Below are 288,358 nucleotides of genomic sequence, written 5' to 3'. Positions count from 1 at the left end.
CCATGTTACGGAAGTGGAGTTCCTGGGCTTTATCCTTTCCCCCAAAGGCATACGAATGGATGCTCATAAGGTGGACGCAGTCCTCAATTGGCCAGCCCCCACTTCAATTAAAGGAGTCCAGAGCATTTTGGGGTTTGCTAATTTCTACCATCGATTCATCCCTGGATTCTCCCAAGTTGTACACCCGATTACCTCATTGCTCAGAAAATGCAACAAGACGTTTAACTGGACTGAGGAAGCTGAAAAGGCCTTTCAAGAACTCAAGACAGGGTTCACCACCGCCCCCATTTTGCAACATCCAAGAACATACCTACCTTACATTGTAGAAACTGATGCACCAGTCTGGCAATGGCGGCGGTTTTGTCCCAAAAAGAGCCACTAACAGGCCACCTGCATCCGGTGGCCTTTTGGTAACGAAAGTTCACTCCAGCAGAACTCAATTACGCCATCACCAACAACGAGTTACTGGCAATTAAAGCTGCCTTCAAGGCCTGGCAACACTACCTGCTGGAAGCCAGGCACACCGTCACCGTGATAACGGAACACAGAAACCTCCAGTACCTAAAGGGAGCGAAGGCTCAATCGTCACGGCAGCTGCGCTGGGCCCTTTTCTTCGCAGAATATGACTTTGTAATTACGTACCGACCCGGAGTTAAAAACAGCAAAGCTGACGCACTCTCCCGCATGGGCACAGACGAAATGGCACACACGCCGCCGGACCCGGTGGCCATCATTCCAGAGAATAGAATCCTAAGTATCACAACCATCATGACCCAGAGTGAACTCCTATATGAAATTCGACAGGTGTTCACCCAGGAGCAGCTACAAGAGTGGGGTTCCAGAGGGGAGCATTACTGTATCAAGAATCAACCGCCATATTACCGAAACTGGTTATTCGTACCAGTGAAGGAATTACAAGGACAGGTCATCTCCGAGCACCATGACTCCCTCATGGAAGGCCATCCAGGAATCGGCAAAACCCTGGCCAAGATAAAAAGGAACTACTGGTGGCCAACTTGGCGTAAGGATGTAGTCGATTTCGTGTCATCTTGCGGTATCTGTGCCCAAAATAAGTCTGTCAAGCAAAGACCCGCCGGGCTTTTACAGCCGTTGGACATTCCACCAGCCCCATGGCACACCCTGTCGCTAGACTTCATCACCGATCTTCCTCCATGTCAAGGCTACAATACCATCCTGGTGATCGTGGACCTATTCTCTAAAATGGCTCATTTCTTTCCATTTAAGGGTCTACCGTCTGCATCCGACCTTGCCAAAGTCTTCCTGGAACACGTAGTGCGCCTGCATGGATTCCCTTCAGTTCTAATATCAGACCTTGTGACACAATTTGTATCTAGCTTCTGGAAGAAATGCTGCTCATTGGCTCAGATAGACATCCATCTGTCCACTAGTCACCACCCTCCGACCGACGGCCAAACGGAAATAACAAATCAGTCTCTCGAGCAATATCTGTGCTGAATGTTGCACCAGGGTGAAGGGGATTGGAAAGAAATCCTATGGATCACCAAGTACGTCTATAATAATTCGCTACATAGCAGCACAGGACAAACCCCATTCTTTACGGTGTACGGAAGGCACCCACGCACTTCTGAATTAGACGTCCCCTCCGAGGTGGGAGATATGGTGTGGCTTGCCTCCAAGCATATACCAATAAAAGGAATGCAAACGTGTTGCCCGTGGTTCCTGGGACCATACTCAGTGTAAACCATCATTAACCCAGCTGCTGTGAAACTGACACTGCCAGCCCACATGCGAATACATCCTGTATTCCATGTATCGCTCTTGAAACCAGTCAAGCCAGGTACCTGTGTAACTACTCCACCCAAACCGATCATCATTCAGGGAGAACCGGAATACGAGGTAAAAGACATTCTGGACTCCAAATATGTGAGGTCTAGACTCTACCACCTATTTGATTGGAAAAGATACAGACCCCAGGATAGAACGTGGGAACCCAGCGAGTACGTCCATGCTCTGCGCTTACTCCAGCGTTTCCATTGAACATTTCCCTCCAAACCAGGACCAGGCCAGAGAACCACTTTCAGAGGGGCCTTAGGGGGGAGTACTGTCACGATCTCATCCCCACCGAGGGCTCACGGGGCCCTAAAGACCTTATTCGGTCCCCCTCAGATTCCTTGGAGCCAGTCCTGGCGCTGTTGGCATCGGAGACACATGCTGGGACGGGGTTTCAATGGGCAATGGACAATCATGGCCGCCCCATGTGGAATACTGAGAAACTGCATTCAGCGATCTAGCATCCGGGGGGGGCCTGCCCCGAAGGCACCTTGGATATCACCTGGCTATTTAAACCACGCCCGATCAGAGGCACGCGCTTCGCGTTATTCTGCTTTAGCAGCGTGACTTTCATCGGGTCCTGCTCTGAATTCTGGCCTACCGGGGCGAGAAGAGGCTCGAACCATCGCCATCCTTATCTGCTCTGCAGCATCTTCTGGCAATCGAAGTCGTCCAAGGCAAGAACCATCGCCATCCTTACCTGCTCGGCAGCATCTTCCGGGAATCAGAGTCGTCCAAGGCAAGAACCATCGCCATCCTCACCTGCTCTGCAGCATCCTCTTGCGATTGAAGTCGTCCAACGCTCGTTGTCCTCCTCCACCACCTTCAAGACATTTTCGTTCCCTTGGATTCCTGAGGACCATTCATCTTCAGATCTTCTCGACCTGCAAGACAAACAATAGCGCAGTTTAGCCATTTGTAAGGACGCTCTCAGCGCCGCTTGGCGTTCCATCTTACCTTCTCGAACACGGCTCTGGCTTCCACCGCAGCTTCCAACACCTGCAAGAAGAAGCGAGACGGTTATGTGCAAATCCAAATTAAGACATTGCTTTCACCAATAAAGACTTACCTGAAAAGAAGGAGTTACAGCCAGTCTGGACTCCAGCCCTCGCCAGTGAAGAAACTCTGCGGTACGGTGCCATTAATGACGCGCCCCTGCCCAGCGCGGCAGGATGGAGAGCACATCCTTATAGAATGCAAGAGCTGATCCTCGACAGCGTGAACTCCTGGAAAGGTGAGAGGTTCCGAAGAGCTTACCGGCTTATCGTGAGGCATCCCCGTGGAAACAAGGTGAGCGTTACACGAGTTCACCCTGTTCTTCGTCGGACGTTCGACGACCCGTGACTCCTACCTTAAAGGAAGGGCACTCAAGAAGGGCCGTCCATTCCCCAATGAGGAACGCTACAGCGCCAGATACTTTGGGGTTGCCGAACTATTGGAAAGATTCTGGTGAACAATATATGGACTGGGCTTGTGATATATCTTTATTCTACAGGTTGCCCAGGTGGGGGGATCTCCACACACAGCTGTGTCTAGGTAGCAGGGCCAGTATTCTGCCTATGGTTCTAACCAACTGCTTTCCTCTTATATCTATTGATGGTTTCCTTTACGAACTGATTTGTGTGACATTTAACCGTACCGTTTATGCACTTTAGTGAGATCTAATAGTAAGAGTGGTACCACGTAGAACTGTATATTTGCCATTGTAGATAACCGAGTACAAAATGAGTTATCGTGATAGTGTACATAACCTTGAACATTAATTATATAAACACTGTGTTATAATTAATACAGTGTGTGGACATTCCTTTGTGGGTGCTTGGGGACTACACTGTACTTAAGAACCTACACTGTAGCCTGCATCACCTCCTGAGAAGCGAGGCCTTGATTGCTCGACCATGTACCATAATAGAGAATCTTGGCTGGGGTCCTCTGTGCCTCTCCTCTGCCATATAGAGAGCAGAAGTACAGACACCCCCCTCCCATCTTTACATTCTGTCCTTCCTTTCCTTAGCATAACAGTAGGATTGTGAGGATTGTGGGAGTGGTGATGTTCTCCTGGATTTTTAGAGAGATTATATAACTTTCTGTCAGAAAAAGAAGAATAGGTGTGATGTTGTGAAAGTGGAGTACGGTGATGATTAATTGGGAAGAGTGGGCCGATGATATTGTGGAAAATAGCTGATCTCTCTTTCAACACAGGGACAGTCAAATGGCATCTGTGGATTTTGGGAAAGGTAGTTTATTGTCTCAGGGTAAGTATTAAATCTGCTAGAAAGTAGGTTTGAGAAATGATTGAACAATGGTTGATCGCTATCGTGAAAACAGGGATTATAGATGTTGTAGTTTGGTATAGAAATCACAGGAAAGTCATACAAAACGTTGTCAGGCTAAAGGGAACAGTTATGTTGTGGTGAAGGAACGCATCTTAATTCCCTCACTTGTACTCCCAATGTGTTCTTTCTTGTTTTCATCTGTCTTCTCCTTTTCCTAATAGGTTTAGCAGATGCAGAGGGGTTGTTGGATTTTCCTTTTGGTAAGGGAGATTTGTTTGGTGGAAGGTAGGGTGATTGGGAATAGCCTACAAAAGCCTCAGAGACTACGTCCTCCTCGCCTTTTTCCACAGTTTAATACCGAGTCTCACCTTGGGTATTCCCCTGAGTATAACTCTGGGTTCCCCAACACAGGGGATCCTCCCTCACTCGTCCACCCCTAGGGTTGGGGTAGGAGAGTGTCATCCCTTCTCTTGCCTCCTGTATAAAGGATTCATGGGATCTACGTGAGAGAATATCCTCAGGTTTCTCACAGTGTTTCAGAGCAAAGTTATGCGGGTGCATTTCTTATCCACGATGGTCAACTGTTATATTTACATTCTAAGATGTTGTTTTGTTTTTCAGTTATATGAAAAAGGAGGAGTGTGGTGAGGTCCCTTGGAGCAGCCTGACACGTGTGATTTCAGACTGCGATGTTAATAAATGGGGCACCATGCCACACACTAGGCAGTGCACGTGCAGAATCCAAAGCTACAGCATGGTGTCCTGTGTGGTCCCTACACGCTTGTGATACATCCTGTGGATCCCTCACTAGAACCCTGCCTAAAGTCTCCTCCCAGGTGGACAGTGTAAAGACTGGTAGGGGGTGTCTGCACCGCTCTCTATATAGTAGAGGAGAGGCACAGAGGACCCCAGCCAAGATTCTCTATAAGGTAGCAATGGACGAGCAATCAAGGCCTAGCTTCTCAGGAGGTGATGCAGGCTGGTTCTTAAGTACAGTGTAGTCCCCGAACCCCCGCAAAGGAATGTCCACACACTGTATTACTGAAAACACAGTCTTTATATAATTAATATTCAAAGGTATGTACAAGATCACAATAATGCACTTTGTACTCGGAAGTCAATAACGATAAATATATACAATTCTAAAGTGGTACCATCAATGTTATCGAATCTCATTAAAGTGCATCAACTGTATGGTTAAAATGTCACACAGATCAATAACGAGGAAACCAGCAATAGAGATAGGCAGGAACGTAAGATGGTTGAAACAATAGGCAGGATGCTGGCCCCGTTACCTAGACACAGCTCTGTGTGGAGATCCCCCCACCTGGGCAACCTGTAAATAAAGATACATAGCACAAGCCCAGTCCATATATTGTTCAATAGTCTTAGTTCCTCCTATTAAGGTTTTACCCCCCCAATGTACCTGGTGGAGTAGAGTTCTTCGAAGATGCGTCGACCGATCCTTCTTGAGTGACTCCCTTTAAAGCAGGAGCCACGGATCGTCAAGAGGCGTCGAGGAACTCGGCGTTCGGTGTCGGGGAATCGACGGCCCTTCTTGAGTGCCCTCCCTTTAAGGCAGGAGTCACGGGTCGTCGAACGTCCAACGGCGAACAGGTTGAACTACGGCAGTGAAGTGGCAGCTTCGTTCCTAGCGGTGCTCGTCGACGACAGAGCGTTGGCGTCTTGCAAGGAAGAGGCGTGCGGGGCACCTCAGTGATGATAGTTCTGGACAGCAAAGAGATGATGAGGAACTGTGGCCCAGCAATGGCGTCGAGTCATCGGCGTCTCTGTGGTCCTTAGGTGGCGGGAAGCCCTCTGGCGGATGCTCCTCGGCGCGTCGACGGTCAGGTCTTCTCCAGCGGGATAAAGCGGGCCACGATGCAGATGAGAGCGTCCTGATGATCAAATGAAGTTCTTAGGCAAACGGGAGCAGGGCGGCTCCAGTCGGCGACGGCGGTCGTCGACAGTGGCGGACAACAGTCCGGGTGCTTCTCTTTGAGATTCCGCGGCAGTCCCCGTCTCGGGTCGGCAGCCTGTCGAAGGTCTGTCTACCAGGGAGCCTTGGCAAAGATCAGCTGTGCACGATGGTCCCTCGTAGCTCGGGAAGAGGGCGCCTTACCGGGTCCTCTCTGGGTCAGTCCTTGGAGACACAGCAGCTTTCAGATTGTGAAGGAGAGCAACAGCACTTCTTCTCGTCCAGAGGGGCTTCAAGGTCAAGCTTCAGTTATTCCAGTTACTCGTCGTAGTGGACTTCAGCTTCTGAACACGATTCCTAGCAGTGAGAGGTCCCCAGACATACTGTTGATCTCCCATTCATTCCGCTGGGTCACACTCAAGCATCCAATCACGACTAAGGGCATTCATGCAGTCAGGCAGCCAATCAGGCACACAAGGTATTCAGGGCATTCACTTCTCTCCAGACACTCACAACAAGTTATGTGTATTGGGACAACACTCCAAGCTGCATTCATACCGGTTTCGGGCAGGTCTGTCTCAGTCATTGTGTCAACCACCAGATACTAGACATCCACAACACAGAATGCATATTCGTCACACACTCTATTCACCCAGGTCCCACCCACAGGAGGTACCCACAACATACATCACCGGGAAGGCTCCAGCTAGTCTGGCTGGGCCTTCACAACAACACCATATATGGCACTTCCATCCAACAGCCAGTCAGGGGGAAGGGACAGAGTCAGGGCTTCCCAGGACTTTAGGAAAACAAGGTAATAGGTAATAGAAAGCATGTGGCCGCAGGGGCCATCTTGTTTTCAATCAGGAATCAACTGATCCCAATGTCAGGGCCGCGGTATCCCCAAAATGGAGGATTCTCCGCGCACCTGTCAAATTCAGCATGGAGCTGCCACCAGCCCATACCCTGCTCTGCGGGCCACCCACAGGTGCCCAAAAAAATACACTAGGGGCACAGGGTTGCACCCCCACCCATGGGTGCCATAAGGGTATCCCACGGGTCCATTCACCAAACCAAAAGAGAGAGAGATGTACCGCCAGGAGTCCCACATGAACTCCTGCGCGGAAAACATGACAGAACACACGACAAAAAGCAGTAAAGGACAAGGATATGTAGGCCCTGTCCCTCCGATGCATTTCCAGCATCACAGTCGCCCCCCCCCCCCCAGACTGAGGTGGAGGGTGCCTAATCTCCCACAGGATAGACACCCTCATCCAGACGGTCAACATACCTTCTGTAAAGGCCATCTGCATTATCATGATTCTTCCCTGGTCTGTGCTCTATGGTGAAGTCTAGCCCTTGCGGGCTAATGGACCACCTGAGCAGTTTCGGGTTCTTACCCTTCATCTGCATAAGTCACTTCATGGGCTTATGATCTGTTTGGACCTTGAAGGTAGACCCCGTAAGGTAGGGCCTAAAACGCCTAAGGCTCCAAACTATACTAAAACATTTCTTTTCAACAGTAGCCCACCTTCGTTCTCTACCCTTGAGTTGTCTACTGATGAATATGATAGGATGTTCTCTCCCTTTGTCATCTAACTGGGACAAGACAGCTCCAATTCTGGTGTAACAGGCAGGCATCCTTCTGGACGATAAAGGGTCGGCTGTAGTCAGGCGCACACAACATGGGTGCCCTACACAGACTTTCTTTCAAACCATCAAAGGCCCTCTGACAGTCTTCAGTCCAATTAACCTTCCTAGGTTGTTTGGGTGAAGTCAGAGCTGTCAGTGGTGCAGCTATGGTTCCATAGTCCGCCATGAGATTGCGATAATACCCCGTGAGGCCCAAAAAGGCTCTCACCTGTGTTTGAGTAGTGGGAGTCTCCCAGTCCTGTACATCCTGTACCTTACTGGGGAGAGGTTGGATTTACCTCCTCCTACCTCATGACCAAGATACGTGACTTTCCCCTGAGCTATCTGGCACTTGGTGGCCTTGATAGTGAGGTTAGCCCTTTTCAAGGCCTGCAACACTCTACCTAGATGTGTCAAGTGTTCTTCCCAAGTGGAACTGTAAACAGCAATGACGTCTAAATAAGCCACACAAAAGGCCTCCAGCCCACTGAGAGCATGATTGACCAATCTCTGGAAGGTGGCAGGGGCATTCTTCAACCCCAAAGGCATGACCCTAAACTGGTAGAGTCCCTCTGGTGTTGAGAATGCCGTATTTTCCTTGGCATGGTCCGTCAGAGCTATTTGCCAATAGCCTGAGGTAAGGTCAAAGGTGCTCACAAATTTGGCAGCACCTATGGTGTCCACGAGCTCATCAGCCCTGGGCAATGGGTGCGCGTTAGTTTTGGTGACGGCATTGACTCCTCGGTAGTCCACACAGAACCTCGAATCCTTGGTACCGGCCTGGGAACCTGCCTTGGGGACAAGGACCACAGGACTGGACCAGGGATTGGTTTAGGGTTCAATAACACCCAGATCCAACATCTTGGCGACCTCAGCCTGGATGTGGTTCTTAACCGTATCTGACATTCGGTATCTCCTGCTCTTGAAAGGCATGCTGTCACCAGTGTCAATCTTGTGCTTACACCACGGTGTAAGGCGTGGCGTCAGCGAAAACAGAGAGGCATACTGCTGGAGCAAAGTCCTGCAGGCCCTCTGCTGCTCGGTTGTCAAATCTGGAGAGAGATGCACTTCCTCCACTGAGCCATCCTGAGGGTTGCTATGCAGCAAATCAGGAATGGGCTCACTCTCATCCTCTTCTTGCTCTGAAGCCAGCAAGAGACATGAGACTTCGGCTCGCCTGTGGAAAGGCTTGAGCCTATTAACATGGAATACCTGAGGGGCTACCCCTGGGATTCCCATGTCAACCGCATCATTGACCTCGCCCATCTCGGAGACTATCCTGAAGGGTCCAGTCCACTTATCCGCCAATGCCCGAGGCTTGGTAGGCTCCATCACGAGGACCTCCTGTCCTGGAGTCCAATCCACTTGCGATGCTTTAAGGTCATGCCAGTATTTGTTCAATTCCTGGCTGGCCTTGAGATTCGCTATTGCTTGACCCATCATCTGTGTCATCCTCCGTCTGAGGCCTAACACATAGTCCCCCACTTGCTTGGCGGGACCGGGAGGGGTGGCTTCCAAACCTTCTCTGATCAAGGCAAGGGGCCCCCTCACGGGATGTCCAAAGAGTAACTGAAAGGGGCTGAAACCAACACCCTCTTGAGGTACCTCTCTGTAAGCAAACAGCAGGCATGGCAGGAGGAGATCCCATTTCCTCCTTAGGTGCTCTTCCAAAGCCCCTAGAATGCCCTTGAGAGTTTTATTCAATCTCTCAACCAGACCATTGGTCTGGGGGTGGTAAGAGGTGGAGAACTTGTAGGTTACCCCACACTCTTTCCACATGGTTTTCATGTAACTAGACATGAAGTTGGATCCTCTGTCAGAGACAACCTCCTTGGGGAATCCAACACGGATGAAAATGCCCAGGAGAGCCCTGGCAACCACCTTGGCAGTTACAGTCCGAAGGGGTATAGCCTCAGGGTACCTGGTGGCATGATCTACCAAAACCAGGATGAACCGATGTCCACCTGATGTAGGCGGGTCAAGGGGACCGACAATGTCGATGCCCACCCTCTCAAACGGTGTGCCAACCACTGGCAATGGCTGCAGTGGGGCGATGACACTGCCTCCAATCTTGCCAGACAAGTTGGGAGGGTCCTGCAGTGGGACTCCACTTCTACTCCCATCCGAGGCCAGTAGAATGGGGCAGAGAGCCTCTGCTTAGTCTTCTTGGTACCAAGATGACCAGCCAAGGGCACCTAATGCGCCAACTGCAGTAGGAAGGGCCTGTAAACCTGGGGTACCACCAACCTCTTGAGGCCACCAGGTTCAGGCTTAGTGGGCTCACTAACAAGGAGCTCACCCTCCCAATAAATCTGGAATGTCCTAGGCACTTCTCCTCGTGCCTGGGACAGGGCCTGTTTCCTCAGACCCTCGAGAGAGGGACACTCTCTCTGTCCTTTACAGAAGCCTGCCCAGGAGGGTCCCCCTTCAGCTAACAAGCATTGAAGATCGGGATGATCCTCCGGGTTGAGAACCTCTCCCACAGGAGAGTCTTCTGGCTCTTCTCCCACAGGAGTTGAGACGGGGTTTACCACTAGACCCAGCCCGTCTGGAGCATGGATCCCAATGGGTGCTGTGGGAACAGCAGGAAGCGAAGGAGCTTCCTCCACAGAGGTGGCCTTCTTGCTCTTCCTTTGTCTTGCCTTAGGCCGCGCCTTCGGCTCGGGTACCTGACTCACAGCCAGACCCGGTGTCACCTGTGACTTAGTGACCGCAGCAGCAGTCATGGGAAGACCATCCGAGATCGATCCCAACTCGACTAGATCATTACCTAACAGAATGTTAGCAGGGATATTGTCCTGAACCGGGACAGGAAGCTTTGCTGTCTTGTCTCCAATTACGAGTGTGACTAAGGCTACAGGCGATAATTTGGGAGGCCCACTAGCTAACCTGATGGTTCTCAGAGGAGCACCTACATAGTCCTCTGGCTTGAGCAGGGTCCTGTCCACCACTGTCATGCTTTCCCCAGTGTCTCTCAAACCAGTAGAAGGCTGGCCATTCAGGTGGACACTTCTCAAAAATCTACGGGTGTTCTGTGGGATAGTTTCCAGTACTTCCGCGTACTGGTCCCAGGCCCCAATGGACACTAAGGAAATCTCTACGGGAGCACCAAATGTGATCCCTTGTCATGATGCCTGCCCCCGGAAAGCCAGACCAGGCCCAGCAACCCCAGAAGCAGGCATCATGCCACTTGAAGCATGCCCAAAAACCCCAGTTAGGGGCTATTTGGCTACAGTCCTGGTGCCTATGGCGCCAGGCTCATAAGAATAAAGTCAGTCCTGGCGCCATGGGCGCCAGGCTCATTACAGAAAACTTACCTGATGCAGACCATGCTGCATACCTACCTGATGCAGACCATGCTGCACGAAGCCACAAGCCAAATGAGGCTTAGAGGGACTATTTTACCTCAGGGACTCCTTTCCTCTCGGGTGGGGCTGTGGAAGAATACTTACCTGGGACTTCTTCCAAGGCTATTTAAGCCACACCGGATAGCCACGCGTGTTTCGCGTTATTCTGCGTGCTGCAGCGTAACGCTCACCGTGTCTTCAGCAGCTCCAGTCTTCAGCCACGCCCGCTTCAGCCCTAGAACACCTGGAACAAGAAAAGGAGAAGGAGAAGAGATCAGAACAAAACTCTTAACTGAATCCTTGATCCAGCACATCGTCGATCTGGAAGAGAGAAGCCTTCACAGGTGCGTTGCCACGCACCTCGCAGCGCCGCGCTGAACTCACCATCCGGGGCTGCATTCCTTTACTCCATCACGAACCCAGCATCTCCAGGACATTCTTCAACACCTGGGTGAGACAAGAACAAATAGGTGAGCAAGGGCAATACAAACCACCCCCAAAGACTTACCTTATTACCACAGGGGGGTACTCACCTCATCTCGGGTCGGCGCAGTCAACTCTGCATCACCGCCGCACCCCGGCCCCTAAGGGGAAAACAAGGACAATACAACCTAACCCCAAAGACTTACCTGATTTACCTCAGGGGGGTACTCACCTCATTTCGGGTCGGCGCAGTTAATTCTGCATCATCGCTGTACCCCGGCCCCAAAGGAGACAACCACAATAGACTTACCAGGATCTTACCAATTGCCACTTGGAACTCTTCTAATGGTTTAAATCTGCAACCTGCAAGGAATCTGGCAGAGTGAAGATCAGACTTTTGAACTCTTACGACTGATTTGACTTTAGAGTCAATACTGGAACTCGCCAATTCCTCCACGCCAGTGAAGTAACTGGTCGTCTACGCGCCCCTGCACTCGATGCAGGATGGAGACCTCATCTTTCCAAATCATCAGGGGAGATTAAGAGGGGACTTCAGGAGTGTTCTGTGGGCAGACAAGGGGAGTGGGAAGGCGGGTTAGCGCTCAGATTACGGGAGGTTAATTCCCCTTCTCCATTGCAGAAAGATATTCGTACGAGTCCAACAAACGAAGCTAAGTGGGTCTGCCAGTCTGTCATCTCGGCTCTATGTGTTACTCTGGTGGAAGCAAAGCGGGCCAGTCCAGATCGACGCACCCGTGGAAATCAGGTGAGCGTAACATCCCTGTAGAGGATGGGAGGACAGTGACCTCCACCTTAGACATGGGGTAAGGGTAGGTCAGGGTGACAGCCTGTACTCCAAGTGCCTTACCTTTACAATTGGAGTCACCCCTTTTGTGATCCAGAGCCCCACAGTCCCAACAAGTGCCGGGAGTGTGGGGTATGGTACTGGAACCACCGGGAGCCTGCTTTGCAGCCGGTGGACCACTACTCTTATTCCCACCCACAGATGACTTATCCCCACTAGATTTTTGGGTCTTCGGAGAGGAGGGTTTAGATTTATTCGACTGTGACTGCTTTTGGGACTCCTCAGCTTTCTGAGATGCCCCCTTTTCTTTGTCCTTGTCCTTCCCACTGGAGTCCTTAGGGGACACCCGGTGGGAGACCCACTTGTCAGCCAACCTAGCCAGCTTAAAGGGATCCAAAATGTACTGGTCAGCAACATACTGACACAGCTCCGGTGAACAGGCTTCAGAAAAATGCTTAAAAAACAACACGTGGGACAATTCAACGAAAGTTTTCACCTTGTAACCATCAATCCACCCCATCATGTCCATGTGCGCAGCACTCACCCAGTCAACCCAAAACACATTCTCTCTTTTCTTAAAATCCCTGAACCTTTTAAGGTATTGGGTAGGCGTCTTGCCAAACTTGGCAACCAAAGCAGATTTCATACACTCATACTGACCCTTTCTTCCACTCTCAGCTTCAGAATACAGTCATATCCAGTTTGAGGCACTCTGCTTAGCAAACACTTAGCCCAATCTCTTTTGTCAACATCATGAATTGCACAAGCCATTTCAAACGCTTCAATCCATTGGAGGATATCAGAACCCTCCACAAACACACCAACCAAATCTTTCATAAATTTAGTTGCTGGGGACCTGACACTCTCACTGGGTTTCGCTGAAGTCTCCAATCTAGCTTTCTCTAGCTGGATTCTCTGACATTTAGTGTCCTTGTCTTTGAGTTCAAGATCCCTATTCTTGAGTTCAACTTGTTGAGCCAACTCCTCCTTCTTAAGCTCAGAATCTATTTCCAACTTGCGATATTCGAAGGCCAATTTCATCATTAATAACTCAAGCTCCAAGGAATTGCTGGTGTTCGGAACAGAGGCAGCAGGAATGGTGGCATTCCCAGAAACAGATTTAGTAGAAACCCCAGGGGCAGAATCCTCATTGGTTGCATTCCCCCCCTCATCAAGAGTTTCACCATCGGTCTGGTAGTCCACCAGGGCATCTATCAGCTCAGCCCTAGAATTATCCACAAAGTCTAACTCCCTGGCTTCACAAGCACTCTGGAAAGCCTCTAAGCTCATCCGAGTTAAATTACCATTTGCAATAGACTCCATTGCTTGTAATGTAGTTATTTTGTACACAACCAAAAAACCTTAATTTAATAAAGTGCAGATATTTTGTAAGTGGCACGGTTATACACTGATTCTTAAAACCATAAACATCCCACCGCTGCCACCAGTGTAAAGACTGGTAGGGGGTGTTTGCACTTCCGCTCTCTATATGGTAGAGGAGAGGCACAGAGGACCCCAGCCAATATTTTCTATAAGGTAGCAATGGACAAGCAATCAAGGCCTAGCTTCTCAGGAGGTGATGCAGGCTGGTTCTTAAGTACAGTGTAGTCCCCGAAGCCCCACAAAGGAATATCTACACACTGTATTACTGAAAACACAGTATTTATATAATTAATATTCAAGGGTATGTACACGATCACTATAACGCACTTTGTACTCGGAAGTCAATAATGATAAATATATACAATTCTAAAGTGGTACCACCAATGTTATCGAATCTCATTAAAGTGCATCAATTGTCCGGTTAAAATGTCACACAGATCAATAACGAGGAAAACAGCAATATAGATAGGCAGGAACGTAAGATCGTTGAAACAATAGACAGGATGCTGGCCCCGTTACCTAGACACAGCTCTGTGTGGAGATCCCCCCACCTGGGCAACCTGTAAATAAAGATATATAGCACAAGCCCAGTCCATATATTGTTCAATAGTCTTAGTTCCTCCTATTAAGGTTTTACCCCCCCAATGTACCTGGTGGAGTAGAGTTCTCCGAAGATGCGTCAACCGATCCTTCTTGAATGACTCCCTTTAAAGCAGGAGCCACGGATCGTCGAGAGGCGTTGAGGAACTCTGCGTTCGGTGTGGAGGAATCGTCGGCCCTTCTTGAGTGCCCTCCCTTTAAGGCAGGAGTCACGGGTCGTCGAACGTCCGACGGCGAACAGGTTGAACTACGGCAGTGAAGTGGCAGCTTCGTTCCTAGCGGTGCTCGTCGACGACAGAGCGTTGGCGTCCTGCAAGGAAGAGGCGTGCGGGGCACCTCGGTGACGATAGTTCTGGACCGCAAAGAGATGATGAAGAACTGTGGCCCAGCAAGGGCGTCGAGTCGTCGGCGTCTCTGTGGTCCTTAGGTGGCTGGAAACCCACCGGCAGATGCTTCTCGGTGCGTTGACGGTTGGGCCTTCTCCAGCGGGATAAAGCGGGCGACGATGCAGACGAGAGCGTCCTGATGATCAAATGAAGTTCTTAGGCAAATGGGAGCACATTGCTCCGGTCGGCGAGGCAGTCGTCGACAGTGGCGGACAACAGTCCGGGTGCTTCTCTTTGAGATTCCGCGGCAGTCCCCGTCTCGGGTCGGCAGCCTGTCGAAGGTCTGTCTACCGGGGAGCTTTGGCAAAGATCAGCTGTGCACGATGGTCCCTCGTAGCTCGGGAAAAGGGTGCCTTACCAGGTCCACTCTGGGTCAGTCCTTGGAGACACAGCAGCTTTCAGATTGTGAAGGAGAGCAACAGCACTTCTTCTCGTCCAGCCGGGCTTCAAGGTCAAGTTTCAGTTACTCCAGTTACTCGTCGTAGTTGGCTTCAGCTTCCGAACACGATTCCTAGCAGTGAGAGGTCCCCAGATATACTGTTGATCTCCCATTCATTCCGCTGGGTCACACTCAAGCATCCAATCACGACTAAGGTCATTCATGCAGTCAGGCAGCCAATCAGGCACACGAGGTATTCAGGCCATTCACCTCTCTCCAGACACTCACAACAAGTTATGTATATTGGGACAAGTACCGAGCCATTCAACACTCCAAGCTGCATTCATACCGGTTTCTGGCAGGGCTGTCTCAGTCATTGTGTCAACCACCAGATACTAGATATCCACAACAATGAATGCATATTCGTCACACACTCTATTCACCCAGGTCCCACCCACAGGAGGTACCCACAACATACATCACCGGGAAGGCTCCAGCTAGTCTGGCCGGGCCTTCACAACAACACCATATATGGCACTTCCATCCAACAGCCAGTCAGGGGGAAGGGACAGAGTCAGAGCTTCCCAGGAGTTTAGGAAAACAAGGTAATAGGTAATAGAAAGCAAGAGTCCACAGGGGCCATCTTGTTTTCCGTCAGGAATCAACTGATCCCAATGGCAGGGCCGGGGTATCCCCAAAATGGAGGATACTCCGCACACCTGACAAATTCATCATGGAGCTGCCACCCACAGGTGCCCAAAAACATACACTAGGGGCACAGTGTTGCACCCCACCCATGGGTGCCATAAGGGTATCCCACGGGTCCGTTCACCAAACCAAAAGAGAGAGAGCTGTACCGCGAGGAGTCCCACATGAACTCCTGCGCGGAAAACACGACAGAACACACGATAAAAAGCAGTAAAGGACAAGGATACGGAGGCCCTGTCCCTCCGATGCATTTCCAGCATCACAGTCGCCCCCCCCAGACTGAGGTGGAGGGTGCCTAATCTCCCATGGGATAGACACCCTCATCCAGACGGTCAACATACCTTCTGGAAAGGCCATCTGCATTATCGTGACTCTTCCCTGGTCTGTGCTCTATGGTGAAGTCTAGCCCTTGCAGGCTAATGGACCACCTGAGCAGTTTCGGGTTCTCACCCTTCCTCTGCATAAACCACTCCAGGGGCTTATGATCTGTTTGGACCTTGAAGGTAGACCCCGTAAGGTAGGGCCTAAAACGCCTAAGGCTCCAAACTATACTAAAACATTCCTTTTCAACAATAGCCCACCTAAGTTCTCTACCCTTGGGTTGTCTACTGATAAATATGATAGGATGTTCTCTCCCTTTGTCATCTAACTGGGACAAGACAGCTCCAATTCCGGTGTCGCAGGCATCTGTCTGGACGATAAAGGGTCGGCTGTAGTCAAGCACACTCAACACGGGTGCCCTACACAGACTTTCTTTCAAGCCATCAAAGGCCCTATGACAGTCTTCCATCCAATTAACCTTCATAGGTTGTTTTGGTGAAGTCAGAGCTGTCAGTGGTGCAGCTATGGTTCCATAGTCCGCCAAGAAATTGCGATAATACCCAGTGAGGCCCAAATAGGCTCTCACCTGGGTTTGAGTAGTGGGAGTCTCCCAGTCCTGTACATCCTGTACCTACTGGGGAGAAGTTGGATTTGACCCCTCCTACCTCATGACCAAGATACGTGACTTTCCCCTGAGCTATCTGGCACTTGGTGGCCTTGGTAGTGAGGTTAGCCCTTTTCAAGGCCTGCAACACTCTACCCAGATGTGTCAAGTGCTCTTCCCAAGTGGAACTGTAGACGGCAACGTCATCTAAATAAGCCACACAAAAGGCTTCCAGCCCACTGAGAGCATGATTGACCAATCTCTGGAAGGTGGCAGGGGCATTCTTCAACCCAAAAGGCATGACCATAAACTGGTAGAGTCCCTCTGGTGTTGAGAACGCTGTCTTTTCCTTGGCATGGTCCGTCAGAGCTATTTGCCAATAGCCTGAGGTAAGGTCAAAGGTGCTCACAAATTTGGCAGCACCTATGGTGTCCACAAGCTCATCAGCCCTGGGCAATGGGTGCGCGTTAGTTTTGGTGACGGCATTGACTCCTCGGTAGTCCACACAGAACCTCCAATCCATGGTACCGGCCTGGGAACTTGCCTTGGGGACAAGGCCCACAGGTCTGGACCAGGGACTGGTTGAGGGTTCAATAACACCCAGATCCAACATCTTGGCGACCTCAGCCTGGATGTGGTTCTTAACCGTATCTGACATTCGGTAGCTCCTGCTCTTGAAAGGCACGCTGTCACCATTGTCAATCTCGTGCTTACACCACGGTGTAAGGCCTGGCGTCAGCGAAAACAGAGAGGCATACTGCTGAAGCAAAGTCCTGCATGCCCTCTGCTGCTCGGTTGTCAAATCTGGAGAGAGATGCACTCCCTCCACTGAGCCATCCTGAGGGTTGCTATGCAGCAAATCAGGAAGGGGCTCACTCTCATCCTCTTCTTGCTCTGAAGCCAGCAAGAGACATGAGACTTCGGCTCGCCTGTGGAAAGGCTTGAGCCTATTAACATGGAATACCTGAGGGGCTACCCATGGGATTCCCATGTCAACCAGATCATTGACCTCGCCCATCTTGGAGATTATCCTGAAGGGTCCAGTCCACTTATCCGCCAATGCCCGAGGCTTGGTAGGCTCCATCACAAGGACCTCCTGTCCTGGAGTCCAATCCACTTGCGATGCTTTAAGGTCATGCCAGTATTTGTTCAATTACTGGCTGGCCTTGAGATTCGCTGTTGCTTGACCCATCATCTGTGTCATCCTCCGTCTGAGGCCTAACACATAGTCCCCCACTTGCTTGGCGGGACCGGGAGGGGTGGCTTCCAAACCTTCTCTGATCAAGGCAAGGGGCCCCCTCACGGGATGTCCAAAGAGTAACTGAAAGGGGCTGAAACCAACACCCTCTTGAGGTACCTCTCTGTAAGCAAACAGCAGGCATGGCAGGAGGAGATCCCATTTCCTCCTTAGGGGCTCTTCCAAAGCCCCTAGCATGCCCTTGAGAGTTTTATTAAATCTCTCAACCAGACCATTGGTCTGGGGGTGGTAAGAGGTGGAGAACTTGTAGGTTACCCCGCACTCTTTCCACATGGTTTTCATGTAACTAGACATGAAGTTGGATCCTCTGTCAGAGACAACCTCCGTGGGGAATCCAACACGGGTGAAAATGCCCAGGAGAGCCCTGGCAACCACCTTGGCAGTTACAGTCCGAAGGGGTATAGCCTCAGGGTACCTGGTGGCATGATCTACCAAAACCAGGATGAACCGATGTCCACCTGACGTGGGAGGGCCAAGGGGACCGACAATGTCGATGCCCACCCTCTCAAACAGTGTGCCAACCACTGGCAATGGCTGCAGTTAGGCGATGACACTGCCTCCAGTCTTGCCAGACAACTGACAAGTTGGGCAGGTCCTGCAGTGGGACTCCACTTCTACTCCCATCCGAGGCCAGTAGAAATGGGCAGAGAGCCTCTGCTTAGTCTTCATGGTACCAAGATGACCAGCCAAGGGCACCTCATGCACCAACTGCAGTAAGAAGGGCCTGTAAACCTGGGGTACCACCAACCTCTTGATGGCACCAGGTTCCGGCTTAGTGGGCTCACTAATAAGGAGCTCACCCTCCCAATAAATCTGGAATGTCCTAGGCACTTCTCCTTGTACTTGGGACAGGGCCTGTTTTCTCAGACCCTCGAGAGAGTGACACTCTCTCTGTCCTTTACAGAAGTCTGCCCGGGAGGGTCCCCCTTCAGCTAACAAGCATTGAAGATCGGGATGAACCTCCGGGTTGAGAACCTCTCCCACAGGAGAGTCTTCTGGCTCTTCTCCCACAGGAGTTGAGACGGGGTTTACCACTAGACCCAGCCCGTCCGGAGCATGGATCCCAATGGGTGCTGTAGGAACAGCAGGAAGAGAAGGAGCTCCCTCCACAGAGGTGGCCTTCTTGCTCTTCCTTCGTCTTGCCTTAGGCCGCGCCTTCGGCTCGGGTACCTGACTCACAGCCAGACCCGGTGTCACCTGTGACCTAGTGACCGCAGCAGCAGTCATGGGAAGACCATCCAAGATCAATCCCAACTCGACTAGATCATTACCTAACAGAATGTTAGCAGGGACATTGTCCTGAACCAGGACAGGAAGCTTTGCTGTCTTGTGTCCAATTATGAGTGTGACTAAGGCTACAGGCGATAATTTGGGAGGCCCACCAGCTAACCTGGTGGTTCTCAGAGGAGCACCTACATAGTCCTCTGGCTTGAGCAGGGTCCTGTCCACCACTGTCATGCTTGCCCCAGTGTCTCTCAAACCAGTAGAAGGCTGGCCATTCAGAAGGACACTTCTCAAAAATATACGGGTGTTCTGTGGGATAGTCGCCAATACTTCCGCATACTGGTCCCAGGCCCCAAGGGACACTAAGGAAATCTCTACGGGAGCACCAAATGTGATCCCTGTAGAGGAGGGAGGACAGTGGCCTCCACCTCAGACATGGGGTAAGAGTAGGTCAGGCTGACAGCCTGTACTCCAAGTGCCTTACCTTTATACTTGGAGTCACCCCTTTTGTGATCCAGAGCCCCACAGTCCCAACAAGTGCCCGGAGTGCGGGGTACGGTACTGGAACCACCAGGAGCTTGCTTTGCAGCAGGTGGACCACTACTCTTATTCCCACCCACAGATGACTTATCCCCACGACATTTTTGGGTCTTCGGAGAGGAGGGTTTAGGTTTATTCGGCTGTGACTGTTTTTGGGACTCCTCAGCTTTCTGAGAGGCCCCCTTTTCTTTGTCCTTGTCCTTCCCACTGGAGTCCTTAGGGGACACCCAGTGGGAGACCCACTTGTCAGCCAACCTAGCCAGCTTAAAGGGATCCAAAATGTTCTGGTCAGCAACATACTGACACAGCTCCGGTGAACAGGCTTCAGAAAAATGCTCAAAAAACAACAGGTGGGACAGTTCAACAAAAGTTTTCACCTTGTAACCATCAATCCACCCCATCATGTTCATGTGCGCAGCACTCACCCAGTCAACCCAAGACACATTCTCTCTTTTCTTAAAATCCCTGAACCTTTTAAGGTATTGGGTAGGCGTCTTGCCAAACTTGGCCACTAAAGCAGATTTCATACACTCATACTGACACTCAGCTTCAGAATACAGTCATATCCAGTTTGAGGCACTCTGCTTAGCAAACACTTAGCCCAATCTCTTTTGTCGACATCATGAATTGCACAAGCCATTTCAAACGCTTCAATCCATTGGAGGATAACAGAACCCTCCACAAACACACCAACCAAATCTTTCATAACTTTAGTTGCTGGGGACCTGACACTCTCACTGGGTTTCGCTAAAGTCTCCACTCTAGCTTTCTCTAGCTGGATTCTCTGACATTCAGTGTCCTTGTCTTTGAGTTCAAGATCCCTATTCTTGAGTTCAACTTGTTGCCCCAACTCCTCCTTCTTAAGCTCAGAATCTATTTCCAACTTGCGATATTCGAAGGCCAATTTCATCCTTAATAACTCAAGCTCCAAGGAATTGCTGGGGTTCGGAACAGAGGCAGCAGGAATGGTGGCATTCCCAGAAACAGATTCAGTAGAAACTCCAGGGGCAGAGTCCTCATTGGTTGCATTCCCCCCATCATCAAGAGTTTCACCATCGGTCTGGTAGTCCACCAGGGCAGCTATCAGCTCAGCCCTAGACTTATCCACAAAGTCTAACTCCCTGGCTTCACAAGCACTCTGGAAAGCCTCTAAGCTCATCCGAGTTAATTTACCATTTGCAATAGACTCCATTGCTTGTAATGTTGTTATTTTGTACACAACCAAACCTTAATTTAATAAAGTGCATTTATTTTGTAAGTGGCACGGTTATACACTGATTCTTAAAACCATAAACATTCCACCGCTGCCACCAGTGTAAAGACTGGTAGGGGGTGTCTGCACTTCCGCTCTCTATATGTTAGAGGAGAGGCACAGAGGACCCCAGCCAAGATTCTCTATAAGGTAGCAATGGACGAGCAATCAAGGCCTAGCTTCTCAGGAGGTGATGCAGGCTGGTTTTTAAGTACAGTGTAGTCCCCGAAACCCCACAAAGGAATGTCCACACACTGTATTACTGAAAACACAGTCTTTATATAATTAATATTCAAAGGTATTTACACGATCACTATAACGCACTTTGTACTCGGAAGTCAATAATGATAAATATATACAATTCTAAAGTGGTACCACCAATGTTATCGAATCTCATTAAAGTGCATCAACTGTCCGGTTAAAATGTCACACAGATCAATAACGAGGAAACCAGCAATATAGATAGGCAGGAACGTAAGATCGTTGAAACAATAGTCAGGATGTTAGCCCCGTTACATAGACACAGCTCTGTGTGGAGATCCACCCACCTGGGCAACCTGTAAATAAAGATATATAGCACAAGCCCAGTCCATATATTGTTCAATAGTCTTAGTTCCTCCTATTAAGGTTTTACCCCCCCAATGTACCTGGTGGAGTAGAGTTCTCCGAAGATGCGTCAACTGATCCTTCTTGAGTGACTCCCTTTAAAGCAGGAGCCACGGATCGTCGAGAGGCGTCGAGGAACTCGGCATTCGTTGTCGGGGAATCGCCGGCCCTTCTTGAGTGCCCTCCCTTTAAGGCAGGAGTCACGGGTCGTCGAACGTCCAACGGCGAACAGGTTGAACTACGGCAGTGAAGTGGCAGCTTCGTTCCTAGCGGTGCTCCTCGACGACAGAGCGTTGGCGTCCTGCAAGGAAGAGGCGTGCGGGGCACCTCGGTGACGATAGTTCTGGACCGCAAAGAGATGATGAAGAACTGTGGCCGAGCAAGGACATCGAGTCGTCGGCGTCTCTGTGGTCCTTAGGTGGCGGGAAACCCACCGGCGGATGCTCCTCGGTGCGTTGACGGTCGGGCCTTCTCCAGAGGGATAAAGCGGGCGACGATGCAGACGAGAGCGTCCTGATGATCAAATGAAGTTCTTAGGCAAACGGGAGCACGGTGGCTTCGGTCGGCGACGGTGGTCGTCGACAGTGGCGGACAACAGTCCGGGTGCTTCTCTTTGAGATTCCGCGGTAGTCCCCGTCTCGGGTCGGCAGCCTGTCGAAAGTCTGTCTACCAGGGAGCTTTGGCAAAGATCAGCTGTGCACGATGGTCCCTCGTAGCTCAGGAAGAGGGCGCCTTACCAGCTCCTCTCTGGGTCAGTCCTTGGAGACACAGAAGCTTTCAGATTGTGAAGGAGAGCAACAGCACTTCTTCTCGTCCAGCGGGGCTTCAAGGTCAAGCTTCAGTTACTCCAGTTACTCGTTGTAGTGGACTTCAGCTTCTGAACACAATTCCTAGCAGTGAGAGGTCCCCAGATATACTGTTGATCTCCCATTCATTCCGCTGGGTCACACTCAAGCATCCATTCACGACTAAGGGCATTCATGCAGTCAGGCAGCCAATCAGGCACACAAGGTATTCAGGCCATTCACTTCTCTCCAGACACTCACAACAAGTTATGTGTATTGGGACAAGTACCGAGCCATTCAACACTCCAAGCTGCATTCATACCGGTTTCGGGCAGGGCTGTCTCAGTCATTGTGTCAACCACCAGGTACTAGACATCCACAACACAGAATGCATATTCGTCACACACTCTATTCACCCAGGTCCCACCCACAGGAGGTACAAACAACATACATCACCGGGAAGGCTCCAGCTAGTCTGGCCGGGCCTTCACAACAACACCATATATGGCACTTCCATCCAACAGCCAGTCAGGGGGAAGGGACAGAGTCAGGGCTTCCCAGGCCTTTGGGAAAACAAGGTAATAGGTAATAGAAAGCAAGAGGCCACAGGGGCCATCTTGTTTTCCATCAGGAATCAACTGATCCCAATGGCAGAGACGGGGTATCCCCAAAATGGAGGATACTCTGCGCACCTGTCAAATGTAGCATGGAGCTGCCACCAGCCCATACCTTGCTCTGTGGGCCACCCACAGGTGCCCAAAAACATACACTAGGGGCACAGGGTTGCAGCCCCACCCATGGGTGCCATAAGGGTATCCCACGGGTCCGTTCATCAAACCAAAAGAGAGAGAGCTGCACCGCCAGGAGTCCCACATGAACTCCTGTGCGGAAAACACGACAGAACACACGATAAAAAGCAGTAAAGGACAAGGATACGGAGGCCCTGTCCCTCCGATGCATTTCCAGCATCACAGACAGGGAAAGGCAGATGCTTCATGATCCTGAACTTGGGGGGGGGTGTACTGCGGGAGGATCACCTGGGAGGGGACAAGGCCCAGGGTGGTGAGGAAATCCCATGGGATGAGACACAGTATTTGTCTTTAAAAGGGAAGAACCTTTTACAGGTACCAAGGCATGTCATGGTTTATAGTCACTATGATGTATCTGAACCACACTTTAAGCCTTTCGGTGTGAGAAAAGCTGGCATAACCTCTGTAAACATCTTAGGAAAGGAAAGACTGTTTGAAAGTTCTAAGGTTAAAAAGCCCCCTTACTTCCAGAAATAAGGTGAAAGGAAACCTATAAATAATGGCTTGAACAAACTGCCTTCCCCTTTTCAAGTAAACTCTTGTGTTTTTTCCTTAAATGCATTTAAGAAAAGTAAATCTGCATTTAAAAATAGGAAGCTAACGGAAGACTAATTCTGTTGGTTGGGACTACACGTTCATTAATCCCTAAAGTACTGGGATGAGGAAGAGGGCCAAAGAGCAATGCTGCAGGAGTAGTCAACTTGTTAGACATTATGACCCACACCTGAGGGAATTAGAGAGGATTACAAGGCCCCCTCAGGTGCAGGCCATTAGATGCAGATGTAGATGGAGCTGAAGTAGTCGTAACAGCAGTCGAAGAAAACGTTGTTGGCAGTCCAAGCAGAAGTGGGTGGAAACAAGGGATGCCGGGACTTTAAGCAAGCAGATTTCAGCTGCCTGCCCTGTGAGGGTCCTGTTCCCCCTAAATCTGAAGTGCAGAGGTTGCGCAGTGGAAAGCGTGAAGGAAGACTGCTTTTCCCCATGTGAACCTGATTGCAGAGATTGCGCAGTAAGAAGCTTGTCAGAGACAGTTGCTGAAAGTTGGTGTGCAGCCGAGGGTCCCAGGAACGAGACAAGCTCCTTAACTGCATGGCAGAACAAAGACACCTTCATCGGAGAAGTGTGTGTATGTTCAAATGAAGCCAGAAGCAGTGAAAGCCCTGCACCACATGAAGGGAGGAAGCCGCAAACCGGTAAGTGTTGCCGAGCATTCTGATCCTTTGCACGAACAAAGACAGGCAACTGCAGCCAAGCGGAATCACTCCATTGGGTGTGAAAGCAGTATTTTATTCATTTATTTATTTATTGATCATTTGTAAGGCGCTTTATACAACAGAATTGTGTTTCAAAGCGCCACAAGACTAAATGGGAAGGGAACAGGGGAGATAATAATAGTGGCAAGAAACAAAAAGCAACAAAAATATATATACAGTACTGGTCCTACTAGGTCTTGTGGCATTTGGCCGTGCAAGTGCATTGAAAGAAGTGCAGGGGAGGGGGATGGAAGGGGAGAACAGAGGGGTGGACAAGTGCTGGAGGAGGGCCCAAGAGGGTATTAAACCGACCTTTGATGTCGGACAATGGAAAGCCACAAAAGTATCACTTGCATATGAGTGAACTTCTTTAATAGCACTCACGTAAGAGTGAAACCCTCTGAACAACATTAATTGAATACTAATTCTGCTGAAAAAACAGGTGAAAGACTGATCGATATTGCTCAAAAGTGATTCTGGGGTAAAGGTTAACCGAAGAGTCAATTGTGAAGCAGATGGAAATAATGTAGCCCTGAAGTTAAGTGACTGAACAGTGATAATTGTGAGTTCTAGGAAACAAGCAATTCCTAAGCCAAGAGTGAAATAAGTATTGCCCAAGCCAAGAGTAAAACAAGCATTGTCCAATCTAAAGTGAAGCTTGTCGTTTCTGAAAAGTTGTTCAAAGTTACAAACTGATAAAGCTGTGCGAAATATTGATGTTTAAAAAGGACAAATGGCAAAGAGGCTGCCCTTCTTAACCCTTTAAGTGCCATGGGTTTTCCCCCCAGTGCCAAAGACTTTTTTAGCCAGAACCCCACACAAAGTGAACATTGTGTTTTTTCCCCACCAAATATCACACTTCGTCGGGGATTGTGGCTAATAAAAACTGGGTCAATTTGCGCAAGGCAGACCTCTGTGGATTCCCACGGGTGTCCTCTTTTGGGAAATGCATGGGGTTCCCTTTTTTCCATGCTGGCTTTGACACCCTAGGCCCAAATCTGTAGGTTGCCCACATGAACAAAATGTGCTGTGCCGAAAGGCTTGGGGTTACCAGTGGGTTACCCTTTTCATTTTGTGCCCGAGGTAGGTGCGCCCACACGTGTGGTACCGTTTTCATCGGGGCACGTGTGGGGAAGTGGGAAGGTAGGCCATGTGTTGTTGGCGGTGTGTTACAGTGGGTGGCCAGAGTGAAATGTCTGAGAATTGTCTTTATTTCCAGCCAATTTTAGAGACATTTCCCTCTGTCCACTCACCGAAACACGTCGCCAGCAACAGATGTCTTACCTTTCCACGATCCCACAGATGTTCCGATGAAAAACGTACCTCACGTGTGTTGGTGCACCTACAGATTTGGGCCTAGGGTGTCGAAGCCAGCAAGGAAAACAGCTAACCCCATGCATTTCCCAAAAGAGGACACTTGTGGGAATGCACAGCGGTCTGACTTGCGCGGAGCAGCCCAGAATTTATTACCAAGAACCCCAGACAAAGTGAACATTGTGTTTTTTCCCCCACCAAATATCACACTTTGTCGGGGATTGTGGCTAATAAACTCTGGGGCAATTTGCGCAAGGCAGACCTCTGCAGATTCCCACGGGTGTCCTCTTTTCGGAAATGCATGGGGTTCCCTGTTTTCTATGCTGGCTTCGACACCCTAGGCCCAAATCTGTAGGTTGCCCACATGAACAAAATGTGCTGTGCCGAAAGGCTTGGGGTTACCAGTGGGTTACCCTTTTCCTTTTGCGCCCCAGGTAGGTGCACCCACACATGTGCAGTACCGTTTTAATAGGAACGAGTGTGGGGACGCCGGAAGGTAGGCCCATGTGTTGTTGACGGTGTGTTTCGGTGGGTGGCCGGAGCAAAATGTCTGATGATTGCCTTAATTTCCAGACAATTTCAGAGACATTTCGCAACAGATGTCATACCTTCCTGCGTTCCCACAGGTGTCCTGACAAAAACGGTACCTCACATGTGTGGGTGCACCTACCGGGACGCAAAAGGAAAAGGGTAACCCACTGGTAACACCAAGCCTTTCGGCACAGCACATTTTGTTAGTGTGGGCAACCTACAGATTTGGGCCTAGGGTGTCGAAGCCAGCAAGGAAAATAGGGAATCCCATGCATTTCTGAAAAGAAGCCACCCGTAGGAATCCAAAGATGTCTGATTTACGCAAATCGGCCCAGGATTTATTACCCAGAACCCCCAGCAAAAACCCAGATGGGTGAAGGGTGCCCAAGGCCAGGGATATTACCGCCGATTTTGCTGGAGCTCTGGCTGCCCTGCGTTACAGTTTCTCCCCACCAGAGAGTCCCGGCAGTGTGCCAATACCTCCCCGAAGGGAAAAGCTGTAATGCAGCCCAGCCGCAACTCCAGGACAGTTGAAGATGATGTCCCTGGCCTTGGACATCCATGTACCATGTGTGTGTACCGTTCCCTAAACACAGCGGCAGCCCCAGGGAGCCCCGGCAGGATTCCTATTCCTTGCTGGAGGTGACAGCTGTAACGTAGCACAGCCAGAGGTAGAGCCTGAGCATGCAGACGGAAAACCCACATGGGAGGGATCCGCTCCCAGGGAAACACCAATGTTCTGCTGGCATGGGGGGCAATTTGTGGCCTGCCCTTGCAATTGTGTCCCAGCCCACCAAAATATCTGCCCAGATGGCCCATTCCCACCCACACCACCAACAATCCAGCCCTAGTCTCACCCATCCCACTGACAGTGGGCCCTAATCATAGAATAATAAAAAAAATTGTACTCACATAACGTTGCAGCTGCTTGCATAGATAAAGCTGTAAACAAAACAAAAAACATGTGTTACCTACGGTCACACCAGCAAAAACAAATCAATACTTTTCAAGCATGCCCCTCCCTTGCAAGCCATTCCTGGTGGTCTACTGAGCCTCACCCCCGCAGTGAAAATCCATTTGCCCCTTCCTTCGGGCAGATATCTGCCCCCAGGGAGGGCTGCATGAGGTGCCCCCCCACACTTCATTTGGGGTGGGGGAGAAGCCCACCCCAAAACATTGGATAGGCCCCCCAATGGAGGGGAAGTAGTGTTTGGGCACCCTGGCGGCAGATTGGCACACCAATGTGCCCATCTGTACCAAGGGAAGTTTGGTAAACAAAGAAACACATTGAAAATGGCAGTCTGCACTTTAGGGGGGCCAGGGACATCACCTCCAACCGTCCTAGAGTTGCGGCTGGGCTGCATTACAGCTTTTCCCTTCAGGGAGGTATTGGCACACTGCCGGGACTCCCTGGTGGGGAGAAGCTGAGGGGCACCCTAAACTGCCAGAAAATGTTGAAATGTAATGGGGGTGCACCTCTCCACCCTCACCCCAATTGGAGGGGTGGTGCATCGCATGTAGCCCTCCCTGGGGTCAGGTGTCCCTTCCTAGGAGCATATATCTGCCCCCAGGGAGGGCTACAAGGGGTGCCTCCATTTCCCCTTGGGGCAAGGGGGAGAGGGCCACCCCCCTTTTCCGTAAAATAAATCCCTGGTGGCTAGTGGCCCCCCACTCCCACACAAAACTCCCCTTTGTTTTTTGTTTTTTTCCATTTTGCCCCCTTCCCTGGGGGTAGATGATCAGCCATCTGCCCCCAGGAGGTCCCTAACATCCCTAACCTGCAGGCCCCATCGTTTGGGGGGCCTGCACACTTATTCCTGGTGTCCCCCTCCAATTGGATGGAGGGGCCACCTCATGTACTCCTGCCTGGGGGCAGAAGTCTGCCCCCAGGGAGGGCTACAAGAGGTGCCCCCCTTTCCACTTGGTGTGGGAGTAAAAGGGCCACCACCCTTTCATTGGTAAAAATATCCCTGGTACCTAGTGGCGCCCCCACCCCCCATTGAATTTTTATTTTATTTTTGCCAGCCATCTGCCCCCAGCGCTCTACACATATGTGCCCCCATGTTTTGGGGCCAAGGGGAGAGGGCTGCTTACCCCCACCTCCCCAACTCTCAGACAGATCCCTGGTGTCTAGTGGGCATTGCTGGGCGCGGATCGAGCGCTCTGCGCCCTATTCACGCCCAGTAATACTTTCACAAAAGGTGTTGTTGGAAAGGGAAGAATATCTGGCTTGAAATACAGCTGGAGATCGAGGGGGAGAAAGATGCAGACTCGACTTTCATTTTCACTGCAGCAGCCCGAAATGGCTTGTGATTTCAATCAGGCACACACCCAAGTAAAAGCTCAGCATGTAGTGCACAACTGAAATCGTTATTTATTTTTTGTCTAAAAGTTAAATATTCTGAACGATATACCACTCATATCACACCCTTCACCTGGAAACCCCCCCCCCCCCCGGTCACACTGAACCAGGAATCAGGCTGGTTTGCAAAGGTAATTATTTATTTATGTATTGAAAATTTAATCACAACAGGTTTTAATAGATACACAACAATCACCAATGGGGTGGCAGAATACTATCTTTAATACACTAGGAATAAGTCATGAGCAAAACAAACGCAGCACAGAAAATAATACTTTTGTGTTGGTTCAGATCAAATAGCACTGTGGTCAGCAGTTCTCCCTGCAACACCCCTCAACCCCCAAAATAGCAATGTAAAGAGATGGGAGGAGAGAGCAGGTATTCAGGAATGGCACCAATTAAACAGAATATCAGTCCCACTTTCCCCAGCAAACACAAGAGAAAAACGGAATTGGCTGTCCAGCTGTCAGAATGGCTTTTAAAATTGTCTTTAGAATTGACTGGGCAAAAAACACCAAATGTGGTGAAAAATACTTAAATTGCTATAAATTCTTATGGGAGCCGCTTTGAATAGTTGCACACAAACACAAGCAATGATTTAGTCCAAAGAAAACATTTGAAATCTTAAAATCCAAGTTGGGAAAAGTTTAGAGCTATTTTCCTCGTGTAAAATCTTTCAACTCTTTAAATTCGCAGCAATTTTTTGATTGCGATTTTGGGTTCTTTGGATGTTGGCTACAAATAGGAGTTGAAATTTTGTTTATATCACAAAAACTGAGGGGGTTACAGAGCTTTTAGTAAAGGTCGTTTTTGTGAGATAGTTGCGAGAATGGACAACAGGAATGCACTTTGAATTGACAGATAGGTTTTCTTATGCTATATTAAAGACAACCAAAAAGTAGAATGCCACACAGGAAGGTGATTCACGGCTGCCCATAACAGTTCAGGTGTGATACTCCGCTTTCTGTTTGTTTTGGGAATTACTTTCTTAATCAATCAATAGGCAGTTAGGGTTTAGGAACACATATGAGAGAAGAGTCCGTGCAAAGATCGTTCTAACAATACTGCTTCTACATGAAAGATAGGATGGGTATAAGCTAGGGACAAGACTATGCAAAGTACATAAGCTATGGGACATAATTCTTCCTATTTATACTCACTAAATACGTTTTTAAATGGGACTGTCAGCTCTGGTCAGGATTGGGTCTGATCTAGGAAAAACAGCACATCAGGCATGGGACTGGATCCTCTAGGCCGGTTGCCGGATTGGCACATGATCTGCTCTCCTGGTCTGTGGGTATTTGGATCAACTGGATGGCGAGTTCCTCAGGCAAGCCTAGTGGTGGCAAGCCAGAGAATTTCTGGATACGGGTTCAAAATGGCCTTCTCACACCACACAGCGCTTTACTGAGTGGGGAGAATACATTTGAGGATTGGGGCCTTGCTGGAAATCAATAGTCTCTATTGGTAGCAAGAGATTTGGCATCTGGATCTGGAAGAATATTGAAAGCTGGATGTAGGAAGCTGGATCAGAGTGCTTCACTGGAATCAGGAAGGTGGCTGGATCAGTGAGTCCCTATGTGCTCTCAGCTGTCTCTATTTATGCCTTAAGAATGACATCACAAAGGGGTGTATGGGCTGGCTTACCTAAGCTGCCCCTGTGGAAGGTGATTGGGTCAGAGTCTACTACCTGCATTGATATGAGGAGAGCAACAGAGTGTCATCTTTATTGTGTCATGTTATGAGGCTGAGAATCCACCCATAGCCACTGGAACACAAAGTGCCTCATTACACGTTGTGCGGTAAAATCCGCAAATTACCAGCATGGCGCCCTTAACGTGTCCGCCCTCGTAGGAGTGCGCTAATAGCGTACCATTACGAGTACGCAGACACGAGCTTTACGCCATGCCGGTAATGCCCCTCCAGCCTTGACGCTAATCTCCCCCAAAAGTCACTTACCGCCTTCCACGACAGTGCAGATAGCGACTCCGCCTTGACACATCGTGCAAATAGCGGTCACCTGCTTCATCCACAATGAAGTTCAAACGGCCCCAAATGAATTCATGATGTAGTCTGCATTGAGTACATGCGACCATAACCAATGACATCCCCCTTCTTGTCCCCGACAGGGTCGCATACAGACAGCGAGGTAGCACCCCAGGGACCCCCTGTGCAAAAGAAGAAAAGGCCACAGCCCAGCGAGGACGCACCAACAACGTCAGGTGGAAAAAGGCCAAGGCCCCTATTGCAGCGCCCAAAACAACTCCTGCGCGCCACTGCCAGTGCCACGCAAAACCCTACTGCCCCGCCTCTGGAGGTCCACTACCCCCCAAATCACCACCACTGAGGGTCCACCCTCAGCTGCTCTCAGTTCGGCAGGGGAGGCAGTAGCCATTGCCCCATTGTCCGACGTGGATGAGCCCACAGAAATCGATCTGCCGATGCACACCCCAAGCCCTGCTGTAACCCCCGAGCAATCACCCCTACACACACCTTGCTCGCACGTCACCGTTCACAAGTCTATGGAGGCCTTCAGTAGCCCCACAGAGGCGGCATCTGCACACCAGCCAGCATCAGGATGCGCAGCAGACACACCACCACAGGCCGCCACTTCCCCTGACCTGGCCAGCGTCATCCAGCGCCAGCAGGCTCTCATAGACCTCGTAGGTCAACATGTGGAGGAGGTTGCTCGTCTCAGGGCTGACCTCGGGGAGACATCCAGGCACTCCAGGGAGGGAATGGAGTCGTGCACAGACAGGCTGTGTGGGGAGCTGATATGCGGCCGGGAGGTGCTAACACGCATCGCAGATGCTATGGAGCGCCAATTTCCACCAGGACAGTCTGCCACCTCTTCGACCACCAGTTTGCGGCAGACAAGCCCAATCAGACGCTCTACACGCACCACCAGACGCACCTCCAGCCAGCCCCCAAATGCTTGCCCTGGAAATGAACAATAGTGCGTGAATGTCCATTGACCTCTGTGCATGCCTGGACACATACATTGTTGGAGACTCATGAGGGACAGTTGGGGGGGGAGGGTGTGATGGGACAGTTGTGGGGGGTTGGGGGGAAGGGTGTGATGGGACAGTTGTGGGGGCTGGGGGGAAGGGTGTGATGGGACAGTTGTAGGGGGTGGGGGAAAGGGTGTGATGGGACAGTTGTGGGGGGTGGGGGGAAGGGTGTGCTGGGACAGTTGTGGTGGGGAAGGGTGGCGGGATGGTTGGGGCCTTGCACATTTTCCTTTTTCTGTTCATTAATACACTGTTGTTTGAGCAAAACACAGGCCTTGACTCCTTCATTGTGTGTGATCACTTTATTGACGGCAAGGTCCATTGTGAGCTAACAAACAGACACCAGTGCATCACCAGCCATATACAGGTGACAGTATGACTACATGTCACACAGAATATTTGGTTAATCAAATGCTGTCTCACAGCACGTCCCTCCTGGCCATCCCCTCTTGCATGACCTGCATCCCCTTCACCTCCATCCTCATCCCCGTCATCATCCTCATCAGGTGCCTCCATTTCAACGTCAGGGGGCAGTGGCACATTCCGTCTCATACACATATTGTGCAGCATAACACATGCCGTGGTGATCTTTGCAACCTTCTCATGGCCATACAGGAGGGCGCCACCAGACCTGCTAATGCACCTAAACCGGGACTTCAGCAGTCGGAAAGTCTGCTCGATGACGAGGCGGGTACGGGTATGTGCATGATTGTATTCTTCTTCGTGCCTGTTCTGTGGGTTCCGTACAGGTGTGAGGAGCCACCTCTTCAGGGGATAGCCAGCATCACCTACATGGGGGGAGGAATGGGTTCCTGTTACTTTTTGACACATGTGTGGCCTGTTCATGTCACATACTTTGGCCTATCATTTTGATTCATGTACACATTCAACTGCATCAATGAATATGGTCTGTGTGACTGCTTTGTGCAAAGGTGAGCACAAGCATGCAAGTAGACATGCCCCATGGATGCCTCCAACAGTGACTGCCATGTCCTGGTTGAGGCCAGGTCATTGGTGTCCCTGTGGGCAGGCACATTTGGTACCACACTGGTGGTGTACTGTCCTTCCGACATTGCTGTTGCCATGCTGAGAGGCAACGCTTCAGTGGTGCCATGGGTTTGTGGTGCATTGCCATAGCTAGGGGGTATACCTTTGCATGCATCCAAGGGTACAATGCATTGTTGATGTTGTGCTGTAGGAATGCTGCATGACTATGTTGGCGGCATGGATGACATTTGTGTATTTCGTGGCGTGGAGTGTCATGCAATGTGGATGAGGATTGATGTTTGATGTCACCAGATTTGGGTTTTCAGCTCTGCCGTGTGGCATATACTTGCATGTCCGTTGCTGCCCTCACAGATGCCCATTGGCGTACATCTGTGCGTGCATTTGGGCGACGGACTACAGGCTACACCCAGTTGGAGTATCTATCTATCCCCCCCAATGCACACCCAGTTGGAGTATCTATCTATCCCCCCAATGCACACCCAGTTGGAGTATCTATCTATCCCCCCAATGCACACCAGTTGGAGTATCTATCTATCCCCCCCCAATCACACTGCCATGTGCTTAGCATGGAGCTCACCAAGTAGCCACAAACGTTGTCCCATTTGTCGCTCCATGTAGCGGGGGATAGTAGAGTTCCGCAGGACCATGGAATCATGGGTAGATCCTGGAAATCGGGCACAGCAATGTGTGATTATCTTGTTTGCGTCACATACCATTTGGACATTGATGGAGTGGAATTGCTTCCTGTTTCGGTAGACTACTTAATTGTGATGTGGGACGACCAATTCCACATGTGTACAGTCGATGGCCCCAATGCAACTTGGGATGCCTGCCAGTGAATAGAAGCCAACTTTGGTGTTTGCAATCTCCAGGGCAGTCCGTGGCATGGATATGTGTTTGGGTGCATGCTTCAGGAGATGCCATGCATCTGCCCCACTGTATGCTGGTAGGTTCCTGTGGCCAGGAAGTGGAGCACTGTCACCACCTTGAGTAGAGGTGGGATGGCAGTTCGGATATCTATGAGGCTCACAATGTCGTTGTGTATCATGTCCATGATGCTGGTGAAGGTGTCCCGGTCCAAACGGTACAGGGTGTGTATCTGCTCAGGTGTTAGGTGAAATGGACTGGCTCTGATCCGGGGAATTGGTGGGTGCCTCTGTGGTATGATTATGTGGCGTGGTGGTGCTTGTTGTGCCTGTCTGGCCCTCCTCCTCCTCCTGCCTCTCCTCTGTGCAGCCTGTTGTTGTAGCAGCAGAGCTGCAATCAGGTCCTCCAGGCCATGTAATGCTGCCAGTATTGGAACCATCTTGGTGTGGGAAGGGGTGTGGGAAGGGGTGTGGTGTGCTTCTTTTGAGCAGCCACAGTCTCCATTGCCTCCACATGTGGTGATTTTGGCCACCTGTGGCAGGTGTTGACACTGCTTAGTTCTTTTAACGGGTGGTTCGCGATGGCGGTATTGCCGCCATGCCGGTAAGGGGTTTTGGGGTATTTACCATGGCGCTATTGCCGTGTGCACTGGCCTTGTGATGGTGTGCTATTAGCGGCATGTCGTTATTTACGGGTTGGCGGGTCGCGCGCACGCGGACTGACCGCTATAAGTGGCACCGTAATTAGCGGTGCCGCTAATGGCAGTGAGCCGGGTCATAATCCGCATGGGCATTTAACGTTACCGGTATTCCATTACCGGTAACGTTAAATACCTACGCCATCCGTGTAATGAAGTCTAATTTTGGCAAAATACATATTTACACATGTGCAACCTCTATGAAAATCACATACACAGATTGCATATTTTATGGGGTATCTGCTCATCAAAATCTCACAGCTGTAGGATCTGGTATCAACTTTCTACAGAATTTTGTCCTTTTTGACATGAACACATTTTCACAATTATAACAGTAATACATTTTGCGTAAAATCACATATCTTACCATTCCTGTCCAGAACATGTCACACAGTTCTGCCGCCTCTTCAAACGTGCAGCCAGAAATTAAATGAACAACTGTGTCATTTTTATATTTTTCACCATTTTGAATAGAAAGTTATAAGTATTTTAAAAAGTGTTATTTGTTCATGTTTAGCAACATATGGTTGCTTGGCTCTGCCTCTTTTTGTCTCCCTGCCATCCAGGGGCATGCTCCTCCTTGTTTGTTCCTTCCAGAGGCCATTTACAACCGTCTTCACACTTCTAGTTTCCTGAGCTGCAGCTTGTCATTGTTCCTTTGCTCTCTGTAGACAAGATTCTGTCCCAACCCTGCAATTAACACCTCCCCATGAGTTTCTGCTCAGGGGAAGGCCCTCCTTCTGGGAAAAACCTGCTTTCCCAGTTTTTTTCAACTTCAGCCAAGCTAATTACTCTTAAACCTTACTAAACCCACATGTGTTGCATCACATACAAATACATTTCTTTCTTGACCTTAAAATCTGTGGAATCAAAAACACAACTAAAATCTGTATTCTTTTTTGGCAACAATCCTGTTTATGTTTGCTAATTCAGCAGACTTTTGAGTTTTAGGTCATTTAAAAACTGCCTTAGTATTCCTCTGACAGCTGTCATTCAGATCGCCCTGGGTACTGCACCCAATATTTGGCATAGAGGCTGTCAGTTTCCATACTTTGTATGTTTCACAATGTTTCATTTGATACATGAATTTTAGCACCAGGCAAGATTGTGAATGTTGAAAAGTGTTGAGTTATAGGCATTTTGGAGTTTTTGGCGACAAAACACATGACAATTGTAGGCACATTTTGGTTTCACTTGCAAAATGCTGCTTTTCTCTTTGCACTCTGTTTGCTGGTCATGGAGCCCACTGGCACCTTTCTGCACGGTGTGCTCTATTCCCCAGCACATGCACCATGGGTGGCAGGTTGTGCATCCCTCTTTGTCTTTGCTGAAGCAAATGGTTTTTGTAGGTTTTTGGCATGCACAAGGGTTTTGCCGCCATTGTTGCTGTTTCTTTCCCCACAACTGGCAGGGTGATGCCGCATAGCATAGAGGAGTGGGTCAATACATCCCACAGGCTGCTGCGGTGAAAATTACTTTCAAGCCGGCGTGCTGAAGGTAATCCAGCCCCCTGGCAGTGAGGGGGGATCGCTCAAAACATGGTGCCAAAAAGGACAAGCTGTCTCGTCCTTGGCACTACGGAGGTAATGTCGAGGAAGAGATATCTCATCCTTGGCACTTAAGGGGTTAAAGGTGAATATTCAGAGGAAGAGTGCCTTGCCTGCATAAAGGTGTTGAGGGGCACTAATGTGAAGATTGTCTTTTCTAAAAAGGTTTCTATATTGAGGTTGCAGAAAGACACGTGGCAAAGAGGCTGCCCTTCTGAAAGGTGAATGTTCAGAGGAAGAGTGGCTTGCCTACATGAAATGTGAATATTGTCTTTTATGAAATGCTGCTAACATCATAACATTACAAACAATTGAAGCTGTGGTGAAACTTTGGTTGTTAGTAGATTTAAAACTTCAGAAGCACAGTGGAATATGGAACACTATCGGGCAGGCAAGTAGACCCGCATGGGTAATCCTTGCAGATGTTAACCTGATTTGAGAGTTATCCAGGTGAAAGCAGATGTGCTGTGAAGTCATACTGACAAAAGAGATAAACTGATTTATGATGCTAAAAAGAGAGAATTGATAAGAGCTAATAAGAAGCTGTGTTCCTTTAACCTTGTCCGATGTTATGTTTCTTTGAACCTAACAAGGAACTGTATTTCTTTCTTGACATTTATAAGTTGTGGTGAAGCATCTTGATACAGAACACCATTGATGCTATTAAATGAAGTGGAAATCATTATTCAAGGATAGGATGAAGAGAAATAGTTCTGTTGGTTGAACATTGGTTAGCAGAACTTTCATTTGACTAACCGAAGTATCCAAGAACTGAGTTGGAACTTTGTTGCAAACCTGGATTTCCTTGTTTCTTTTTGTTGAACGTTGGACCTTAATCCAACTTGAAACCTGGGGAAGGGGAGTTCACCCAGGTTATTAAAACAGACTGTAATATATTAGAAACACCATTGTTGAATCTGTTGTGAATTTCCATATATTTTCTTATGCATTTATGTTTAAGTGTGAGAGCCAAATATCCTTTGTTAGAGTGTTTCCTGTAGTTTTTGATAGGCAGGGAAATCCTCGTCAGGGTAGGGATAGTGAGGCGTTTATTGAAACGTATCATTTTATAGAAATTACATACTTTGAGAAATCATCCAAAAGTTGTCCCCCTCAAATTTCTGACCCCTCACAGTGCCGTTGCAGCAGACTCTGAGGCCTTGATTGCCTCATAATATTGACATCCAACATTTTCTTATGCAGAATTTCCTTTTTTATTTGTTTTGGCTATTAAGTGGGCTGAAAGCGCTACCTTTAAACTGCAACTATTGTCATTAAAATAAGAGCTTTAACATAAGAGCTTCAAATATGGGCTTTAAATAAGGGTCTGTAATGCTTTTCCAATGGAGATGGCATTTGAGGAGGAACACACAGTTGTTAGGTTATTGAATACCTCCCATTTCCTGCCCCTAGCCAGACAAATCGCTATGGCTAATCCCACCCATTCCTGCCCTTCTCAGAAGTCTTTGAGCTCTTCCATGGATGACTGCCTCTAGGGAAGCTCTCTGGAAACAAGCCGAAACTAGTGGCCATCTTTGAATGGGAAAGATACCATGCATTTTAGTGTGGAAAATCTATATTCAGAATATGTTTGACCTTTCTTTTGATGAATACAGTGTAAATCCATGCCTTCCCATTGATCAGTTTCCTCATTAAAGGGGTAGTTCACTCAAAAATGGAATGCTTTAAAAATATTGGCCGTAATAAATAAGATATTTTGGCATTGTTTTAAAAAAAAGTTCCTAACGAAAATCATTTTTTAAATGACCATTCAAGTTGCGATAGGGAGGAGGTGATCTCATTAGGGCCATGTGATGCTTACTGCACAGGTCTATTCACCTGCTGTGTTTATTCACTGTTGCCTCGAAAGCGAGGTCACTCCATTGGAACCAACCAATACATGGAGTAAGCAGATACAACTACACAATAAGCTTCAATCACACTGTACAGAGGCATGGCGCTTGTGCAGAGATCCAGTTGAAACATAAAGCCGTGTGATGCTCCACCATTTGCCCGTTTCCTCGACTCAAAGTTTCCCCCACCAGTAGGTGTGCCTTTGTCTCAGAAGTTCTGCTCATACTCATGTTCCACATTGCTCAGAGTGTATCTTTAGGTGTTGCCTTTTAGTCGTGTGAGGAGAGCTAACTGGTATCAGGTGTATGCACTTACATTAACTGGACATGTCCAGTACGATGTGAGAGAGTTAGTCTGGTTACTCTCAGTCACCCTCTTTCTCGGCCCAGTGTTTATGTAAAAATGGGGGGAGGAGTTGGGACTTCGGAAAATCCTACAAAATTGGATGGGGTAGTTGAACAGAAAAGGAGAGAATACTGCGTCTCACCACCGGCTGTCTCACCACCACTCCCCAAAGACCTTTCACCCAGGTGATCCTCCCGTACTGGTCCACCCACACGGTCTGGATTCAAAGGCGATGGCTGTTGCCTTGACACCTGAAGAGAGATCCCCAGGGACCAGCAGGTGAGACACCCTCTGGTTTCTCACACTGAGAAATGCCTAATACTTTATACACATGGTCCATCAATGGGTGGGCAAATGACCAAACATCTACAAGCTTTGTGTCGTCTCCAATATATGTTACTCACACAATCCGAAGAAATGCAACAAAATGTACTAAAACGGAAGCACCCGCAACTTCAAGTAATCAGTTCTGGGCTCTGCTTGACTGCAAGATAAGCTAGCAACCAAGATTGTGTTTGCCACTGTGCCTGCAAGGAGAGCAGAGGTTTCAGCTGTGATTGTACTAATTCTGGTCAGTCACAGATTCAACCTCAATGGGATTTAAACATGTGACCTGGATTGCATTCTGTGCTCAGTTAGCAGCATTTGCTCAACCCAGCTATCTATCCTAGCTAGCAAAGCTAACATTTTTCCCTCACCTCTAACATACCTCTGTCCCTCACTTCCTCTGCCTCCACTCTAGCACCTCACCCATCATGGCCACATCCTAAGCACAGCAGGCCCTACTACCTACCTGCACTGAAAAGTTTCAGAAATGTTGGTTGTCCTTAATCTATGTATGTTCACTTATCACGGTGCAGTCTTGGAGCAGCAGTGAAGGTGCAGAGATTGTGTGGGGCATTCCTGTCCCGGTGTTAAGTGGGTTGGACATGATCCTAAAAATTGGTGGGCAATTGGGAGACGTGCAAGTCTCATCACAGTTTGTTACTGCAGGTAACTGGCATAAAGCCTAGCTTCATCACAGAATGGCCACGTAACCACCTTTGGTTGACCCGGAAATACTTTCTTGAAGCTGAGTCCGTACACTTACTGGCATTCTGTTCTAATGTCTTGTGTATGGTATTGGAAGAGAGTTCAAGTCACCTGCGTCTTCAGGTGAAGGCAAAATAAGAGTTCAATCTCATGTCTTCGTTGGATTCTCAGAGTTAGCTGGGGGGGACAGGGACACATCTTGTTCACTGGGTGGCGAGGGGAAAATTAACATTTAAACTCTATTATGTTTCAATCAAAGAGGTGGCTAATCAATGATGCACGAAATCAAGTGTAACTTGCAAACATGTCCCGGCGGCTGCCCTGCCCTACCTGCAATACTCACCAGCCACACCTTGTATCTCTGTTATGTGGTCTTTGCGCTTCAGAACAGGTGAAAAGCCACCCTAGCCGACATACTTGCTTGGTGAGAAAAGGGGTGCCACCCAGCAAGGTCAAAATTACCATAAACCAATAAAAATGGTTGCTTACCATTTCTCAAGCAGGTGGAATGTTTAAAGGACAGTTCTACAAGCAGTTAATTTATTCTGGAAGCATTGACATTGATTTTCAAATCAGGCACATAATGTTTACTAACAGATAGCATTGTCACAGTTTTCTTTTTGTGTGTCTTTATGACTTGACTGAAAAGCTGCATAACACATAGAAGATTTGTTTAGGTCGACATCATTTTGCATTCATAAACTTGTGTTCTTTCGTTCCACAAAGTGAAAACAAAGTTACTGTCATACTATTTCTGGTTCACATAAGTATTTATATATTTGCCATTTCAGTTTACAATGTGATTTGTCTCGCACTTTGGATTTTTAGCTCCCCCCTGCTGGCATCCACATTTCCGGCAGCGGGGAGCTAGATATCCGAAGTCCAGGCAAAATCCCATGGAAACACAGAGGGAATTGCTCACGCGAGCACTATCCTCTGTGTGTTTGCAGATTTTTCTTGCACTTTGGATTTCTATCTCCCTGCTGTCGGCAAAGTGGCACATGCCTGCAGCGGGGAGATAGAAATCCTGAAAGCGAGCAAAATCCAGCGAACACTCAGAGGACAGTGCTCACGTAGGAGAGAATCTCAGGTCTAAACATCCTGAGATCCTCTCTGATCTGAGCACTGTGGGGTTTCATGTCATAGGGCAAGTTTATTCAAACACTCTACAGTGGTTTAAAAGTGGCGGGAAAGGAAAACAATGGAAAGGGAATGCATCAAAGATAGAGGTGGGGTGTGCCAGACAATTTATGTGTGAAGCCGAGCACAACCAGTCGGATTGTGGGACCATCCAGGGAAAGCATCTGCATGACACTTCTCAGTTAACAGAGGTTAACAGAGGCAATCATTGAGCCAATAAGGGTTTGAGCACTACATGACATGTTTCACAAAATTGCTGATTTTGTGTTGTAAGACATTGATACATATTAAAACTGATTTAAAATGGACGAGCAACAGCCCTAGCTATATTAAAGAAACAAGGAAATGAAACCCAGAAAGGACAGAAATAATTACTGCTGTCAAAAGTAGTTTGAATTACTTTAGCTATTTTTAAAAAGATTGTACTCACATGATTCAATGTATAATTTTATTTGGAAGATGCATGGTATCTTTCCTATCTAAAGATGGGCGCAATTTTCAGCTTGTTTCTAGAGAGTTTTCTTAGGGACAGTCATCCATGATGGCTGCCTCCATGAAAGAGCTCAAAGAGTTCTGAGATGTGCCGGAACGGGTGGGGTTAGCATGGCTAGGGGCAGGGAATGGGAGGGATTCATTACCCTAACCACTGTGTATCCCTCCAAAAATGTCATCTCCATTGAAAACGAATTACAGACCCTCATTTAAAGCCCACATTTTTATAATTGTTCTTTTATAACACGCTTAATACCAATGATTGGTTTCTAAGTGTGGGATTGGTATTCAAACCTGTGTTGCGCTGCATTGTCTTGCTTCCAAGACAAATGCATTGCCGCTGAGCTATCTTTCCACCCCAAGAAGCTCTTATGTTAAAACTCTTATTTTAATGACAATAGTTTCGGCTTAAAGGTAGCATGAAATAACAGAAGCTGGGCTCCCGGCTGGTAAGTTAGGCTTTGGCTTTATTTTCCATTGGTTGCCACACACTCAAGGTCCATATAGTAAGCAGGAAAGGCAGGCACATAATGACACGGCATACGGTAATGGACACTGGATCCCCCACAACCATGCAGCCAGCTTCCTTCTGCCAACTGAACTAACGGTCCCCTTCAGAACACACTGGGACCCAGGGGCGCTGTTGTGTGACCACGGGAATGGCTGCAGCCTGAGAGCGCTCCGGCACATAAATCTTTCTATTAATCCTTATCTCCGGGAAGGGAGGAGACAGGCTTCCACATAGCTTTAGAGGCCTGGTGAATCACTTTCTATTTAGAAGGGTACTGAAAACTTTCTTGTTCTAGGGTCACTGCTAGGGCTAGTATTTCTTCTTTTCCTCGCGCCAAGATGTCTTTGAGCAAAAGTGTGCGTTATAAGTTTGCATAACATAACATAACAAGGGTGTAACTCTGCTATTTGCTGTATCCGACTGTGATGCTGGAAATGCATCGGAGGGACAGGGCCTCTGTATCCTTGTCCTTTACTGCCTTTTATCGTGTGTTCTGACGTGTTTTCCGCGCAGGAGATCATGTGGGACTCCTGGCAGTGCAGCTCTCTCTTTTGGTTTTGGTGAACAGCCCTATGGGATACCCTTATGGCACCCATGGGTGGGGGTACAACCCTGTGGCCCTAGTGTATGTTTTTGGGCACCTGTGTGCGGCCCACAGAGCAGAGTATGGGCTGGTGGCAGCTCCATGCTGAATTTGACAGATGCTCTGAGTATCCTCCATTTTGGGATACCCAGGCCCTGCCATTGGAATCAGTTGATTCCTGATAGGAAACAAGATGGCCCCTGTGGCCTCTGGCTTTCTATTGCCTGTTACCTTGTTTTCCCAAAGTCCTGGGAAGCCATGACTCTGTCCCTCCCCCCACACTGGCTGTTGGATGGAAGTTCCATATATGGTAGTGTGGGAAAGTGCCGAGCAGACTGGCTGGAGCCTTCCCAACGACCGTATGTTGTGGGTACGCCTGTGGGTGGGATCTGGATGAATGGAGTGTGTGACGAAATACGCATTCTGTGTTGTGGATGTCTAGTATCTGGTGTTTGACACAACGACTGAGACAGCCCTGCCCGAAACTGGTATGAATGCAGTGTGGAGTGTTGAATGGCTGGGTACTTGTCCCAATACACATAACTTGTTGTGATTGTCTGGAGAGAAGTGAATGGCCTGAATGCACTATGCACCTGATTGGCTATCTGCCTGCATGAATGCCCTTCTGAGCGATTGGTTGCCTGAGTGTGACCCAGCAGAATGAATGGGAGACCAACTAGTATATCTGGGGGCCTCTCACTGCTAGAATTCGTGTTCAGAAGCTGAGGTCCACTACGACGAGTAACTGGAGTAAACCTTGAATATTAATTATATAACGACTGTGTTTGAACTAATACAGTGTGCGGACATTTCTTTGTGGTTGCTTGGGGACTACACTGTACTTAAGAACCAGCCTGCATCACCTCCTGAGAAGCTAGGCCTTGATTGCTTGACCACGTACCAATGATAGAGAATCTTGGCTGGGGTCCTCTGTGCTTCTCCTCTACCATATAGAGAGCAGAAGTACAGACACCCCCCGTCTGGTCCTTTACACCGATGCCCAAACTACCTGGGCGTACTGTGCGAAGTAAATCGGAGCCCTACACCCAGAAAATGGCTTATTGCTGACCGCGCCGTGACTCCTCCTCCCTCGTCAAAGAGGCGCTCTCTCCCCCCCGGTCCTGAGCTTGTATGTGCCATGTGAGCTTGCCTGGCCCCCCGCCTTGGGATTTGGAATGCTCCAGGACACACACCTGAAGCATGGAGGAGGATCAGGGAGAGCACGGACAGCGCTCGATCGGCAGTGTGGCTTGGAGCCGCATTCCGGAGGATCTCGGCCAGGCACGGTGAGTGGCTGGGGGCCACGCAGCATTGGTGGGGTGTCGGGTGGGCCCCTTCCCGCTCAGCTTTATTTTTGAAAGTGCCACAGATGGTGCCTTGCCCCTGCGGCACCCACTCAGTGACTCCTCAGTGCGCCATGCGGCAACTCGCGGGGCCCCCTGCTGGTCAACCTGCGAGTGACTGCACTGACACTGGTAGTGTGGAGTGCAGTGAGGACGTGGCTGGGCCCTGGGATGGACTTTGCGCCCGTAAAGGGAACCTGGAGGCTCCAAGAAAGTGCTCCTCAGGTGCAGGAGAGACACACTTGACCTGAGCAGTGCACTCGCCGTGGATGGATATGTGTGGTGGAATTTGGCCAGATCCTTTCAGAGACTCTGTGTAGCATTACCTTGCCTGCGTTGTGGAGGGATTGTGTAACTGAATACTTCCTGCAGGGTTGCAGTAGTGTATGCAGTCCCATATTTGTACCTACAATGCTGTACCTGTCTTACTGCACTACTGCTTCCACAACTGACACATATTGCAGTATCTTGATCTCCCAATTCCTAAGTGGTGAACCACATCATGGTGAATCCAAAGAAGCAGGCAAAAATAGATCAGTTTGCCAGGTTTGAGGCGCTGCTTCCGCTGTTCCAGGCCCATTTCAGTCTGATATGGCTGCTCACAATCAGACTCGGGTGGCCGTTAAAAAGCGTACGGATACGCTGGGCCCAAAAATTGACACACTTACCTGTGAAGTGGACATATCCGCTGTGCAGATAGACAAACTGTGTAACTGTATGACTGAGGCGAAGAACAGGATCAATGAGGGCGAGGACAAGGATACTATCCTGCAATGAGAGGTCTCCTTACTGCTGCAAACCATGAAGAAAATAGCAGCCAAAAATGATGACTTAGTGTGGAGGTCCTGACGTAACAATGTGTGTATTCTTGGGATTCCAGAGACCAGACACATTGGGCCTCATTACATGTTTGCCAGTCCGGAAACAAGGGTGCAAGTAGCTCACTGGCACCCATGTTTCCGGACTGGCAAACTACAAGTCTGCCTGCTGGGGATGCTGCGCCTGACAGGTATGACCATGCTAAGCACTGCGGCCACGGGGCACCTCCACCATTGCTAGCGGTGCTGGTGATCCCATGTCCCCACTCCCATAGCGTCTCATAGAACGCTATGGGAATGGGGATTAACAAATGTACCGACGCCTGACTTCCCGGCCGCCGGACTTGTAATAGCCTGGTGGCACCGGCAGGTCATACACCAGTACATTATTACCGGTCCGGCGGCCACCCACTGGTAGCACTGGCAGGGTTACCGCCAGACCTGTAATGAGGCCTATTGAGAACATGGAGCAATTCTCTTGGAAATTCTGGATGACCCCCAATCTCGAAGATGTTTCTGGCAGAACGCGCACACCACTCGCTAGCTGCTAAACCTCCTCTTGGGGTACCCGAGAGATCCATAATTGCACGCATCTTCAACTGTCCTTCTTTGGGACATGGCAGTGATCCTTCTGTTTCCCGACTTCAGCCCCCAGGTGCAGGACCAGAGCAAGATGTTTCAATCTGCAAAGAACACTTTGTGCCTGAGGGGCATCCGTTACACAAAGCTGTTCCCAGCCAAGCTACATGTGGGAAAGTCAATTTTTTCACGACACCTGAAACGTCAGAACACTTGGCCCTAGAGCTGCCTGACTCTGGCGGGGCCCCGGAATAATTACTGTAACCTTGTGGGGCCTGCTCTCTATTCTCCAGTGGGGGGTCAGGCAACTGCTGCTGCAGTTTGGGTAAGCCTGCGCTGGGCCTCGCACCTTATGTTCTGGATCTATGACTGCCCTCTGGGAGGTGAAAATGTTGTGAGAAGGGCTCCTAGCCACCGGAGCCTGTTGTTGCCTAGTGTGCCTCATTCCCGCAGACGCTGTGGGTGTTGAGTGTTTCAGTTGTTTTTGTTATGGGGGTAAGGCCGGTTGGTTTTGGTTTCTGTCTTGGGTGAGGGTGTGGGGGATGGGCGGTGGGATTGGGGGTTAGGTTCTAATGACAAGTACAGTGCACTGTTTAGCTTTGTCACACTTCTGAACCTTGGACGACCAAGTTGGGTCCCTGTGGATCACGCAATCTATTGGTGATACACAGTACAGTCATATGAGATGGCAGGTACAGCAATGACTTCTTCAAGAAAGGTGCAGCCGGGGAATAGTATCTTTTTACTGTCATGGAACATACAGGGCTCCACAAATCACAAAAAACCCAGACTAATTGAAAACTATGCTAGAAACCATGGTGTAAATGTTTTGTGTTTACAAGAGACACATTTGGCCCTGGATGGTAAACTTCCTAACATACCTGGATGGGGAGTGCATCGTTTTCTACAAATTCACGTGGAATAGATACGTATATACACTGGTGCATTTAAACTCCATTATCAAATCTGTGACAGTGAGGGGCGTTTTTTTTACTGCTGGCAGGGAGGTCCTTGGCCTCCATTTTCTCATTATAAATATTTATGCCCCGAACACAGACACCCCCGAGTTTTTCTAAAAATGTGCCAGCCACCTACTCAGGTTCTCAGATTATGACATTCTATGGGCAGGCGATTTGAATATTGCCCTATCCTTGACATTTCATAGATCCAGCACACAGCAGATGGAATTAACAAAGGCGGTGACTAAATGACCGAACATTGCAGAATATCATAGATTGTATGATGCTTGGAGGGTAATGTACCCTAATGCCTGGGAATATTTCTTTTATTCTGGAGTCCACAGTAGTTCTTCTAGGAGTGATTATGTCATGGTCTCCTCGAACATGCTCCATTCTATTGTGGAGGCACAAATCCTTCCACGCTCCCTGTCAGATCATTCCCCGGTGAAGGTTCTCGTCTCCTGCACCCCACAACCCGTGAGGTGTTTGAGGTGGCGATTCAGGGCCTGACACTCTTTTCTGTGCCAATATTAAATAGGATATACAAACCTTCTTTGAGATAAATGCGGGTTCAGTATCGGATAACAGAATAGTATGGGAAGTCTAGAGAGGGCGGAGTACTGAAGGACATTCGTAGATTGATATTTAACACTGAACAGGAAATTAAAGATTTGGAAGACCAATAGTGACTACATGATACCCTCTGGGCTCGGGAATCCCTATGAACAAAATGGGAAGAACTGCGTCTCCTTATTGAAGGGGAGGAGAGATTCCTGGGAGACGCAGTTAGGACGGCAGCATATGGGGTCGGGGACCATCCTAGTCGCACGTTGGCATGGGCGATTAGACAAGAGCGTCAAATAGCGGATATCGTGGAGATCGAAGAACCGGGGGGAACGTCAAGTAGGGATCCCTTAGTGATCTGCGAGACTTTTAGGAAGTATTATGAACAATTACACAGGACACAATTGAAAGTTGGGCATGACTCCATATCGCAATATCTGGATCAGGTTGCCTTAAACCGACACACGGGGAACAGTTGAACGTACCTTTGACGGAAAGAGAAATACATACTACTATCCTCTCCCTCCCTAACAGCAAGGTGCCGGGTATAGACGGGATCACTGCTGAACTGTAAAAGGAATGGGCTGACTTGATTGTCCCACATATACGCAGTATGTATGAGGAAGTCTTTAACTCAGGCACTCTACCTGAATCTACCAAAACAGCTATTGGAAAAGTAGTGCCAAAACCCAATAAAGACCGCTCGAAGTGCGAGTCATATAGATCACTGTCCTTGATTAATACAGACAATAAAATTCTAGCGAAAATCTTGGCAGATCGCCTTGTCCCAAATGTGTCTGACCTGGTGCACCCAGACCAGGCGGGCTTCATCCCGGGCAGGTCCACTCAGAACAATCTACAGCGATTATTCGGTTCCATGTGATAATATCCCAGCAAAAATGTTGCCATACAAGAATGGCACCATTTTTTGCGGCGACATTAGCACATGAAACCTGGGGGGACACCCAGCAACCCCTACATTTTTTAAATGGAGCAGGGGACACCCCCGCAACTCCTGCTTTCATTTACCCCATATATTATCCCTCTAAACAATGTTGCCTATGCTGTTTCCCGACGACTATATGTTTGGCGACATTATTTATGGGGATAATATTACCTGATACCAATTATTCATACTTATGTACAACATGAATCCTGAAATCCCTATGTTGATTGCTGCCTTGGACACAGAAAAGTCTTTTGATTCAGTAGAGTGGCCCTTCCTAATCAAGGTCCTGACATGCTCTGGCTGGGTGTTGTTCTTCTCCGCTGGATGGGCCTGTTATATGTAGCGCACAGAGCAGCAATGCACACCAATGGATTAATGTTGGAATGTATAGAGCCAACACAAGGCACAAGACAGGGTTGCCCATTGCCCCCTATTCTATTCATCCTCGCTATTGAACCCCTTGCTTGTCACCTTAGAGGGAATCATGTACATTGCGTGTTAAACTTTACTCTCACGCCTCTGTTGTATCGCTTTACGCTGACTATATGTTGTATTTAAAACATCCAAGGGAAAATGTACAACCAGTTGTACAGGTGATTCATCAATACAGTGATGTCTCCGGGTTGCGGATAAACTGGTCTAAATCAGAGGTGCTAGCCCTCCCACACGTGGTCCGACAGGGAGATATTTGTGAAAACTTTAGATGGTGCCCTGATGGCATGCAATATTTGGGTATATATAGAACCACCACTCTGGCTGAATTGTTTGAAAGGAATTACCTGAAATCCTTAGAGTACCTGGAGCACAGGGTTGAGACCTGGATTTTGTTGCCCATCTCGCAAGTGGCCTGGATCTCCCTGGCCAAGATGGCTACACTCCCAAAGTTTTTATGTATATTTAATAACGTCCCAGTTTGCCCCCCCCCTCTAGCTTCTGGTCCAGAACACGCAAACTGTTGACACGCCTGATTTGGGCTGGCAGACAGGCCAGAGTATCACTTGAGGTTTTTACATTGCCCTATGATTTGGGAGGATGGAGTATCCTGCTTTGTATATATATTTCCTGGCCGCACAAATGCAGTACTCCATATGGGGATGGTCCCCCTCATCTGATCTCCCTCATGTCTATCTTGAAAAGGCTATCAAATACCATCACAACTTGAAAGACCTGCTGTGGAGACCCCCTCCTACATGTCCCAAAACGAGATCCAGACGATTTTAAATTCATTCAAGGCATGGCATAAAGTGCTGAATATTACTGCGAAGATATCTCCCTACTCCCCCACATTCGCTATATACAGGGTCAGGGTTATGCCACTTACCCATGAAAAGATCTTTTGAATACTCTTTGAAAGGCTGGGAATACACTTGTTTGGAGATCTGGTAGTGGATGGACACCTAATCACATGTTAAGATCTGAAAACTAGAGGGGTGTGGGATGGGCTAACAATGTTTCTGTATTTCTGACTATGGGGGGCGATCAGGGCTATTTGGCTGAACTTCCCACAGGTGCCCCTCACCCCACCCCCCAACACTACAATATGTGACTAAATCCATTTCTGGCAAATCATTGGTTTCAGTCATAATCAGGAGTATTACAGCAAAGAGGTCTTTCCAGACCAACATGCCCCCCCTAAAATAGGAGTCGACACCTGGTAAAACACTGAAGGATGGCCAGTGGAGGCGGATATTTTCTCAAACGGAGTCCCTCTCATTGAACAACTGTCTAAGTTTAATCCATTATACATTTCTGCACCAGGTATATTACTCCCCTGAGAGGTTGCATAAATTCTACCCAGAAAGACTGCGCAGCTGTACTAGGTGCTCTTATGACTTGGCCGAGTATCTCCATGTGACATGGTCCTGTCCCTTAATTCAACAGTTTTGTGCAGCAGCAGAAACAGCTATGAGCTCCCCGTTGTGTGAATCCTGGCAATACTCTCCGGAATGTTGGCTGTTAGTCTTGATTGAAAAAGACTAGAACTGGAAAAAGACTTGCCGGAATGGCATCAGTTGTTGTCAGGACATTAATCATCAAGGCATGGGGCAAATCCGCAGCACAAACATTGCGTGAATGGTTAGCCTATATGACTATGAGTGAACACAGAGAAACGCTGCATGCCTCCACCTTACCTGTGCAGAGCAGGTCATTGGACTATTGGCCCCCCTTTCTAAACTACATGCTGAATTCTGACAATGTGTAGACTGCCTTTACATCAGGAGTCGTAACATTAATAATGTATTTTAGATCCACAAAGTTGAGCTGCAGAGACATCGGACATGATGAGGTGTGTCGCTGTTGTATTTGATGTCTCTTTCTTCTTTTTTCAGCTTTAACGCCGCTGTACTGTATGCCGTAAGTTTGTATGTTTTTTGCGGGGTGGGGTTGATGGGATGTTGTGGTATGTTGACGGTATATGTACCCATGAAAATAATAAAGAGAATTTGAAAAAGAAAAGCACACATTGGGATCCACATTCCACAAAGCCCAGAGACTCTGATCTCACACCAGAACCTGTGAAACCCCTACCTAATCTACACACAACGCAGATTACTACCCTTCTCCCTCCATTAACAGATTAACACACAAATGGTACGAAATGGAAGAGATGACCAGAACAGGTAGAAACCTCATCCCGAACACACCACACACCCCAATCTTTCCCACCAAGCAGCAAACAAAGTAGGAAAAACACCACAGCTTTAAGAGAAAACAAAAGTAACCAACACACAAGGCAAACCAGAACCCGGACCAATCAAAATGCCACGACCCAACACCCAACAACCCGGGTTGCACACAACGAGGGATCACAATAAATTCAATGTTGCCTGAGAATGAGCACCACCAATAAGATCAAACACTTACCAGATCAAAACACGCACCGACACTGAACTCCCTCATTATGCCAATGCAGGACCGGAAACAAAAGTGCTCAACAAAGTGGAAAAAAAGGACACTGATGCCCACAGCATCCCAAACCGCCCGACAGGAACACCGCCAGAGACAAAAACAAAATGAATTGCACTCCACCCGCCCTGCGCTGCTCCCCAGGGCCTCAGGCCTGCCACGCCCGACCGCAACCCTTGTTCAACTGAGAGCAAACTAAACTACCCTACCAACTTGACCCTTCCAAAACAAATGAGCCCTTTCCACTCTGGACTGCCCCCAGAACCACAGGCCTGCCACACCGAGCACATCCCTTGCTCACCTGCGAGCCACTACACAACTACCTGGAACCCCGTCAGAACATCCAACATCACCAGTAGAACACACCCGTAAAACACAAACATCCCTTCAAAATGTCCCGACATACTCAGCACGACACCAACCCTAATAGTCCACTGGCATTTTGCCAATGTCGAACAAACCACATTTTTTTCTTTTTTATTTCTTTTTTTATTGTTGCGTATTTAGCTTACAAAACACCTTACTCAACATGTAGAAAAACATGGCATAAAATACATAATCCGTAGAAAACCCATATTGCGTAATACATCACATTGGCCTGTCCATTAAAATCATCACAGAGTATAATGTTGTGATTCAGATCAAATTGCAGAGTTCATTAAAGAAAACAAAACATTCCCACATCTGTGATTTAGCATTAAGAATACAAATTCATTTTTTCCAAATCTTTAGTTATGCCCTGCAAGAGCGCATTCAAAGCCACAATTAGGGATATATTTAGCCCCGACATGCATCTATTCCAGAAAAGATTCACTGACAGCTCTGAATCTTTCTCAAACCTATCTTTGAGGGTCAAAGACTGTATAGGCTCAAAGTAAGAGCAACCCAGCCCTAAGTATTTAAGTGTCTCTTAGGAGTTGGTGTCTCCACAAAAGCGACACCTCAGGTCAAGAGAACCCGGCACTGGTGCGCCCTTGTTAGCCCAGTGCCTTGTCCTCTCGAGAGTCGGTAACTGGTTGAGCGTAAAGCGCATATAGCTGGTTCTTACCCTCTTGCACGGCTCTGCAGGTAAAGGGGCAAACATTCCCTAGCGTGACAAAAGTTGGAATATTCTTGGTAAATGGAATAAGAATTGACACAGTCGACCGTTTCCACCCAGTAAGACCTTCCCAACACCCACGAGGTCAAAGTCATTCCTACTTTACGGTCTGGATATCTGTACCCACGACATGAGTCTGACCCTTAATACCATTCAGGGAAAGTTGTGAAAAGATCTACTGGGCTTGTCCATGGCTGTGCCTAATGCAGTTATCCGTCATGAGCTTTGTCTCATATCTCTCAAAGCTAGGTACCTCTGGAAACAATTTTCCATGTATAGGAAAATAAGTGACCATCCGACTAATACTCTTTATGAAACACTAAGAGAGGTTGCCAGATGGGAATCGGTTTTATCCATGACAAAGTTTTGTGCTAGCATGAATTTAATACTACTTTCCATTAGGCTATCTATAAAAGATCTTGTGCAACGCTCAGGTCAGGTGAAGAGGGTTCTCTTCAGGGTCCTGCATGTGTGTGGCAGTTTTGGGTAGGATGGCCGGTTGGGTCCTGTATGTTTGAGTGTGGTGAGTGAGGTGAAGGTTCAGTGGATGGTTGAGTGTAGGGAGTGAGTCGGTTCAGTGGTTGTGTTGAGTGAAGGGAGTGAGTTGATATGTTGAGTGAAGGGAGTGAGTTGATATATGGTAGTTGATATGTTGTAGGTTAATATGTTTCTCTCCACAGATGGGCTTTCTTGTTTTAATGGTTTTTAAAATGGTGACTAGGTTATAACATGTTGTGAAGTGATTTGATTAACTTTGTATTTCAGGTGGGGCTGTCATGGACAACATGTTGAGGAAATGTTGATAGAATGGAACTCCCAGGCAAGCCGAGGGGTGTTAAGAGTTTGCAAACTCAGAACTCATGGAAGGCAGGGACCTCATTTAGGGGTCGCCAGAGGTCGCAACTGCGACCTCTGAGGTCTCCCTTGCGACCTCTGTGGTCACCCCTGCGACCTCTAGAAAAAAAAAGAATATTTTTTTAAAAACCTTTTTTTTTATTTATTTTTTTTAATGCAAGCTCATGGGCTGTGGCCAGCACCATGTGGCTCTTTAGTTTTGGAGTGGCTGCCTTTCTTGTTTAAGCCCCTTAAAAAAAGAAGAAAAGGAGTGACACATGTCTAACACTTTCAGCACTGACCCTAAATAAGAAAGATTAGGAATACCAAATAATGTGTCTTTCTGTAATTGTATACAATAATTGATAGACGCATTAAAGGTTTATTTCAGGCACACTTCAGGGGGCGAGTCACTGATTTAGTCTGTACTTAAACGCCTCAACTCAGCCTTTCATCCTTCTGAGGTCGATAAATGAGTACCACCACAGGTTGGGTGATATTGGGTGTATATTTTTTCTATATAAAGCGCTTAAGCGCAAGTGCTATATAACAACACATCATTATCATTTGGTCATGGTGCTTGCATTCACAGTAATTTGGTTATATGGGCCTATGCACACTGATCTTAACTAAACATATGGCGATCCATTCTTGTATGAAGTGTACATCACATTATAGTGATATCCATATTTGTTGTAGTGTACAATGCTACGCGATAGCACTTCCTGTTTTGTCAACGGGTGAAAGGTCGCGTTCCATCGCATCCCGCGATATCACTTCGGGGTGGGATCAAATGACATCACTTCCTGTGATGTCACCAGGGGGTCAAAGGTCGTGTTATGTCACTTCCGCTACCCCTGGCATTTTGGTGAAATGACGTCCCTGATGGAAGGCCTAACACCTTCCCTTCCCAAAAGGAACGCAGCCCCAGACAGACAGCAAGTTCAAACTGTGGCTTATTACAGCCAAAACCAACAGGGATCAGTACAAGGACTGTATGTGACTTAAATCCAGCAATCCAACTAAGTCAATGCCTAGTCTGGGATGCCCAATGGAAGCCCTTATTTATATATTTTTATGTCAAGTTCTTAAATCTGGATGATGAACCCTTATATAAAGCCCCTCTCTTTGAATCCCCCTGACCTCACTGAGCCAAGAAGTAGGTTTGTTTTGCAAATTTAAAGATTTATTTGAAGAATTAAACAATATACATATATATATCACCCTTTTATGAATAAATCAATATTTGGTAGCACACTTATGAATATAATAGTGATCAACAATGGGTAATATTACAGTAGCACACTCTCTTTAATCAATGAGGATTTCGTATAGAAAGGATAAGGTAGCGGAGAATACTTTGTATGGTTTCAAAGAAATGCAAGATATGAAAGAATACAACACAGGATAACCTTGATATGATTTCAATCACAAGATAATATGACCACTTTTTCCCTTGTAACAACTCACTACCCCCCTTATGCAATAGGACGAAATGGAAATGAGGACACACAGGTTTCAAGAATACAATTAATAATGCAGTTCAATTCCAGTTCCCCCCAGCATGCTTAGAGAAACAGGTATGATTTCAAACAGGCAAAAAATATTTTGAATGTGGTTGCACTGAATGTGAAAAATATGCTAAAATGTTTTTAATTCACTAAAGAAGATTCAGGATAAGTAATAGCTACTTTGGATTAGTCCAGGTCAACACTAGTAATGATTCATGAATTATTATCAGATTGAAAACGAAATTCAGCAGTGGAAAGCAAGAAGCAGCTATTTTTAACATGTGGTGAAATTGAGCCAAATTGCAATTCGCTGCACTTTTTCCGCGGGCGTAAATCGCAATTACGGAAAAACTATACGGAATTGGAATGTCATTTTAGGTTTAGGCATGTTTACCTTCTGCAAGACAGCTCTCCTGTCAGAATTAGAGAGCGCCAGCCCCTGTCGGAGGCGAGCACCGGTACTGCCCCTATTTTTGACAGCTGTCTTTAAATTAGTATCTTTAAAAGGGGATTTAGCTTGGTAACATAGGGTTCTTGCTGATATTGTACTGATGTGGATTCTTGCAGTAAAGTAATGTGGAACACCCAACAAGAAGTTGGATCTTTTAGGTGATTTGTGAGCCAGGATTTTGGCAATTTATGACAATCAAGAAAATGGATTTTTGTAAAGCTCTGTATTCCTTTGCACTGATTTTGCTCTGTGTGCAGCCAAAGGATGGGGTCTGGCAATGGTCTCCTGTATTAACACTGACAGAGGGGCAAAAGTGGATGGTGGCCTATGTTGTAATGTAGTCTTGTCCTGCCACTGGCCTGGATGTTTGCTGTAGAATGTTGGTGCATGAATGCAGCTAAGGAGAATGTTGGGTGGATCTGTGTGTGAATGTTCTGTGAGTCTCAGTTGGGGGCCTGAGCTGGGTTGAATGGATGTCCGGTGGGTCTGCTCCTTTGTTAGTGATGTTTATACCTTCCTATGGTCCTGTCCATGTCTACGCGTGCTGTAAATACATGAAGAGTAACTGGAGTATTGTACAGATTGTACTTATGTGAATAAAGCCAACCTGGAAGCAAACCTAGACTACAGCTGGTCTGTACTTCAGTAATGCATCCTGAATGTCTAGCATAAGGCTTTACAACAGTCAGGTTTTCACTGCGCACTTTCTGGTAATTTCTGGCCAGCAGCATGCTTTCCGGTGGCCGTTATGATGTTTCCGCTGCCAGTAATGCATAATGATGTTGCAGGGCTTGGATGAGTGGGTTCAAACATCCCACAGGACAGAGGAATCTGTGGACATATCAGTGTGCACTGGCTTGCAGGCCAATTTTGTAGTACAATGTCATCTGCGTGACATCACAATCTGGGCCCTTCTCCAGAAAACCTATCAGGCGAGTGGATTGGGCGCTGAGTGATAGTTCCCCTTTAGCAGTCCCTATAGCTGTTAGATTACTGGCTCTACCATGTCAGATGGCTGGCCTGGACCATCCGTGAAAAATGATACTTCTACACTGTCCATCCCCAGAACACGCCAACCCTACACCCTCATGTCCAAAATGTTCTTCAGTGAAAAAACGGAACGTCCACCAGTAGATAAGACGTACATAGCAATACTGTAGTAGTACGGTCTAACCTCAAATAATACTCCCATCCAAATCGCGCCCCCCCCCACATACATGGGAGAAACTCCAAACCCAAGGGAAACCCTAGACATCTAAGTAAAAAGGCCACAACATGAACACAGAAAACAGGAGAACAAACAACAGCCCCGACACCTACACCACTAAATCACCCCTGGAAACATCCTATCCCACTATGAACGGCCCACGACACAAAACATGCACAGCATATGAAAAACGCCCAACACACATGTTCATCCTAACTACTCCCCCAAACCACAGCCAAACCTGACATAGATCAAAGTCAAAATAAAGTCAAATTGCTTCAATTTTGCCGAAATGCTCCGACAACCATTGCAAACCTCCGGGCGACTCCAGCACACTCCACAATCCGACTCTCCATCGAACAGGTGCTCCCATTGAACACTATCAGAAACTGTACTGTGGCTCCTGTGCAGGCACCGTTGCAAAGCAAGCTCGCCGGAACCATCATCACTTTGGCCTGGAACTTCACTGGCCATTTCACCTCCTTAGGCAGGGAACGAAACGCTTGTTACTTCTATCATTGCGTGGGCGTCGCAATGGTCGCCCACACACCAACATCCTGACGCGAGATCTGGGTGCTCTTTTCTAGGCCCCCATGATGTCACCATTACGGCATCAGCTGCATTGGGAGCAGGGCACTCCGTAATCGCTCCTCCACTCCAATCAGGCCTGTCCTCATCACTCTGCTCTCTACACCGGCAGAAATGCCACCAGAGGGAGAGTGGGGATGCCAAACACAGCGCGCAGCCCTGCTTGCCCCTGGCCGCCAGTTCTGATCCACGGGAAGATATACCTGTGCCTGACACTTGGACCTGAGTTGAAGGCGACCTCCCCATCTGACTCATGCCAGGGGAAAATGCTGCCGTACCACAAACAACAATAGTCACTTCTCCAGGCTGTGCTGACTGCCTGTTCGCCAAAGCTGCCAGACTTGCTATCCCTCTTGGTCAGGTGAGGCAGGCGTGAGGACTTGCACGGCACTGGAAAATCGCCTGGCGGGCCCCAAACCTGCTGATTTTGGCACAGTAACTTCGTGCTGACTCTGACTTTGTGCGTGTTGGGAAGGTTTTACCGGGGGCAGTGTCCGTGCCCTGCTGCACCCCCCTCAGCAGCTCCTAACCTTCTGCCTTGTATTTTCGTTGGCAGTGAAATAACGTAAGCAGGGCTCCCAGCAGGTAAGTTATGCTTCGGATTTATTGTCCATTGGTTGACACACACTCAGGGTTCATATAGTAAGAAAGAAATGTAGGCACATGACATACGGTAAGAGACACTGGATCCCCCACACCCATGCAGCCATCTTCCTTCTGCCAGCTAAACTAACAGTGCCCTTTAGAACACACTTAGACCCACATTCCACAAGCCCCGAGACTATGACATTACACCAGAACCTGACACCACACTACCTGATTCACATACAAAGCACATTACTACATAGCGCTTTCAGCGCCACCTAATAGTGCAAACTAGAATCAGGCACTGCCATAGTGGTTATAGGTCAAAGTTTCGACTCAAAAGGGTCGAACGACAAAAGGGTTGAGTCAATTCGACCGAAAAAAAGGGTTGCATTTATTTTATTGTTTTGGGTGTAAAAACACCTTTTTTTACCTACACTAAAGTAAAAAAAATATATACATAAAAAAATGCGATCCTTTTGTTTTCGGTCGAATTGACTCGACCCTTTTGTCATTCGACCCTTTTGAGTCGAAACTTTGACCGGACAGCGCCATAGTGGTATTAACTGGACGCTGATACATACATGTGTGTATCCTCCATAGGCTGGACCTCAAGGATTGGTGTTCGCAATCTAATAATGTCTGTCTTAGTGGGCTGTGGGTCTAGCACGTTACCTGCGTTTTTAAGACGATGCAAACATACATGCCAACATTCAGATGCACCTGGGAGGGAGATTTCCACAGGGAAATCGGGAGACGCATGTTTCCCCATAGGAATGCATTGGGGCTACAGTTATTTTATATACATGCCAAAACCCAAGATTTAGGCGGGAGACTCACAATTATTTATTGAAAAATCGGGCTTTTTTTAGTGTGTACTGCCTAAAATTATGATAACCCCAATGCAATCCTATGGGAAAAATACATTTTCCCGATTGCTGTTGTAGAAATCTTCCTCTCAGGGGCTCCCGCATGTTGGCATGTCTGATTTTAGTTGGGAGACCGTGAAAAATAGCAATATTTTTCACCTACCAATCGGGAGTCTCCCGCCTAAATCGGGAGGGTTGGCATGTATGTGCAAATACCTTCCTAGAGGGTCCCCTTGCTGTAATTTGATTATCTGACGCCCCTTGTGCTTATGGAGTCCTTCTTTTTGCCTTTTCTATGCATTTATGTTTTTTAGTTTTCCATCATTCTCTTCTCTTTTATGTTGTGGGTATTTGTACTTTGGATGTTCTTTATACTTTGATGCTTGTTTTGTTTCTCTCTAAAAAGATTTGTTTGTATTTTCCGGTCTTTGTTTGTGTGCGCCCTTAAGCCTTCGGGTGCGCAATAACCACCCTCCCGATTTAGGTAGAGACTCCCGATTTTGCAACAAAAAATTGCACTATTTTTTACTGTCTTCCAGCTAAAATAATTATATCGCCAATGTAGTCCTGTAGGAAAATTACCTTCTCCCTATTTCTGTGGGGAATTCTCCCTCTCAGTGGTTTAAGAATGTTGGCATGTCTGCTGATAGTAGCATTTGCAAAGCCCAAACTGATGGCTTTGTCAATTCTTATTTTTTGTCATTGATATTATTTATTTTCTATTTTAAATTACAAAAATACATTTTCAACTTTTAAAAAATGAGCGTATTTTTCTACCTATGACCGTTGTTTTATGGTTAAATGATTAAATGGATGTTGAACCAAGTAAAACGGCACAACGATTGTACAAGACTCTGGCTTCATGGCTCAACCAGACGGGACATGGGCCTGGCATTTCTTTACTTGCGCGGCCGCCATGTTTCGTTGGGGTGAAATACTTTCGCCATTTTACTGAGAACCGCCATGTTTCGTTGGGGTGAAATACTTTTGCCATTTTACTGAGAACGTGATAGTTTTGTGGAGCCCACTTCTTCCGATCTTATTTTGCACAGAAACTTTCGAGAATGAGCATAATTAATTGTATAAAATATAGCGCCTCCTCCGCTACGCCGACTCCTGCGACAAGTTTGCACACGACTTGCTCTACACTGGAGTGGTGACATAAGCTCACGACTAAATACAAATGCTGTGACGAAGAAGAGGGCGTGGCGCTAATGAAGTTCTCCGCCTATCCCTGTAGCGTTTTCGTTTCCACTAGGTTGCCATAGCGACGATGCACAACAAGTAATGGCTTCCCGCTCAACTTCCTGGGCCAGCCGGATTGAAGATGTTCTGTTTCTAAATTCACTGTAACGGTAAGATATAAGGAGCTCGTGGCGCAATGTTGCATCAGTAATCCGCCCCATATGTCGATTTCACTAACTCTCATATCGCAAGTGGTAAGATTGATGTTGAATTGCTTTTAGAGCACTTTACCGCATTTCTTGTATTGCACCTTATGGCGCGCTACAGTGTAATAAACATATACGCCTCCTTTGCTAACTTCAATTTACTTTTATGTTATGCTTGTTGCCAACGTTTTTACCTTTCCATCTTATTGCGCCATCTCCTCCTAGTTTTATCTCCCAGGTGCTTTTGTTACTAGCCAGATTTGGGCGGGGCAGTGCCTTTCCCCACGCACTCTGCAGACCTTGTTTAATTTCGTCTGCCTATTTAATGCAGTCGCATCAGCCTAGTATTTGGGTCTGCAATGCACGGTTGCAACTAACTGTCCTCCTGCAGCCTTGAAATGTATGTGTTGTGTTCTAGTGATCGGCCTGCTTTACGAACTAGTGTAAGTCCATATTTAAAATTTATTGAACAAAATGCAATTTTCAGACGAACAGGCAAGAAAAACTGAGATATAACAAAAGTCATGATCTGTGAGGTTCGGGTACTCTTTACGGAAGAGACGCTCAAATTTAATAACGGGTAGACGGATAAAGATTTTGATATCTCGAATCCAAGAAAAGACAAGGATAAGGGAAGCCTTATGAAGGCAGAGAGGCTTGCCCAGATTTCTGAAGATGTCTGGTGCCTACGACCTCCTACTTTCAATGTTGCCGGTTCACTCCAGATATTATTTTTAACTTTTCACTGGCAGAGAACAGTAGGGCTAGTATCTTGGGGAGTGGTTGGTAATTGGAATTTGTGACCGCCTATTCAGCCTCACACTACTACTAAACCAGCAGTGAACCCAATCTTAAAGGTAAAATATACATAGCTAGGTGGGTATAGCTCCTTTGCATTTTGTGGTAACGTGGTAGTGGGCAGGCTATAGTCTCAGGAGGGGTGTTGTTGTGGGCCTGTGTGTGGCCTATGCGCGTGGTGCAGCGCAGTGACACACTCTCTCTCTCTCTCTCTCTCTCTCACTGGTTTGCAGGCTCCGTCTCGGTCTGCCTTGCGGGCACGAGGATGGGCCTCTTAATTCAAGCTTCTGCGTCATGATGCGGGTCACGTGACACCCAATTCTTATAAAAATAGGCGTTGGGTCCTCAGAACAAGTTATAACTAAGAAACAGGCAGAACAGTGTTTAATGAACATCTATAGTATATAGCTCCTTCATATCAAGCTACTCACTGTCTCTTGAGTGACTCCTTTTCAGGTGCTTAGGTCATAATCTTTGAGTCGCACCGGCATCCTTCTCGAGTCTCTGGTGGGATAGCGTCGTTCTGCCTCATTGGTAAGGGTCAGACCTCAGAGACGTCCTTGGGTGCTGGCTCGACAGCTACTTCTTGATAGGGGTCTCCTAGTACGTCATCTTCTGTCATCGGCTTTAGGATGTTGAGCTGTGGGGTCCTGGTTTTGTCCAAACCAGTCGGCCGACAGCCGAGGGATGCCTGATATTTCCTTGCAGAAGCTAGAATTTCACGTAACCAGTCCGTGGACATCGGCGGCTGTCACTTGTGAACCCTGTACTCGCACTTCCTTCAATGGTGTGGGCTCCTGTGGAGCGAGAGCGTCACTTCTGAGTGGCGAGTTCTCACTAGGACTGTGTCTCCAACAGCTATGTTGTGTTCTCTTAGCCCTCGCCTGTTGTTCTCTTTCTGGATTGTCGCTTCTCTTTTGGCCTGTACTTCTCCGCTGTCTATAGTTCTTGGAACTCTCCCTTCTAGGTTGGGCAGAAATGTGTGTGGACACCTTCAGAAGAGTGCCTCGGTTGGAGCTACCCCCGTCGAACAGTGTGGGGCCGTCCTGTACTTGAGGAGAAATTGGAAGAGGGCTCTTTTCACACGACCCTTGTCCATGCTCTATGCGGTAACACTTATTGAGCGTACACATGGAGCGTTCCGCTTTGCTGTTTGCATGTGGCCACACTGGCGCTATTTTTCGGTGACTGATGCCTCTCTTGGCTAGGAAGTCCTCCAGGCCCGTGCTCTGAAAAGGGGATCTGTTGTCTGAGCACACTTCTCTGGGGAAACCATGGGTTGCAAAAAAAAATTCCATTACTGGAATGACGTCTTGGAGGGCTAACGATGGGACAAATTCGACTTCTGGGTATTGGGACCACTGTTCTACCATCACTAGGAAGTGTGAGTCTCTCTGGGTTGACCCGAAATTCATGTGGACGGTGTCCCATAGCCCTTGCTTCTGGATATCTGGTTCTCTGACGTGAGGGGTGGCGGTTTGGGACCATCTGCAGGCTTTGATAAACGTTTCCACCTTTGATTCTAATGCTGGGAACCAGACTTTAAGCTTAAGGCAGGCTTGTTTTTGCAGCGCCTTGGTGGGCAAGAGTTATTACACGGTCAATCAACCCTGTGGGGATGACTGTGTGGGGCCCTGTCAGTAGGAATTCATTGTCTGTGAATGTGAATTCACCTTGTGCCTTCCACAGTGGCTCTAGCGTGTGTTTGGCTTCTTGCATTTTTGAGCCCAGGTCCTCTAGGACTGACTTCCATTTTCCTGATTCCATGGTGCACACAGAATCTGGAAGCATCTGTCATCTGCGGACGCTGCTTTGATCTCCTCAATGTCGATTGATTTGGGGACGGAACTCTCTATGACGATTCCTAGGTGCTCCTCAGCTGCCGCTACGTCTTTGGGGAAGATTGTGTTGTACGGCTTGGGGTGTCGAGAGAAATAGTCTCTGGCATTGCTCTGTCCAGGTTTGTTTTTCAGGTCCACATTATATTCCTGGAGTGCCAGCAGCCATTTTTCAATGTGAGGAGGAGGGTTTGCTGACCCACCCGTCATGATGGGAAGAAGGGGTTTGTGATTGGTTACCACCTTCACCGGTTTCCCGTAGATATATATGTGGAAATGGCAGCATCCCCACAGTAGTGCTAGGACCTCACGCTCTATTTGTGAGTATCTTTCTTCTGTGGGCGAGAGTGCTCGACACGGGTATGCCACGGTCCATGACGTGCCGTCATTGTTGGCTTGAGTTAGGATGTCCCTAGTACAAATGGGCTTGCGTCCACAGTGATTTCCGTGCTCTTCTGGGGATTGAAAAACGACAGTATGCATTAATCAGATCACTTTCTTGATGTTATCAAATGCTGTCTGTGCTAGGGCTGGCCATCTCCAGGTTGTTGTCTGCTTGGTGAGGTTCCTGAGGCGTTCTGACACAGTTTTCTATGAAGCGGCCACAGTAAGTGACCGTGCTCCGGAAACTCCTTACTTCTGACACCATTTCAGGGGATTTGGCCTCTTGAATGTCCTTGACTTTTGCCGGATCAGTGGAAATCCCTCCATCTTGGAATACGAAGCTGAATAATTTGATTTTGTTTATCAAGAACTCACATTTCTCGCGTGGAGGGTTAAGCCCAGGGACTGGGTTCTTGTCAGGACCTCCAGGTGCTCGCTCTCAGATTTGGCATGTATTAAGATGTCATCACTGACTTTTAGGGTGCCTGGTAGTCCTGCCAGAGTGCTGCGAATGGTGTTCTGGAACACCTCTGTGGCGGATGAGATGCCGAAGTTGAGCCGTTTGTACCTGTGCAGACCAATGTGAGTGGTGAAAGGCATAATGTACCGGCTGTCCTCGTGGAGTAGGAGCTGGTGGTAGCCCAACCGGAGGTCAAGCTTGGAAAATACTGTGGCACCGTCTAGCTCTGCGATAACGTCAACCAGGGTGGGTGTCAGGTGTCTTTCCCTCCTGATCGCCTTTTTCGGCAGCGTCATGTCCACGCAGATGCAGACTTTGTCCGGTTGTTTGGGCTTGTGTGCCACAACAATCGGGGGAAACCCATGGGGTGGGTCCTTCAACCTTTTCAATGATGTCGAGGTCGATGAGGTCTCATATCCTTTTTTGACTTGCTTATGGAGGTGGACGGGCACTCTCCTGTGCTTCAGAGCTACAGGCTGGACCGTGTTGTCTAATTGGAGCCTGATTGGCTTTCCTACCATCGCCCGATCCCTGTGAATATGTCCGGGAACCTTTGCACAAGAAATTGGACATCCTCTACAAATACCACATGGGCGAAGTGGACGAGACATAGGGCTTTGGCCGCGGCGCAGCCAAGTAGCATCAGTGTTGCTACCTTAGTGACATAAAACCTTCCTCGTATGGATGCCCCATAATGCTAATCGGTGGCGATGGAGGCGCCTTCCAGTGGTAGAGGAGTTTTGACACCAAAGGTGAAGACACCCTCTTTTACGTCTTGAAGTGCAGGGGGTCCTGGTAATGTCTGGTATTGTTCATCAGCCATTACGTTCACCGAGGCTTCTGTGTCAATGAGTACGTGAACCGGAGTGTCTAGGATAGTCACTGTGTGCATCGGGTTGGCGTTTTCCTCCGCTGATGCAGAGAAAATATCCTCATCTTCATCTCTTAAACTCGCACTAGGAGGGTCTCCTTGTGGGCCACTGGATGCTGTATTCGTGGATTGACTCGCTCTATCCTGCCGGAATCCTCTTGGGTGTTCCTTCCCTCTCAGCACTGGGAATGGGGCTGAGTCTCTGCACACCCTCGCAAAATGGTTTGGGATGGCACACGTTGTGCAGGTGTACCCCTTTGCCGGACAGTCTTTTTCATGAGGGAGGTCATACCCACAGTCCGGGCAGGGGTCGGGAGAGGTAGTGTCAGTTTCTTCTGCCGCAAGGCATTTCTTGTTCCTTGGGTCCTTGGAGGTTGCCCTCCTACTAGGCACAATTCCTCTAGCTTTGCTGATTTCATGGCTGACTCCATTTTGGAGGCCCTTATGTCCGCTAGTTTGTGAGAGCGCCCTAGTTCGAGGATCCTGGGGAGCGTGATGCCTGGTTCTCCCAGAATATTTTCTGGAGCTTTGCTGATTGACATTCAATTATAATTTGGAGTCTTATCTCCTCTTCTTTCTCCCACTCACAGGTTGAGGCCAGGGGCCTGTGACAACTGTGGCATTTTTTCATCACTCTGCTGCACCGTGCGCATTACAAACTTTTTGTAGTCCCTGTTCACCATAGGGGCACCATCAGCGCCTTGATGGCTGCATCACATGAGTCGTCTGCAGGGCGCAGGGTTTTAAACAGTTTGTGGACCGTGCACTTCTTGGTGAGGTCGTCTTTTTTTCCCCCCGTTGCGTTGAAGTACATCTCTTAGCACTCCCACCACAGTGCCCTTTGTGGCCCTAGTGATGTTGGGGCCCCGTCTATGTCAAACTCACATAGGGTTGCAAGCAAGCCAGGTTGTTGGGATGACCCTCCCTGCAGGCGTGGTGCAGCGGGGGCTGCTGCAACCTCCTCAGCTGACATGGCTCCTGGTATGGGGCGTCGGCATGGGTATTGATGCAGGGCTGATAGGAAGACCTTCAACAGGTTGCACAGGTACTCCCGGGGAGCCGCTGCCCCTATGGGTGAAGTAGGCTGTCTCACTTTGGTGGGGTGGCTGCGCTGGCACGTTGCCAGTATAGTGCCAACATGGAAGGTGTGGATGCAGTGCACAAGCATTCTCCTGTGGGAGCCGCGCTGATCTTGAGAAAAGAACACTTTTTTTTTTTTTTTTCAAGGTGGGCCTTCACCCCGCTGATTGAGAGGCGAGTGCAATGGTCTACGCCAGGGGTCTTCAACCTTTTGCACACAATGAGCAAAATGTGCATATCAAATGAAATGGTGAGCAACATCCACTTTTTGACGAAACATATCGGGGCTCAGTTGGTGGAAAAATTTCACTTGCAGTACTTAATATTTATCTAGACCATGTGCAATTCTAGTAAAGGAAATTAGCAAGACCTTTAACTTCATTTGACATTAAGTGGTTGTTTACAGGAAATGTTGAGGGAAAGTGAGTGGTCATTAGGCTCTTTTTGGATACATAGGACCAGTCAAGTTGTTCAAAAATATAGTAGGACTAAATGAACATCACCAGAGGTGTTAGGTTCTCAAGCAAAATATTCATAGTGTTTTGCAAATGTTTGGACAGTAAAATTGGTTGCAAATAGAGAAATGATTTTCAGGTGTACTTTGCAATTCTGGCCAGGGATTTTCCGGGACCTTTGGTGGCAAATGGTGCATACTAAGTATATATGACCAGCAATACTGTCCCTCAGTCATTGATTACTGTATTGTGGACTGTGCATTCTTCAGGAATGTTATGAATGTTTGCATTTGTGATTCAAAAGAGAGTGATCACTGTTCTCTTGAGTTAATTTTCCAATGGCCAGGGGTAGGCATCACAAAGAAAATGTCTGACAGCAGAGGGGCTGGTTGGCGATGCCTAATCTCGACGAGGAATCTCAACAAGGAGGCATTTTAAAGAATACACATTTGTAAAAATTAAGATATGCTCTCTAAACTGGTAAAACAATTTAGAGGCCACTGAGTAAAGTGTCATTTTGAGTTTTTGGTTGAAACCTTCCGGGACAGAGCTGTTGGCAAACAGTGTCTTCAGGTTAAGGAAGGGATGTCCCATGGTTCGGTGTAGAATGCAGAATCTCAAAATGAAAATTGAAACATGATTTAATGAGTGGAGTGTACACGTCTGGTCATATTTATAGTTGCAAAAGGGCATATAAAAATTGCTTAAAGATGCACAAAAAAATCTACTGAGAAACAATGGGAGCTTTATTTGAAGGACACCAAATTGTTTTATGTTTAATGCAATTGTTGAGATGGGCAGTATGCAATCTCCTTGGACAAGTAGTCGTTGGACCACCAATCCCCCCATGGTTATTGGCCGATTTCCTTACAAGACATTGCTAGCAAGATGTTCTCCAAATGTTTGTTGCCCAGACTGGAGGAGTGGGCTCTAAGAAGAAACGTCTTAAAGCCTCCCAAGCGGGTTTCAGGGGAGCGCTCATTACAGTGGACCACTGCTTCAACCTGAGCACCATCATGGAGAAATACGGTAAGGTTAAGGGAGGGAGATTATATTCTGTTTTTTTTCACATTTCACATTTGGAGGAAGCATTTTATTTGATAGAAACGTAGTGGCGTAATTTACATTTTATTGGGACCCCTAATGGTTTGTTAAATCTTATCCAACTGTAATACGCAGACATCTCGGGGTCTGTCCAATGTACAAGCTCAGGGAACTATACATTGTTTTTCCCACCAATAAAGGTGAAAAGCAGGCATGTCAGTTGGTCCCAATGTATTCTTTTCAGTCTTTTGACCCTAGCACTTCTCTTAGGAAAGTTAATCCACCCTCCGAAGTGTACTTTTTGTAGCATGCTTTATGCCGATGACACAGCTATTTTGCACTTTAACATGGCAGGTCGCCAACAGCGCCTGCTATACACAAATGACTAGTTTGATAAAAACAAAATTGATATGATAAAAACAAAATTGTTGGTGTTTGGGAAAAGGGTGAAACCTTGTAGCTAGTTTTTAAATGAATGTAGATATGAGGAGGTAGTCTCATTTTTATTTGAGCCTACTCTTCTCAAATAACAGTGTTTTGGATCAATCATTTTAAGAAGACAGCTGAAGGGGCATTAAAGAGTTCTTTTACAGTTTTATTTCAGGTCTGAGGCATTTAGATTGGACAAGTGCTTGGAGGTATGTAAAGCAAAGGTCTGTTCCATGATTTCGTATGGCAGCTAAATCTGGGCTGGTTTGAACTGTCATGTCCTGGAGGGGATGTAATATAAATTCCGGTGCCAAATAGGTCTCCCTCCAGGTAAACCTGGTAGCACTGTATGAGCTGTATTGGTGGTGTTCAGTTTGGAGGTTACCTCCTAATTATTTTGACATGTAATGGCAAATAGTGCATTTCAAAGCACCTGTGGCCTGTTACATTGGTGAAGAAGTGGTTAGGAATAAACATAATATTTTTCTGAAAGGTTTAGAGCCTCTTTTCTCTTCCGCCCAAATGGGTTTTTGCACAAAACATGGTGGCCAACATTGATCGATACTTTGAGCATTTGACAACCACTTACAAAAGGGGTTTGGTGGTGTTAACTAGGTATTTGGATTAATTAATTGGCTTGTTAATTTAAACTTGTTAACATTACAATTGGATTTGAATATAATGCAAATTAGTTATGAAAAGTGTGTCATGCATTTGGCTTATCTGCCCGTTATCTAAGTGCCAGATGGGCAGAGTATCAAATGATGACAATTTTTCCACTAGGACACTGTAATAATATAGGTGACACTAAAAGTAATATTTCCGATAAATGTAATGCATGGTGGCATCAAGCACCAACCTTACTTGTACAAAAACTAAGACAGGAACATGTTTTAATAAAGGAAAGTTGGTCATGCATGTCACTCATTTGTCCATTATGCTCCTACTAGCTGTACAAAGGAACAGAATGTGACGATTTTCTCCAGGACACAAACATGGTTCAATTATTTTGCTCAGTAATACATTTATCAGCTGTGCAAATTATCTGAAGATGGCAGGGTTTGAACAATGACACTGCTATAATAAGAGAGAACATTTACTGAAACATAATTTGCCCAGTCACAACAAACTCAAATCTTGCATGTACAAAAAATAAGTTAACTGAAAGAGCACGCTCATTGGCCAACATTCTCACACATTCCACGACTGTCCTCGCTATGTTGCTACTGAGGTCTAGCCCCTTCAGGATCTTCTTCTAGGCCTCCACACCATGGCCCAGAGCAACTGGCGATCAACAATTTAGTGTTCCTCGAGCAACATGTTGCTCCCGAGCTACACGTTGGGGTTTACTGCTCTCTGCATTGCAAAAATTCTGGCTGTAGACAGTGGTGTGCAATGTGAGGCTGCTTATGGTGCGGGTTCCCTTACCGGGGGTCCTTTACCGGTGTGCCGGATATAGCAGATTTCCCCAGTCGGCGGGCGCACACAAAGGTCCATGACCCTCGTCGCCAATTTTGTGGGCCTGCAGGCGTGTGAGACACACACAGACACACACAGACACACAGTTACTGGTTGGCAGATTCGTCTCAGTCTGCCTAGCGGGTGCGAAGACGCGCCTCTTTATCCAAGCTTCTGCGTCATGACGTAACGCATCATAACGCGGGTCACGTGACACCACAGGTGTGAGGTGATGGCAGTAGTATCCCTCACAGCAATAGTAGTTAGTCTCTAAAATAAAAGCTGGTCCATTCAACATTATGTGAAAAACATATGCTTCAATTAAACAATAAAAAAAAACTAAGTAAAAACACTTTACAAAAGCCAACCTCTTAAGAGTACACAGAAAATGCAGATTACTGAGAAGTATGGCCTTCTGGGTGTGTACTTGAGCAGCAGTGTTCAGGCAAGAAATTGCACCAATGTCACAGTTCAAAAAGATTTGCTGAAACAGCAATGTGGAAGAGGGGGGGGGGGGTTACAAGTTACTAGTGTCCCAGAAAGTGGACCAGGGGGACAGGGCATCTTAGTACCTTTTTCTTGTCTTTAGAAGGTTTGACAGCATTGAGCCAGGCTTCTTGGTTCTTTAGCTGCGGTTGAACCAATGTCGAAATGGATCAAGTTGATGCGATTTCCATGAATAGGTTGTCATTGAGTCATTTAGATGGTTCAGGCTCCCGAAGGGTCTTGTCGGCATTTCAGATGGTGAAGCAATGCCTTTGAACGGTTTGAGTTGTGGTTGTGTCGGGGGCGAGATGATGGCTTGTGCTGGGTAAAGTGGCCGTTCGCGACAGTCAGTTGAATGTGTCCCAGCAGGCTGAGTTTGTGCTCTATCGGTTGCTCCCTTTGTCAAGCCTGCGGTTGGGGTAATTTTGTTCCTGAAGCAGCACTGGGGGTCCTCTGATGGATCGAAGGTGTCAATTGCAGTCAAAGATGGCTAATGGCAGCAAAACACATTTTCAGATCCTCTTGGGCTTCCTGGGTGCCGAGAGTCCGGGGCTCTAGGACAAGGTGAATCCTTCTGATGCATTCCCAATCCAGGGAGCTTGGTTGGCACTTCCCAGGGTCCTTTCACCTCCAGTCATAGGGGCCTGGTTTCAGTGCAGCCAGCAGTTGAGACTATAGTGCAGCAGCAGATCACCCCCAATGTACCCTGTTAATGGGTAGGGACCTCTGCCTTGTGTGTCTTCTATGTTCACCTGCATGACTGGACTCTGGAATGAACTGCCCTCCCAACAGTGGTCCAAAGGCGCATTCTTATTTTTCATGATGTTCAAAGGAGTGGGATACCTTTTGATCTAAAGGCAAAATGTCACAGGGGATTGGCCCAAAGCATCCCCTGTTAAAGTAACAAGTGATCATTGCTTGCCTTCTGACATCATATCTAGAGTGCCATGTACTGCGAGAAATGGAGTGGACACGAAGGAAGAGAGCCCTGGCATGAAATAAAGAAGTGGGACCTTTTCTCTCGTCCACTTTACCATGTGTTTGTGAGTGTTTTATGTGCAGTGAAAAAACATTAGTTAATTCAGGATTAAGATCTGATTCATTGCAACAAAACCCATGAAATTCAGTGGCGCTCGAAGTGGCGATCATCTCAACTCAGAGCCGCCCCTCCCCCCCCACGCCATGTCCTTTCTCTCATTATTAATCTATGCTGTTAAGTCATGTATGCGCTCATGGGTTGAGTAAACTGTGTGGGGGAGCTTTGAGTTAAGATGGTAGCCCATCCTGCACCCAATGAATTTCATTATTTTTGTTAAAATAAATCGGATTATCTTAACTCTGTATTAACTAAGTTTTCTTTCCCTGAATTTCAAGGGTTTTGTCAGCCTTGTTCACTTTTCCCATTGCAGCAAATAGTTCAAAAGACGCATGGTCATTGCCAGTGAGCCAGGCCTACAGCCAAGGCCCATACCCCCCTCATTATTACAGTGTCACATTTCACCAGCCAAGGGTACTGTACTAATGTTGGTGGTTCCCTGCATGTTTTGGCATACACTTGGAAAATATATATATATATTTTTTTGGGCCCTCCTTTTAGCAAGTGGCTGTACTCGATGTGAGTAAAATAACATGCTGAATTACCGTAGGAATGGTAAACCGCTCTGCAATTTAAAATTCTTCTCCACTACAATTCTTGTGACCCTCTCCTCCTTTTTTAGTATCTCCCCCAGCATGGGTAAATGTTCTCTGACCCTCTCCTCTTGACCACTTTCTCTTGTCGGCTTGTGTGATGCATTTGTTTAGCACATTTCCGCTGGAATCTGTGAGAAATCTGAGGGTATTCTCCTAGTAAGACCTCGAGGATCCCTTATTCAGGTGGCCATGGCATGGCCATCGCTATTGTATCCAGTTCGTGGGGGTGGATCACCTGGGTAGGGGAACCCGGGGTTATGCTCGGGGGGGGGGGGAATACCCCAGGTGAGACACGGTATTGTGCCAGAGAAGGGCGAGATATCTGAGGCTTTCATAGGCTGTATTGCATCTGCCTCCCTTCCTCCTGTTAGATCTCGCCGGCCCAGATTCAACAACCCTTTGGTATGTAATCAACCCTTTTGGGCCCCAAACCTGGTTACACCCCAAAAGCATAACTCTCAGAATTCTTGTTTCACCAGTCTGCATTGGAATACTCCCTATCCTTTGTTCCGTTCCTCTGATTATCATTTTCCATATTCCCAACCTGATCAGACAAAACACTGATTCCCACAATCCCCTTGGTTCATGTCACGGCCCCAGCTATTCCCACTTACCATGCAAACCCTACCAATCCTGTCCTTCTGACTGTCATTTTCCAATTCTCAACCTTCTATGACTGAACACTACCATTCCCGTCATCCCCTTTGTTCTGTTCTTCACCCCGGTCATTCTCGTCCATTACCCAAACCTTCCCTGTCCCATCCTGTAGGATACTCTGACACTTCACGCCTTTTTCGTTCAAACACGAACACTGTCTTTCCTCATGAAAGACAACAAACTAATGTGTACCTGACATGTCCCAACCTGACGGTTGGGCAAAGTTCGGCAATTGACTCAAATCACACACACCTGATGGCCCTTCCTTTTCAGGGATAAAAGGTGGAGCTGGAGAGAAAAGTTGTCATCCCAAGAATAAGGAAGCTGAAGGTAATAGTAAAGAGATGGCAAAGGTGAACCCGAAGGAGCATGCCGGCGATGAAGCTATTGCCCAAGTACTAGCAGTCAAGAGCAGTCCGAGCACGGCAGAGGGAGTTCCAGGGGTGAAGCTATCATCCAAGCTTCAAGAATAAAACTGATAGATACATTTGTGTATTTCAATTGAAAAGGGTCAGGCCAAAAGAGGGGGACCCACGGGTTAGACCATCACCCTACATGAATTTTGGAATACAGTTGAGAAGGGTCCGCTCCCAGAAGAGGGGGATCCAGGGGTGAATCATCCGTCACGCGGTGAACATTGGAAAATAACTTTCATTTGTTAAAGGAACTTTTGTTTTATTGTTTGAACACGTCAGGTCCTTGAAGGCAAGAGACTTTCAAGTGAAATGAGAATTGGCCATCGACGGCTATGATTAATGAAAGCTTGACGGTTAAAAGCTGAACTATTATCTCGTGCTCTAAAAGCCAGAGAGTGTGACCTGAGAACTGCCATTTGGAACTGTCGTCTTGTGCTGGAGAGGCCCGAGAGCGTATTGTGCTCCAAGCTCCCATGTTACCCCATGTTCAAAATGTGGGGAAGGGAGACCCAGTCTCCCGCACCCTGACATATAATTTGAGAAGTGTAAAAAAAACTGTTTTGAGTTTTGTTTTTGTGGGGAATACAACTGCTTATGCATGCAACCTATTTACTCTTCGTGTTGAAACGTGTCGCGTTGGTGTGAAAGGATTCAGAGGAACCAAAAGCCCCTATCTCTGTGGAGAAGTGTAAGAGTTCTTGTTTCCACACAATAACTGCGCCACACGATAGTCGTTTTTGAAGAATTATATTAAAGTGGTTTGTGCAATTCACTTAAGTGCCCTTTAATTGTGACACGTGTTTCGACTTCACAAGAGCCTTTTTCAAACAATAGTGCATATGTTCAAATCACATTTCCGGTCTAGTAGATAATCACACTTGGCTATAATCCACCTTGCTGTCTGAGAAGTCACAGGTTAATCTTATCTGTGAAACATACGATCCAATCTCCGCGCGTCGGCTGTGTGGTTCCAAACCTTTGTGCTCGTTGTTTCTTATTTTTAGCAACTCTGTCAAGTATTTTTTACACGTTTCATGTGTTAGCCCATCTATGGGATAATGAATGGTAGTAGGCAAAAAACTGCATTTTATGCTTTCTTAATAACGATTGAACCGTTAAACACATTTTCCCTAAACGTTACAGTTTGAAGGGGCCCATGGCAGACATTTTCGGTAAATTTCATCCAAATGCGTACTGTTATGAATTATGGACAACTAGCCTGGTAAAACAGTTGGTCACACATCAGGCGACTTTACAGATGAAACAGTCAATAGCAATAGCATCTGTCTGCACATGTTCATTTAATACAATCACACTTAACTTTACTTTAATACATTTATATAGTGCAGCCACTGACCCGGAGGCTGAAGGGCGCTAGACATCGAGGATAGAATACAGACACTAAGGAGCCGTACAAAGACAAAATATGAGCGGAGTTAACAACCAGAGGGGTTTTTAATTAAACATAAGGGTTTTTAATCCCTTTCTTAAGACCATGGTGGAGGTAATTTCTCTCGGTTGTGGGGCGAACCGTTCCAGGATGCTGGTGCTACAGCATAAAAGGCTCCAGTTTTCATCTATGATGGCCTCCAGGCGGGAACTTTTAGTAGTGAGCGATTGTTAGATCTTTGTAATTACTGGTTTTTAATACCAGTTCAGTGTTAAGGTATGTTGGCTCAGCATTTTTCAGACAATTATGTGTAATCGCCATAAGACGGAACTGAATCCTCTCCCTAATTGGTAAGCAATGTAAATCCCTTCTCGTATCCGAGATATGATCCCTTCTGCTACGATCAACAACTCTCACTGCATTGTTTTGCCTTACTTGGAATCTGTTGATCTCGCAGTTGGGTAAACGTCAGTAGGCTGCTACAGTAATCTAATCTCGATCCCATGAGGGCATGAGCCACGGTTTCTAGACAGAAAGGGTCATGCGTAGGACAAGAGTTTGATGTAATAGGCTCCGCAGGCGACTAGACTGTTCACCCGTCCCTTCATATTCAAGTTACAGTCCAGATACACTCCTAGTGTCTTAACTTTCTTTTTAACAACAATGATACACCCATCAATATGTACTTGAGAATATACCCATTTTCCATTTTGCGAGTTTTGGTTTCAGTTCCTACGAGCATCAACTCTGTTTTACTTGCATTGAGTGATAGGCCATTAGCAGCCACCCAGTCACCGACAAGGCCTTATATCCTATTGATATTCAGATCATCTTCAGAAAAAATACCAGTGAGGGGTATGATGCACTGAATATCATCTGCATAGTTTGCAAATTCAATGGCATTGATATCCAGAAAGTCACAGAATGAAACTGTGAAAATGTTGTAAAATAAGGTGGAAAGGCAAGCGCCCTGCGGCACCCCCTGAATTAGTTCCCTGGGAGTTGCATCTGTGAAGGGACTACTCACTCTCCAGTGACGTCCCCTCAAAAAGTATTTGACCCATTGTGCTGCTGAGATAGAAAAGCCAGCTACCTGGGTCCACAAGGTCGAAGGCGGCAGATAGGTGCAAGAGCATAAGCATGCTTGTATTTCCTTGATCTATGTGACGGAGAAGTCTGGATTTTAAATCCTGCAATGCCGTCTCCGTTCCACGTCTCTCTCTAAAACCAGATTGTCTCTGATTTAGCATACAGTGGGATCACATATGAGCAAGCATTTGTGTGTATGCCACCCTATCCAGGATTTTTAACAAAAAAGGGGAATTTGAGATAGGGCTTTAGGTAGTTCACTGGATCACATGGTGTTAAGCCAGGCTTCTTTAAAAGCAGAGTGATCCATGAATTATTGATACAAACTGGCACACAGCAGTCTCTGATGCATTGACAAACTGGCAAAGAGTGGTGATCAAGGCAGCAGCGCATGCCCTAATGGCTAGTGTAGGGCATACACCCCCTTAAAATTTGATGGCTTGAGTTGTTCTCTAATCAAAGTAAGTTCAGCTTTGTGAATAGATTTAAATGAAAACGACTCTTCTGGTTTCCATTCCTTATATGAAGGGCTGGCTATACCAGGGCCTTTTTGTGTATTTGCTATACGGATGCCATTTTAATTTTATTAAGTTTGGCATTCATGTCCTCTTGGAGTAGGTTGCAGCAGTTGCTATCTCCTAATAATTGTATTTGCCTCAATGTTTTTAGTTGTTTCCAGCTCTTTAAAGACTATAAAAAGTTCCTTAGGTTTAGACTGTGCTTTATTTATTCGGTCATTTAAATGGGCTTTTTTTTTGCCAAATTGACAGCAGTTTTTAAGCGTTTTACATGTGAGTTATATAAATCTTTGTCATGATCTGTCAAGGAACTTTTCCACTTATATTGAGGTTTAATCTTAATACTTTTTAGGTCTTATAGTTCAGAGGAAAACCGAGAAGTGGTTGCTCTTTGTGTCGCCTTCATATTTCGTAGGGGTGCTATGGTGTCAACTGCTTTCTTCATAGTATCTTGATACATATTGGTAATATTATTTACTGAGCTTTCCTCTGTCAGTTTTTCCTGTAACGGCCGGATCCATGGGTCCAAAGCATTAGGGGTCAACTTTTTCAGGTTTCTCCCCCGAAATAAGGTGGTAATATGCTTCCTGTTTATGACTTTCTTTTCGGTGATAATTGCGAAGTCAATAAAAGCATGGTCGGACCAGGGGCCAGGACTGACTGTTTGGTTAATATGAAGAACATTATGTCCTGCCAACCAGTCAAGTGTGTTACCTTTTACATGCGTGTGAACCTTGACGAATTGTAGGTAAGCCCAGATAGAATGAGCCTTATCTAATGCTTTGGCTTGCAAATCGTTGTTGTTATGTAACCAATAGTTAAAATCCCTGAGAAGTACACTCTTCCACATAATGCAAGTGCTTGTGACAAGAAGCACATGCAGACATTTGCTTTAGAAAATACATGTTGCAAGAGGCAAGGAAAGTATAGCTTTGCCCTCCAGCAGATGAACCTAACCGCAAGTGGCAACTTCCTGCCTTAAAAGGCACATAGCAGGGTCAAAAGATGCTTTTTACACCATTTAGATCTGATAAGTAGTCAAAGGACAGGAAGCACCAATAGACACCAAATACACGCGCACAGTTAAGAGTGTGTGGAAGCAAGTGACATCGTTACCCCTTCAAAATCCCAGTTAATGTAATGGTGTTTGAAGTTGTTTGGAAGCAATTGACATGCTTTACCCGTTCACTGAACGGAGGCCCAGTTACTATAGTGGAGACAACCAGTGGACACAGACACCTGTCTCTTATAAGTTTGCACATAGGGATGTTGGAATGTTGTATGTTCAACATACGAGGGAACACTCTAAGCGGCAGGCTTTAACCTCCCAAATGGCGCATGTGACGCATAAGTCTGATTCCTGGGTTACATACAAAACACAAGCTGGATTAAGGGAGGGAAGGAGGTTCTCGCAGCAATCAGCAGACTCAGGTCGTGGGGGCTGGGGAGAGTTCTGTTGCAGAGGCGAGAGGGGGAGGTGAGCAGGCCCAGCTGGACAGGAAGTCGTGGTCGGTTTGTGTGCAGCACAATTTGCCCTAAAGCGTGAGTTAAATGTGGTGTCGTCTTGTGTGCATTTAGAGCCTAAAGGCGTTTAGTATCTTGCTCCATAGCATAGCTCAAGATGGTATAAATCCCTGACACTCAAGCTGCTAAACTAAAATGATCTCTTGTTGTTTTCTCTATTAATGTAAACCATGCTTTTCGCTACATGGCAGTTCTTTTCATATGTATGGCAAGGCATACAATAAGCAGTGTCATAGAATAATTTGCTATGCAAATCTCTAGGTTTGCTAATTAAATTGATACTTGTGTAGCAAAGATAGCTATTTAAGTTACCCTGTTCAATGAAAGAGCAACTCGCACTGCATTCCTCTCTTGCCCTCAGGCCTCTCTGCCCTTTTTTCCTCGGTTTACTGCAGTAAAAATCTCCTCCACTCTTAAGTGCCAAAGGCCTGTGTGGGAATGCTAGTCGAAAACTTTTTATCTTCAAATAATTGCAAGCCAGAAGTAATCAGGAGGGCACTTTTATCAAGCCAACTATATCCTGTCTGGCAAAGACCAGTATTTGTTAACTTTATATTTTTTAAAAGACAGTCATGCAATTCCATTCCTTAGATAATGCGTAGTAGCAGTATTGCTACTGTAAAACACTGCAGTATCCCCATGCTTTACAGTAAAGTTTAGGTTAGTATATCTAAATCTCAGTATCAACTTGATATTTTATTGGGGAAGATGCATCATATTGACAAGTAAACACTTTGAAAATGTATGTGATTACACGGCCAAATTGTTTTTATGGCAAACCTAGTTTTGTGACCTACTGGCTGCATATATCTGCAACTGGTGCTCAACGCATGTGCTGAGTACATACTCCTGACATTCTATCTTATCACCCTGCTTTATACCAGCTACCCTTAAAGCAGTGGTATTCAAACTGTGGGTCGCGACCCCCTAGGTGTCCGCGGGTGCATCCCAGGGGGGCCCTGAGAGCTCAGCATGAAAAAAGATATTTTTTATTTTTTTTTTTTTTTTTTTTTTTAGATTGGAAGAAATGGGCAGGGGTGGCCCACATGGGCGGGCTGAAGCATGAAACTGTCTCAGGCAACAATGAAAAAGTGGCCCACAGTTGTAAATGGATATTCATTCCTTTAGTCACAGACTGGGCCTCATTACTACTATGGCGGACCAGTAACAACGGTGCTGGTAAGCTACCGGCACCGTTGCTACCGTTCCGCCATAGTAAGAGTTGTGCTCGTGGGTGCTTGACAGCCCCCGCCAGGTCTGACCTCAGCTCGTCGGATGCACCGGCACCGTTATTAACGGTGCCGGTGCATCCGAGCTCCCCCTTCCCATTTGAGCCATATGGGGCTCAAATGGGAATGGGGATCTACCGGCACCTTCGAAAGGGCAATTATCATGTCCGCCTAACTCGGCATGACCTAGTAATTGCCCATTCGCGGGTGCCAGACCCGGATGCAACTCCAGTGGCAGCCGTGCCGGTTTTACCGGCACAGCTACCGCCAGAGTAGTTATGAAGCCCACTGTTTCAATAGTACCCAAAGGGGTGCTTTGTGTTAAAATGTAAGTAAATTGTGATATATTCAGCAACAATGGTCAACATTACTAACTGCATAGTGGCCCCTCACCCATTATGGAGGAGCTAAGGAGCCAGCCCAGTGAAACAGTGAGCACTCCCTCAGCTGCTTTATCCAGCTAATGGAGTGCTCCTGGGCTGGCTGAACTGTCAAAGGGAAACACTGTTTCCCTTTGACAGTTCAGTTTAGTTCCCCAGCCGCACATGCTCACTGAGCCATGCAAGTGCTGGAGCGTTTTGCTTCGCCAGCATTGCATAGCTCATTGGAAATGCTGGCTGGGGCACTGCATGTCTGTATGTCCGAGGGGGAGCTCCTGTGCCTCCTCGCACATACGGACAGAGCAGCTGGAGCAGCACCCACACACAGGCCAATGCAGAAGGTACGTTTATGTTCATTGTTTTTATTTAAACATGTGTATGGATGCGTTATGAGTGAGTGTATGGTGATGGATGCTCATGTGAATGATAGAGTGATTGCTGTATGAATGTGCAGCGCCTTGCATATACACATAATCATGTTCATTGTGTTAGGACCAGTGGGGCCCAGGGGACAGGGATGGTATCTTTTTACCGGACATCTATCATTCAAAACCCTCTGCCTTGTCCACAAGGCTTTCTGGGGCCTCGGTCCAAAATACCTTCAGCTATTCCTCCGCAAATACCTCCCCTCTCGAGCTCTTCACTCCTCTACCTCCAACTCCCTCAGGGTCAGTCGTTTATCAAAGAAACGAGCTGGGGGTAGATCTCCGTCTTCGGCTGGGGCCTCCCTCTGGAACAGCGCCCTGCCACTCTAAAACTTGAGGAGAACCATCTTTCTTCCTGCACTTATCAGACCTACCCTGTCTGCTGCCTTAAACGTAGCACTTGCAAATTGCTGGCTGCACTACCACTGTTTGTTGCCTTTATTATTTATTTATTGTTATTTATCTGTTTCTCCTCTGCTTCGCACTTTCCACTTCTCCCCCCTTCCATGCACTTTTCCCCTCACACTTGCGCGTTCTCAATGTCACTGGGCCTAGTAAGATCGCTGTTTTATTCTCCTCTGTTCCCCTCCCTTGCCTTGTCACGCTCTGAAACACTTGTGTACGAGCGCGATAGAAATAAAATATCAATGCCTGCCCCCTGGACTCCCAGCAACAATTGCAAACTGTTTGGCTATTTACCAATTTTTTGTTAAAAGTATGCTCTACAATGCAACATTTTAACCTATTATTTAAAAAAAAATTCACAGGGGGAAACCCCCCCCGAACCTCCCCTTAATGCCCCTCCGCTTAAAAAAGATTCACCAGCCGCCACTGGCCCTCAGACTGTGTTGGGAACGGGATGGGGGAACCGAGGGACTATGGTGGGAGCACAATGGGCGGGAACCATGGGATAGTGATGGGAGCAGAGTGGGGAGAGCCCTGGGTGTGTGATGGGGTGGGGAGAGACCAGCGACTGGGTAGGAGTGGGATGAGGGAGGCCAGCGACTTTGATGGGAGCAGGTGACGGCGCGCAATATATACTGTCCATTTGGCATTTCTGGGGGGTCCCGACCTGCCCAAATTTTGCTCAGGGGGGCCCTGGCCAAAAAAGTTTGAAGACCACTGCCTTAAAGTGAGATGGCCACACACTACAATGTTCCACCTAGTTTGTGCAGTTCTGTCTTCCAATCTACTTAATCTTTTACTTTCCTTCCTCTTACATAATGACTACCCAAAACTAACTAGATATATTCGCAAAGTAGTGATCAATAGTTCCATCCAGTGTGTACATCTACAGATCTGCTGAAATACCATCCTCCATGTTTAGCCTCTAGAGTTCACTTTGCTCTATGATTATGATTACCTTGTTATTTATGATTGCCTTGCATAATAGCACAAACAAGAGCGAGATGGCCAAACTGTTTTGAGAGCCTTTTCATCGTATCCATTTGTGTCCATTCATGCAGCTAACCATTAGAGACACTCATCCAGGGCATGCAAAGTCTACTTGCCCACTCACATAGTCTAGTAGATTTTATGAAGGGTGAGTACCATTTGCAGATACGTTTGAAAACATTTGCTTTGTTTGCAGTAAATGTAAAAATAAAAGTTTCACTGTGCATGGCTGGCCTCTGGGTGGCAGCTGCGTGCCAAACATAAAGTGGGTTTTTGGTGACATGCACCATTTTACAGAAAGAGCATTTACATTTGTTGTCATCTGGTGCCAAGTGCATTTCTCTTCGGTCTCGTAGGTAAACTGATTATTATGATTATAAATAACCAATTATAATGTGCTTAATAGCCAGGGGTTTCTAAGTGCAGACCCGGGGATCAGGCCTGTGTTTCTCCCCGCCGTCTTGCTTCCAAGGCAAACGCGTTGCCCTGAGCTATCCTCCCTAGACTAAGTTCCTAGACCTACAGGTATAGCAGAATTGTAAAGAATTTGCAAGGCCTGATGCTTTTTCACTGTGTTACTTCAGCGGTAAACAAATATGCTGTATTGTTGCCAGTTTTACATCTTGGGTACAAACAACCCCTGGTGACATTAAACATATTAGTATACAATTGTTAATCAAATAGGTTTGTTTGCTAATCGATAACATTTTAATTAGAAAACTCTGCTAATCTATTTATGCCTTGTATGGTAATGTGCTATTTTATAGTTGCTTCTGTTATGGCATATGCAATGCAAATTAGAGCTTGTAGAAAATGGGTGTGCTATTAAAAATATATGATCCTACTACCCTCATTGTCAATTGCATATTTCTGAGTAATGCATTAGAATGGTGTCTCTTTGAGTACAAAGAACTTCACACATTGCCTGGCTGCATTGGTTAAATTATGCACAAACAATCAGGAAGGCTGTTCCAAGCGCCAGGTCACCTCCTGGGGTGCGTATTATGATAAAACATGACTACTGACTCCACCTCCACTTTCCACAACCTCAACTGAGGCGGTGGGATGGGGCAGGAATCAAGCGTGACCACAGGCAATCAAGTCAGTACAGAGTCAAAAGTTAATAGCAGTAGAATTGTGGGAATAGTTATTGTCAATTGGTTTCATCTCAACTATAGGGTGGGGGCTCCTGCCCTACAAAATATATATATGTGCCAACACAATTTTATATGAGAACGTGGAATTTATGTGAACATTGAATTTGACATTGGGACTTTGTCATTGTCTTCCAAACTATGGATGAAAAAACCTTGCAGTTACTTGCCCGGCGAGAGGACAAGGATGTCGATGCAAATTCAGCCCTCCAAGACTTAAACAAAAAAAAAAGATCTCATTTTAGCGGGCCTTGTTTTTTTCTGAAGTCAGCAAGGGCTTTGAGATCGGACACTTATTCTTGTTAGTCCCAGTCTCTCCCAGCATTTTCATTTCTCAACGTTCTATGGTCCGAACAACCGGTGCATCATGTGAGATGTGTGTATATATATATAAGTTTTGGTACCAGGAGCACCCTGGACCGATTTATGCCAAACCAACAAAGGACTTGTTTCTTATTTGGTGAAAATCCATCCAGTAGTTAGTGCAGTTTAGCAACATTTGCACATTTTCACAATGGGAAAAGCAATGAAAAATTCAAAAACATGCCTTTTGTTTCTTTTTACCCTTTAGATCCTTGGAACCGTAACATGGATTTTTACCAAATATTCCAGTTTTGTGGAGGACATGCCAGGCATTACCAAACGTTATTAGACAAGGAATTTTTGGTGGCTTTCACCTTCACTCTAGGGTGTGAAGCGTCGCAGTGTAATAGACATTTGGTAGTAACACTGTACCTTTTGGGAATGTGTATAAAGGATCATAAAGAGCACACCTAGGAAGACATTTAAAGGTTATTGCACCATATATAATTGGGGGAGGAGGGGAGTTAATTTGCATTGTGCTGTGTACTAGCACTTGGTTCTCCAGAGGTAACCATTGCCTATGGGATGATGGCTGATAACCAGGATCAGCGTTTAGCTCCTGTTCATCAAATCTTTCCTTCGAAGTCTAAAATGGGAGGTTTGATGAGAAAGTACTGTGAAGATTCTTTTGTTATGTTTAAATTATACACTTCTGTCCCATCACACAATTCTAGGCAATAAACGTCAGTTTCTGTAAATCTCAAAATGTATTTAAAGAATTAAAGTTCAATTGAAACACGGGCGGTCTCAAGCTTTATACCATGGAAATCACTACAGCCACAATTGTTCTAGGCACAAAACCATTGGTCATTAAAAAACATTGTACCTGCCTAAATGAATTTCACTAATTATTAATTATTGCTAATTGTTAGGGGAATTTTTCTAAAGTCCTACTTGATAGTAAGACTTTAATAAGGTATCTTAGTGATTCATAGATCCCCCAACTGTTAGTATCAGTCTGTGTTAACTCAGGACCTTGGTAGAGTGGCAGAGAAGTCCGGCTTAATTTAAGAGGAAGATGTGAGCTGTAGGTAAGTACACTGAACCCAGCTGGTAAAGTACATTAAAAAAACACACTTAAATGTATATTAAAATATATATTTATTATATTTACACAAGAGCCACTGTTGGATATAAAGCACAATAAACCATCAAACATAGATCTACTTTCAAATAGACACTTCTTAGTAGTTGCTGAATGCATACAATTGTTACAAGAGTTTGACAGTTCTATCGGTAATACTGTGCACTCACAAAATAATAGTAATTGTATTTAGTCTGCCTACACATGAGATAGTGACTTTGGGAAGGGAAACAGTTGGTTAGTGTTATTCTAGTAGAGCTTCATGTTCTAGAGGCAGTTATGCAGTGCAGTAAGTCCTTTAAAGACAAAAACACAACCCTACCTAAAAGGCAGTTTGTATCGGTTTAAAGTCTTGCAAAGCAGAAGAAATCAAAAGTTCCTGTATATACTTTTTGGTCTCTAGGAAGGAAGATACAAGAAGGCCTAACCAACGTTGGAGTCCCTGTTAAAGGGCTTGCTGAAGGGACACAAGCAGCGGCTGAGTCAGAGGTAAGAGGGGGTTGCCCTGGACACCTCTACGAGCACTCCGATGCTCTAGAGTGACTTTCTGGAATCGTGTAAGCAATATCCTTTTCCTCACAGAACCTTGGGTTAGAAGAAAATGTTTGTGCTGGATGCTCCGTGATGTTGCAGCTCTGGACCCGATCTCTGGATTCCTTGGTGTGATGACTGAAGGCAGGACAATGGTCAGGATCTCTCAGCAGCAGTCTCAAGGGATGACTTAGGGCACTACTTTCAGCTACTTCTTGGTTCACTCTGTGGTTTTGGCGCCTTTGCTGCATCACCAACAAAGGACACAGATTGCCCAGTCACTCTTCCTCACTTTCTGCAGTCCTGTGATCTAATGAGGGAGTCTTGGCGAGTTGTATCGGATCTCTGGAGTGTCCTTGAGGGCTCCACAAAGATGACGGATTCAGCCTTTCCTCGACAATGCACTCAAAAGGGGCAGCACGTCTCTTGTTATTGGGGTTGCACAGCTCTGAAAACTCTGAGGACCCCGGGAGATGGCTCAATCCAAAGTTTGTCTTGGAACTGCTTGTTCCCACCAGCCAAAGGGAAGGAGTTGTCCTCTTCGGAGCTCCTCTGTCACACAGAAAACCAGGTAAGGACTGGAATGGTCGCTTCAGTGTTGCAAAGGGTCTGCAGGCATCTCTGGTCGCCTTCTTCTTAGGTTACTTCAGCTTCCAGTGGTTGACTTCGTTCTCACTCCCGAAGCGTCACCTTTTTTTACAGTTCCAGCACCCATTCCTCTGCAATCTGTCAACTTTCTAGAAAGGGTTGTTTGGTTGTCTAGTTAGGACAGTCACACCCCCTGTGGGAGCTGGTCCTATTCAGGCTCACTGGCAGACAAGACGGGAGGAAGTGGAAAACCCCCTCCCCCACTTCCTGCTTGCCCAGACACTCTGGCGCCTAGGCTGGAGCACCCAAGGGTTCCTGCCAAAGGCAAAAAAAGAAAACACGCACACGCGCACACACACATACCCCCCCCCCCCGAAGTTGGTACTTGGGTGCCCCTATTGTGCACTACCGAGGATATGCACAGCCTGCGGTATAATAGTTGGTAGAACACATCCACTGCCTCAAGCCATAACTAGGAGATTGTCTATGTGAGTAAAAAGTCACAGGAGCAGAGAGAAGGGGGATATTTGGTATCCTTTTGGCACTCCACATAAGATGCTGTGTGCCAATCACTCAGACTATACAGTTTTGGGAGAGATACTAAGTATCTCTAGATCCTTAAGAACAGTAGTTACTTGAGGATATAGAAAAATTAGCTCAATGTAGGACCCTAAGGGTCCTCCGCAACACTGCCCATGAGGAGCTGTGTGCTGCAATGGTGAAATACAGATGCCTTAAAGAGTTATGGAGTAGACAGACTCCATAGTAGCGTAGAATACAAAGAATAGAGTTCCAAAAGACCAAGCTGACAAGAATGAATGAATGAGTGGAAAAAGGCTCCACTCATTCAGGATTTAAAGAAAAAGGTCGAGAAGTCCAGCAAAAAGTGCTCAGTGGGGGGGGGGTCTCACTAGGAACGGGGATTAAGCATAAAAAAGATAAATCTCCCTAACACTAACTGCATTAAAAAAAAAGCAGAAATTCTCAAGCACCATATCCAGATGGCATTTGTAATGCCTTAATGAAACTCATTCTCGACAGATGGTGTCATGATCTCTGCTTCCAAAAGGTCAGGGTTTTCCCAACTCCCTTGGAAGCAGATCCATAACCCAGGTTCCGAGTGCCAACCAGTCCCAATTGGGACCTTTTGGACCCAGTCCTGGCGCCAGTGGCACCAGGCTCATAAATATGCCCAGTCCCAGCGCTGGAAGCGCCGGGCTCATAATGCTTGGGTGGATTTACCTGCAGCAGACCATGCTGCTTACTTGCCTGCCAGTTGAGCCTCTGATCCTCTTCTGTTTGGAACTACTTCTGTTTGGAACTACTTTTCCTGTTGGGTGGGGCAGGAGCCACTCCCTAGATTCAGAACACTGGAACTCTTCTGGAAAGCAGGAACTCTTTTCTTACCTAGGCGTGGCTGTGGAAGGAGACACCTAAGCACTACAGGAGGCTATTTAAACCACACCCGATGGATGAATCTTGCTTTGCGTTATTCTGCATCCTCTGCAGCAGAACGCTCATCGTGTCTTCTGCATCTGATCCTGGGCCTAAGGAAAAAGGCTTACCATCCTGAATCCAGTCTTCAGCAACACCTATAAAGACAAGAAAGAACAGGTTAGCATTACGGTCTTCAGTGACAGCTCTTCACTTACCTGGTCCATCGGCTGTCACCAACGCCTCGCGCTGCATTCCGGTATCTGAAAGACAAAGGCTTACCTACTCTTCGTGCGCTCCAGAGGTCTTCACACTGCATTCCGGCATCTGAAAGACAAAAGCTTACCAACTCTTTGCACGCTCCGGAGGCCTTCGGCGCTGCATCCCGCATCTGAAAGACAAAACAAGGTGCGTTTAAAGACATTGGGGAACTTTAATACTCACGTGCCATTACTCCTTTCCACATCTAACCCAGTGGGTATTCCGGCACCCTGCAGCCGCTCCGAACTTGTACCTGCAAAATAAAAAGACAGTTACAGCGCATCGTGAAGCAGGCAACAAGCGCTTACTTACGTGCTTCCAGGCGCTTCTATTCATCACACGGGCTCCATCTTCAACTCACTTCAGCCCGTCATCCGCCATCGCCGGAACCCTGCAAAACAAGAAACATCATTACTAAAGACTTTAAAGACATTAGAATTACTCGCAACTTACCGTTCGTGCAGTAAACGACGGACAGCAGTCCTCTGAAGTCAAGAGGCCTGCTCCCCTTATCCAGTGAAGGAACTGGTTACAGCACCCTGCCCCGAGGCAAATGGAGAGCACGGCGTTCACTTACCTAAGGTGAGAGCGTTAACCTTTGGGGTTCTACAGGAGAAGAGAAAGGGAAGAAGAGAGAGACATTCAATAACCCAGTTCCTTAATCCCATATTTTCTATCTGCAGACATCTTACCCTTCGAGTCAGACATACAGTGCACAGAGGTCCAGCCCAAAGAGCCAGCCGTGTGTTACACATCACCTTTGAAGATACGGTATACGCCCAGTCAAGACCGGCGCCTCTATGGGAATCAGGTGAGCGTTACAGATGGAGTATGATTTTCTTCACCAATTATTTCAAGCCATTAGTGACTCAGGCCACTTGCCTGTCAATTGGACTAAAAACATTGTACTACCTGTATAAAACTTGGCCCCCGAAATGATCCAAGTAGCTACCGCATCGTCGCAATACTAGATGCACCGGCAAACATCTTAGCCAAGATCCTGCTGGCCGAGTTAGCGGAATATGTAGGACAGAAACAAATACTAAAATTTAACCAATTAGGATTCTGCAAGCATTGCTCCACTACAGACAATCTGATGCTACTTACCACTATTTCGGAGAGTGCATGGAACCTCCGCAAGCAGACAGTTTATGTACCCTTTGTGGATCTCAGAGCAACATTCGACCTGGGCAACAGTGATCTGGGCAACGCTGTGATCAAAACTGGTCGCAAAACTGGTCCCTTGTGGGCTATTTAATATTATCTGCTCACTCTACTCAAATACATCAGTAAGGGTAAGAATTAACTCCACGGGCTCCTAAACAACATCCTTTGGAACCACGACAAGCTTGAAACAAAGCTGTGTACATGCACCTTTCTATTCAATCTGTACATGGCAGACTTCTCCCAGTCTCTGGTTGCAGAATCCTCATTCTCTGCCCCCAAACTGGGCACAACAAGCATAGCTTGGTTAGGGTACGATGCCGATCCATCTGTTGCTGCTTAACTTGACCCCCAGAGGGCTACAAGGCCAACTGAATCAATTGATGACATTCTCCAATGCCCATAATTTGTAAATTAAAACCAACAAAACAGAAATTGTCGCATTTCAAATATATCGGAAAAGGACAGCAAAGATTTACCATTGATCATTACAGGGGACTCTGGTGGAACATGTGGGAGAATGCAAATACTTGGAAGTTACCATTGACAGTCACGTAAATTGGAGAAAATTTAGACCACTTAGAGCAAGGTCTAAGGCAACAGTTGGGAGTGATAAAGATTTGCCACACAACATTCTGGATTTTCGTTTGCAGCCTTGGTCACTGTACACAATCAAACTAGTACCTAAATTTGCATATGGGAGTCTGGTATGGGGCTGGAACATAGAGAATGAGTTGCGGAAACTGGAGAGTTTACTACTTAATTCTGCCTATTTGTACGCTGGTAGACTCTCCCCTAACAGAATTGTACAAAAGCACGATCAATTTGGAACTACAAATGCAACGAACGGCTCATGTGTTATAAGCATGTTAAATCGGATATCGACTGTCGATGGTATGATGCACTGCAAGTAGCAACTGGAATACTGCTTAGAAATTAATAAAAAGGTTACCTGTACCACATTGTGGAAGAGGGGTGCTAGGTTGGAGGTAAAGCATGGTCTAAATACTTGAGTATCAGGTGTAAGATATCCGGAAGAAACTTTAGCCTACTGTAAATCCACAAATGACCCAAATGTTGTTTACCTGGTATCCAAATGTATTCACAGAGCTTGGCCGATGGGAGCAAGGTTATTCATACACCAGCCATTGTCTAATTAGTATATTTATTTAATTGCATCTTTATTAATTAACTGAACTGGTATATAGTAGTGATTGTGTCAGGAGACTAAAATATTTGTATAATGTTAAGAGTAGGATGGAAGTCAAGTGATGTTAGATATATATATATATATATCTAACATCTATATGTGTTTTTATGGTGTATTCTGAATGAAGCTGATGCTCATGATAAGAAAAGCATTACAAATATATATTCTAAAAGATACTAGGCATTCTAAATATTTGTTGCTCTTGTCGATAAACCTCTCTCAAAATACATACAATACCCAAGAACATGTAAAGACAAGGCCTAATATCACATTTGAAATACTTCAAAATACTGACTTCATGTCTCTCAATAACATACACCCTTTACAGATCAAGATACTTTCTACATTAAATGTGGTGTAGAGGAGTCTTAGATGTGTGTGCAATTGTCAAAGAATATGTACATAGCTTTCAATGAACGTGTGTACAGCTTCCCATTTCTACTCATTTGCCTTCAAATCTGCAGGTTTTAGGCTAGGTCTGTAATGTTCTCCACTAAAACGGTACCATGTTAAATCATTCTTGGCCTGTCGGTATATCCGTGAAAATGTCAACAACAAAAAAAGAGCAAACGGATAAATGACAGAGAAACAAAAATTACTTATTGCTTTTTTAAAAAGAAAAATGTTTCGGGTGCCCCCCTAACTTACACCATTACCCCACCTATTATTTACTAGACATATACAAAAGTACTTACCATTTTCAGGCAAAGCAATTAAGGTAATGTTTCATTCATCTTGTCTACGGATTCAGGACTATCTGTATCCACTTGGCATCTGTGGATGTTTGTATTCCAGGAGCCAGTAATGAGGCAAAGAATGTTTTGGTTCTGTAGAACAATCTGGATTGTGGTGGTATCGTCTCCAGAACCTCCTCTGCTTCCTTTGAGAAGTAGTTTTACCACCTGCTGCTTTGCAAGTCGTTTGGCCTTTTGTTGTCAGGGGATCTGCAGTTGATTGGGACTGTCTCTCGGGCAATTCTACATGACTTTCTGGGACCAGTAATACATGGGTAAAGATCATAAACCATTCCAGGAAGGAGGAGGCAAGTAGAAGTATGCCTTTGTGCCGCATTGCCACAGAAAGTCTATGATTGTGGCAGTTCCCTTTTTTAAGACTGGCATCGAATAGGTGTGATTGCAGTTACTATTAGAGGTTGGCACGCTTTCTTTGCCCCTGAAACAAAACCAAGATCGAGTGAGTTTCTGTACTTTTACAAGTTTTAATGTTTTCCTTATTCTGTAAATCCCATTAACCCCTCAGCATTAAACACTGCTTGCCCCTTCACCCATTTCTTGTTCCAAAACGTTGCTCGTTCTGCTCCCATCCCTTCACATTTAACTTTGGATCTCTTTTCCATTTGAATTCATTCTGTGTGTGTCCGAAATGCCCTTGCATTCTACAAATTACTAAATGTGCAAAGCACTGTGCCTCTAGAGTCATTACTTTCTTACATAGGAACTGTATGGGGGTGCCCACTTTATGTGGGATAAGCCTACATATGTAACATGCTTCAGCCACTTGCCAATAGCTTTCATGGTCTCACAGCAAACATTGCTATCGTCAAAATAATGTTCATCTAACACATTCTTATTAGCTTCTACATTCAGATGTCTTTTGTGTCTGGTCACAAGGTTGTCTCTACAAGTGATTACATTTTCTACTTTTGTACCATTATACCCATTGCTCTTGATAATTTGTCTCATTCATATCATTAATGCAAAAGAAGGAAGAAGAGAGAAAAATAGACACCATATCCCTATAAACGCTTTCGTAACATTTCTAAGATTGTTCATTTTAGCTTCTTGAATATTTACGATCTGTGCTGTGCCCGAAAGGCTCCATTCTTGTCCTGCAGTGTTTCATAGTCTTTTAAAATCAACTTAACTTTGGCTGCTGGTTCTTGATCAAGTCTAACGTCTATTTCTCGTCACTGTTGTGATGCTGCGCTTATGCTTTTTCACAGATCGGTTAGATGCACCCAAGCATTGTAATTCTTTAGCTTTGCTGCAGTTGGCATGGCTCTTTCCACTTTGTATGGTACAGTGGACTTTGGCTGATTCCAGCATGGTATATGCTGTCTGGCGTGGACTCTTTTACAAGATTGCATCTGAAGAGATTCTTCTGTTGCTGTTTCTTATTGGTCTGTTGTGGCCCGATGGTGCACTTTGATGTCTATCTGAGAAGAAATAAGCTTTGCACTGGTTGACCTTTTCTTGAGATATATATTACATTCTTCCCCAACAAATCTGCACTTCTATGGGTGTCGGACAGTATTCGTGTGGGCGCATCCAGGCTAGGTATCCTTCCCATCACCATGTAATGGGGCTGCAGGTGGTGGTCTTTGCTGGGCTGGTTGTGCAGACTGAACAGCAATAGAGCCAGCTCTTCGTAAGGGTATCGCAAAGCTTGGCTAACTTTATTTTGAGCAATTTAAATGCTCCAGCCCCCTATTTGCCTCTGGGTGGTAGGCTGTACACAATATGTGTCGTATAAAGCCGAGGGACGTCATTAAGAAAACTCGGATTTAAAAAAAAAAATGGGTCCCATTATCAGGCCTCCATGTCTCAGATACCCCATCTGGGGAACACCTCTCTCACGAGGAACTTAGCTGCAGACCTGGCGTCTGCTTTAACACAAGGTCCTGTCTCAATCCACCGGGAATATGGGCATACTATTAGTACATAACTGTATGTGATGCACCTGTTTATCATGTCAATAAAATCAACATGAAGCTCTTTGAAGGGTCCTGTAGGACGGGCGGTGTTGCCTTGAGTGTCTTGTGTGTGTCCAGGATGAAACTTGTGGTACAGTTTGCCACAAAGTTGTAGGCTGGTTCGGCCAAATTAGGCACAAACCATTCTTCACTGATGTAAGCAGCAATGTGCTGCTTGGGTACAGGAGTAGAAAAGTGAAGCTGTTCCAGGGCAATGTTTAATAACTCTATGGGCATTACTTGTATAACTGTGCTTTTCTGTCTCCCTGTGATGTCAGTGGGTGACGAGGCACATGCCCTTTGTACCCATAATGCCTTTTCTTCTGGTGGGGCTCTTTATTGAAGCTCAATTAAATGCTTTTTTTGACAGGGCACTGTAAACATCTGGTAGTCGCTCCTGTCGTACTGCTGTGACAGGAGCTTGACTTTCCTCTGGAAAGGGTATATAAGCCACCTGTTTGGCAGCTGCGTCCACGTAAAATCACGAGTGTGGAGTGTGCTGTACACTTCAATATTGCTACAAGAAGGAGGCCTTTTGATGCTACTATTAGTCTAGCTGACAAGATTGCATGTTGGACTGGTGAACCATTTTCCCTTCGGAAACCTCTTTTCTTCCACATTGATAATTCAATGTCATGTAGGCTGAGTCTGTGTAAATGGTGACATTGTATGCTGATGCTTCTAGCGCTATACGTTCTGCTGCTTGTGCTGAATAGTATGAGGGTAACCTCTGTTGTGTCACTATTTAAATGTCTTCTTGATCCCTTACATGTCCTATAACTGCTGCTCCTGTGTACCTCTGGCCGCTCACTTAATCTTTTCTTGATGACCCATCTACATAGAGCACTTCTCCTGTTTCAAGGGGGTCCTCACTCATCCTGCTATATTTTCGTCTGGTTCGCCTTCATATATTGCACAGTCATGAACCTCCTCTTGTGGCCGCACTGGGTTGGGTATGAATGTTGCTGGATTGACTGTGTGACACCTCACTATGGTGGCGGCTGGATTGGTCAGAGTTACCTCATAACCACTTGCTCTGTGGGTGGTAAGTGTTGATTTTGTTTCTCTCTAGGATGGAAAAGACTGCATGCAAAGTGAGTGGACATCCAATAACTATGGTGGTAGATTTTTGTTCAGCGACTGCTACAGCAGCTAAGGCTTGTTATCATAGGAAGTGGCCCTGAATTACTGGGTCTAAAAGACCAATGCAGTATGCCAATGGCTTGTGTTTCTGTGATGATCGGTGTGCGAGTACTGTCATGACTTGTTCATTTGAGCGTGAGAATTGGTAAAAAGGTTTGTTGTAGTCTGGGGTTGCTAGTACACGCACGCTGCTTGACATGATTGCCTGTGGTCAAGCTTGATTCCTGCCCCTTCCCTCCACCTCCGCTGAGGCTGTGGAAAGTGGACATGAAGTCAGTAGTCCTGTTTTATGATAATACGCACCCCAGGAGGTGACATAGTGCATGGGACAGCCTTCCTGAGTATTTGTTCCATTTATCATAATTTACCCAATGCAGCCAGGAAATGTGTGAAGTTCCTTGGACTGAGAGACACCATTCTAATGCATTACTGAGAAATGTGCAATTGCCAATGAGGGTAGTAGGTTAATATATTTTTAATATCGCACTTATCTTCTACAAGCTTTAATTTGCATTGCACATGCCATAACAGAAGCAAATATAAAATAGTGCATTACCATACATATGAAAAGAACTGCGATTTGAGCGAAGAGCATGGTTTACATTAACAGAGAAAAGAACAAGTGATCATTTTAGTTTACGTGTTTGGGTGACCAGGGGGTTTATACGATGTTCAACTATGCTAACATGTGGTGTAAGATACCATATGCCTTTAGTCTCAAAATGCACACAGCAAGACCCCACATTTAACTCGCGCTTTAGAGCAAGATGTGCTGCACACGAACCGACCACGGCTTCCTGTCCCGCTCGGCCTGCTTATCTCTCTGTTCCGGGATCTGCAACAGATTTCTCCCTAGCCCCCACGACTTGAGATTGCTGCGCAAACCTTCCCTCAATTCAGCTTGCGTTTTATATGTAACACAGGAATCTGGTCCATGTGTCACACCCGTTATTTGGGAGGTTAAAGCTTACCGCTCAGAGTGTTCCCTTGTTTGTGCAAATTTATAAGGGACAGGTATTGTTTGTTTGTGTTCACTGGCAGTCCCCCCTATATTAACATGGGCTTCCGTTCAGTGAAGGGGTGAACTATGTCAATTGCTTCTGCACAATCTTAAACTCCTTTATATTAACTGGATACAGCATGTCGCTTGTTATTGGCGTTTCCTGTCGTTTGAGTGCTTATCAGATCAAAATTATGAAAAAAAGCATCTCTTGACCTTGCTACGTGCTGTTTAAGATGGGAAGTTGCCACTTGTGCTTGGGTTTCTCTGCTGGAGGGGGAAGCTATGATTTCCTGGCCTCTTGCAACGTATATTTTCTAAAGCAAATGCCTGCATGTGCTCCTTGTCAAAAGCACTTGCATTATTTGGAAGCGTGTGCATTGTATTCAATGAACATTTGCAGCCACTTGCTATTGACTGTTTCATCTGTAAAGTCGCCTGATGTGTGACCAACTGTCTTACCATGCTCATTGTCCATTATCCATAACAACCCCCTCAATGCAGTTTGTCACAGATCAAAGATTTCTATCTCTGTGAAGTTATTAATACACCTAGTGGGAGCCACATTTACATTAAAAAAAGTTGGCTATAATGGTGGCAAAACACCATTTAAGCATTCATATCTTAGCAAATAATTACTGCATGCAAAAACTATGAGTTGCTTGATAAATTAATAAGCGCCTAGAAGCATGTTATGTGTGCTATACACAATAAAAATCTGTGGCTGCATCATATTTCAAATAGTTCGCACTAATTGCTAACACCAGCATGAAGGAATGCATCGGTCTAACATTGAGGTATTCAGAATGAGTCCACTATATTGTAAATGAAACTAGCTAAGGATGCATGAATGAATGAATGAATGCATGTATTCAATGTGAGGTATTTAGGTTAATTGAAAATCATTACTGGCAATAGATTCAAGATAAAACACAGGATCCTTTAAGAATCCATTAGCAATTAACAACCAGCATGGCTTAGCTCCTGGCTTCTTGATCCAATGCGCCTTGGACTGTGTGATCTTGAGCACGTGATCACATTTGTAAACTGTCCATAGATTGAATCGGTGTCCTTGGAAATAAACCTATATGTGAGTGCCTTTGTTACCCACAGTGATTTGCACATGGAGGCCATCCACTTTGTATGTTTGCTTTGCACTCAAACTTGCATCTTGAGGTATAATGCAATATATTTTCAGTTCTTTGACCCCTGACTGTGATGCCAGCCTGGGCGAATTTTGTAGAATTGTAGGCATTCTTAACTCCTGATTAGAAGGAAGCCTTCTTCTGACGTGTGTTAAGAAGCACAGTGGGGATGAAAACAAGATGCGCATGTCATCATTTTGTACTGTCCTGGGCATTATTTCCTTGTTCCATGTACTCCTGGAACCAGAGGAATCCATCACTTGTCTCGCCTGTGTAAGGTCCCTGGGGTTCAGGTTTTGCGAGTAGGCATTGATCATCTTGTGGCTGGCTTGAGTCAGGCCTTGTGACAGAGGGTCCAGCCGTTTCCTTGGCTGTGGCGTCAGTCGCAGCACTGGACGCATTTAGCAATAGTCAGGTCACTTTCGTCGTTGCCTGAGCAGTTTATTCTGCCCTACAATGTTCCCACGGTAAGGTGTATTTTGAGGGGAGATTCCAATGAAATCACAGTAGAATACTTGTGGGAAGAACCTTTTGGATTACGCAAATGTTTCTATGCACAGACAACGTTTTGGGAAGTCTGCTGGGCCAAAGCGCAAGCCTGGACTGTGAGACTCTGACTGCCACGTTCTTGGCAAGAAGTGATTCCTCAGCACCCACTATGCATCTGGCAATGGCTGATACCGTAGACGACTTCCTGATCAATGTCAAAATGAAATGTTTTTGAAATTGAGCACACTGTTCGTATCCAAGACATCTGCAAAATTCTGCTCTGAACCGGAAACTAGTTGCATCAAGGCCCTTCAGATTGCGACTTGTCATGATTTCAGTGTCTGCAGCAACATATAAGAAACATTCCAAGTATAAGCAACATCCAGCAGTACCCTGCATTCGACAAAGTCAATGTTCTAATGACTTTGTTCAATGCAATTAACCCTTTATTTAGAGTAATTGTGGCCGCTGCTGCCACCACAGAAAGACCAGTATTGAACCCACTGAACTGTGAACTGCCACAAGTGCATCGTTTCTTCCATTGTATGCTTGGAGGCCAGTAAAGATACAGTCTGTTTGACCACAGCGGGTGTGCTTGGAGGTATGTATCTTCACTGCTTCGCACCTCCAAACGCATGTTTAACAGCCGTGCTATGTGTAAGCTCAATTTCAGGTATTCTAATTGCCTTAACGTGAAGCGAGGCCAGTGCAATGATTTCAGTTGAAATAATGTTTAACTTGTGCATTTACAGAGATCGGGGTTGGCATTCCCATTGGAACATGACAACAAGAATCATTGAAATGGACTAGGAATTAACCATTGGATAGGCTGGGTACTTGACTATGAAAAAATGCAATTGGTGCAACATGCAGTGTGTATTTTGAGTTAACTGTCACAGGCATTAATTGGCTCAGCATGTGCACACACCATCCGCGTAGAGCATCAGCAAATGCTTAAGGAGTGCAGTGTTATTTCAGGACTTGACTGTGAAACACATGCATGTGAATATGGTACAACATAATCTTCTCTGATCCATGTGTCATTTACCCAATGCAAATTACCCCATGAATGTAGTTCCTGACATATCATGGAATGTGCTATTTGAATGGGAATGTTCAACACCCCGTGTATGATCCAGTTTGTTGAGCCTGGCGCCAGGCAGATGCTGCTACAACACTCTTTGCCAGTACACTAAGCAACAAGAAAGTGGAGCCTGGCATCGCCTGACATGTTGCAACCTTGGACAAAGTGCATGTATTTGTTCTGGCCCTGAAATTATATTTCAATTTGGCGCCCTTCTTTTGAGTGTCCAGAAAATCTGTTACCACTGACAGACTTACTGCATCTTCTTGGTCGCTTCTAATCCTAGATAAACCATTTTGATTCAACCCTACTACGTCTGTAATGACATCTCATAGCGCATAGAAGCCCTGCTCTAGGGCTTGATCATTAGAATCTGCAGCCTGAAATCATAGCTGCGCTGCCTTACTTTCAGTCTGCAGAATTTGCATTATTGCTTGTGACCAAGTGTAAGTTCTACCTGTTATGGACAATTGTCCCACCTCACAAGGTACTATAGGTTTAGAAGTGGTGCAAGTAGCTGCTCTCCTGACATGCCCACTATGGGTGCGCATCAGACCAACAGCTGACTGCATAATAGCTGTCCAAGTCTCTTCTTTTATGAATTTATCTAGAGATTGTATCGCCTCACTCAGGTGAAAGCATTTACCTATGGCTATAACTTGTGTCAGCGAGGAGTTATGGGAGTTCCAGGCCCTATATGGGCCCACACGGAGTCCTGCTGTTCTTTTAATGCATTAATTGGCTTGAACCACCCATAACACAGGTCTCCCTGATGCAAAAGTGATATGCTTAGTGCCATTGCACTCCTTTGCCTTTCTAGAAGACACACCCCAGAACTCACCTCGCCTTCTGCCTTCTTCCATTCTGGGTAGAAACTGAAGTTCCTATTACTACAAGTGGTCTGGTACTGTGTGTAATTTAAAAAAATACATCAAATGTGGGAATCTACATGCCATGTCCAATGTGTGTACACCTTTGATTTGCCATACCTGTTGAGCCCAAGTAGACCAAAGAGGGACAGTTTCCCGCCATGTTTGTTCAGTCATGTTTGAAAAGTATACTCTGTAAAAAATTACTAAATCTGCAACATACATGTGTTGTGCATTATGTGGCTCTGGAGGGAATTTATACTGATTTTCAAACATGTAATCCCCTCCTGGTATGGTCTCCGAGAAATATATGGGAACTGTGCTTTGAATTCAGCTATGTCGGTTTGAAAGGGCACTGTACAGTGTTCCCAAAATGTGTATTTGGGCCGCAGAAGTAAAAAGGTATTGTAATATCACACATAACACACATGGGGCTCCATTTCATGAAGATCCCCCCCACGTCATCAAACAACATCAAATAATGTATTTTGCAAAAATGTCTGGAGACTAGTTCTTAACAGTTCTCTGTATGTTCCAGACACAGGAATACTGTGTGCAAACAGTCTGGATTCATCAATCGCAGAAAGTGTGAACTTTCAGCTATGTAGCTGGGCCATTAAATGTCTTAAACGATGGCACCACACATGACACATAGAGGCAACATTTTTATTGAGGCTGGAGTTCCTGGCTCTTGGAGCACTCTTTTCTCTAACATGTGTGAAGAACTTCAAGGCTTTTGAACAACCCCTTTGCTTGCAGGTGGAGTGGAAACCTTCCTCAGAAAATGCCCGTATGTCAGTGAAATGAAGAACAAAGTGAGGCTGAGCCACAGGAGGAGTAAATACACTAGCAGCATTTTATAACACTGTTTCAGAAAGTCTGTCAAAAATAATTATTTCATTACTTGAGCAACTAGAAAGGCTTTCTGTTTCCAAAATGGCAGACCTGCAGTACTTCCTTGAATTGTGGATGTGTAGTCATGGGTGGCATATTCTTCCTCGTCTTGAACGCCTATCATCGTCATTTGATGGATCTCCATCTCTTCATCTTCTGCTGGCTCCTCACTTGGAAGAGGAGGATTGTGTGAAAACATTGCGGTAACCATCTGGAGCGGGTTTCAGGTGATCCACAGAAACTTGCCTGGTACCTCTCTTGGGTGTTAATGCGGGTAGGACAGCAGTTCTGGAACCTTTCACTCTGTTTACTTGCACTTCTGTTCTGTAAGAGGGGCCAGCCAAGTTTCATTGTGGATCTTCTCCAGGTCCCAATCTCCTGCTTTGAGAGTGTTCTCAGGACTGGCCTCAGCAGCTTGCATCTGGAGGGATTACCTCAGCAGCGTTGTCGCCAGCAGTTGCTTGTGCATGGAGAGGGGGCTGGGAAGAGCATGCAGATCAGGCATAACCTCTTTCTCCCAAACAAGAGCTCAAATGGAGTCTTCCCGTTGCATAAAGACTGGTGTGGTAAATTATTGAAAATCCTGATCACTAAAGGCACATGGTATACCCAGTTACCTCCATGTGACAGAATGCATTTAGTCAGGCTCGCTTTTATGGACTGGTTAGCTCTCTCCACAATTCCGTTTTTGTTTCAGCTCAGAAAGGACGGGAAAATTGCAGGTCTGTTTCCCATGCCTCTAATGCTTTTTTCAGGGTCTGCACCGAAAACGATGGACCGGTATCAGCATGTAACATTTGAGTTGCTGTCATAGCTACTACACTGCTAAGTGCCTGTATGACTGATTTGCAGTCTGCTTTCTTTTGAGGAATCATCCAGGTGAACCTAGTACAAGAATCGACTTTTACTAGAATGTACTTGTACTTATTTATTGCTGGTAGTGGGCCTATGTGATCCATATGTTGGATCACTAAAGGCGAGGTTGCATTTCTTAAAAGAACCTACTTAGGTTTTTTGCTGAGGTCCACAGTTGTCTTCAAGCATGTATCACAGTTTGCTATATATATTTTCACCTGTTGTCGAAGCCCTGGTCAGCAGTAACAGTCAAAGAGTTGCTGTGCAGTTGCACTCGCACCAAAATGGGTGGATGCAAGTCCAGCGTGCTTGGCTGAAATCTGCTTTTCCCAGTCTGCTCTATTAGGGATTAATCTTTGAATAGGATACCCTTGTTACATAGGAATGGTGACTTTTGCTTTATTTTCAATGTCATAAACCTAATTACTGGAGAAGCCTTTTGGCCTAGGTACAATACCTAAACAGCCTCCTTTTATTTCCTTATCCATTGCAGTTGCTGATCGAGTTATGGCTGCTATAGTCTTTCTCACTGTGTGCTCCTTGGCATATTTTGTGCCCTTTAATATGTGCTCTTGTGTGCATCACCCATAGCAAAGGGCAAGTCTGTTTCAGATCCCAAACCTGCTTCAGAGTTGCCTGGAAGCAATCATTGTATGCCTAATGTCTCTGAAGTCATTTTGAATCCACCAATGCAAATCAGTGTTATAAAGGCCTGAAAATGTAATCTGAATCTAAGACTACTAGAGTGGGCTTCCCTGAATCTGATTGGCGCAATGCAAGCAGTAATCCATGCAATTCAGTAGTCTGGGCAGACATGTCTCCCAGATGTTTTTGTTGCAATATCAATGTGTATAAATGTTTCTTCATGTGAAAAATGTCCTAGAACTGCAACGCAGGCAGCAGCATATTTGGAAAGTGTCCCTACCACTGGTATCGCAAAACCATTGCAGTAAATCAAACACTGGTATGTCAGGCTCTGTGTACATTGTCCATGTCAATCCACTGAGTCTTTGCAATTCTGCCTTATAATGATAATTTACATCTGGAGCATGTTGGGATGCTGACCATTGAATCCATCTAGTATGTAATGCAGTGGTATTCAAACTGTGGGGCGTGCAGGGGGGGCCACGGCCACATCTATGGGGGGCCGTGAGAGCCGAGCATGAAAAGTAAAAAGAAAAAAAGTCAACTTTTATTTTTTATTTTTTTTTTAGATTGGAAGAAATAGGCAGGGGCGGCTCACGTGGTCGGGCTGAAACATGAAACTGTCTCCGGCATCAATGAAAAAGTGGCCCGCAGTTGTAAATGGATATTCATTCCTTTAGTCACATTAGTAAATTGTAATATTTAAAGAATACCTATTCAGTAACAGTGGCCAGAATTGCTAACTGCATAGTGAAGTAACTCATCAAACTGGCCCACATTTGCCAAAAAGGTGGCCCTTTTTGACTGCCCCACACTAGCATTTTTGGTACAGGCATTGCCCTATAGGCCAGTCCGAACCTGGCGGCTCATCCATAATGGCGAGGAGCCGCCCACCCAGTGGTCCCCTCACCCATTATGGAGTAGCTAAGGAGCCAGCCCAGTGAAACAATGAGCACTCCCTCAGCTGCTCTTTCCAGCTAAACTGTCAAAGGGAAACACTAGTTCCCTTGTTCAGTTCAGTTCCCCAGCTGCACACGCTCACTGAGCCAGGGGCCTCACCTTTTATACAGTTCCAGCACACACTCCTCTGCAGTCTCTCTCAGCATTTTACAGAAAGTGGAGTTTGGCTGTCCAATTACGACAGCCAGATCCCCTGTGGGAGCTGGTCCCCACTTCCTGCCTGCCCAGTCACTCGGGACCGTAGGCAGGGACACCCAAGGGTTCCTGCCAAAGGCAAAACACACACACAGGCGTCACCCTCCCAGGATCACAGAAGAAGGACTGACAAAGAAAACCCACGCTAGTAATGGCAATAAAGAAGAGGGGGCCCCAAGTTGGTTCTTGGGTGCCCCTATTGTGCACTAATGAGGCTATGGTCATAGCCTGCGGTACACAAATTACACAATAGTTAGTAGAACACGTCCACTGTCACCAGCCATAACTTGGAGATTGTCTATGTGACTAAAAAGTCACAGGAGCAGTCAGAAGGGGGATACTAGGTATCCCTTTGTCACTCCACCAATCTCTCAGACTATGCAGTTTTAGGAGACATACTAAGTATCTCTATCGTTAAGAATTGTAGATACTTGATATGAAAAAGGATCTCAAAGGAGGACCCTAAGGGCCCCTAGAAACACTGCCCATAAGGAGCTGTGTGCTGCAATAGAAAAAAAAAACGATTCCTTTAAGAGCTATGAGTAGACCGACTCCATAGTACAGGTAGAATACAAAGAATTGAGTTCCAAAAGACGAGAGCTCCCAAGAATTAATGAGAGGAAAAAGGCTCCACTCATTCAGGATTAAAGAAGAAAAGTCCAGAATCCAGCAAACAGTGCCGGGGGTCTAACTAGGAGAGGGGATAAAGCATAACAATTATAAATCTCCCTAACACTCTTCATACAGACTCAAATGCACCAGGCAATCATTTCAAAACCTCTTACCAAATAGTAAGTACACTGTATTTATTTCTCTTGTATTACCATTCATTATATAAACACTTCTTATAAGCAAATATTGCTTTTTATTTTAACAAATGGCAAACCCACTCGAGTGGTTGGAAGAAAACATTCCAAAGGAAGATATGAGTGATGACACTTCTAGTGGTAAACCATACATCTTTCAAAATAAACAAATAATGTGATTTATACAGAACTCGGATAATAATAATTTCTTATTTTCCTATAGTACATACTTTACATGAAGAAATGACACCCCAATTCAATTATGGAGAATCACAAAGACAATCTCTATCGCCAAGTGTACATAATGAAATCATGATTTTGTCTGCAAAATTGGGTGAAATGACTCTAAGGGACTTTTTAAATAATGTTATAAAATGTTGATTATCACTGTTTTTCTTGTACCTGTCCCCCTTAAACTCCACAATCACACCCATCAAATTCCCAAAATTAAAATGAAAAATGCTTTGATGAAACTTCAATCCTTCGCTCCCTCCCCTGATGATCATTGTATTTCCGAATTCTCCCATTTACGTTCCCCATTCCGATATCCCATCCCTTTCATACATTTTATTTTTATACCATAAATATCTTGTATATTCTTTTTTTTTTTTTAAACCCCAATTAATATTCCACAGACTATACGACTGTTCCGTTTACAATACAGGGTGTCCGGACATGTCAGTACTCGCATGACACTCCTTTAATTATTACAAGGACAGCACGCATGTTTTCAGACATCCATGTACATGTGGCCTGCTCTTCCGCTCAATGAATGTCAGTGGACACCCGCGGGCGTCCATGTACATCATGTGACCACACCCGTGACGGCGTGTCCAGCGTGACGGCGTGTCCGCGGATGTTGTCAATCAACGCGGCCTGTTTTAAACCGCATTTTCAGCCAATCTAGAGTTTCAATAGGAGCACCCCTCTAGTTAGAGTTGCAATCGTAGCCCACAGTTGCCTTAAAGGTCACAAAAATCAACCTGTACTAGGATTCACACTTTGACCCGTCTAAACAAGTGGTACAATCACTACACTGATATATCATTTAATGTGCTTCTAAGAATTTGAGTATGCGTACATTTGTGTTTTGAACTGTATGTCATGTATTGACTTGTATGTACCAATGTGTATTAGGCAATGTCATTTTGTCTCGCATTCTATCTGAGAGTTTTTGTTTGTGTGTCTCTGTATTAGTATCCGCATGTTCCCATGATTTCCCGAAAAAAACAAAAATATATATATTTGTACACAGGTACTAAGAATAAATGGCTATTTTTCTTGATAATATACACTAGTGAATAAGAACGTGTTCTTTGAGAACTCAAAAAAACAAAAAAACTTTCTTTTGGGTCAAGGTTCTCTTGATGCACTCTTAAGTATTTGTAATCACACTGTTTAATTATGCAAACATGTTGGGAAACCACCTATGCATTTTGTCAAGTTGAATGTTTTCCCTTGCAGAGCTCCTAGACCCATATTTAGTTAATCTGTCAACTTTTTACAACTTTCCAAGGCCTATTTTCACCTCAGTAGTCCGCGTACACTTGTTCATTCCGCGGACGATTCCGCTGAAGGGTCCCACCCATTACTTTTAGCCATTCTCAATCTGGCACTCAAGAAGAAAGCATTTTAGAGGACCTGCTTTGGCAAACCAACTGCAATCAGCATCATTTGAGGCATTCCCACTTCCCCAGCCACCACCACCACCACCACCACCACCACCACCACCACCACCATACAACAACCACAAAAACAACCTGGAAGGTTTGGAGAGGGGAACCGGCAGGTAGATACAGAAGATGATGAAAAGGAAGCAAAAGATGAGGTAGACCCGCTACCTCCTGCACCCGAGTGAGTTGTGGGGGTTGTGTTTTCTTACCACTGTTGGGGGTGTACTCAAGGTTTGGGCAGACAAGGTGAGATGAGATGCACCGAGTGTTGTACTCTGTCACAGAAAACCTAGTCTGTACTCCTGCAAGGTCACCTCCATGCGCTGCCACTCCAGATCCAACTACCCGGGTGCTCTGAGAGAGGCAGTTTTTTTCTCAAGGAGAAGAAGCTTGACGAGCTCTACCCCATCTTCCTCAAGTGCTCCTGCCACCCCACAGACTAATCCTGTGGGACAGAGGATCCTGTTTTCCACTTCGCAGGCCATACAGACTGCTGTTGACCCTTGCTTTTCGAGGGTCACAGTACTATGTTTGTGCTGCGACACACCGACCTGCAGGGGGGAGCAGTTTCATAGTGCTTCAGAGGCCGCGGTCAAGGAGCACGAGAAAATCTTCCACCTACTTTAAATTTAAGGCCCACCCAACATCTTCCATGGTCCACCTGCCCCTCTGTATCTGTGTTGGTGCCCCTTCACTCTCTTCCCCCACCTTACCTTTCCTCTCCTGTAAAAAACTAAAAAATAAAAAATCAAACACAAAAATGTTTCCTTTAGGAGCCACCTTTCACAGTTAAACAGTAGAAGTAAGAATAAAGCTTGCAGGACCTTTTTCAGCCTGCAATGTCCGCAGTCAGTAAGAATATCCACGGGCACCCAGAAAACTTCAGGCATGAGGTCGTGGAATTCAAATAAATGGACTTATGTTTCGTTTAAAACTGGTGTCTCTTAAAAGAACCTTTTTTGGGGGGGTTTTATATACTGAACAAATCAATGTTCTATATTATTTTTTCTGACTTTCCCTAAAACTGCTTCCAATTTTTTTTCTGTTTTTGTTTTACTACAACTACTGAAACAATACTTCACAATATAGTTCGCGAATTCACAAAAATTGCATTTTGAATATTAAAAAATCTGATTTCTGACATCCGTCAAACTCAGCTCCTCGAAAAATATTCACAATATCAAACTTGATATTTGTATTAAAAGATGTAATTCCAAAATCATGCAAAAACGCACATACAGCTTTGTTCACATTGCGCTTTGATTTCTCAATTTGTGGACAAAATAAATTAGAACGCATCCACATTTGTCTTTGAGCAATCAGAGAAAAAACAATCTTGGAATGTGGGAACAGTTCCATTAACTCTGCAAATGCATCCTTCTTGGCAAACTGTAAAGAAATTCTGGTGACATAGCCCAACTGTTGCCTCCACAATGAACAACAATGATGCCCGGATGCTTCAAAGTAACCATATTCTCACAAAACGGGAGCAATTCTGCCCACTTCATTTCTCGAACTCCATACAATGAAACTTCAAAATATTCTACTCCTAGATTCTCAGACAATCCACACTGCTCAGAATACATCTCTAGCCAATGGACCCAAGAATCACTTACGATCCAGACACTCTGCTTCCTCAAAGCCACAGCCATAACCATCTTCACTGCATACAACAAAGATAACTCTTGCTACCCAGTCTTCCTGTGCACCACACCAACAAAACCTGATTTGCTGACCCCTCGATGTCCGCAGATGTCCGCGACTGTCCGCAGTCTCTGCAGTCCTATTTCCATGCCATGCATGCTTAAAAGACCCGGAAGCCACGTGCAGGGTTGCGGATGCCATAGCACAGGGAAGCCCTTCTACCCTAAAACAAAAGCATACATCTTTATTAGCACCATAATTACGTCACCAAAATACACTTCCAAAAATACTTTTACAAATTCACAGTAGACACAGTCTGATTCTAGCAATTTTTTAAATCCAGTAGTATCTGAAAAATCGAAAACCTTTAACAATAAGGAGATTTCATTTGTATCCTGCACCAGAGCTCATCTTCACAATCTGGCTCATCGATCATTATTTTTTTGTTCCTTCACAGTTGAGCAAGGGCGGGGCACAAGAAGTGGAGATGTTTTAGTGATTTGTCCTCGTTTATGCAAAAACAACATAACCAAAAGCCCCTTGGGATATTCCCCCTCCTGCCAAGTACCTCCATTGTCAGAAGAAGGTTTAATTTTAATCTCAGGATTTTTCCGCTGAACTCTCTAGATGGGTGCTTCTTTAAATATGCAGACCCTAGTTGTGAAAACACTGACATGCCATTCGACCTTAGTTCAATCCATGTGCATCTATACAACTTAATTTTTGTTCTATTCGGGTTGCCTATCAGCTCGTCCGATGACAAATCAATGTTTAGTAGAATTTCGTTACACTTGCTAGCCCACTGGTCTAAAACTCTACAAAAGCCATTTAACCACTTACCATTAAGGTATACAAAAAAGATGCAACAGGTGGAAAGACATACATTTTTGGTTTAGAAAATTAACAGTTTGCTAATTAAAAATGTCTTTATCAAACAAACACATTTGATTAGCAATTTTGTACTAATATTTTTATTGTCACCAAAAGCTATTTGTAACCAAGACCTAACATGAGCAACAATGCAGCATTTTTGTCTACTGCTGAAGTGAGACAGTGAGACGAGTGTCTGTAAAATGTAAAGGTTAACTGCATGAATGGTCACAAATAAATAGGAATGATCAAAAGGCTCTGAAAACAGGTTTTCTGTGCGGCTAGGTCCAGTCAGAGATGCACAGGGCAGTGTACCATATGTTGTAAGATCACATGCTTGAACCATCATTTGCTCTGAAAGGGGAAGTTTAGATGTTTCATAAATCAAAAAGTTCACAATGTTAAAGGAAAGTCATTGCCTGAGATTAAGGGGGTAATTCACAGAATTTAGCGCACAAGTGGCGCACGCGGCTGGCGCACAGTGTGCGCGTGCGAATCCCTGCGCCAGCTGCGTGCGCTAAAATCCATTTCCGCGCACAGCGTATTCATGGATTCCAGCTACCAAAACCAGCCGTGGCGCACAGTGGCGCTGCGACCCTGCAGCAGCGCCAGTTACGCCCCCAAGAACGCCTCTCGCGCAGGGAAAAGCCATCAAAATCCCCAATCCAGCGCAAAGGGCTGCGCTAACCCTGTACCAGCACGGCAAGCGGGCTACGTGTATCAGTGGGGTGCGCGGGAAGTACCTCACGTCATTTCAGCTGGGTATGTGTATTTCAGGGGTGCGCTGGAAGTTCCACAAGCGATTCAATCAGTGTACGTGTACATCAGGGGTGCGCAGGAAGTTTCACATGTGAATTCAGCAGGGTACGTGTATATCAGGGGTGCGCGGGAAGTTCCACACGCGAATGTCCTGGCTACGTGTATTTCGGGGTGCGCGGGAAGTTTCACACGCGATATCAGCAGGGTACGTGTATTCCAGGGGTGCGCTGGAAGTTCCACACGCGAATGTCCTGGCTGCGTTGTCTTGGGGTGCGCGAGAAGTTTCACACACGATAACAGCAGGGTACGTGTATATCAGGGGTGCGCAGGAAGTTCCACACGCGAATGTCCTGGCTACTTGTATTTCGGGGTGCATGGGAAGTTTCACACGCAACATCAGCAGGGTACGTTTATTCCAGGGGTGCGCGGGAAGTATCGCACGCGATTCCATCAGGGTACGTGTATTCCAGGGGTGCGTGGGAAGTGTCACACGCAAAAACAGCAGGGTACGTGTATTCCAGGGGTGCACGGGAAGTATCACACGCAAAATCAGCAGGGTACGTGTATTTCAGGGGTGCGCAGAAAGTATCACACGCGATTCCATCAGGGTATGTGTATTACAGGGGTGCGCGGGGAGCACCACACGTGAATTGCACGTGTGGGTCCTCCCAGGTGTTCCCTCTACACCCTCCACGGCCCCTGCAGGTGGCCCACACCACAGGGGCCTCCCCTGCACATGTCCTGCAGGTGCCCCATCCACCATGGCCATGCCCCCCAGCCAACCCACATGTCACCTTGCACTACTGCCCACCAACGCATGTCCCCCTGCACCCCCAGCCACCAGGGGCAGCCTCCACCAGGCCCCCACCCATGTCTCCCACCACCCCCACCCCCCAGCAGTGCAGGGGCAGCCTCCACCAGGCCCCCACTCATGTCTCCCACCACCCCAGCCCCCAGCCCCCAGGGGCAGCCTCCACCAGGCACCCACCCATGTCTCCCACCACCCCCACCCCCCAGCCACCAGGGGCAGCCTCCACCAGGCCCCCACGCATGTCTCCCACCACCCCCACCCCTCAGCAGTGCAGGGGCAGCCTCCACCAGGCCCCCACTCATGTCCCCTATCACCCCCACCCCCCAGCACTGTGGGGCACCCTCCATCAGGCCCCCACCCCCCCAGCAGTGCAGGTGCAGCCACCAACAGGCCCCCACTCATGTCCCCTATCACCCCCACCCCCCCAGCCACCAGGGACAGCCTCCACCAGGCCCCCACCCATGTCTACCACCACCACCACCCCCACCCCCCAGCCACAAGGGGTACCCTCCACCAGGCCCCCACCCATGTCTCCCACCACCCCCACCCCCCAGCAGTGCAGGGGCAGCCTCCACCAGACACCCACTCATGTCTCCCACACCCCAGCCACCAGGGGCAGCCTCTACCAGGCACCCATCCATGTCTCGGACCACCCCCCACCCCCCAGGGGCAGCCTCCACCGGCCCCCACCCATGTCTCCCACCACCCCCCCCCCCACCCCCCAACAGTGCAGGGGCAGCCTCCACCAGGCACCCACCACCCCCACCCCCCAGCCACCAGGGGCAGCCTCCACTAGGCCCCCAACCATGTCTCCCACCACCCCAAGCCCCCACCCCCCAGCCACCAGGGGCAGCCTCCACCAGGCTCCCACCACCCCCCAGCCACCAGGGGCAGCCTCCACTAGGCCCCCACCCATGTCTCCCACCACCCCCACCCCCCAGCAGTGCAGGGGCAGCCTCCACCAGGCCCCCACTCATGTCTCCCACCACCCCCAGCCACCAGGGGCAGCCTCCACCAGGCACCCACCCATGTCTCCCACCACCCCCACCCACCAGGGACAGCCTCCACCAGGCCCCCACTCATGTCTCCCACCACCCCCACCCCCCAGCCACCAGGGGCAGCCTCCACCAGGCCCCCACCCATGTCTACCACCACCCCCACCCCCCAGCACTGTGGGGCACCCTCCACCAGGCCCCCACCCATGTCTCCCACCACCCCCACCCCCCAGCAGTGCAGGGGCAGCCTCCACCAGGCCCCCACTCATGTCCCCTATCATCCCCAGCCACCAGGGGCAGCCTCCACCAGGCCTCCACCCATGTCTCCCACCACCCCACCCCCCAGCAGTGCAGGGGCAGCCTCCACCAGGCCCCCACTCATGTCCCCTATCACCCCCACCCCCAGCCTCCAGGGGCAGCCTCCACCAGGCCCCCACCCATGCCTCCCACCACCCCCACCCCCCAGCACTGTGGGGCACCCTCCACCAGGCCCCCACCCATGTCTCCCACCACCCCCACCCCCCAGCAGTGCAGGGGCAGCCTCCACCAGGCCCCCACCCATGTCTCCCACCACCCCCACCCCCCAGCAGTGCAGGGGCAGCCTCCACCAGGCACCCACCCATGTCTACCACCACCACCACCCCCACCCCCAGCCACCAGGGGCAGCCTCCACCAGGCCCCCACCCATGTCTCCCACCACCCCCACCCCCCAGCAGTGCAGGGGCAGCCTCCACCAGGCACCCACCCATGTCTATCACCACCCCCAGCCACCAGGGGCAGCCTCCACCAGGCCACCACCCCCACCCCCCAGCCACCAGGGGCAGCCTCCACCAGGCCCCCACCCATGTTTCCCACCACCCCCACCCCCCAGCAGTGCAGGGGCAGCCTCCACCAGGCCCCCACTCATGTCCCCTATCACCCCCACCCCCCAGCACTGTGGGGCACCCTCCACCAGGCCCCCACCCATGTCTCCCACCACCCCCACCCCCCAGCAGTGCAGGGGCAGCCTCCACCAGGCCCCCACTCATGTCCCCTATCACCCCCACCCCCCAGCCACCAGGGGCAGCCTCCACCAGGCCCCCACCCATGCCTACCACTACCCCCAGCCACCAGGGGCAGCCTCCACCAGGCCCCCACCCATGTCTCCCACCACCCCCACCCCCCAGCAGTTCAGGGGCAGCCTCCACCGGGCCCCCACTCATGTCTCCCACCACCCCCACCCCCCAGCCACCAGGGGCAGCCTCCACCAGGCACCCACCCATGTCTCCCACCACCCCCACCCCCCAGCCACCAGGGGCAGCCTCCACCAGGCCCCCACTCATGTCTCCCACCACCCCCAGCCACCAGGGGCAGCCTCCACCAGGCCCCCACCCATGTCTCCCACCACCCCCACCCCCCAGCACTGTGGGGCACCCTCCACCAGGCCCCCACCCATGTCTCCCACCACCCCCACCCCCCAGCAGTGCAGGGGCAGCCTCCACCAGGCCCCCACTCATGTCTACCACCACCCCCACCCCCCAGAAGTGCAGGGGCAGCCTCCACCAGGCCCCCACCCATGTCTACCACCACCCCCAGCACTGTGGGGCACCCTCCACCAGGCCCCCACCCATGTCTCCCACCACCCCCACCCCCCAGCCACCAGGGGCAGCCTCCACCAGGCCCCCACTCATGCCTCCCACCACCCCCACCACCCAGCCACCAGGGGCAGCCTCCACCAGGCACCCACTCATGTCTCCCACTTCCCCCACCCCCCAGCCACCAGGGGCAGCCTGCACCAGGCCCCCACCCATGTCTACCACCACCCCCATCCCCAGCACTGTGGGGCACCCTCCACCAGGCCCCCACCCATGTCTCCCACCACCCCCACCCCCCAGCAGTGCAGGGGCAGCCTCCACCAGGCCCCCACTCATGTCCCCTATCACCCCCAGCCACCAGGGGCAGCCTCCAACAGGCCCCCACCCATGTCTACCACCACCCCCACCCCCCAGCACTGTGGGGCACCTGCCAGCAGGCCCCCACTCATGTCCAACTCATGTTCCCCTGCACCCCCACCCCCCAGCACTGTGGGGCACCCTCCACCAGGCTCCCACTCATGTCCAACTCATGTTCCCCAATGAGACGATACTACACATTGAAGTTTGATCAAAAAATATGTATTAAAGGAAACATAAATTGAATCAAAAATAAACAAACAGAAATGGGAATGTAAAAAAATGAAAAGAAGCATGTCCGTGAAAAAAAGAAAAACCAAAAATCATAATCCAAAGGAATGGTGTCCAAAGTCACAGTCCACAAAAGAAAATCCAATGGAAAATTATAATTGAAAGCCATTGTTCCATGGGTAAATTGTAAAAGAAAAAGAAAATCCAACAGTGAACTATGTACAGATGAACAAGCCAGGGCCCATTATCCCAACAAAAGAAATGAAACCTATCTAACAACACTAACTAATAAAAAAAAAACTATATACAAAAATGTGGCTCATTGTCCAAAACAAATTCAAAAACAAAGGAAACCTAACACTAACTACATAACTATGTACAAGGGCAGCGGGCTAGTCTGACGGCTCACTTTTGGATGTCCCGAGCCAGGGCATCATCAAACTCCTGCTCAATGTCCCGGAGGCGGTCCTCCTCCTCCATGGCCCTGAGGGTCCGCAGGGCTGTCGACGTGTCCACCTCCAACCCCCTGCGGATTGCCTCGAGGCGCTCGGCCCGCCTCAGGGCCCTCCGCATGGAGTTCTCCGCCCTGACCATCGTGAGCCGTGCCTCTTCCGCCCGCTGCCGCTCCGCATCTATGGCGTGGCCCAACCGCTGCCACAGGGAAGACACTTTCTGTCCTGGGTCCTCCTGCCCTCCGGCCGATGCCTGCCCCTCCGATGTTGAAGGCCCCGAGCCTTCATGGCTCCCACCACGTTGCTGCTGTGCCTCTGCCCGTGCACTGCCTCCTGCTTGCACATCCTCCACTGGCTGGGGTGCAGTCGTTGATGTGGCCACCCCTGCTGGACGTCCGACTCCCGACTGTGGCAGGGATGCCTCCTCCACCAGCCTGGCCGCACTGTCAGAGGCAGCTCCACAGGGCACCCAGGTGACTGATGGGTGGGAAGATGGCACGGAGGACGACTGACGCATAGGGGGTTCAGTTGAGGAGGGGGTCGCAGCTAGACCCATCAAACGGAGGAATCCGGCCTGGGTGACCTGTCCCAGTAGGCCGACGCGGTCAACGAGCCATTCGAGATGACGTGCAGTCTCCTCATGAAAAGACTGCAGGTCACCTCGCATGGCCCGTTGATGCAACGCCACACCTGTCCGAACAGGCTCAACCCGGACCCGGATAGCCACGTCCGCAGGCAGAGGAAGGCCAGTTGTTGTGAGCTCATCCCCTGCCTGAAAACGGGTCTGGAAGTAGGCATCCCTGCTGGTGCAAGATGATGCAGGGACAGGATCAGGGACAGGATTGCACACAGGCACCTCCGCGGCGGCCTGTGCTGCCTCCTGTCACTGGTCCTGCACTGCACCGCTAGCACCAGTGGGATCCCCACCTCCAGACCCCGTCTCTGTTGCTTGCACAGCCTCCTCCACCAAATCCCCCACCAACCTGGATGACTCCGTGCCATCTTCCCCCTTGGGCCCTGTGGGGTCCCAGCTGCCCCTTCTGCTACCGAGGAGTCCAACTCCAACCTCCGCCTCTTGGACCTCCCCCCGGCAGCTGCGGCCAGGGACGCGGCACCGGACTCCTCACTCCCCGACGAGATCACAACATGGGAGGGGAGCCGGGCCTTGCGTCTCCGGCTGGCGGTGGGATCCCCGCCGCTGTGCTCCACAGCACCTTCTCCGCCCTCTTCATCAGTTGATGCTGCGGACAGGAAGAAATAAAACACAGGCATCAGGGCACTGTACAATGGACACATACACACATGACAGTTGTACATGAGTGGCATTGGCAAACCTCAGACATGCCATCACAATCCCCAACACACATGTCATTTCAACTCGCACACATGAGCCATACCACAGCCATATCGCAACTGCCAGCACCATCCATACACATACAACAGCATAAGCAGGCAAAGCTGAGCCAGACATCACATGCAACACAGGAAGTGCACTACACATGTACACACACCACCACACTTGCATGCATGTGTACACCTCTGCCAAGTGTCGCACTGTTCAGACGGGCATCCATGTCACATCTGCCAATCGGGCTTCCACATCCCGCTGTCACATGCATCCATGTTGCATCACTGTTGCACCCTTGTCGAATACACACAAATGCACATGTACACAGTGCTGATACATGCAGCTGATAACAACATACATGCGTGACATCACAAACATGTCTACTTACATACACATTCATCCAAACATTTGTGCCCACACAACTGCATTTGGCATGCAAGCCTACACACTAAAGCACCATCCATGTCTCACACATTACAGCCCTCGCATGTGTCAGCCTCACGGCCCTGTACACCCCCACCCATTCTCGACCCCATACAAACAGATGTGCAACCTGCACACTACTGAAACATCACCACACGCACAGCTCACAATCATGATGCATGTACACTTACCGCTCGACTCCAGAAGGGTCTTCCTCTCAAGGACCTGGACGTGGAGCGCTGGGGATATGCGTTCCAGGACCCTCATCTGATCTTCCGACAAGTGGCCCCGGCGCCCCTTAGCATCCGCTGCCTTCAAGAGGCGCCGGGCCTTGTTCAGGGTCCTGGACCTGAAGTCCTCCCAGCGCTTCTTGACATGTTGTAAGTCGCGGACTGCCACCCCCTCCGCGTTGATGGCAGTCACAATGTCAGTCCAGATCCGAGTCCGTCCTTCCTTGTTGGCGCCGGAACTTCCGAAGAGGGCATCATACTGCCCCAGGACTTGCTCCACCAGGACACCAACTTCCCTGGCACTGAAGCTGGTGCCCCTCTGCCTCTCTGGCCGGGGGTTGTCAGTGGTGCCAGATGTTGCAGTGCCCGACATGACAACCCCAGAGGCAGGAGTGGGTGGGCAACTGGGTGCTGGGGCTGGGCTGTGGAGCGATGGAATCCCAGTCGGGAGTCTTCGGTTCCAGCAGTGGTGGTCACAGCAACAGCACCCCTGGCTGATGTGCAGGCAGCAAATGGCAGGGCACCCGGCAGCAGGCAGTCAGGCAGCAGCAGATGGCAGGTGGGAGCGTGCTCGGTGCTCTGGGGGGCAGTAATTCGGCCTTCTGGGCAGGAGCGTGGTCTTCCGTGTGCTTACGCATGGCCAGCTTGATACGGAGTGATTTGGCACGTGAAAATTCTGCATGTCAGCGTGTAATTCGAGGAAAGGCCCTTAGAGCATAAGCGCGTCTGCACGCATACGCAATTTCATTGGACAGAAGGCCCCTCAAGCGCAAGCGCCCCTGTGACGTGACGCGCACAGGCGTGCATGGGCATTTCAGCATGCGTGAAAAACTGCACGTCCGCGTGTAATCCGAGGAAAGGGCCCATGCGCGTAAGTGACGCGCACGGGCGTTTCCCTCAGCACGGGTTAAAGGTGAGCGGGCCCAGCAGTTCGCTGTACGTGCCTTTCGTGGAGACCGACGTGTGTTGCTGCTTCCTGTTGTTTCGCGCTCCATCACAACTTCACAGCTATCAAGGACGTATCTCTTCTTTTGGCGGGAGTTTTGGCTACGCGTGTTTTTCTGCATCGTGCTAGTCAGACGGTGAGTCGCACACGCTCTTTTTCCCACTGCGGGTGCCCTTGTGTATCGCACCCATTTTCAATGTCATAGTAGCCTGCGTGTCCCACGCGTACGCGTTATTCGTGTTACTGGGTGCCACCGCGTACTGCGGGAGGTTGAATCCACGCACGTAGGCTGCAGGGTTGCGTGCACGGTTTTACTGCAGTTTTAGGGTGCCTGAGCGTTGCGTGACCCGTCACTACATCACCGGGGTCACATACAGCCTTGCAGGTGCAGGGGGGCTGTTAACATCTTGCGTCCCACCCCATTCACCCCAATTGCCCAGGTCAATTGTGGTGTACACCTCCCATTGGCACCACTCCATCTGTGCCGGCACTACTAGATCTGTGCCATGGTTGGGAGGCCACCAAAGGTGAGGGGCGCCTCAGCTGTGCGTCGTACTCGTGGCAGGCGTGGTCGGGGACGTGGCGACCAGGGAGTAGGGGGACTCCAGGGTGTCCAGGGCGGCCACAGAGAGGGAAGAGGCAGGGGTGTGCCACTTGAGCACAATGTTGTGCCATGTTCGGTGCAGCCATGCCACCACCCCCTGTGGTTCCGGGGGATGCAGCTTCTGCATCTGGCACTGGCGCCCGAGTGACCCGGCAGTCCGTTCCATCGACTGCCACGGGCCCAAGGGTAGTGGTAGCTGCAGGTGCAGCTGTGGACACCGCCACCCAGGCTCAGGGTCTGCCAGCGCAGGCTGCGTTTGCACTTGAGGAGCCCTTGGTAGATCTCCAACAGGCCAGGAGGGAAAGCATAGGGGCAGGCCGGGCTGCTCAGACCAAGACACGTGTCCCTGGGGCAGTCATGTCATATGCTGCCCCGAACAGCCGGGTGTTGGCAAGTGCAGGGGCAGATGCACCCAACAGCACCCCGGTTGTGAGTCTGCCAACCAGGACCGTTGCGGTCAATGACCCTGCCACAGCTGATGTTGCTGCGCCGGGTCCATTATTGGGTACCCAGCTGCCACTGACACAAGTCAGGCCTTTGGTCATCCCTCCACCTGCCACTCCCTTGGCTCAATCCACCGAACCTACTGGCCATACTGGTCAGGGCGGCATTAGCCAGCCAGGGTCTGCGCCACAGTCCAAGAGGAGGAAGGTTGCACCTGCAGCACAGGCTGGGACCCCACACACAGCCACAACCTCCTGCACGTCGAGGAAGAAGCCTTTCTGCAAGCAGGTACTGGACTTCCTCGTGGACTACGTGCGGGGCCACAGCCGTGACATGATAGTGGGTGCCAATAGTCAGACTACGGCTGCCCAACGTGACACCCACTGGAAGCATGTTGTGGAACATGTCAGTTCATTCGGCCATGAGGTGCGCACAGCGCAAGAGTGCAAAAAGCGTTGGAATGACATCAAACGCAGCACTAAGGCTAAGCGTGCCTCTAATTACAACTTGACTCTGGTGACTGGCGGTGGGCCTGCACCAGAGGAGGAAGAGCTCACTCCGCATGAGGCACTCGTTGCGGAGTTCATACCACCTGAATTGGTCGAAGGAGTGGGAGAGATGCTGGACTTTGATGCCCAGTCCAGTGAGTGTTGATGCGTGTTTGTTGAGGACGTGTGTGCTTCACTTGTGGGATGTGTTGTGCATGATTGCCACTACATGTGACGTGTACATGGTTCTGATGTGTAAGTAATGCAATGCTTCCGTCATGCATATCTCCTCTGCCTGCATGCGGGGACTCCATGTAGGCATGCTCCCTTGCCCCTCCTCCGCCACTCTGCACCCCAGTTCCACCTTTGCACTGGTGTTCTTCAATCATGCCAATGTGTACTTTCTTGTTCATGCGTCCTGTGTAGATGCTAACTTCCAGCTTGGAATCTGCCAAACATATGCTGTGTGGTACAGCCTTAGTACTTGATGCAGGGTATCTCACTTGTACTGTGCATAGGTCAGATGTCCCGCAGGGACATGAGCGCATGCTCCATGTGCATTGCACGCATGCCCCTATGTGTCCTTGACTGGATGATCACTGTAATACAAGTCCTTGGTTACATACATTGCCTGCCATCTCATCAGCCTTCCCATGTCAACTGTGGCTCAGTCCTGCGTTGCACACATGTTTAGGGTCTGTAATCTGTGTGGCTCACAGGCCTCAGCCTATTCAATGGCCAATGACTCTGTCCAACTGTTGTTGTGTCTTCTTCACACATGAGCGGAATCCAGAGTTTTCATCATGTGTCCTGCTTACTGTCGCAGCATCATTTGCAGTGTTGTCACTTGAATCACATTAAGCTGTTGATGCCAGTCAACACTGCCTGTCAATACACAGGTGTATGGTCAGCCTTTTGATACCATGCTAGGCATCCCTGCTTTGGTACTGGGGTGGAGGGGTGCTTGGCTTCTAGATATGGTACACATTGAATGCACAATGCACGTGATGTCTGAATTTGACGTTGCACTGCCTTCACATTTCCTGGCACACACCATGGAGTCCTTGTACATGTAGGTAGTGAGTGGCGTACACATTTTCTGCACTGCATACTTCCATGGAAACTGCCACCTTTCAACAGGTCTGATCACAGAAGCAATTCAAAGTTGACCCAGCATGCATGCCAGGTTATATGTTGTGTGTCACATGTCTGCCTGATGCGTTTTCTGTCGGTGTGTGTGTGTGTGTTGTGTGCTTCTGACATGTGTAGTGACCTTTTTTCTCTCTATTTTTCAGGTGATGACGCAATGGAGGCGGAGGATGGTGTTGTCATTCCAGACACAGGGTTGTTACCACTACATCAACCCGGCACTAGTGGGGGTTGTGGGGGGGGGGTAGGCCACAAAAATCCCCAAGTGCTACAGTCCATCTTGTGTCTGGCTGCCTATGAGTCCAGCCTTGATGACGACTCTGACGTCCATGTTGAGTTGGATGAGCATCAAGTCCATGTTTCAGGGGTGAGTGATTCTGATGTGGACACTCCTCTGTCTGCGACACCTGCACTGAGGGATCAGACAGTCTTGATTCCTCCGCCCATGGTGGATCGGGACGCAGGGTCACCCTCCACACCAGTCACTGATGTGCCTGGGACATCACGTCGACGGGGGCATGTAGTCGTGCAGCCGCGGGCGGTGCCAACACAGCGAGGACCCCCGGTCCTTGGGTCCCGCAGGGGTCAAGCCCGGCAACGCGGTCGCCGCGCGCAACCGCAGTATACTGAGTCGGAGCAAGACATGACTGCCAATTCAGAACGGCAGGGGGCAGCAATGGAGAACATCGCTGAGAGCATGGAGCGTGTGGCCCGATCTGTGCTCCCCCCTGCTAGGCAGGTGCTTCTCCAGCAGCAGGCGGCACGGTCCACGGCCCGCTCGCTCAGGCTGGGCATGGCGGCCTCAGACAGGGCACGCCGGGCTGAAATGTCGTCTCTGCGTCAAGCAATTGCTGCTCACGCAGAGGCGCACATGGATGCCCTGAGGGAGGAGTATGCTTCCCTCAGATCCACTCTGGGTGTCCTTATGATGTCCCAGAGTCAGCAGGCAGAGGAGAGATTTGCACAGCTTGAGCGTACTATCTCGGCTGAGCTACAGGCTTGCCGGGAGGTGCAGCGGTTGTCCAGCCAGGCCTTGCAGGAGGAACTCCGTGTTACAAGTGCTACCTTGCAAGAGGAAGCACGTGTATCACGTGATGTTCTGCATGCAGACCTACGTCACATCGCCACACAGAACCAGGCTCACCCGTCCGGCAGACTTGCTGCCGACAGGGGGCAAGCTGCGGCTAGGCGTGGCCAGGCTACTGTGCCACGTCCTCCTTTACAGGATGAGCCAGACTCGGACGACCATCTATCGCCCACATAGGACGGGCTGTACAGGCGTTGAGCCCATGGAGATTTTTTTTTTGGCTGAGCATCATCGCATGTGGATGTTGAGCAGCACCCTGTACCTCCCTCCTCCCCTCCCCCCCCCTCCTGGGTGCCTCCCCTCCCCCCGGGTCGTAGTGGCCATTTTTGATTTTTCTTTTAGTTTAGTTAGTTAAGTTTCTGTTTGATAGTTAGTTTAATTAGGTAATGTAGGTTTTCAATAGTTAGTGTAATTAGTTAATATAGTTTAAAATTGCTTGTCTATTGTGCTTTCATGTGACGGTGCGGTGCTTTGTGGCTTTTGAAGGCATCCACTGTCTGTTCCAGCTAGGCCCTTCAGGCTTGTCTTGTGTATGTGTTTGCTGCTTGGGGTCCTTGACTCACATATGCCACTCCTGCCTCCCTTATCCATGGGCTCGCAAGGATGGTTCGGTGTCACAACCTTTTACACAAGGGCTTTGGACTGTCATATCTGTGGCATGTCTGGTGCTGTGCGACTTGTGTTTACACCCCTAGTGAGGATGATTTTGGTGTTATTGTCCACTGTTCAGCTTTTGCTAGATGGGGTGTTTCATGATTAATGTGTACATTCATTGCTATGCATTGTGTAGTATGTTTCTTATCTTTACTGTACACGTGCTTGTTGCAATTCATGCTGTAGATAGTGTTCCACACTTTGGATGTGAAAGACGGACCGATGGTGTGATTTCTGATGTGACTCTCTGACATGGTCAAGTAATGAGATGCCTGAAGAGACACACACAGATGACTTTGAAGCATTAATCATGTGTTTCATGCCCTTTCTGCAAGGGGATGAGCCTCCAGAGCACCTCTGCCAGCAGACATGGCCCATTGGACGACAGAATTCTGGACACGTTTGTTGGTGCCCACATGCACATGTGTGGAGAAGCAGAGGCACAGTGATTACAGACCTACATCCTAGAACTGCTGATGTGCTCCAAGGAACTCCAGGCAAGGTGAGCAGCACAGGGGGGCCACAACACAGCAAAGCTTGCACCAGGCGAGTTGCACATGCAGGCTTAGTCACAGCCCTGAGGGTGAGCTTGGACGAATATTGGTGTTGAAGCACACAGTGCAGCTCAGATGTGTTGGTGGACTGGTGGCTGTTGATTGTAAGGTTGTCTGGGACACCTGCAGGGGCAGTGGCACGTACCCTCCGGTACACCAAGGTCCATCGAGGCACTTGTATCAACCATGTAGCCTTCCGAGACATGGAAAGGGCCAGCTCACAGGGACATACAGCAAGGGACATACTCGGGTGCAGTGCATTTCATTTCCATGTACATTATGATAAATGCACTGCCAACTTTGTTTCGGTCATCGTGGTACACAACTTGCTCTGAAGTCATGGCTTGCTATATGGGTATGTCTGCTTACCCTGGGAACATTGCATGTTGTGTGAATTGTGACACATTGGTGTTCCATTTGCCACGCACCCACCGGCGGCTGACTTACTGCATTGACTGTGTTTGACCCATCACAGGGGTAATGTTATATATGGGTACGAAGCATCTACACCAGATTGTCTGTTTGTAGAGTAGTTTGTTGCTATGGAGCATGTTTGGTGGTGTGTTTTTGTGTAATTGGCACTTACAGGTTGTTGACTGTGGCTCTCTTTGCAGCATTGCAGTGCTCCTGTAACCGGACCTGAGAGTGCGCAGGCAGGAGGCCAGCACTCAAAACCAGAGCTAAGTGTCTTGTTGTTTTTCTTTCAAACTGCTCTGCATAGGCTTGTTGGGGGGTGCACTAATGCATGGATGTATGTGTAATTCAATTTTGTATGTTTTCTTCCCCCTAATCACCCGGAATCCTATGCTATTTTGAACCCTGTACCCTCTACTCGGTGTTCCTGCTTCCCGTACCTATCCAAGCAACGTTCCCTAACCATCTTTCCCCGCTGGGGTTGCGGATGCCTGTGTAAGCCCCAAACTTGCAGGCGCCAAAACCCTAGAGGGGGTGGTTGGTTCATACCACTCCTAAGCCTGGACTACAGAAGGCCATGACAATGATGTCCAAGTTTGTTTGGATTGTGTATGTGTTCATGCAGGTAGTACATTTTCGTGCATTCCCTACTTTCATGTGTCATTCCTCCTCCCCTCTCCTGCCACTCATTCCAGTTATCCAGTGTGCCAACACCTGTCCCGACTGCATATGCCTGAACCTCCTTCCCCACCAGGGTCTCAGGGGCCTGTGTGAGTTTGACCTTGCAGGCACCCGGGACACGGTGGGGGTGGTTGTTTCGTGACACTCCCGCGCCTGTACACGGGATCTGTGACGGTACACATCCATTCATGGTGCATCATTCTATGTTATGTACCACACATGGTTCACATCCTGTTGTGACATTGTTTTACTGTGCTACCTTGGTTGTTGCATCATTGTGGTAGTACTTGGCCTTTGTGAGGTACTGCTACGTCACGTCATCTACTGGAGGGTGTTCTGGTTCGTTTTTATGCCTTGGATTTTGTGATTTTGGAAATGAGTGTGGATTCTGAGGGTGCAGGCACCTTTTTACACACAAGGTGGGAGATGGTGACGAAGGGTAAAGGTGATCCTGTGGCCAGGTGGAATTGAGGGTTGAAGGCTCCATGACCCAGGTGCAGTTGTTCAGTGGGTCATGGTCATTTGTGAGGGAGGGGGGGGGTTGTTGTTGATAGTTGCCTTGCCCTGCAGTGTGATGGGAACCCTGACATTGTGATGGTGGTATCCTATGTACATGTTGTGTTCTGCTGATCAATGCCTGTTCATGTGTTGTGTTTACCTTTCAGGTGTGAGGGGATAGTTGTGGTTTGACATGCTGGGGTGTACACATGGTGAATGTTCACATGTGATGTGTAGAGAACACTGATGGTCAATTGATTGCACATGCATATGTTGAGTGCATGTCCTTGCTGACCCACACACTTGCACTCTGATGCACTACATGTACTACCACACTTGCATATCCATGTGTACACTGTTTGCCTTCTGGTGCCCACTGTGTCCCTGCAGCACATGTTCTGTGACCAATTATGGATCCTGTACATGCCTAATTTGCTTTTTGATGTGATGCTCAGGATGTGCATCACACACAATGGCTGTTCCCTGTGCTGTGCGCTGAACAGTGTTGTAGGAGTAGGACACAGCACACAGAAGCTGCAGTGTTGTTTTTGCAATGCACAATGTGCATGTAGACAGGCATTCATTGTTGTTACGTCTACAACTCTTGTAATGCATTTGGAAATGACTTATTTTGGGTGGGAGGTTGTTGGTCAGTCATTTAATCTGAATCATTCCAGGTCGGGCATCATTCTCTGATGCCACTGTACATTTTCTACATGGCAATGTGTACCATATTGTTACTGTGTTGGTGTATGGGTATTGCTTGCCATGTCATGTTGTGGTTTGGGAGGGTTTGAGTGACATAACAGTGATGGCCATGGCCTGTTTTGCAGGTGTGTGTGATTCACACCTTGCATGTCAGGGTCATCCGTTTCTCAAAGCAACTAGCTGGGGGTAGATCTCTCTCCGCGGCAGGGCCCTCCCTCTGGAACAGCCTTCCTGCCTCACTGGAACTTGAGGAGAACCATCTCCGGTTCGGGAAGCACCTCAAGACCTTCCTCTTTGCTTCTGCTTTCTCTCTGCCTCTCCCTTGCAAAATTCTTCACTGGAAATGCACTGGATCTGCAACTGGGCCACTCTCACCGACCTCGGTCCCTGGCCCAGCCACTCTCCACTTGCACTGCCTCCCTGGCAACCCCTGCACTGCGGTACTGTCTCTCTATCCCTACAGCCCCCCCTTCCCAGCACTTGTCTGCATTTACCTTTGCAGTTGCCACCAGCTGGCCTATGTATTTGTCTTTGGGTCTACTTACCCTGTACTGCACTCCCCCCCCCCCCCTTCCCCTTGCACTTTTCCCTTCCCCCTACCCCTGCACTTGCACAATCTAAATGACACCTGGCCTAGTAGTACCGTTGTCTGTCTTCCCTTGTTCCCCCCTGCCTCATCGCACCTTGAAATACTTGTGTATAGGCCATATCATGTCATTATGTGTGCCTTTTGGTCACACAGGATAGCTTGTGTTTAAGTAGCTAGGGATGCAGACAATGTGGCACTTCCATGGCAACTATCTCAGGGTGGTAGGGTTGTGACAGTTGACTGTCTCTTTGTCATCATCATTGATTGTCACCTGGTATGTGCCAGGCCTGTGTGCACTCCGCAGGGGTGGGAGTTTAGGTGAAAAATGTGGCCACAAGCTGGGTCCGGGCTTCCTCGCCACCTGCCCTGTCCCCTCCCATGGGCAGCGCCTGTGCCTGTGGTTGGGGATGTGAGGGCACCACCATGTCCACCGGGACGCCCTGCCGTGTTGCAACATTGTGCAGGACACATGCTGCCACAATGATCCTGCACACTACTGGTGGTGCATAGAGTAGCTGCCCGCCAGAGCGGTCAAGGGAGCGGAAACATGACTTGAGCACTCCGAATGTGCGCTCCACTATGGCCCTGGTTGCAATATGGGCAGCGTTGTATCTTACCTGGGGTGGTGTGGTGGGGTTCCGGATTGGCGTCATCATGTGGTTGCTCAGAGGGTAGGCACTGTCCCCTGGGGAGGTGTAAATGGTTGTGATTATTGGGGTTTGTTTATCTGTGTGTGTGTGTGTGTGTGTGTGAGACATGCATGCATGTGCAAGGGCATTTGTACTCACCTAGGAGCCCATGTGTCGCCATGCTGCCCAGCTTCCAGGGCCCGGCTCAGGGCGGACATTCTATATATGAAACTGTCATGGGTGAAGCCAGGCTAGTTTGCATAGACAGAGGTGATGATTCCCTTTGCATCGCATACCACCTGCACATTGATGGAATGCCAGTGCTTGCGGTTTCGTTAGATGTGCTCAGTGGCCCTAGGTGGACGTATGGCCACATGGGTGCAATCTATGGCACCAAGCACTTTGGGGAAGCGTGCCACCCTGAAAAAATCCAGGACAACGGCCTGCCTTTCTGCGGGTGTTCTGGGCATGTATATGTGCCTGCGGACTGAGGGGCGCGCTGTCATGATTGCCAGTACCTGGTGTAGGCAGCGTGACTGCATGGCCTGTGAGACCCCCCCCCCCACTATGGCAGTAGTCCGCTGAAATGACCCAGTGGCCAAAAAATGCAGGACATTGAGCAGCTTCTCCAAGGGGCACAATGCTTGGGAGCAAAGGGTGTGGGATGTAAGGTCATCTTCCCACTCCCTGACCAGGTCTAGGATGATATGGGGTGGAAACCTATACCTGCCATAGACCTGGTCGTCAGGCATCCCAAAAAGGCTTGTCCGTGGTGCGAAAATGCGTGCCCTGGCTATTCTCCTCCTCCTGCGGTGTCCCACGATCAGTGCTGTGACAAATGGGGCATTCATCGTAGCTGTATATACGTGTTTGTTGTTTGCGCGCACTTTTATACTGTGCGCGGGGATGCTTCTGCCTGCCTTCGTGTGGCGGACGCGTTGACGCCTGTGTGCGTCTTTTGCCGTGCGCGGGTTTCCCGTATTCGGATCCATGAATACGGGTTGTTCGCGTGCGTGTGGGCATTCCGTGTAGTTCCCTGCAGTACTTCCCCAGTTACACCTTCTTTTTCACGCGTTATTCCCCATTCCGCGTGTTACGCCCACTTTGGTTGTGTGCGCCGCGCTATGTGCACTTTTGCGGTGCGCGTAGCGCACGCCGTGTATGCCTGCGTGTGCCATGGCTGGATTGGGCGCACGGACAGCGGGAAACACGCGCAGCGTCTTCCTTGAATCGCACACGTGCGCGTGCGCTGTGTTTCTCGCGCTTGCGCTACCTTGCGCCTGCTTGCGCATAGATTTTCGGCGCACGTTTGTTCCATGAATCGGCCCCAAAGTATGTAGGTTGTTGCAGCAGACAGGGTAATTGTCAACTTCAGGTGGGGAAGATGACCCTTGCTGGTCATTGATGATTTTCAATATAGCATTAAATATCATTTTTGGGGGAGGGCAGGCTTGCTAATGACCTCAACACTGAGCTAGGTAGGCCAAAACACATAATTTCATCAGCCCTGTAGACCCATGAAAGTGTTATTTATCACCTTTAGTACTCAGAGTCACGATCTGTGGTACTGATACTTTTGTATGGCCTTCACTTTAAAGGCCATACAATTTACATTTGCCCCTTTGAACTTGCAGTGAACAGGGAAAAGAGGGTGGAGAGACCCCTGAGGGCAAAAGAGTAATGCAGCATGTGCTGTGCTTTCATTGAACGGGGTGATTTAAATAGCAAGCCGTGCTACACACATGTCAGTTTAATTAGCAAATCAACAGAATTGCATAGCAAATTGCTATGCGACACTGCTTATTTTTATGCCTTGAGGCAGCGCCAAATCTTTTTAAAAGAATTGTAACTTCCCCCACTCAATAATAGGTTGGATTTGGAGCTGTCCCAGTTCATGCAGTATTCCAACCAAAGGCACAGAATTGGTTGAGCCAAAAACCTTCTTCCACAATAGGGCCTCCTCTTTACATTTATTTTTGTAACACTCCCTTTAATGGATGCTTTCAAACAGTCACACATCCATCCCCCAATTACATCCAAAAACTTGACATGTTACCCTGTCACCTCAGTTCAAGAATTCACATGTACTCTTGAACTCTCAAAGTACATATCTCCAGCTACTCACAGCCACTTGCATCAAAAATTATTCTACAGGTATGCTTATATTTTATTAAGCGATTTCTTTTCAACCCTCATAAATACAATACAGGATTGCTGCTATGTACCCTGTTATAAGCTTCTCAATAAGCATATTCTCTTTTTTTAACCACTCTTTTTCAAATGCCATGCATTGCAGCATTCAGCAGCACCTGCCCACATCTAGTGTCGGTTACTTACAATGCTGTGCATTTAAACATGTTTCTTTTTAAGAGCATTTTGATGAAAGTTAAATCCTGCATATGTGCATTTATAGCTGCACTGTGTAACTTTTTTCTAAAAGAAAGGAAAAGCAGATGGAAAAGAATTGTGGAACATTTTTAAGTGGCACTTGGTGTGTGGAAGTTTAATATGTTGGAAGTACATGCATACTTGCTAACATGACCCATTCCAATATTTTTAAATTTCATAAAAGTGCTAATGCTAAAAAGAAACATTTTTAAACGCTCAGCATTTTCCATTTTTCATTCCATATAAATGCCAGTTTCCAACCTCTCCAATTACATCCCTTATCCTGCCACCAATCTTTACCTGCTTACACATGCGTATACTGCCCACGTTGCTGTATGCAACACTTCACCTTACATATGAAGTACTGTTCTTTCCCAACCTCAATTATGAAACACTGCTGCAATAACATTCTGCCATTGCATTATCACTAGGCCACAGTTTCCCTATTCTTTAAAAACACTGCAACTCATTACAAATACATTGCACCTCAAACACAGCACTTCTTTCATTAAAATCACCAGCACAAAAATAACCTAGATATTGATCTTTTTTTCCACACTGACTTTTGCCCTGGTCCTTGACATGTCCCAAACAGCACTACGCTGCACCATCAATAACACAACTTTATTAACTTTTGCCCAACAACTTCAGAAATAACAACCTCTCTTACTAAAGGTACTACACTGTTACCACATATACCCACTAACCTTCTTTTACATTTACAGGAAGAAAGATTGCCGGAGATAGCTACTGGAAAAAGAACAGTCTTTACATCCTACAGAGTACATTAATATAGCATGTAAATATATATAATATAGTTCGCTATATATTAGCCTACAGTAGTCTTTGAGTCCACATTTATTTCACTCTTGCTCATTATATTGCAACATTCACACTCTTTCTATTCCCATCTAGACCTTGCTTTTTATATTCATTATTACACCACCCATTCCTTACTAGATAACACATCCATCACTCATCAACTTCTATACCACAATGTTACTAATGGTCCGAATTGCAACACAAGTTTCACACTCCTTGCATTCCAAATAACTAACACACATACACATGCACATTTCCTCATCATATTCCATTACACCCCACACAACCCTCATAACTATGCACTAAATCACACCATTATAACAACCACTGTTTTCATCAACACATCATAATGTCCCTACTTATTCAATCGCACCACAACTCCCTTACTCACAAACCCAAGCCTTTCACACCTGTACAATTTCTTACTCTCGCAACCTTCCCAACCACACCTATCATCCCACTACACCATCACACAACACTCTATTCATCACCCATGCAAAATACATGCATATACATTCCAAAAACTTTCAAACCCAAACTTTTTTCCCCCAACAGACAGAAAAGAATGCCTACTAACAACCTACTTTGTAGAAAACATAGAAACAATCAAGCAGATGAGAATAAAATAATTTACAACAATTTATAGAAAACATTAAAACAAAACCGCTATTGACCTCACTCTACAAAACTAAACCAACAACCAATAACAAAAAAGTAAGGCCCCTCTTGCAAAAACTAAAAGTAGAAAAAGATGTACAAAAAAATGCAGACCTACTAATGAACCTAACGCAATATCTAGCAATGGTAATGTAGCCACAGTAAAGCATTCCAAAACATTAATTTTACAAAAATGTTTCACTGTAGACTTCACAACCTTATAAAGACAGCTAAAAGTCACAATCTACCCTCAAAAACTACTGCAGAAGATTAATCCTCAAAGCTCTAATTGACAGGGCATTTCTACTAATGAGAAAGTTGTTTATATTGATTTTAAATGAACCCACTAACTAAATGAATCAATAAATTACAAGAAGTACTTCTAAACCTGTGCAATGTCAATATAGATACACTTTCAAACTTCTGTGAAGGTGAGTGGATTTGCACAGGCAGCACAGAACCATATTTCATTGAAGAGGCTTATAAACGAGAACAAAGAAACCCAATTTCCATAGACACTAATGGCCGAGAGTATGAAATGGTAGGAGACATTATGGCAAAATAAACCCTTATAGAAAAAACGTCCCCAACATACTTTGAAACAAATGTTCCTTTCGCCCAAACAAGCCATCCAGTGTACAAATGGACATGCAGCTCAATATGTAATGTATGCTAATAACCCTTCAAATCTTTGCGACAATTCCTCAATCACTATGTGAAACTAAGACAAAAGTAGAATTAAAACTTTACAAACCAGAGTCTCCTGCTCAGTGAGCAGCCACACTGGACTGCAAGGACATTCTGGCCGGTCCGATAGCCCGTCTGATAGCACAGCGAGTAGAGCGCTCGCTTTAACATCTGTGCAGAACCTGCCGACGCAGGTTCGAATCCTGGCAGGGCCAACTCAGCCTTTCATCCTTCTGAGGACGATAAATGAGCACCACACACTGTGGGTAATAAGCGGTGCTCAGATGCCTGAGGGGTCGTAGCGCTATATAAATGTTAAATTATTATTATTATTAGCCTGCATTTCAGGAACTGCTTGCAAAAGCACCTTGCACAACATCAAATGTTAGCAATACACCACTCCGCTATACAAAATCTTATGAACTCCAAAATGTAAACATTCTCCTACATGGAAGAGCCAAATAACTCCTTTGAGAAATAGAGCAAATCCAAAGTAAATATTTTGGAACTGAAGTCGACTTAGAAAATTCAGTAACTTTACAAAACATTAGCGAAAGCCTCAGAAACAACAGCCACCTAATACACATAGACAAAAAAGAAATAGATAAGTTTCCAAACACATCTGCTGAAATACCAGAACAAGTCTGTTGTCGCAGAACCTTTTTTAAAAGAGCACAAAAATAGCAGATACGGCCTACAAAATGGAGATCAAACAAAAGACAAAATAATTGTGCAACAACTAGTCGACTGCCCTACAATATCACAAAGAAAACAATGAATACTACAAAGATATAAACGTAGAGGAAAACCTAAGGGAACCCACCCAAATAATTCAATATTCACCACCAAGAGGCCAATTTGAATGTGTAGATCCTGTTACTGCAGCCAACATTTTAGACCAGCATACAATTCACCCACTACAATCCAAAGACACAATAGACGATGCATTAGAAACATCGAATGCGTCCAGCCAAAGGTTTGCTATGGGAGAAAAGTGGGAGAAAAGTGTAGAAGCACATTCTTTTCTTCTACTCTTTCATACAGCAAAAGGAGTAAGATATGATGAAAGATCCACACACATTACTGCATCAGAATATCGGTCTTTAAACATGTCTGCTACCCAACTGCTTGAAAAGATAAGACTAAGATGGTTTTTCAGTCAAGTATCACAAAATCTCTTAGCAAACCTGTGTGGTACAAAATTATACTGGATCTGACGTCACACTGATGTACGTTGCATGCTAACGAACCTAGGCCCACCCACATGGTTTGGTACTTTTAAGTTGTGCTGAATATGCATGGGATGACTTGCATGACTTCTTTTGCATCGCAAACAAGATAACGATGGAATAGATATAAAAACACCAGGACAACTCTGTTCTCTTGACCCTGTCAATGTATCAAGGCACTTTCACCATCGCTTTATTGCTATGATACACTTCATCTGCAATAAACTGCCCCTCCACTCGGAGAAGTGGAAAACTTGTTTTGGAGAAAAGAATATCAATCCAGAGGAGCACCACACATCCACAGGCTTTTGTGGATAAAAGATGCACCCATATTTGGCCATGACAGTGATGCCACTGTTTTACACTTTATTGAAAAAGAATTAGCTGCAACATTCTTACACAAACGTACGCACACAAATTTTACGCTTCCAGAAACATGTGTGGCAAATACTCCAGAAGTAGATATAAAAACAAAGGTAAATACTATACCAAATATTGCTTTGGCTTCCCTAGACCAGTTTGTCCAAAAGGACAAGTAAATTGCTTGAGTCTGTTTTATGTCGCACAGTGTACAAGGCAAATCCCCTAAAACACATATAACATTAAAAGGGACGAAGCATCCAAGTACATCAATGATTACAATGCAATCAATGCCCTCTTGTAGAAAGTAAATATAGACATACAATACTGCAGACAATTCCACGGTAGTTGCAAGATATGTCACAGCCTATGAAACCAAAGCTGAGAAAACCGAGCTAAAATACCTCTGGGATGACTTATTTTCAGACAAAAAACTGTCACAAAAATTATACAGCTTCGGTATAAAAATGCTCTCCCATTGAGAATGTGGGCGCTATGAAGCTGCAGATCATTTACAGCCTTGTATGACAAGTCTGAGCACATGGTCTGGCTAAACATTGGTCCAGCTTCATCTCCAAAAAAGAGTTCTAATTAATCCTACCAAGAATTAGAAACAACAGTCACAAGCAGCCAGGCCATTTTAAAAAACAATTTAAATGACCCATACTAGCCAAACAGAAGTACTGGTTTGGAAAACATGTGCCTGTACGTCATAGCCCAAAACTACTTCAAAAACACTCTCACACCAGATGGCACATCTGGCACATTTTCCCGCTCACCTTGTGACAGAAGCCTGGTAAAACCTGCGAAACACAGCCTAATTAATCAGATAAAGTTATCATTTAAATCTCTGCTGCATAGAGAACTGTATTATATGGCCATAGAGGGAGGGTACAGTTCTTGCTAGTGCAGGACTTACCACTCATATTTCTAAAGTAGCACAGCCCTCCCTCTGTTACTGAGGGATGTGTACACTTCGCTTACCAAGTCTTAAAACTACTGTGACATCGACGTGCCTCGCTACAGGAGCCCTTTTCAGTTTCTTCTAAAAGAAAAACGAGGCAAAATGGACCACGTGGCTCACATGTCACACATTACACTTCTACATTTATACTCCCTTCCCCGTTGTAGTTCTCGGATCAGGTGCACTGGCTTGCTGTGGTCGTCCAAAGTTTTCTGGGGCTGCCACTCCCCACGATGACCTGCACTCAAGGGGATGCGATCAGGCAAGCCCTTCTGGGAATCCCCCGTGCTTGCTGCCTCCTTATGGTCTATGCAGTATTCTGCTTTGTGCGGTTAAGGCATCAGAAGAAAAATGGCTGTTTAAGAGGCTCCCCTCCATGGCCTGCAATTTCATCCATGTAGTTAAAAATCAAAAGAAACATTCTGGCTTCTGTCAAGTAACCGGCCATTTGCACTACCGTGTGCTCTAAACTAGTATGTAAATAAATAATACGCAGGAAAAGAATAAAGCAGTTGTATTTATTAGATTTTAATGTTTAAAAAGGCCTGGTACAGTGCTTTTCTGGATGCCTGGAAGGCACCTTCTTTTAAAGGCAAAGGTCTATAGATAATTGGACAAAAGCAAACCTGTTTGAAGGGTCCAATCGCTGTTCGTGCAACAAGTGGTCTTTGCCTTCTGACAGCACACCCAAAGTACTTTGTGTTAAAGAAAGTGGGGGGACAGGAAGTAAGGGAGATAAGGAGAGACAAAAGATGGTGAAACCTTCCTCCAGATTCTCAGAGGTCACTCTGCCTAAACTAACCCTGCCCCTTATGTTGTCAATGGCATGAAAGGCCTTTTGGGTATGCAGCACCCTGGTGTGAGGCTAGTCCTTTAGTAAAGGGTGTGCACTTTAATTCCTGTTCCCAGGACAGCCTCCTGTAGAGTGTTCTTTCTGGAGAGGGTGTCACCTGCGCTCATAAAGGAACAAAGTGAGGCAACCCACATCGCTACAGTCTTGCTGGAAGCAGCCATACCACCGCCCTGGGGTACAATACACATAACGCTTCCACAGCTGTTATGGGCTCACATGCTTGACAAGGGATACCATTGTGATGTGGCTTGGATAATTAAGAGAGATGCCAGCCACCATACCTCAAATTCCGGTATGGCTCATCTTAACAGTTTAACGTGTGACCAGGATAGCATTTCATAATTATGTAGTTTTTGGAACAGAGGTGCTTATCAGAAACGCAGCACCTTTGCTGCAGATACTTGGCTGTCACTGCAGCTGTCAAGAGGGCATCTTTGACCCACGAACCTGCTCTGTGCCACTGGAGAGCAAGCGCTGCATACCAGGGTACTGAATCCGTAGGGCACAAGTGTAGCTTTAAGAAAGGGGGAGCTGGTTAGCTAGCCACCCTTTGTAAATAGGGAATTATCTGCATCATTGTATTATTATGAAAATCAAAGTCCGGGCTTCCACACCCTTCCCAGATGGCAGTTCTTCACACCATTTTCTTGGGGAGATCGTTCCATGTGTTACGTATGTGATCTTACGTTATGTTTATGGGATTTATAACCTGCACCACAGCCAACGTCCCCAGGCGCACATTTGTTATTTACAATGTAATTAAACTGAGTTACACAAGCCTTTTGACAGCACACAAAAAAAATGATGGCACAATGTTATACCAACCCTATTTTAAGGATCACCTGCATTAGGCTCCCTGTGTACACGATACAGGCACATCGTACAGTGGAACTCTTGTCGAGGCGACTGCTTGAAAGGCTAAATGTTAAAACGCATAAAATGCTGGGTTGTTGCCCCAACAATCTGGTGTGAAGGTATGTTCTTTCACTTGCCAAGAGATAAAGATGTATTGTTTTTATTTTTTCATGAGATCTGTGTTAACACTCGTATCGCTCGCATTATTTCTCGATTTAATTTCTCGATTCTGCCTTAAAACGTGCTTTTAATGAGGTATTTGCTTCGACATTCTTCTGTTGCAAATCCTTTACTTTTTGAAGTTCCATCAGAAAACCCTAGCCTAGACATTAGGAGGAATCTAGCCTCCGTTCATTTTAATATACTCTCTAAATGTGAAAAAAAATGTCTTTTTAAACTAAGAACTTCAATATGTGTTCCACGTGCACTCGTTATTTGAGCAGGTCTGTACACGTATCAAGTAATTAATCCAATTGTGCAACTGAGCTCTGTTCTTGTCATGTTAAGTGTCGCCTCCTGCGTTCTCATGAGTAGAATGTTCAAGCGGAATTGTTTGGCATCCCTGAGGTCAGCTGGGGTGATATTCTTAAACTGACAAGAGGCACCGTGGGCTGATGGTGCCATTTATGTAAGGAACGAGTACAGGCAAACGTCCATATTTAGATTGCTGATTCAATAGATGGATGTATGCCAGTGTTTTCATATACTTTGACACACGAGGTAGAGTTTATTTGTCGCCATTACTATGGTTCTGCTTTCCAGAGTATTTTAAGAATTCTCTTTCGGAAAACGAACAGTCCTGCTTTGTTACATTTGGCCTCTGGTTGGTGCTCAATTAACTAACTACACATAATTCATGCCAGTACACAAATATTACCGATATGGATAGACCATTAGGTTGCTGCCATAACTTGTAGCGTTGTCAGTAATGCTTTTTTCCAACTTTGAGGCAGAAGTTCAATAAAACTGAACGAGCTCCGCGAATTATCAATTTTTGTGTTGCACATTTTAAAGGCACTGACAGGGTATTCCAGTTCTGTTCATATTTTGCATTTTGGCCAAATATTCTCTTCTTAAACTTTTCTGGTTGTTTATTTACATTTGTATTGAAAGTGCTTAAACTGTCCGAGTTAGTATGGCAAATTGTAATGTGCCTATTTTGTTTAATTCTTTCAATCATTACAAACAAGTTATATAAAATTGCAATACTACAATTGTTATGAGAGCCATGCACTATGCTTTTGTGCTGGAAACAAGTTTTACATTTGTATAGACAATCAAAGATGCCCAGTTGTTCAAGATAAACCAGAATAACTGTGTCTCTTCCTGAGACTGGAACTCAGTTGTTGCAGTGCTTCAAATCACTTCTAAATTTGCGTCAGGTGAAGGAACGGTACTTTCGCGTTTCCATAATTTATGAGCGGGGCTGATCCGTTTGCGAGGGGTAATGCAGTATTCAGTCTCGGATCCATGCATATCTTTTGTTTGATGTATTATGTCACATGGGGAAATTGCATGAATGCACATTGCAGAAAAATCTCGTGTCCAGCACTATATCTGCTTAATTTCTACACCCCTCCAGCCAGTTGCCTCATTACTTGCAATGGGTGGTTTATACCGTGCCCTGTGATTGTGAGGAAACTGCTTTCTGAACTTTCAGGCCACAGTGAATGAGCAAAACCTGACTATAACAAGCACTGGAAAGCCAGCAATTTTTGGATTTTGTGTTGGCATGTGTTGTAGGTGGAAAAAGGACAGAGCCCCTTTAAGGGGGGAGCTCGAGACTATGGGAGGAGCAGGAAGCGGGAGGAAAGGGAGGGGCAAGGGAAGAGGGAAATCAGTTACGAGGTAGATGTAATAAAGGAAGGTTGAAGGGAAAATGGCTCCTTGTTTCTATGAGGTGCATGGATGATGACGAGTATTGAGTGCCACCCCAACAACTGGCGACGAAGGGAAACGAGCCCCAGCAGTGCCATGGCAGAGGTGAGCCCAGCAGTATGAAGGAGCCCAGCAAAAAGGAGGGTGCGGTGGACCCGACCCGGTAGAAGAGCGTGTGCCCTGCACTGAGCCCGTGTGCTCGAAACGGCTGTGGCCCCGTGTGCCTGGCAGAAGGAGGTGGGCCCTGCAGCGGGCCTGTGTGCCCTGAGTGAGCGGGCCCGTGGGCCCAGCAGTTTCAGTGGGCCTGTGTGCCCTGCAATAGTGCAGCGGCCTGTGTGCCCTGCCAGAAGGCCCGTGTGACCAGCAGCTTCAGTGGGCCTGTGTGTGTCCTGCAATAGTGCAGAGGCCTGTGCGCCCTGCCGGATGGTCCGCGCACCCCACACACTCATGAAGGGCCCGTCTGCCCTGCGAGGGGGTAGAGGCCTGTGTGCCCTACAGCAGCGCAGCGACCTGAAGGGGACCGCCAGTGGGCCCCTGCGCCCAACATCCAGAGTGCGGCCCGTGTGCCCGCGAAGGAAGCCCAGCAGCTGCGGAGCCTCCAGGGAAGTGTGGAGAAGACTGCGCCTTTGATGCCTGGGACCGCGCTGCAGACCCGGCTGCCTAGCTGATCCCGCCCGCGGAGGACGAGAGGAATCACCAGACCGCCGCGGTTGCAACACCTGAAGTAAGGAGCTGGGTCCGGGGCTGGAAGTGAAAGTATCCTCATGTCTCCACATCGTGACAATTGAAAGGAACCCAGTAAAACCGAACGAGGTTAACCCAGCGTCTCCCATCCAGTAACACTCAAAAAGGAGGGAAACACTGCGTCTCCCACAATGTGACATTTCAACGTAACAAAATACTGGCCCACCAAGATCAACCCCACGGCTCCCACCAGTGACACCACTGAAAAAAATATATAAAGGAAAAGAAGGCACAGTGGTACACAACAAACGTTGCCAGAACGCCACTGATAAAGGCCACCACAAACCTCAAAGTTATCCCACCCTACCAAATCAGCCAGCTGAAGCTGCTTAGAAGGAGAGCCACATCCTGGCACACCAAACAAACGACCACAGCGCCCAAATTGACATTGAATGCTTTTGGTATAGACAGGAGCCTGCCGAATTGCCAGTTGTCCCATCTGGCAGTAGCATAACGAGGGCAGCACCACTACCAGAGCCAGCACAACGGTGCACCCACCCTGCCAACACCCAGCCACTCCGACCAACGCAATACGAGACGGGGGAAGCAACGAGAGGGACACGAAAACGCAGTGGCACCCGCGCCCAGCCGCGCCAACACCACCACAAGGACACGCACAGGAAATAAAGAGAGGACAGACCTGGAAATCTGCCCAAACTCATGTGTACCAGCAGCAGAGAAGACCCGTACCAGACAGGACCGGCAACAGCGAAAGTAAAAGCAACGCCACCCATACAAACCAGAGGACCAAAACACAGCAATCTGCCACCAAAGACCACACGCAAGTGCACCGCGACTCCATACCCGAACGAAACACCGGCCACCATGACTGACCTAGCGCAAGCAGATGCTGATGCAAGTGCACAAGCCCTAGCAGACTTGGGCCCCACGCCATATGCCACCGTCATGAGAAGGCCCAACCCATTCGCCTTGATCCTGCACCACGACCAAGGAACAAGATGGGAGGAACGGGTCGAAGAATTTGAGGACTTTCTAGGTGCAATTGGGAACAAAGACCTGCCAAACAAACTCAGCATATTTCGGAACTTAGTAGGAAAAGAGGTAAAGGACATCATCAAGACAATCCCAGCTACAGACAAAACCACGTACCAACGTCTCCTCGATGCAGTAAACAACATACTCCTAGTAGGATCCAACAAAGACTATGAACGCCTTGCATTTAACAAACACAGGCAGCGTCCACACGAATCGATGGGAGAGTTCGTCATGCGTCTCCAGCAGAAGATGGGATACTGCGACTTCGCCAACTTCAATGATGAAGAAGCTATAAGACTAAGGATCATAGAAGGATGCACCTCGTCAACGTTCAGGAAACACCTTCTCATAAAGCCTCTACCAGTAGCGAAAATACTGAATATGGCGAAAATATACGAGAGAGTTGATGCACAGGCAGCCGCCATTGAGAGGAAAGTTGAACGCGATGCCATTGCGGCCCTCACAGAAGATCAATCGCAACACTCCGAGCCCACTCGACCCTGGAGAAGGAGGAAACCGAGAAGACACTGGCAAGAAAGCCAGAGCAAAGAGCAATGCCACGGGCGCGGGTGGAATAACACCCACAGACAACCATACCTAGCTTTTGGACGAACATGCTGGCGCTGTGGCCAGGAAGGTCACCTTCAAGCAATGTGCAGAACTGGACCACCCACAAGCTCGACATGCCAACCCACACCCCAAGAAAGATACCCGGGTACACCTAGGGCACGGTTAGACGTCGGGAAAGGCATCAAGGACATGAACACCAGCCCATCCAGAGGTCTCAGGCATGCACACCACCTCTACCCTGAGTTAGCCTACCACAAAGGGGACGGACCGGCACTTGGCACACGAACCCCACCCGTTCTGCGAGAGGACCATGAGCTTTGCAATCGCCCAGTACCCTTTAAAATATTGTACGGGGGGGAATGGAAGTCACAGAAAGCGTCAGTACAAGGCAACAGTACCAGACAAGGGCGGAAGAATACCCACTAGACAAACCCCAAGACCATGCCGTCCAATGGAGGACGGCACAGACAGAGCAGCCTAAGGGACGGTCATAACGTGACCCAACCCAAGGAGACCGCAGAGTGCGGACACCATCCGCATGATACCGAGTCTCGGTCACCGGACAGGACTACAGCACGCACTCATCAGCGTCCACTATAGGTCATTCAAAGTAACCCACAAGAAGGACCACGTGCCCGAGCAAGATGCGGGAGAGACCAGCAAAACCAGGACAGACAAACCGCGCAGATCCCATCCTAGCGACAGGGGACAAAGAACAAGTGACAAGTATGACAAGGAACTACAGCAAAATGACACCAAATGACTCCCTCCTCCACGAGTTATACTTTGAAGAGCATGAACCAACGGGAAGGGAGGTGATTGAGATGGAGGAAAAAGAGAGTGCAGAGGAGACCCACAAGCAACCAAGCAGGCCCCATCGAACCACAGAGACCCCAATGGCTCATCGAGCAAATGTAACCTGGGAAGTCTCATGTTAAGCAAGGGGGAGGTGTTGTAGGTTGAAAAAGGACAGAGCCCCTTTAAGAGGGTAGCTCGAGACTATGGGAGGGAGCGGGGAGCGGGAAGTGGGATTAAAGGGAGGGGTAAGGGAAGAGGAAATCAGTTACGAGGTAGATGTAATAAAGGGAGGTTGAAGGGGGGAAAATGGCTCTGTGTTTCTATGAGGTGCATGGATGATGACGAGTATTGAGTGCCACCCCAACAGCATGGAGAAAGCATTTGCCAGGCACTGCCATAATAGTTCTGTCTATCCGTATGGTAACGGCTGCAAAACAGTGCGAGTATCTGGACATATTATAGCTGTGTGTTGAATGAGGGTGACGCCGAGAAAGGATTTGAATGTATTTATTTAAGATTAATGGAGCAGGCAGCAGACACACCTGCAGGGCAAAGAAGCAACACCAAACTGTCTGAGCTCGAGGGAGGAACCATCTTGGAGCCTCTTCTCAATTTGACCCCATCTTCAGACAGACTTGATTCCAATTTAACTTCATAGTAGCGATCAAAACTTTTATCTAATACTTCCTTGTTGGGCCACCCACCGCATCCATCACAATACACTCACTCATAACATAAGCATACAGGCATCCATACACATGTTTTAAAAAAAAAAAAACAATGAACATAAATGTACCTTCTGCATTGGCCTGCGTGTGGGTGCTGAAACGCCCTGCTCCAGTCTGCTCTGTCCGTATGTGAGAGGTGCGCAGGAGCTCTCCCTCTGACATAATGCAGTGCCCCAGCCAGCATTTCCAATGAGCTATGCAATGCTGGCGAAGCAAAACGCCCCAGCACTTGCATGGCTCAGTGAGCATGTGCGGCTGGGGAACTAAACTGGACTATCGTAGGGAAACAGTGTTTCCCTTTGACAGTTCAGCCAGCCCAGGAGCACTCCATCAGCTGGAAAAAGCAGCTGAGGGAGTGCTCACTGTTTCACTGGGCTGGCTTCTTAGCGCCTCCATAATGGGTGAGGGGCCACTGGGTGGGCGCCCCCTCGCCATTATGGATGAGCCGCCAGGCTCGGACTGGCCTATAGGGCAATGCCTGTACCAAAAATTTAAAATGCTAGTGTGGGCCAGTCAAAATGGCCCACCATTTTGGCCAATGTGGACCAGTTTGATGAGTTACTTAACCATGTAGTTAGTACTTTTGACCATTGTTGCTGAACATGTCACAATTTACTTACATTTTAACACAAAGCACCCCCTTGGGTACTATTGAAACAGTGGGCCTCATTACAACCCTGGTGGTAGCTGTGGCAGTAAAATCGGCACGGCTGCCGCAGGAGTTGCATCCGGGTCCGGCACCTGCGAATGGGCAATTACTGGGTCGTGCTGAGTTAGGTGGACCTGATAATTGCCCTTTCGCGGGTGCCGGTACTGGTACATCCCCAATCCCATTTGAGCCCTATATGGCTCAAATGGGAATGGGAATGGGGAGCTTGGATGCACCGGCACCGTTAATAACTGTGCCGTTGCATCCGACGGGCTGTGCTCGCGGGTGCTGCACGGCCTGCCAAGTCAGACCTGGCGGGCTGTCAGGCAACTGCGAGCACAACTCTTACTATGGTGGTACGGTAGCAACGGTGCCGGGAGCTTACTGGCACCATTGTTACCGTACCACCATAGTTGTAATGGGGCCCAGTCTGTGACTAAAGGAATGAATATCCATTTACAACTGCTGGCCACTTTTTCATAGTTTTGGGTGGGACGAGGCCGGAAGTGGGTGGAAATGGCCAAAGAGTTTAGCCTGGCCATGGGCAGTCCATTGTGGTTAAATAAACACCCATGAGCTTGGTGTCCCTCCTCACATCCCATCTCCCCTGTACTTCAATTAAATAGTTTTGGCATTTAGAAAATCCTGTGCACTGGCTCTGTGTAATCATTGACTGGCCTAGCTAATCTTTAGGCAATAGTCACATCACCACCTATCTGGGACACACATGCACAAGACCTGTTGCATGGTTCTACCGGAGTGGCAAGTTACTTGCCTTCAGGTTTTACGCACACTTGTGTGATAACTCCTGTGTATCTAGGTAGTTGATAATGGACATCAGTGTTAAGGAGAATTCTCCAGAATGGCTAATTTCCCTTTCCTACTGAGTCCCTCAGCAGCTTTGCTGGATTTCTAGGATTTATTTTTTTCACCTGGCAAGAGTGTGAGCCTTTTTTCCCACTCTTACATGTGTTTTACAGTGTGTTTAGCAATTTCTTGTGTTCATAGACTGTGGAGCCTCACCTACGCCACAGGCATCATCTTTTTACTGTGTGTTACACCACCCTTTCAGTGCAGTGACACAGGGTTGTCTTTTAGACTTCCCAACTCCGACTCCATTTTCTGGGACTGACTACTGTCTCCCAGAACATGTAAAGTTGCCATTGACTTTAATAGTCTCTTTAAAATCCACAGACCCAGTACAATATTACATGGAGTACTGGAAAGGGTTAATACTTATCCTTTTTTGTCTGTTTCTCTTGGAGCATTGTTTCGCTCCCTTTTCATTAAGATGTGGCTGGTGGCAGTGGTAACTACCCTCTTTTTCCTAACACAGTTATCTTAAAATGCCTTGGTATTGTTTTAGGCTATCTTGGTAGCCTCGAACTTAAACCTGCAAGACCATATGTTTTTATACGATTCCAGCTGGGTTTATTCGCCATTTTATTTTTGTAAAAGTCTTTCTTGTGTTTTACTCTGCGTGCCAAACCAGGTTTGGTTCCTTTGTTCACCGTCCTTTCGCGTGCTCCTTAGGTGCCTGTAGGTCTTGGGGAGGTGGGGAGGGGTGGGGGTTGAGGGGCTAGGATGTGAGGGAGGGGGATAGGACTCCCTGAACAGGGTTTCCTTGGAGACCATGTCGCACTCTGATCTGATTGGTTGTGGTGACTGTCCCGGCCACCCTGCTGTGTGATTGACAGCCAGGCTGCGTGAATGGGGGAAAACTGGATAAAAAGGTCTCTGGGGCTGGAAAGGCAGAGTCGCCACTGGAACAAAACGATCAAAGAGGAGCTGACAGAAGAGGACCCCTACAACAACCGAACCGCCCGGTGAAGCCTTGCTGCAGGTCCACATCTTCATACTCCAACGACAGGGAAGATCTTCAAGGAATCTTCTCCCCTTGAGATTGTGGGACCAACCAGTTCACCCAACTCCAAGCCAGGCCTCCCTCCTCTGGTCGAATTTGCTGTGCAGAGCCACAGTGACCCGGATAGCCAGGAGGAACTGACCCTGCTTGCGTTGTAAGGAACGCACCTTTTATTCATTGCTTTGCTCTGCTGCTGGTTTCTTCCCTGGGCAGTACAGGACTCTCCAGTCTTCTTACTTCGTGTCAGTCCGACAGTCACTTCAGGAACCATGAGCCTGCAGGACCTGCCAGGAACGACCGTCTCTGCTACAGCTGCTTCTCCATTTTAAGGTACTGATCGATTCCGGTTGTTCGTTTCCTCCAGCCGCGGTGAAGGTGTGTGAAACCTTTCGCCAATCCGAGGGCTTGTCCTTCTCTACTCTTTAAACTAACTTTTCTGCCGACCAACCCCATCTGGAACTCTTGGCAAAGACTTAACTGCAAACTACCTTGAACTGTGTGATCTTGAGCAAAAGACTTTTTGTGTCTTGACTTTGGCACTAAGCCTTTTTTTATATTACTCCATCACTGTAGTTCCTCTTTCTAGATTGCCCTGCTTACTTACCTGCTGGTGCGGCTCAATTTTTGTCTAACTTTGTCTTTGCCTCCCTTTAAATTATTGGAGTTCCATTTTGCTCATACTTCCTTTGTTGAGCTTAACCTTGTCCAGAATCTATTGGGGGTGGTGTGGTGTATTAAGAGTGTGATTTTTCAACTGCTTTACTTTGGTGAAACGTTTTACAACTGATGTGTAAATAAATGTATATTATTTTACTCAGAAACATTGAGTCAGTGTTTGTTTGAATCATAGTAATTGCTGTCCTTTTGTGTAACTGTTGATGCTGCTTGCTTGATATTGAGATAAGTCTGGCTGCTCAGCCATCGCTACCATGTTACTGTGTAGTACAGGCTTGTACCAAAGGTGAATTTGTATTGTCATTTGTAGTCTTAATTGTGTGTGGTGTTTCCAAAGGGTACTGCATATAATTCTGCCTAACAGGCAGTGTTTCCTAATTTTTTTAATTTCATTTTTTATATCCTTTACCATGTGCAGCTTTAGGGGGGGGTCTGGGTCCTTGAGGCCTTCATAATGTACCATCTAACGCATACCCCAGCAAAATTGAGCCAAAATGGCGAAAGAGCAAGTTCTGTTGCTGATGGCAATGGCACAAATCGAAGAGAACTGCTTTTTGCACGTTATCTGCTGGAAGCACCATGGAGCCGTTCAACTCCTTCATTCACAGAGTGGAGTTTACACTAGTTTAAATCGATTCAATTGTTCCTGTCAATGCAGACTTTTGGTGTGTTGTTGTTTTACTGCCTATCCAAACATATCTGGTAAATGCAAGCACTGAATAAAGTATGCCATTTAAGGAGCCTACAGCACCTGATTGTACATTTAATTTAGAATTTTTGATTTTTAAACTATAAAGCAAAATGTACAAATAAACCATTTGGTGCATTTCATAGCAGATAGATTATTCAAAGTTCATTGTAAGTAATTAAGTGCACTGTATAGTGAAAGACTCAATGCAATTGCGTTTACGTTATTTCAAATATCCACATAAATTTAGTACATGCCTGACGTAAAGTATCACTGCAGAGGTGAATTGCGGATAAGTAGGTTAGTGCATAAAATATGTATATGAGGGCCGTACTGCATGTTATGGGCCCTGAAGACCAAGTTAAATCTCCAAGCACTTCTAGGGTGTTTAATGAGGTTTACAGCAACGTAACGCCTGCTATGGCCGAGGGTGGCGTTGATAAAGCTGTTATAACCTGCATTTCTCTTAAAAGTATAATCTAATATGATCTGATATGGCATATAACGTGCCTGTACACAAGTGTTTCTAGTCGTGACAAGGAGGGGGAAACCAGGAAGGACAAAACAACTATCTTACTATGCCTTATGTCATTCAGATCACGCAGGCGCAGGAAGAGGGGGGGGGGAGAGAAGTGTAAAAATCAGTGGCAGAGAAGTGTAAAAGGGGGGAATGGAGAAGTGCCGGTAATCGGAGGTGCCACCAGCAGGTGGCTCATAAGAGCACAGAGAGGGGACATTTGTGATGTCATCTTTGATGTCCTGGGTGTTAGTCTTAGCAGTGCACAGTGGTGGCTCGAGTTATGGTAGCTTAGCTTACCATGACTGCTGAATTTCTGTCCATTTTGAGTTTTTTTCAGTAAATTTCATGGGTTTTTACCAGTGCATGCTAATTTCCTACAACTTACTAATATCATACTGTACCGCAATATAACAAATATTTGTGTCCAATTGACAAAGTTGCACCTTCTAAACTCTGCCATTTTCCACATTCTAGCTTCATTTTTAACACTTCTATGCACGTTTTTCCACTGTGCTTTCATCTGTCGGATGTTTCGCGAACGTCTGACATCATCGCGGGCCCTCTGAACAGTGTCATGTTACCACGCGCCTGTGCTTGGCTTGATGATGTGTGCGCCAACACGTCTGTGCTTCGTGGACAGTTCGGAACTGCACTTTCTACTGATCAAGGAACTTTGAAGCTCAAAATGTACCCTTGCACTGGTCCTACACCTATTCTTACTCCTCATCCATTAACAATCTAGCACACGGCACATACTTCAAAGAATATTATCAAAACTGCTATTTATCTTAAAAATGCCATCATCTATTGCCATCACTCTTCCCCAAGTGGCACCGTCACCACTACAAGCTGTAGGATGTAGACGACAACAAAAAGTTCAGTACTTCAGAAGACCATGAAAAGGACCAAGAAAATGCGGTAGAGGAAGTCCCTACCTCTAGCACCAAGAGAATCATGGGTGTGGCAAATCTTTACCACTGTTGGGGAATGTACCAAAGGGTAATGCTAGTTGCAGACTACCTGCATAGTACTCCTAGGGGACCACATTCATGCGCCGCCCAATCCAACCACAGCAATGCTCTCAAAAAGGATGTTCCTTTCTTAGCAAATAGTAGGCTGTCTTCTTCCTCCTCCTCAGATTGCGCAACCAGTACCGTAACCACACAGCCTACTTCTATGGGACACAAAATCCCACCAGCTACCTTGCAAGCAATAAAAGAGGCTCGTGATCCATATCTTTCGAAGAGTCCTCTGTATATATTGCAATGCACTACTCTGCAGAGGGGAGGAATTTCGAAGTGTTTTTGAAGCTGTAATCAAAGAGCATGAGACACACTGCCCCCTACCTTTGATGTAACACACATGCAACAACTTCCCCTGTCCACCTGTCCCTCCATATTATTGCTTGGTACCTATTCCCTTATTTCCAGCCCCACCTTACATTGTGACCTTTCCTGGGGTCGGGGGGGGGGAGGGGTTCCTTTAGGAACCACCGTTCACATTTAAAAAAATAGAACTCAAAAAAGTAATCTTATAGAATCAGTCTACTTTACATTTCTCAATAAAGTAGATCAACTCGATAAGATTCTCTCGGCCGGAACTTCAAAGGCCCTCGCAGCACTGATTACATTTGCCCACCCCTAACGCTAACGCCACTGTTTATGTTTATATGTTTGTTTATATAGCGCCATAGCCCACAGGCATCAAGGCGCTTAACATGAATACATGGACAACAAGTAAATGACAGGACAAGCAGGCCCTATAAAGAGGCAGATATGGGAGGTCCTGAGATACGAGTTTATCTGAAGAGAAGTTCATTCCATTTTAGGGTAGCTTTAACAGGTGTTAGGCAGAATCCTGTGCAGTTCCCTTAGGGAGCACTACAAAAGATTAAGACTACAGGTATGAGCAAAAATCCCCTTTGGTATCAGTCCGCACCACAAAGATTTAGTTGGTAGCTGTGGCTGAGCAGTCAGACTTTTCTCAAGAGGGCGATGAGCAGTATTCAGGGTTTACACCATAGGACTACAATACAGTGTATGTAGACGAATAATATCTGCACATTGCGGTCCATTACGGAGGAGAAACTACTGCTTTAAAAATGAAATAAATGTTGCACTTTCACATCTGCCCTTTTCTCGAACCTATATGCTCCCATGTTTCTTGTTGTTACTGCAACCGTGTAAGGACAAATTGTTGTCTGGCGGTCGTCCAAAATTATTTTTATCACATATCCATTGTTGATCATTATTGTACAATATTGTTGAAGCCATCGGCCGGTAGACTGTACCCATGGTATATAACTATGAAAAATCGATAATGCAAAAACATATTTTAGTAATCTGTTTACAATTAAACATACACTGTGCATTCTTATATTGGCTATGAATTATGGTTTCAAGTACCATTTACAATGTCTACTCTTTGCGTTAAATTGACTATTCTTCCGTCACAGCGTTTATCATATGGCACACAGTACACTTTCCACACTTCAATATCTATTACTTATAATCTTGCTTACGTTGCATTTTGCGAATCCATTCTTCTGATGTTGGGGAGGTTCAACCGCTTCACCACAGTTTCCTGAAATAGAAACTTTGTTTCCAATTTCTGCTTTTAATACAGTTAAACTTATTGTTTCTTTGCGGGTTGTATTTACTCCCACAAATTCTTAGTGCTGTGTTTTGAAGGACACATAACAATGACACCTTTCATGTAGCGTTCACAGCGTGCCAGAGTCGATTTAGTTTCTGGAAACACATGCCACAAAAAGTAACAATATTACTGCCAAACAGTGTACTACAAAAACAACCAAATATTTCAAGTAAACCACATATCATAATATTTACTTCCATTTTACCGGTATCAACGCGCCTGTTCCCAATACATTTACATTTTCTTTCAAAAATAACCTCATGCGCAGTGCACACAGGCACGGATTTCCCTAAATGTGAATAGTAACGTTCCCCCTGTTCTCGGCTATGAGAGGCATTTCCCTAGCAGAGAGTTGGAGTGGCAAGATCGAATGTATTGTGAAGAAAAGAAGTTTGTCAACAAGTGCTGCAACTTATTAATTTATTTTATTCATTTATTCCTTGGTTATTTGTGAAGCCTCTAAAACCCCCCAAAAATGTGCACGCCGGCACAAGACCAAAAAAGGGTGGTGAGCTTCTGTCTACATCTATTCCCACATTCATATTCATTTCTGAATTCATGCACGCTCCCCTCATTGCCCTGTGAAGTAAGATGTAAATGTGCAAAGACCACAGGCACATGTTCATAATGCGCATTGGCAATACAAATTCCTTTGCTCGTTACATCTTCAATGTTGGCTAACACTGTGGCATATAAACTCTTCGTCTATTCCAATCTGCAGCCACATCATAGTATCTACTTTCCAGTGTGTCCAAAGTTCATTTCCTTTGTTCATTTATTTCTTGTTATTTGTGAAGCCTCTAAAACCAAAAAACAAAATGTGCACATTGGTCCAAGGCCAAAAAAAGGTGGTGGGGTCAGGGAACAAAACAATGATTTAACATAATTTGTAACGCACCTGTAGACTGGCGTGTCTAGGTACAACTTGACAAAGAAGGGGAAAAAAAAGGAAACGGAATAAATGATCTTAGTAGGCCTTGTGTCATTCATATCACGCAAGTGCCACAGGAAACGGGAGAAGTGCCCGGGGGATTGAAGGGGAGAGTGCAATAAGGTACATCCAGTAAGTGATGCCGGGGTGCCAGTTCTAAGGAAGTGCAAATAGTCATGGCACTATGTGCTTGCAGATACAGTCCATAGTGTGTGGTGGGCCCGGAGACATGACCTGCTATGGCATTTGTAACTCGCCTATACACAAGTGTTTCAAGGCGCGATGAGGCAAGGAAGGGGGAACAGAGGGAGGACAGAGACAACGATCTTACTAGGCTAAGTGAAATTAAGATCACACAAGTGCAGGGGACGTGGAGTGGATAAGTACCAGGGTAAAGGGGAGGGGGCAGTGCTGTACGTGGGATCAAAACAATAACGAGAAGTGCGGCCAGCAGGTGGCAGGTGCAAGGGTAAGTGCAGACATCAGGTGTCCAAAGGTACCAGTAGGTGGACTGTAGGGTTACAGATATAGACCCATGTGCAAGGGTTTCCTGGAGGCAGTGCGGTTGTGCATCTGGGTGGGTAGGGACCTGGACCCGAAATCGGAGGGTAGCCGGGTGACCAGTGCAGTACCGGACAGGGAATCAGCAGGAGAGAGGAAGATAGAAGGCAGGAGCAAAGAGGAAGGTCTTGAGGTGCTTCCAGAACCTGAGATGGTTCTCCTCAAATTTCAGAGAGGCTGGGAGGCTGTTCAGAGGGAGGCCCCAGCCAAAGAAAGAGATCTACCACCAAGTTGTTGTTTGGAGAAGCGACTGACCCTGAGGGAGTTGGAGGTGGAGCAGCGAAGAGTTCGAGTAGGAATATATTTACGAAGAGAGAATTGGAGGTATTGAGGACCCAGGCTCCAGGAGGCCTTGTGGACAATGCTGATGGTCTTGAACTCAATCCTTGCAACCCCTTGGAGCCAATGCAGAGATTTCAGTGCTGGAGAGAGACGATTCCTGGGCTTGAGGCCAAGGACAAATCTTGCAGACCTGTTCTGGATGAGTTGCAGAGGGCAGAGAGTAGAAGTAGGCAGATTTAGAAAGAGCCTGTTGCATTAGTCCAGCCTAGAGAGAACCAGAGCTCTACAGACAGTGTGCTTCTGGGGGAAGGAGAGAAAGGAAGAATACCTCTGAGGAGGTGCATGGAGCTACTGGTGATAAGGCACCTGATCCCATTAGTTGTACTGGGTGTCCAGGTAAGCAGTTGGTGCAGCAGCATCTTTTAACCTCTAATGCAATTAGAATATAGGTATGTAGGTAGGTACAGGTATCAACTATTTCAAGCATTTCCTTAATTGCAACATAGTGAAAACAACCAAACTATCACCTTTACACTTGCGTAAATGTATTTGTTTTTTTGATCCAGTACAGATTTGTTTTCCCAATGACCCAATCATTATATAATGGCTAAACAACAGCAGTGTGTCATACTCTAATGTTCTACCAAACATAGTACTTAAAATGTATTGTTTGAGGGTCTGAAAGAAAATGTATATTCAAAAATGTACAGCACTACAGCTTTTGAACTATCATGCTAAACCAATTGTTCTGGTTTTTTGTTTCCCCCACACAAAAACAACCCAGAGATTGCAGCTTCATGAGACTACAAATCTAAGTAGCCACAACAATCTTAATCAACTACATAATGTGAGAGCACTATCCTCAGTTCTACTGCAATCATGAGTACCGTATACAAATAAATTACATAATACCTCCATATTGCAAACACTTTATACTCCCACTACATTACGTACAATTACTTTAAACCTATTGCTACTATGGTGATTCTGGCCATACTCTGACTACATTACCTATTTATTTTCAATTTGTAAAGCGCCTAAACCCTGAGGCATCAGGGTGCAGTTCTAACCAGTTACATACAGTGAGGAACATAGAGAGGTGTTACAATTCCTCCCTTTAGCCTGAAACCTTTCACAGGAGGAGCGTGTGATTGTCAAAGGCTCTGGGTCGCAGTGTCTGAGTTGGGGTGTAGTCATTTGGTAAATAACCAGGTTTTCAGGGATTTCCGGAAGACCTAGTAGGATTCATCTGCCCTTGGTTGTGTTCCAGAGTTTAGCAGCCCCAGTGGAGAAGCTTGAACCACCTGCTCTGGCTCTTGTATATTTCGGTAGTACAAGGCGATGTTTGTGGGTGGCCCTTAGTGGTCTGGTAGAATGTACTCTCACGATTTTCTGAGTGGGGTATGCAGGAGCGGTGTTGGATAGACATGTGTGGAGCATTCTGAAGATGATTCTATGGGGAGCCAGTGAGCCTTTCCTCTTGCTGCTGTTATGTGGTCTCTTTTGGGGATATTGAGGGCTCAGCATAGGGCATTATTTTGAATTGCTTGTAGTTTCTTCGGGTTCTGTTTGGAGGTGCCAGCAAATAGTGCGTTGCAATAATCGAGTCTAGGCCCTATGATCGCTCTAGCTAAGGTGAGGCAGCTAAATGGGGATAGGAAGTGTCTGGCTGCGTTAATCAATTTCGTCTTCTGGGCCGAGGAGGATGCAATCGCGTTCACTTGTCATGAATGAGATTTGTGATGGCATCTTTGATGTCATGGATGTTAGTCCTTGCAGTGCACACTGATGGCACGAGTTATGGTTGCTTAGCATACCCTAACTTGCGAATTTCAGTGTATTTTCGCTTTTACCTGTAACCATAACATCCCTGTAACAATGTTTGTCCATTGAATTGCATAGGTTTTTGCTAGTGCAATTTAAGCATAACGTTCCTTTAACAACATTTTTTGCCAGTGAATTTCATTGGTTTTAGCAGGATAGCCTTAGTTTATAAAGAAGAACTCTCCAACATAGTGAAACTACTGGCAGCATGGTAACGCAGACAGCAGCCGTGGACTATGCATCTGGTTACGCACATTGGGTGGCATCCGACCTGCTCAGGAAGGCACCTGTTCTCTTACATAGTGGTGGCAATAACCAAACACAAAAAAAATATATATATATATTTTTTTTATTATTTATACGTTGTTTTGGCTGAAATACATTCCAACCTTTTAACATTAAATTACAAAATAAGCATACTAATATTTGATGTATACATCTTCTGTTACTTCCTTTTACATGCATGTAAAACTATTTTTTATAAAAAGTGAAAACTAACGCATAAAGCCGAACTAAAATGATACTAATTCACATAACCTTTTCATTCATTAATATAAAAAAATAAGAAAGGGAGAAGGAAAAAACATACAACTAAGTTACAATTTCGCCCACATGATTGTGATAATGGCTATTAATGTGTGTCTTCCTTTAAATTGAATGTCCGAAGATAATTAATGATTGCATATCTAAGGCATTTTCGATTTGTGTGAAATAAAGCATGCCTCAGCTGTAAATGGGTTCCATTCACATATTCCACAAAGTGACATTTAAAGTGAATACATCTGTGTTAACAATTTCTCGCAATCTATCATCAAATGTCTTAAAGTTTCAGTCTCTTCATGACAAAAGCGACACATTATTTCTGCCTGGGATATAGATTTTTGCTTACATAATATTGCATTTTCACAAAAATATATGAAAACAGCAGCATAGCAAAGAATAGAAAATGTGTAAATACAATGCAAACAGGAGAAATTCAGGGAGGACACCATAAGGGAATGCATCAACAACATAATTAATGTCAGCCTTCACCAATCGGACCACACTGCTACTGTACATGGGAACAAAGAAGTAACGGGTAGAGTAACGACTGGCAAGAGCTTAGAGCAAAACATTGGTACAATGTAATAAGGAAGCAGAACAGTCTCTAATGATTACACAGGTGGTGCAGTACGCAATAGTACATAGTTATAACTTCTCTTTTTGTAACGGGTCAATGCAAAGCACCTTCGAGTTGCAGGAAAGAAATGACCCTCATAACAGAATGACTTTCTACAGTAACCCCATTGGTACGGACTGTAGTGTGAAGCGTACATTATGTACTGTATATTCCTGTATGTACAGCAAACACATTCTGTTTTCCGTAAGAAAACATATTGGAAAGGAAAGCAAGTCAATAGAAGCCACAATCCTTGCACAACACAGTTTGCACATAGCAAAGGAAAGAAACTGTGCAAATAGCAAAAAGGAGAGGCTGGAAGGCAAAGTGAATAAAATGGGGAACAATTGTGCCCCCTTACAAGTTGCGGACAAAGAAATATTTTGTACAAAATGAAAAGGCTGTGGCACACCTGCATGTATACTCCTTCCCCATGTCGCAGGCTGGCATCCCCTCAAAAACCGTGACATGGGAGATGTGACTGTGACACAGCAATGTCTTCCTTCCCTAACAACCAAGTTCTGCAAATCTGCATTTCCCCACAGTAAGTGTGGAGTTGTTCTACTCCTTCCCTTCCCTAATGGTTAGTAGGAATGTGCAAAAGTGAACAATAAACATGATTGTGTTGCTAAGTGTTTGGGTGGTATGCTTTTTTTCCTGAAATGGCATTCAGACTTGGCGGCACATAGTCCTCCTTGTAATGCTTGCAATTAAGCAAAAGAGAAGTGTCCTACGGAATACCACAATCACAATGTACGCATCCGTACGACAGCAGCAGGCTCTGCATCGCTGCATGTTCTCCACCACCTAGCAATGCGTGTGGGAACGGACGTTTGTGCGTGCTGCAAGTACAGGCATATGTATATGTGCCTCTGTGTCCTGGTAACATCAGCACTCTGCAGCATATTCAAAGGAATGTTAATGTGGTTAATGTGGTTGGGGTGTGCACCCATGTTCAACCAGTACCTGGCACTCCTTGCCCACCGCATCGCCGCTCTCTGCCCCAACTTTCAGTGCTATGCGGACGATACCCAGCTCATTTTCAGGCTACCCTCGGCCTCCTCCTCTCCTTCCCTCATCTCTGACTGTCTGTCTGCTATCCAGGAATGGTGTGCCGCCAATGACCTCTGCCTTAATGCCAGTAAGACTGAGATTCTACTCATCGGCACACCCACTCCCTCCTTCCCTGCAGCTCTCTGGCCGGCCTCTCTTGGCCCTCTTCCTTCTCCTACCTGCACAGCAAAAAACCTTGGGGTTATCTTCGACTCCACACTCTCCTTCTCTCCTCACATTTCTGACGTTTCTAAGAAGTCACACTACCAGCTGCACCTCCTCAGAGGTATTCTTCCCTTCCTCTCCTTCCCCCAGAAGCTCACTGTCTCACAAGCCCTGGTTCTCTGAAAGCTGGACTACTGTAACAGCCTCTATCTTAATCTGCCTGCCTCCACTCTCCGCCCTCTGCAACTCATCCAGAACAGAACTGCGAGACTTGTCCTTGGCCTCAAGCCCAGGGACCGTATCTCTCCAGGTCTGAAGTCTCTACACTGGCTCCCAGTGGCTGCGAGGATAAAGTTCAAAACCCTCTGCATTGTCCACAAGGCCTTCTGGGGCCTAAATACCTTCAACTCTCTCTTCCTAAATATCTTCCTTCCCGAGCCCTTCGGTCATCCGTCTCCAACTCCCTCAGGGTCAGCCGCTTCTCGAAGCAACAAGCTGGGGGTAGATCTCTCTCTGCGGCAGGGGCCTCCCTCTGGAACAGCCTTCCTGCCTCCCTGAAACTTGAGGAGAACCATCTACGGTTCCGGAAGCACCTCAAAACCTTCCTCTTTGCTTCTGCTTTCTCTCTCCCTCTCCCCTGCTAATTCTTCGCTGAATCTGCAGCGAATCTGCAACTGGGCCACTCTCGCCGACCTCGGTCCTGGGCCCAGCCACTCTCCACTTGCACTGCCTCCCTGACAGCCCCTGCACTGCGGGACTGTCTCTGTATCCCTACAGCCCCCGTTCCCAGCACTTGTCTGCACTTACCTTGCACTTGCCACCAGCTGGCCCTATTTATTCTATTCTACTTACCTTGTACTACACTTCCCCCCTCCCCTCCCCTTGCACTTTCTCCCTTCCCCCTACCCCTGCACTTGCGCGATCTGAATGACACCTGGCCTAGTAGGATCGTTGTTCCCCTGTTATCCCCCCCCCCCCTCCCTGCCTCGTCGCGCCCTGAAACACTTGAAACCCTTGTGTATAGGCGCGTTACAAATGCCATATCATATCATATGTATGCAAATAAGCATCCCACCTGGTGAACCCTATAAGTAGCCAGCATCTTCCCAAAATGGTCAGCACACGTGTTGCACACTATTAGTCCATAGAAAATTGGCAACAGTGTGCATAGTACACCCACGCGCACAATGTCGTCCAAAAGCATAGATGCCAACATTCTGTGCCCAAAATGTGTAGGCATGTTAATGTTTCAAAAATCGTACATACCATATTGATGACATAACGGCAAATGATGCCAAATCAACTTCACCCAATGAAATGACAGGACATACCATCACACAAAATTATTTCACATTTAAGTGTGCCCTTATGACATCACAGGAAAAAACCTCAGTTGGCATATGACCTTCAAGAGATCACAGGAGCGGAGTGCATGGCGTGCTCCATCCCATATCCTCTCACTCATCATGATAAAGAGAAGTACCAAATGAGTGATAATAGTATCGCAAGTTTCTTCCTCAGCAGAACACAATTTCCTCTTGAAACATATGAATGACAGCAATGCAATTCACCATTTACTTTGGATTTTTAGAACTGGATGAAACCTAGTGAACTATGCATGAGATCACGACACATGTATTACCTCTGTACTAATGAACCATTTTAATAGGTCTTGGTAAAACAACTGACGTGTCAGTGAGTAAAGACGAGTAAGTAAAGACATTGATAATAGTGTGCACAGTAGGTAAATGCAGTAACTTTTTAAATAGCAAAGAGTACCTTGACATCAAAAAGATTTTGTTTTGTAGAGGCCTAACAAAGTGCACATTTTTTAACAAAAAACAAGTGTACTTGTTGTTACGAACCGTAATGTTGCATTAAAATAAGTAAGCATCAGAAACATGGGGCCAAAATATGAGCAAACATACAACACAGTGTTCCAAAATCAGGGTAGCTATGAGCAATGTAGATGCTACTTGTAGCAGAGAAGGGCCTGTCTAGCTTAAACACTAAACCGTTTGCAGGAGCTACATGTGACTCCCACACCAACTTCTGCTATACAAGCAAAACTATGTCAATTTGGGACACTCTGTAATTAAACAGTATGACACATCTACATCCAAATCATTCCTGAAAAGAATCCTTAGTTATTCAAGGAAACGTCCTCTACACCAGAAAGTGTGGATCTTCAGGAGGCAAAAAAAGTACTCTTATGTTGATTTATCCTATTTATAATTTTCCAGTTTGCTTTATAATTTCACCAGACAATTTGTCAATGCTTTTTGTACTGGTTGAATGGAATGGGTTTCATAATCCAATGTTTCTTTGATGGAGAGGAACAAGGAGATACTTCTTTCCTTGGTGGCCGTGAGCAGGAGTTTCTTTGTTAGGACAGGCTATGCTTTAAATTTGCTGTTTTTTTGTACATTGATTGTATTCTTGTGTGTTCGGATTTGTTAAAGCATTGGCTTGTGTATAAGGTCTTTATAAGATTATAACACTCTAACCAAGACCCAAGTATCCCTATGTAACTAAGAGAAGTTCATATAACTAAGACAATGCCATGCAAGAGTGCCTCGATGCCCTTGGGCTGCTAGTGCGCTTTACAATTCCAAATAAATAAAGTAAATAAAACATATCACTCAGTTTCCTACACAGGCAATGTGATCTTGCAAGGAACAGATACAGTATTGGGTGGGTTGTGAAACGTGCATAGAGACTCAAAGAACACATCACTGACTTTCCTACACAGTCACTCGGACCTCATACGGTACACATAATCTGGTAGGGGTCTCTGCAAAGTGCATTACCACCCTTCATATGATATCACTCAGTTTCCTACACAGTCACTCGGACCGCACATGGTACACAAACACTGCGGGGGCCTCTGAATGTTCTTGAGCAGTATCTCACATATTCATGTGACAGGGCTGGGTAGCCTGGGATAATAGTGTCTCTTGAAACCATTTCTAGAAGAAATTGGGTGTATTCCATTTTTCGCAATGGTGGAATGGCTAAAAGTGGTGTCCTTCAGTGCGTCTGCAGCTACCAGAAACCATTTCACTGTGACTGAATACGCACAGCAGTGGAGAGAATTATGAACACCACTTCCTGTCACCCACACCTGCAGCAGCGACAGTCCCCATTGTCCCAATGTCATAGGCAGCTTGCAGAAAAGGGGAGTATACGCACGTGCATTTACCCAAGTATGGTGATGTCCTTGTCCGGATGAAGCTGAAACATTACTTCTTCCCTTTGCAGTGTCTCCTTTGCAGCACAGCGACATTGCATATGCGTAAAACATTGCACGCGCTTCCACCAATAACATTGAAGAGCTCTCCATGTCACAGTATTTTTTGTTTACAACAGCCCCAGTCCCATTTTCATAGCAGCCATCCTCAAATCCCTGGATGTGCCATTTGAGCTGTGTGACGACAGCAGTGCCAACTTGACCAGCCGACCACACCGGTGCAGGTGTGCCCTCATTTCGGGGACAGGAGGTTGACGCTCCATCAGCGGCAAAGTATACGGTTGAGCAATGTACGCAGTATTTTTTGGAAAGGGCAGGCTTACAAACGCATCACTATGTCCCATTGCACATGCATGCATGTTTGCAAACAATGTGCAGCTGCTTTCCGGGTGAAACCTATCCACAAAAATCTGCTGTGTAATGAGTTTGTGCCTTTTCTGAGCAGCGGAGTATTACACATAGGTTTGCCCTGCAAGTGATGGTGCACCGCATCTGCTCACCTACAGTCATGTCATTGTGCCTAGGTATGCACACTAGTGGCGAAAATTATGAACAGGCCTTGGTGGCACCCACACCTGCAGCAGCGATAGTCCCCATTGTCGCAATGTCATTGGTAACTTCTGGAAAAAGGGAATATACGCATGTGCGTGTACCCAAGGACAGCGACGGCCTTATCCAAATGAAGCACAAACATTCCTTCTTCCATTTCCAGTTAGTCATTTGCAGCACGCCGTCATTGCGTACTGTTCAAAAAGTTACACACGCTTCCACCAATGACATTGAACAGCTCTCCATGTAACAGTATCAGTTCTGTACATCTGTCCTCTGCATACACAGCTAGCCCAGAAATGTTATTGCACAATCCCTGTGGCTCCATAGTCCCATTTCCCTTGCCGCCATGCTGAAAATCCCTGGATGTGGCTTTCGTGCTGCGTGCAAGTGTGGGGGCATAACGTGCAACCAGGGTAGGGGAAGTTTGTTATAAGGGACGGCTCTTAAAAGAGCCTTGTTGTTTTGTGTATTTTAGATGCTTCTAGAGGAACACCTTCTTTTCATTTTTTTTTTATTTCTGTTTTCTTGTGCAGGCATTGTTACAGTAAACTCTTCACCGCATCTTGTAGACGGGCAAAGAAAACATTACCAATGGGTGACAAAGAAATGCAACATGGTTGGGAAACTTCCACATTTCCACAACTAATGAGGTCATTGTTGCAGAAGAACATCCCAGCAGCGGACAAAAAAGTATACATACTTCTATTGATGAGACACATTCCTGCGTCTGGCTCGGAACAACATCCATCAGCAGTAGGCCACACTCTTCATGGTGTTATCGATGAGAGCAGCACCTTGGCTGTGGGAAAAAGCCTCTTCACTAGCTTTAGCAACCGCTTTAGTCGACAGAACAAGCCTAAACAAGACATGTAACCCATGTGCAAGCCGCCATAGTGGATGACGATAACCTTGCCTCTACCAAAACTTGCCAGGTCTTTTCAAAGTGCTTCCATGTCGGCAAAACTGCAGTTGTAGACCAGTTCCACAATGCTACCACTCATTCCAACTTGAAATTGCCATCAAAGTTTCTTTCCAGGGCATACTTGTGCAGATCTAGTAGAAAGGCATCGCCTATAGGCAACACAATCGGTTTCGCCATGTCAGGCAGCCTCACTATGCAGAGAATAGTGTACAGTAGTTTCAACGCCCCTTCCTCTGAACCACACCCACAGTACCTGAAAGGATATTCCCGAAAGTCCCATTTCATTGGACAACCACGCAAACAGAGCAGATTGTGGCATGTGCGGTTCCCAAAGTACGGCGAGGAACGCACCCCACGAAAGCAGTAGCAGTCCTTCTTCCCTTTCCACTACCTTTTGTCCAGCACCACCTTATTGGGTACGGGTAAATGGGCACACGCGATTCCACCAATGCCATCCAAGACATTACCATCTAACACTGTCTGTGCTGCCAACACTTCATGGTACCGTTAGAAAATCAGCCTACTACTTTACTGTCACTTGCCAGCACGTCCAATGCAAATTTCGGTAATAGATTGCAAAATGTGTGCATCTACATTCATCCACTTGCGCACCCGCTACCACAAATTTAAGGTACGAGAAATGTTTCTACAGTATGCGTATTATTGTGCTATAAGTGCCTCTGCGCACAGTATCTGCCACTAAGTGGCCATTACGGTCTTTAAAAGCATATCTTTTTTTTCCCATCCACAACCATGAAGTGGCACGTTAGTGATATGTGCTTGCAACGTTCTCATTGACACATATCATACAGTGTAATATTGCCATAGGAACTCCCTGCTTTGCTTCCGACAATGCTACAAAATGTTTTCCCGACTAACCCACTTCCTACATAAATTGTACAAAAATGGCATCAATGGGAGCATTCAATGTATCATACCCAGTGAAAGCAACTTTCCCAAAGATCATTGTCTGCACAACTGTACTTCTAGGTAGGCTGTACTATTACAGCAGGCTCTATTTAAATCTGCGCCCTTCTACTCTACGCCCTCTGCAACGCATCCAGAAGAGGAGTGCGTGACTTGGGATGGTATCTCTCCTGCACTGAAATGTCGCCAATACCTCCCAGTGGCTGCGAGGAATGAAGTGAGAAGACTCTGCATTATGCCTTCTTGGCCCTGGGACCACAATACTTCAAATGTTTCTCCCTATTTATCTGCGTGCACAATCTCTTCATCCGTCTCCAACTCCCTCAGGGTCACGCGCGTCTATGAAAAAAAATGTTGTTGGTAGATGTGCTTTTTCACCTGGGGCCCCCCTCCGCAACATGCTCCCTCCGCATCATGCTCCCTCCGCATCATGCTCCCTGCCTCCTTGACACTAGGGGGAACATCACTGTTTCCGGAAGCACCTCAAAGTCTTTATATTTGCGTCTACTGTTTCTGCTCCTCTCCCCGGCTAACTGCATGTCGTACACTCAATCTGCACTACTTACCTGACAACTTTGTGATGTTGGACCCATGTCACCTCCCCCTGCCATGCAACCCCCTACACTGGCTTTCTAGCAAACCCTGCAGTTGAGGACTGTTTCCTGTATGCATAACAGTGCATCCACCACCTTGTGTTTGCACTTATCGGTACACTTGGTACAATTGGCCCATATTTTTACTTATTGTCATTTGTTCTTCTTCTCATGTACTGTACATTCCCCTCCCTCCACCCATGCACTTGGGTGATCGAAGTCACACCTGGCCTAGTATGTTAATTGTCGCTGTCTCCCCTCTGTTCGCCTTCTGTTGCCTCGTTGTGCTTTGCTAGATGTGTGTGTATGCGTATTACGAATGTCATAGCATACAATTGCACATCATATGATATCATACAGACAATGCATGCACAACAGTAGGATGCCTGCCACTTACCGTATACACTGCAAAGTTGTTGTTTGTTTTCCACACTACTCCACACTTTTCACAAAATATTGGGCACATGCAGCACACCTTGCATGTTACTCACTCCAAAGAAATGCATACAGTTGATGCATACACCCAGGCTGCTTGTACCTTAGATTGCTCAGTTCCACCATAGCCTCTGCACTTCTTTGTGCAAAGAAACCTTATGGTACACTGTTTGAGTACACACCTGACCCACCAACCTTATAAACAATGTCCTTCACTTCGCAGTTTCCTATCCATGGCCCACATCCAGAAAATGGCTGGATGTGGCATGTGGAAGTGTAAAGTACAGTGTAAACTGCTGAAATTTCCTAGTAGAGGGATTGGGTGGTGGGCTGGGGGGTAAATCTAAAACAGGATAAGGAGTTGGGTCTGTAGTACTGTCTCCGTTTTTTTTTTCGTTTTTTTTTTCTTTGGTTTTTGTTATGTACATGCTTGCTTACACATTTTATTTGTTTTTTGTCTTTCGATGCGTTTCTGTTCCCTTCTCCTCCTCACACTTGTACGTACTGAACGTCAACGCTTCTCTTACAGTTCTACAGCATTGTATGCAATGCTGCGTGCAGAGTGGCAAAAAAACAGCATTGCCAATGGAGGGTAAAAAAATTACATTTCCTTGGACCCACTGCAAATCTTGCTCCTTAATGCTTGCATAGTCGGTGCTGAACATCCCAGCACTGCACATAAAGGCACACAACGTGTAGCTGTAGGCAAATTACAGCCTAATGTGCAACATGTACAATTGCTTACGCCATGTGCTTGCGAACGCATTGGTAAAGACTCCAATCAAGCAGTCCCACTAAGTCAGTGCCTTGTCTGGGATTGCTCAAGGGAATCCCTCATTTATATAGTTTTATGTCCAGTTCGTGTACTCTGGATGACCATCCTTATATAACACCCCTCTCTTAGAATCCCCCTGACCCCACTGAGCCAAGACGTAAGTTTGTTTTGCAAATTTAAAAGGTTTATTTGAGAATTAAACAATATATATATATATATATCACACTTTTATAATAAATTAATAATTGATATCACACTTGTGAATATGAGCAGTAATCAGCAATAGGTAATCCTACAATAGCACAGTTCTGGTGACTTATGACTAGGAACAGGGGAATAAGGTATCAGAGAATGCTTTATGGTTTCAAGGAGATGCAAAAATGAATAAGAGGCAGTACAGAAATAAAACTTGATATGATTTCAGCAAAAGATAATGTGATCACTTTTTCTTCGACAATTCACTCCCCCCCCCCCTTTATGCAATATAAAGAGATGGAAGGAAAGCACACAGTTCTCAGGAATGCAATCAAATATAATTCAGTTCCCCCCCTAGCAAGCTTAGAGGAAAACAGGTAGAAGTTTTAAACACAGGGCCAAAATGCTTTGAATGTGATGACAATGAAGTGAGAAATGTGCTAAAATTGCTTTTAATTCCCTATAGGAGGTTCAGGGTGGTGATAGATACTTGGAATGAGTTCAGGTCCACGCTACAATGATTAATGAGGGATTATTAGGTTGGAAACGGATTTCAGGGATGCAAGAAAAGAAAAACATTTTTACACGTGGCTAAAATTAAGCAAAATGTCAAATTGCGGCACATTTTCTGAGTGCGTCGGGCGCGATTACGGAGGCACTATAAGTAGCAAGTCGGTTTTAGGCCTGATGGAAAGCTTAGAATCTTAGCTTTAAGATGACAGTTAAAACTCGCTCCTAGCACAAACGGTTCCAGAGATACGGACGATTTTGTGAAGGTAGTTTTTCAGAAATGAAATCACAGTTTCAGAATGACAGATGACAGTTTTCAGCTTTAAAGATGACAGAATGACACGATTCTAGGAGGCTGTTCTAATAGGTTAAAATAGTTTGGATTAGATTATTTTAAACTAAGAGATTGGTTTTGGCACAGTGCTAGCTGGGTACTCGCACTAGATTTTGGACAGGAATGCGACTTCGTCACGGATCGGGTCAACCGGTTGGACTGGACTCCTGGCGGTTCTGCTCACAGCGTCTGGTCTCTGATTCCGGCAAAAGTTCTTGGCGAAGAATTCAAACAGCTCGCCCGGCTGTTCAATAGTTTGGTTTGGGTTGCTAGGTTCTGAAGGCCTGCTGATAGGATTTAGCTGGTGGGTTGGCCCCTCTGCTTCTTCTGGAGTTAAGTTCTATGTTCTGGATGTGAAGTCGTCTGTCAGCGTGCTCCGCAAGGAAATGGAAAATGGAACTCTCTACCTGGGTTTCAATGTTCCTTTTATGTGTTTTGCAAATGGGTGTGTGCCTGGGCATAGCTAAGCCTGCCCTTCACGACTTATCATTGGCCAAGTTCCCCTCTCCTCCTTGATTGGGGGAAGGAAATGGAGTGTCAGAGTGATGTCAGCCATTTATTATCTATTGAAGAATGCCCCTTTACTTTTGCTTAGAAAATCATTTTTCATAACTACACATACTTCCCAGATACACAGTTGTTTGATATTACATGTACATATTACAGCTGACTTAAGGTACATTCTGGCCCAACTCTGATCTTCCTGAGGGCTTGCATTCACAAATGGCAACTTATTTTTGTTTTTAGTTGGTTTTCCAATATTGGATTTCTATCAAAAAATACACACATGTACACCGCCTGTCTACACATATTCCAGTAATTTACTGTGTCTCTAGCATAAACACAGTGTCTGTAATATCAATAAATAGCGGGGTTTTGCCTCAGAACATGGTACAAAGTTGAATCAAGTCTTGAATTGTGGGTACATTTCTTAGATTAAGGATCTCCAAATTCCACATTTTTGTAAGCCTAATAAAATATTTTAGAAGCATTCAACTTAAACATATATTTGCTGCAATATGATTCCACAAACGTGTCTGAGCTCACCCCCAGAAACTGGGTTAAGTCGGGAAACACATGTCTCTCCTTCCAGGGAGGGCTCTGTTTACAGTCCACACTGAAAATCAACATACCCCATTCAATTGCAAGGGTCTGTTGTGTTGGGTCCAGCAGGCTGAGGTCAACAGACCAGGGGGGCCACTCTGCATTTGATTAACAGAGACCTGTGATTTCCTGGGCTGTTGCTGCTCAGGGCTGGTGTGAATGCCTCCCATGAACAGAGACTCTTTGAACTTTTAATTAACTAAGACTCCTTCTGATCAATGCACAGTTCTGTAAGACAGCTCTCCTGTAAGAGTTTAGACAGCTAGCGCCGGTTTGTGTCCAAAGTGGGTACTGCACCCAATTTTGGGATCTGTCTTGAATTAATGCATTTCAAAAGGGGATTTTGCTTGATGGTATGTGATCCTTGCTTAACATTGTTTTGATGGCATCCTTACAGTAGAGTGGTGATGTGGAACCCCCCACAAGAAGGTTGTATCTTTAGAGTGGTCTTGTGCCCATGATTTTAGCAACTTTTTGACATCAATAAAAACGGATTTTGAACAGAACCATCTTTCTTTGCACTGGTTGGTGGCAGATTAGGTGACCATTTTGGTGTGCGCAAACTGCGTGGTTCTCCTGGATTCTGGCATGAATGTCAGTGGCGACAGCTCATCCCCACATCTACCCAGTCTATTGATTCAACATAAGTCAAAACCCTTGACAAGCCCCCCCGCCCGACTGCGCTTTGATTTGGAGTCGAGGGGGAGTCTGGTGCAAAGGATGTTTTTGATCAACGCACTGGTATGTCCGCATCATCTTCTTACAATTCCGTAGATGGCACAGTTCAGCATCTTTTCCTCCATCCGGTTGGATCGATCGGTTCTCCTCGCCGGTCCTGATGGGAATATTGGGCGGTACCCTGGGCCCCTCGGATCTTTGCTCCCGGTCCCCGGTCGTCCTCCTTAGTCAGTCTCCATGGTTTCATCTCTCCTAGGATGATAAAGCAAAAGCGGCAATACCTATTCGTAGACATTTTTCCACCACTCTTAATGGTGTGGCGAACATATATATTTTATACATCCGGATATATTTTGCAGTATTATTTTTACAAAAACAAGATAAAACACGAAAAATATTCTTTCCAGAATCATCATATTTTAGCGACTATATGTGGGATATTTTAGGGTTGGAACTGAATTACTCTGGAGCGGCCCCCTCTGGGATTCCAGAGGATTCCTCCAGTTGTTGCAGAGTGCGCCTGGGATGGAAACACTTTAGCTGATTAATATGGACCCACTTGTCTTCCCCTTCCGCCGAACTACATTTGGGGATGCGGATCTTGTAGGCTACAGGGGAAATTTTGTCTATAATTTCAAACGGTCCCTTCCATGTAGGCAAACATTTTCGCTGTTTGGCCTGGTTCCTTTGGAAATTGTATAGATAGACCCGGTCTCCCACAGTATATTCCTTCCTGGTGGTCTTCAGGTCGTAGTGGGTTTTCATGCTATCAGCTGATCTTTCTAGATTCCGCTGAGCATAGGCAAAAGCATGCTGAAGGTGTTTCCTTAAATTCTCCACATACTCATGAGTTGTGGAGGCATTTATCAGTGTCTGCTCTTGGGTCCTGTAGAGCAAATGCTGGGGAAGCACCATCTTGCGTCCGGTCATCAACTCAAATGGTGACATTTTAGTTGCAGATGAAGGGGTAGATCTGATGGCCATTAGGACCAGAGGTAATCGGATATCCCAACTTGGCCCAGAATCTGCCACAAACTTTTTTTAAGATGCTCACAATGGTTCGGTTGTAGCGTTCTACTGCCCCAGAAGAAGCTGGCCGGTAAGCAATATGTAACTTCCTTTTGACCCCCAGTATCTCCCACATCTTTGTCATTACCTCGCTGGTGAAATGGCTACCTCTGTCTGACTCAATCCTTTGAGGTAGACCAAAACGGGAAAAGATGTGGTTAATCATCAGGGCAGCTGCTGTTTCTGCCTTGCAGTTTGGGTCCGGGAGATATTCCACCCACTTGGTAAACAAGCATGTGACGGTCAACATGTACTTGTTTCCTCTAGATGAGCGAATTACGGGGCCTACAAAGTCGATTTGTAAATCTGACCATGGCAGTGTCATTCCCCTCTTTTGGAGAGGCGCCCGGTGTGTGAGGGATGTTGGCTGAAATTGTGCACACACAAGACACCCCTTCAAGTATTGGTTGAGGTCCTGGCCCATATGTGGCCAGTATGCAATCTCTCTTAAGATTTCAAGTGTTGTATGAAACCCCCTATGACCGGTGGTGGTCGCATCATGGGCGTCAGGCTTCGGAATGAGGTAGGAACCACCCACTGATCATGGCCAGCTTGGGATTTCCTTACCAACAAACCATCTTGGATTCGGAAACTTTTTGGACATTTCTTCAACACTCTTAGGTCCTCTTTACCAATGTAATCGGTATCCGTCAGGGGAAAGTTCTCAGGTCCTCAATGTGTTGGTAAAACCTACCAATTATTGGATCCCCCTTCTGAGCTGTAATCAAATCAGCATCAGGGGTCTCCTTACTCCATTGTGCAGTTGAAAGATCATTGTGAGCATTTGTCTGGGACCTAGTGATAGCAGTGACCTGGATTTCCCCCAACAGGGACTCAATCTCTATTAGATCCCCTTGGATGGCCCCGGTTTTGGCCAGCTGATCAGCTAAGTCATTTCCAGTTTTGTCTGGTCCCTCTACTTTGGAATGACCCTTGATCTTTTTCCAGTAGATGGTCATCCCATTCGATGTGACCAGATCATCAATGTTTTGGATTAACTTCCCATCTTTCAGAGGTTTGTTATTAGCACATAACATGCCTCTGGTTTTCCAATTGACCAGGTGCTCCACGAACCCGTTCCGTACATAATCCGAATCTGTGATTATGACCAGTTCGTGGAGTTGATGTTGGACAGCAGTGAGGATGGCCTGATGCACAGCCATCAATTCTGCCAAATGACTACTTCGGGGACCAATTTTGTATCCAGCGGAGGGTTCTGGGAACTCCTTCACCCATGCATTCCCTACGCCAGCCACCAGTTCTTTCTCCCTGTCGTTGTCAACATGGTAAGAGCATCCATCCACATAGACAGTGGGCATGCCCTCACACTTGTCTTCTTCAAAGACTTTGTGTGGGGAATTAAGGTATGCCTCCATGTTGTCCTTGAGTTTTAGACTTTCGTCCTCGAGACAGTTTTCTCTGGCACAATCATGCAAGTCAGCCAGACCTTGCGTGAGGGGACTCTTCTTGTTTTGGCCATATCTGACCTCCACAGGAAAGCCTTGCATTGACAGAATCTAGGAAGTAATTGGGAATTCCCCCTGGATGAACGGGTGGTAATTCTTCAATGCCCACACCGTTGCCAGGAGTGCCTTTTCACAATCATTGAATTTTTTTCCTCCACAGAGGATAAAGTTTTGCTCGCATAGGAGATTACTTTATTGACCTTGTCATGCTTTTGGTATAATACTGCCATCAAGCACGTATTAGAGAACCTTGTCTCCAGGAAGAATTCCTTGTTTCTGACAGGGTAAGCTAGGCAAGGCACTTTTGAGAGGCTTGAGGTGTCTTACTGCCTCGGATTGTTCTTGTCCCCATTCCCACTTGACCCCCCCCCCCCTTCAAGAGATGAATCAGGGGTCTGGTGATCTCTGCGTAGCCCTCAATGAACTTTCTGCTGTAATTAGTCAGTCCAAGGAGGCTCCTTAGTTCCCGCAGAGTTGTGGGGGTCTTTCAGTTTCTGAAGTGCTTCCACTTTCTTTTCTTGGGAACAGAGACCCTGAGGAGTAATCTCATGCCCCAAGAAATTAACACGGGTTCTACACCACTGTGCTTTCTGAAAGGAAAGTTTTGCTCCGGCGGCCCTCAACTGTGTCAGAACATAATGGATCTCCGCTATATGTTCCTCCACAGATGAACTTTTGATGACGACATCATCTACATAAGCCAGGTTACCCCTCGCACCCAGGTCGGGCATGGCTTTATGTAGGAAAATGTTGAATTCATTGCCGGAGTTGAGGTATCCGAAAGGAGTTCGGGTCCATGTGTACTGCTGGCCCCCAAAGGTAAAAGCCGGTTTGTATTGGTCCTCCCTACTGACGGGCATGGTCTGGTATCCCTTGGTCAGGTCTATTGCAGTGAATACCTGCGACCCCTGAATCTGGGCCAGCCCTTGGTCAATGTAGGGCAGAGGCCATCAGGAAGTATGGACCTGTTTGTTGAGCTCCCTAAGGTCGGCGCAGAGTCTCCACTGGCTGTTTGGCTTCAATATTCCCAGCACTGGATTATTGAAGGTGCTGTGTACTGGACGGATTATTCCCTGGGACTCAAGATTCTTAATTATTTCAGTAAGGGACTCCATGGATGCGAGAGGCAAACGATATTGCTTCACAAAAACTGGAGTCATTCCAGGGTCCGTGGGAATTGTTTTTGTGTGGATGTCGGTGCGACCACAGTCATATGAGTCTACCGCAAAGAGATCTTGGAAATCTAAGAAAACTTGTTTCAACTTTTGCTTCTGTTCCAGAGTCACACAGGCATCAGCTAGGTTGACTCTCTCTTCCACCATCTGCCTGAAGCCTGGAAATAATTCTGGTTTTGCTATCTCAGCGGCCTCCTCCAGCTGGGTGGAGAAGTCCCTGGTCAGAGTGCTGATTTGGACTGGAGGCTTCAGGTGGGAAAGGCAGCCCTCATGGACCTGGAAAATCACCTCATCCCTTCTAAAGTCACAAGTCACGTCTTCCTTACCATAAGGGCAAGAAGTGTACACCAGGAAGTTCCCCCCCCCCCTTGCCGGGTAAGAATCCTGTCTGGTGTTGTATTGTCATCACTGTCACTGTCAAAACGGTCCTTGGGGATTGGTCCTAACAGTTAATTTCCTAACTCAATGGAGAAATGTCGGTCATCAACCGCCATTCCAATCATGGTGCCTGCGGTTAGAGTAATACTCTTTAAGTCGCTGTTATCCACCTCTATTGGAATGGTGTCATGTTCTATGTTGACTAATGGTGTTGGGTTTACCACAACCCTTGCTGTTGGAGAAAAGCATTTAGATGAATATAAGCATCAGGGTTTTTCAATTTTTGTCCTCTTAACTTTCACTTCCAGGGAGAATTGTCGGGTCCTTTCTGGGATGGTGACTTCCTCTTTAATCTGAATTTCAACTGCATAAGGTAGCAATTGAGCTGACCTAAATGCTTTTTCTGGATCATCAAAGCCCATGGGATTATCCGCTAATCTGGACCAAGCTTTGAAGTTAATTAGGTCCCAACTAATGGCAAAGCGATTGAGAATGTCACTGCCTAAGTAAAAGGCGGCAGTGACGTCTCGCACAAACCAACAATTATGGACTGTGCTCTTGTTGCCAATGGAGATTTTGAGCATACACCTGCTTGGCAGGAGATGTTTGGAATTAGGTGCTTCCAGGTCCATTTCCCATTTGTCTATCAGTTTGAATGTGGGAATGGATGGATCTTTTGGGAGTTGCCGGAACATGGCTTCGCTAATGAAGCTCTTACCGTTGTTCACACACACTTGGGCGAGAACAGAGTCCTTCCCATCATTTAACTGAACAGGGATTAACAACTGATCTCCACTTTGCTGAATATCAGCCAGGCTCTGAGCTGATTTCACATCTTTCTGGACTATAGGAATGGAAGTTTCTGATTGAAGATTAGTAAAGAATTTCAGAGTGTTTCCTTCCAGTGTGGAATACCACCTTAAACTGGAAGGAAGGTTGATTTTCAGAAATAGAGAGGACCCCCCCATCACCAGTCTGTTGTCCTACTGCTATTACTGTCATGTCTGTGATTTGGTTGTTCTGGAAGTGAAATTCTACTTGGTCAGATTTTTGTTCAACCATGTGGCATGTGCTGTTTAAACTAACATGGTTGACACTCTGCTTTAATTTTATTGGTCGGCTAGTCTGGGTCCAGAGGACCTTGTTTACGCAATCTATTAGGGGTGACAACCTTCTCATGAGGTCATTCCCTAGTAAACAAGGGGTGCTCTCTGGAGTTACTACTATGACCGGGTGTTTCACCTTGTGTCGCCCAATTTTAATGTCCAACTCTGCAGTCCCCTCAACGAGAATTTCCTTCCCGTCAAAGTTCTGAAGTTGTCCAGGAAGAGAGGTGAGGGGAATTTGGTACTTCTCCCCCTACCTGAATTCAATTCATCAAAGGCCCTTCTGGACAGAAGGGTAGCTTGAGATCCAGTGTCCACCAGCGCCAAGATTGTACCCTGCCCCTGTACTTGTAACGGGGCATAATATCTTCCCTCCTTCTCCTCAAGTGGGCACATATAATGTACATTTTTAGACAACTGGTGGGCCAATTTGTTAGTTTTGGACATTGAGAGAGAAGAGATTTGGGCAGAATTCTGTGGAGAGTCTAGGGAATCTGAAAGAAAAAGTTGGCAATTTGATATGGTTTTGGGTTCCCCTGGTTCCAGTTCTGGGCCGCCCCCCCCTTTTTGGAGGCAGTCATCAGGATGGGTTTGACCCATGGTATTTTGGTATTGTCGGTTCTGGGATAGAATGATGGGCGGCGACAGCTCAATCCCCACATCTACCCAGTCTGGATTGGAATCCCTTGGGACCCATTTTTCCTTGGGAGGAGTTCCCCCATCTCTGAAGGAGAAGATCCTTTTCCGAGGATCCTCTGAGGATCCCTCTCCCTCAAATTGGAAGACCTGTACCTCCTCCTCAAAGTGGGTCTGTTTGGGTCCTTTGTTTCTCCTACCTCCTCTCTGCTCCTTGGGTGGCAGACTTTCAGGGGTAGGAGGTTTTGTTTCCGGTTCCTGGGTTTCCAGGGGCTGTTTACAAGTGGGGAAGGCAGGCTTTACACCCCCCTTCCCCTTGTGCCTCCTCCCGGGGAACCGGTGGGTTGTCGGGGTGCTGCCCCCGTCATTGTTCTGGCGCACCAGGTCCAGAGTTTGGGGTGTTCTGTGCCGGCATGCCCATCTGAGGGTTCTGTTGTGCCCTCAGCATGTGACCCAGATCCCGTGCCATGTTTTGGACCTGATGCTCAAGTTGTGAAACCCGCTCAGGCTGATACGGGGCTCTATTTTCTCCCCTGGGCTGATCCCGGGAAGGGTAGCTATCCCTTCTCTGGTAATACCCCGGGTTGGGAAGATTTGGGTACCCCTCCACCCTTGGCCTCCCCTCTACCGGATTAGGTTGTCTGGGCTCAGGGAATTGGGGAAAGAATGATGGATGAGTTTGGGGCTGGAAACCTTGTGGATACCTGGGGAAAAAGTTCGGCACAGGGTTTGGTGAATTTCTACCCTGCTGTGGGAAGTTTGGAGGGAAGTTCCCTGGGTTAGGTGCTTGGCTGGATCCCCCCCTTGGGCTGGAGGAGTCCACACATAACCCAGGATGGGTCGGTTTCCCTTGTAGCGGGGACTTACATAATCAGGGGAGCGAGGGACCCCATTTGTGGGACTACCTCCTTGACTCCTTGTCTGTGATTGGCCCGAGGGCCTTCTGGTGTTAGTTATTCTGCACAGGCAGGTTTTTAGGCCCCCCCCATCTCCAAATCTAAAACGGGGGCAACCTTTACCTCTGCCACCTTGACAGCAGCAGGGGTGCTGTTGGTTTTGGGGTTTTTCTGCGCATTACTTTTATTTTCTATGGGCTTCTGCACCTCATAGATCCGGGCGGCTTGCTCAATGACCCAGTCTAAAGATCTTTTCTCGTGAAAATCTCTCACGAGCTGGGTCATTATGTACTTGGGAAGAGCATGGAAAAATGTGTTGATGAATTCTCTGCTGTCCGTGCGCACCCTTCTGGTGGTCTGCGCAAAGGCACGTTTCAATTCTTGCACAAATTCTTGTGGGGCCTGATCCTCCCCACATTGCAAATTGTAGGCTGCCTTGCGAGCCTCTTGGGGATTTTTTAGTACAGAAAAATGTTTCAAGATGGCTGCCCTATATGTGGACCATCTTGAATGGTTTTGGTCCTCCAGCCCCGCAAAGAAACTGGAGTATTCAGGGGAAAATGTCCATTTGACGTACTGGATGCAGCTACTGCTGTCCTTCAAATGGAAAGTCTCCATTATTTGCTCATAGAGCTCCAAGCGTTCCCAAACAGAATACTTGGCGTTCTTATGATAAGGCGTGATGACACTCCCGATTGCCTTAATCTGTTTTAAGGGGTCCTTAAGCAAGGCCCTTTTCACCTTATTGGCCTTTTTGGTTCGGGTAACCCTGGTCCATTCATCCTCTGATTCAGAAGCACTGCTCGCAGATGTGCCCGTCTGATCTTCCAGGTTTTGCCGGATTCTGCGAGCCTGGCAATAGCTGGCAGAATGTGGGGACCTGGTCCCCTGTGTCCTGTGACGCTCAGAGGAGTCTTCAGATCCCTCCTTGCTATCAGGATTTGATGGGTACCCCCCCCACTGACCTAACTGGGCAGAGGTTTTCAGGATGCCCTTAGTGGGCCTACTCTCCTGGGGTTCCCCACTAAATTGCACTGTACTTAGGTACCCATACCCGGATGCCCACCCATCCATTCCTGGGTGGTACTGGCCTATGAGCCCCATACTTTTGGCTGGATAGTAATCTGCCATCCCTGTGGCCCTGTGCTCATGTGTGCCAGGGGACATGGGGGTGGCAGAGTCCAGGGACTGGGAGAGATGAAGGCCTCTGGTACTAGGGCTCCTGAGGTTATGCTCAGGCGTTTCCCTTTCCCAGCGAACCTCATCTCTATCAGCTCCTGCTCCCTGTTGCAATGCAAGAGCCTGCACTTTCAGTTCCTCAGTAAAGGCCTTACTAGACTCTATCAGTCTCTCCTGCATGGCTACCTGTTGCTGGAGCCCATCATTGCGCTAGCAGAGAGCCTCATTCTCTCTCTGTGCCTCCTGATTGGTCCTGGAGTACTGGGCCAGTCTTTGCTGCAGGAGGGTTACCTCCTGAGTCCCATCCCTACTGGCCTGCTCCTTTCTTGCCAGAGCCTCTTCCACCCTCCTGGTGTGCTCTAACAAGTTCTGATGATCTTTTTGGAGGTCACCCAGCCCCTGGAGGGTCAAGTGATTTTCTTCAGTTTTTCTTTTTAAATGTCAGACTTCCTGGCCTAAGGTGTCCCTTTCCTGACTAAGAGTCTGCATCTGTGCCGCCAGGTTGTCCCTTTGCCTTTGAAAGGCACTAGCTTTCTGGCGCTCCTGATCAAACTCTGCCTGGGTATTCACGTCTTTCAGGATCAGTTTATTGCTCTCTGCCTTTTCCCTATCTAGGTGGCTTTGCAGGGTAACTACCTGCTCAGCACATGCCCTATTGAAATCTAATTGTTGCTCCAGCTTTTTCTGGCTCTGCAGTAGGGAGTCCAAACCTTCTTGGTACTCCTAATGCAAAGCCAGAAATCTGTTATCCTGGTCAGACTTTTCCTGTTGCAGGATACACATGTCCTCTTTGATTTTAATGAGATACTGTCTGCTCTCATTTTCTGACTCCTGGCTTCTGTGCATCCTCTGCTCAGAAGAGACCAGGTCAGATTGGGCCTTCTCTAACGCGATCTGTTGCCTATTTGCCAGATCTTGGCCTTCAGCACATTTGTCCTGCATGGTTCACATATATAGATACAAATATGCCGCTATCCTAACCATCTTGTCGTGTTCATCTTTAGCTTTAGGAGCCATGTATAGTTCACTCAGGGCCACATGTAAGGGACCCTGATCTCTCCAGTTATCTAACCCAGTTGCAGTGACCTGTTGTGTGATTGCCTGCAACCACGCATCCTGGCCCTGCTCAGTCCATTCACCTCTCACAAATAGCTTATGTAAGAATTGCGCTCTGGCTATTTTGATGTCTACCAGTGTCGTCATTCTGGAATTTGATTTCCTTCCTGACTTACAGAAGTTTGTATTTTATTTTGCAAAACAGACAGTTTCCTTAGAGCGTTCCTTTGAGGAGTGCTTTACAGCGTAACACAGCGTGGTGATCTAACCAGATATGTATCATGTCAGCTGGCACACTGTATTAATCTGCACAAGTGATAGAGCTAATCCAGAATCCCGGGCTACGAGCCCCCACTTTGTTAAAGACTCCAATCAAGCAGTCCCACTAAGTCAGTGCCTTGTCTGGGATTGCTCAAGGGAAGCCCTTATTTATATAGTTTTATGTCCAGTTCGTGTACTCTGGATGACCACCCTTATATAACACCCCTCTCTTAGAATCCCCCTGACCCCACTGAGCCAAGAAGTAAGTTTGTTTTGCAAATTTAAAAGGTTTATTTTAGAATTAAACTATATATATATATATATATATATATATACACACACATATTACACTTTTATTATAATAATTGATATCACACTTGTGAATATGAGCAGTAATCAGCAATAGGTAATCCTACAATAGCACAGTTCTGGTGACTTATGACTAGGAACAGGGGAATAAGGTATCAGAGAATGCTTTATGATTTCAAGGAGATGCAAAGATGAATAAGAGGCAGTACAGAAATAAAACTTGATATGATTTCAGCAAAAGATAATGTGATCACTTTTTCTTCGACAATTCACCCCCCCCCCCTTTATGCAATGTAAAGAGATGGAAGGAAAGCATTCAGTTCCCCCCCTAGCAAGCTTAGAGGAAAACAGGTAGAAGTTTTAAACACAGGCCCAAAATGCTTTGAATGTGATGACAATGAAGTGAGAAATGTGCTAAAATTGCTTTTAATTCCCTATAGGAGGTTCAGGGTGGTGATAGATACTTGGAATTAGTTCAGGTCCACGCTACAATGATTAATGAGGGATTATTAGGTTGGAAACGGATTTCAGGGATGCAAGAAAAGAAAAATATTTTTACACATGGCTAAAATGAAGCAAAATGTCAAATTGCGTCAGGCGCGATTACGGAGGCACAAGTCGGTTTTAGGCTTGTTGGAAAGCTTAGAATCTTAGCTTTAAGATGACAGTTATAACTCCTAGCACAAACGGTTCCGGAGATACGGACGACTTTGTGAAGGTAGTTTTTCAGAAATTAAATCACAGTTTCAGAATGACAGATGACAGTTTTCAGCTTTAAAGATGACAGAATGACACGATTCTAGGAGGCAGTTCTAATAGGTTAAAATAGTTTGGATTAGATTATTTTAAACTAAGAGATTGGTTTTGGCACAGTGCTAGCTGGGTACTCGCACTAGATGTTGGACAGGAATGCGACTTCGTCATGGATCGGGTCAACCGGTTGGACTGGACTCCTGGCGGTTCTGCTCACAGCGTCTGGTCTCTGAGTCCGGCAAAAGTTCTTGGCAAAGAATTCAAACAGCTCACCCAGCTGTTGAATAGTTTGGTTTGGGTTGCTAGGTTCTGAAGGCCTGCTGATAGGATGTAGCTGGTGGGTTGGCTCCTCTGCTACAAGTTCTGGAGTTAAGTTCTATGTTCTGGATGTGAAGTCGTCTGTCAGCGTGCTCCACAAGGAAATGGAAAATGGAACTCTCTACCTGGGTTTCAGTGTTCCTTTTATGTGTTTTGCAAATGGGTGTGTGCCTGGGCATTGCTAAGCCTGCCCTTCACTACTTATCATTGGCCAAGTTCCCCTCTCCTCCTTGATTGGGGTAAGGACATGGAGTGTCAGAGTGATGTCAGCCATTTATGATCTATTGAAGAACGCCCCTTTACTTTTGCTTAGAAAATCATTTTTCATAACTACACATACTTCCCAGATACACAGTTGTTTGAGATTACATGTACATATTACAGCTGACTTAAGGTACATTTGGCCCAACTCTGATCTTCCTGAGGGCTTGCATTCACAAATGGCAACTTATTTTCGTTTTTAGTTGGTTTTCCAATATTGGATTTCTATCAAAAAATACACACATGTACACCGCCTGTCTACACATATTCCAGTAATTTACTGTGTCTCTAGCATAAACACAGTGTCTGTAATATCAATAAATAGCAGGGTTTTGCCTCAGAACATGGTACAAAGTTGAATCAAGTCTTGAATTGTGGGTACATTTCTTAGATTAAGGATCTCCAAATTGCACATTTGTGTAAGCATAATACAATATTTTAGAAGCATTTAACTTAAACGTATATTTGCTGCAATATGATTCCACAAAAGTGTCTGAGCCCACCCCCAGAAACTGGGTAAGTCGGGAAACACATGTCTCTCCTTCCAGGCCGGGCTCTGTTTACAGTCCACTCTGAAAATCAACATACCCCATTCAATTGCAAGGGTCTTTTGTGTTGGGTCCAGCAGGCTGAGGTCAACAGACTAGGGGGGGCACTCTGCATTTGATTAACAGAGACCTGTGATTTCCTGGGCTGTTGCTGCTCAGGGCTGGTGTGAATGCCTCCCATGAACAGAGACTCTTTGAACTTTTAATTAACTAAGACTCCTTCTGATCAATGCACAGTTCTGCAAGACAGCTCTCCTGTAAGAGTTTAGACCGCTAGTGCCGGTTTGTGTCCAAAGCGGGTACTGCACCCATTTTTGGCATCTGTCTTGAATTAATGCATTTCAAAAGGGGATTTTGCTTGATGGTATATGGTCCTTGCTTAACATTGTTTTGATGGCATCCTTACAGTAGAGTGGTGATGTGGAACCCCCCACAAGAAGGTTGTATCTTTAGAGTGGTCTTGTGCCCATGATTTTAGCAACTTTTTGACATCAATAAAAACGGATTTTGAACAGAACCATCTTTCTTTGCACTGGTGGGTGGCAGATTAGGTGACCATTTTGGTGTGCGCAAACTGCGCAGCTCTCCTGGATTCTGGCGTGAATGTGGGCGGCGACAGCTCATCCCCACATCTACCCAGTCTATTGATTCAGCATGGGTCAAAACCCCTGACAGCATAGCACCTCGCTTCGGTTGGTCCACCAAGTGTAAAATGCTCTCCACACCCATTATTCAAAGGTCACCATCCTCAGACAGAAGCAGAGGCAAATCTACATGGCTGCAGTATGGTATGCTGGCTGTCGCCAAGGGATGGGCTCTTGGGTGCACAACCAACGTCCTGCAGCCCTTGGCCATGTACCCAATACTGTAGGCCTTACCTACACCCAGCAGAACATAATGGCCTCATGGAAGAGAACATTTCCCACATACCACAATCCAGAAATGTAACATATGATGGGTGGTGCAAAGGGCAACTCAAGTCAACCACAAGTAGTGCCATGTGGCTCCCTAATGTCCAAGGTGGTTGCATAATGGGTACCATATGGTACCAGACGCATATCCGCTCACTTGTGCTGTTCAACCACGTCTACAAGGTCCTGCAAAACCATTTTTTCAAGGTCACCACCATCGGAGACCTGCATACTTAAAAGTGCATGTCTGCTTTGTAGTGGTGTCCTATTGAGCAGGCCTAGCCTCTTCAGTGACTGGCCTATGGGCTACAGGCTTCTTGCCATAAATCCAACAGTGTAGCACTTGGCCACACCCAGCTCAACATAACAAACATATGCAGGTGAACAAGTGGCCAGGTACATGCATGTCACCCCTAGCTACTTCTAAGCATCCACTACTTCAGCTCTTCTCCCACAGCTCACACTAGAGGAGTTGTTACTCCATCAGGTCCAGGCATATACTACACAGTGTAAGAATTGCAAGCAATACCCACAACCATACAAGCAACATTTTATGCAATAATCACAAACCGCACATTGATGGCAACATTGTAAAACCTACTGCACACCACAGCATTTTTTGCCAGTGCAGGAAGGGCCTACAGGCTTGGCACACACAACACACCGTACTGCAGTGTACGTTGCAAGTTTCATGGGTTCTCCATTGTTCTCCGCTTCTGCCATTCCTCTGCTATCACTGACCGCTGGACCTCACCACACACTGCACACTCTAGTGAAACCTATGTTTTACTTCTCATGTTTAATGCAGGCCCCATCTGCAAATGCGCCTGCCAACTTTCACCCAGGCCACATCTGTACATACATCGCTCAATTACATTGCGTTGCCTGTGCATACCAGTATGTGAGTGGCTATGTACATATTGCAACTTTCTGATGCTAATGACTTCCTTTCATGGCACATTGTGGTAAAACACTTCCTCAAGCAAGGGTCTTATAAGGGCCTACCCATAGCAAACGTAGATGGTGACATGTGTCTCCCTGTTGTACAACAGGGGCAAGGATGTACACCATATGGTAATGTGCGCATAGCTCACTTCTGCTGTTCCACCAAGTGCACACTGTCCTCCGCAACCATTGTGTGCTACTCGCCAACTGCAAATGCATGCACAGTAACAACTGCATTGCTGCATTATATTGTGGAGGCTGTGATGAAGGCCTAGGCTATCAGGCCTACACCACACTCACCACAACATAACTGAGCCATGCAGGCAACCAGGTACGCATGTGCCAGAAATCACAAAGGCAACATACGCACCAGCACTCCCAGCTAACCACCACACCACCAACACAGACGCAAGGACATGTTATACACTTACTGTAATGCAGAAACATACCACTGTGTTTGGGACTGCTACCCACTTCCAATCAGAAAGCATTATAAGCATGCCATCCAAACAAGACAATCTTCGCAACATTCAGCCTGCTCCCACCACTCTAGTACATGCATAGAACCAATGTTGCATACTGCACAGCAACACTTACTAATCTGTGCAATGGACATTACGCAAGCACATACAAGAATCATTTGCACCAGGACCTCTTCCATATGTACAATATTCCGTTAATACACCCAGTGTACACTGCACCATCCCCACCCATTGACCGACAACTGTTGGTTGTTGTACCAATCACCACACACATGCAACCAACATTGTGTGCACTGCAACCAAATTGCACACAATAAGCAACAATGTGAAGGCTACTTTCAACCAGTGGACATCATTTTCTGTTCTAGGGCTGCAGCCATGCATGCAAGGAGCTACAGACCTGCCTCGCACAACACACCATAGTGCACGCTATGTTGACATCCTCGTGTGTCGTGCAATGTACTCCCCTTCTGCAAATGTGCCTGCCACCACTCAGGAAAGAAAGACATTGTCGCTGTAGTTCTCATGCCAGAAGTAAGGCTGCCTACAATGACCACACAAGATAGTTGCCTATTGAGGTGTCCGCGTATTGGCGGAGTATGCACGGATAGTGCTATCACACCACCGTCTTCTTGTACAATGATATATATCGAAGCTCTTCTCACTCCCGCACCCTTTCAATCCCTTCTCCCCATCACCAGATGCTGTACACTGTTTTTCAGATCCTTTTGCCACCGCATTGTCCTCCGATACAACATACCGCCGGCATGGAACACTTCACACATCCCGTCACTGCACACTGCAGTGCAATCAAAGTTTTGACCACGATGTGAACAGGGAAATAGGACAGCAGAGCGGAGCCAGATATGACTAATGTTAGTACTCACACTGCTACGTACAAAAGGGCCAGTCATGCATACAGTAGCGTAGAACCTCACCACACACACCCCAACACTGTCCTCCGATATACCATGGCTGCATTACCCAAAACCTTTCACGCACAGCACGCTTACCTCCAGCAAACCACCAACCGCGTCCACTGTTCGCTGACAGCACGGTGTACCGCAGGCCAATTAGACTTCAGTCCACTGAGTGAACAGGGAAATGGGTCCGCAGAGCAGACCCAGATATCACTAATTTTTTGGGACGTACATTTCAGTATTTTGCAACAAAATGACCAGTTCAATTTCCACCAAACACACAAAAGCACGCTTTCTAGCCCAAGCCACCGCTCCTGCCGCAAATTTGGTGAAACTCCGTCCAGCCGTTCGGGCTGTAGCCGTGCGCAACATTTTTTGCCATTCAGGTCTATGGAAGAAAACATTTTTGGCACCCACTCTATACCTCAAAGCCCCCTACCCCACCCCCCCCCTTGCAGGAAACCTCACCCAACCCTTTTTTTTGCAAAGTTTGGTGAGGATTCCTCCAGGGGCGACTTGCTCCGACAGATTCAGTACATAAATCAGCAGGGAGAGCACAGAGAATTGGCTGCTTGTACACCTGCACTGCTGGTAGCCTTGGAATGTAGTTTCCTAACAATCTGAAGCCTATAAGAACCTTTCAACAAGCTATACTTGAGCAATAAACCCTGACGTTGGAGGGCATTACCTGACCAGTGATGCCATACCATGGAGGGGCTCATTTCTATTACCACTCTAATGCTTTCCAGGGTGCCAACAGTGGTTTCTTCTTAATTTGATAAGTGACATGGTTGTCAATTCTCAACTTAAAATAAAAACGACAAACCAAAATGGATGCCATGACCGACCGTAAGGCAGTGGTTGGTTGAGGTGAAAATGGCAAGGGGATGGGGGAAGTTGGCCACTGAGGGCTTACTTTGCCAGCAGGGAAGATGGCAGCCACCTGCTTCTAACGAGGCTCAGAACGCAGGCCATATCATGAGCTATATCCCCCCTTCCAGACTTCCCGATTGGCAAGGAGGCCTCCTGATGGGAGCTAATGTTTCCTAAAGCCAGCAGATTTTCTAATGAGAACATTAAGTGAACATCCAAGGGTTATATTTAAGATTTATATCCCTGGTATGAGGGCTCTGCCTGAAATTATGGAATGTGTAGTTCGACTTAAAGGACAGCGCTAGGCAAAGAGCTTTAAGGAGGTTCGTGGGTCCATCATACGCAGTATGGTCTTGGGGTATGTCTTTGAAGCTGTTGTAACCATTGTCACTCTTGACATTATATAGCATGGCTACTCATGTGGTCCTCAATATTTTGGACTTCGACTCCCATGGTACCTAGTGAGCATATTCAATGGTGAAGGATTGTGGAAGTTATGTTCGAAAACATCTGGAGAGCCACATAATGCTCTCCTCTCACCTGAATCTCTCTGTCCCCCATGCTAAGCCCACACCAGCACTACCACCTACCTTCTTGGTCATTCGGGCCCATGAAGTATGTGTCAGTAGATACCTTTTGATGCTACTTGCTCTGCTCCTACGCCTGCGGCTTCTCGCACTCCTAAACAGCCCTCTCTAACTTGCACCTTTATATCTCCAACACTCTGGACGTCCTTGCTCCTGTCATGAGAATCCGTCTGAAGCCTACCTCCAAGTGCAGCTCTTGGTATGACTCAAACCTTGCCGCCCTGAAATGCAATATAGGGTGGCTGAGAGCAAGTGGAGGGCATCGGGCGCACCCTCTGACAAACTGGCCTGCCGCCTGCTCCAAAGGCAATACAGACTCTGCCCTGTCACAAAAGAGAGCCCATATCTAAGTCAACATCTCTGCGGCCTCTAACACCACAGCCAAATTCTTTAAAATCTGCTAGGAGCTGGTCAATCCTAATGCAGTCTTCACTTCTCCTGTTCTCTCCCAGGCCCTCTGTACGCCTCTGGCTTCTCCTTTCACCACTTAAACTCAGGACATCCTGTCCTCTCTCTCCTCTTCTTCTCCCTCTACCTCTCTTGGCCCCCTCTGGTGGCCACCTCTCCCTCTACTCCTCCTTTATCCAACTACACTGGACATTGTTTCTACACGTCTGATCTATGAAAGTGTCGTCCAAACAGGTGCTCCCCTGCTCCTCCAGAACCACCAAGGACCCCATTGACACCCTCTCTCCAGCCTTGGCCGATTTCTGCAATCACTCTTTTGCCAATGGACCTTCCCATCTCTCAAGCACCCTCTCCTTAAAACCCTTCTGCCAGTCCTACGTGTCCTGCAAACTATCGGCCAATATCTGTCGCTCCTTTCCTGGGCAAACCCCTGGAAAAGCTGGCCATCTCCCAGCTAACTCTCTACACTGAATCTGTTAGGTATCTACATGACCATCAGTCTGGCTTCAGAGTAACCAGAGCCACAGAACTGCTCTCCTGAACACCAGATAGTATCTGCTCACTAATGTAGATTCAAGATTTCCTTTTGTCCTCATCTTCCTTGACATTTCCTCTGCTTTTTACATGGTCAATCACTCTATCCTGATCAATCGTCTCTGCGAGAACCCGGGCATCACCAATCGGGCCCTGGAGTGGTTGACCTCCTTGCTCCGGGATCGACACTCCCAAGTCCAACTGGGTCCTTTCTCTCCACCACCTCTCTCCACATGTGGTATTCCCCAGGGCTCTAAGCTTCCATGTCTACTTGGCCCCTTTGGCCCACCTGATCTCTACCTTCTCTAACTTTCAGTGTTATATGGATGACACTTGGCTCTCTTTCAGGCTTCCTTCAGCTCCTCTCCTCTCTTGCTCATTCCTTACTGTCTATCCACGATTCAGGATTGGTGAGTCTCCAACAATCTCTGCCTTAATGCCACTAAGACTGAGATCCTTCTATTTGGACCCCTGCTCCCGCTTTCCCTCTCTCTGACCACCCCCCTTGAGTCCTCTTCCTGTGAGGCAAAAAACTTTGGTGTCATCTTCAACTCCGCTCTCTCCTTCTCTCCTCCCATCACGATCCTGTCCAAGAATGCCTACTACAGCTGCACCTACTTGGAGGTATTCTTCCTTTTCTCACTTTCCCCCAGAAGCGCACTGTCTCCAGAGCCCTGGTTCTCTCTAGGCTGGACTACTGCACCAGCCTCTTTCTCAATCTGCCTTCCTCGACCCTCTGCAACTAATCCAGAACAGGGCTGCAAGACATGTCCTTGACTTCAAGACCAGGCACTGTATCTCTCCAGCCCTGAAATGTCTCCACTGACTCCCGATGGCTGCAAGGATCAAGTTCAAGACCCTCTGCATCTTCCACAAGGCTTTCTGGGGCCAGGGCCCGCACTACATCGAACTCCCTCTTCCAAAACACCTCCCTTCTTGATCCCTTCGCTCAGCCACCTCAAAGTCACTGAGGGTCAGACGCTTCTCCAGGCAGAGATTGGGGGAGGGGGGTAGATTGCTCTCCTCTGCAGGTGCTTCCCTCTGGAATGGCCTCCCTGCCCCTCTCGAACTTGACCCGGACCACCTGAAATTCTGGAAGCAGCTCAAGACTTTCCTTTTCGTCTCTCTCTTGCTCTCTCTTGCTCTCTCTTGCTCTCTCTTGCTCTCTCTTGCTCTCTCTCGCTCACCTCTCTGCTTCGCTGACTAGCTGCCAATTCTCTCTTTCTCTCTCTTTCTCTCTCTTTCTCTCTCTTTCTCTCTCTTTCTCTCTCTTTCTCTCTTACCTCTCTGCGGTGCTGACTAGCTGACAAGCTACTCCGAGTCTCTCGGGGTACCGGGCACCTCCATGACCAGTCACACCTGCACTGCCTCTGGGCCTATCGTTCACCTAGGGGCTGTAACGCACAAGGAAGTAGATGCAGAAGTGGTGTTTGGTGGTTTTCTCCCAGGGTTAGTCTTTACTTGCTGCCAGCAGTTGTAGAAACTGCCACCAATAAACCCGGCTTTGCAGCTAGGAGCGTGGCGCGGATGAGGAAGTGGATGCAGAAGTGGTTTTTGGTGGTTCATGGTGGAGCGGTTTCGTCAGCGTGGCACAAAGAAGCAGAAGAGTGTAAGAATTTGTCACTAAGAGTAAATGCTGTGGACGTTCCCAGCCCGAATCGATCGAAATCGTGACCTCGAAAAAGAGTAGGTCTTGTGGAACTCTGTGGACAGGACTGTTTTTGGTCTCTGGTTTCTAGACACAGGCCACTGGATTTGGTCTCTGGTCTTGTGCCCTTTTTGGCACAGGCTGTGTGGCGGAGGACATTGAAATCTGGCACTCTGGAGGCAATGACCAATCCTAGTGTGTCAGAGTTGTGATTAAGCAGAGTGTTTTTTTTTCTTTTTGTTTCAAAGTTATTTTATTGTTCCATAGATTTTATTGTTTTTCTTTTCACACATCTTTGCAGTATTTATGTATTTAAATGTTTTACTATTGGTGTGTTAACTATTGATCAACTGTTTTTTAAAATGTTTTTGGTTCCTTCAATTTTTAATTAAGTTTTAACTCTCTTAAACTTTGGTACTAATAGGGTTTGAACAATTCTGTCCAGTGCTATACTGTAAACAACTGTAGAATAGTCAGAGTAGCTGGTAGTGGTATTGTAGTGGTTCTAGTTCATTGTACCCTGGTACCTAGCTAACATGGTGAGCATAAAGTCTGGGGATGAAGGCGGTCCAGGGAAAATGGCTACTAGTGCAAAAAAATGAAAAGCACCAAATCTTTTAAAGCTGCTGTAAGGATTGCAAGGGGTAAACCGCCAACCTTGCGACTCTCCCTGTACCTGTACCTATACCTAAAGAATATGGCAGGGAATATTGAAGATAGAATACAGGTTTCGAAAAAAGGCCATTTGTGAAGCTGCTTAGTGTATTGGGGACCTTAACGAGAGAGGCATTAGTGGGGGGTCTGACTGTGAGCTTGGATGAGCACATGAATTTGCATGGTCTGGAGGAGGAAGAGCTTGATCAAGGCCTGACAACTCCACTACAGGGAACCCTCCTGTCGGGCCCCCTGAAAACCCAGCGGACGTGGTTGTTACTGGGGAGGTTATGGGGGTAGGAGAATGAGGGGTGTGAGTGGAAAGGTTCCAGCCGGGTGAGAGGTGTGGTAGGGGAATCCATGGAATTGAACATGTCAACCATGACTGAAGAGGCGAAGGCCTGGCTGGAATCGCTCCTAGATGGGAAACTTAGGCCATTATATACAAAGGTGCCTCCAAAGAGAAGGCGCTGGATATAGCCAATCAAGAAACATGGGAGAAACAAATTGAGGCAATCATGACATACTCCAATCCTTTAAGAGCGGGGTAAGAGGCCTTAAGAGGAAAGTGGAGGTATTAAGTTTGGAAAGGGATAGGTCACTGCAAGGAAGCACCGGAGCGTATTCCGTTACAGGACCTTGAGAGGAAGGAGGAGGGAGTTTGAGGGGGAAAGGAAACTGCGGGCACCCTAACTTGTAAAACATGGGATTGCAAGGCTGGAAGGGAAGGTATTTCTTTGACACTGGGAGGGGCGAGGAATGGGCCCATCTTGGGGGTAAGCGGGGTAGGGAGGGCTTTTGGGGATAATGAGGCACAAATGGAGAGCAGTGAGCTAAACCTCCCACCTGCAGCGGCACCACTGGTAGGGGTAATAACAGGAGTAATGGGTTTGCCAAAGGGTGGCTTTAAATCTACCAGATCACTGATGAAAAAAGCAACCCATTGGATTAGCCCCAACTTGATGGGCCCTATTGATCCCAGCTTCATTCTAATGGCTAGATGGGTATGGGTACCGGAAATCTGTGGAAGGGGACTGCATTGTAGTTACCTTCTCAAATCCCCAAATTGTTAGGCATATGGTAACCTTGAACCTGACAAGAGGGCTAAGGGCTAATGGTTCCTGACTAGATAGTAGGATGATCGCGTTGGACTTTTTCCCCATCCTCCCACAGAGAAGGATTTGGCCCCAGTACATGGCCGGAAAGAGGGGAGAGGGGATAGGGGCAAGGCAGAGAGAGCCCCAAATTTGTTCACATCCCTAAGCAAGAACAGTAGGGTTTTTATTTGCACAAATAGTGTACCAACTATAAGTAGGGGTGCTGTTACCCAGGGACTAAAATCATGCAACCGTTCTGACCCACCCTTGTCCATAGACTAATTGGATTGACAGTTGGCCACCATGCTGCTGGCAGAGTGTGAGGTGGGAGGCGGCGGCCAAAATAGCCTAGAGCCCAGGGAAGGCCGGGTTGGGCAGGGGGAGGGCCTTACGGAGATGGGGATGTTGTCCTGGAATATAGCTGGAGTTACGGGGAAGCTAGAAAGGACGGACATTATTGAATTTCTGAAGACCCATGAAATAATTCTTCTACAGGAAACTTGGGCACTTGGTATTCCTCTCCAGGATGCTAATGACGGAATATCCATCAGAAAAAGGGGTAGGTGTTACGGGGGAATGGCCAAGATGTGGTTTTCACAGGAGGCTGCACGCTCAAATAAGGAATACCCGGGTCTCTCGACCTGGGGGAAAGCAAAGGGACAAAATGGCCAAAGGACAGAACAAAAGACTGTGGCACAGCGATTTTCGGCACTGGCCAGTCTTGGGCCAAATGCGGTATGGTCCATAAAAACAAAGTAAAAATACTTTAAAAGTAAACCTCTGCCACCAGTTCATCCTAGGCACACTTGTACAAACACCAACAAATCCTTAGAGGGTGGCTAAGGCCATAAAACAAAAGAACCCTATGTCCCCATAACAAGTGAGCGAAAGCCCATAACAGTGCAGCTGAAGGCTGGGCTGCACTCATAAAAGTCAGGTTAGGGGAGCCCAACAAAAGCAAAAAGTTTGGGGGGGGCTCACAAATGGAGGGAAAATCTTTCCCAACAGGTAGGTTCTCAGAAATGTGTCTATCGAAGGCCCATGTGCTGTGTATTTTGGCTCGGTTTATGGCCTTCTGTGTAGGTCTATCTCATGTTATACGGACTTCGTTGGCTTATATTTTCTCCTGTGTTTGGGACATTGGAGGTTCATCCCAACACTCCTGAAATATAACATCCGTTATTACTGATGCATTGGAGGGGTGAGGTGCTGGGGTCGGTGAGCAGTGGGTTAAGAGAATCTACACATAGATAAAATGAAAAATGGAGAGAAAAGCCCCTCAAATAAAAAATGCCCTTGAGTAACCACTATTAAAATCGGAAGCAAGATTTAAATAAAACACTAGAATAGACCGAAGTTGAAGTCCAACAGGAGTGAATGTGGCCATGGGGCAGGGAGCAAGTAACACGCCCGCCAGGACAAGTGGAATGCGCACATTAAAACACAAAGCGAGATCAAATATTGGGGTTCTACCATTTTATTTCTTCAAATGTCTGACTGCAAGCTGGAAGGAACTTGATGGTGCCTCTGCAGGTAAATCCTTAACATCCCTTTCAAAACCCAGGCAGTATTACATTAAAAGCGGAAGTCCACATTAATTTGCTTCAACAGTCAAATCCAGAATAGGCATTTTTTCCAGCAATGCTTTTCAGTTCATTGAGTCAAAATATTAGCGAAATCCTCTTACCTTCAAGGGGTTTCCAGATGCTGCCAGGATGAGCAAGGAGCCTTCTGTATGTTTCATGAAGGGAGAAAGTAGAGAACTTGAACTATTTCACCTCCCGACCCCAAATACACACATACCCTTAACTACCTATTGCAACATTTGCCTTCACCTCAGCAGCAGAGGCCAACCTTTTTGTTGCAAGGAGCTGTGGCCTGCTGTTAAGTGGGACAATTTAGTGAGTTTGCACTGCCAAGGTTAGGTTGTCTGTCAAAATAAAATTCCCTAGTTCAGCCAGTTCATCATGCTCAGGGGATGGTTAGCAAGGCAGACACTGGGAAAGGAAACACATACTGTTTAGTTGCATACTCTGAGTTCTCATTTAAGCTCCGAGTGCCTCAAAACACTGTAGGGTGAGGGTAAGTAAGGGAACAAAAAGTGGATGTCAGAGGTCCATTATTAGGAGGCATGTTTTAAAAATATATATAATGGATGGTGAGGGCCGGATGACTTTTCCGGATATTCAATACAGTGGGAGAACAATCGCATTGGGATGTGTTTATGGCCCGTGCTCATCAGGGAAGGTCTTTTTTGATGGAATCACTCGACTACTGCATGAAATGCATGGAGAAACTGTCATTCTAGGAGGTGACTTTAACTGTGTTCTTGATTACAAAATGGACCCAACTAGCAAATGCAGGTACACACGTTTTGGAGTGTGTAAAGAATTTGAGCTTTCCCTCTCAAACATTTAACTCTGGGATGGACGTATAACCCTCCATGTGTCTACTGAGGGAATATACATTTTACTCCTCGGTACATGATTTATTCTCTAGAATTGATTATATATTGATTTCTGATAGACAAAACCTTTAGTGTGGATATTGTGGAGCGGGAAATCTCAGACCCCGCGCTGGTGGATCTTCACCTGAATATTAATAGGGAGGTATCTTCTTTCTTGAGATGGCGTCTAAAAGTTGGAGTTTTAGGAAAGAATGATCTTGTGACTGGTCCTGAGGTATTTATGGAAATGTTCTTTAGAGAGAATGTTGGATCTGCAAGCGCCAGGATGGTGTGGGACAGTTTTAAAGCAGCCGTGAATTGATTAATAGAATCTCCTATCTTAAGACAAAAATGCTTGGTGAATTGAAAACACTTGAGGCCGACTTGTCCCATCTACAGCAGCGGTATGCACGATCTGGGAATGTCAAGGATGGATTGGAGATGGCTCGAGTTCAAGACGCCTTCGCTAAAAAAACAAATTCGATAGCGGAACAGGGACTCTTTTTTTATGAGACAGAAGTATTGGGAATGTGGGGATAAAAGTGGGCTACTACTGGCTAATTGAATGGATTAACAGAAAAATCATTTATTCAGAGTATTGAGGATGAACATGGCCATTTGATGTTGACAAATGTTTAGCTATGTAGAAGTTTTAAAACCTTCTATGAAACATTATATGCAGAAGACATATTTCCTTCACATTCTGATCTGGAGGAATGTTTTGATACTATGGATTCCACAAAACTGACATCAAAAGATAGCATGTCTTTGGACAATGTTATTGAGGTTGGGGAATGTTTTGTTGGCAATTGAACAGCACAAGGTTGGAAAATCCCCAGGAATGGATGACCTACCTATAGAGTTCTATAAAACATTTAGTGCATTTTTGGCTCCCATATTGAGCGAATTATTTACTTTTTTATACAAGAGGGGGAGATATGTCCATCAATGAGAGGGGCTACCATCACACTGATTACAAAGGAAGGGAGGGATCGCAAGAAATGTGGTAATTACTGGCCCATATCCTTACTAAATGTAGATGTGAAAATATTTGATAAAATATTGGCAAATAGATAGATAACATTTATTGGGAATATAAATCATGAATCACAAGTAGGATTTATTAGGGGTAGGTTTGGATACAATAATTTAAGAACCATCATTGACCTAATGAGTTTACGCCAAGATGAACTCTCAAATACAGCATTAGTTTTCATAGACGCAGAGAACGCGTTTGACAGAGTAAATTGGATCTTTTTAAAGGTTACGATGCAAAGGATGGGATTTGGAAATAGCTTCCTTAGGGCTGTCAGTTGTCTTCAGAATACAGCAGGGGAGTGCATTTGGGTAAATACTGAACTGTCTGACTCATCCGTTCTTACAAGGGGATGAGACAAGGTTATGTGTTAACATCCTTTTTGTTTAATATTGCTTCGGAGCCATTGGTAACTTACATACACTATGACTAAGGAATCGGGGGTTTGAAATTTGGACTCGAGTAGATCAAGGTGCTTTCTTATGCAGATGATATGGTGGTTGTCCTTTCTAACCCAGAGGGAGGTAGTACAATCTTGAAAATGTTTTTTTAATGGATAGGTAGGCTCTAAGGCCACAAAGTCAATTGGGGCAAGACGGAGGTGCTTCCACTTTCTATGACTTGAAGGAGAGGGGATTTTTCTGATTGGACTTGCAAATGTTCAGACTCTCATGTGAAATACTTGGGAATGTATTTTATTAAAGATATGAAGAAGGTGGTGGAGTTTAATATGAATAAATTAGTAGAGACTTTAAAGAGGGACATAAGGAAGTGGGAATGGTTGACCCTGGGGATCTGGGAAAAGATTAATGCGATTTAAGATGTCCGTCTTGCCAAATGTACTCTGTTATGCAAACTTCTAAAAAAAAAATAAGAATGATGGACCGAATTTCCCAGAACTTCTTATGGGGTGGAAAATAAAGAACGAATATTCCAAAATTCATCTTACTATGTATTAATAAGGAGGGGTTTTTGATCATCCAGACCTTGAACAATATTATAGAGGATTTGTACTGAAGAAAGCAGCACTTCATGTATTACCATAGCCAAACTGGCTCATGTCCATTCTATCGATTGAAAGAGATAGGTCATCTCTATTCAAGTTGAATAACATTTATTCGATTGGGAAATTGCATGGAGCAATTGGTAAGCTGCCATCTACTGCTGTGACCAGGGATACCTATATTTTCACTATAAGGCCTCTATTTGGTACAATCCTGGTGTAAAGATTGCTAATAAGACCCTAAACTGGCGGAGCTGGATCTCAAAAGAGGATTTTAAGCATAGTAGATGTAGTACGGGATGGTCAGATATTACCGTTTGAGGAATTGCAGCGGGTATTTGGTCTCGGTAATAGGGAGAGAAGTAGGTTTAGAGAACTTCAATCCCTCCTAATGCAGAGACTATGTATGTTATCCATGCCATTAGAGAGGGAACCAGCAGATTGTGCTATTTTTTTCTATTTCACCACGTATGGTATCCACTTACTTAAATCTAATGCTGGTGTGTCGGGCTGTTGCTGAATCTTGGAGAAAGTTAATGACGAGATGAGAGGAAGAACTGGGATGTAGAATTACAGATGGCGAATGGGGACAAATGTGGCATGCAGGTTATAAAAGTAAGTTGAACCTAGGGCGTCTGTATTGGACGCCAGTACGCAGGTGTAGTCTGGGTCTGATTGACGATGTATGCTGGGGATGTGGAAGGGCGAGGGGCACACTTATTCATATGCTATGGAACTGTTCTAGATAATCTGAGTTTTGGAGGTATGTGCTAGACAGATTAGACACAATATTATCAATGAGCTTTCCCAGGGTGCCTCTTTAAGTTCTATTGTTATCCAGTCAGTGGCGATGTGAAATTGCTCGGCAATCTAGTCAATGGATTGACAGTGTTAGTGATAGAAGCAAAACAGATACTGAGAGTGTGGAAGACGAGGAAAAAACCACAAGTTGAGAATTGGGTGAATGATGTGCTGATATTATCTAAGTTTGAGAAAGTTATGTTTCAGCGACCAGGTCGGGAAGAGAGTTACTTGAATCTCTGGACTCCTTTTAACAGCTTGTATGGTTCTCCAAGGTTCATCATCCTTATTCTTTTCTCGAAATGTTCAGAAGTATTTCAATCTTAAGTGAAGAAGTTTGCATGTGAAAGTGTTTGTTATAAAATTCCAATATATTTTGATGAAATCTATGTCCCCGTCGGCGTCTTGTTTTATTCCTTCATTTTGCTTGTTAATAATCTATTCAATCACCTTGATGTTTCACAAATACTGTTTCACAAAGCGTAAAAAGAGGGAACATTTTTCAGTCAAAGCAGAAGGTGCATGTGCAGTGACTTAAAGCAACTTTTCAACTAACATAAAGTTCACTGTTTTATCTGGAATATAATTGTTCCTCCGACAACTATCGTATGACAATCCTCTTTTTAATCTTGTCATAAAGGTGTGTTATTAAAAACTGTTTGCTTTTATGTAGTTCCTTTAATTTGGGAAGGAGGCCGAACAATTAGAAAATGACGTCATACTTATCCCAAGAAGTTGAACTTAGTAGAAGACATGATGATATGTAAGTACATTTTGTGGTATTCAAGCAACTTCTTTTTTTAAATGATATATTTTCTTTTTGTAACATAGCGTAACGGTTAAATATAAATAAGAGTTTTGGAGTCTCAGAAAACACGTTAGGGCAGATCTGTTCTTGATACATTTATGACGTACAATATAGAGTAGTGTTAAAATATTTTGTTTGGAAAAAATAATTTTGATAGGCTTAAAGGTAGCCCAGGACCCATCTTTATCGTTTGAGCGATCAGCAGACTTCTTTATCACAATGTTTTGAAAGCTTCACAGTACTGCATTTTTCTACACGGTCACCTTTTTAGTATCTCTCAGGATCTTGTATTTACGCCCACTGCCCCCTCTTGTCAGGGGGAATTCACTACATACAACTAACATTTCACATTTTAGTTCGGTCTAATAGTTTGGGATGACCATGAAAAAGCAAGATTTCATATATTCACAAAGTAGAGATTTAAAAATGATGTTGCCTTTTGTGCATTACTTTTCTCCAGCATTATGTCACATGTTTGGAGGAACAGAGCATGAAGATGAGCATTGTGGTGATCTTAACAAGTTATATTTTTAGATTCTGGAAACAAATGAAAGGCATACATATAAAGAACCTACTTGGCTGTTGTCTTTTTTTATTATCCAAATATTCCAGAATGGATGGCGGTACACCCCAAGGGTCCTCCCAGATGGGTATTGGGATGTTGTCTCTCTGGTCAGGGATTCTCACCGTTTGGACTGTGTTTTGGTGGGGTTCTTTGATGGCATACAGGAAGAGTATGCAATTGAAATCTATAGAAAACAGTAGAAGGAAGGTGAATTAATGTAATGTTTGTGTTAGGGCCCAGTCTAAAGCACTGGAGGTCCAGATTCCTATCGCTAGTCGAGCTTCAACAAAAACACTGAAGTGTCTACCCATGATGGTGTTATTTAAGTCAATCTAAGTCTCGGGCATTTTATTCTCCCCTAGCACAGTTCCAATAACATAGTTTTCATTATGGCTTATGATCTTTGTCCTGGTTGTGGATTGTTTTATATCCTAGTCCTGGATCTTTGGATAAGGCCATTACCATACAATAGATAACTGGTTAAGTTCTGTTTGGCACTTTTCTTGCCCTAGGGATTTCTCAGTTGATATCATTGCCAGGAACTTTTCCGTGCCCCCACCTGGCTTTGCAAGGTTAGCAATGCTTCTTTTTTTGTTCTGGTGACCTTTCAACTTTCACTAACATCCAAAGCTGGCTTTACTCTTGCTGCTTAATTGATCTAGTGTGTTGTGCCCCCTGCACGTCTCTGGGCCTTGGCCCTCAGCTGACCTCCCTAGCTAGCCTGTCATTTTAACCTGGCTTCTTCTAAGCTCAGAATCCACTCGCTTAGCCAACTCTCTTTTGCTAGTTGCCACTCTTGGCTTGGCCAACCTACGTCTTGCAGCGGATGCTCATCTTCTGTGGCCCTTTTCATTTTCTCAACACAAGTTTGCTCTCTTGCGTCTTTTATTACCTCGCCTTGAAATGACACCACTGACTTTCGGGAATGCTGTCCTATTCCCCACCAGATTTGGAGGTGTGTGCCTCCTTTTTTTATTAGTGCTGATAGAGTAATTGCTATAGGGATTCCTCTTACCTGCGGTCTTGATTCATTTATAAAGGAGCGACCAGAAGTCCTGGGTCTCCACTTTGTGACAAACTGTGTCTAATGACTCATGGACATCAGTCATACATACCTAAAGCAAGCCAAGCACACTGCTGGCTCTATGCATCTTGTAGCCTAGTTTGCTGTGCCTTTGGCATGATAAAACTCAGCCACAGTATTTTATTGAGTCTGAAAACACCTTTTAGAGATGACAGCTCTGAGTCATTGCACAAATAAAAATGACACTGGGCTTAGTTATAATGTATTTTAATGTAACCCATTAGTCCTAAAAGCATGTACTTTTATGAGGTGAGCAGCAAGAATAGCGAAGATATTGTAACAAACCATAACAAACTATCACTCCTAACAAAAAAAAGATCACATAAGTGATGCACATGTTGAGTAAAAATAATGGAAAATTAATCCTGGTTTAAATGCGGGAAACAACATGTTTCCCCGTAGTCCATGACCAGTCTAAAACATTGCTGCAGCAAGAGCCATTGTTCTCACATTGGAAAGAAATAACGACTTCAAGACGAATGGCTTCTTCTCCATGAGCCCCACTCCACTGCTCTGCTGTCTCCTCTCCCCATCCCTCCAAGTGGCTCCTGCCTGCCAAATGAAACTGCTGACATCGTGTCTGTGTGACTCTTGACCTGGCCTATATATAATTAATTTGGGACCAGAAATGGTTGCCGATGAGTTGGAACATCTTAATGTCCGTTATTGAAAGTCATTAGGTCACATGTTTCCCTCTGTATCAGTGTTAAGATCTTTGTTTCTTCAATTCTCAATTTAAGCGGTCTGGGAAGACCTGTTACACAGGGAAGTTTTAGAATTTGGCATCTACTGTTCAGTTGTTTAGGAGGCCTACTCTACGTTGGATTTCTGCAACTTCACATTTTGCATTCCGTAGCTAAAAGGGGGCAGTTAGAAATCTCTTATACTGTCGAAACCCAATGTCTGTGGTCTGAGAAAAATTCTATTAAAAAGAACAGGCCTACTATCGTCTTCCACCCTACTCAGGAAGCAGCTTGCATACCACTTCCTTCCTTTATGTAGCAAGCAAAGAAATAACTTTTAAACTTTGGAAACTGATGTCTTCACCTTTTCAACTCTGCTCCTGCAGCAGTTTCTCTGCCTTGATGGAAGCCAGCTTTCTTTGCTGACGTGTGTGCCGTTTGTTTTTCAGATCGCTCACTTTATGTACATAACTTTGCTAATTCAACATGAGCCATGTTCATTCTAATGCGTTGTTCTGATGGCAATTATTATACACCACCGTATAACATGCCCCTTATGCACATTGTGCAGTCTGTTACAGCTGTCTTAAACCCATTGCTTTAAATTGATGAGGTCATTACCACAAGGGCAGTTGTCATGTCAGCCCCCTCAAGACAGCTGAAATTGACCTGGAAGTGTTCATTCTGTCAAAAAAAAAAAATCACTAAGGGTAAAAACAAGATTGGTGCCGTTGCAACTCGAAACCCCTATTCACACTTTAAGAGCTATATTCTGCATGTAAGCTGCCTATATTGCTGGTAAAAATAAAGCATGAACATTTTGATCAATTTGTTTCATAGATAACTGCATAAACAATGATGTCAATGGTTTGCAGTGTGTGTACATAAGCGCCTAGAATAAAAAAATCTAGGTGCTAAAAAACACATAAATGAATAAATGCATTTTAATAAGCATTCAGGTTAAATCATACCACTGGTCATGGCCTCAATATATAAAGGCGTAGTTTTGGAAAACCCATTTCTAATACGAATCCAGCACAAAGTGTCTTTTAGTTTTCTGGTACAGTGAACCATGGACTCCGTGATCTTATGAGTGCATGGGTAGATCATCCAAAGTTTAAACTGGTGGTCATTAAGGTAAAAAAATATGAGTCCCTTTTTCGATAACTGGATGTGTAAAGACAAATCCTTCAGTGTGTAAGTGCGACATGTGCTTACACTTGGGCCTTGAGGTAAAATGTGGTTTAATTTAATTGGAAGCAGATTGTGGTTCAAATATAGGCAGATTCAGCAGTATCTCAGGTTCTCTGAACTCCGGATTAGCTGCCAATCTTCACTTGAGGTGTGCCAAAAAAACAGAGAATTTGAGTTCCATATTTCTGCAAGCCTGTGGGATAGCTTATCCTCCTCTTCTGCATTCGATAGGGAGCCTTAAGGGGTCACCCCATGCATTATTGAAACCGGGCAAAACCGTTTGCTTCATAGGTTGCACGGTTAGAGAGGTTAGATTCTGTGATCATCTGTTTTGCATTGTTTTGCAATGGTGCTTATGGAGCCATTGGCACATATTCTTTGTTTTCATCCTGTGGGATGTTTGTGGTCCCTAGACACGTTACCATGACGAGTCTCAGTAGTTGGTGGGATGCCTATAAAGTCACAAACACTCAAGGGGGTAAAATCTTTGTCCAAGCACAGAGTCGTGTGTGGAATAGAGGTTTAGAGAGAGCCAAGACGCAACTGTGTTGGGTGTGATTCTGACCCCCAAGTTTCTGGCGAGAAGTAGCTCATCGAACACACCACACATCTGGCAATGGCTCTAACCGTTGATTTGTCCCTAATTAACGAAAAAATTAAATGTTCAAATTGAGAACACTGCTCAAAGCCAAGATGTCTACACAGTTGAGCTTTGAAAAATTCAATTAGCTTCTAAGCGCTGGATACTGTGGTCACAAATGATTCCGTGTTTAGAACAGCACAGGACTAAAATTCCAAGTATCATAAGCAGCCAACTGGTTGGTGAAAATGTCAATGTTCTGATAAGTGCGTTGAATGCTTGAATGCTCCCTGGCCCCTTTTTAGCGCTTTAGTAGCAAGCACAGTGACTGTAGTGAAAGCTGAATTTATGCCTGTTAACCTGGAACTGTCAGCTTGAATCGCCCGTTGCATTGTATCCTGACTGGCCAGGAGAGATGCAATCTGCTTATCGGCTTTGGAGTATGCTTCAAGATAAGATTCCTCACTGCTGCACACTTTTATGGAAATGCTCTGCAAACGTACCAAATACAGGCTCCATTTTGGAAATGTGATGGCTTTAAATTGAGGTTTGGCTAGGAGAGGAATTTGAATTGTGATTGCATAGGTGGATTGAGAATAAACCCAAAACATTTTGGCACTTCAACGTGCACAAGATAAGGAAGCATTTCATAAACTGCGTACCTCACTCTGGAAAATTGCAATAGATGTAACATGGAGTGTGCATTCAGTGCTGTTCTCACAAGAATTCACTTGCACAGCTTGTGCATACTCTATTCACGTAGAACCCTTGCAGTCACATAACGAGTACAGGGTTGATTCAGGAGTTGAAGTACATGTGTGGGAGTATGGCACGACACCGTCTTCCCTAACCTAAGTGTTATCAATATAGTGCACATTTCCCCTGCAATGGCTGTATTTACAACACCATGCAAAATCCAATTGGACACTTCAGGTACCCCGTCAGATGATTTCACATGACTTCTTTTAAGCACGCTGAGCAAAAGGAATGTAGAACCAGACATTACCTGGCGTATTGCAACCATGGACAAGTTATCTGTTCTAGCCATGAAATCACATTCCAGTCTGGAAAGCCCCCATGTTCAGAGTGTCCAGAAAGTCTGTTGCAACAGAAAGACTTACTGCTGCTTCTTGGTCCCTTCTAATAATAGACAGGTCATTCTGAACCAATCCCACTAAATCTGTAATGACATCCCTTAGCGCATAGAAGCCCTGCTCTAGTGCTTAATCATTAGAATTGGATGCATAGAATCCCTGCTGCACTGACTCACTCCAAGTCTGAAGGGTTGGTGTTATTGCTTGTGACAAAGTGTACATTTACCCATTATATATGCCCCTCCTCACAAGGTATTCTAGGGTCAGAGGCGGTGCAGGTAGCGGCTCAAAATAGCAGCTTTCTGCATGATGTCTGTCTAATTCTTTTCCTTTATTAAAGTATCTAGGGATTTTATCGCCTCGTTCAGGTGAGATTGTGAAAGCTTTCTCTGGCACAGTTTACCTAAGGATATGGCTTGAGTAAGGGAGTGTTGTGGGAGTTGCAAACTCGATATGGGCCCAAGCTGGTCCCGACTTGACTTTTTATTGCATTTCTTTCTCTTGAACAGCCCACAACACAGGTCACCTTGACGCATAGGTCAATTTGCTTGTTACCATTTGCGTTCCTTTTACTCTCTATGATCCTTTGTAGAACTCGCCTTCTTCCCTCTTCCACTCAGGGTAGAAGCCCGGGTTAGCATTACTGCGTGTAGCCTGAAACTGTGTGTACTTTAACAAACACATAAAATTAGGGCATCTACATGCCTTGTCCAATGTGTAAACACCTTTCATTTGCCATTTTTGCTGACCCCCATGTAGACCAAAGAGGGACTGTTTCCTGCCATGTTCGTTCTGCCATGTTTGAAAAGTACTTAATTACTAGTTCAGCCACTAGACCAAGGAATAATACTGTGCTAGTTAGATGTGCAATGCTATGCTAATTCATTTGTCCATGTAAGATCCAAGCTGCGTGAGTCAGACAATGGAAGGCTGTGCCCTATCGTCGCTAAGTGGGTGAAATACCAAAAGTAGACCAAGGGCCTGAGTTCTTCACGTGCAGGTCTTGTTACATGAAGTGCCAAAGAACAACTATGATGGTTTTGGTTTTTAAAGACATTTGGCACACAGGACGGAGGCGCAGCCAATCGGGTTCTGTGGAATGTGGGCTGAAACCTGTAATCTCAGCCTGCATTCCACGGAACCCGCAGGCTGCCTACACCACTGTGCCACCATCTCCCCTCCCGCAGCTCCCCTACCTCCCACCCACCTCTTTCCCCCGTCTTTTTATTTATTTATTTATTTTTAAATATCCCATCCCCACTTACCTGATTCCTGCCGCCACCGCAGCAGCTTCACTTTTCTGGCCGCATTGGTCATAGAAGAGGAGCTCCGTACGGAGCCCTGCTTTTTATAACTATGGTGGCCATTTTGGATCAGTATTTTCATTCATTCATTGAACGGTACAAGCGTGGCGTCCTGTTCAATGAATAAATGCATGCATGCATGAATGAATGAATGAATGAATGAATGAGTGAATGAATTAAACTTCCCCCTTTTTTTTTCAGCAACCGGGTTGCTGCTTTGATAATTGGGGGTGATCATGGCCTTAACACACTCTCCAGCGGGCCAGATCGGGGGTCCTTGGCCCAAGTCCCGTGTTAAAGGCATAGGTCCACCAGTACTAATAGGCTCACATAGAGTTACAGCCAACCCATGTTTCGACCCTCCTCCGTCTTTGACAGGGCAAGCACAATGTTGAGTCTAATGACAAAAAAAGTGCAGGGAAAAGTCTTAACCTTGTGTCCGCAAGCCCAGGCCAGTCCATGGGGCTCATGGCATACTAAACATTCTATAGATTAAACAGATGGTTGTGAGTGTTCAAGCTGAAAGAATAAATGCAGAATATTCACGTGTATGATATATTTTATTTATATCGCGCTCATATACAGATGTTTCAGAGCGCCACCAGGAAAAGGGAGGGTGAACAGGGGAGAAAACAAAAACAAACAAGCCTACTAGGCCCAGTGACATTGAGAACGCGCAAGTGCATGGGGAAGGGAAAAAGGGGGATAGTGCATGGGTGGGGGGAGAAATTGGAAAGTGCAGAGCATAGGAGAGAAACAAGATGAATAATAAATTAATGAATAAATAAAGGTGATCAAGAACAGTGGTAGTGCAGCCAGTGAGTGGCAAAGTGCAAGGCAAGTCAGATAGGGTATATCTGATAAGTGCTGAAGAAGAATGAGCGGGAACTGTATGGGTACAGATACAGGCCCCAGTGCAAGGGATGGCCAGTGAGACAGTGCCGAGAGAGAAAACAGATCAACAGGGCAGAAGAGGGGCAAAGGTAGGGTGAAGAGGAAGGTCTTGAGAAGCTTCCGTAACCGTAGATGGTTCTTCTCAAGTTTCAATGTGGCAGGGAGGCAGTTCCAAAAGCAGGCACCAGCTGAAGACCGAGATCTGCCCCCAGCTTGTTTTTTTGAAAAACAACTGACCCTGAGGGAGTTAAAGGTAGAGGAGCGAAGGGCTTGAGTGGGGAGGTATTTACGTAGGGATAGTTGAAGGTATTTTGGACCCAGGCCCCAGAAAGCATTGTGGACAATGCAAAGGGTTTTAAATGTAATCCTTGCATCCACTGTGAGCCAATGGCAGGATTTCAGAGCTGGAGAGATGCGATCCCAGGGCTTGAGGCCAAGGACAAGTCTTGGAGTCCTGTTCTGGATTAGTTGTAAATAGCAGAGAGTGGAGGAAGGTAGATTTAGAAAGAGGCTGTTACAGTAGTCCAGCCTAGAGAGAATCAGAGCTTGGGAGACTGTGAGCTTCTGAGGGAAGGAGAGGAAGGGAAGAGTACCTCTGAGGAGGTGTAGTAAGAAGTTAGACTTTTTAGAGACGACAAAGATGTGTGCGGAGAAGGAAAGTGTTTCATCAAAGATGACCCTGAGGTTCTTAGCTTTGCAGGTAGGGGCAGGAAGAGGTACAAGGGAGGCCGGCCAGAGAGTGAGGGGAAAAGATGGAGAGAGGATGCCAATGAGGAGGATCTCCGTTTTGTTGGCATATAAACAAAGATCATTGGCTGCACACCAATTTTGAATGGCGATTAGACAGTCCGCGATGAGGGAAGGAGAGGAGGTGGCTGAGGGAAGCCTGAAAATGAGTTTGGTGTCGTCAGCATAGCACTGGAAGTTTGAGCAAAAAATGGAAATGCAGTAGGCGAGAGTTGCCAAGTATTGGTTGAACAGCCAGGGCGAGAGGTTAGACCCCTGGGGAACACCACAGGTAGAGAGGGAGATGGAGGATAGTAAGGACCCAAGTTGTACCAGGGAGGGGCGATCGGAGAGAAAAGAGGTCAGCCAGGCCAGAGCCTGATCAGTGATAACCAGGGTGTCACAGAGACGATTGAGCAGGGTGGTGTGGTTGACCGTATCGGAAGCAGAGGAGACATCAAGTAGGATAAGGATAGAGGGAATGTTAGAGTCAAGGTTGGAGAGCAGTTTCCATACTACTGGCAGCTCTGAAACCAGATTGGTGGTCATGGAGAGAGCCGACAGAGTCAGAGTGAAGGTTAAGATGAGAGATGGCACGCTTTTCCAGGAGCTTACCCAAAAAGGGGGTAATGGAAATTGGGCGATAGTTAGCCAGACGAGAAGGATCAGCTGTGGGTTTCTTGAGAGGATGCACAAGGGAGTGCTTCAGAGGGGAGGGGAAAGATCCAGGGGTGAAGGAGAGGTTGCAGAAATATGCAAGGGCATGTGCAAGGGTATCAATGTGATCCTTAATGGTTTTAGAGGAACAGGGATGGACCTGTTTTGATGAGGCTTTCATGGATTAGACTTGTCGAGCGACCTCATCAGGGGAGAAAAGAGGAAAGGCAGAGAAAGAGGGAGGAGGGGAAGCTAAGGGTGGATCAACAAGCAGAGAAGGGGAGGGGTGGGGAGAGGAGCAGGAGAAGAGGAAAGTGTGGACAAAATGTCCTTGGTTTTAGAGATAAAGTGTGAGGCAAGGTCATTGCAAAGAGCCTGAGAGGCGATAGGAGGGGTGGAGACTGCAGAAGTGTTGGCCAGCTCTTTGCGGATTTTAAAGTATTTGGCCGAGTTGTTCGATGCCACAGAGACACAGGCTTGGATATGGACTTGCTTCTTGGTGCGTACCGAGAGTTGGTATTGCCTTTGGAGAAAGCGGCAGGCCAGTTCGTCAGAGGATGAGCAAGAGGCCCTCCATTTCCTCTTGGCCGCCCTACACTTACATTTAAGTGTAGCTAGGTCAGAGTCATACCAAGAATTGCACTTGACTTTGGGCTTCAAACGGATCCTCATGACAGGGGCAAGAGCAACAAGAGTAGCAGTGATAGAGAGAAATGTAGAGCAGGGACAGGGCTGAGTCAGGGTGTGAGTCACTCTGAATTGGAGGAGGGGTTGAGAAGGTGGCAGCGAAAGCCTCAACTGACGCACGCTGCATGGGCCGGATGTCCGAGAAGGTGAGTGGCAGTCTTGGGGCAGGCTTGGCTTGAGGAGAGGAGATGGGAAGAACAGAGTAGAGTAGAGGAGAGGAGGGAGTGATTGCTCCCGGAGAGAGGAGTGATGAGGGGGATGGATAAGGGGAGGGCCAGAGGAGATCAAGACATCAAGTGTATGGCCAGCAGAGTTAGTCGGGCTGTAGGGGAGGATAGAGAGGAAGAGTGTATCACAGAGGTCGCGAAAGAGCGCAGATGAGGAACGGGGAGAATCAAGATGGTCAGACTATTATTAGTTGTATATTGGTAATCGTCAAATTGTTTCTTTTACCTGTGCCAATTTATTTCTCATTGTAATGTTTTATTGGTATTCTGATAATTATTTTAGCATATGTTCTCTGTGTTGACATGTTGTTACTTTTTGAAAATTAAAATAAAGTTAAAAAAAAAGAATCGCAATGGATGTTGAGATCACCAAGGAGGAGGTGTTGAGAGGTAGAGGCCAGGAGGGCGGAGTTGAGGTCTGCCCACTCAGAGAGAAAATAGGTGACTTGGGCATGGGGCCGGTAGAGAGTATCAGTAGTAAGGGAGTGGCTAGGAGGGAGACAGAGCCTACAAACGAGACATTCGAAAGAGGAGTAGGTCTGAGTAGGGATGAAAGAGGTAGGAATCCACTCGGGGAAGATCAGGGCTACACCCCCTCTTGGCGGGGTGGATCTGGGGGCGGAGAGGATCTTGTGGCCGTCTGGAAGGACCGTGTCAAAGCTCGTGACAGATATGGCAGTGAACCAAGTCTGAGCAAGACCAAGGACATCGAGGTTAAGTTGTTCTAGGAGGTGGCAGATGTCAGAGGAGTGTTTGACAGCGGAGCAAGGCTTGAGAGTGGCAATATGAAGAAGATTGCAGGCCTTAAAGACCTTCCGGGAGGGGTAAAAATCAGAGGTATGCCCTGCAGAGGTGTGGGGGGCGGGGGGAGAGTATGAGATGGGGGAGGGTAGGAAGAGGAAAAGGGCAAGGTAGCCAAGGGAGTTGGGTAGGGGACAGCAGGAGAAGAGAGGAAGTTGATGAGGCAAAGGAACCGCCTATCAAAGAGACGGAGATTGGCCTGAAGGCCTTGCACCATGACAGTGCCTTTTAGGTAGACATTAATGATGACTCTGGAGTCAAAGGAATCCATACGGACTTCCCAGCGGGTGCCACCATTTATGGGAGAGGAGGGTACAGGACAGAGCACAGAGACCATATGAGGGGTCGAAAGATCAGGCGAAGGAACGACAAAGAGGATGTCGTGAGGGTTTGTCTGGCAGAAGCGCTGGAATAGGTATCAGCAATGGGAAGACCTGGGTTAGAGGCCAAGATATCCTTTTTAAATGTCTTCTTGCCAGACTTGGTGAGAAAGGAGGGATAGTTGATAGTAAAGCAGTTTGAGTAGATAGGAGAAACAGATAGCACAATGGGCAACTAGAGAGAGGGGGTATTAAGAGAAAGAAGCAAGTGAGCGGTACGGAACAGTCACTGGGCTAGCAGGTTAAGGTTGAGGGCCAAAGTGAAATGAGAAAAACAGCAAGTTTGACTTTACACCCAGATTTGACTTTCAAAAACATGGCCAGATTTGACTTTCAAAAACACGGCCAGATTTGACTTTCAAAAACACAGCCAGATTTGATTTTTCAGCGACAAATGCTAAGGCACCATGTGTAAGCGGCATGAAGCAAGAGTAGAGGTGAGTATAGGAGCGGGAGAGTTAAATAGTATATCATGGAGAACGGTTAGAGCAGCCAGAGGGGAAAGTGAGACTACAGGAAGGGAAGAGAAAAGAGAAAAGGCGGAGAGAGATGAACCCAAGGAGAGGAACATAAGAGAGGCATTGATAGTCCAGTTACATGGCTGGGTGAGCTGGAGGTCCCTGGAAAGAGTCCAAATGTCCGGGCTGGTGTATCCATGGGATCTAATAAAATGCAGTGTGCGATGTAGTTATATCCAGCTGAATTCAGCCTGCTTGAGGAGGACAGAAAGCATCGTTCGCTCGTGAAGCTCACAACCATCTGTTAAATCTACAGAATGTTTCTGCCAGTGTTTCATCAGTGAGTTGCTTTTACTGGTGTTTTGAGATTGTTTGAATGTCGTGAGCTATTTCCAATTACTTGCATGTTTGCTTCCCTGATAAGGATATGGCTTGGATGAATAATAATGATCTCACAGAGGATAAAGGATAGGAGGGGGGGGGACACTACAGTTGTCTGAAACAGACATTGAGGAGAACTTGAGACCTGGGTGTTGGGCAAGATGTTAATGTTCCACTGACCTTGTTAGACTGGAATATGCGAGCTAGCCAAATCAAACATCAGCTGTATTGGACCCCTGAAGGAATGCATGATCGGAGACTGGGAGATAATGATAGATGCTGGAAATGCAAGCAAGCCCACAGAACTTTAAGCCATCTAATATGGCCATGCCAGAAATCAAATGCCTTCTGGAAGGATGGGTTAGAAAGAATGAACCTCGTTCTAGAAACTGAGATACCGATGAAAGCCTCCCTACTTATCCTTGGAGATGATAAATTGATCTTTGATTTTACCCAAGCAATCTCTTAAGAGGATGCATGCTGGCTAAGAAAAGAATTCTACGAGGGTGGAAATCGACCCAGGGATTTAGCACCGAAGAATGGATTCAAGAACTACTTACTGTATCTACATTTGAAAGGCTGATCTATAATGTTTGAGGAAATTGGGTGGGTGGTTTTAGATATGCATGGCCAAGGTTGTTTCTATGGGCGCCAAAATAGCTTCTGCAATTGCATACAGATCTAGATTGCTACACGTATGTCCATTGTATTACCGACTGATCTTACTGTCCGGATACCCTAATCGATACCCTCAGGCCTACCTTTGCTTGCTCTTTTTAATCATGACTTGAATGCTTATTTCCCACTTTGCCATTCCAGTGACTTCAAATGTTTGTTTCTCAAAGGGATTTTATGACATATTGCATCTCATTCATTGTCCTTACGATTATGTCTTTATAATTTTTACATATTTTGGCTGTTGTTCATGCCGATGTATACCTCTATTATAATTAAAAAAATGAACCACAAAAGAAATGTACTTAGTTCTCTGTCCTAGGACTCTTCATTTGAATCCTATAGATACCTACCACCACCCGTTCTTGTTCTTTAGAAAGAATAAAAAGAATAATTGGAATGGGTATCCTTCCGCAGATCAGTACAAAAAAAGGGGACTCTAGGTCAACTGATAATGCAGTGTTTAATGGGGTTCCCCTTGAGTCTATGAACATAAAGGGATATTGTTCACCTGTGTGTTAAATGTAGCCACTGTTTATTTTTTGTATCACCTTTCATTGTTTTCTTGTTAATCCAAGACAAAATGTGCTGAAAGATTGCTTTTTATTGCCGTAATTGTTCTGTAAAACTTTGATTTCAATACCCCTAAACCTTTTGAGGTTGTCTTTGTTGTAAGAGATGTCTTCAGCAAAGTGTTCTGAGTTCTTGCTAATCCGTAGTTCCTCATCTGTTTGATGGTAATGTAGATACCTGTGTTGGAAAACTGTTTGCAAGTAACGTGTATTCAATATGATTTTAGGATCTCCTAAATAATCATTACATTTTTCTGTGGTGTTAAAATTGTGGTCTGGTTTCTGGATTGTCAGTTGATTTTTAGCAATTGCCTGTTTTAGAAAGATTCTTTTTTTTCAGAAGTATATGCAAACCTCAGATTAGAGGACACGGATACAATTTAATTAGTAACTTTCTACTTTCAATGTGAAGACTATCTCAAAGAACTGCATTGATTCAGCAAATGGGAAGCCACCTTGAAAACTTGAAGGCTGAATTGAAAGTCAATAAGGAATCATCATGTGCATCTCGTATCAGAAATCAAACTCTTTTGAAGGTATGTTCCCTTTTCTATAAAAACATTATCTGTATGATATGGCATTTATAATGCGCCTGTACACAAGTGTTTCTAGGTACGACAAGCCAAGGAGGGGGAAACAAAGGGAGGAAAAAATGTCGATCTTACTAGGCCTTGTGTCATTCAGATCGGTCAAGTGCAGTTAAATAACAAGTGCAGCCAGTGGGTGGCTCATAAGTGCACAGAGAATGGACAGTAGGATTGCAGATTCAGACCCTTAAGTGTTGGGGAACCTGGAGGCAGTGCAAGGGCAACTGTACATGCAGGAGCCTGGGCCCGGGTTCAGCGGGTGACCTGCACGGAGCAGTCCGGTGCATCAGTAGGGGAGAGGAAGAGAGAAAGCGGAAGCAAAAAGGAAGGTCTTGAGTTGCTTCTGGAGCCACAGGTGATTCTGCTCAAGTTTTGAGAGAAGCAAGAAGGCTTTTCCAGAGGGAGGCCCCAGCGAGGAGATAGATCTGCCCCCAACTCTCTGCTTGGAGAGGTGTCTGACCTTCAAAGAGTTGGAGGTGGATGAGGGGAGAGCTTGAGAAGGAACAGGTTTTGGAAGAGAAAGTTGGAGGTAGAAGAGTCCCAGGCCCCAGAAAGCCTTGTGGATGATGCAGAGGGTCTTGAAGTTGATCCTTGCAGCCCCAGGGAGCCAGTGAAGAGAATTCAGAGCTGTTGAGATAAGCTCTCTGGGGTTGAGACCAAAGACAAGTCTTGCAGCCCTGGTCTGGATAAGTTGTAAATGTCAAAGAGTAGCGGCAGGAAGATTTAGAAAGTAGCTGTTGTAATAGTCCACCTTAGAGAGGACCAGAGATCTGGAGAAGGTGAGCTTCTGTTGGAAAGTGAGAAAAGGAAGAATACCTCTGAGGATGTGCAGCTAATAGTTTGACTTCTTAGAGACGTCAGAGATGTGAGGAGAGAAGGAGAGGGTTGAGTTGAAGATGACACCAAGGTTCTTAGCCTCACAGAAAGGAGCACAAAGAGGGCCCAGAGTGGGCGGTCAGAGAGAGAGAGAGGAAAGGAGAGAGCGGGTGTCCCAATGAGGAGGATGTCCATCTTAATGGCATTAAGGCAGAGATCATTGGTGGCACACTATTCCTGAATTGCGGCTAGACTGTCTGGAATGAGAGAAGAAGCAGAGGTGGCTGAGGGGAGCCTGAAAGAGAGCTGTGTGTCATCCGCATAACATTTGAAAATTGGAGTAGAACGTAGCGATGCAGTGGGCAAGAGGTGCCAAGTAGTGGTTGAAGAGCGAGGGAGAAAGGTTAGGCCCTTGGGGAACACCACAAGTAGAGAAAGAGAGAGAGAATAGAGGAAAGATCCTAGTTGGACCTGAGCGGGGCGGTCGGTGAGAAAGGAGGTCAATGAGGCCAGGGCTTGATCAGTAATACCAAGGTTGTTGCAGAGACGATTGGGCAGGTTGGCATAGTTGACCGTGTCAAAAGCAAAGGATAGATCGAGGAGAATGAGGACAGAAGGGATATTAAAGTCAAGATTGGAGAGAAAGTCTTCAGGGGTGTTCAGGAGAGCAGTTTCTCTGCTTCTGGCAGCTCTGAAGCCAGACTGGTGGGCATGGAGGCAACCAACCAATTCAGTATGTAGATTAAGCTGGTAGATGTCAAGCTTTTCCAAGAGTTTACCCAGGAAAGGAGTGATGGAGATCAGGCGATAGTTAGCCGGAGAGGAATAATCAGCTGAGGGCTTCTTTAGAATGGGGTGCACAAGAGAGTGCTCAAGGGGGATGGGAAAGTTCCAGTGGCAAAGGAGTGATTGCAGAAATCGGGCAAGGCTGGAGCAAGGCTGTTGATGTGGTCCTTGATTGTTCTGGATGGGCAGGGGAAAACCTGCTTTGACAAGACATTCATAGATCAGACTTGTCTAGAAACATCATCACGGGTGAACAGGGGAAAGGAGGAGGAGAGACGGCCTCAGACAAGCCAGGTGTGGTAGAGGAAGAGAGGATGGACAGGATGGGCTGACTTTTAGTAGCGAAATGAGACGCCAAGGCAGTCCAGAGGGCCTGGGATGGAAAAGGAGATATAGAGACTGCAGCAGGATTGGCCAGCTCCTTCAAGTTCGACCAAGTTGCTAGATGCTGCAGCGATGCAGGCTTGGATGTGCGTTTTCTTCTTAGAGATGACTGAGAGTTTGTACTGCCCTTGGAGCAAGCGGCAATCCATTTTGTCAGGGGGTGCGCCTAATGACCTCCACTTCCTCTCCGCTGGCCTACACCTACGTTTAATGGCGGCGAGGGCAAAATCGTAATAAGAGTTGCACTTGGATTTGGGCTTCAAGCGGATCCTCATGAATGGGGCAAGGACATCCAGAGTGTTAGAGGTGGAGAGATGAAGCTTAGAGAGGGCTGTGTCTGTGTGTGATTCATCCAAATGTGCAGGAGGAGGAGAGAAAGTAGCAGTGAAAGCCTCAACTGACAAATGCTTCATAGGTCGGATGACCAAGAAGGTAGGTGGCAGTTCTGGAGTCAGCTTGACCTGTGAGGAAGACGGAGAGGTGGGATGAAAGGAGAAAGTGATCACTCAGAGAGGAGTGGTGAGAGGGTTAGAGAAGGGGAGGTCTGAGGAGATCAGAATATCCAGGGTGTGCCCTGCAGAGTGAGTGGGTGTGCCCTGCAGAGTGAGTCGGGGAGAGGGGGGAGATATATGTATGTATATATGTATGTATATGCGAATCTAACAATGGGCTGGTGGGAGAAGTTTGTTGTCTGGCATTCGAGCAACACCCTACATACAGACAAAATAATACTGTGGCTACGTTAGATCGATGATCTGTTTGTGATCTGGGATGGCGGCGATCGAGAATGGCTAGACTTTGTGAGGATATAAAATATCAATGAGCTCAACCTTCAATTCACAGAGAGTCATAGCAAGACTGATATAGTGTTCTTGGATATCGCAGTTTTAGTGGCCAATGGCGAACTTACCAGCAGCCTATATAGAAAGCCAACCAGCTCAAACATTCCATTACATGCAAAGAGCAGCCATCCCACAGCCTTAAAATGGAGCATCCCGTATGGGGAATTTATACGCACACGTAGAAACTGTTCCAACATTAACACCTTTGACAGCGAATGTGCCTGGATGGCCCAGAGATTCAAAAATCGAGGCTATCCAATTAAAATACTGGAAAGAGCATTTTTAAAAGCTAGGCACATGGACCGTTCCCTACTACTGGTTTCCAATGCTGTACAAATGAAGATCACGGATAATACAGACACACGTTTGATTCTGACTTTTGGTAACGGGGCCCAAAACATTTGCCAAGTATTACAAAAACATTGGCATGTTTTAAAACTAGATGAACATCGGGGCGAGCTACTGGCACCTAAAGTCAACATCACATTCCGTAGATCGCCTTCATTTAAAGATATACTGGTGCCCAGTTTCATGAGTCCTCTAGTTAATCAGGAGCCAGTTGGATGAACATCAAGAGACCGGGCTTTCAAAAATGTTCTAAATGTAAAGCATGTACCTATGCTATTAACATCAGTTGTTATTTACATCCCATTTTAGGAAAGAACATTAAGATTGTGTCTAGAATTACTTGTGAAACCGAATATGTGGTATATGTGTTAAATTGCCCATGCAACAAGTGGTATGTCGGTAGCACCAAAGGACAACTCAAATTAAGGGTGCTACAACACATTAGGGCAATTAAGAATGCTGATCCGACTTACCCTATGGCCCTTCATTTCAAGAATCAACATGGAGGCAAACTAGAGGGCTTTACCTTTTTTGGCATACATACCATTACCAAACCACTCAGAGGAGGCAATCGTGAACTAACACTACGACAGTTAGAAACCAGATGTATTTTAGACCTAGAGACAAAAAAACCCAGGGGTCACAACCTTGATGAGGAACTATATACCTTCCTGGGTACATGAAGCTCAAGCAGATAATGTCTCATACTTGCTCTGACCAGGCAGCACATGTCCCAATGGCTTGTTCTTTTCTTTCTAAGTTAAAGACTAGGACACACGAATAATACGTGCCATGCCCTGAGTAATGAAACGCACAATGTTTCTCCGACTACTACATGTTTTACATTTTCATATTTCTTAAATCTTCGATGAATATGGTGTTATCACATGTTTATTTATATAATACTGGTCTGGGGTCCTGCTTTCACAGTTTTGGTGTAGTTTTTAAACATTTGTTTTTAAACTGTAACTGTATAGGTTTTGATACTTATTTTAAGTGGCTCTTACAACACAGACTTTTGGACTTGATCTTACCTGCTTTGTGGCGTCAAATCGGTGATAATGCTATATGGACTGAACACCAAAAAGTTTTTTTACATTGCATTTGAAATACTTCTCTCCTTTTAAACATTACGATGCATGTATATGGGTCTATATGAAAGAGATATTTTTTATCTTTTATATGACTTATAGGTCTTTTTATGAATTTGGATGTTTTATGCACTTGGCACTTTATAATGAAGCAACATTTGCACGCACTTTTCACTTTATAAAAAGCAAACTTTTTCTGTAAATAACAGATTAGAAGCCCATGTATTTACCTCTGAGTCTGGGAGAAATATAAACTAACAGAGATTTTCTTTACTCTATATAAATAGGATATTAAAATCCACACATTGAAGTGCTAACTAAAGAGCCCTATATGGATAGGTGAGGTATATACATGGACGGAGAGCACTATGCACTTTATTCAATCTCTGCTATGTACATATTTTTGCTGCTGAAACGCTATTTGCACATACATCCAAATTCTTTATCGTTTGCATTTTTGCACAAATTCCAATCATTGCCTACATGCATCTTGTCCGAGTATCATTCGAGCTTGCTGTACATCACATGCACTCTATAAAAGCTACCATTGCCACTTTGCTATTAGGCAGCCAGGAGCTATATTTGACTACTTCCTCCTTTTATGCAATGTTAACGTACTATGGACACACAAAGGAATGTTTTAAATCATGGTATACTGTTGAACTTTAAAGACACATGGTTGCTTTGTGTAATTGATGTATTCTAAGTGGCATCATATATTGTTTTTGCCCTTTCGACATGTATCTGCAAATTATGAATGTAATCCATGTCGCAAATGCTAGAGGTAGAGGTCTGTATTCTCTTATGAGTAATTATATACCATAGAATCGTTGCAATATGGCTGCCTTGTAAAACGCGTTGAATGAGTGGCTTTTAGCAGGTAGACACTCTCTATGTGAAATCAGAGAGTTGTTTGGGGATAAATTGCAGTCCATCATCTGTGTTGCTTGTAAACCTACGTGATCAAGCGGCCTGTGTACCGCGAAACGCGTCATTTTTTTCTTGTTTCCCTTTCCTGATGCACTTACATTAATAAAGAAAACGTGCTGCCAGGAATGCTGAGGAGTTTTTTCCACTTATTTGCTGCAAGGACACTGTTCTCCTGTTGTAGCTGCTCTCTGGAGTGCATTCCACTCGCTGCCTTTCCTTTGAAAAGCATTTATTTCATATATATATATATATATATATATATATATATATATATATATATATATATATATATATATATATATATATTGCAAGTGAGTCCTGAAGAAGGGCTGGTAGCATCCAGGTGGATGTTCAAGTCTCTGAGGAGGTGAGTTAAAAGTTAAAGGTGAGGAGGAGAGGTCTGCCCACTCAGAGAGGAAGCGGGCTACCTGGCCAGGCCACCAGTAGATAATGGCTACAGTGAGAGAGAGAGAGAGGCCAGTAGAGATGGAGAGACTGAAACCCAGGCATTCAAAGGAGGAGTAGTGCTGCATTGTAATGATAGAAGCAGGGATCCACTCTGGGAAAATCAAGGCTACACCCCCACTGGGAAGGTTGGTTCTGGGTTCAGAGAGGATCTTGTAGCCATCGGGAAGGAGAGTGTCGAAACTCGTAACAGAGCTGGCCGTGAACCAAGTCTCTGGGTAGACTGAGTACATCCAAAACAAGCTCTTCCAGGAGATGTCAGAGGAGTGTTTGACAGCTGAACGAGAGTTGAGAGTAGCAATGTGGATCAGGTTGCCACATTTAAAGGACTTCCAGGGAGAGGAACATGTATGTTTGAGCATAAAAACACGCAAAGAACCATTGCACCACTAACGTTTAGAATTGGCTATAGAATTTAATTCAGGCATTTCCAATGCATGTTGATTGTTAGAAACAAATCCTTATATTCATTAGCACCTTAGATGGAGTGATCAACCAAGCAGGCTGCAAATCCTGCAACAGTTCTTTGCAGTATCCCAACATAAGCTGCACACTTCATGATAATTGATTTGAAGAACGGCTTCTTTTCTATACCACTTCACAAAGAGTCACAACACCTGACTTCTTTCCTATAGCTGTGACCAATAGCCTCTCTGAGAAAGTTGCATTTAGAAGTTGTGCCCGTTAGCCTCTCTGAGGAAAAGTTGCATTTGGAAGCGTACCCAATTGCATTTAGAAGCTGTGCCCAATAGCCTCTCTGAGAAAAGTTGCATTTAGAAGTGTGCCCAATTGCATTTAGAAGTGTACCCAATCACATTTAGAAATTGTGCCCAATAGCCTCTCTGAAAAAGTTGCATTTCGAAGTGTACCCAATTGCACTTAGAAGTTGTACCCAAAAGTCTCTCTGAAAAAAGTTGCATTTAGAAGTGTGCCCAATTGCATTTAGAAGTGTACCCAATCACATTTAGAAATTGTGCCCAATAGCCTCTCTGAAAAAGTTGCATTTCGAAGTGTACCCAATTGCACTTAGAAGTTGTACCCAATAGTCTCTCTGAAAAAAGTTGCATTTAGAAGTGTGCCCAATTGCATTTAGAAGTGTACCCAATCGCATTTAGAAGTTGTGACCAATAGCCTCTCTGAGAAAAGCTGCATTTAGAAGTGAGCCCAATTGCATTTAGAAGTGAGCCCAATTGCATTTAGAAGTGTACCCAATCACATTTAGAAGTTGTGCCCAATAGCCTCTCCGAAAAGTTGCATTTAGAAGTGTGCCCAATTGCATTTAAAGGTGTACCCAATTGCATTTAGAAGTTGTGCCCAATTGGTCTCTCTGAGAAAGGTTGCATTTAGAAGTGTACCCAATTGCATTTTCAAGTTGTGCCCAATAGCCTCTCTGAGAAAAGTTGCATTTAGAAGTGTACCCAATTGCATTTAGAAGTTGTGCCCAATAGCCTCTCTGAGAAAGTTTCATTTAGAAGTTGTGCCCAATAGTCTCTCTGAGAAAAGTTGCATTTAGAAGTGTACCCAATTGCATTTAGAAGTGTGCCCAATTGCATTTAGAAGTGTACCCAATCACATTTAGAATTTGTGCCCAATAGCCTCTCTGAGAAAAGTTGCATTTAGAAGTGTGCCCAATAGCCCGTCTGTGGAAAGTTGCATTTAGAAGTGTGCCCAATAGCCCGTCTGTGGAAAGTTACATTTAGAAGTGTGCCGAATAGCCTCTCTATGAAAGTTGCATTTCGAACTAGAGTTGCAAGGTGGATTAGAGTGCGTGAGTGTGTCGAGCAGACAGGAGTGTGTAGGGCAATCTTGAACGCCTGAAATGAATAAAAATGCATAGAACGGACCTGATCGCATAGAATTGCGTGACGTACATAATATGCTTTGGAATGCAGGGAACATTTGAAAGAACATAGATCATACCACACCCCACGCTTACTCTCTTCTTTACACCACCATTCAACTAGAACACAGAGATACTATGACACCATTCGGTATAACTGTTCTCATATCAACATCTCCCGCTCACTCCCCATCACTCTTAAGTAAACACTGCTGGTTTCACACCCCCAGCCAGGCGTTCTCCTCAGGCCTAACACAGCCACACTCGGTCTGGATAAATCCTGCCAGAGCGAACACATACTCCTGATCTCTCAACCACCACACCTACCGCTAAGAAGCAGCTACCACACTAATTCCGCACCAGCTGCACACATACCTGGTGCGCACATGCACCTTTGGACTCTCTCTACTCTCTCTACTGACCCGAACTTCGGTTCCCAAGGGCGTTCAACCTACCAGCGCCTCCAGACCATACCAATGGTATATAAGGTGCTATATAAATGCAAAATAACATAACCTAACTATATAGAACTGGAAGTGGAAACGCACGAGATTACCACAGGGGTACTGTGAGTCACCATCTATCTTTAATGGGGTCCTTCAAATGGATCTGGGCAACCTACAGATTGAGCACTGTCATACAGTACGTAGATGACAATTTGATTTGCAGCAAGACAGGAGACTAGTGTCAAAATTACACATTGTATTTACTGACAGTATTAGCAGAAAAGGGATATAAGGTGGACAAAGCAAAATTGCAATAAGGATCTGTTATACATAGAACAATTGATATCCCAGGACGGATGAATGGTGACTCCAGAAAGGGCAGAGGTTGATTGATTGATCATTTGTATAGCACCTATACACAATGTGTTTCAAAGCGCTTCACAGAGGGAGGGAACATGGGAGAATACTATTACATTCTTACAAGTCCTTGAAATAATTGGAATGTGAAATAAAAGATCATAATCAGCCTGGCTACATTTCAGATAGTGCAAGTGCAAAGGACTAGTTGAGGCAAAGAAGGGAGGGCAGGATGAGACAAAACAAGCAGTAACATTAGTATGCCTGACGACAATTGTTGTAGTGCATGAAAAACAAGACGAGGGGTGGTAGGGGTGGGTTGGAGAGGGTGGAGGAGAGGAACACACAAGCGACTATCATAGTAGGTCAGAACGACGATTCAGAATAGTGTAGGGGGAGTGGGAGGAGAAGACAAGGAGGGATAGACAATCCGGCAATTGGGAGGGAAGGGGAATGGAGGGAGGAGAGGGCAGATGGCTGCGAAAGACAGGTGGCTACGATTACTATGCAAGACTGCAAATGAGGTAATGCCTGAAATTCACAGGCAGAGGGAAGAGGGAAGGTCAAGGGAAGTAAGGGGCAACCAAGACAAACAAAGGCGTGGAAGGGGGCCACAAATACAGTCACGGGTGGAAGGGGGGTAGGTGGGGGGTACATACACACTCGCAGGCAGCCGGGGGTGGGTGGGACGCACATAAACACAGGGGCGCTGATGCGGCGTACCGTGGTGGACAGGGGTAGACTGGGCCCCATTGTGGGCCTTAGCTAGTGTGGCTGGCTCCTGCCTCCCGGTTGCAGCCATTGGCTTAAGGGCCAAAGGCAACAAATGGGAAAGAAGGGTAGGAGTTGGCCCAGAAGCAGGAAAAAAAAATCATTCATTTTCAGTGGAAACACGAGGAACGGCCATCTTAGAAGGCCTTAAGGCATAGTGGTAGTAGGCAGGGCAAAAACATTAAAATGAATAAGCCAGGTAGAAAGGGTGCAGAGCGCATCATGCTGGTCACACCAGCCATAAGGACAAAGGCACGATCAGATCGTGCAATTTCCAACACAAAATGTAGTTCGCTCGCCACGGCACAGAAAAGTCAGCAGAATGTCATGTTCCTTAACCCCAGCAGTGCGCTGAAAGTTGCACCTCTGGCGCGCGTGTAGGGTGCTAGTGAGCAGAGGGAAGGTGGCTCCATCCGACGAGAGTGCAGGAAAGAATAGTGAAGATGGAGCAAAGAGGTGATCTGTAGAGCACAGGTGCCAAAGATAGTTAGAGAGTTACAGCAGTGTCTAGGTCTCTGGGTATTTGGCTATAGCACATATACAAGGCCTTTGTTGAGCATACTCCAAGAAGCACAGAAGGGGAATGGCAAGCTGTCATGGACACAAGAAATGACGGATGTATCCGAAGAGCTGAAGAAAGCAATATGCACAGCTCCAGTGCTGGGGATTCCAGCCTATCATGACAGATAAGACATGCATCATTAGTTTATTATAGTGGACGTTTAGAACCAGTAATGCAGGGACATTCCCATTGTGAGCAAGCGCTGGATGCTGCCACATTTGCGGTGAAAGGTCGGCTACAATTACTATGGGGTGTAGTACCACACTTTACGTGAAGCACCCCCTCTACGCTATTCTCAAAAAACCCAAGAGCATGTTAACAATGTAAATGTCCTCTATATGCAAGGTGATTATCTCAAATCCAGCAATCAAAGTAGTAAGGGGTAGGACTGTAAACCCGTTAACATTTGTCGAAGAACCAGTGGAGGGAGGAGACTATGTACACAACTGTACTAGATGCATGGAACAGTATGAACACATTCCCAAGATGGGGGAGAAGCCTCTTGATGGGGGAGAATTACAGGTCATCGACAACAGGGGAAAGACATACAGGGACAGTAGTGGTGACATTAAAAACCGACAGTACAGCAGAAATTATAGTAAGCACAAGATTGCCCTGGCAATTTTCAGCACAGGCAGCAGAATTAGTAGCATGCAAAATGGAGCTAGAAGCACGCAAGTGCCGGGAGATTACAGTGTATTCCGACTAAGCATACGTGACGTCTTCAGTACACTCTGGACTGTCACAATTGCTGAGGGGCTTCCGACGTGCTAACGGCACACAAGTACAGCACGCGCCCCTATTGGGCAGACTAATAGAGGTACTTCTATTATCAGCAGCTATAACAGTCGTAAAGTGCCAGGCCCACATGAGTGGGGAGATGCGGAAGCGAAGCACACAGCATATTTTTCAGAGATAACAAGACTTTGATGCACCATCAAACACACATGATCGTGTGAGCAAAATGATTTTAAAGGAAGAATACAACACATTATAAGCTACACAAATAATGGAACTTCAGGGGAAGGCTCCGGCAGAAGAAAAGCAGTTTATGGATGAGAAGGGGGATGTTCAATTTTGTTTGTTTTTTACTGTGTGTTTAGCCAATGAACTGACTTAATACACATAAATTGAACAACATTTCATATACACAATTCTTATGGATTAAGAAAATGTCTCTATTTACAAATCAAAATAAACAATCATAAAATATATCTTTGTTACAATGTGACCATACCTAATCATTTTAAATTGTAATAACTTCAATAAAGTTCTTTCATGTTCTGCTATCATATCAGAAACGATCTGTGGTCAACCATTCATTATAGTCCATGAATTTATTAGCCTTATTTTGCATAAATCTTCTGTTCATTTGCACAAAATAAGGACATGATGGTACAATTGTATCTTACAGTCATCACATAGATTGCACTTTGCTAGCGCTGATAGACCCTCTCGAGCAGAAGGGACTCCACCAGTTTTAATAAGATTTAGTCTTACTCTTAAAAATACCCTCATAAATTTGGAGTCAGGAAATTGGGACAGATAATTTGGTAAATAATGCTTCAGTTTGTCGAAAACTGAGAGGGATTTGTATATTTTGTGACTTCTCATTTGAGTAATCATTTTGATCCAGTCAGCTCGGTATACGGCTGACTTTACTTCCTCTGGATTGTCCACCAAGCTAGTTGTACTGCGATCACGTTCATCGAAAAATGTACATTACATGATTGTTTAGTTGTATTAGATGGCTATTTTGACCATTGGTGATTTCACAAAGAACATTCCTATATAGGGATTCTTCGGTGGAAATTTGTATGCATCTGAATATGTTCAGTATTTTCCAATTTAGGCTCATATCTGAGGCTAGTCATAGGATAGCTTCATAGGATAGCGCACAGTGAGAAAAGACTTGGTTCCATATTTTTCCTTTGACTCGTTCCCAATTCATCATTTGTGAATTAGGAATATTTTCGAAGCCCCATAGCAATGATGGAGCAAACTTTGCTTTGTAATAGTTATGTAAAGGGATTACTGAAAATGTACAGTAGGTCGTAAATATTTTCTTCATCTGTGCTGTTGATAGAATAAGCTTATGTTCTATATCCTCCTTTTGAGCAACCCTTGACTGAGCTGATTTCATTTTGATTCCCAAATATATCAGATCTTTCACTTGGTATTGGTTTGTTCTGCAACAGCCATTTATAGTTGCTGATGTGGGTTCTATGATTTTGAATTAACCAAATTTTCTGATTTAGCAGGGTTAATCAGTAAATAGTTTTTTCCTGCATACATTTCAAATGCATTTAATTGTTGCTGCAGACCTTTCGGCGTGTAATCTCCCAAGACAATGTCGTCTGCATATGCAATCCAGTGGAGGGTCTTTTGCACTTCCTAAAGGATGACCAGATAAAGCATCATTGAAATCTGCTAGTGGCAGGCGGCTAAAATACATCCCTGCCTCACGCCTCTCTGTAGAGGCAGGCGGCTAAAATACATCCCTGCCTCACGCCTCTCTGTAGCTATCTCATCAGATAAGTCACCTTGGCTTTTAGTCTTATAGAATAGTAGGGTCTTGATAAAGACTCCTTAGGATTGCCAGGAGGCTTTTAGGAATTCCCCACTTATCAAGTTTGCCCATAATTGATTTCTATTAATAGTGTCAAAAGCTCTTGACAGATCTAACCATGCTCCATGTAACAGACGTCCTTGTTTTTTGTATAATTGGCTGGAGAACACTTGCATTATTGCTCCGTTAAGGGAGGTGGAAAGTCCCTTGCGAAACCCAGTTTGGAATTTTCTTTAATATCTGTGCACTGCCAATCCATTCTTATAGAATTCTCAAAACTACTGAGGCAAATATCTTTCCGTCCACATTAAGGAGGGGGCTAATTTGCTGCATCTCCCTGATCACCCATCATATTACGTATAGGACTGATAACTGCACTCTTCCAGGACTCTGGGAGTTTCTTAGTTCTTAAAGATGTCTTTAAAGACTGCTGTTATAATGGTTGACCATGATTCAATGTTTGTTTTAAGAATTGAGTTTGTTGGACCATTGGGGACAAGAGCTCTTGAAGCAGAAGACTTCTTAATCCATAATTTTACTAAGTCTTTATCAAAGAATAAATTCTGCTCTTATTTGGGCTTTGTAAATATAGAGTTTCCTATTTTCCGATTTAAAGATCTCTCTAAAGTAAGTACACCAGCTGTCATTAGTGATAACATTACTGTAGCATTCTCCAGCTGTGGGATGTAATATGTAGAATGTAAACTGTGAAATGGGAAGGTGGAATCTATGGGGAGATTCCTGATAAGCCGGAAGGACTTTGATGACAGGGCTGGTGGGGCGTACATATTATCCAGAAGGATACCAAATAAAGAATGTTTGTATGCACATACCTGTGTCTAGGATTCTTTCCATGGTGACGAGGATCAAAGAAAATTGATAAGACCCCACTGCAGCCCCACATAGTAGCCGTGGTACCAGAGCCCCTACATGGCTCACTGATTATCATCCGTGAAGTGCTTCTGCAGACACTCAGCTCAGAGTGCATTACTTGCAATTTCGCCCAACGACTTGACACTAACATTATTCATGAGAGGCCCTCCTCTTTTGCCACAGCGCAAGCGTCCCTCCACAGAGGGTGTGACCAAGTCCTAAGCAACACCTTTTTGCATGCCTCCATTTTGGTTGCTGGGCAACGATATAAACAAAGCAAGCATCCAGCGCAATGCATAATTGAAGACTAAGGAAAGGCCCTTACTACGTCTTCCTTCGTGCAACCATCTTGGTTACCTGGGCAACCATTCCAAGCCTAAGCAGTCTTAACTGGTTCCTACTCTAACGCGTAAATGAAGAGAGACCTCTTTTTAAGTTATAAAGCAGTATCTTCTAACAAGGAATGCACTACCTCCTATAAGCGCAAAGCCGACAATGACATTATACTGTCTGTAGTGCGTTAGTGTTTGCAACAGATTACATAAACTGTTACTTGCATTCACGCTCATTGCTTATCCTTCGAAGACTTTCAACAATAACAACTGCGTGCAGTATTTGCATCACATTAATCGGGCAGATTCAAGGAGATACAAAACCCACTTTGAATACAGTTCAAAGGACAAGATTAAACAATAAAGACAAGTGTGTGATGCTCTGCAATGTGCAATGCAAGAACAGCATTGATAAAGATATTAATACAGCTACTCTTTCAACCGCATTTCTGAATAGCAAGTTTGAAAATAATTCACAAGTTACTATTAAAATCAATATAAGTGTGGATCGACACCTACCTTTACAATGGCTGCACAGGGAGTACCACCTCCCAGTTACTTTTTAGAAGTACAAGGAGAGCCAAATATACCTTGGAAAAGATGGAAAAAATAGATTTGACCATTAGGTACTAGCTGTATATGGATTACAGTTCTCATGAGAAAGAAAGACATGCCTACTGATGCACTGTCTTGGCAACTATGGTCAGTAATAATTTGAAAACCTACCACCATTGTCTGATGAATCTATAGGTTTACCTGAATATGAGAAATGTATGAAGATGCTAGACAAGCACTACGAGAAATGCATAAGCGTCATTCTGGAGAGGTATCATTTTGGGAAAAGGAAGCAAGCAAAGGAAGAATCTGTGGAGCAATACATCACGGCTTTGAGGGCTGGCAGCCTCATGCGATTTTGGTAATACGTTGAACGAAAGCTTAAGGGACCAATTCATGCTGGAGTGAAGTCATGAGAAAGTGAGAGAAGCTTTATGGGCCAAAAGTAATCCCACTATTGAGTTATAAGAGTGGCAAAGGAGGATAAACGTGTGTCAAGGAATTGGAAAAAAGATCTTAACTAAATGAAAAGAAAATGCATGAGAGACAAGTATTGGCAGTATCAGCAATACAAACGAAGAAAATTGAAATGAAACATAATTTCAAGAGAGCGGGATAAATACATTTGTAAAATACAAGGACAAAAAAGAAGAAAGCAAAAAAAATGAGGCTTTCGCTGTGATAATCACAACCATTTTGCGAGCAGTGATGCCCAGCTATCAAGTTCGTATGCAAAAGATGCAACAGAAGGGGACATGTCACCTCATGTTGTAAGACACAAAGTGAAAACATAGCTTGTTTTGGTGACTATGTAAAGAAATGGAAGATTGCACATGTCTCATTGAGTGTACTTCAGATGACACCTTTGCTGTTCAAGAAGATGACACAGATACAGAACCAACATCTGGTATTGAAATTGAAGGCATATAATTAGCATGGTCATAGGAGCCAAGTATACTTTACTACCCAAACATATTTTTGAGAACAAAATGCAAAATAATGTTTTTCTTAATCCAGTTGACAATAAGACCTTTAGCAAATGGGGGTAGAAAAATGGACATTGAAGGCTGGTTCTGGGCCATTCTAAAATGTAAAGAAAGATTGGCTAAAGGAAAGGCCTAAGTTTCAACGAAGGGTAGTAATCCACTTTTAAGTGGGTCACACCAGAGAAGACTTTAGATAAAACTTGATCCCAATGTTGAAGAGTGTGTATGCCATAGAAAACATCAATGATTTGTCACAACATGCTGTTTTCCGCGAGCAATTGGGAAGTCTCAAGGGATTCATGCATAAGATTAGAATAAAAACAGGTTAATTTCCAGTAGTACAGAAATTATTAAGAAGTGTTCCACTAGTCATTGAAACTGCTGTAAAAGAAGCATTGTTGTCTATGCAAATACATAGGGTGATTGAAAGAATAGAAGCTTCTGAGTGGGTTTCTCCTTTGGAAGTAGTACCCAAACTTAGATTGTGTATTGATCTGAGATCTGTTGATAGGTGAGTGATACCGGATAGACATCCATTACCTAAAATTACAGAGATGTTAGGCACCATAAAACATGCAAGAGTGATGAGTTCTTTAGATCTAAAAACTGCTTATCACCAAATTGTACTACATCTCTTTTCTAGAAATGTAACTGCATTTATTACCCTAGAGGGTTTGTTTCAATGCAAATGCATGCAGTTTGGTTTAATATCGGCGGCCATGTTACATGATGCGTTCGAATATCAACTGTTTCAGCATATGGATGACGTCTTGTACTTCCAAGATGATGTGTTGATATATGAGAGTGATAAAATTACTTTGAATTTGGAGTTGAGATTGGTGCTTATGGTTTTCCAGGAACTGCCTGTATTTTTTTGAAACAAGGGTATTTAACATTATTTCTGCATCCCTTTTGAAGGGGCAGATTTCTATGACCTCTTGACCAATTTCTGTAGTTGTTTCTGAGAGCTTCTGAGAGCTTTCTCCTCTATCTTTCTATTTATCTGGGACATTTTGGTGTGTTTTAAATTGAGAATGGCATGTCTCAGGTCTTTCTTCTTTTGCCATGAGATTTCATCAAAGACATGAACATGTTTTCTAAAGCCACTTAGTCTAATTGAGCATGGCTGACCCATTTCCCACAAAAAATGTGTTCAGGTGTTTGGGTTGCTGATTTTATTTCCAAATTTCATCACGTTTTACATAGTCTTTTCCTAGTTTATTATTTAGAATGTTACCATTTTGTTATTTTTAATTCTGTTTTTAGTATTACTTATTACTAAATTTGTCTAATACATCTTGGTATTCAATCAATAGTTTCAAGGTCGCAGAACGTTTTTTGTGGTCACTAGAACAGACACCTAGAATGTTAGTATGTCCAGCATTTGAACAGGTCAGCGGAGAGAAAGAGCGAAGAATGGAGTGGCGTTCCCGTGTGACCATATTGAACGTGCTGGCACGTCGCCTTTGATATTACCGTTAACCATTTTCTAATGGCAATTCTGTGGGGACTAGATCCATTTATTGAGTGTCCTTTGTACGCAGTAGACTCGCCATTTCCATTTAAAGCTATGCATTGAGCATTCCGGTCGCCCAGGATCAAAATGCCTGCACCAACATATTTGTCTATTACCTTCAATAACAAGGCAGATAATTAGTCCGCGAAATCAATTAGGTTTGAATTTGCAGAGTTCCAGTACATATTTAACACAATACCAGTGGGATAATTTTCAGAACTAATTGAGATTCTTGCTGCAAGAATACCCAATCGCCCGGTTGGAGTCATTTCTAAAGACTTAGGGCCTCATTACACGGTAGGCGTTGAGCCATGGCGCTATTAGCGCCATGGCTCATGCCGGTAAAATACCGGCACCGCCTTGGTGGAAATGGGATTTACCGCCCCATTCCAAGGTTCCCCCTTCCACCATTGCCCTTCCCCATTCCCATTTCTGCCCCATAGGGCTCTATGGGAATGGGGAAGGCGCTAATTACGGCACCGCAATTTTGCGGTGCCGTAATTAGCTCCGAGGTCCCTTTGCGGGTTGGATTTTAACGCCTGCAAAAAGCAGGCGTTAAATCCCCCAACCCGCAAAGGGACCTTGTAGTAAGGCGGTAAGGATTTACCGGTACCGGTATTTACCGGCTCGGTAAATCCTTACCGCCATCCGTGTAACAAGGCCCAATATCTTGTTAGTTCTTACTGACGTCATTAAGCCACCAGCAGGTCTGCCCAGGTTTCTTTTTATGGCCAATTCCTCTGTTATTAAAACCGTCTATCCTTAGACGTTCCAACAGCCATGTTTATTGAAAAATTGTTAGGTCATAGTGACCGAATATTTCATCCTTTGCAGATTTCAACCTGAAAGATCTGGAACTCCGCATTACCCAGCCCTCTAGATAAGGTGTGTATTGTGCCTTTTTACGCATCTAATTGTAGCCAATACGGATTATTTCATTTTCTACTGCGTACCATGTACGCTGTATTTATTCATTTAAAAAACATACTTTCCACCACTAAATGGCAATATAGCATTTCTTTTGTCATAGCCTTTCTTATGCATGATAATTTCCAACTGAAAGACCACAAGTCCCCTTGCAAATGTGTGACAATTAAAGAGCAACACAATAAAGCATGCATCCTTTTAAAATGTGATCATACCATAACGTCTAATAGCTTCATATGCTAAAAAGTCAAATTTACTTCGAGGTCTTTAGTTGAATGTTCTTTAACCATACATAACAACAAGGTGGAGGTTTGTGACGAATCTCCAAACCTAAGTGAGTTTATGGCAGAACTTATTTTTTTGTGTGTTTTAAAGCGCTGAAAATATAGTGGGTAAATTGGGATGTTTTGCCTTTTGCATCTTATAGTTTTCCATTCAAGATGTGGAAAATAATGGTACAGTGATATTATTTCGGCTCAACATGCTGTTATAAGGATTTAGATGTTGTCATGATGCTTTACTATGCAATTTGTTTATTTTGCATGTGAACTCTATAGGACACTATTATTGTAGATCTTGACACCCAAAACGTACATTTTTGTGTTCCCAGTAAAACGCGGAAGAAGGTGGCTGTTCACAAATTGAAAGAGTGGGTTAAAATCAAAGCTTTGCTCTTTAGCGTAACTATGTGATCCTGGGAAGATAATGTAATTTCACCCTGACTTCAATTGCAAAAATTGGAATGATTATAAATTATAAAGTTTACACCCTTACAATAGGACCGTTTTAATAAGTGTAGGGACACATTGGTGTATCCTGGTGCTCCTCTGCTAGTGGCTCCAATACTGCTGCATATAATTGCATTATTGCTGCACTAGCCCTCCCACAGTCTTTTAACACTGTATTTGACAGGCCAACATAGTCTCACCAGCCACTCAGTGCACCAGAAATTCTACTATAGCACTGTGGTAGAACCAACATTACATTTTCTCCCCTGTTGCTCCCAGCCTCTGAAGTTGCTTGGGCCATGCAGAGTACTGCCCCACACTCTGCAATGTCCTGTTTTGGTATGATATGGAGTCGTTCATTGCACCACTTTCTAGGACCTTCAGGATCTGCAAGAAGTGGGTGTTTTAGACTCAAAGGAGAGAGCAGTTAACTGATTGTAACATTGAAGCTGCACTAGAATGGTCTTATTACAACGGTTGATGAAGGTAGATGCCCCTACACAAGTAAGTTTGCCACTCCTCCACAGTCTCTGAAGTTAGTGCCTCTCCCAACATTTGAAAGGTTAGCCCACCCCTACATTTTAGCCTAGGTGCCCTCATGGATGGGTGCACTTGCATTTTGTTAGGCAGAGGGGTGAGCCTTTCCCCGTAATTGGCAGCGTTAAAGTTTTACTGTGCTTGTTCAGAAAAATGTACTCTATAAACACAGCAAGACTTTAAAGCTGTTACTTTCAAGAAAGTCCTCCATCACCTCTCTGCATATTGTGCTTTAAAATATACTAACTGATAGTTGGTCCCCACACCAGACCATGGGGGCAGGTGGGTAGAAAAGTGGGGGCAGAGCTTCCAAGTTTGCCCTGCCTATTTTAGTGGCTCCTCCCATCACAACTTAATCCCCCCTCCCCCCGAAATGTAGGTTTTGTTGCGCCCCTGCATGGGAGGGAGGTCGGGTAGGTCGGCTCACTCTCACAAGCCACCCCCACCGCTCTCCTCACAGTGCTGAAATAAAGGGGCGGGAGCTAACACATCTGCAATAATTCCTTTACTTGCTGCACCATGTCCCGTTGCAAACCTGCTCTGTAATGTATAATTTATAAAGTTATGCTGGCTGTAGTAAGATGTGCGCTTGCTGGTGGGCTATACCATGAGGGGTGGGCTGTTACCCCATGCAGGGGTGAACGGTTCCATTACCCTGCACGAGAGATGCGGGGCAGCCCGGGAACTGAATATATTTGACATTAGCACATGCAGGGAGGCCATGTGCCACCAGCACATGCAGAAAAGAGATGCTCAGTTAGCATGTACAGAGAGGAGATGTGCTGCTGCATGTGTACGGAGGCTATGCCAATAACATGTGGAAAGGGAGTATGTGTTCTTACATAGCACTTTTAGCAAAATTCCTTCAGCTTTTAAGCACCGTGGTAAGTTATTATCCCAGTTCGAATTTTATTACAGCAAAACCAAGCAGAATGCCAGGGGAGCACTGTTGTGGTGGTGGCTGGTGAGGACGTGTTCGAGTCAGGCTGAATAAGGGAAGGGGAGGGGGAAATAGGGTACACATTTGGCCCCAGTACATTTTGTCCATTTCCAGCACTGATAGTAACTTGTGTGAACGGTCATTCTTTATTATTGCATTTCTTGTAAGAAAGAAGCGACTCCTCTGCGGTTTTCCCTCTGCACCACATCCATCAAGGCTGCTTCAGCCCTCCGCGTAATTGGAACTTGGGAAGTGCAGGCCGCCTTCCTGCCCGGTAGCTTTCCACCCTTTCTTTGGATGCAATGTTAGCATGTGCTTTGCCAACATTAGCCTGTGCAGCCTGGCAGAGAGGAGATGTGCCATTATAGCATGGGCAGAGGAGATTCTACGTTAGCACTCGCAGAGAAGAAATGTCCCCTAGTACGTACTTAGTAAAGATGTGTCATTTGTATGTGCCAAGAAGAGATGTGCCATTAGTATGGAACAAAAGTGCAATTGGCATGCAGAGCCGAGATGTGCCGTTAGCATGTGCAGAGACGGGATGTGGAGTTTGCACATGCTAACTGCCCATCCCGTTGCTGCACAGGATGTGCAGTTATTACATGCAGGGATGGGATGTGCAGTTAGCATGTGCATAGACGATACGTCCCATTAGCATGTGGGTAGAAGCGCATGCTAACGACATGCCCTCTCCTCTGTGCACATGTGCGCAGTTAGCACGCATGTACAGAGTGCTGCCTCACTAGTATGTGCGCAGAGAAGATGCCCCATTAGCAGACGAGAAGAGATGTGCCAATAGCACGCCCAGAGAAGAGATTGAGGTCACTATGGGTAGATATGTCCTGTCAACGTGTGCATATATCAGGCTTGCTAAGCAGAACGTGTTCTATCAATACTTGAAAACAATGTCTGCCATTAGCGTATGCATAGAGATGTGCTTGTTAGCATGCACACGGTGTAAAGGTGCGATTTACACATGCAAATTAACCAGATTTGCTCTTCAAATGCTAACAGCACATCTCTGAAAATGCTGAAAGGAGATGTTCCTTTACCATGTGCACAGAGTACGTGTCATACTCGTTATTAGTACCCGGCGAGGGCGCAATCAGAATGCAAGAGCCATTCTGATTGGCCCTCGCCGAGTCATTACCAGGCCAGGAATCCCTCTGTCGGGATTCCACGGCCTTTGTCCCCAGCGGGGGGGGCGTGGCAACCCCTCAGCCAATGAGGAGGCTCGAAGCGGGGCCATCCCCGCTCCGAGCCTCCCCACGGCTGAGAGGCTGCCTTCGCACCCTGCTGGGGACTCGGTTAAGTCTTCTTCTTTTTTTCTTTTTTAATTCCCTTCCATTTCCCTCCCCCCCCACTCCTACTCCCACTTACCTTATTGTTCCTGCGTCCCCGGCGGGGGACGAGGGAAGCATCCAGCCGTGTGGAGACTCAGAGCGGGGCCATCACGACTGGAGGCTTCCCTCGTCCCTCGCTGGGGACGCAGCTACTTTTTTATTTTTTTAATTCTTCTTCTTCTACCCTGCCCTCCCAACCCCACTTACCTTCTTTTTGATCCTTTTTCGGGAGCGGACGCGCTGGGAACACTTGTGTTCCCAGCGCGCCCTCTCCGTATGGCCGCCATGGAAAGAGAAAACGGACTCTGTTTTACCTTACCATGGCAGCCATTTTCTTGGTCGTTTCTAAAACATGCTTTTAGTGCCCCGGTCACGCAGATATTGCGGGCTGGGGTACTAATAGCAATATGACCCTCGCGTAGGGGGCATTACCAACTCAGGTAATGCCCCAGGGCCTTTGTTAACTATAACTATGGACCCCAGGGCATTACCTGAGTCGGTAATGCCCCCGCCGCTCGGGTCATATTGTTTAAGTATGTGTCAAGCGGAGATGTGTAGCTAGCATGTTCAGGGAGGATGTATGCCATTATCAAGTGGAGTGATGTGCTGTTCCTATGTGCTCAGACGGGATTTGCCGTTTGCATGTGACGTGAAGGGCCCTGCGCAAGCCAGACAACTTTGATCTACAACTCTTTTGGTCTACGGGTCTGATTTTACGTATACATTGGATATATGTGTTGGATACGTTTTACTCTCTTGCAGAGGTGAAAACTCATTTTTACTCTCTGGTTTTTGCATTTACTCTCTAATTTGAAAAAACATGCGTAAAATATTCCCACCTCAAAATCTTATCTGGAGCACTGCCATTACCCACATAACTGATTTTGTGTCTAGTAGATTCTCTTTTTTGTTTATACATGAGGAGGTGCTCGATTTTCTAGTCTCGAAGGGGCATCATTTTTGGATGATTTCAATAATCTTTCTTTCTTTCACCTTTTCGGTCTGTTGGCTTTCTTGATTAATAATTGGAGTGCTGGAAACATCAAGCCCTAATTCTGCAAACATCTGCCTGAGATAGCAGAGCCTCCGCACCCATTGTGGTTTTGAGACCGAATTCCACAATGGAAAGACAACCGATCCAATATAATTTGAGGAAAAGAGATATAGATCTGGAAACCTTTTCGTGATTAATAGTATACTGCTCCCAAGGGGGGGGGTGATAGTTCATCAAATATAGGTGTATTTTCCTTAACGTTTGGGTGATTCAGTTCTTCTTGAATTTCAAAGTCACCACTCCTTCCCCTTTGATATTTTAAGTTCTGAGATTCTTGAGAAGACATGGGCATGTTTTGATCTTTAATTGTTACTGCTGTCTTGATTTGATCGAATGGTGACATGTTCTTGCTGTGCTGTTCATGCATATTTTTGACAATTATTTTACGTTTAGAAAAAATTGGTCCCCAAGTTTTTCGCTTATCGAAGTTAGCGTGCTGGTTTTTATCATCACCACCTTCGATAGGATTGGATCTATCTTGCCCCATACTCTGGTGTTTTGATGTCACATTTTCTAATCCAATTAAGGGTTCATACTTTTTGCATTTATAGAACATTGATCAGTATTTTTAAGGAAATTACTTTCTTTATCTTTTTTGCGTGCTGAGTTGACATTAGTTTGATCTGGGTCAGTTGTCCCTTGGCTCTTGTTTTTGTGCACTTTTTTTTGTAGGAGCAATGTTATTATTTGGAATTGTTCAGAGATCTAACAAAGGACGTTTTTATACAGTTCTTAATTTTTTGTCTGTTATTCTTTGGTTTTTTGTTCAAACTGATAAGGATTTTAAAGGGATGTCACACACCAGACCAGGACTCTTGATACTGGCCTAGGATGCAGCGCACAATCAAAATACTTTAACTTTATTTTCTAAGAATTCAGATTGAGAAAGTACCCAACCCGTCTCACCCCCCCACCCCCCCTCTTACAAATACCCTGGGCCACAATGGACCGTGAAACAGGCAAGTGGATAGTAATACAAGATTTATTTTAAATTCAAATGAAATCACACAAATTTAATACAGGGCAGCAATCACCAGTGTGGTGATGATCACACTGTAAAATGATAGAATACACTTAGTTTGACCTAATATAACATACAAAAAGCACAAATGAATGAATGCAATATTACTTTTCGGATAGATAGCACCCCAGTTACGATTACCCCCTGCAATACTCCCTGAAACCCCTGTTAACTGTTTTTTGGGTGGGTAAAAGAGTCCGGTATACTAGGCAGCAAACAGAAGTGAAATCGGGCTTTCCCCAACGAAATGGGGGGCAAAATAGGATTTAAAAACCTTTGCAATTGCACAAAATAGCACTCGGAATGACTAAATATTTAATTTACATGTGCGGTTGAATGAATGAAGTAAATATGAGTTATAGCAGTTTCAGGGATTGTAAAACCACTAGCAAACTACAAGGCAATGTACTAAAAACGGGCATACAGTTCAGAAAATCTAATTTGAAGTGAAAACACAGTGCAGCCAAATCAAACGCGTAGAAATTGCATTTGCTAATTTACACGTGTTCAAAATGACAAAACTGCTTGAAAAACGGGTGCAATAGACCGAATAGGAATGCTGTTTTTATGCTGAGTGACAGATACACATCACAGGGATAATATGAACGTGAAAGGGTAACTCTAAATGGATCACTGGATGAGATTCTGGACAAGGAAGGAAACTCGGTTTTTATACGGAAAACAGTTGCACAAGGAAAATCAGTTTTTGAAAGGTGAATGTAGTGATACTACAACTATATTTTTGTGACTATATTATCAAGAAGAGAAACGCTTCCCGTGGGAAAGAGGTTAAGCTGCATTTTTAACCCCCACGCCGATTTCTGTTTATGTGAGAATTAATTAATTTATTCCAAACATTACTAAGGACTTATGCAAGTGACGATAAGAATGTGGAAGAATGACGCTAATGCCTGGAAATCAAGATACACAGAAGGTTTTGACAATTTTAAATAGCTATTAGTGTACTTTCAGAATTACTTATTGAGTAGAACAAAGGGCACAATATCAGAATGGGATATACTACATTTTCCTATGGGACGGGTTGATAGATACAATAAGCACTTGAATTTGGAATTTGGGACTGCCAACCGGGTATCTGAACAGCGAGGCAAGGTCTGGTCACTGTACACAGTGGTGGGCTCTCCAAGAAGGGACCAGCTCGCTCTGGTCTGGTCACTGGACAATAAGGTGGATCAGCTGGGCTCTCCTTGAATTATTTGTATTTTTGTGGGTTTTTTCTGAATCAGTGGTTCTGCCTGGAGAGGGTAAGCTAGCCCTGGCCTGGCAGTGGAATCTGGAATCTTGCAGGGTGAGTAATAAAAATGTCTGGCTCTCTGGATATGCTGCAGCTGGAATCAGAAGAGTCAGTGTGTCCAGAGCTCCCCATGCCTCCCCTTTATGTAGGTATCATGACATCACAGGATTTTACGGTATGTGCTTACCATGCCCCAGGCCCTCTTACAGTTAATTTGGCAAAATCAGTTATGACATTAATATCACATTTTTACAGTTGTGGCGCTTTTGTATATCACATAGGCACATTCCATATTTGACACCAATCATGTCACTCCAACTCACAAGTTTATACGAGGTGGTTTAGACCTTTGGTGGGAACCGTTTCACCTAAAATTCTACAATTTGTTGCACTGAAGCATATTAATGTGGGTCATATTTACATCCAACTTTCATAACTGGGTCCTGTGTACTTTTCACAGAAATGTCATTTTTCGGGCGTTTGAGTCCACAACCTGTCAAAGGTCTACATGGCCTTGTTTTAATAGCGTAACATTTCCATTCGTACTGTCAACATTTTACATTGCTAAGTTTTCAGGTTACAGAAATACTAGATTTAAGAAGAAATGTCTTTAGAACCAAGTGGGCCGGCTATACCCCCAAAGAGGGGCAGTCTTCCAACCCTCCAAGCCAAATGTCTTTCTCTGGCCCACTAGCAGAGAGGTTATCATGACGATTTCTTTGATCCTGGCAGTTGCAGCAGAGGAAAGGTGTTACTAGGACCTCACACCTATGTGTCCTGGAAATCCTTTGTTTCCTGCTAGAGCAGTGCCGCTTCTAATGACAAGCTTGTTACATTCTCCCCCTTGGTCCATTCATAGTTTCTAGGGGCTGGTCCCCTTGGGGGAAGATGGTTCTGTTCACAGGAAAGGCATGGGCCCTCTCAAGCCATGACCTGTCAAACCTGTTTCTTGCTGGTTTCACAGTAATTTTATTTATTTTTCTTTCCCTTAACCAAAAAGCAAGTTATCAAGGAAGAAATATTAGATGTATATTTTAAAGCAAGCCCCCATCACATTTCCATGCTAGCACAAGACCTTAGTTTACCATTCCACTTTTAAACAAAAAGCACCATTTTACACATGGTTGATTTTGCTGGCATGTCACTTTCAAATGTGGCTTTTCCTGGTATCTTTATTCTGAGCATTTCCATGGCCATAGTCAATTTCTACTATACATGAATCTGTTCACAACAAGGGTCCAATGAAACTGACATGAGCAACGAGAGAGATTCTTATGCAGGGTTTAGCTATGTCATTTTGTAGCAAAAAGGAAAGTGTTTTGCGTATGGCTTGGAGTGAAATTCTGTTATTTCACAGATTTTGCCTGACACCACATGCCATTCAGTGAGGAATGCCCTTATTTGCTGGTATACACCCTGAATATGGGTGTACATGAATGTGTCTTACTGGACCAAACTGGGTAATGTTGCAAAGGTGAAAAAGAGCATCCGGGCATTTTAAAAGGCAGAATATTTTTCTTTTTCAATGGGAAATTTTAAACTGGCAGCATAGCAGCGCTGCCTTTGACGACTTTTCTTTGGTGCACATAAGGAAAACACTGGCAGCCACTCTCGGGATGTTCCCTGTTTCATCCTGCCCCATGTGTGCTTGGCAAAGACAGGGCAGCCATCATTTTTGTAGCTGCAAAATGCAGTTTTGATGCAAGGCAATGGTGCTCAACGGAGCCAGAGTGGCTATTCTGCTGATACTGCTGAATTGCAGTTCGGTGATGGAGGGGAATTCTGCTGGGATGGTAAATGTACCCTACAAAACCTATTAGGAATAGAAGAGTTGTGACTTGGATCTCTCTTTCCATCTTTCTTGCGTTGCTTTCTGCATTGGCTTTGCTTAGTCATTTGCCTAACGGACCTAACGCATACTGGTCTTAAGTCTGAAGATGGTGTCTCATGTTCAGGCCTGTTGATTACGTTACCTGCCATGTGTGATATTTTCTTAAATTCCTCAAGTACGGAATCTGTGAGTACCGTGTCATCAAAAAGATCTTCTGATTCTTGCACATGTACCTTGGTTATCACATTTACTGTTGCGTTAGTAGGAGGATTTGTGTTCTTATCAAAAGTGTCTCTGTTCAGGCAGCTTTCAACATGAGCCAGAGAGTTTATAATTGAATCATTTTGTCGATGTTGTCCATTTTGGAATCTTAGATTGAATTCCACTCTTTAGATCCTTTATTTCATTTGAGAAGACTGTGTTAAAGGCAGATCTCAAACTCTGTCGCTGCCCTATAGTTGAGGTGAGTCGGAAACACATAGGAACCTCTCATAATCCTATTGTCTTATCACCTTTGATCCGAGTAATGGATTTCACCAAAATTACGAAAGTAATTAGAAGTCTGCGAGCCCCGCCAGACTGCAAAGTTTCATAAAGATTAGTTAAAAAATAAAACTTATTAAGTGTAAAATAAGTGTGCCTACTTCCCAATCCTTTTCCCAAAGGCAAAAAGGTCAATTTATGCCAAGCGCACAGCCCAAACCGATGGACGGATTTGGACCAGGTCTGAAACGTAACGTTGGCATGAAGCATTCAAAACAGTGCTCTGCTTGGTTTGGGGTTATTCTGTGCAGTAGTTATTTAAATATTTGACGGAGAAGAGGGTGCCACCCTTGACCCAAAAAATTGAGATCTCCCATGGTGCATTGCAGGGTCATGGTTTTCAGAAAGGAAATGACTGCCTTCTTGTTTTTCTCTCAATGCGAGAGATATTTGCGGCTATAGCCAAGGTTATGGGAAAAAGAAAAACAGTAAAAAGCTATTTACTGGTAACAAAACGTGCACATGCCATCCGGGTATAGGTGGTGAGATGGCTAGAGGGCACCAGTGAAATTCGGCAGCTGGAGGGGGTTCCAGAGACCGAGTTCGCAACACAAAGCTTTCTGTAGCCTCGGCTATAGTCGCGAATAGCTGACATTTGAAAGCAAACTGAGCCACAGAAACCGAAACAGTGTGTTCTTGGGTGAAAGGGAGAGGGCAGATGGGTTCCACTGACCCAATGATTAGTATGTGGAAAGAGAACAACAGTGGTGTATGCATGAATGTTTTATCTCACATAGCCGCACATTTGATTATTTTCACCCGTGGCTAAAGATGCAATGTGGAAAAAGCTGTCTTTTTTTATGTGCATTTTTTTATTGTCTCTTATGCTTTTAATATTTTATATTCGGTTTACCAAAAGATATAGAGACACTCTGAAACAGTGTGTTGACAAACGTGAACGCGGAAGAGGGATGTCCATGGTGAACTGTTTATAAAAGATTTGTGAATGCTGGAAGAGCCATAGTGCACCCGGCAGAGGGAGGCTGAAAGCAAAGCAGGGTAAGCGCCTGGAAGAGGGAGACCCAGGGCTGAAGAATCATCACCCCAAGTATAAGTGGAAGAGAACTTTGTGGTCCATGTTCGAGAAGTATCGACGCCCAGAAGAGGGTGGATCCAAAGGTGAAGAATTCTCAGCCTAAAATACCACAAGAACGGAACCTTTGGTGTTTAAAGAGTTGAACATATCAGGCCCTCGGAAATCAGTGAGCTAAATACCAGAGGCCCTGATAGTGCGGAGGACTTTCTGTGGATCTGAGCCTGCAGAGGGGATCCAGGGGTGAAAAGTATCACCCTAAATTACATAAGGAAACAAACTATCATTTGGTAAAATACCTTTTATTTTGTTATTGTGGATACATCAGGTCCTCGAAGGCAAAACACTTTAAAGTGAAACGAGACTTGGCCATCAATGATCCTGTAGCTGAAAGCGGAACTGTCATCTTGTGCTAGGGAAGCTTGAGAGTGTACTTTGCTCCAAGATCCCATCTTACCCTGTGCTCAAAACGTGTGGAACGGAAAACCAGGCTACTGTGAACACTTCTTTCTTTCTCCTTAATATTATCCCACACTCTTTTGTATTATTTGTTGGGATTGGCAATAGGTTTTTCTTAGTATAGGCCCTTTTTATTTGACACAATACCACTAAGATTGCCTTATTTTTTCGTATGATGGTCGACGCTTGCTCCCATCTTAGATTTAGGTTTAGATTAGGCGTTTTTCCAACCGGCATACAGTTTAATAAACACCATTAAACTGTGATCACTTATGTCTCTTTACTGTTGCCAACATGAGTTCCTTACATAGCTGACTACATTAACACCCATAAAATAGAACTATGCGCCATCACAGAGTCTTGGCTGCATGAGGCTGCAAGGCCAGCCCTCTCATTTGCTGTTCCTGCAGGTTTCAGCATATTAAGAGCAGACCGCAAGAGCACGAAGGTGGGGGCCGGGGGGTCGTGGTTCTGATCTATGACCATTCCATACAAATTCGCAAAATTGAGAACAATTCTGAGTGTGAAGTGCTATGGGCAAAATTTGAGGTTGACAATTAGCATCTTTCTTATCTATAGGCCAGCGGAAAAGAAAATCGCACATTTTAGCGACCGAGCTTGAAACCAAGAGCCAGAATTCTTATCCTTGGGGATTTTAACTTTTGCTTTGCAGATGTCCTGTCCATGATGACCAGGAACACTCTGCTTGATCTAGGTTTCACCCAGCACATTTCCTTGCCTATCAATGTTAAAGGGAGGGTATTCGACTGGGTACTTACCCAGAACATTACTATTAGGAAAATTGCAAATAAGCAATGTCCATAGTCCGATCATCACCTGTTGGTATGGACCATGTCCATACTGACCCCTCTCAAAATTAGGTATGAAAGATGCTGGGTTTCATATAGAAACCTTAGTAACACTAAGCCATGCGCTCTGCAACCATTCATTTCCCCTGTCATCGAGAATCTGGTTAACTTGGACTCTGCTGAATATCTGTCAGTTGCATATCGACTCAAACTGGAAAAGGCTGTCAACAGCGTGGCTCCTGTGAAATCAAGTCTGCAAACAAAATGGCCAGATAAGAAATTATATTAATAACCTGAAGAAAATCGAGAACAAGCCTATGAAGCAATGGGAGAAATCTAAATCCATTGAGTATAGAACCGTCTACTTCCATGCTGCTAAACTGTATAAGCTAGCCATACTTGAAGCTAAAAGAACGTTCTGTGACCAAAGAATTCTGGGAGCCGACTCAAGTACTAAGTAACTTTTAGAATCCTTAAAGAGCGTTGGAGTATCCTTGCCCCCTTCCTTCACAGATCGATAAAGATGCCAATTGGTGCACAACCATTCAGGACGCACTAACGGATATAATCAAAAACATTCAGGAAAGTATGGTTGTGGGAGGCAGTATGGGAGACCAATATAGTTTCTTTGACCACTATCATGACCTGTCCTGACTTCAATTTACATCCTATATCGGATCATCACCTTGCTGAGATCCTTGCAAAGCTTGGGCCTACCAACTGTAAAGGGGACATTTTCCCTGCTATTGCAGTCAAGTTGTCTGCTCCTTAGTTTGTCCTCCTCATAACTAAATTCGTAAATGCCTCCTTCAGGGAAAATTGCGCCCCGAATGGCATTAAACAGGCGTGGATTCCCCCCCCCCCCCCCTGATTAAAAAAAACAACCAAATAAACCAGAAAAGCCCTCCTTGGATCCTAGCTTGCCAGGTCATTATCAACTGATTACTAACATGCTACATACTACTAACAAGTAACGTGTTACTTCAATACTTGACAAGGTAGCGCAGGCACAGATCGAGGAGTTTTTTCGAGCATGACATCTTGGGACAGAAACAATCCGGCTTCAGATGGGCCCGTAGCACTGAATCTACCTTACTTGATCTGAAAGATCATGGAGAAAGGGAACACATCTATGCTTGTGTTGCTAGATCTATCCGTAGCCTTTGATTTGGTGGATCATAACATACCGATGGATAGACTGCACAGTTTTTCTCCTTCAGCCGCAGCCTGGCTGAAATCCCTTCTCTCCGTTCGTAAGGCCGGGGTTTTCTTTAACAAGGCTAGGGCAGAGGACTTCTTGGTCAGATGGTGTTCCGCAGGGCTTGTGCATGTCGCCCACACTCTTCAACATCTTTATGCTCCCTCTGTTTGATCAGTTAGATAAAGCTGGCATTATATATGCCAATTATGCAGATGACACTCATTGCCTTGTGCCTCTTACGGGAACTATGCCAACGACTCTGACATCTGTCTACAACCGGTTTCAATACTGGATGTGAGAAAATAAGCTTAAGCTCAATGATGCCAAGACAGAGCTGATGGTTCTTGGTACAACTGCTCAATTGCGTGAAATGAACTCTGTATTTCGGTTGTTCAAAGTGGCTGGGTGACCCTTAAATCCCAGTGTAAGGTCAATACACTAGGGGTCTTCCTAGATCAAGAACTTACCATGAAGGCCAAAGTCAATAGCCCTGTTTCTAGCACTGCATATCATCTGAAACTGATTGCTCAACTCCATCCCTTTTTTAATGCACTCAGCTGTGCTACCATCGTACATGCTATTATAGGGGCTAAATTGGACTACTGTTCAAGCCTCTGATACTCTGATATCTGACTCACTTGCTAATTATCCAAAATAATGCTGTGCGTGTTGTGGAGGGCCTACAAAGATCAGATCAAGTAACTATGACCTGGAAAGCCTTAAATTGGCTTTCTATCTGCAGCAGGATCATTTTCTGTGTGCACTGCATTATGCACAGATGCTTGTATGGCCAGGGGCCAAAATGCCAGCTCGCAGAATCCTAAGATGAAACAATGCTTGTCTCCTGGAGATCCCTGTATCAAACTTGCTTTTGTGGCACAGGGATCTTTCCAACTTGCTGCGCCAGAAATCTGGAATGCTCTACCGCCAGACTTGAGAGCATGTACCTCGCTAACCACTTTTAAGCGAGGGCTAAAAACAACACTGTTCTCCTAATTCTGTGGTACTTCAATTTGTCCCTCACCTGAGTCTCTTTTTACATGTTGTGTTGTTAGTCCTTTGTCCCAATTGTCCCAAGTGCTACCCGATTACCGGCCAGAATAATTACCAATAATATGACAAGTCATTACCAGTCCAAAACATATATAAACCAAAACAGGTTACCATACTAATTAATCTAGCAGAACTGACTGCATTAACCTAATACACTCTCCAGACCACTCGCCTTTATAGGTCACTAGTCACCTGACTTGTTCAAAACCGAAGAGCCTTCTATAACTGATCATTAGGCCACCCAGCCAATATATCCCACCTCCTGCCAATAGAATGAATTATTTCATTAGCCCTTAGTACTTTGTGAAAAACCAGATGGTGTCTCACCCGCTAGTCCCTGGGGATTTGCCATCCAGGTGGCTAGGACATGGCCATCGCTTTAGGATCCAGCTCCTGGGGTGGACCAGTGCGGGAGGATCACCTAGGTGAGGGATCTTCAGGAGTGGGATGCCAGATGGCGAGGAGTGCTATCCCTCCCCCTGTAACGCCTTTACCCCATCCTACCAGGTAGGATATGTGGGTATGTGGTTACTTTACCTCCCCACCCTCCTTTCCGCCACAAACCCTTTCACACGGACAGCCCGCTCTGGGAGAAAACAGACTCACACCGAGCAGTGTACTCAACATGTCCCGCTACTATGGTCGGTTGAAGTCAGGCAATTACTGACAATCACTCACACCTGACCTCCATTAAACTTCCCCACACGAATAAAAGGCGAAACACGAGAGCACACTCAGAGCGAGACAAATCACACGAAGGAACAGCAGTTTTGAGTCCGCAGCTGAATGAGGGGAGAAAGATGGCAAACCAAGAAGGGTTCGCAAGGATGGAAACACCCTTGACCTTTTTGGCAAGAAACTGTTACTTTCAAGAAGCCTTTGAGTCAGAAAGCGTAAGGCCAGGAAACCAGACTGAAGAATCCTGCATTGTGTGTCGGACATACAGCGTAACTGACCAAGGTGGGGAGAAGCAGCCTGCCGTGGTTATCGCCCTTGGCTCCAACAATAAAGAAACGCCAGCTAGATTAACACAGCCGGTGAGTTGGGTAGACCGATGCAAGACCGGTCTGTGTTGAAGTCAAGGTCGCAAGCGGCAACATTGTATGACGAGTGCTGGAACGAACATTGTTAAGCGAGTGTGATGAAAGGCATGAGCAAAGCTAAACTGATGACATTTTTGAATTTGAGAATGAAACATAGGATTCCGACAGTGGTCCGGCACCGTGAATGTGCTCAATCGAAGGTCTCTGTATGCTATCCCGCCAAGAGAAACGAAGTAGAAGATTGATAAGAACATTGTGTAAAGTGAATTGAAGTGGTCCTGCGACGATTTAAGCAAAACCCATTGCACATTCGAAAGTGTTCGATTTTGATATTAAGAGGATCCGAGCCTGAACGAGGGAGACCAAGTGTAAACATTGTGGTAAAAAAGGGGTCCAAGCCTGAAGGAGGGAGACCAATGATGAACACTGGAAGCAAGAACCTGTGCATGTGAAGATCCTGATAGGAATGGAACTTTGATATTTGTGGTATAAAGTAATTTCATCGTCAGTCATTTTATTACTGACTTTTAAACAAGTACAAATTTGCGAAAAAGGTTATTGAATTTTCTTGGGGCTGGGGAAGGGTAGGTAAGAGGTTGGGGGGTGGGAAACAGTTAAAAATAGGTGGGTGACGGGATTTGGGGGGGGCATTTGAATTGCTTTTTCATAATTTTGTACTCATTTAAAAGGCAGTCGTAAAAATGACTGACGATGAAGGAAAATACAACCTTTATTTGTTACGAAAGGACCGCTGCAGTAAGAGACTGTTATTTGAAAAAAGGCTTTGGCAGAAAGCCCTGTTATCTATGCTTTGAACTGTATTCTCGTGCCAGAGAAGCCAGACTGTGTGCGAAGCTCGAACGTGCCACCTTGCCCCATGCAGAAAACATGGGGTAGCGAAGCCAACTGCTCAAACCGTCCTGACATATTATTTCTTGAAAACCTTTCATTTTGCATACACTATTGTACCACAACCTTTTATATTTAGAAGTAAGGATTGGCAATAGGTTTATTAGAATGGGCCCATTTATTAGACTTGACTAGGACTGCGTTATTATTATTTGATTGTCGTAGTTTGCATCCATCCTTAGATTTAGGCATTCAACCAACCCATTGAAGTTCAATAAACACCCTTGAACTGTGATCAGTTGTGTCTGTCTTCACTGTTTTATACCATGCTTTCCTTACACCTTCCATAATGTCACTTCCGTTGCTGTGTCATATAATGAATGGCTTATGGTCTCAAGATTCCCACTGAGAGGTGTAAGGATTCCTCACACCATGACGTCTTTGCTCCGTGGTTTATAACTGTCCTTACTATTCTGAGCCGTCACGTGGACCACAGCGAGCTAGGCTCCATTCCCTGCTGAACAGCACTTTTCCAGTACCATCAGCTGCTCATACGCAAAACTCACTCAAAACAAGTAGGGGCAAAGCCAAACCTTTAATTATGTGAACCAATGTCCCACAGAGTATGCTTAACAAAAATATTTCTAAAGATTTTTTGTACATTTTTTTTTTTTTTTTTGGTTAATTGTGCTTATTCATTCATTGATTTTTTTTTTAACTTTATTCCCTTTTTCTACATCTTCAAGTCTACCTACTGGCTTTTTCTTGATCTGTGATTTTTACACAGATGGAGAGAAGAAGTAACGTATGTATTCACCAAAGCTTTTGATGTATTTAAGAAAGAAGTGTCACGGGCTGTACCGGATGTTTTTAACTAGTGTCACAGGGACATTACCACCTGGCACAGCCTGTAGAATGGGTGTGTTTTGCAGTTCAAATTCTGGGTAAGCAGGAGAGCTGAGAGCAAAAACATTGTCTAAAATTACAGTCCTCAGAAAGCGTGTGTCTTCTCCTGTATCAGGAATTACTTTCCAAGTGTCTTTTATAAAGTGGCCTGTATGACTGTCACTGTGATTAATAGTTGTTGTTTGCTTACATGTATTTCTATTGTAGGATATAGAAACAGCTGAGAAAAGCCTGCATGAAAAAGCGCATGCACAACCACATCCTGATGTTGCCACTTTAGAAGTAAGTATTTTTTAGCCCCTACATTTCTGCCAGTTTCCTCGCATTTCCCACCATCTCTTCAAACCCATGGCATAAGGTGCAGTTTTGGATAATTTGTTCATCAAGTTGTGAAAATTGATCAGCTCATTCGGGGCCTGCATCCAATGGGTGTGTAGCCTAAATGTTGCTGTTTGAAGTCCTGGTGAGTCCACTCAGCCTCTCGTTCTCTTGTACATTGAAATTAGTACGTTTTGACTTTAAAGTCCAATCTGTTAATACAGTACTTTTAAACACGGGCGAGTGAGCATTTTTTAAGTGGCAAGGTATTTTAATTATCATTATTAATTCTACTGTTTCTGCTATTTATCTCACCATCACATGTGATACATATTTTAACCCCACCCGCCGATGTTCTTTTTCTAAGGGTGCCACTAGGCATTTTCCCCATCTTTGTCAAGTGCTGGATCACCACATCTCCCCAAAGGCAATTCCAAACCGTTTCAATGACTTCTTGCAGTGAACATCTTTTAAACATAGATTTTTCTATTTCACCCCTATGTAGCCTATTTGAATGATGTCTGGCAGGACATTTAAACTTGTGAATAATGTGCAAAATTTCATAATGAATAACTAAGTCACGCCCAGTCTTAAGTGTATAAAAACCTTTCAACATGCTTTTCTTTATAGACGTTAAAGTGATTATTGTGAATCAAGTTGACAGGCTGTATCAGTAAATAGGATAAGTGGCATTATCCGTACATGGGGTCATGGTGCCAAACGCTTAAAAACTAAATTGCACATGAAGAAGTGACAAAGGGAACAGCTACTCATATATTTATTAGTTTGGGCTGTGGGGTGTTGTGACACCTGTAAGCCGAAACTACTGCATTATACTACAGATGGGGAGGAATGAGAAGAAACACACTCTGTAGGTGTTTTGTTATGTGCCCACCCATTGATGGCCCATGGCCATTCCCACCCCTTCACCACCCAAAGCACCTCCTCATGGGAACTTTTTGAGCTTGCTTTGGTGAAGCCTTACCATCAAACTTGGCACATGAATTGCCTGACAGGGTTTTTTTCGAAGCAGTCTTCTGAGAGTTAATGACTTAATTGCAGTTGTAAACGCCCTACTGGTGTAATCAAAATGTCATACCACGCCTACCCTAAGCTACTCTATACGTATTCTGCGATTCATAAACACCCTGTGTATCCTTCACAGAAGTCCTTTTAAGAACGAACATTGTCAAAGCCAACACCGTTTTGGCTTCTGTATAAGTATTAAACTTTTGCCAGGCACTGCTATTGGATACCTTGTTACTTGCACCATGTTGTGCCTGCTACTAGCATTTGGCAGTTAATACCACTTCAGCCGTGCCTGGAACGTGCCTTTCCCGTGCCTACACAAAAGCACAAACCTTTGGCATGACCAATGCTTATTTTATTGTGGGGGATGTCACCACAGTGATCCAAGTATCTTGCATCAAGAAGGACATGGATTTCCTAACAGTAATAAGTTTGATGGAATTGCAGGGACAAAATATATTGGGCAGTCATTAGATAAATCGAGCAGTTGTAAGAGGCACTTTTGAAAAATGCACATTTGACTATCTTCATCACTGTCTTTTTTTCGCTAGTATCCTGTAGAATTGGTTGTCTCTCCTTACAAAGAGATTAGAAGTTGAGATTTATGAAGAGCTTACCCACTGAAGATGAAAAAGGCATGAGAAAGCTGGTATGTTAAGTAGTTGGTGGAAAGATTGCTTTAGATCACTCTGTAACTCTCATGCAACACAGGTGACATAGTACATCCCTGAGCAGTGTGTCAACATGTTTTTAAAATGGCTGTAGCTGGTGAAAGTGCATTATCGTGCCACTGAATGAAAAAACAGTTCTTCTTGGGATGTATGTGTCAAGTCAGGAAGGGGCATGAGGCATTGAAGAATTGGTTCCCACTATTCGAGTAGGGTGTGCCCTTGGCGTCAGAGCAGTTTTCAGAAGTCTGAGCATACCTGGGTGGCACTGGCTAACAAAGCCAACATAAATGTCTCTGACTGTCTGCTATCCGGGAGCCTTGTGCCTCCAATGATCTCACCTTCATCCAGATGCTCACTGTGTCTAGAGCACTGGTTCTGTCTAGGCCTTTCCAAAGACACCAACATTCACTCTGTACTGAGAGAACTTTTTGTGATTTTTTTTTTTCTCTGTAAGAAATCACATACTAGAATGAACTGGACAATATATTTGTATGATCTAGGGAAACTCATATACTAGGCACAGTGTAAACCAATAACTCTGATGCGGGATATCACATTTAATATAGGGGAGTTTGACTACAGGGTGTAATATTCAATAACAGTTTCTTTTGAATTCAAATTTTATTTTTTGGCATTGATAACACCTCCAGATGTGAATGTGAACTGATTTTACGGAGAGCTACAAATCCTTTGAATCTAGAACTATGCATTATGACAAGTTCGGATTTTGGAGGACAAGGCTCGTTTGCAATCTTTTGTAGCATTGTATGGGTCCTGGAAACAATATCAGATTCCAGTCCGAGTATGCATGGCCAACACAGTCCATGTCAGATTTTTGACGAATTCAAAATCCAGTTCCTCGTATATTGGCTTGGCCACCCATTGTTTGCTTTGTTTTGTAAAGGACTTGTAGTGACGTGGCACCCCACATTTTCCCGAGGTTCTCGCTTGATCCCAACCTACGTTATTGTTATGGGCAAGTACCGCTAATCTCGTTCTCGCCTCCATACCGTCTATGCTGAAGATCAACCTTTTGGGCCTGTACTTTAGGCACATATTATGGAACACCTCCAAATCTCCAGTGTGACAGAAATCGGTAAGTCCGTTCAGTTCTCTCGAAAGCGTTTTATTGTACACAATCTTTTCAAGTGCTTTGTGTGGTGGTGAACATGGCACCAACCACTTCTTCTTCCGTTCCTCCTCCCTCGACAACAGTCCATGTGCATATTTGTGGAAATGTTGGTTTTCTCTCCATGCGTATACGTTGGTACAATGGTGCATCAATGAACGCCATTTCTCAAGAAGAATTTCCACAGATTCATCACAAATTTTGGAGATGGTTGCTGATGGACTGACACCATTTTTTTAAGGTTTTCCGAACCCTTTCTTTTCCCAGCAGCTTTAATTTTTTCATTGATTGATTTTGCAACGTGCCATACATCAAATTGATGCCGAATGTGTGGAAACTGCTCTTACATGGCCTTTGCTATTGAAACGTGCCTGTCGGTGGCGATCACGTCTATTTCCATTCTCCTGGATTGCAGAATTTGAATCCATTTGATGAAACCATGTTTCTCCATGGCAACAGACGACGAACAGTCAGACACCTGCACCACCACAGAACTCAACATTTTTTAATATTTTGCGGAAAATCCCGAACTGTCACACTGTCCGTCGGCAACTAGCTACAAACCTTAGCCAGAGAATGTACTGTCCATTGACTTCTGTTCAACATTCCAAGCATGACTAATAACATGGAATAAGAATTCCCTTTGGTATTTGCAGCATTGAGTTTTAGCAAGGAACTCAAGACCCACAAACTCACAAAAACTAGTAATCTTGCTGAAAGTCGATCCTCTGAAAGCTGCTCAACCAAGTAGATTCCCAGCTGGCACTTTGCCGAGCATCGGTTGAGCAGACCATGTAAATGTATTTTGGACACAGGTTGCTTGGATTTTAAGGTTGGTGTCTTTTTAATACGCGTGACGCATTCACCAAAGGCTCCCAGCATATCTTGGCCCCAATTGTTTGTTCACATTTGTGCATTTGTATAATCTTTATCAGGCAGCTATCGAACACAAGGTACTTTTGCTCCTTTAGTAGCCAATCGTCCTACAGTAATGGTTTTTATGAGTCGAAGGTGGTGGACAAATCCTCAAGACTTTGCAAACTGAAGTCGAGATCTTGAGCAAGATCAACGGTCAACCACTGTCAGTTCATGATGTGATAATTCAACATGAATTGGAGAAACAGCTAACCTTGAATTTTTAGCAGGTGTAGATTGTTTGAAGGGGTCGGCAAGCAGTTGCAAAGCATCAGCACTTTCTTCATTTTCATGTGTTCGACCTGGCACAAAGTAGCAATGATCCAGGCTGACTTTGTAAGGGTTGCGTGTGACATTCCATCATTTTCCGGCCCCTGGACAAATGCATCACTAGTCTGCTTGTTGACTGTGCCATGCTGCACCTGAGATATTAGTTTCTCCAATGGGAAATCGGTTTGGCAAGCAACATCTTTGGTTAAAGCAATGTCTGCGTCTTTATACTCCTCTTCTTGGCTTCTAAAATAATATATAGAAGAAGATGCTGAATGTATTGCACACATTCAGAACATATGATCTTGCAACTAAAAACCTAGAAAGACTAAAATATCTGCTCAATATTATGCATTAACTAAAAGTAATGAGGACAAGGTATGTGTGGGGAACATTGAGGGATTGTCTTAAACAGGAAATGGATGTCCAGTATGAGAAAGGCATGTTCTTTATGCGGCAAAAGTTCTGGGAGCAAGGAGACAAGAATGGTAGGTTATTAGCAAATAGACTTCGAGGCCTAATTGATAATTCCTTTGTCCAGAGAATAGAGGGTGAAAATGGCGATTACAAAACTAAGAAAGGGGAGATATGTGAGTTTCAGGAAATTCTACAAGTCTTTATACAATGAAGATAAATTTCCAACACCTGGGGATATGGATGCATTTTTCAATAAAATTAACCTGCCCAATTTAAATGAGGACCAATCTGCTGTTGTTGATAGTCCCGTTACGGAGGAAGAAATATTGTTGGCTATTAAGCAGCTCAATAGAGGGAAAACACCAGGCTTGGATGGCCTCCCATTTGAATTTTATCAGGAACTGAGTGAAGTGCTGGTGCTGTTTTTATATACATTATACAATGATTTCATGACTGATGGGATGGTTTGTCCAACAATGAGAGAAGCTTGCATTGTGGTGCTTCCAAGGCCAGGCAAAGACTGGCAAAAATGTAGTAACTACAGGCCGGTTTCATTGTTAAATGTTGATCTCAAAATATTTACAAAGATATTGGGGGTCATTACGACCCAGGCGGTAAGTACGCCAACTTTACCACCATGGTGTAAACTACATTTACACCATGGTGGATGGCGGATTTACCGCCCCATTCCAAGGTGAGTGGGGTGGTAAATTCCCATTTACCCTTCCCCATTCCCATTTTTGCCCCATAGGGCATAATGGGAGTGGGGAAGGCGCTAATTACGGCACCGTAAATTACGGTGCCGTAATTAGCACCAAGGCGGGTTAGCGCCATGGGTTTTAACGGCTGCTAAAAGCAGCCGTTAAAATTGGAATCAGGCGTTAAGGGTTAACGACGGCGTTAACCCTTAAAGCCTGGGTCGTAATGAGGCCCATTGTCTACTCGGCTTGATAAATGTATTAGTGACTTAATCAGTAGTTCTCAGGTTGGTTTTATGAGAGGTAGATATGGGTATGACCATATTAGAACACTCATTGATGTTATGGGACTGCCGAAAGAGAAGATTCACGATACTTTACTAATTGTTTATGGATGCTGAAAAGACCTTTGATAGTCAATTGGGCTTTTCTGTATCACACTCTTTAAAAAATAAAAAAAAAAGGTTTTGGGGATACATTTATGAAAGTCATTGGGGCATTGACTTCATCGATCAGTGCCAAGGTCTGGGTGAATTGTTATGTTGTCTCCATTTTCTCTGTCTAGAGGTACTAGACAGGGGTGCCCATTGTCTCCATACTTGTTTAACTTGGCACTGGAGCCACTTATTGCTTACATACAACAAGAGCGAGGCTTCAGGGGCTTAAATTTGGAAATTATGAAATTAAGGTTTTATGTAATGCAGATGACATTACTGTCATCTTAACAAACCCTATTGAAGGATGTGAAAAACTTGAGGAAGTGGGATTGTTATCTAGCCATAAAATAAATTGGTAGAAAACAGTGGTCTTCCCTCTAGATGTTGGACAGCCTGGGGATGTTATGGCTCCTGGAATTGTTAATGGGAGGTGGGTGCAATGAAATATTTGGGTGTTTACCTGGTCAGGGACTTGAAAAAGATGGCGGAATATAATGTTTCAAAAGTATTAGAGAAAATCAGGAAGGATATTTTATAATGGGGTCACTTGAAACTAGGGCTATGGGCTAAAGTTAATGCCATAAACATTATTCTTCTACCAAAAGTACTCTACATTATACAGTCTGTCCCACTGAAATTTGCAAAGAAGACCATCCTTAGCATTGATAAAGTTTTTCAAGGGTTCCTTTGGGGGGAGGGTAACAGACCAAGGATTCCGAAATACATTTTGATTTGTTCGGTGAAAGAGGGTGGATTTGGGTGCCCCAACCTGATGAACTATTGTGCTGGGTTTGTCCTTAAAAAGTCAACATTTTACCTTTCTGAAGTTAATAGTTATGTTCCCACATGGCATGTTATTGAGCAGGCACAGTTCTCGCCTTATGCTCTGAGTGATATGTATTCGATGTTCAAGATACCAAATTCTACAACAAAACTGCCAACTATGAAAACACCTAGAGAGGCATTACAAAATGTTATAACAAATAGAGGGGAAAATATTTCGGTGCATTACGGCACATTTTTGTGGCATAACATGGGGCTACAGATAGCAAACAAAACTTTATGCTGGCAGAGCTGGATCAAAAGGGGCTTACTTAAAATGTGCGATGTCTGGGAAAATGATTGCATGATTTCCTTTGATCATCTGAGGGAAACCTTTGGAATTTGGGGCCAGGAGCGTGGGCTCTACAGGGCTTTAAATACTCTTTTAGTGGGCAGAAAAGGAATGTTGGGTGACACCATGAGAGGGAGACCCTCAGTATGTGAGCTTATTCGCTCTTTTCCGTGTACAGTTTCTACGTACATGAACTTAATGCCAATGGAAAATAAAGTAGAATCATGGGGAAAGCTTTGTCAGGCTTGGGTGGCAAATCTAGGCATAGATATCCCTATGGAGGAGTGGGAATACCTGCTTTGTATAGGGGTGCAGACAAAAATGGACCTGGGCTCAGGTATGTTAGGCAAAGGATTATCTGTAAGACTATATTGGACACCTTCAAGGATGGCCAAGTTGGGGCTTTTAAATTCTGATGCCTGTTGGGGCTATGGTTGTGGTGTGGGTACCCTAATACATATGCTGTGGATATGCTCTAGGGTTTCCACCTTTTGGACTGAGGTTTTACATAGATTAGACGTTGTGGTGGGAGAGCCTCTTCCGCGTACCTTCTACTCGACAATTTTGTTGTGTAACATGGACAGAGGGGATGAAGCCAGTATAAGGGCAGATTGGATTGATAAGGTTTTGGTAATGGCGGCGAAACAAATACTTAGTTTGGTAGTTGAGGAAAAAGCCAAATGTGGATGACTGGCTTTTAGATGTTCTGGCCTTCTCAAATTATGAAAAGGTTATGTTTTTGAACCAGGGGAGGGATAGCCATTATTCCAGAATTTGGGGACCCTTTAATGAATTGTACAGTTAATTATGATTAGTCACTTGGGTTATCTTCTGTAGATATTAGTTAGGGGGCTATTGTGAATATTATACTTAATCGCCAGTTGTGCCATCTGTGTTGTGTTGTGTTTAGTGTGTCAAGAATCTAAATGCTGGTTGTGGAAAAAGATTTGTAAAAATGTATATATATTACTTCTTTTCTGTGCTTTTGAAACTGTACTGTAAGATTTATTATTGAATTTCTACATTTGTTACCTGAATGTGTATTCCAGATGTTATGGATATGTTGTAGTTTCTTTGGATGCTTGCTTTTAACCTCATTAGTGCCAAGGACGAGCTATCTCGTCCTTGGGATTCCCTCCCTGTTGTCGTAGCTAGCTCGTCCTTTCAGGCACTCTGTTTTGTGCGATTCCTGCTCTGTGCGATTCCTGCAAAACTGTAATTCAACCCCTGGGCTATGTGAGGGGGAGGTCCCCCTCACATAGCCCAGGGGTTGGATTACCTTCAATTTCACGTTGGCGTGTGTGACGCACGCCGACATGAAATTGAAAGTAAATTCACCGCGGTAGCCGAAATCGGATGCAGCGGTGAAAACAGAAGGTGAGTGTTCACCTTACTCTGCCTCGATCACCGGCTGTATTATCGTTGGAAAGGGGAGATTCTCCCCTTTCCAGTGATACCTTGTGTGACAGCATTGCTGTTCACGGATCAGGCACAGAGCTCGATCCGTGGCCAGCAATGTGCACTAGACCACCAGGGATCTGTTTTGGAAACAGGGGGAGGGGGGCTGCTTACTAGATAAGCGGCCCCCTCTCCCCCAACCCCCAAAGCATTGCTTCACAGCGCTGGAGACCCTTGGGGGCAGTGTTCATCGGTCCCCAGGTGTGAAAATAAAAAAATAAAAAATAAATAGAAGGGAGGTCGGAGGGGGTTTGGGGCCCTGGGGCCCACTAGGCCACCATGGATTTTTTAAAAAATGGTGTTGTTGGAAAGGGGAGATTCTCCCCTTTCCAACGACACCATGTATGACGCATTGCTGGTCACGAATCGGCGCAGAGCGCTCGATCCGTGACCAGCAATAGCCACTGGACCACCAGGGATACGTTTGTGATGTGGGGGGAGGGGGGCTGCTTACAGTAAGCGGCCCTCTCCCCCCCCTCAGCCCCCAAAGCATGGGGGCACATATCTAGTAAACCCTGGGGGCAGATGGCTGATCATCTACCCCCAGGGAGGGGGCAAAAAAAAAAAAGGGACTTTTGGGTGGGAGTGGGGGGCACTAGCCACCAGGGATTTATTTTACAGAAAAGGGGGGTGGGCCTCTCCCCCTCACCCCAAGGGGAAATGTCGGCACCCCTTTTAGCCCTCCCTCGGGGCAGATATCTGCTCCTAGGAAGGGGCATCTACCCCCAGGGAGGGCTGAATGAGATGCCCCCCCTCCATTTGGTGTGGGGGTAGAGGGTCACCCCCCATTAGATTAGAAAATGACCTGGTGGTTTAGGGTGCCCCTCAGCCTGCCCTAAAGTGTAGTGTACCATTTTCCATTTTTTTCTTTGTTTACAAAACTTGCCTTGGCCCTGAGGGGCACATTGGTGTGCCAATCTGGCCCCAGGGTGCCCAAACCTTACTGCCCCACCCACCAGGGGGCCTGTCCCACACATTTTTGGTGGCCCTCTCCCCCCCACCCCAAATAGAGGGGGGTGTACCTCATGCAGCCGTTTGAAGAAGGCCCAGGGAAGCCTGCATGAGGTGCCCCTGCCACCCATTTGGGGTGAGGGGGGAGAGGGCCCCCAGAAATGGTGGGACAGGCCCTCCAGTGGGTGGGCAGTAAGGTTTGGGCACCCCGGCTCCAAATTGGCACACCAATGTGCCCCTCTGCGCCAAGGGGAGTTGTTACCAAAGGAAAAAATGGTGGAATGCATTTTAGGGCGGCTGTGGGGCACCCCAAAGGGGCGGGGATTTTTCTAATGGGATGGGGCGTTGACCCCCCCACCCTCACCCACAATGGAGGGGGTGCCATGTCATACAACCCTCCCTGGTACCAGATATCTGCTCCTAGGAAGGGATGCCTGAGCCCAGGGAGGAGTGCAGGACAGCCCCCCCTTATCTGCCCCCAGGGAGGGCTACATGAGATGGGCCGCCCCTCCAATTGGGGTGGGGGTGGAGAGGTGCACCCCCCTTCACATTAGAAAATTCCACAGCGGTGTAGGGGGCCCCTCCGCCCCCACTAAAGGGCAGCCTGCCATTTTGAATTGTTTTCTTAGTTTACTATACCTGCCTTGGCACAGAGGGGCACATTGGTGTGCCAATCTGGCGCTGGGGTGCCCAAACCTTACTGCCCCACCCACTGAGGGGCCTGTCCCACAATTTTTGGGGGCCCTCTCTCCCCCACCCCAAATGGAGGTGGGTGTACCTCACGCAGCCGTTTGTAGGAGGCCCGGGGAGGCCTGCATGAGGTGCCCCTGCCACCCACTTGGGGGGAGAGGGCCCCCCAAAAAAGTGGGACAGACCCCCAGTCGGTGGAGCAGTAAGGTTTGGGCACCCCGGGGCCAGATTGGCACATAAATGTGCCTCTCTGCACCAAGGGGAGCTGGGTTACCAAAGGAAAAAAGTGAAAATGGTGGAATGCTTTTTAGGGGGGGGGTGTGGGGCACCCCAAGGGGTTGGGAAATTTTCAAATGGGATGGGGCGTTGACCCCCACCCGCAATGGAGTGGGTGCCATGTCATGCATCCCTCCCTGGGACCAGATATCTGCCCTTAGGAACAGACACCTGAGGCCAGGGAGGAGTGCAGGACAGCCCCCCTTATCTGCCCCCAGGGAGGGCTACATTTTGCTGGTGTGACCATAGGTAACACGTGTTTTTTGTTTTGTTTACAGCTTTTTCTAGGCGAGCAGCTGCAACGTTATGGGAGTACTGTTTCTTTATTATTCTATGGTTGGGGCCCACTGTCAGTGGGGTCGGTGAGACTGGGGCTGGATTTTTGGTGGTGTGGGTGGGAATGGCCCATCTGGGCAGATATGTTGGTGGGCTGGGACACAATTGCAGGGGCAGGCCACAAATTTCCCCCAGAACATTGGTGTTTCCCTGGGAACAGATCCCTCCCATGTGGGTTGTCCATCTGCAAGCCCTGGCTCCACCTCTGGCTGTGCTATGTTACAGATGTCCCCTCCGGGGAGGAATGGGGATCCTGCTGGGGCTCCCTGGAGCTGCTGCTGTGCTTAGGGAACGGTACACAGCTGCTGCTGTGCTTAGGGAACGGTACACCCACATGGTACATTGATGTCCAAGGCCAGGGGCATCACCTCCAACTGTCCTGAAGTTGCGGCTGGGCTGCATTACAGCTTTTTCCTTCGGAGAGGTATTGGCACACTGCCGAGACTTCTTGGTGCAGAGAAGCTGTAACACAGGACAGCCAGGGCTCCAGCAAAGTCGGCGGTAATATCCCTGGTCTTGGGCACCTTTCTCCCATGTAGGTCTTTGCCGGGGGTTGCCCACATGAACAAAATGAGCAGTGGCAAAAGGCTTGGGTTTACCAGTGGGTTACCCTTTTCCTTTTGCGCCCCTGGTAGTTGCACCCACACATGTAAGGTACCGTTTTCATCGGGACACATTCAACCTGTTCTTGAAAGCCAGAAAATTGGGGAATTCAGCACAGCAAACCATTTGTTCCTAGCTCTTACAAGGAAAAAACCACAGGCTTCTTTGTGCATCATTATGTTAGCATTTTTTGAAGAAAACCCAAAATGTTCACCCTTTTTGGTTATTTTCTCTCACCCCCCCTACAGCAACCTAGGAATCCCATGGTAAATTTACTACATGTGGGGAAAAAAAGGAGCCAAATTTGTCAGAGATATCTCATGCAACAAAAAAGTTACAAGGCATTGAATGGCGACATACCGAAATCACCAAAAAAGGCCTTGGCACTGGGGGGAAAAACCCATTGCAGTTAAAGGGTTAAATAATAAATAAAATGTGTAAAAATAAATAAATAATAAAATTAAAGCTTGTGCAAAACAAACTGGTACGTTCTTTACCCCTGGTTTCTTAATTTTCTTTGAAACAGTGGCCTTTGCAGACGGCCACATGAAGCTGCAAAAAAACATTTCGAAAACTAGACGAACTGGAAAAGATAGCGACATAATGAAAATGTATTCAGAATGCAATGTGATGCCGATTTTCATTTCATAAATGTATACCTCGGTTCCACGTGCCTCTTCTAAGTCCACATCTGGAGTACATTCCTTCAATAGAGTAATATACAAAAAAATACAATGTCAGCCAAAGTGTGCAATAAAAGTTTGCAATCGACAGAGCCACCTGCAAGCTAAGTATTTTACATAGACTTTGAACCATATACTGTTAGGGTTGCTTTCACATCACAAATAGAACGTTAGTATGGATAAAGCCTTGAATCGAGTGTACGTGACTTGATCATAACATTCAGTTCATATTTCCCCTGATATCCATCCGAGTTCAAACATGGACTTGATTTGGGGTCACCCTGTAAAACATAGTGATTAAAATGTTGACCTGCAAAGTATTTTGCTTCGTAATGTGTCCTTGGTAACTGTTCCGCATTGGGGGCGCGGGGGCGGGGTGCAACGTTACTACCAAAATCAGAACAGTTTTAAATGGTGCACGGTCACATACATTTATGTCTCAAAATATTCAATTTTGGATGTATTGTGATTCTTGAAAGTGAAATGTGAATTGAAATATCTGAAGCTGTGGACCTGTTCCAAAGGAGGACGAGATAGTAGTCGAAGTTCTACCATCCACCTATAATACAGCACTTGTTTTAATATGGATCAAAACGTGAAATGAAACAGAAAAAATGCAATGCAGAAGAAGGTACATACTGAACTGAAATGCATACAATTGTACACATGTACACAAACCCATACCAGCCAGTTCTGCACATAATATATTTTGATATGTTTACATTGAAAGCATACCACATGCAAGTAGTTCAATCACATACAAAGAGTAGCGTAATATAATTACTTGGTATGTGTATGAGGTTGATGTTGACTCCGGAAATTAAATTAATGCTGAATCTTGCTCCTTCATTTTCAGCCCAATGTACAAAAATAGTACACTGGAAAAGGAAAATGAGTTCTTGAAAAGTGGACTTATGCGACACTTTAACATTTCACTTTGTATGGGTCGGTAGGGCTCACCATTGCAATAGAAGGCGTGTCTGCGGTTTCGTTGCTTGCGAGGGTCTGTTATCCCATCAATGTGCTCTAAGTGAAAAAGGGTATGTCAACCAACACAATTCTCAATTATTGAAAAGGTACTCGGATAGAAGACAGCACCAAATGTAGGTTGCAAAAACAAATGGTTCTTTTATTTTGATAGAAGTTTCGAACAAGGGCAAATCTATCTGAGTACCTTTTCAATAATTAATCTTATCAGTGGTTTCTTTGGCTTTTTATAAACCACAACTCAGTAAGATGCGACTTACAGTACATCATTTTTCCTGTATATGTTGCCTTGATAGACCGGACCTCCAAAGCCAATACTTTCTAAACAACACAATTCTCAAACATAATTTCCAGCGGCACTGTGGAAGCTTTCACTGGTCAGAGGCCCCAGAAAGCGGGGAAAGATGAAGCATACTAAGATCAAATATTTGACACTTGTGTTGAATCCAGTCACTATGGAAAATGGAGTACTAGAAAAGTGATGCGGATAAACAGATGGAAGATAATACTTATTAATGCAGACCATCATCCCACATACCAACAGACCATCATCCCACATACCAACAAACATAACAAACTCAACGTTCACTACTCACCTCACCATCCGTGTGCAGAAATTGAGTTGGGATGGCATTTGGAACCAATTTAGGAAGAACCTGCGGGTGATGTTTTTTTGTGTACCTTGACTGCTCGTACATATCCTGGGTGAAGTGCAGGCCTCAGACGCGGAATCGATCGGCCATCACGTCGGCCTTAATTTCCAGGGCCCTAGTTTCAATCTCGTCCACTTCACAACCGCAATTTCTAAGCCATATTCTTATTAAGTCAATATCCTTTGGGAATACATGCAATATAGTGCCCTGAACTTTGGAGTGGCTTGCAGAAGTGCAACCGGCAACCACACATGATGGCATTCTTGAGAAGTGTGTGAGATCTGTGTAAAGAAATCTGAACTAGCATGAATAATACTGGATGAATGTGAATAAAGCAATTTGCACCAGATATTTGTCTTTAAAGTTTAATTAGAATAAAGACAGAAAAGCTGTGTGACCTATCCCAGTGAACTCTGCAACAACTTTATTATACAATTTTTATACTGCACATTCTACTCCAACGCACAGTGATGAATTGTGGTAGTTATCGAGATGAAACTATCTGAACTAATCACAAATGCATAAGTCTTTAAGATACATGGCTGTAATCGACATAAACGTTCTTTGTAACGTTGGATGAACATAGGGAAGTAATTAGTTGACTTAACCTTACTTTGGCAGACCGATGAGCAGATTCAGCAAGCAGAGGAACAAGTATCCAGTGAACAGGTAGCTTGATGATGATATACCTAGTAGATCTCCCAGATGTTCTCAAGGTAAATATGAAGGTGTTTATAAAGCCTTACATAAGTGGCTGTGTATGTGAATTAATGGATCGACATGTTCATAGACACCCACTCTGCCTCGTACAGCATATAGGGCAATAGGGCCAGGCTTGTAAAACAAACGCAAACCTGGTTGTCATCAATGTTTGACAACTTGAGTGGTCTCATCCACCCAAGCCCCTTAGGAGCGCACGGTCATGGGTGTGAAATGCCATGATACTGGAAAGGTGGGTGGATAGGTATGAGGCCAGCGCAAAAAGTCCGGAACAATGCTGAAGAGGCACAAACTTTTGTTGATTGCAGGGGCTGGGCTTTGAAGAGGGGATTCTGGAGACACAGGGTCTGAGGAGGCCATGTGGACAATGGTGAAAGTGTGGCAGATGTCTTTGAAGTGTACATGATGTTTGACAACTTGAGCGCTCACACCCACCCCACCCCCTTGGGAGCGCAAGGTCATAGGCGCAAAATGCCATTGATACTGGAAGGCGGATGGATGGGGACAAGGTGAACGCAAAAGTGCACCAACCAGGGCTGGACTGGGCTATTGGGTACTGTGGAAATTTCCCTGTGTGCCTCTGCACTCTGTGCCTATTTTGCATTTTATTTTCACATTATATCATATGAAAAGGGTGGAGCCAGATCAAAATGTGTAGTATGGGACCACTTTGCAAATTATTTCCAGTGCCTCCATTCGTTCACAGTCCAGCCGGGCAACAACCATTCCACCATGACACTCCTAGAGGATTGTGTGTGTTCGTGACTCACTGAAAAACTAAAATATTCTCATTTACTCAGTTGTATTTTATTTCATTGAGTGATGTTGATGTCACCAACAAACTATACATTGTATACTTAAGGCTGAAGTACGGTATGAGAACATCCCCTGTACTGTCCACTGTCACTGGGGAATTTGTCGTGAATGGCTCGAATGACACAGGCGGATATTACTCGTAGATTGTGGTATCCAAGCCTCCCATAAAGCCACCATGTAAACTAACGATGGGCCACCAGCCTTGTACCACCTGAGAAAGAGAAACATACATATTTTAATTGAATGAACCTGTAGCAGCCAACTTTAAAAAGTGCTTCTAAAATTCGAATGCCTTGTTGCCCTTAGAAAAATGAAGGCGGGAACCCTTGCAGCACAAGTCCCCACTATATGCTAAAAGAGGTTTAATCTCCCATCTGCCTTGCTTGGATCCTAGTGATATAGGTGGAGGTGTGTTGCTTTTGGTAGAATGTACTGATGCACGGCATTAGGGCTTTGGTGGGTGTTCTGGAATGGTCAGTGCAAGGGGGTCAGATGAGTATCAACATGAAAGGAACTGGGGGTCGGGCTGGTGGGACCCTGGACTGGAAGGGTTGGGGTTGAGAGGGCACAGGTAGTTTAACAGAGATGAATGTACAATTGGGATATGGCTTGTCACTGTCTCACGCTCTCCACAGAGCACATTCTTTCGGTAATGATACTACAGAATTGTAACAACGGCATGGCAGGACTTTCATAAGAACAGTGCTCACGTAGAGCTGACAGGGGGAGGCAATGGTGTGTGTGGGCTTGCTATGCAAGGTACTGGGGAAGGTTGAGCTGCATTTCTATAGAGAGATGGATCACAATTCAGAGAAAGTATGAGAAAAACATGAAATTCAAATCGTCTAGGTAGTAAAAAGTACATCACATGATATGATATGGTATTTATAACGCGCCTATACACAAGTGTTTCATCTAGAGTATACTTACTCGTTCCTTGGATTCTGTCACAGAACTGTTCTGCAAAGTTTGTGCGTAAGCTCCATCATAATCCTCAACATGGACCTTGTGAGGCAGGCTGCCCTGAAGTCATGAACCTCTGTAATGCAAAGCAGTGGGGTCTTCTTCAGCTGTGTAAGCCAAGCATCCAGAGTTTTCTCGGCAGCAGCAGCAGCAGTTCTCCACCTCGGTTGGCATGACCTCACAATGATTGCAGGTACACCACATTGAAACATCTCCCCTGCGGCTCAGCTGCGCCTCATGCTTGGGTGATTGATCTTGCAAACTATTGTATGGTTACCCGTTGTTTCGGCAACTTTCTCTTTCCATTAGTTCCTCCTCAGGCTCGTACTGGTAGGGCTGTATTGTTGACATTGTATGACAAAGATTTAACCAAAACGCAAGTAACGAGTGAAATCGGTTCCGATACTGCAAGTAACGGGTGGCAGGGGCTTCGTACTAGTAAGATAGCTCAACCAAACAGAAACGAGCCACGGGGACCTAAACTAAATACAGTGAAACTATTGACTAAGAAACTAGAGTGTTGCCTGATCAGAAAGGGTCTGTTTATATATACTTCTTGAGGAAAGTGGTGTCCTGCCATTTCCATCGAGACACGTCAATAACTTGTAGACGGAGAACTTTGAAATGAGACGTGCATTGGCGTTGTGGAATGGGCCGAACGCTTCTAATGATGTCAGCTTCGGGGGCGAGTGTTTTGATTTATTGCCGCGAGTGCACTTGAACGCTAGAGCGATCGATCCACGGATAAGATTAGCACAAGATGGCCGCGCCCAACACATTGTTTTTGCATGTGTAAAAGTGAGGAAAACTAAGGTAAGATGCATCGGAAACATTGTTCCGATCGATCACTGTATGCTTATAACAACTTGCCTGAGCGATCTGGACAGTAATATTTTTGATTGCACTATTACTTTAATTGTAGAAAGGGTAACAAAAATGTTACATGAGAAAGTAGACAAAGGGGATACTAAGTAACCCCTCCAGCACTCTATGGAAGATAGTGTGTGCTGGGTCTACAAAGTTACAAAAGTTAAGTAAAGTCAATTTCACTTTACTGCTCTTGGAATCAGTAGTCGAAATCGAACAGACTTCCCTGTGCCACTGCACTGAAGGTGCTGTGTGTCACAATGTAAAAGGATGATGCCTATGGAGTTTGTCAGACTACAAAATCAAAAGAAATGGTGTTCAAATTGAAGAAAAATACACGAGAGTCCAGCAATGGAGCTGGGAGTCTCTAAGGTAGAAGGGAATTAGTACATTTCTGAGAATTCTCCCTAACAATCAGCCTTTATTCTTTGACACACAATCTGTTTTACTGTTCAGAGTTCACTTCGCTTTTGCACTGAAAATGCACGGCTGTTTCTTTCAGTCATTAACAAAATACACTTTTAATTACTTGCTGTTCATTTTTCTGCTGAAAAGTGGGTCTGAATGGTCACAGTGCACTCCCTTTCGATGGGTGATAGTTTCAGTGAAAAAGTTGCTGCAATTATTTCAATGTGATGTGCTTTTGCACTTAGATAGAATTATTGTTTTAGCCTTCTCTGGATTTCCCCTGCAGAAAGGCCCAATTTCGAGGACCTCGTAGGACGCACGACGCCCGTAGCCACAGTTCCGTTTTTTCCGCGAACGTGTTCGCTTCGTGAATCTCGGTACGCCTCGACTCTTTGGAGTTTGCTGTATTCTTCTCGGTTCGTTGAACCTGTTCGGTTTTTGTGAAAACCTGTTTGTGATGTCTACTTCGTCTTCAACCCTGCATCCGGGCTTCAAGAAATGCGGGGACTGCGGGTCCAAGATGTCGGTCACGGACTCGCACAACGCCTGCCTCTGGTGCCTCGGGGAGGCCCACGATACGGACGACTGTGTCGACTGCCAGTCGCTCACGGCCAAGGCCTTGCGGGAGCGCAAGAAGAAGCTGTCGGTATGTCGGGTGTCTAAGCCCCGAAAGTCGAGGTCCACGGGGCTTTCGACGGATGACTCGATAGGCGACTCTCCGCGTCATCGTCCGAAGTCCAGTGGGTCTCCTTCCAGGAGTCGGTCTCGCCACTCCTCCGCCTCTTCGAGGCATTCCCGGAAGCGCCGGCATTGGTTGCCTTCCCCGTCCTCTTCCGAGGTCTCCGTAATCGGCGGGTCGCTTATCCCACCATGCAAGCTACACCGGAGGAATGGGCTTCCTTCGGGAAGCAGATGTTAGCGATTCTTGAATCGCAGGGCACCGGTCCGTCCGTGCCTCTGAGTGGGGTCGGTCGGCACCGGTCGAGAGACACCGCTCGTACGCTTTCGGGCTCGGGTAGTCGGCACGGCTCGCGGGAAAGGTCCCGCTCAGACAAGGGTAGCCGTTCTTGCCATGCCCGTTCCAGGTCCCGGTCCTCGACGCGAGACCGCGTGATCCTGTGCCGTCTTCGAGGAAGACATCGACGCCTGTGGCGCCGAGGTCATCGGCGATTTCTCTCAAGGCTCCGCCTCCGAGGAGGTCATGGACGCTGTCGGCGCCTAGGTCGTCGAGAGACACGCTCGGAGCTCCAGCTTCGAGGCCTGTGTCGACGCCGTCGATGCTGGCGGCGCTGCAGCTTACGTCGACGCCGATTCGCTCGACGCCGATTCTCTCGATGCCGACTCGTTCAGCGCCCTCGACGCCTTTCGAGGCGGTGGTGTGAGAGGGGCCCCGTGGCACGGGGTGAGCCCCTAGAAAGGCTCTGGCTAAGGTCAGGCATAGATTTGGTCCCCAGGTGTCTTCCTCCCACCGCCTGGAGTACATTTCAGAGGGTGATGAAGGCTCTGATGAAGGCTTGGTTCCGGTTACGGTACCAGATGAGCTTCTCTCGGGCCATAGCCAGTTTGATGAGCTGAGGCAGTCACTGCATGATGCCAGTGGACTGGATACCTCTCCGGAGGTGGAGTTTTGTAGGCCGGAGCCTGGCACTCATGCCGATTCCTCATACCGGCGCCTTATGGCTCGGGTCACCGAGTACTTGGGATGGTCGGCTCCCCCAGGGGAGTTTGTTGAGGATGATCTCATGGACATCATTGATCTTGGTCCCCCCCACTGACCCGGTGCTGCCGTTTCATATGACTCTGCAGAGAAGGGTGGCGGCGGCTTGGACTGCTCCGGAGAGTCTACCGGCAGTGGGCAAGTCTTTGTCGCGAAAATACCGTCCAGCCAGTAGCGACCCCTGCTACTTGTCCAGACACCCCACTCTGGAGAGTTTGGCGGTGCAGGCGGCTACGGCCCCAGCAAAGCAGGCGTCGTATCCTACCATCCCTCTGGATAGGGACGACAAACGTTTTGACGGTTGGGCGAAGAAAGTGTTTTCTTCAGGGGGCATGGCGCTTCAGGCGGCCAACTCCATATGTGCCTTGTCTCGTTTCTCACACACTCTGTGGAACTGTGTTGCATAAGCGGCTGAGCATATTCCCGAAGGGGACAAACGGGATGGTTTCCTTGCTATGGTTCAGGATGGCAAGGATGCCATGTGTGAGGCCGTTCAGTCGGGTTTGGACATGGCAGAGTGTGTCAGCCGGTCCATGGCGGCGAGCACCGTAACACGCAGGTTTCCGTGGTTGCGGCAGTCTAGGTTCGCTCCTGATGTGAGGTCCCAGCTCCTCAACATGCCCTTTGACGGTGAACATCTTTTTGGTAGGGTATTACCCAAATTGATTGTTTACAATTGTTCGAACGAACAATTGACCGAATTTAAAGGGTCACAATTGACCTTTTCACAATTGACCGAAAAAAAAGAAAAAAGAAAAAAAAATGTGTGTGTGTGTGTGTGTATATGTATATATATATATATATATATATATTCAGTGAAAAAACTTTGTTAAAGGGACGTTATGGTTCCAAGTAAAACCGAAAACCCTTGAAATTCGCCAGTTATGGTAAGCTTAGCAACCATAACTCACGCCACCACCGTTTTTAGTAGCGCAACTTAACCATAACGTCCCTTTAACAAAGTTTTTTTCACTGAATTTCATAGTTTTTTAGTAGCACAACTTAACAATAATGACTTTGACTTTATATACATGTCATATGGAAATGACTAGATCTCTTCTTATGAACTTGATGTCCGCGAACTTATTTAATGTTCGCGGACATGTTCGGAGAACAGTACCACAAACTGTGGGGGGAGGGGGGTGGTGGGGTATGTTTGATTGTTATATCATAATATAGGAACATTTAACAAATTCAAAAAGCAGCACACAAACGCATTATATATATAGTAATACATAAGAAATGTAACCCATATATGTAAAACACTAACCATTCATTTAAATACAATATGTTCTGAAATGGAATATACCACAAGAAGATAAATTGGCTTCCAACATAATTACCTCACAGACACAACAGAACTGAGAACAAGACCAGACCCACTGAATACATAGGACTTATCTTACCAGAAATAGTAAGTGTACTTCATTTTACTCATATATTTATAAACTCTCTGTATTAGATTAAAAAATATATTATCTTTTTTTTTTCACAGAAATGTCTAGTACTCTGGAATGGCTAGAGGACAATTTCCCACATGAAGAAATGTCACAAGATAGTGAAACTAATGGTAATCACTTTATAATATAAACCATGTATTTATTATTTTTTTTATATACATTTAACATATATATTATTTTTTTGTACAGAGCATACCAAAATAGAAAAAACTTCAGAAAACCCTGTTATGGATAACAGTCTTCACAATATAGAAGAAAACATTGATGTATTGTTGGCTAATTTTAATAATTTAAAAACCTTTGTAGAAAATCATTTCAAACCAAAAACCTCGTACCATTGCCCCACATGTACTTGTCCCTCCTCACCATATCCCAGTCAATTATCCCCAAACCCTCTCCATAATCAAAAACGTTTTGATGAGGCTTCATCCCTTCTTCACCTAATACCAATCATGTTGAAACCCCAAATTCTCCTGTTTTTGTTTCTGTTTCTGCCTCACCTTCTCTGTCATAAATTATTAATATATGTTAAATAAAGTTAAATTTTTATATTGTATTGTGAATAGTTTCCGTTTTTTTTTTAAAACAATAAAAGTGTCCGCGGACAGTGCGAGTGTTCTGAAATGTTCGTACATAAACGAAAATGGAGGTGTCCTGAAGAACACCACACCTGTTCGTACTGTTCGCTAGCAAGTTGAAACTGTCCTAAGAACACAATTGATGTCCTGAAATGTTCGTAAATAAACAAAAATGATGTGTCCTGAACAACAGTACAACTGTTCGTAGTGTTCGCTAGCAACATGAAACTGTACTAAGAACACACGCGGTGTCCTGAATTGTTCGTAAACAAACAAAAATTAAAGTGTCCTAAAGAACACTATACCTGTCCGGTACTGTTCGCTAGCAAGTTCAAACTGTTCTAACAACGCTATTGGTGTCCTGAAATGTTCGTACGTAAACGAAAATGGAGGTGTCCTGAAGAACACTATACCTGTTCGTAGTGTTCGCTACCAAATTGAAACTGTTCTAAGAACACAATTGGTGTCCTGAAATGTTCGTACGTAAACGAAATTACACATGTCCTGAAGAACACTATATCTGTCCTTACTGTTCGCTACCAAGTTTAAACTGTTCTAAGAACACACGCGGTGTCCTGAAATGTTCGTTTCACGTGTGACGCACTTTTAATTACTTCAGAACCCGAACAGTGTCCGTAGGACATCAATGCGCATGCGCTAACCAATCTCCGTGCACTTGGTGTCCTGCGGACAGGCGCTTCCTTCGCGGACTAGTTCGCGAACGGATCATATGACCGCGCCCACGCTCATCGTGTGTCCTGAAATGCAATCTTGAGTTTCTATATACCTTTTTGAAACTTTCCGATCCTTTTTTTGTGTTCGATCTGTCCGCGGACAGTACGCATGTCCGCGAACCGCGCACAAGCACCCCTATAAAACACCACGCCCAAGAGCTTATTCCCATTGTGTTTCTGGCTATTCTTCAGAACACAGTGATTTTTGCTGCCACGTGCAGACTAAACCATCATCGAGATGGCATCCTTGGCTGCTGAACTGCCACTTGGTGCTGCACCTGCTTCAGCACCACCCCCAACCCCTCCACCACCTCCCCAAGGGCCTGAAGAGGGGAACAGGAGTGAGGATGCGGAGGAGGAAGAAGAGGATGATGAGGTAGAGGAAAACCCTACTACCCGCACTAGGCGTGAATCTTGGGTGTGGCGGTTATTTACCATTCATGGTAATGTTCCTAAGGCTCGTGCGAACCGTGTTACCTGCAATGAGTGCAAAATGATACTCAGTCGCGGGAAGCACGGTAAGTACAGCTTTGGGACCACTACTATGAAGCGACACCTGAGGCCATTTCACTCTGGGGCTATTCGTAGGGTTGTACCTTGTGAAGAACGTAGCAGGTTGATTTCCTCTACTTCATCCTCTGTTTCTGATCCTGTCACCACAAGGACCACCTCTGTGGGACAGCGTCTTCCTCAAGCTGCCTCACAGGCCATACAGAATGCTGATGACCCTTACCTTTCGAGGGTCACAGTTGTATGTATGTACTGTGACACAGTACTCCGCAGGGGGGAGCGACTTCGGAGTGCTTTTGAGACTATCGTCTCAGAGCACGAGAAGGCCTGCTCACTACCCAAATAAAACCCACTCTACATCTTCCTCTCTCAGCTCACCCTTTCTTATCCCTGTGGTTGGTGTCCCCCCCTTTACCCTCCTTTACCCTCCTCTCCTAGTGTGTCGTGTCTGAAAAACCAAAAAAAATACAAAATTACAAAAATCAAAAACAAATAAGGCTCTTTTCAGAGCCGCCTTTCCCAGTTAAAAAATAGAAGTGAAAATAAATGAAGCAGGGCTCTTTGTATTTTTTAGAAGTCTGCGGACAGTTCGCGAACATTAAAAAAATTGGGTTGCTACTCCATCACAAACATTGTAATTTTCTCTGGAAAGAAGTGGTGGCTCTGAAAAGAGCCTTTGGGTGGTGTTTGTAAGTCAAAAATTGTAAATGCTTAACATCTACTTCAAAATCGTTGTTGTAATTCCAAAAAAGGTCGCAATGCATTTTGTACATTTCTCAGAAAAATCTGATTGCCAGCATAAGTAAGATGGACTCCATCTCTGCGAAAAATGTATGTACTACAAAACATAATATTTCCATTGTGAAAAGAAGACATGCCAAAATCTCTTAGAAAGGCACAAACAGCCTTATTCACATTGCGCCTTGCTTTTTCCATTTGTGGACCAAATGAAGAAGAACGAAGCCACATTTGTCTCTGCGCAATCCGTGAAAATATCACTTGAGAATTAGGAAACATGTCCATAACCTTCCTAAATCCTTCTTTCATAGCAAATTGCAAATAAATTCCAGTCACATGTCCTAAACTGTTCCCTCCACAATGAATTACAATTATGTCTGGATGTTGCTCTGTCTCCAAAGTAGCACAGAGAGGTAGCAAGTCCAACCACTTCATTCCACGTACTCCATGCCAGTGTACTTCCACATGTGGGAATCCAAGATCTACAGCTACTCCACAGCTTTCTGCATGCACCTTCAACCAATGTATCCACGAATCTCCTAAAATCCAAACAATCTGTTTTCTGAAACACACAGCCATAGCTATCTTTTGTTCTCTCAGCAAAAAGAGTATCTGAGAAAATCTCTCCTGGCACAACACACCCACCAAACTTTCCTGACCAATCCCTTTCAGTGCTTATTCTCATTTGCATGACTTCTGAACCCAAAAATCCCCGGATGTAACTCCCTATGTCCGCGAACTACCGCCATGTCCGCGGACATATCGTAACATGAACAGCCCTTCTACCATTTCCACTACACTCTCTCTGCCATTCCCTCATTGGATGTACCTCAAATATCACATGACCATGCACCAATCACTTCAAGACCTCTACATCTAACTGCATCATCATAGATCAGCACTGCAAATGTACTCTGAATCTCTGAGTACAAGTGTCATATCATTGGCAAGCAGAATCTACCATAAATACTGTACAAGTCTTCAAGATTTCTACTTGCAGCTCCATGCATATCCATATGCATGAACACAAACTTCAGGTATGCATATTTTCTGTATAGTAGATGAACACATTTTCAAACAGACTTTTACCTTGTAAAATCTGTAAAATGAATTTACTGTACTTTTTTCAATTTCCTAAAATCAACTATCACTTATAAACCTCTGTACTATTTACTTTCTTTATACACACACACTCAAATTATGTTAAACTAACATTTTTTAAATGAAATATATAGACTACATATATTCAAACAAAATTGCATGCAAACACAATCTATGTTTAAACCTTTATAAAAATACTTACACAATTTCATATTTTTTGTTTTTATTTATTTACTTAATTACTTTAAATTAGACATGACATTGAGGCGCTATTATCTAGAACAGTTTACTTACAGAAATAGTGGTATTCACTAATAAATTATAAATTTCACAAGACATAGTAAAGATATTTTTTTTTTGCTACAGTTAGTCATTCAATACAATTTGTTCATTAAGAACATATCATATGTACTGAACTGATGCAATGTATCTTATGTAAATAAATTAGTTTAATGGTTTTACAGAAGGCACTGAGGATTTCATTTAAAAAAATCAATATCTAAATTAAAAACAGTGCTATATACAAACAAAGTTACTAATTTGAAGCTTTTACAATTGCAGTGAAGACCAGTTTCCTGCAAAGAGGCAGCCGAATCCGAAGAAGAAAGAAAAACTAAGAAGTTACCTGTTAATTTAAAAAATAAGTAAGTAAAATATCACCATAATATTTGTATTATTAATCAAATATACTATAACGTTAATACGAGCTATTTTGGTTTCTAAAAATAGAGATTTTGTACCATTTTGTCCAAAAATGTCCATGTCTTAAACAGCGATTTACAGCCAGAATGGCCCACAAATTTCTATTTTTGGACACACAAATTACCCAACTGAACCACTACAATTTTCATATTATATAACAAACAACTGTTTTAATTGTATACATTAGATTTACTATTTGTACTTTTCCACACCACTAGCTTACTTTTTTTTGTCATCTGAACCCCAGTTTAGTAACACATAAATTCAAGAATACCTATCCCTACTAGTTTTAGTTCCCAATGCACAATCACACACCATTACATACATCTTTATCATCTTTATCATCATCTTTATCATCTTACTCAAACACTCATGCACACAGCACACATACATTCCAGAACACCCCAATGCATATCTTCTTTATTTTTTTTCAACAGACCCTAAAGAATGCCTACTAAAAGTCAAATCCGTAGAAAGCAACACAAAAGTAGAGCAAATGAAAGGTGGCATTTCTTACAAGAGAGAACGAATTGAAAACTGTGCAGCTCCCGTGGCCTGGAAGCCTCTGTGCCTGTGCCTGGAGTAAGCGCTGGGAGTTTCCTTCACTCGCGCTACCACCCGCAGGCAGTTGCAGGCAACTACTCAGCTTCCTGGAGGAGGCGGAGTTTTGTGACTCACGTGACCGCTCACGTGACATCCTCTGCCACAAAAGCAGAGACAGCGCTGCCGAGCGGCGCATTTCTTACAAGAGAGAACGAATTGAAAACTGTGCAGCTCCCGTGGCCTGGAAGCCTCTGTGCCTGTGCCTGGAGTAAGCGCTGGGAGTTTCCTTCACTCGCGCTACCACCCGCAGGCAGTTGCAGGCAACTACTCAGCTTCCTGGAGGAGGCGGAGTTTTGTGACTCACGTGACCGCTCACGTGACATCCTCTGCCACAAAAGCAGAGACAACGCACCCTCGCGGCGTTGAGCCCGATAGGAGTAGAGGGCGTTGGCTGTTGTGCGGCTGTTAGGCGCTGGTGGCGTACTATCAAGCCGGGAGTCCGTGATCCCTGATAAAGACATGGCCGCTAGGGCAGTAAGACCAAATAGAAAAACTGAGACCAGCGAATCCCCCCCAGAAGAAGAAGAAGGTAGGTGCCTGAGAAGCATGAAAATGACCCAAAAACAACAGGGAAGCACCTCAAGGGGTCATGAGACAACACCGACACATAGTCCAAAGAGAAACGAAAATGACAAAATTAGTGAATGGGGTCTGCAAGACAAGGGTGGCCAACAGACTTTACATCAGACTTGGGCTCCGCAACCAGAACAAAATGTACAAATACAACAAACAGACCCTTCAAACTCATTGCTGTCTCCAATAGGGGTGTTTTTCCGCAAAATGCAAGGAAAAAACCACAACCGCAGCCATCGCCACCATTGCAACTACTACCCGAGCTCGATCCAGACCCCGTTGTGGAGCAGGTCGCGATGGACCTGGGTGACCAGCGCAGGGAGTCCTCGGCTGAGACACCGGGGACTCACAGAGTCGGCCCCTTAGCTACGAGTGGGGTGGAGAACGGCCAGGAAGGCGGGGGAGGGGTGGACGCCGTAGAGACCACAAAACACGCACCATCCGGCGAGTCTAGCCGAGCACCTCCCAGCACGGCCCATCAGGGGGAGTTGACGTTGGGCCAAATCCAAGTGGTGGCGGCAATTCACGCGGAGGCAGAAGACAGTACAGACGACAAGGACAATCAAATAGACATGGAAGAAGTTCTTACGGCCAGTGAAGGCAGTAAAACAACTAACAGCAAAAAAGGCAAAGGCAATTGGTTAAAATCACCACAAAAAGAAATAAGGGTGGTAAACATCTCAACAAAATTAGGACAACAACAAATGAAAAAAACCCAATGACAAACTACTTCACGTCTCGATCTAACACAAAAGGGATAAATAGACATCACATGGAGCTATCAGACATGGAGATACTCGATGCTTTAAATGAATGTTTACCCCCTTTCAAACTACGAAGGTTAGACTGTAAAAAGAGTGGAAAACCAGGAGCGAAGGACGTTTTACCATTGGAGGAGAAAGAGGGATCATTGAATCAGTTAGAAGAAAGAGAAAGTGAAGAGCCCGCAACACTTAAGACACTTCTCCCCCCAACGGCCTTGCAAGAAATAGAGACACTCAATGGCGACCTGCATCTACAAATCAACACAAAAACAACAGAAGAAAGGGAGAAACGGGACAACTTAAGGGCCAGGGAACAGGAGAAACCAAAACACCAACAGGAAAGGGAAAGTCTATTTGAAAAACCAGGTACCGGTGAGAAAGAAGAAACCTTGGGTGGTATACAAACAGGGATGGATAAGATAAATAAAACACTGCGGGAAATAGATACTACACTAGTTTCAAATTTGGAGAAAGGAGATACGTCTGAATCAGACAACATAACATCCACAAATCCACTTCTGGAGCCCGACCCGATAGTAAACGACGAGACTATACGGGAACGACATCTGAGCAAAACGGAGGAAAACACACACTCAGTTGATCAACCAATCCCGTCCAAAGCGCCGACTCCAGTTCAGGCCCAAATGAAAAAACACGGACAGAATCACCATCAAAACCAGTGGGGCCATGAACCACTTAGTCCTCGACCAGATACGACGGAACATCGAAGTCGCTTACTTGACACTGTTGCACCATCACAAAATCTGGGGGGAAACAAGACAACAATTATAATTGACGCCCCTTTAAGGAGAACTTCAACGCAGCAATATTCTTCGAGCTCAGCGGAACACTTAAACAAAAAGACTGACCTACTTTCCATCATGTCATCTGTAAATATAGCACTCGCTCCATTCATGAAGCTCTATGAAGCCATCGCCGACTCACTGAAGGATCACACCAGTATCCAAGCAATGATGTACAGCAAAGTCATCTTTTTAGAAGCATATATCATGGCTTTAGAAGCCAGGAAAAAAAACAACCAAGAAGAGAACCAAGATACATCAGCCATGCCCAACCAAACATGTGGGAAAGATGAGGCTCACGCAACGAAGACAAAAACTATAGAAACTCAAACAATCATCACGATAGACTTAACAGAGAGCAAATCATCCACAGAAAAAGTCACTAAAGTAGTTCAGATGAATACCCGTCTAGGACAATCAGAGTGTACACTGAACTCAAACAAACCAGAAATCACAATTGAAGTACCTGGAGACCAACTTCAGGGAGGAATAATCGTTCAAAAAAAAAAAGAGGGAACAAAAAAATCGTTACCTAAGCTGCCTAAGACACGTACAGAATCAGTAGAGGCGATTTTTCAAGTCTTTAAGCGGCCTGCAAGCCACAAAGATAAAGTACGCATGGAGGAGAGCTTGGATATAAATATAGAACCCATGAACAAACAGGAAAACTCGGAAACGAATAAGACAGCACCACCGAAGATAACTTATGACTTTCTGGAAAACGATGAACTAATGAACCTGAGTCAATACGTGTCAGAAGACTCTACCTCAGATTCAAGCCCAAAGAAAACCTCCAAAAGCCTGTATTCACAATTGGCCGGTAAAAGCAATAAAGCAGACAACAAAGTAGAGGTAAATTCACAACGGACCGAACAACGCCAAAAACAAAAATTGGTAAAGACACGTAGCAGAGACAAAAACGAAATCAAGGTCACTGAAACGGTGAGACAAAAAATTCTGAAACAAATGATGGATACAAAAAAGGAGAGAGAAAGGGCGAGATCAAGAACACCAGATCAACGGAGTGGCAGAACTCTAAAGAAGGTAGACCACCATTCCCGCGCAAGACAAGAGGCCCGCGAGGGAGAACGCTCAAATCTAACACAGCAAGTCGATTTTCAGTATCGCCAAGACGAGCAAGAGAGCGAAAGCAAAAACTTAAGAGGATATACGCCAACGAGCAAGGACATAAAATATAAACATGACAAACGAGGGAAAAATGAAAAGATCATCACAACTTCATCACGTGGCTACGGAGAACTGAGTCCACAGCATAGAGACAGGACCAAGTGGCCCAACCCAAAGCCTAGGAAATGGGACCAAGCGAAATGGCAGATTAAAATAACGCAAGTAGAAGAAAATGAGGACAAGGTAACACTAAACAGAAATTCGGTATTAAAGTTGTTCAAATACATCCGAAACCTAAAATATATCAAATCAGAAGATTTATTAGTGGTAGAACCAAGTCATAGAAACACCAAGGCCAGAACTTACCTGCATATAGCGTCAACGAAGTTAAAAAACACCCTCCTTGAAAATAAAAGAGAACTAGAAAACATGGGATACGACTTAAGGGTGTACCAAGTGACGCAGACAAAGCAAAAACATGACAACAATGATAGGAAGAGGAAAGAATCTCCAGACAAAAACTTAAATAAACAGAGTAACTCCAACTTACAAACAAAGAAAAGTTACACAAGTTTCGGAGTTAAGGAAAAGACGGAAGAAATGAAAAAGCGAGAAGGTCAAAAATCATTGAAGTCAAAGGAAAACATCCAGTATGGAAGAAACCAGACAGAAGACAAAAGACTTGGCCATAGTGACATGGAAACATACTCGCGAAAACAGGAACGAAAACAAGAAGATCCAAGAAACATTCACAGAGCCAGGGAAACAGCGACTCGCATGGAACAAAATCAGGAGCAACAACAAAATAAAACCGAGAGCGAACCTTCACTAAAATGTGCCCCAATGAAAGGAATATGGTCCTGGCTGCCAAAAGCACTAACAGAAAAGAAGCAAAAATAGCAGTTTCCTGGAGTCGAGCACATTCAACGAGGGAAATGCAAGGGAGGAGAACAGAAGCAGACAATAAAAATGTGCTCGTGGAATACGAGAGGACATCTTCACCTCCTATCGGCTAGCGACATGACTTTAGGAGCATATGATTTAATATGCCTCCAAGAAACCTGGCTGTGTGAACCACCCTCTATGCGAGGATTCGATCTAATCTTGGCACCCCCAAATAAGGGCCGTCTGGGAAGACCATCTTCAGGGCTCCTGATCGCCTGCAAAAACGGAAGTGGGATCACACTAGACGAGACATTGATTAGTAACCTGGAAATACTGATGGTGAAAGCCTCATGGACTCGCAAGACAAATAACAAAGAAAGCCATGGAAAAACACCATTAATTATAGCAAACGTCTACTGGAATCCAGCATCTACAGAAACAACTACCTTCCTGGAGAAAGTTGAAGAAGCACTGGATATAGCCATGGCGGAACACTTAGTAAACCACTTCATGATCTGCGGAGATCTAAACGCAATATGCTCTACAGATCCAGAGAAAGGAAGCAGTCAAGTAAACAGACGGCGGGGAGAACAGCGCGGAATACTATGGACCCGTCTGATGAAATCAAGAAATCTGCACAACTTACAAGAAGCCTTCCCAGACCCAAAGCATCTGCCAACATGGGAAAGAAATAATTCAAAGGCAACAATAGATTACATGTTCGTCACAGAACCGATCTTGGCTATAACAAAAGACTTTGGAATAATTAGAACAAGGGCCAGTGATCACAATTTGCTCTCAACTTCTTGGGAGGCATCAAGCCCCCCGAATGACTACATGAAAGCCGATATCATAGTCAACGGACAAGGCAATCGATTAAAACTATCAAAGGAGCACATTGTGGAACTAGAAAATCGATTTAATTCCATGACGGAAACAGCGGAGGAGAACAAAACTAACTATATCCCTCTTCTAACAAAGTACAAAAAAACTACATTTGTAAAAAAATTTGGTGGAAACCCACCAAAACATGTGTTCGATAAACCTTTGGTGGAGAAACGCTGCATCCTTCGCAAAATCCAACGAAGAGCAAAAATTAATGATACACCGGCAGCATACGAAGAAGCAGCGGCGGCAGCAAAGCACTACAAAGCCTGGGTTAGAGAACACAGGTTAAAACTCTACCAACAAGACTCGGAAAACATCTTGAAAATGATTAGTGGGAGAAACACAAGAGAATTCTGGAGCACCTTGAGAGCCACGACGGACGTTCAAGAAAAATCATTAATAAATGAGGTGGGAGAAACAACATGGGTAAAACACTTTGAAACAATGTATTTGGCTCCAACGAAACCCTCTAGCGAACCCGTTGGACACGAGCAAGGCCCATGGCTAAAAGTAGACGACTCCGAGGAGATCCGACTAAAGATATCAAGTCTAAAGAACTCAAGAGCCCCGGGGCCCGACGGGGTCACAAATGTGGACTTAAAAACAAATCCCGAAGAGTGGGCAAGTCTTCTGAGTAAAATCTTCAGAAAATGTGCGGATTTGAGAACTATACCGTCGTCCTGGAAATCAGCAACAGTGGTACCCATTTTCAAAAAAGGTGACAAAAAGAATCCAATGAACTATAGACCAATTGCGCTCCTCGATGTCATAGGGAAAGTGTTTGGAGCAATGTTACTAGACCACTTTAAGCGATGGGCAGCAAAAGCTCCTTGTGAAGACCCATTTCAAACGGGATTTAAGAAAAACATGGGCACGACGGCCAATATTCTACTCCTTTCTGTCCTGAAAAATAAAGTCCTGGAAGGGGGCCCTAGCATCTTTGTGGCTTTCATCGACCTGACCCAGGCCTTTGATCGTATAGACAGGGCAAGGCTCTGGTCTAAACTGGAGGAATGGGACTGTCCTGCAACCTTGCTGAACCCAATTAAGGCACTATACACAGACACCAGCATGCGGATCCGTTTGGACCAAAACGGCTTATTATCAAACCAGATACCAACAGCTAGAGGTGTGAAACAGGGGTGCCCACTGGCCCCGGCCTTATTCTTAGCATTTATTGGTGATATAAATGGCTCAGACACAACTATACGATCTTTTCCACCGAAAATTTGTAAAACACCAATAACGAGGCTCTTATACGCGGACGACCTAGTACTTTTGGACCACACTCCCGTGGGACTACAGCGACAAATGGCAAGTCTGCAGAAGTATATGCAAGAAAACCGGCTAGAAATCAACATCAAAAAAACCAAATTGCTGAGATTCGGGAAGGCGACTAGAAAAAGCAAAGGACCGAGCTTAAATCTGGAGGGCGAACCAATTGATACAGTCTTGGTCTTTAAATACCTAGGAGTCACATTAGACAGTACAAAACAAGACAAAGCCATGCAAATAGCACTAACAACGAAAGTAAACCTAATGGCAGCCCAAGCCAGGGCAATAGATAGAAAGTTTGGCAGATACTCGCTGATACCAGTGCGAGAATTTTACAAGAAAAAAGTTATGCCAACTCTATCATATGGAGGCGATGCCATGATAAACCTGCCTTTAGATATCTGGACAAAAATGGAGTCAAAGTTTTGGAGAAAAGTCCTCATGCTGCCTAACTCAACATCAGGTGCCTCGATTCGTAAAGAGCTCAGCTTGCCGTCCCTTAAAAGCTCTGTCGAACAGGCAAAATTGATGCTTTATAGGAAATGTCGGATGGCGGAGCCTCCATCAATTTACAATTTGATAAATCAGGAACTCGAACGAACCAATACTGGAAGCCTAATGAAATGGAAAAACGACAACATCCAGGTGTTGGAACAAATTCAGGAGAACGAAGAAACACTAACCACCAACCCGAAATTAGTCCTTAAAAAACTAAGAGAATACGATTGGATACGAACTCTGGAAATTGCAGAAAAAAACAAGTTAACCGCACATCTGCCTCCAAACGTAAAAAGACTAAACGAACTACAAGAATTCATCAAAAAATTCCCTTGTAGGAAGGGGAGAGACATGTTACTACGTGCTCGCCTCAATCTCTTGCCAACAAACAAGATCTTGGCAATAAGAGGCAAAACTGAATCCAATTTCTGTCGTTTTTGCAATATACAAGAAATCGAGTCAATACGTCATTTATTGCTAAAATGTGCTGCAAACCAACAAGTAAGAAGCCGTTACCTGAGACATATTTTTTCGGACTTTACTATAGCTGACGAAGACACTTGTTGGGCTCGCTTAATGGGAGGAGACAAGACAAAATGGCAGATAGCTACGTACAAAATACTAGAATCACTAAATCTGCCACGGGCATAGTCCGCGAGGACGGCACATTTTAAGCAATATTTTAAAGCAACACTTTTAGCGACAGCACCAGCGTTATGCGAATTTTACGACAAAAAATCATTTTTGTAAAAATCTGTTGATTAAATACAAAAAAAAAAAAAAAAAAAAAAAAAAAAAATAAAGGTGTTCAACATAAGCCTCCATCTCTAGCAGAATTTGTAAAAGAAAGTTGAAACAAAACAGCTAATACAATCATTTAGTGAAACACAAGAAGTTTCAAGAACAATAACTTCGCTTCCTCTATCAAAATGTAAAACAAACCAAAAAACAATTAACAGAAAATCAGCTATCAGTACAGATAAAACTACTTCTTCAAATTTTAATATAGTGCAAAGTAAGCATACCAAGAAAAGTATTTTAGCCAAAATATACCGTCACAAAGTCCTTCAAAATCGTATACAAACAGGAGAGAAATCAGGTTCAAAGCTTAAAACCTATCGTAGGAAATTAATCTTAGAAGCATTGATGGACAGTGCAATTCTTCTCAAAAGAAATGTATTTATTTTACTGTTAAACAAAATGAAACCACTAACAAAACTAATAACTAAATTACAAAAAAGACTTCTCAATAAGCAAAATATCAACAGAAAGAAATTCTCAAGTATCAGCGGAGGTGAATGGAATCACACTACAAGCACAGAACCATATTTTAATGAAGAAGCGTACAAACAAAAGCAAACAAATACAATTGCCATACATAGCAGTGGTCGAGGTTATGAAAAAGTGAATAATACCATAATGGAACAAGAAGTACTTCTTACAAAAATATGCCCTGAAAACTTAGAATTACCCCTCCATTCAACTGAATCAGAACGTCTAGTGTACAAATGGCCATTCACGTCAATGTGTAACATTCCCAAACAATGTTTCAAATCTTTACGCCAATTCCTCAATAAATATGTAAAAAGCAAAGACAAAATCAAAATTAAATTACTGCAAAATATAGATGATACCTGTCCAGTGCACAAGTACACAGGACTACAAGGACATTCATTGGCCTGCATTACAGGACCTACTTGTAAAACCACTTTCCATGATATCAAAAGGATATCAACACATCATTCAACTATAAGAAATCTGGTCTATAAACTGTTCTATGCTAGAAGTCCTGCTTTAGCACTAGCAAAGTTAAATAACATCCTTCTACATGGTACAGCAAAAGACCTACTTGAAGAAATTCACTATATCCAGAAAAAATATTTTGGAAGTGAAAGCCATTTACAGAATCAAATAGCTTTAAACCAATTAAGCAACAATTCTACACATGGCAACCTTTTGTTAAACACATACAAAAAAGAAATACTAAAATTTAAAAGTACATCAGCTGAAGTACCAAACCATGTATGTGTATGTTGCCGTAGAATTTTTTATAAAAGTAACACAAAAACTGTGGACCTATCATACAAAATAGAAGCCAATGAAGATTCTAAATGGTTTGAATTAGCTCTCTACCTTGTAGCAGAAAACAAATATGAAATAACTGAGCCCTTAATACTTTGCAGTTATTGCACTACAAAACTCGACAACAACCAAACTCCTTCACGTTCTATCACAAATAATTTGGAATTATACCCAGTACCAAAACCTCGACAACAACTTAATTTATATGAGAGCATCATAATTCAAACAGTACACCCATTTCAAGCAATAATACGCCTTCAACCAAAAACAGCAAAATTACCTCCCTCTGAACTGGTAAAAGGCATTTGTGGAAAAGTAGTTTACCATTAAATCTAAACGAAAATGTGCATACTCTAGGAGTGCAACGTCCAATGCAGCAATCTTTAATTATATTGGGAAATGGAGTACCTACAAAAGACAAAAAAATATGGCAACAGCTGGTAGATTTATATAAAGTTAGGCAAGCCTTCCAATATCTTAAAGAGAATAATGAATATTACAAATAAATTAATATTGAAGAAAACTTGAAAGATACAACTGAAATAATTCAAGAAACACAAGAAGCTGGTCAATTTGAGCTACTAGATCCTGCTACAATATCAAATACTTTAGACCATTATACAATTCATCCTTTGCACTGTAATGACACCGTACAAGATGTACTGGAAACTTACCAAATGCGTCAAACAAAAGGATCGCCAATCAGTATATGGAAAAAAGTATAGAAGCACGTGCTTTTCCTCTACTTTTTCCTACTGGCAAAGGAGGAAGGTATGATGATAGACCTATTCAAATATCAGCTTCAGAATACCGCTCATTACGGATGTATTCTGAAGATCCCAGATTTAGACAAAATGTGGAATACATATTCCACCTACTCTTTGAAAGTGATCTAGCAACTTTATGTTACGGAGTTGCACACATTAAAATCAGGATCACACTTTCAAAATATGACAGCTACAAAATTATTAGAGAAAGTGCAACAAAAGGATGAGGTTTTACAATCAAATATTACAAATCTATTAGCAAATATGCGTGGTACTAAAGAGTTGGTTTTGACGTCATGGAGATGTACGTTGTATGATCAGAACCCTTGGCCCACCCACTTGGTTTGTTACATTAAGTTGTGCAGAATATGCATGGGAAGATTTACATGATTCCCTACACATATCAAATAAAAACAAAACAAACATAGATATTCTAACACCTGGAGAACTTTGTTCTTTGGATCCTGTTAATGTTTCAAGATATTTTCACCATCGCTTCATTGCTATGCTACATTTTATTTGTAATAAAACTGTTCCTCCCCTTGGAGAAGTGCAACACTTCTTTTGGAGAAAAGAATACCAAGCCAGAGGAGCACCACATATCCACATGCTTTTATGGATTAAAGATGCTCCTAAATTTGGTCAAGACCGTGATGCCACTGTTTTACAGTTTATTGAAAAATGTCACTTGTGAAATTCCATCGGAAGCCACAAATAGTGATCTTCATGCACAAATTTTACAATTTCAAAGACACAAATGTGGAAAATATTGTCGTCGCAAATACAAAAACAAAGGCAAATACTACACCAAATGCCGATTTGGTTTCCCTAGACCAGTTACAGATACAGGTCAAGTAAACAACCTCATGTCTTCAGTTAGACATAGTGTTAAAGGTAAGTTACCTAAAAATACCTATTACATAAAAAGAAAAGAAGAAGAAAAATATATCAATCATTATAATGCAATCATTGCCCACTTATGGAAAGCAAACATAGATGTGCAGTACATTGCAGACAATTCTACTGCAGTTGCACGATATGTCACAGCATACTTAACTAAAGCAGAAAATACAGAGCTCCAAGACCTCTGGAATGACCTGTCATCAGATAAAACAGTATCTCAGAAATTATACAGCTTGGGCATAAAAATGCTCACCCATAGAGAATGTGGATCTTATGAAGCAGCTGATCGTTTAACTGGTACTTCATTGTATGGTAAATCTGAAAATATAGTATGGCTAAGTCTTGGTCCAGCTAAATCTAGAAAAAGAGTTCTAAAATCATATGAAGATATAGAAACAATAGCCAAACATGATCCCAACAGCCAAGACATTTTAAAAAATAATTTATTGGACACATACTACCCAAACAGAAGTAATACTTTGGAAAACATGTGTCTATACCAAATAGCCCAAATCTACACATACAAAAATAATATGAAACCTGATGAAAAAAAAGGTAAATATAGAGTGACAGACTGTGAAGGCAGCTTAGTTAAACTCACTAAACCAAATTTAATTAATCATATCAAATTGTCATTGAAGACTCCTCAACATAAAGAAGTATATTACATGTCCCTGCTACAACTCCTCAAACCATGGAGAAAAGAAGAACAATTACTAGATAACTATGACTCATATGAGGATGCTTTCAAAGCAAATGAAAGCACTATAACTGATGTAAACTTTACACAGTACAAAACAATGTTGCACAATGAACAGCAACATGAAGAAGAACTCCAAGCCCAACTAGATAAGGATACTCCTGACAGTAGTCAACCGTCTGTAACAGGAAGCCAAGAACCACTGGGAGAACCACTAATAACAAATGAGGCAGAATTAGCTATGATAGAAGTAGAAAACACCATGTGTCAGTATGAAGATAAGGAAGACTTAACTATACTACAATCAAAACTAAACAATGAGCAAAGTAGCATTTTTCAAGAAGTAACAAAACAAATTGCACATGGTGTAAAACATGAAAATAAAGAATGTTCCTGCCATAATTATAAACCTATACTACTGTACGTCAGTGGTGAAGCTCGTTCTTGCAAAACATTCCTAATCAAAATCATTAGTAAGTTCCTTCAACAATTGACAAACAACAAACTGTCTGCTGTTGTCACTGCCCCCACAGGTTTAGCTGCCTACAACATAGGTGGTGTTACATTACACCGATTACTAATATTACCAGTAGAACACCAGAACAAATTAGACTATTACAAACTTTCTGCAGAAGCTGCAATGGAATTACGCAGAGTATTGAAACAAATGAAAATGCTACTAATAGATGAAGTGAGCATGGTCTCCAACCTGATGTTAGCTTTGATTCACCTCAGATTACAAGAAGTACTCAAAACAGACTATGGAGAGCTCTTTGCAGGAAAACACATTATTGTTTTTGGAGATCTGCTTCAATTAACACCAGTAAAAGGTGAACCTATTTTTAAAACATTAGGGCACAAACTCTGCCGTAAAAATGTTGGCAGCATTGGAAATGTCAACCTTTGGCAACATTTCCAATACAGAGAATTAACAGAAAACATGCGCCAATCTGCAGATCTAACTTATGCCAACATTTTAAAAAGTTTGAGAGTTGGTATACTTTCTAAAGAAGCAGAACATTGAAAACCCGGCACATTAATGCACTTTATGGCGATAATGCATGTTCTACAGATGTTATGGAACAATTAGCCCACAAAAATGTCAATTGTATGGCCTTAATGCCAACTCTTGCAAGCTGTCTCAAATTCAATGAAATAATGTTAAGTAAAGAAATGCAACCAATAATGGAAATTAGCGCCACAGACAAACTAGATGTACATGGTATGACACTACCCATGTGTGACCAAGCCACAACAAGACTAAATAATTTAGAAAAATCAATCTCAAACACAGCAGGCTTAGAAAAGATGTTAAAATTATCCTTAAATTGCAGAGTAATGCTTAAACGTAACCTTGACGTGGACCAAGGACTAGTTAATGGAGCACTGGGTACAGTTGTTGGCTTTCAAACATACCCACGCAACAACAAAATTCAGTTTGTCAATATACTCTTTGACAAACTTTCAGAAGTAAAACGGATAGGACGCTCAACAGCTAGATTCCTTCTCTTCAAAGATATGTATGTACGCAGAGAACAATTTTCTCTAACTCTTGCATACGCAGTCACGATTCATAAATCAGAAGGTCTTACCCTAGACAAAGCAATGATAGATATTGGTAACAGTCTTTAAAGAAGGCATGAGCTACGTAGCACTATCACGCTTACGTACACTTGACGGTCTATTTCTAATCAACTTTGATGCAAGTAAAGTAAACGCTGATATTCCTTGCATTTTAGAATATAAGAGACTTCGCTCACTATACACTCCCCATCTAAACACATATTCTGTTCCACAAAAACTAAAACGTTCCAAAAGAAAACTAAATCAAACAGAAATGCAACAGGACGTCCCTGCAAATCCTCCAAAGAGAGTAAAAGAAACTAATACTTCATCAAGTACCACAAACAAAAAAGAATCAATTGGAGAAAGTAAACCAGGAACTTCTTTAAAGAAGGAAGACAAACTCCAAAAAAAGCAGTTAGATACAGAACTACCTGGACCATTTAAATTCTCAAATATAGTTGGTGTAAGTTGCTATGCAAATGTAGCAATGAATCAACAATTACCACCAATTGTTGACAACATTTACTTACACAGTACAGACCCTTTGTGTTTGCAAATGTTAGTACTTCACAGAAATGCAGCAAACAATCCTGACAACACATATAGTGTTTTTGGTGTTTTTGGAATAAGACGACAATTGGACTTCTGTGCTGGAATGGTGAAATTCACTATTAACTCACAGGAAAATCCACAAGAATTTCTAATGTACTTACTATTAGTACTGGAAAACAAAAACATACCTATAAATGAAATCTTCCAGATTTCATACATGTGGAAACATACATGCACTCTGTGCAACAATGTGACACAAGAAGGAATTCCCAATGAACGCTTCATATATATATCAATACCAAATTGTGAATCCATTCCATTTCAGCAACTTGTACAAAATGCAAACCATGGTAGATTATGCTCTACCTGCAATTCAGATAATCGCTCCACGTTAGTAATACAAACACATAGTAAATACGTAATACTAATGCTTCTACGTTACAATGCAGATGGTACCAAAAACAACTGCAAGCTGACTGGATTCACACATAGTCAAATATCACTTGGTAAGAAAACCTTCACAACAATAGGTATAATCTACCACGCAGGAGCCACAACCAATTCAGGGCACTACACGGCATATATAAAAAAGAAATGTGGATGGTTTGAATGTAATGATAGTACCATTACTCTAAAGCAGAGATTGCCGGCAAATCTTACAAACGCTTATTTGATGTTTTAAAACCAAAATTTGATAAATAAACTGTATTTAAACCTTTAAGTAAATTTGTGTTAAAAAAATATAAACTGTTAGAATACTCCAAAAGCTATCTAACTGCTCAAAAATTCTACAACAACTAATCGGATAAATGAATACCACTAAATTAGACCAAAAAATACACAGTTAGAATACGCCAATTGGTATCTAACTGTCCCAAAATTTAACAATATCCAAATAGATAAATCAAAACCACTAAAATATATTAAAAAAATAGACAGTTAGAACATGCCAATTGGTATCTAACTGCTCCAAAGTTTTATAATATCAAAAGAAATGAAGAATCTGTTACTGCTCCAAAAAATTACAACAAAGCAAAGTATAAAGCATTAGCCAGAAACAACAAGTGAACACTGAAAAAAACAAACAAATAAACTGTAGCATAACAGAAAAAGGTTTTTTTTTTTAATCCAACATGGATTTTTTTTTCTCCCACAGACCCAATGATTTTAGCAACAAACACAGAAACTGAGCAAAATGCACAGTACTCTGATGTGTACTCTACTAAATATGAGGGTCGAAAAAAAATAAAAGTATATTGCTTATACAATGTAATACGTCATTAAAAACTACTAATACTAACATGCTATTTTCTTTTATCACTGAAATGAAGAAGAAAACCATGGACTCCCATTACTAGACCAAACAGTAAGTATACAATAATAAGGACAACCATAGCAGCATATCACATCCATAGTATCTAATACCTTTGTTCCTTATACATTTGTTTTTCACCCAAAGTTATAAGCAAATATGAATGTGATATGCTGCGGTGGTTGTTGCCAGGGCATACAGTCTTGGCCAAATGGCCATGCACCGAAGACTCTATGCCCTGGCAACAACCACCGCAGCATATCACATCCATAGAGTCAAACATTTCAAATGGCCATGCACCGAAGACTCTATGCCCTGGCAACAACCACCGCAGCATATCACATCCATAGAGTCAAACATTTCAACTATGATCTATGGGAAACTTTTAATGTCCGCGAACAATGTGAGTGTTCTTGGAACACTTTGAACTTGCCAGCGAACAATACGGACACCGTTTTCAGGACACCCCCTACGAACATTTCAGAACAACGTGATAGTTCTTAGAACACTTTCAACTTAACAACGAACAATACGGACAGCGTCCTAAGGACACCCCCTACGAACATTCCAGGACACCGGGAGTGTTCTCAAAAACGTCTTCAGAACACCCCCATTTTGTTTATTTGCGAACATTTCAGGACACCGCGGGTGTTCTTAGAACACATTCAACTTGACAGAGAACAATACGGACAGCGTCCCCAGGACACCCCCTACGAACACTCCCCGGACACCGCGAGTGTTCTTAGAATAGCGGAACCTTTCTGTTTCCTGGATCTTGAACTTTGCTTTACACTCTTCGAAGTTCAAAGGGAGGCCATTCTCGAAGAAATCGGAAATAGTTTCTAAGCCACCGGCTCGACACTCCGTGAACTGATTTGGTGTAATTCCGGGGGAGAAGTCAGGATTGTTCCAAATTGGCGTGAGTGGACCCATTGTGCCTCTGCATTTCCACCGGCGTGCAGCCGCTTTCCAGCTGGCGACTGTGTTTTTTGTTGCTGGTAGGGGGCCCAGGTCCCGGGCCCCTTTGGGCTCCCTGGAGTGGGGCAAGGATTCCAGTGGGGTCTGGCTCCAATCTTCCTCCAGTTGTAGCCACCGGGGTTGGTTGGTTGGAAGCTTCCAGGCAAAGGCCGGGGCCAGTTGGGCCGCAAGGCAGTACCTTGACGCGTCTGGGACCCCTAGGCCGCCCAGGGCGGCACTTCGGAGCATGATGCGTTTTGGGATACGAGATTTCTTTCCTTCCCAGACTAGATTCAGCACCTCTCCTTGCAGTTTTTGCAGGGCCTTTTCCCGGATCGACACCGGCAGGGCTTGGGCATAGTATAGCAACCGTGGCGTGAGGTTCATTTTTATCGCAGTAGTTCGGCCGAACCAGGAGATTTCCTGTTTTTTCCAGCGGTTGATGTCATTTCTCAGATCTCTGAAGAATGCCGGGAAGTTAGTCTTATACAGCTTCTCTGTTTTATTGGGTATATGCACCCCTAGATAGTTGAAGCTGCTTCTTGCCCAGGGGATTTGGAACTCCTCTTCGAGATGAGCTTTGGACTTTCTTGGGATGTTTATGCCCAGTGCGACGGATTTGGTGATGTTTATTGTGAATCCCGATGCTACTCGAAATTCTTCGAGCATTTGCCATAGGGCTCTTATTGACTCTTCTGGTCTAGTGAGTGTGAGGAGCACATCGTCCGCGTATAGCGCAATTTTGTAGGATTCTTTTTTAATCGTTAGGCCGAATATTGATGCATTTCAGCGGACCCTTTCAGCGAATGGTTCCATAGATAGGGCGAATATAAGTGGGGAGAGAGGGCATCCCTGTCTCGTGCCTCTAGTTATGTTTATTCTCCTGGATTTGACCCCGTTGAGGCGAAGATTTGTAGAGGGTCTTTGGTAGATGGCCAGGACCCACTTTGCAAAATTCGGGCCAAAGCCAAAGTGCTCTAGAATGTTCCCAACATAGCCCCAGTCGAGCATGTCGAAAGCTTTGTGCGCGTCGGTGCTGTCCATATTTAAGCGCTCGTCTGAAGAATGTTCCTATTTTAAGATTCCTTTAATTTCTCAGTTTTTGAAAGGGCTCACTAATGTGTTCCCTCCGTCACCTTTTCTGGTGCCCGGTTGGGATTTGAACCTTGTTGTTAAGTTTCTTATGGGTGCTCCGTTTGAGCCTTTGCATTCTTGCCCTTTGAGACTGTTAACTCTGAAAACTGTGTTTTTGGTTGCGGTTACTTCCGCTCGCAGAGTGAGTGAGTTACAGGCACTTTCAGTTAAGCCACCCTTCACTGTGTTTCATAAGGACAGGGTTGTCCTTAGAGTTCGTCCTTTCTTTCTTCCGAAGGTGGTTTCCGATTTTCATTTGAGCCAGAAGGTTGTTCTTCTGGCATTCTATCCTCCTCCACATCCTGGTAAGGAAGAGGAGAGGCTCCATATGCTTGATCCTAGGAGAGCGTTGAGCTTTTATATTTCGCGCATGTCCCGGGTCAGAGTGGACGATCAACTTTTCATTGGTTACGCTGGAAAGCGTTTGGGACAAGCTGTGACAAAACAGACTTTGTCTCGTTGGATTATTTTAGCTATCTCCGAGTGTTACCGCTTGGCGGGTAAGGACCCTCCGGCTGGCTTGCGGGCCCATTCTACCAGGGGAGTGGCTGCGTCTACTGCCCTGCAGAGGGGTGTTCCTATTCATCACGTCTGTGATGCAGCCACCTGGGCTTCAGTACATACTTTTATACATCACTACTCCCTCGATTCCATCCGAGGGCAGGATCTGGCCTTTGGCAAGGCAGCCCTTTATTCCGCAATTTGATCGGGCATGCTAAATTTGTGTTCTAAATTATTTTCCCTCCTCCTTGCTTGTTACTGCTTTGGGAGTCTGTCATAGATATGGAATATGTTGGAGGACCCAATCCCCTCGAAGAACAAGTTACTTTCTTACCTGGTAACGTTCTTTCGATGGGATGGTCCGACAACGTATTCCATATCGCTCCGTCCCTTCCTTCCCCGCTGCAGAATTTCTTTTGCGATTGCAGCTTGCGTTCCGCAAGGCCTTGTGTGTCTGACTAGCAGAAAACTGGTGTCACCTGTCATAGATATGGAATACGTCGTCGGACCATCCCATCGAAAGAACGTTACCAGGTAAGAAAGTAACTTGTTCTTTTCACTGTGAAGGTTTCTGAATGCTGGCAGGTCAGTTTCCAAGTGGGCCCTTCTGTACTGTTGGTTTGGGGCCTTTGATTATATCCCACAAATCCGAACAGATTGAAACGCACGTCAATTATAAACCTCATTGTCCAATTTTGGTAACATGGATGGAATGGTGGGCTTGTCTCCGAAAGTTCGTGGATCGTTGGTTAGTTTCAACACAAAGAAAAAACAATTACCTAAAGATAAAAGGGACTGTCTAGTTAAGGTATTATACAAATATCTCCTTTATTATTATCACAATAGACAGTTTTAGCACACTTCAAAATACAACCCACCCTGTAAATGAATGCAGAGGCCAGACAGTTTCAAAGGTGGATAAGGGATGCACGCTGGATACTGACAGAGTAGCCGGTATAGTAATTAATCGCCATAGTTCAAGGATACTTGGTTTCAACACAAAAGGAGCAATGGGTCCTAAAATGTCACTAGGGGCCTTCGGAGAAGAACTGGGGGACAGAACCACTGTTACGCTCACCTGGTTTCCACAGAGGCGCCGAACGAAGCTGGACTGCAGCGGTCTCCACCAGCGTGACTCGTAGCGAAGTGATGAGTGACTGCACCTGCCCCTTTAGTTTTGTCTGTTTGGCACGAAGGAAGATTTGCCTAAAATGGTGAAAGTGATAAATTAACTAGCTGTAAGGAGAAGGGCCAACTTCCACCTCTGCGACCTCCCAATGTCCCTTCACTGTGTCTCACCTTAATGTTATGAAGGATGGGCTCTCCATCCTGCGACTGTGAGCAGGGGTGCATCGAAATTCAGGGATCCAGTTAAATTCACTGATCCTGTAGCCTTATGGCAGGGTTCCAGACAACAATGACTCTGAGTTAAGTCTTTATGCCAATTCTACATAGCGTGAAATGCTTTAGAGTTCTGGTTGTCTTAAAGTTCACTCTTGTACCTTTCTTTGCAGATTCCCCTTTGAGATACTCCCGAAGAACGGCCACTCCCCTCCGGATAAGATGAGGTAATGCCAAAGTAAGTTTCAATACTTGCACGATTTCAAAAAGGCATAACAAGTGATATTGTTCTTTCGTGGTATTAATCTGCTGTCTCCTTTTATTTCTGCAGGTGCGGCGCCACCGGAGCAAAGGTCGTATAATGGTGACTCGTGGAACCGCAAGTGAATACTGCTTCTGGTGAGTATTATGCTGCGCGAGATTGAATGTCCTTTAACGAAGAGCAGCTCACCTGTTGTGTTCTTTCCTTGTTCTGCAGATGTGGCTGCACCGGGACGGCGATCACGTGAGAATGCCTCGTTGCATCGCCTGGACGTACAGCGCTTAGGTGAGTATCACGCTGCACTATGCTAATTGTCTTTAAACTGGTTCTTAGGTAGCGCGGGTAACTGATGTTCCTTTTTCTGCAGACGCGGAGACTCCCAAGTGATGGTGCAAGAGTATCAGGTAAAGCTCTTGTTCTAATCTGTGATCTCTCCTTCCTTTGTAGGCACGGATCGCGATGACCAGGACGGGCGTGGCTGAAGACAGGACTGGAACTGCAGGCACGGTGAGTGTTACGCTGCAGGAGTGCAGAATAACGCGAAGCGTGTTATGTTCTTCGGGCGTGGATTAAATAGCTTCCCAGAATTTGTTCCCAGGTAAAGTAGTCCCTGCACCACACCTTATCAAATAGTCCCCAGATAAAGTAGTTCCTTCAACCAACCTCAGACTGGGCTGTGCATGGTTCTGTTACTTGATAACCTGTCTTGCCTAAAAAGGCAGTATGTGACTGGCGCCATCGGTGCCAGGACTGAGTCCCAGAAGCCCTCAGGCAATCCTTTGGGGCCTTAAAAGTCCTCAAGGGTGCCAATACTCTGGGCAGACTTGTTTGCTCCAGATTTCTGGGGCAGGCACTGTGACAACCACAATGTACCTTGTGCTGTAAATGTTCTTGGTGCTCGACACCTTCGAGTCGGTTTCAGAGCGCTTTGCAGCTTCTCCAATAAGTTCAAGATGGGAGACAGCTGCCCGTATCGGGCATGCTTTCAGTTTGGCGAGCGAAGCTAGACAGACGGCTGCAGGCTGGCCTACACAGTGGCTCTGGGTCAGGAATCGTTGTCGGTGCTGGTCGGCGGTTGGTTCTGAAGCAGTGGTCAAGGAGTCTCGGACGGCGTTAGCGACTGCGGCGTAACAGTCAGCGGTACAGTCGGTTGCAGCTCGAGGGGTTCGACTGACGTGAAAATTTCCTTTACGGCAGACATTGGTAGATGCTTGTCGATGCTCTCCTCCTAGCTTCTTCATTGGGCTTGTGTCGTCCTTTAATGCAGACGGCCCAAAGCTGAGGAGAGTGTTAATACGCAGCTGCCTTGTCCTTGGTCTCGTTCAGAGACTCTCTGGCACTTCCCACCTAGGGAGATTGCTGTAGAGCCTAGCAGGGCATGCTGTGTGCTGGCTGGGTACTGGTTCTTGAGCTGCTGGAAGCGCCTCTGGATTTGATATCTCCCTCAATTCCCTGGGAGAAGTGTAGGGCGCAGGATCTTGCTTCCCTCTTGGAGGTAGAGGCCTTCCTTCACTGGCGGAAGATGTAAGGCAGACGGTAGCTTCAGCCAGAGTGCAATGGTAGGCGACGCCTTCAGATGATCTTCCCAAAAGAGGGGCTCAACCCTCTTATAAAGCCAAGTGGCCCACAGGGATTTGTGTAGGCGAAGCCTACTTTAATTAACCAATCCTGTGTCCCCACCAACAACCTCCTGTATGCATGAGGCCATAAACGGAGTGCTTTGCAACGGAAAAGGTAAAAGGGTCAATACATGTAAAGTCCCACCCATCTTCCTGTCTGTTGTGGATCAAAGGGTCTCTCTGGTCAATGGAGCTCTGTGGTTCCTGATTAAAGCGTCAGGTCTTCCTTGAAACTGCAGCAGGATAAGACTTTATGGCAACATCAATCCACATACTTTTACCTTCTGAATTGGGTCCCCCTGCAGAAATGACTACTGTGAAACGCACAGTTCCAGACATGACATTTCACTATCCGTTGATACTAAGGGCGGGAGCTGGCTTCAGGTGGACACAGTGCCTATCAAAGGTTTTTGGGGTTTGATGTCTCCTTTGTTATCCTCTGCAGCCAGGCCCAATGTGAGCCTGTTTGAAGTACACTGTATTAGTATGTTAATTATGTTAATTGCTGCCACCATCTGCAGGGCTAAACAAAAGTACTGTGAGGATCCATGGAGCCTTTGTTAATTATGCTGGCCATAGCAGGAGTAAGGTTTGGCCCGTCACCTTCTGAAATGTATTGTGTGCTCTTGTCACATCCCAACTAAATGTGACCGGGGGCGCTGCGCCTGTAGGATGTGTCCACCCAGAGTACACGGGTCTATGTGTTTGTTGTGCGGCGAGCATATGAAAATGTGTGCGGATTAGCCCCACGCATTATCCAGGGGTTGATCTACCATCATTCAATTTCATATAAAATTTCAAAAAAGCCCAGGTGAGTGCTCACCCCACCGTGCAGATGATCTAATTCCTCAGTTACAATGTATTTAAAACTTTCATTAAATCACTTTTAGATGTTTATTATGAATTCACTAAGTATAGTAGGTATGCCCAGTCCAGATCTGCACTGAAGGGGTCCAGCTGTATCAGTTGATCTCCCTTATTGCTTTGTGACTAAAGAACCTATCTTAAACGGAATGAAGATTACCCCTGCGTACTGCGCAGGCAGTATGAATTCTATTAAAGGTAAGGAGATGAGCATTATGCTTCAACTTCTTTAATATACTCTTCAGCAGGTTCAACTAAATAACAGAAAAAAAAACATTTCCCTCTGTCTATATAGTCCCTGGCATTACCTGCCCAGTCTATATGTCACTGCCTGCTTCTGACTCCTCCTCCTCCTCCTCTTCTTTGGATGCTCTGAAGTGATCCATCTTTGTAACTTTAACCAAACGGAAATTCTAGAACTTTGGGCTTCCAACTGCCTCAACTCGTTGTGCGCTTGCTGTTGTATCGCTTACTCCCAACCAAGCTGCTTGCTGCATTCTGCCGCTCAGATAGCTTTCTAGTCTTCCCCTGCAAGCAATAAAGGACACACTCGTTAGGGTGGAGTCCATGAACTGTTTGTCATACGATAATAACATTCACATTCTATGATTCAAAACGGTACTTGAATAGGGATGGAAATGAATGTTCGCCTCCTTGTCTTTTATAGAATCAAGACTCCCTGCTCAGTATGCAGGGGTAATCTTCATTGTATGTCAAGACTGGAGGCGAGCATTAGGCTTGTTCAAAGCTTCCCATTACATCTGCTGCCAACCCTTCGATCGGCTTAAAGTGAAAGGTTTTAAATACGCTATTGCTAGCCCAGTCGGGAACATGCATAATATGTTGAAGAGTCACTCCTGTCACGTATGCTTTCAAAGCCATTGCGCATCTTACTGAATGCGCTCTGAACTTACATAAATCTATGCCTGCTAGATGCATACTTCCTCGCACCTTGCAATGGTGGCTGTTGCTATTGCATGGAAAAGCTTCCTGCGCGGTATTGACTACTGTGTGACGCCTGCTGATCTAGACTCTGCAGTCCTATTCTCGTACTCTCCGATACATGCTGCCACGCACCACTTGGGATGGTTTGGTAGATAGGGGTATGAAATCGAGGAAGAGTTCGACTTTGTCCTCCTCGCCAGAGGAAAAGATTACTCCTTCTGGGCAAAGTCTTCCTGTTCACCTCCAGCGCTCTGTCTTGCTAGTCGTCTGCAGAGGTATAGTAGCCTGGCTAATTTACCCGATAGCTGTTTCAAGTATAGTTATTTATTAACTATTAACTGGTCAGCTCGCCAACAGGAGTAGGACTACTGTTACGTCCCAGAGCTGCACGTACTTCGGAACCTTGAAGCGGGCCCCTTTCATAAACTTCTCTACTGAAGGGTTTTCACACATCGGAATTCCCGCTACGGGCAGATGTCCTGCCGATCTTGCTGATCTATACATGCCAAGGGTTCTGAATGCCCTACTGTCCTGCAGAAGGGATGCGAGGAAATTCAGGACAGCTACTATAGGACCCAAAATGGGATGAAAACGTCTCCCTCTGCACTAGGTTGACCATTTATTCCAAGCCGTGTCATAGCTCCTCTGAGTGGATGGTGCCCATGACTCTGTGATAAGCTTAGCAGCTTCTTTAGAAATGCCTGGCAGTGCCCAGTGTCTCCTGATATCCTGCACGCTATGAGCGGGACAGTCCCTTTGACTCTTGGAGGATGGAATAACCCAGCTGGGTCCATGAGCAGGTGTTCTCCATCTGGTAAGATGTGCAGAAAATCTGTGTTCAGCTCCACCAAGGTAGAAAATCACACTTGAGCCTTCCACATTGGAGCAATGAGCACTAGCTCCGACTGCTCTCTCCTGGCTTTCGCCAGAACTCTGCTCATCTTTACGAAGGGGGAAAATGCGTAGAGCAGTTTCACTCTCCAGTCTTGTAGAAAAGCATTGGCTCCCAGAGCCGACGGGTCTAATCTCCAGCTGTAGTTGCTGTCTTTCTGTGCATTCAGCCGAGATGCAAATAGGTATATGTGCACTGGCCCCCATAGCTGTTCCAGCTGCTGGAAAATGTTTGGGTCCAGTTTATAGTCGCTGGAGTCTGTCAGATATAGTGAGTTCCAGTTTGATAACCATATTGAGAGCCCCTGGCAGGTACTCTGCTGTGATCGACGTCCCTGACTGGAGGCAGAAGTGCCAAAAGTCCTTCACTAACTTTGCTAAGAGCTTGGACCTGGTCCCTCCCAGGTGATTGATGTATCTCACTGCTGAGATGTTGTCCATCTTCAACAGAATGCATGAGTTCACTCTCCCTTTCGTAAAAGCCTTGATCTTGAAGGATCCGGCTAGGAGTTCTAAACCGTTTATATGAAAGCGCAGTTCTTCTGTGTTCCATTTTCCTCCTGTCTCTAGCGAGCCGTAGCGTGCCCCCCATCCTATCCTGCTGGCGCCTGACTCTATGACCAGATCTGGACGGCCCCCGAAGATGGCTCGCTCATGCTACGCTTCCATGTTGTTCAGCCACCATTCCATCTCTGTGATAGACTCGCGATCTAGCGGAACTCTCTGCTGGTATCTCAGACCTTGTTGGAGATGTTTTATTTTTAGTCTCTTGAGAGCTCGATAATGTAGGGGACCTGGAAAGATGGCTTGGATAGAAGATGCCAGCAGTCCCATTTTCCTCGCCAGCACTCTGAGGGAGATTATCTGTTTGGCGAGGCATGCTCCGATTTCCTTTGCACATTTTCCTGGCTGGTAGTTCCAGTCCCGCTAGTTTGGTGTTTCGCACGAAACCTGAAAAGTCTAGCCTTCTTGCTAGGGTTGTCTGATTTCTCCTGATTCACTAGAAATTCCAGAGACTGTAGTAACTCCTTCACCCATGAAGTCTGATATTGTAGCGTTTCCTTGCTGTTCGCTAATAGAAGTATATCGTCCATGTAGTTGAAAATACAGATCCCTTTCTCCCTGATCGCTGCTGCTGCTCGTTTCAGGAGTATGGTGACTGCCCATGTGCCTATGCTAGGCCGAAAGGCATCGTCCTGAATTGCCAGAGCTGCCCTTCCCAGATGAATGCTAGAAATGGTCAGCAGTTCTCTTGGACCGGTAGCGTGAGGTAGGCGTCTTTCAGATCTATACTGGTTAACTAGTCTCCCTCTCTCAAGGTGTCTTGCAGCTGGTGTATGCCCTCCATCTTCAAATGTCGGTATACTATCCAGCTGTTCAGTTATTTTAAGTGTATGACTGGACTCACTTTCTCTTTCCTGTGGACTAAGACTATGTTGCTTATGAAGTGTGGTGGTGTCGAGAATCGCTCGATGGCTCTCTTCTGCTTGAGCGGTTCGTGCTCGTAATGCAGGATGTTTGTCTCTGCCTGTGCTATGTAAATCTCATGCAGGGTGCTTGTTTGTACTGGCTGCAGTACAAATTCTAATTGCAGCACTCTTTGGCACCCATGTATCGCTGGAAAGCTTGCGCCAGTTCCACCAAAATTCCCTTGTCCTCCCCCAACGGATGGGTATGAGTGGGTGCTCACCTGTGACGAGACCTTGTCCTCTTAATGGTCACCTACCACCGCAACCTCTGGGGAAGCATCCTCTGGTGGGGAAAAAGGAGTCTTGCTGCCTATTCTCCCAGTAATGTGCTGTATTGTTTTGAGATCTCCTCGCACCTTGGAATAGACGGATTGCGTGACCTCTGTAGTGGCTGGTCCCTGCAAAAGCTCTTCTTGGGAAGATCTTCCTTATGGAGGCTTGGGCTTTCTCTAGCGAACCTACTATCTCTTTCCTGAAGATCTCTTCGAGTAGGAGTCCTTGTGCACCTTCTCCTGCTTCGTACGTGGCCAAGTCTCCTAGCTTCACGTCAATCTTAAGTAAAAGAGCCCTCCTCCTCTCTGAGGATATATCAGTTTGAGTTTCCGAGCAGGCAGACTGCTCTCTTGGCCCATTTGCCAGTGCATCTGGGTCTACCTGCTCTCTGGTACCTCGCACGTTCTGCTAGGTCCATTAATTTCACTAGTGGACCTGCTCTAGCTCTAGTACCTTCTCTTGGCAGCTTCGCCAGGACCTGTCTATTCCTTTGTGTGGGTCTCCATTAGTCTTAGTGACAAAGGCCAGCATTTTTGGGTCCAATTCTGGTGCCTCTGCCACTTCACAAGATAAATCTGGTTGGGGCACTCTGCCCTCATGCGCTGTAGTGCTTCTTTGTCCAGCGCTTCCCTGAGCTGCTGCACCATGTATTTTAATACTCTGGGTAAGGGCTGCCAGTCCGTTGATCTAGAGTTTGATATTCTCCGGTGCGAACATGTCTGCTAGCTCCTCTTTTTCACTCTCTATATGTTTGTCTTTCCGGGCTCTTTCACCCCTGGATGGCTTCCGCTGGTGGTCTTCTGGCTCCTCCAATTCCTCTTGCGAGGACAGTACTGCCTCTGGAGACGTCTTCCAAGTCCTCAAGTGTAGTACTCTTTATTATCTTCCCCTGTGGAAGGGGTCTTGAGGCTTGGCATCGCTGATTTCTATAGGAAGGCGTCTCTCAGCTTCACGAAGGTTTCAGAAGCCTCTGGGGCCTCTTTGTTTGCCCCTTGAACGACTCGGAGGGGGGGGGGGGGTCAGTAGAGGATTTCCTCTTATGGGTCTCTCTACACCTGTACACCCCTCATTGCCTCAGTCTGAGGTCTTGGTGGATGTGCTATGTTTCACCTGGGTGCTTGTACGAGGCTGGCTCAGTATCAATTGTAGCATAGCCAGTCTGTCTTGTAAGGGTCTGACTCCCTGTGCCACAGCATCCACCAACGAGCTCCCTAGCACCTCTTTAAAGCTGTCGGCTAGGTCAAGTGCCTGCTCCTATTCGCTCCATTCAAATTCAGACATCGGGTCTGGGTGCTTAGTGCCCGTACCTGGACTTGCAGGATGAGTGGCACGTCCATTACTGCGTGTGTGGATGGAGGAACTTTCATTTGTATACAAGTTATATATATTTTTCTTTTTTTTTTCCACTGTGGCAAGTACCTTGCTGTTTGTAGTGCCTGTGAAGGCTTTTATTGGTTCTCTCAATAGAGTTCTGCCTTTTCACTGGTTCTGTCATGTGAGTGGTGCTCAACCGTGAGCTCTTGAGGCTTGTGGCTGGCTTTCATGTGCCTTATTGCGTAATTGGCAGTTCTGTGCTGCTCGCTCTGTGTTGGGAAAGTATCCTGTTAATATGCGTCGAAGGTTATATCCTTAAAATCACTGCCACGGGCGGGTTTGCCGTTGCGGTCGAGTTCGCTCGATCTCCTGGTGATTGTGAGCGACGGTACTCCTCCTGTAATGAGTGAGACAGCTCCTTCTCCGCGAGGGAGGGGGCCACTCCCTCCTGATGCTCCACTCTGCTTCTGGCGGGTCTGCGTTATTCCCTGCAAAGGACCCAGGCCCCCAGATGTGTCGGTTGTGCGACAGGGGTACCGTCTCTTTCCTGCCCTGCGAAACGATGTGCTCCTGTTCTAATGCAGTGCAGCCCCAGCGTGCGTGGTCTGGGAAATCGCTGCAATTATGAGGGGCAGTGGTGTTTTATCTAAACTCCTGACACAGTAACAGTACTGTTATTCATACAAATGCTTATCATATCAGGATAGTATTCTGTGAGCGGCACTCCCACTCGATTGTAATAAAATAACCCTAATATGACTTGCATTCGCTTGAGCTAAGAAAAATCTACTTATCTTGCTGATGAGCAGGAAAAGAAGAGGAGTCCGAGGCAGGAAGTGACATATAGACTGGGCAGGGACTGCAGAGACGGAGGGAAATGTAGTTTCAAAAGCAAAGGAAAAAGGAAACGAAAATGAGTAGCTGAAAGCAGCACTTTCACTGTTTTGTCTGTTATTTTGTATAACCTGCTGAAGAGTATATTAAAGAAGTTGAAGCATAGAATTAAACTATTTTATTTTCTTGTCCGAAACATCCCTGGAGTAAAGTAGCAATATAATTCACAGTACATTGGCATATTAAGAATTGTTTCCCATCACACTAGGTGAGGCTGGCCTGGACCTGTTTTTGACCAGAGTGGAACACTGCAGCTAGAGACATCGTTTTCAGGAGCAGTGCTTTAGTAATTTCACAAAATTGGTCTTTGTTGACGGTACCCATAATGACTTTTAATACCCGATCTGATTTTCCGATTGGGGTGAGTTCGTAGTCTTTTTCTCCGCTTAAAAGCTCTATTACTGTGGCCGTAGAACTGCAGAATTTCCTAGAAAAAGTTAGATGAGATCGACTGTCGTGAAGATAAATATATATTCACAAAACATCCACAAGAGGGCCTCCTACATCACGGCAAACTTGATTTGATTTTGTTAAAAACCTACAATTAGGATGAGAACTATTTACAGTGAATTTGTGGGCTTGAGAAATTGTTAAACAGGAGCTCGGAATTTCAGTTTGTGTAAGCTAATGTGTGCATTTCGTGTGTGTGCATGTGTGAATTAAATTGTGCGTTCTATTGTTGTTTTATAGACTTCTTACTGGGCATCGCTTCAAGAAATCATTCCGAAGTGGGAACCGTTTCTTCTAGGAAGAGCAAAATCTCCTGTTGGAGTTGGGAAGCCTAAACATGAAGCAGCGAACGAACGGAACACACGACATAAAGATCTGCCTCCCTCTGGTGTGAATTCAAAGATCATGCTTGCCAAAACGAAGTCTCGGACCGGCAAATGATTACAGGCCCCTGGGAATGTTGTGCTTCATTGATGCAGACCTGCTTGTGTCCATTGCTACAGCTAAATAGAAAGTTTGACGTAGCTCTACAGGCAGACTCTGGAATGGACATCGAGCATCAGATTGTAGAAGTACAAATAACACATTGCAGTGGGCAAAACTAAAAGTTGCAAGCTACTAATCAACCATAAAAGTGACTTGCCACCTCACAGTACACGATTTCTTACTCGCCAAGTGTCAAATATCTCTAGCCAACGTCTAGTGGAAAGTGCAAATGTTGCACTCTGTGAAATTATTGGGCCATAGAAGCAGTTGTTTTGAGTCTCATTACGAGTTGTGACGATAAAATACCGGCGCACTGCATCACCTTTTACTGTAGTCGGTAACCGGTGGCGTGAGTTTTTGTTAGTCCCTATTCTGAAATCCTATCCGACTTCTTTGAAGGAATGAGGGTATTGCTGCCAGTGGCAATACGTCAATTTCTCTGGAGATAATGTCTCTATTGATATGCTGGAGGCTCTAGCCTCCTTCTGGGTTTAATAGTTTGTAAACCGGTGGCCTTAAAAAAAAAAATCAGTTTGACACTGTTTTTTTTTTTTAAATTTACTGGCCAACTCGAAACGAAGCCCTTTGACTTAATTCAAAAGAGCAACATTTTAGGTGCCAAAACCGACGGGTGGATCACAACTTCACTTATGCTCGAAGCCACGCATGACAGAATGCCCTTCACAAGCAGAGTTCGACACTTGTTCATGTGTTGACCCACTTTCCCGCATTTTAAACCGTGCTTTTTCATCGCTCAGTATTAAATGGTCTTTCTGACTTTTTTCCATTACTGGGCAGAATAGAATGGCTTGGACCTGGGGAAATTGTTTTGCTTGTGAAATCATGATTTTGAAATGCGGACAGCATCAGCCATGCAGGAATATGCCCTGAACGTATATTTGATTATGTACCATTTGTAATTGACTTATTTTGATGGTCCGATGCAGTTATTGAAGGCTAGCTCCAGTGTAACCTGTGAATTTCAGTAAAAACATGCCAGAACATGGACGTATTTGAAAGTACAATTTGAAAAGGATGGCAAACGGTATCAGGAAGAAAACATTTGATGAATGCATTGGCTAAATAATTAAATAACATTTTTAAAGAGTTAGTTGGTTTGTTGGTTGGTTACATGAACGAACATGTCAATGTTTATACGTTTGCCCCTTACAATGCTGGAAGAATGAATAGTTTGTGCTTTCGCAAGCCTGTTAACGGTACATGAACGTTGGCAAAGGGGTTAACAAATCCAACTATTTTATCTTGTGTCTAGGCATGGGATGGGCATTTTCCAGGCCATAATGGTATTACATGGCCATAAGATGACAACAGCAGGAAAATAATCTGAGGACCTAGGCATGCGATAGCAATACATGGAAAATGCATATCTAATACCTACATTCAAATGCTTGTTTTAACACGACTTCAGTGCAAGGAACAGATGTGAGGACATGCATGTTGCTTAGAATTGAATGGCTGAGGCCACTCTTGACTAAGATTTCTTATTACATCAGCAACTGATTTACAGCAGCAATTAACCCATTAGCTCTCGTTAGACTTAACACTGATAGGCCCTTTACAACATAAAATCTTATGTTACTGCTTGGTCAGACGGATTGTAGGAGGATGCGTTTCAAGTGTAGAGAGGTCGGTAGTGTCTGGGAACGTCTATATAATGTGGACTGGTCCTGGGCAGTCAGTGAGTGGGTAATTGACCAACCAACACCCAATACCTCTGTTCTCCCCCACACATCCCATCTCTCTTATATCTGGACTGCAGTGCAATACTTTCAGCTTCTTTCCATAACTCAAAGTATGCAGACAATTCAGCCCAACACAGGGATATTTGTATAGCAGATGATATTGTATATTTTGGATAATCATCCATAAAAACAAGTACAAATGTTTTTGAGAAGAACTTAACACAATGTTACAGGACATAAACAAAAGGTGAAGATATTCCTTTTTTCATATTTGTCTGCACAAGCGTATTTCGACTATGCCAGCGACATGTATTCAGAGCCTAAAAACTGCTCGTTGCATGTGAGTAGATTTGCATGCCGCAGTCCCATCCCTCGCATTTGAATCCCATGACTCTTAAGACCAGGCCAATCGAATATTTCCTATATTTTATTTTTTATTTATTTGCATTTTTAAGCGCTCACACAGCCCGCGGGCATCGAGGCGCTGTTACAAGAATTGTTTGTTTTTGTTGCGTAGTTGTTGCTCTTAGTTGCGTATTTTTAACGCGCTTAAATACCCAGAGGTTTCTAAGCTCGGACCTGGGGATCAAATCTGTGTTGCTTCGTGTCATCTTGCTTCCAGGGCGAGCACGTTGCCGCTGAGCTATCCTCCCGGGACAAAAGAGACAGTGTTTCGGCAGATTGTTCGCAGGTTGAACACTCCATACTTGATGAAACGGCGCAAGTTTCTGGTTGTTCTTGGTAAACTCCTTCTGCGCACCCCTTTGTTCCTTTTGGCCATTATCCTTTGTAAAATCATAACTCCCTCCCTCTCCTGGCCCATTGCTCCAGACTTGTCAGGGAATCCCCTTGCCTCAAAACTGCACTTTGATGGGACCATGCTTGACAGACCGTGACGATATATACTGCCTCATTCAGTCTCCTTTTTACGGGTATATGCTTTTTCTGAGCCCTCCGTGTAGCCATGCTGAGCGAATTGTCTTCTCCTTTCTATTCTTGTAAGCCCTCGCTATTGCTTCCCTTTAATGCAGCCCCTTTGTTACATTACCAACTCCCGATATATCCTACTCCCGTTTTCCCTTGTATTTTATTTTTTTAACGAAATGCCATTTTCTGTTTTCAGAGTTTTGCTCATTTTAACACTTGTTAAAATACACAGACACCTTGTTATCAATTGTAGATCATTTCTTACTATAGTGTGAAGAAAGCGAGAGCCCAACATTTACAAAAGAAATCTGTGTATCGAGCAAAATACAACCCCTCACATTGCTTCTACAGTGCACTGCAATCCCACACATAACTTCTCGATAATGTATTGCTAAAATACCTGAACACTGATGATATCCAGTTCACTAGTCAGATGTGTTGGTCAAAGGGT

The 288,358-nt window shown here is 45.5% G+C and overlaps 1 protein-coding gene across 3 annotated transcripts; it reads left to right on the top strand.

Annotated features, from left to right (window-relative positions):
- Positions 1-58,091: 58,091 nt before the first annotated feature.
- Positions 58,092-286,388, top strand: CEP15 (centrosomal protein 15). Of its 3 annotated transcripts, none has more exons than XM_069643747.1 (5): positions 58,092-58,233; positions 183,945-184,034; positions 197,454-197,577; positions 231,837-231,911; positions 285,032-286,388. In XM_069643747.1, the coding sequence occupies exons 2-5, from the start codon at positions 183,982-183,984 to the stop codon at positions 285,230-285,232; spliced, it is 453 nt and encodes a 150-aa protein (XP_069499848.1). In that variant the 5' UTR covers positions 58,092-58,233; positions 183,945-183,981; the 3' UTR covers positions 285,233-286,388. The 3 variants fall into 3 exon arrangements, with proteins under 3 accessions (XP_069499848.1, XP_069499850.1, XP_069499849.1); XM_069643749.1 differs by having other exon boundaries at positions 58,118-58,233; positions 197,385-197,577; XM_069643748.1 differs by having other exon boundaries at positions 58,118-58,233; positions 197,382-197,577.
- The last annotated feature ends 1,970 nt before the right edge of the window (positions 286,389-288,358 follow it).

The sequence above is a fragment of the Ambystoma mexicanum genome, chromosome 2p (assembly GCF_040938575.1).
Source record: "Ambystoma mexicanum isolate Mex_15411 chromosome 2p, UKY_AmexF1_1, whole genome shotgun sequence".
Classification (NCBI taxonomy): Eukaryota; Metazoa; Chordata; class Amphibia; order Caudata; family Ambystomatidae; genus Ambystoma; species Ambystoma mexicanum.
The sequence above is the reverse complement of the archived record's forward strand: the minus strand, read 5'-3'. Positions and strand labels throughout refer to the sequence as shown.

Bases quoted from the DNA above. Each gene is read 5' to 3' on its own strand.
- CEP15 (XM_069643747.1), top strand. From the start codon at position 183,982: ATGACGTCATACTTATCCCAAGAAGTTGAACTTAGTAGAAGACATGAT. The intron at 197,578-231,836 runs GTATGTTCCCTT...TTTCTATTGTAG, and splicing joins GAAATCAAACTCTTTTGAAG to GATATAGAAACAGCTGAGAA. The intron at 231,912-285,031 runs GTAAGTATTTTT...GTTGTTTTATAG, and splicing joins CTGATGTTGCCACTTTAGAA to ACTTCTTACTGGGCATCGCT.